The 217,129-nt window shown below is 38.0% G+C and overlaps 2 protein-coding genes across 10 annotated transcripts; both read right to left on the reverse strand.

Moving 5' to 3' along the window:
• Positions 1–19,194: 19,194 nt before the first annotated feature.
• On the reverse strand, positions 19,195–22,045 carry LOC145535676 (toll-like receptor 13). The gene is given in 2 exon segments (XM_081564058.1): positions 19,195–19,411; positions 19,413–22,045. Coding segments are annotated over 2 exon segments (2,850 nt in total).
• A 36,847-nt stretch (positions 22,046–58,892) lies between these two features.
• ATP7A (ATPase copper transporting alpha) lies at positions 58,893–207,899 on the reverse strand. Of its 9 annotated transcripts, XM_081563557.1 has the most exons (26): positions 207,705–207,899; positions 161,642–161,742; positions 160,661–160,771; positions 128,013–128,153; positions 112,496–112,985; positions 111,247–111,972; positions 107,577–107,615; positions 106,616–106,822; positions 103,208–103,371; positions 92,632–92,793; positions 90,515–90,591; positions 90,091–90,316; positions 88,732–88,965; positions 87,366–87,457; positions 85,432–85,559; positions 84,303–84,457; positions 83,955–84,089; positions 80,183–80,377; positions 76,059–76,241; positions 74,175–74,391; positions 69,127–69,273; positions 68,235–68,377; positions 66,536–66,739; positions 65,899–66,016; positions 63,904–64,006; positions 58,893–63,521 (listed from the first exon to the last, which is right to left on the reverse strand). In XM_081563557.1, the coding sequence occupies exons 4-26, from the start codon at positions 128,130–128,132 to the stop codon at positions 63,245–63,247; spliced, it is 4,542 nt and encodes a 1,513-aa protein (XP_081419683.1). In that variant the 5' UTR covers positions 128,133–128,153; positions 160,661–160,771; positions 161,642–161,742; positions 207,705–207,899; the 3' UTR covers positions 58,893–63,244. The 9 variants fall into 9 exon arrangements, with proteins under 9 accessions (XP_081419683.1, XP_081419684.1, XP_081419682.1 ...); XM_081563558.1 differs by lacking the exons at positions 160,661–160,771; positions 161,642–161,742 and adding an exon at positions 132,239–132,320; XM_081563556.1 differs by lacking the exon at positions 160,661–160,771.
• Between the last annotated feature and the right edge of the window lie 9,230 nt (positions 207,900–217,129).

Consider the following 217,129-nt stretch of genomic DNA (forward strand, 5'->3'; position numbering starts at 1 on the left):
TTTCCTGTAAGTCTGAACAGAACCATACAATCTTGGTCACTCTCATCCATCTATAGATAACTGTAAACTACATGTGGGGTAAGATTTAGATGTGGATATGAATAGCTGAACAAGTGTGAATTAAATTTTTGTGATTGCTTTACCAAAAACAATAACAATAAGGTAAAGCTTTTTGGCTATATACATTCTCTCAGATTTTCTAGAAGAAAATCATATTGTCTGCAAACAATGACAGCTTGCTTTGTCTTTTCTTTTATAATATTTATACATTTTTATTTATCTTTATCATTGATTGGCACTTTCAGGAAACTGTTGACAAGAAGTCATGCTATTGAACATCTTGCTTTTGTTTCTGACTTTTATCAGTACTTTCACCTGTATATCAAAGTTTTTCAACTTTTTTGATCATGTCTTGTGGTTTAAAAAATTATTTTACATTCCAGTATACATGCATACACCAAATTTTCAAGAAAAAATGCCTATCCTTTCTATATGCAACACACTCTAACATTTTACTTCCTAGTTTATGTTTTCATGCTGAATGCATTAAAGACCTTTAGTGACAACTGAGGAAATTTGAATATGAACAGATTTTATCTGATATTAAGAAATTATTGTTATTCTTCATTAAGTGTAATAATGATATTGTGATTATATAGAGAAATATGCTTACATTATTAACACTGAAGGTTTTAAAGGCAGGGTGACATGATAATTTAGTTTGGTGATGGACACACCTATTACATGGCTTTCTTTGTTTTTTTGGGGGTTTTGGCCATGCGACACAGGATCTCAGCTCCCCAACCCAGGACTGAACTCAGGCCACAGCATTGAAAGCCCAGAATCCTAACCACTAGGTCACCAGGGAACTGTCTTACATGGCTTTCTTAAAAAGCTAGCAATATCAAGACCTGGTGAGGATGCAGAGTAATTGAAACTCTCATATATTGTGGTAGGAATACCAAATGGCACAGCCATTCTGGAAAACACCTTGGCAGTTTCTTATAAAGTTAAGCATACACTTACCATGTGACCCAACATTCTCACTCCTAGGTATATATTCAAGATAAATGAGAATATACATCCACATAGAGACTTGCAAATGAATGTTTATAGCAGCTCTATCCGTAATAGCCAAAAAGTGGAAATAACCTTAAATATCTGTGAACTGACAAGTGGATTTTTTAAAGTATGGTACAATGGAATAATACTCATCAATAAGAAATAAACCATCATTAAATGCAAAAGCATGGGTGACTCTCTAATGCATCACATTAAGTCATAAGAAGCCACATTCAAAATACTATATACTATCTGATTCCCAGGGTGAGGAGTAGGATGAGGAAGGTTGGTGCTCAGGGCTGTGCAGCTGCAGGATCAGAACCTGAGAGTGGATGGCTCCTTACATTTTGCTCCATAGACATACCACTTGCCTCTCCCTAGTCATGGCCCTGATGATTCCATTTATATGATGTTCTGGAAAAGGCAAAAAAAGGAATAAAATGAAGATGCGTGCTTGTCAGGGATTGGGGTGGGGAAAAGGTGGCAACAGAGGAGTAGAATGACGGGATTTGAGAGGGATCAGTCATAGAATATCACCTGATTGTGGTGGTGGTTACATGACTGGGACTGTATGTATTTATCTAAATTCATGTAACAACACACCAAAAAGAGTGAACTTTAGTCCATATAAATTTTTAAAAGTGAACAAAAATCAAGAAAAAATCCAAATAATGAGTATATAATAATTCCTGATATTATTTTCTCCACTTTTCTTGATGCTAGATATTTTTCATAATAAAGAGTAAAACATCAAAATGCCAGTTGCTTGCAAGCATATTGATTTCTTAACCCATTGTTTTAAAAACACTGTGCTAAATCATACACTGAAACACGTATATTACCATATGTAAAATAGACGACCAGTGCAAGTTTGATGCATGAAGCAGGGCACTCAAAGCCGGTGCTCTGGGACAACCCAGAGGGATGGGGTGGGAGGGGGATTCAGGATGGGGGGACACATGTGTCCCATGGCTGATTCATGTCAATGTATGGCAAAAAACTACCACAATATTGTAAAGTAATTAGCCTCCAAATAAAATAAATTTTAAAAAATGAAAAAAAAAACACTGTGCTAAATTATACATTTCTGTAATGTTTGAATATTTACTACAGGATGGATAAACAACAAGTTCCCACTGGATAGCACAGGGAACCATATACAATATAAACCATAATGGAAAAGAATATATGTATAGGTATAACAGAATCACTATGTTGTACAGCAGAAACTAATACATGATAAGTCAACTATACTTGAAAAAATACATTTAAAAAAATTTCAGCTTCTGTTCAGTAAGTGAAAGCATACTTGAAGATCAAAAAAACTTTTAGGCACTTCCTTGGCTGTCCAATGGTTAGGGCTTCAAGCTTCCACTGCAGAGGGCATGGGTTCTAGAACTAGAATCTAGGATCCCACTTGCTGCAAGGTATGGCAAAAAAAAAAAAATTGTTTTAAATTTTAACAAGTCTTGCATCTCTCATGAAGGAGTCAGGCTGGCAGGGATAGTTCTCCATATCAAAAGCACTAATTAAATTGGAAACAATTAATGAGACTTATTATGGAACAGGCATCATGCTAAATATATTACATGCTATAACAGTTTGCTAGGGCTGCCATACGAAAATATCACAAGTTGAGTGACTTGAACAACAGAACTTTATTTTCTGAGTTGTGGAGACTAGAAGTTTGAGATCAAGATTTCTTCTGAGGTCTCTCTCATTGACTTGTAGACCAACGTCTTCTCACTGTGTCCCCACCGGGTCTTTCTTCTGTGCACACACGTTCTGAGGTACTGGGGAGTTAGGACTTCAATGTATGAATTCTGGAGGGACACATTTCAGCCCATAACACATGTATTATCTGATTTATCCAGCAGTATTATAAGGTACATTCATTCCCTCATTTTACAAATGCAGAAGTGTGTGGGAAGAAGTCGAAATACAAACTCAATCCATTAATTAAAAAAAAAAAAAACTTCAAAAACATGCCTGTTCACAAAAAGGCATTTTGTAAAAAGTTTCACTTTTAATTAAAATATAAAGAGATGGAAACAGCTAAAGCAGTATGGATTTTTATTTGAAAGGGAGGTGATTTGGCTCTTTCAGTTTGTCTGCTAAGGCAAATACTATTTCATTTCTGTGCAATTTTTGTTTTTACCCTGACTGGGCCAGATGTGACCCTCTACCCTGTGGGGATTTCTCCTTCCCTTTCAGTCTTTCTCTTTACATAGAAAAACCATGTCACAGCTGGAGAGCTAAGCTGAAAGAATCATTTCAGCTATCTCCAAGAGGTTACCATAGAATTCTCCTTCTCCTTCTGTAACCAGGAAGGGTTAATTTTAAATTCATGCTAGATCTGCTTCTGTGACTTTAACTTTCATCTTGCTGCTTGCTTTTGTTATTGTAGCATACATAGTACCTTCCCAGGTGGCTCAGTGGGTAAAGAATCCGCCTGCAATGCAGGAGATGCAGGCAATTGGGGTTTGATCCCTGGGTCAGGAAGATCACCTGGAGGAGGAAATGGCAACCCACTCTTGTATTCTCGCCTAGAAAATTCCATGGACAGAGGAGCCTGGCAGGCTATGGTCCATGGGGTCACAAAGAGTCAACCACCACTGAAGCAACTGACCATGCATGCATGCAGGCAGGGAGGCATACCTAATGGCCTGCCTCAGGGAGATAACCTGAGCCTGACCACCTGTGAAGGCCTGTTAGGAAGTGAAACTAACACAACACCCAATCTGAGGCTTGCCATTCTAGGAGATATTTGGAAGGATTGAATAGTCTTTTTACTTTGTTTCCTCACCTCCTTCCATCTCTGATCCATAAAAGAACCTGACATCTAGACCCTGACAAGACGGTTATTTTGAGGTGCTAGTCTGCCATCTGGAGAAGGTGATGGCACCCCCACTCCAGTACTCTTGCCTGGAAAATCCCATGGGCGGAGGAACCTGGTGAGCTGCAGTCCCTGTGGTCGCGAAGAGTCGGGCATGACTGAGTGACTTCACTTTCACTTTTCACTTTCATGCATTGGAGAAGGAAATGGCAACCCACTCCAGTGTTCTTGCCTGGAGAATCCCAGGGACGGGGGAGCCTGGTGGGCTGCCGTCTATGGGGTCGCACAGAGTTGGAAACGACTGAAGTGACTTAGCAGCAGCAGCAGCCTGCCATCTTCTCCATCAGCCAGCTCCCCAAATAAAGCCCCTTCCGTGTCTCAATCGCTCATCTCTTTGTTTTATTGGCCTAACATGCAGCGAGCAGAGCAAACTTGGACTCAGTAACACTCTATCTGGAAAAAAAAAAAAAAAAGATGCTGGAGAGATTTGTTCTATTTCAGTTTGGCCCAACCCCAGACTTTGAAAAAGAATCACATAAATTTTTTCATACCAATAGCAAGTCAGAAAAAACTGACTATATTACAGCTTCCCTCAACCAGTGGTTCAAGACCAATCCTTTTGTAATTTAAACTTCATTGATTTACTTTCAAATAAGCTAGCAATCAGATTCGAAGAATATATTTGGAGGAAATGCAGCTTTATTATGAAAATTAAAATGGTCACCCATAAGTAAGCAGTTAAGTTAACCATTTGTCTGCCTGAAGCAGCACCAAAACAATCAAGCAAAAACCCAAGAAGTATTGTTTACATTTGACATGGGCACTCATTGAAGTAGGGGGAAGTGGACAGAATCTGGTTTCCAACCATACTAGTTGTGTCATCCCTTAGGCACTCAATTCTCAGCAAAAGAACCTTAAAGTTTACTCTGAAACATTTTTGTTTATGTTGAGAACAAACAAGCATTATGTTGAGCCCTGCCCAAGGCCACAAATACGAGGCTTTGCACCAAGGCCACAGAAGTGGAGCCCAGAACCAAGGTCACCTCCTAAGCTGACTGAGTGTGTGTGTTAGTTGCTCAGTTCAGTTCAGTTCAGTCGCTCAGTCGTGTCCGACTCTTTGTGACCCCATGAGTTGCAGCACGCCAGGCCTCCCTGTCCATCACCAACTCCCGGAGTCTACCCAAACCCATGTCCATCGAGTCAGTGATGCCATCCAACCATCTCATCCTCTGTCGTCCCCTTCTCCTCCTGCCCCCAATCCTACCCAGCATTAGGGTCTTTTCCAATGAGTCAACACTTCGCATGAGGTGGCCAAAGTATTGGAGTTTCAGCTTCAACATCAGTCCTTCCAATGAACACCCAGGATTGATCTCCTTTAGGATGGACTGGTTGGATCTCCTTGCAGTCCAAGGACTCTCAAGAGTTGGTGATGGACAGGGAGGCCTGGCATGCTGCAATTCATGGGGTTGCAAAGAGTCAGACACAACTGAGCGATTGAACTGAACTGAACTGAACTGAATAATGCTTGAAGAAATAGTTTTTTGTATCTTTCAGAATTTGTTATTTCCTTACTATTAATTCTGGCAGTCAAAATGCTAGATTCAAGAGGATGGGCATTGAAAAAATATTTAATGGAAAATACATACATATTTAGGTTGATAAAAATTCAGATCATACAAAATTCAGGATATGGAATTGAAAATGTCTCCCCTTTACTCCATACTTTTCCAAGTCCCTCTTCTTTTCACATGAATGATAGCATAATACATACATGGTATTGCTTTTCTTCATTCAAATGTCTTAGAAAGATTTCCATGTCTTATTTTTCATTTATGTTCCATACTAAAGGTAAATAATGAACCTTGAAGACGGTATGCTAAGGTAAATAAACCAGATACAAAAGGACAATTATTATATGATTCTACTTACATGAATACCTACAGTAGTCAGATTCATAGGATGGAAATTAAAGCAGCAATTACCATGGGCTGGGAAGAGGAGAAAGAGGGATTTATTACTTAATGAGTACAGAGTTTCAATTTGGGATAACAAAAATATTTTGGAGATGGATAGTAATAACGGTTGCACAGTAGTGAGAATGTACTTAATGTCACTGGAATGTGCACTTAAAATGGTTTAAATGGTACTGCTGCTGCTGCTAAGTCACTTCAGTCGTGTCCGACTCCGTGCGACCCCATAGATGGCAGCCCACCAGGCTCCCCCATCCCTGGGAGTCTCCAGGCAAGAACACTGGAGTGGGTTGCCATTTCCTTCTCCAGTGCATGACAGTGAAAAGTGAAAGTGAAGTCGCTCAGTCATGTCCATCTCTTAGCGACCCCATGGACTGAAGCCTGCCAGGCTCCTCCATCCATGGGATTTTCCAGGCACGAGTAGTGGAGTGAGGTGCCATTGCCTTCTCCATTAAATGGTACATTTTATGTTATGTGTATTTTTGCACAATAAGATAAAATAAAAAGAACTATGAGCACTCTCCTTCATCTTGATAGCACAGTTAATTGCAAGTGGTCATAGTTCTGCATTTTCATAAAGGTAATCAGACACAACTTAGCAACTAAACAACAATACAAAAAAATCTACCCAACATTACATAGTGTATGTGTAAATAAAGTTATTTGTATAAGATGGACAGTATTAAATGTAGTCTTTTGCTCTTGAGAGGAAAGCTAGAAAAGGAAACTAGGAGTCAGTACCAGAAGTCTACAAACAGGCTCTCTTGAGGATCCACAAGACTAGGTTAGTGGCAAGGCCTCATTTTTCTCAATGATGCATTATTTGGATGTATCAAAATGTAATCAACCACTGCCCTACTGAAGGACATTTGTTTCGAATCTTCTGTTACTAAAAACAATGCAATAATAAACACCTTTATATAAATGTCTTAGAAAGGACGAGGGAATATATATGTAGAATAAATTCTTACCTATTCTGAGTCAAAGCATTTAGGTTTAAATTATGGATACATATTGTGAATTTCCTTCCAAAAAAGTTGTACAGTTTACACTGTTATCAACGATGTATGAGAGTGTTCTTTTCCCTACCAACACAATGTACTGTCAATCTTTTTAAAATCTTTGTTCATAAGCAAGGTAAAAATGGTATTTCCTTGTAGTTTTAATTTGTACTTCTCTTATGAATAAGGTTGGAAATGTTGGTTCAGTTCAGTTGCTCAGTCGTGTCCAACTCTTTGCAACCCCATGGACTGCAAGATGCCAGGCTTCCCTGTCCATCTCCAACTCTCGGAGCTTATTCAAACTCATGTCCATTGAGTCGGTGATGCCATCCAACCATCTCATCCTCTGTTGTCCCCTTCCCCTCCTGCCTTCAATCTTTCCCAGCATCGGGGTCTTTTCAAATGAGTCAGCTCTTCACATCAGGTGGCCAAAGTATTGGAGTTTCAGCTTCAGCATCAGTCCTTCCAATGAACATTTACAATGGATTTCCTTAGGATGGACAGGTTGGATCTCCTTGCAGTCCAAGGGACTCTCAAGAGTCTTCCTCAACACCACAGTTCAAAAGCATCAGTTCTTCAGCACTCAGCTTTCTTTCTAGTTTAACTCTCACATCCATACATGACTATTGGAAAAACCATAGCCTTGACTAGATGGACCTTTGTTGGCAAAGTAATGTCTCTGCTTTTTAATATGCTATCGAGGTTGGCCATAGCTTTTCTTCCAAGGTGCAAGCGTCTTTTAATTTTATGGGTGCAGCCACCATCTGCAGTGATTTTGGAGCCCAAAATATGTTAAGGTTTTTATTATTGTCAAACTGCCTTTTAGAAAGAGGTTTATCTCTAGCACCCCATAGAGGAATGCATAAGAATAATAATTTTATTAAATCCTCACCAACAACTAGTGATTATTCTTTTCATGTTTGCCAATTTGTTCAGTCAGATATGGAATCTTATTATTATTTTTACTTTAATCTATAATAATATTAGAGTTGAAAATTTTTTCATGTATTTATTGACCAATTGTATTTCTGGTTTTGTCACTAGCCTTTTCATACCTGCTGCCCAATTTTTCTACTATGGTAGATGTATTTTTCTTTCTAATTAAAAAACTATAATCTGCCTTAATCCTAGAGGCAGTAGAGGCATGTCTTTTGGAAAGTACATTGTGTGTGGAGGAATGGTGAGCATATGATTGTCTTCCTAGCAACAAATGAGTAGTGTCCCTGTCTTTTCTCCTCAGCTCGTTTTTCAATGCCCACATCCTAATCTTTCAGGAAGAGGTGGGAGGGCAGTGTACTTTTCCTGCTACAGTTTCTCAACATCTCATTCTCGATCATTTTCCCCCTTACCATTGTGGGGTGTGTGACTGTGTGTTTTGTTCTCTGTAAAAGGAAGCAGGGATATGGTCTTGCTCTGGCTGGTGGCCTGGGTTCTAATCACTTGCACAGCAGCAGAATCAGGCCTTGTGCTCCCTTTTAAAATGAGAGAGTCTAAAGGATTTGTCATCTGAGATTTTGTTCTTGTGTAACTAAGCTTCTCAAGTGATATGAACTTAGCAGGAGCAGCAAAAGACAGGTCATGTGGTAATCCTTCATTCTTTTATGCATCTTGTTTGGACAAACACTCTTACTGGACACAGTGAATAACTGCGGAAGATACCAAGATAAATTAAATTCTCTGCCTTGAAGGAGCTCTCAGTCTAGTGACAGTTGAGTAGTATTTATGTCTTCTCTAGATTTACTGGGACAAACATAGAGTATGTGAAGACCTAGAAGAAATCACCAAGATTGCAGAGAAAATGTTTGCTGTGCCCGCAGGTGTGAGTAGCTTCTTGATTGATTCATGCAACAAATATTTATTGAGTGAAATAGTATATACTCAATACAGGAGGGGCAACTACCTCCTGTTTTAACAAGACACAGTAAGTAAGTGAGAATGTGGTAGATTTGTATGTTTCATAGCAGAAAAAAGTTGGGAGAATGCCCATTTGATATCTACTCTGTGAAATGAGAAGGTCATCTACCCAGAGGGAGAATGGGGGAAATAGCAAGATTAGAGATTTGAAAAAAGTGAAAACGTTTTGTAGAGTATTGAAGTATAAGTTAACCAAAGAAATAGAGTAGGACTGCTGAGCAGTGTTAAGGGTCAACTGAGGTTAGTAATAAAGGATTTATATTGGTGCCAAGTTGCCCTGGGGAAAGACTTTCCGAGGAGCTCTTGGCTGCTACTGTGTAGTCACTGCCATACCAGCAGGGCCCTTGAGAGGAACCAGGTCACTGCATATTATCCGAGGGCTCAAACCTTTGTTTCTGTTTTGTTATGTTTTCTATGTATCTGTATACATTCTGATATTCTGACTATAGAAACAATATTTGCTAATGTGGTAGGTTAACCTATGAAGATACTAGTTTATTCTTTCTTTTCTCAAGGATAGCTAAAGAATTAGACGGTTAATTTTTCCTTTCCGCCTTTTGTGAAAGGATAGCTAAGCCTTTGTATATGAAAGTCTAGGCTCTTTGTGTATCAGGAGCTGTCCTTGAAAAAAACCCTCCGTGAATTGAGTCTCAACTGTTAGGAGCATTAAGTCAAATTCCTCTGTCTGTTGTGCGTTCATCCTTTTATTACTGATTAATAAGAGGTCCTGTTTAGTAAATGTTTCATTCATTTTTGTGTTTTAATTTTGTTTTATGATGGGTTGTTGTTTTGAGATATAGAAATTTTACATTTTATGTCTTGTCTTTTATGATTTTTGGTTTGTCTTTTGTTTAGAAAGGCCTTTCCCAACCCCATTCAAGAAGTTTTAAATATCTGGCTATATTTTCTTCAAAACAAAAAAACTTTTGTTTTACATTTAAATCTTTAATCCATTTATATGGTTACTTCTGAAAATGTGTTGGGAAGTTTAAATAGCTTTAATAAGGTGCTTTCTTGGAACTATTTTCATTTGGAAGTCACAAAAACATAGACAAAATCCAGCAACTATGCAACACAATGTTGCATTGTGTACAAGACAAAAGAAATAATTGCGTATGTATTTTAAATATCGGTATAAGAACACTTTTCTATATTGAACTTTAATGAGATTTCCACCATGAATTGACTTTAAATACTTTAGATTAATGTACAAAATATTCTGTTAAGACGTCTTATCTGTATCAGTACTAAAATTCAAATACCATGAGCTCCCAGACCAATGGCAGTGCTGCCACTCTATTTGGTTTTGTCAAAGTCCCTTATACCCTTTAGGACCAAGGCCATTCATCTACATTTGTTCAGTTTATAGCCCCAGTTCCTGCAGTAATTTAGCATGTATCACAGACTCATTGCATGTACCTACAAATATTTAAGCATAACTGCTTGGGAACGAAAATTGAACTAAAGATAGAGGGAAAGATATTTAACTTCAAGAAGCAAGATTTTACTGAGCTAGGCGAAAACAAAGATAAAAGAAATGATAGATGTTAGTGCTTTTTGAGAGGTGGTTATGCCCTCTAAAAACTTATGCACAAACAATTTCTGAGAGTTCAATATGTATTTATACATATAAAGATGTCATATATACATATTTTTTAAAATTTTGAATCAAAAAAGGAAAAAAAACTTGAATCAATTTAGAAATAATATTTATAAAGTATGTATGTATGTATGTATTTATAATTCCTACTTACTTTACTTAACATCTCACATAAAAGCATTTTTCGTGTTATGGTACACTTTTCATAAACATAATTTTTATGACTATAAAATATTTCCTCATATGGATGAACCACAATTCACTCAACTATTACTTTCTAAAGGTAGACATTTGAGCTGTTTTCAGTACTCAAGAGTACCTTAAAAAGATATAGGAATGTCTTTGTGCATAAATCTTCCTGTATTCTGATTATTTCCTTAAAATATATTTCTAGACGTAGAATTACTATATAGAAGTGTATGAAATATATGTAGAATTGTTCTCCAGTTCTCCAAAAGGATTTTACCAACTCCACCTGTCTCACCAGCAATGTCTGAGAGTGCCCATTTCCTTATACATGTAGAGGATTTGAAGCATCAGGATCACTCACATTCAGCTTATTAAAAACAAACGAAAGTTAAATCTTGGTTCACCACCCCTTTCTTGCTGTTTCTATACTCTCTCCTCCACAATATGTGCCCAGAGTCTTCTGCGCTACTTCCCAGCCACCCAGGGTCTCTCACCGAGCTGTCCACGCAAGCCAGCCTTCCCGAGAAAACACTTTAGACTTTTCCTTCCCTATCTCATCCCCACATCCAAATTCAAACCTCAATATCCTGCATCAGCTTGCCCTGGCCAGCAGACTGATCTTATATATTCATTACTGACAATGTAAATGATAATAAAGAGAAATATATTAGGCCAAAAAATGGTCCCGAAAAGATATCCACATCAAATGACTAGAGTGCTTGCTGCCCTATTTGGAAAAGAGTCTTTGCAGATGTCTATTGAATCAAGCAGAAGCAAATGTTTTTCTGTAACTTTTTTGATGATCCAATGGATGTTGACAACTTGATCTCTGGTTCCTCTGCTTTTTCTAAATCCAGTTTGAACATCTGGAAGTTCACAGTTCATGTACTGTTGAAGCCTGCTTGGAGAATTTTGAACATTACTTTGCTAGCATGTGAGATGAGTGCAATTGTGTGGTAGTTTGAACATTCTTTGGCATTGCCCTTCTTTGGGATTGAAATGAAAACTGACCTTTTCCAGTCCCGTGGCCACTGCTGAGTTTTCCAAAATTGCTGGCATATTGAGTGCAGCACTTTCACAGCATCATCTTTTAAGATTTGAGATAGCTCAGCTGGAATTCCATCACCTCCACTAGCTTTGTTTGTAGTGATGTTTCCTAAGGCCCACTTGACTTCACATTCCAGGATGTCTGGCTCTAGGTGAGTGATCATGCCATCGTGGTTACCTGGGTCATGAAGATCTTTTTTGTATAGTCCTTCTGTGTATTCTTGCCACCTCTTCTTAATATCTTCTGCTTCTGTTAGGTCCATACCATTTCTGTCCTTTATTGTGCCTATCTTTGCATGAAATATTCTCTTGGTATCTCTAATTTGCTTGAAGAGATCTCTAGTCTTTCCCATTCTATTGTTTTCCTCTATTTCTTTTTTCTAGTAGTCATGTATGGATGTGATGGTTGGACTATAAAGAAAGTTGAGCACCGAAGAATTGATGCTTTTGAACTGTGGTATTGGAGAAGATACTTGAGAGTCCCTTGGACCGCAAGGAGATCCAGCCAGTCAATCCTAAAGGAAGTCGGCCCTGAATATTCATTGGAAGGACTGATGCTGAAGCTGAAACTCCAATACTTTGACCACCTGATGCAAAGAACTGACTCATTGGAAAAGACCTTGATGCTGGGAAAGATTGAAGGCAGGAGGAGAAGGGGACGACAGAACATGAGATGGTTGGATGGTATCACTGACTTGATGGACATGAGTTTGAGCAAACTCCAGGAGCTGATGATGGACATGGAGGTCTGGCATGCTACAGTCTATGGAGTCACAAAGAGTCGGACACAACTGAGTGACTGAACAGAGCTGATTGAATTAAGCATCTTAAAATGAGAAGATACTTGATATTACAAGTGGGCCCTAAATGCCGTTACAAGTTTCTCTATAAGAGAGAGGCAAAGGAACATCAGACACACAGAACTGGAGAAGACCATATGAAGTAGTCAAGCAGAGATTGGAGTAATTCAGCCACAAGCTCTGGAACAGTAGCCAGCAACCACCAGAAGCAGGAAAAGGCAAAGAACAGATTCTCTCCTAGAGCTTCTAGAGGCATCATGGCCCTGCCCACACTTTGATTTTGGACTTCTGGCCTCCAGAACGCTGAGCGAATAAACTTCTCTTGTTTAGGTCACCATCTTTGCAGTGATTTGTTATAGCGATCACCAGAAATGAGTACAGTGTATCATCCCGTTCTCTCAGTTAACAGTAAGGGTGCACATTAGAACAAGACTATATGAGGAAATGGAGGAAGAAATGGCAACCCACTGCAGTATTCTTGTCTGGAAAATTCTACGGACAGAGGAGCCTAGTGGGCTACAGTCCACTGGGTCTCAAAGAGTCGGACATGACTGAGCACGCATATGGGAGGAAAAGATAGTGTAGGTCATTAAATAACCACCAGGTGGCAGTACGCGCAGGGGATAGCAAGAGAACACGTTCTGCAGCTGCATGTTCTCTTCTCCTTTCCTTTCCTCACTGCAACTCACTGACTCTGATCTTCTTTCTGACCTTAAAAAGCTGCAGGCTTGGGCCTTGGGTATCCAGGGGTACTTTAGATTATAGAGATTAGGTTGGGCATGTCAGGGATGGTAAGCAATGAAATGAAATCTATCTTTTAGCACTCTACAAATCTTGAAGTACCATTAAAGCAGAGCTGTATTCTTTGAGGGAAACAACCTAGGTATCCCTTTGAGATGACCTTTAGTAAATGGTGAACTGTACAAAGCTGGTGGCCTCTATATTTCTAGCTGCTCCTCTTTAGTAAGCCCATCCTCAGACACCCATTGCTCTTTCTGCCCCAGGTCCTTCAGTAATGAGGAAGGTGCATTTCTTAGCTAACATCTATGAGCCAGGCATCCTCCTAAGACCATCTACCCATTGTTTCATCTAGTCTTTAAAACAGCCTAGAAAAAAACTATTATAATTAACCTGATTTTTACAAAATGGAAAACTGAGGTTTAGAGAGGCTGAGTAATAGGATTACAGTTCCTAAGTGATGGAGTCAAGCCTCAAAGCTTGGTCATTTGATATTAATTGCCATTCCTTAGTGCTACTCAGCTTCTGGCCATCTTTCTCCTCTCTAATTAATTTAGCATTTACTGTCTGTATCACTCATCTGATTAGCATTTTAATTTTGTTACATAAATATATGTTATCTCCTGATTAGTTTGCTCCATTAAGCTAGAGATTACAATTTAAGCTGTGTTTGCAGCCCACACAACATCTGTGGCAGTGAGCCTAAAAGTTGTAGCTTTTCACAAAATGCTTAACATTTCTCATCTTGGGAAATAGTTCCTACAGTTAGAACCCCGGTCTGTGCCACTTTGTTTAGTGATTTTCAATTTAGAAAGATTCCATTGAGAACTTTATTTGGAAACTACAAAATTGTTAGGACTAGATTTAGAACCACCATAATCCACAATAGCTTTATCCCATTCCTCCTAAATGTTTTGGGATGCAATACGCCACCTAGGACAGGCTTAAATTCCTCCTAGAGGTACTATTTAAAAAAATCAAAGATGATTGTAGTAAGTGACATTATTGGGTCAGTGTCATTTTCTCAATCTGCCAACAAACCTTTACAGCAGTCAGTGTCCAGACACATCTACAAATCTGTTTTTACAGTTCCCAAGTTAGTAGATCCTCTACACTGTTCTCATTTTTCCATTTAGTATCTGCATTTTCTTAGGCTAATTTTAACTCAAGTTGTTTACTATTTTAAATGAACACGTGTGTAGCTTCCAGAACCATTTTTTCGCTTCAACAATTAGAATGAGTGCTATTTTAGACATAGTAATTAAATCTACCCAACGATGAAGAAGATTCTTTCTAGGAGTCTATGAGCCATTCTATTATTTTCATGCTTAAAAATATATCCTCACTATATTATCTTTTATCTTAAAACTCATATCTATTTTGTACTCATAATTTATTTGAATTTCACTGTACCTATATATTAAGGGTTTCCCAAGTGGCACTAGTTGTAAAGAACCTGCCTGCCAATGCAGGAGACATAAGAGACACAAGTTCAATCCCTGGGTCGGGAAGATCCCATGGAGGACAGAGGAGCCTAGGGGCCTACTGCCCATTGTGTTGCAAAGAGTCACACATGACTGAAGTGACTTAGCACACACGCACTTACCTATATATTATTCTTGCAGTTTTCCCCCTGCGTTACTGATATATAGCTGACATAATATTGTGTATATTCAAGGTGTGCAATGTGTTGATTTGATACTTTATATACTGCAAAATGATTACCATCATAGCATTCTTAAGTTTTTAATGGCCTTTGGCAAAAGCAATACAATATTGACCTACCTTCATATTTATTGGTAGAATGATTAGGGTACACTGGTTTAGTGGGCTACCCATCACAAAGTTATCAAGTGAGATCATAGGTATGAAAGTGATTTGGAAATGGTAATCAACAACACATGTAAAATTATCGTACTGTTACTGTTATTTTTTTGAGAAATATCACAAGAAGAGAAATCCAAAGAATATATAATGATTACATTTTGGTCACTGTGTAACCTAAGAGGAGTTAATATTTGAAGATAGAAGAACCCTCCCAGAGCTTCCTCAATGTAAATAATTTCTTAACCCAGTGCTTTTCAAGCTTTTATATGCATAAGAATCTTCTAGAGATTTTGTTGACATGCAGATTCTGGTTCAGTAGGTCTGGGATGGGCCTGAGGGTCTGCATTTCTGACAAGCTCTAGGGGGTTGCTCATGCTTCTGATCTCTGGACTACACTGTGCGTGCCAAGGAATAATTTTGGCTCTGCCTCTTAAACCCAATCACTAATCCTATTATTAAGGGCAAATGTGTATTTACAAAGAAACATATATTCAATAGGTGGAGACATTATCCCTTTCCCATAAATACAGAGTTGGCATTTAAATTCTGATTTGGAACATAAGTTTAAAAATCATCCAAGTAAGCCCATATAAATAATTCTAAAAAGATTTTTATCCCCTTTTTCAGTATCTGTAGGGAAAAATCTTTCAGATCTTTCTAACAAATTAAGCTTAATATATTTCTAGCTTTACTGGTAGAAACATTTCTCTTCCTCTCATCTAATTTTTTTTTCTTTTCTAACCTCTTGTTACTCCAAATTGGTTGATAGAGAAATTAACCATGTCATTGTTTCCAAATATCTTTTTTATGTAATCAGAGCTCCAATGACTTCATTTTAAAATGCCTGTGTGTGTGTGCTAAGTTGTTTCAGTCATGTCCAACTCTGTGCGACCCCATGGACTGTAGTTTGCCAGGCTCCTCTGTCCATGGGATTCTCCAGGCAAGAATACTGGAGTAGGTTGCCATGCCCTTCTCCAGGGGATCTTCCAAAACTAGGTATCGAACCTGAGTGTCTTACATCTTCTGCATTGGTGGGCTGATACTTTACCACTAGCTCCGCCTGGGAAGCCCAAAATGCCTATAGTTGTAGTAATTTAGGAAATGAATTTCCCTGTATCCCAGCTAAGTAAATATTTGATACATGTAAAGACACATTGGAAACCTTTGTATAACATGTATGCCTTGGGTTACTACCCCAGTCCCGTCTAAGATTAAAACAACAAGAAATGACAACAGCATTTAATCTGTGGTAGTGATGGTATTTTTTTTTAATACAGAAGACAGTTCCATTTATTTTTTTAGATGACCTCAAAGACTGGTGAGATAGTTTCATTCAAAGAAATAAGCATCCATTTACTGGATTAAATAATATGTTCTGTGGGAAAATACACGCTGTTTTCCTATGTGGAGATTTAAGTTGTAGGAAACAAATCCTATGCACCTGGCTGATAGTCGTAAGCAGGGCCGGTGTCATGGCCATGTGCAGTCACACAGGGCCCCACACTCAGAAGGTCCCTATACTTGGTTTAATGCTCTGCCATCTCTGTCTTGAAATTCTGAACATTTTTGGACAAGTGATCCCACATTTTCACACTAGGCCCTGCACTTATGTAGCTGATTCCAAGTACATGGGTAAACACTGCCGTTCATCTACTTTCCTAGAATATGTGTATAAAATTTAGTCTCTGTTCCAGCACGATCACCTCATCATTTCAGAAATGAAACCAGTTCAGGGTATTAATTATTCACCTTTCCTTCTAAGAAGGACTACACACATATGCACCAATGTGTACTTCCCTACTAGGCTACAGTCATCACCCTCTTCATGGTATTGTGTCCCTCATATCACACACTATAATTTCAAAGAATCCTATACTGCCATTTATTGGCATGCTGCCCAATGATCTTAGTCTGCCTGTCATTTTCACTTATTAATTTCATAGCAGGATAATATATAGAGATATTTTTGCTTTATTTTTCTTGCAGTGTAAGAATCAGGAAGAATAATAAGAGAAATATAGCTCCCCTCATCCGAAGGGAACATGATCCTATACCTGTTGAAGTTGTCTGAATACAACCTCTCTTCCTGTCATATTTCATTGAGTCATGCCACTGTGTGTGTGTGTGTGTGTGTGTGTGTGTGTGTGTGTGTGTGTGTGTGATGGGGAGAAAGCAGGGCATAGAATGGTGACTGAAGCAGCCAGAGAGATAAAGGTTACTTAAGACCAGGAAAATAACAGAAGTCTATTTGCTGTTTCCTTGAGTAGAAGGACTCAAGACATAGTCCATATCCATGGAAGTGAATGACTATGCCCAATTTCAGCTAAAAAAAAAAAATGCATTGTCAAGCATAGTCCAGAGGCAGCACTGTCCTCATATTCCAGGGATCCGACTTGGACAATGGGCATACAAGGGGTAATCAATGTGGGCCAAAGATTGGAGAAATTGCCCCCCATTTTCTTCAAGATGCAAAAAGTTGTTTGTTTTGTTTCCCCCTCCTGAGCACTTGTTTTCTACAAAAGTCTTCCACCAACTTTTTCTTTTTTTGCCTTATGCAAGAACATGAAGGGTTAGTGGGTGAGAGAGAGGAACCCATAATTTCTAAGGTAGACTTTTCCACCAACCTAGCAGAACAGGGCCTTAAAATCAGATATCTTTAGATTGTTAAAAAATTAAGTAATGTGATATTTCTTGCATGGCTTATGAAGTAGTTGTAAATTATTTCCTGCAACAATGTAATATTTAACCCACAAATATCCAGCTGATGACTCACAATTTCCCACGCAAATGCCCTTGAATTTTTCTGTAACAGTTTAACCAAAGTCCTGTCCGAAACATGTTGGTGACCTCCCTTCACACAGGGGAGTCATTTATATACAGAGAGATCTGGCAAGGGCCCACTGAGGTAAACATTTGACTACCCCAGTTGCTAAAGATTCTGCCTGCCAGGGTCTTTTTTTCCTCAACAAACTCTTCCTAGAGTCTTGGGGATAAAGGAGGACTGGAGAAGGAAGCCAGTCATAAATACTTCTCCTTGTGGACTTCTCCTTGTGGAGACTTGTTGTGGAGAAACAATCAGAAGAGGGCCATGTTAGTACCCTACTTATCTGGCTATAGACTGATCTCTAGATCCCTATGGCCCCTCTTGCTCCACGAATTTATAGCACTTTTCCTTTTTTTAAAAATGTATTTATTTAAGTTGGAGGCTAATTACTTTACAGTATTGTAGTGGTTTTTGCCATACATTGATATGAATTAGCCATGGGTTTACATGTGTTCCCCATCCTGAACCCCCCTCCCACCTCTCTCCCCATCCCATCCCTCTGGGTCATCCCAGTACACCAGCCCTGAGCACCTGTCTCATGCATCGAACCTGGACTGGTGAACTGTTTCACATATGATAATATACATGTTTCAATGTATAGCACTTTTCTTATAAGAAATTCCCTTCTATAGGAATTTTTAGCACTTTTGCCTACCACCAGAGCCATGGCCCCTATGCTGGGTGTTGCTCCCTATAAACATTGCCTGCTATAGGACACTGGTGTGTCTGAAAGATGAAGCCATTGGGAATACAACCCTGCATAAGAATGGCTGCCAAAAACTGGTCAGCCTATGAAGTCTGATTTTACACAGCTAGGTGATAGTTTCTGAAATCATCATTGCACTGCTAGATCAAGGCTGCTTCCCTTTGAGTAAATCAGTGGAATCAAACTAGGACTCTCTAACTCTTGGGCTATGACTTAAACAGAAGCTGGCCTTTGGAATTTCATGCCCTAACAGAGAATACACCAGAATCCTAATTTTTTTGCTTTTATTGAAGCCTGTGTGGTGTTTCTGTTCTTATAGGTTCTTGGAAGACGTGCAGTTCAATCTATCTAGACAGGAACTGATTTGGATAAACTAGCTGAACAATGTTCTCAAGCCCTGCTGGTCCCCAGAAAGCCTAGTGATTTGTCTCTCAAGCTTCCCCTTAATAAAACAGGAATACTTTCCAGATATCCAATACTCTAATACTGGGATTACTTCCTTTAACAACATTCCTGAAGCTTCCTCAAGCAGCTTCCTTCACTCTTCCAGTTGCCTGATGGACATTAGCCAAATAATGGTCATGAGCAGCCTTCTCCCTGCAGAGCAGTTATGTTCAGTCACACTCATAGCCTGTACACACCTTAGGCAACATTGGATTTGAAGTCACAAAGACTTCCTGTCACTGGGCCACAATTGGCTGTGTGTTGTCTTTCTCCACAGATTTGCTGCCCAATGCATTTCTAATGTGAGCCCAGAAGAGTGGCCCCTCCTGGGCACTGTCTGGCCAGGTGATAAATGTTTGCCTGTTCACAAGTTTCCTGAGTCAGTGGTAGCTGGATAGCTTATGGTTCGGGATCTCCTCCAGGAAGATCAGGATGATGACATCTTCATGCACAGAACATCTTGATGCTGGCCAACTGTACTTCAAGCCAGCACCATTCACTGTGCAGGTAGTGGTTACTCACCACACACAGAGTTTTCCGGCTGGTGTCAATGGCATTCTGGATGTTCTCAAAGATATCTGTGCCTGGCTCAAAGTCTCGGTGGTGAAGGCAGAGCTTAAAGGTGAGCTAGCCACCTTCTTCTAGGGCTGGAGCAAGCTCTTTATATACCCACTGTTCATCAGTGGCAGTGAAAGAAACAAAGGCATCATAGATGAACTCCTTCTCTGTCCTATGTCACTTGGCCAGGTACCAGGCTGGAAATATGTAGAGCCCATACCATAGAGATGGAGCCATCTTGTCAATGAACCAAGAGAAGATCATGGTTGTGAGGACCAGACTGAAGGAGCAGAAGAAGGAAACTTTTCCCAGATCAAAAGTACACATAGAATCATCAAAATCTATCAACACATTTTTGATATTTGGCTGTTGACAAGTATAGCTCTGGAGGTAAGGGATATGAACATTTGCTGTGCTTATTGACCAATTCTTGAACCGTGCATTGTCACAGCTGCACTGAAGTTTATTCCCATAGATATCAAAGTACTTCAGAGACTTCAGATTCTTCAGATGACTTTGGTTAATGACTCTTAGGTTGTTGAATCTTAAAGAGAAGATCTGAAGGCTTTCTAAGGCAGAGAACATGCCAGGAGTCAGTGACTCTAGGTTGTTGTTTTCCAGGCGCAGCGTTTTTAGTCTTTTGAGTTTTTGGAATAAAGAAACATTTAAACTGAGACTTTGGTCTCCAGATTTTGTTCCTGAGATATCCGACTTTGTGAGATTAATCAGGGAGTCAAATTGAAGGTGGTCTAGAAATACGATGGGATTTTTCCATAGGAGAAGCTCCTGCAGGTCATTCCGCCCTTGGAAGAAGTTGGTTGGAACAACCTGAATCCCATGTATTTGTCCTTCTAGGTTGAGTTGTTTCAAAGACTTGAGGTTCATAAATGGAGGAAATGGCAAGGTCCTAGTGGTTTCATAAGTGATTTTATTAAAACTGAGATTCAAAACTTCTAGATTTTCCAGGTCCAAGAAAAGGCCAGCTTGAAAACTTGACAAGATATTGTATGCCAAGTCGAGTTTATAGAGGTGATTGAGGCCAGAAAATGCATATTTCTCTATGATGCTCAGGCGGTTCTGGGAGAGAATGAGAACTTGGAACTTCTTCAGAAACTGAAAGGTTTTGCGTTTCAGTGTCCGAATATTGCTGTATTCAAGATTTAAACTCTCTAAATTTGGAAATTGAGCAAAGCAGTATTTGTCAATTTTTACTATCCAGCACCCAGACAAATTGAGCTCCTTTAATGAATACAGCCCATAAAAGGCCATACTATTGAGTTCTGTGATGGGATTTCTAGAGAGAAAGAGCGATTTTAAGTACCTCAAGGATGAAAATGCACAATCTGGAAAGTTTTTAAACTTGTTGTGGCTCAGGTCTAGAGCTCTCAAGTTCTTGAGGGCATTCCAGGTCCTGTTACTGACAAAGGAAAGTTGACACTTGTTTAGATTCAGCCTTTGGAGGCTGGGTATAGCATCAAACTCACTGTCATTGAGGTGAATCAGATCACTGCTTTGGCTCAGGTCAAGGGACAAAAGCCTGGTACAGTTGGCAAGGCACTTTATGCTCCTTGCATTAATGGCATTTTTCCTAAAAACCAAAGCCTTCAATATAGGCAGCTTCTGGAGGAGGCAACACACTGTCCTGAGGTTTAAGTGACTACCTCTAAACTTCTGGTTACTAAGATCCATTTCACTTAGATTCTGTAGGTGTTTGGCTGGAAGCATCTCTAGTTTCACCAGTGTTCCACTCAGATTCAAGCTCCTCAGCTGGGGCAGAGTTTCCAGATTCACATTCTGAATGACTCGATGTCTATTCTGAGAGACATCCAGAGTGGTCGGTTCAGGCAGTGACAAGGCAGAGAGGTTTAATTCTGTTAGTTTGTTCCCCTGCATCCCCAGCTGGGTCAGAGAGACCAATGATCTGGGGCTGTGATCTAAGGACATTATGCTGTTGTTAGTAAGATCAAGGTATTCCAGGTGCAGCAGATGCTGGACTGCTTCAAGAATATTGGAAAAATAAGTAATAAAGTTTTGAGATAAACATAAATGTTTCAATTTGACAAGAGGGACAAAGGCATTTTTGTGAATATGGGTGATCTGATTGTGACTCAGGAGCAAAGTTTCCAAGTTGGACAGGCCCTCAAAGGAGTAGTTCACAGTTTGAATCTTATTTTCTACTAAATTCAAAAGAGTTAGATTTTCTAGTCCCCAAAATGCCCTCACATCAATCTTCCAAATGAAATTCCATTCCAATCGCAAGTCCAACAGAGCAGACAAATTAGTGAAGCAGTAGGGAGGAAGGGCCTGAATTTGGTTCTGTGTCAGGTTGAGGTGAGTAGTGTATCCACGGATGTCATGAATGGCATCTGTTAAGTTGGTGATCTTCTTCCGAATGCAGAACACATGGTGAATGTCCAGTTCATACTGCGTGCATTTACTGAACCCATATGTCTCTGCCAAAGACAGCAGAGAAAACCCAATTAAAATGAGCCAGAGTGGTTGAGGAGGCAGTAGGTTCTCTAAACCCATCTTGTCAGCCCCAGACCTCAGAGTTACTATTAGAAAAAAATCCCTTCATATGTGTGACACTCACTTTTGAAGGAATGGTCCTTCCATTTCAATTTTGCTGCAAAGAAAAATGGAAAGTTATTTAGTTTACATTTCTCTCTTCTAATAAATACTTCATAGCTGCTTCAGGAAAACTAAAAAAATTTGTCCCGAAGTTAGCTTCCAAAACAAATCAAATTCCAAAGCAATCTCTGTACAGATCATAAAAAAACCAGTGTTATTTCTCCTGTAGTCAAAGTTGTTAGCACATGGAGGCAGAGAAGGCAATTAAACACTTGATTTAATTTAGAGAATTAAGATGCACTCCAGCCCTCCTCTCACCCCTGCACAATAAATTACCCCCTGACTGTTTGCACTGATACCTGAGATTCCACAACTGGAAATGCACTTTGGGGTCTATGGATTTCAGTCCAGGTAAAAGATAATCATCATGGTAGGGGGAAAAAACAAGTTTTACAGGTTACCTCTATCTTAATGTGAATGAATGCAGAGTCTGCTTTAAAGCCACTCATTTCACCACAATTTACATCTCTCAGGCAATAAAATTCATTATCAGCATATGGCATTTCTGGTAAGCAAGAAAAATAAAAGCACAATAAGCATAGATCTGTCAGTCTACTTTCTGATGTGTGTTGCCCAGGGTTTTCCTACTCTTGTCTTCCAGTTTCAACCTGTTTGTTCTCAGTCACTTGTGGTAATGTAGTGAAAACAGGACCAGACCAGACCTGGACTGCAATCTGTGTCCTTTGACAAATTATTTAACCTCTCTGAACATGTTTCCTTATCCAAACAATGGGGTAATAGTACCTATTCCCTCATAACGATGTATAGATTCAACAAGACAACTTAAAGTGCCTAGCTTGATGCCTGGTACACTGTGGAGCTCAAAAAAAGATCATTTCCTTCTTTTCACTTTAACTCTAGGCCAACATTAGTATACTATCTCTGTGTGGATTTTCTAGCTCTTGTCTCAACAGCACTGGTAGCCGCAAAGGAAGCAAAGAAACAGTATAGTTGAGTTGGGTATATACCTAATAAAATGGGAATTTTTTGGACTGGTATATTTATAATTATGATGGTATTACAGTGAATAGAATCACAAAATATGACTTTGAAAAGCTTTTATAAGTAAAGTAAGCCACTTACTGAAGTCTGTAATATTAAGACTCTCAAGACTACTGGCCATCGGCTCACATCAGTAACATTTGGTATTATTTAGTTCTATAATTTTTGCAATTCTGGTGGTATTAGTGATATAATTTTGTCTTTTACTAACATATTTCTGAATATTTGTGATTTTGAAAATCTTTCCATATATTTAGGGTTTCCCAAGTGGCTCAGTAGTAAAGAATCTGCCTTCAATGCAGGAAACTCAGGAGACACAGGAGATGCAGATTTGATCCTTAGGTCAGAAAGATCCCCTGGAGAAGGAAATGGCCACTAACTCCAGGTTTCTTGCCTGGAGAGTCCATGGACAGAGGAGCCTGGTGGGCTACAGTCCATGAGGTCGCAAAGAGTCGGACATGACTGAGCAACTAAATAACAACAGCAAGATGTTAATTCCTTGTTGGCTGTAATAGTTGAGATATCATCTATATGTCATTTATCACTTAATTAACATTGTCTATGATATTCTTAATGACCAGAAAATTTTAAGGATAATATGGTAAAAGCCATCAAATTTTTGCTTTACGATTTTGCTTTTAGATTCCTATTTCTGAAAAAACTTTTGCCTCCTTAGATTACAATAGGAGCTGTATATTTAGCTTTACCTTTCCCATTTACATTCAATCCATCTAAATTGCAGTGGTGTGTGTTGTATAAGGTACAGGGATAGAACCTAGGTCTCCTGCATTGTAGGCAGATTCTGTACCATCTGAGCCACCAGGGAAGCCCCCAAATTAACAAAGTAGCTCACAAAAGCTGAAAAAAAACTCAGTTGTGTTTCTGATGTTTTGAGGGGTATCTTTATCATATATCAAATTACCCTACATAAGTGAATGTATTTCTGAGCTCACTTTTCTGTTCCTTTGTTTACTTATCAGTTTCTATAAGAAAGATACCATGTTATTTTACTACTATGGCTTTAAAGTGCATCTTAATATCTAATAGAGTGAATCCTTTCTCACTGCTTTTCTTTGTCAAGTTGATTTTCAAAGGGATTATTCATGAATTTTTTTCACTATAAACGTAATAAAGTTTACCAACTTTTCCCAAAGTTCTGCTGGAATTTGATTTGAGACTGCACTGAATTTGCAAGTTAATGTGAGATGAATTGATGCAATTGCTATGTTAAATTATCCCAAATAAAGACGTGGAATATTTTCATTTAGTCAAAACTTCCTTTATATTAAAAAGTTTTAAAATCTTGTCTGTAAAATTTTGTGTCTCTGTGTTAGGGTATTTCCTAGACACTTTTAGATTTTATTATTTTGGGAAATATCTGATTTTTTCTTATTTAATTTTCTAGTTAGGAATAGCAAGAGTGCCATAAGTTTTTAATTTTTAGTGTTTTTTTTATTTTAAATTTTAAAATTGTTTATCATAAGCATAGAGGGCTTCCCTGGTGGCTCAGATGGTAAAGAATCTGCCTGCAATGTGGGAGACGTGGGTTTGATCCCTGGGTTGGGAAGATTCCCTGGAGGAGGGCATGGAAACCCACTCCAGTATTCTTGCCTGGAGAATCCCCATGGACAGAGGAGCCTGGAGGGCTACAGTCCATGGGGTTGCAAAGAGTGGGACATGACTAAGCGACTAAGCACAGCACAGCATAAGCATAGAAAGTTTTCTGAACTTTTGTTAGTTTTAAAAATGTGACCATTGGGCTTTACTGATGGCTCAGTGGTGAAAAATTTGCCTGCCAATTCAGGGAACTCAGGTTCGATCCCAGATCCAGGATGATCCCACATGCTGTGGAACAACTAAGTCTGTGCACCACAACTATTGAGTCAGTGTTCTAGAGCCTGGGAGCCACAACTACTGAGTTCATGTGCTGCAAACACTGAAGCCCCCATGCCCAGAACCAGTGCCCCGCAACAAGAGAAGCCAACACAATGAGAAGCCCACATATCACTTCTAGAGAGTAGCTCCTGTTCTCCACAACTAGAGAAAGCCAGCGCAGCAATGAAGAACACAGTTCAGTCGCTCAGTCGTGTCTGACTATTTGTGACCCCATGAATCGCAGCACACCAGGCCTCCCTGTCTGTCATCAACTCCCGGAGGTCTACCCAAACCCATGTCCATCGAGTCGGTGATGCCATCTAGCCATCTCATCCTCTGTCGTCCCCTTCTCCTCCTGCCCCCAATCCTTCCAAGCATCAGGGTCTTTTCCAATGAGTCAACTCTTCGCATGAGGTGGCCAAAGTATTGGAGTTTCAGCTTCAACATCAGTCCTTCCAATGAACACCCAGGACTGATCTCCTTTAGGATGGACTGGTTGGATCTTCTTGCAGTCCAAGGGACTCTCAAGTGTCTTCTCCAACACCACAGTTCAAAAGCATCAATTCTTCAGCGCTCAGCTTTCTTCACCATCCAACTCTCACATCCATATATGACCACTGGAAAAACCATAGCCTTGACTATACAGACTTTGTTGGCAGAATAACGTCTCTGCTTTTCAGTATGCTATCTAGGTTGGTCATAACCTTCCTTCCAAAGAGTAAGCGTCTTTTAATTTCATCGCTGCAATCACCATCAGCAGTGATTTTGGAGCCCCAAAAAATAAACTCTGACACTGTTTCCACTGTTTCCCCATCTATTTCCCATGAAGTGATGGGACCAGATGCCATGATCATAGTTTTCTGAATGTTGAGCTTTAAGCCAACTTTTTCATTCTCCTCTTTTACTTTCATCAAGAGGCTCTTTAGTTCTTCTTCACTTTCTGCCGTAAGGGTGGTGTCATCCGCGTATCTGAGGTTATTGATATTTCTCCCGGCAATCTTGATTCCAGCTTGTGTTTCTTCCAGCCCAGTGTTTCTCATGATGTACTCTGCATATAAGTTAAATAAGCAGGGTGACAATATCCAGCCTTGACATACTCCTTTTCCTATTTGGAACCGGTCTGTTGTTCCATGTCCAGTTCTAACTGTTGCTTCCTGACCTGCATGCAGGTTTCTCAAGAGACAGGTCAGATGGTCTGCTATTCCCATCTCTTTAAGAATTTTCCAGTTTATTGTGATCCACAATAAAGACCTAGCACACCCAAAAATAAAAATACATAAACAGTGTGTTTATTCTATTAATCTGCTAATGATTATATTCTCTGTAGGTAATGGAAGCTATATATCTTTTTCAAATTCATAACTCCTTATGCCTTTTTTTATGCTGTTCTCATAATATTGGTCACAATCTCCCTGTGTTAAGTCATAGTGATGATAGATTTTTTTTGTTACTAGGATAACATCTACAGATTTTTCCATTATTTTATTTGTTGTAAGTTTTAATATATATCAAGTCAGAAAATTGCACTTATAGTCCTAATGTTTTAAGGAAGATTATAGTTGAGTTTGGACTTGCCAGGCGCTATTAATGGTAAAGAACCCACCTGCCAATGCAGGAAACATAAGAGACTCTAGTTCAATCTCTGAGTTGGGAAGATCACCTCTGGGAGGGCATGGCAACCCACTCCAGTATTCTTGCCTGGAGAATCCTCATGGACAGAGGAGCCTCTCAGGCTACAGTCCTTAGGATCACAAAGAGTCAGACATGACTGAAGTGACTTAGCACGCACGCATAATTGAGTTTGACCAGAGCACAAAAGAGCGAGGGGGGAATAAAGCCATCAACTAAGGGAGAGTGTACAGGGACAACTTTCTTGCACAAATGATAAACTGGCAGTAAGTACAAAAGTACAAAAATACCAAGCACTTACTGTATGTTCAGCATTTTGATAGGAATGCTGCTGCTGCTGCTGCTAAGTCGCTTCAGTCGTGTCCAACTCTGTGTGACCCCATGGACGGCAGCCCACCAGGCTCCCCCATCCCTGGGGTTCTCCAGGCAAGAACACTGGAGTGGGTTGTCATTTCCTTCTCCAATGCATGAAAGTGAAAAGTGAAAGTGAAGTCGCCCAGTCGTGTCCGACTCTTAGCAACCCCATGGACTGCAGCCTACCAGGCTCCTCTGTCCATGGGATTTTCCAGGCAAGAGTACTGGAGTGGGGTGCCAACCACAATAAAATTCAGCAAGATAAACGGTCTTAACCGCATTTTATGCATGAGGAACTGGAATCTCAGAGAGTGGGCTTGCACAAATATTGCACAGCTAATGTATGGCAGATTAGCGATTCAAAGCAAAGGTTGTATCATCTCAGAACCTCATGCTCTTTCCACTACACTCTGTCACCCCTTAATTCCAAAAAAGCAGTCCCTAAACATTTGTAATAAGAATTACATCACAAGGATACTTGTAATAATTCTGATTGCTTTGATAAATGCTAATTTGGTATATAAATTCTAGAATATTCCAGAAAAGATGGTATCCTAAGTTTATACTTACAATTTATATTCATGTCAATGACCGAGAAAAATGAAAAGAAAAAAAACAATGATCTAATGATAGTTTCAATTTCAGTTTTAAGTCAGCCCCCTGGTATTGGGGATTGGTGAGGATTGGTTCAGTGCTGGAGGCCAATGCTTTAAAGTATTTTAACTTTGTTAGGCAACAAGAAGGAAATGGATGAAAGGATGAGAGATTTCTTTGTAAAAGTAAATGTAAGAAGAAGGAGAAGGGAAAAGAGGAGAAGGGGCAGAAGAGGAAGAAAATGTCTTGCAGAAGTGTGAGGTGGGGCTCAAGGAAACTGGGTGCAACAAGATGACATTACTGGATTAATGTGTTCTCTGCTCTCATAGATGACAAAGGTTACCAATATGATCCCCAATATCTATCTCTGTTTGTCACAAGAAATTTTAAATGAAGTGAAAGGGTAAAGATCCAAACATCCAAATAGCCTGCCCTGACAAGGTACAGAAAGGGACAAGCTTTGTTGGCAAATGTTTCATGGGGACAGGGCTAGTGGAAGAGGTTTCTTTTACCTGAAACTACTGCTGTTACTGCAATCAAAGAAGCATTCAAAGTCAGTGTCAGAGCAGGGAGCTGAGACCTGAAAAAGCATAAAAGAGAAGTACTTCAAGGTAAGCAAAATGAAGGGCTTCTAGAAGCAGTTGTGGAACTAGGTTCAGCATGCCAGGGAGATGAGAGTGGACAAGCAATAAAGAGAATAGGAAAGAATCTGTGCAGTAAAGACCCAAACTGTTTTTTGCAGCTTCAGTTTAGGCCTGTCAGACAGAATTTTTTCTTTTCTGATTGCCATGGCTAGGACTTCCAAAACTATGTTGAATAATAGTGGTTAGAGTGGACATCCTTGTTCCTGATCATAGAGGAAATGCTTTCAGTTTTTTATTGAGTATGATGTTAACTGTAGGTTTGTCATATATGGCCTTTATTATGTTGAGGTAGTTCTTTCTATGCCCACTTTCTGGAGAGTTTTTTTTTTTAAATCATAAATGGGTGTTGAATTTTGTCAAAAGCTTTTTCTATATCTATTGAAATGATCATAGGGTTTATCTTTCAGTTTTTTGTATGGTGTATCACATTTGTTAATATTTGCATTATACTGAAGAATCTTTGCATTCCTGGAATAAATCCCCCTTGATCATGGTATATGATCCTTCTAAGGAGTTGTTGGATTCTGTTTGCTAGTATTCTGCTGAGAATTTTTGAGTTTATGTTTATCATTGATATTGGCCTGTAATTTTCTTTCTTTGTGATGTCTTTGTCTGGTCTTGGTATCAGGGTGATGAGGATCTCATAGAATGAGTTAAAGAGTGTTCCTCCCTCTGCAATTTTTTGGAAGATTTTGAGAAGGATAGGTATTAACTTTTCTTTAAATGTCTGATAGATTTCATCTGTGAAGCCATCAGGTCCTGGACTTCTGTTTGTTGGAAGATTTCTGATTACAGCTTCAATTCCATTACTTGTGATTTGTCTATTAGTATTTTCTAATTCTTCCTGGTTCAGTCTTGAAAAGTTGTATCTTTCCAAGAATTTGTCCATTTCTTTCAGTTGTCCATTTTATTGGCATACAGTTACTCGTAGTAGTCTCTTATTTCTGTGAATTCAGTTGTAACATCTCCTTTTTCATTTCTACTTTTATTGATTTCAGTTTTCTCAGACTTTTTTCTTGAGGAGTCTAGCTAAAGATTTATCAATTTTGCTTATCCTCTCAAAGAACAAACTTTTACTTTTATTGATCTTTGCTATCATTTTCCTCATTTCTACTTCATTTATTTCTGTTCTAATCTTTATTATCTCTTTCCTTCTACTGACTTTTGATTTTCTTTGTTCTCTTTCTCTAGTTGCTTTAGGTATAAGGTTAGATTGTTTATTTGAGATTTTTCATGGTTGTTGAGGTGAGATTGAATTGCTATAAACTTCCCTCTTAGAACTGCTTTTACTGCATCCCATAGGTTTTGGGTCATCATGTTTTCATTGTCATTTGCTTCTATGTATTTTTTATTTCCTATTTTGTTTATTAAGTGATATCTTGGTTATTTAGCATCACACTGTTTAGCCTCCATGTATTTGTGTTTTTTACAGTATTTTTCCTCCAATTGATTTCTAATCTCATACTGTTGTGGTCAGAAAAGATGCTTGATATGATTTCAATTTTCTTAAATTTTCCAAGGCTTGATTTGTGACCCAAGATCTGATCTATCCTGGAGAATATTCTATGTGTGCTTGAAAAGAAAATGTATTCTGCCACTTTTGGATGGAATGCTTTATAAAGATCAATTAAATCTATCTGGCCTATTGTTTCATTTAAAGCTTGAGTTAACTTATTTATTTTCTGTCTGGACAGTCTGTCTATTGATGTAAGTGGGCTGTTAAAGCCCCCTACTATTATTGTGTTACTGTTAATCTCCCCTGTTATGGTTGTTAGCATTTGCCTTGTGTATTGAGGTGCTCCTATGTTGAGTGCATAAATATCAATAATTGCTGTATCTGCTTGGATTTGTCACTTGATCATTATGTAGTGTCATTCCTTATCCCTTATAACAGTCTTTATTTTAAAGTCAATTTTATCTGATGTGTATTGCTATTCCAACTTCCTATTGGTTTAAATTTGCATGGAGTATCTTTCTCCATCCCCTCACTTTCTGTCTGTATATGCCCCTAGGTCTGAAGTGGATCTCTTGTAGACAGAACATATGTGGGTCTTGTTTTTGTATTCATTCAACCAGTCTATGTCTTTTGGTTGGAGCATTTTATCCATTTACAATCAAGGTAATTATCAATACGTATGTTTCTATTACCATTTTCTTAATTGCTTTGGGTTTGTTTTTGTGGGCCTTTTTCGTCTATTGTGTTTCCTGCCTAAAGAAGTTCCTTTAGCATTTGTTATAAAGCTGGTTTGGTGGTGCTGAATTCTCTTAGCTTTTGCTTTTCTGTATGCTTTTGATTTCTCTGTCAAATATGAGTGAGATCCTTACTAGGTAATCTTGGTTGTAGGTTTTTCCTTTTCATCATTTTAAATATATCCTGCCACTCTCTTCTGGCCTGCAGAGTTTCTGCCAAAAATCAGCAGATAACCTTATGGGGATTCCCTTGTATGTTATTTGTTGCTTTTTTCTTGATGCTTTTAATATTTTTTCTTTGAATTTAATTTTTCTTAGTTTGATTTATATGTGTCTTGATTTGTTTCTCCTAGAGTTTATCCTGTATGGGACTCTCTGCACTTCCTGCACTTGAGTGACTATTTCCCTTCCCATGTTAGGGAAGTTTTTGACTATAATCTTTTCAAATATTTTCTCAGGCCCTTTCTTTTTCTCTTTTTCATATGAGAACTCTATAAATTCAAATGCTGGTGCATTTAATGTTGTCCCAGAGGTCTATGAGACTGTTCTCAATTCTTTCTTCTTTATTCTGCTTCTCAGCAGTTATTTCCGCCATTCTATCTTCCAGTTCACTTATTTGTTCTTCTGCCTCAGTTATTCTGCTATTGATTCCTTCTAGTGTATTTTTCATTTCAGTTATTGTGTTGTTCATCTCTGTTTGTTCTATAGTTTTTCTAGGTCTTTGTTAAACATTTCTTGCATTTTCTCAGTCTGTGCCTCCATTCAATTTCCAAGATTTTGGATCATTTTTACTATCATTATTTTGAATTCTTTTCAGGTAGGTTGCCTACTTTTCATTTATTTAGTCTGGTGGGTTTTTATCTTGTTCCTTCATCTGTAATATATATTTTTTGTCATCTCATTTTTTTTTGATGGGTGAGACTGTGTTCCTGTCTTACTGGTTGTTTGGCCTGAAGCTTCCAGCAGCGGAGTTTGCAGGCAGTTGAATAGGGTTGGGTCTTGGTGCCAAGATGAGGAAATCCAGGAGATCTCACTCTGATTAATATTCTCTGGGGTCTGAGGTTCTGTTAGTCCAGTGGTTTGGACTTGGTGCTCTCACTACAGGAGCTTGGGCCCAGCCACTGGCACACGAACCAAGATCCTGCAAGTGCGGTGGTGAGGCAAAAAAAATGGAGCAGAACAATAACAAAAAATAAAAAATAAAATAAAATTAGAAAAATAACAGATATATTAGAAAAAATAAAATATAAATGAAACAACAGGGTAAAACAAAAGCCTAATAGCAAAAGAATAAAAAATTCCAGAAAAGGCCTTGGCTGTGGGGGGCAGAGCTTAGATGAAGTGGGATTTAGGCAGGGGTGGAGTCTGTGCTCAGGATCTAGGAGGCTGGACAAGGCATTGGGGGGTGGGGGCTGGGGCAGAGCTTAGGGTCAGCACTGCCATAGGGGGCCCCAGAATGCCTCTGGCCTTGGAGGGCAGAGGATCAGGCCCAGAATTTCAGTAAGCTCACAGGAGCCCAAGTGTGTGAGGGGAAATGCTAGCAGAGTGCCCCCTTATCTCCCAAGGGTCTTCTCCCCTTCCCCATTGATCCTTTCACAGTGAGCAGGCCCCTCCAGAGGTAGGAACCCCTCCCCTTCCCCAACTGCCCTTTAGGGGTGCTAGTCCCATTTCTTCTCCCCCTCTGCTCCCCCCCCCATGTCCTACCCAGTCACTTGAGGGCTCCTCCTGTCCCCTTAGGTGTGGAGGTCCCCCACGACCATCTGGTAGATGCCCTACTTGTGAGAAGATGCAAACTTTGCGTCCTCCTACTCCACCATCTTGACTCCATCCCCTCTGTCACTATACACTCAGGTATAAATGCTAATTCACTTTTAAACTCAGCCTTTTTGATTAAGAAAGACAAATGATATGAAAGAATTTCACATATACTGAATTAACTTGCCAAACCATTTGTGTGGAAGACCAGCCCATCTCTATCGTGACTCAGTATAAATCCCTAAAAAATAATACATTTGGAGAGATGAAGTGACTTGTCAAAAGAAAAGCCATGAGAAGAACCCAAGTTTCCTGATTTTAAGTTGATTTTATCTTCCATCAGGTTGTCCATGTAAGTTCCAGTCCCACAGATGGCAGAAAGGGCTATGAAAGTCCCACTAGAAATGATGTTATTTTGCTAGATGGATGGCTATCTCACAAATAGGGATACAAGGTTTCCTTTAAGATAAGAACAGTAAAAGGAAACAAAGGGATAATTCTTTCCTAACAATATCATTGCCACATGGCATATATTTAATGCTGATCCAATCATATTCTCAGCAAAATCTCCATTGACCAAAAGGTTTAGAAAACTTTTTCCAAAATGGAAAACTTAAGAATGTTTTTTTATTAAAAAGATAGCATATCTGTAGATTAGTTAAGCATTTATAATGAAGAAAATGTACTAGCTTTGTACTTTATGATTTATGGTGTAGAGAACACCAAACTTGTCTATCATTAAATTCCCTTTATTCAGTGGCAAAATATGTTTAATAATTACAGAGTAGAATTAGGAAACATTCTCAAATATTTTTAGGCATAAAGTAACATTATTATTGTTTCATCTCACTTCTCCTATAAGAGGTATTTGATACAGTGGAAAGGATATGGGTTTCAGAATCAGATTTCAACCTTTGCTCTGTGTAACACTGGACTTAATCCTTGAGAGCCTTAGTTCTGGAACATTTATAAAATGAGTTAAAAATCCACATCACACATAGCAAAGTTTACATATGATAACATGGATGAAATTGGCTAGCACAGGGCCTGGAAGATCATATGTGCTTAATAAATGTCAGTTCTTGATAAGCAGGAACTTAGGCTTTGCCAACTTCTGTTGCATCTTAGAAAAAGCAAGCGAATTCCAGAAAAACATATACTTCTGCTTCATTGACTACTCTAAAGCCTTTGACTGTGTGGATCACAACAAACGGTGGAAAGTTCTTAAAGAGATGGGAATACCAGACCACCTTACTTGCCTCCTGCAAAACCTGTATGTAGGTCAAGAAGCAACAGTTAGAATCAGACATGGAACAACAGATAGGCTCAAAATTAGGAAAGAAATATGGCAAGGCTGTATGTTGTCACCCTGCTTATTTAACTTCTATGCAGAGTACATCATGCAAAATGCTGGGCTAGATGAAGCACAAGCTGGAATCAAGATTGGCAGGAGAAATATCAATAACTTCAGATATGCAGATGATACCACCACTTTGGCAGAAAACGAAGAAGAACTAAAGAGCCTCTTGATGGAGGTGAAAGAGGAGAGTGAAAGAACTGGCTTAAAACTCAACATTCAAAAAACAAAGATCATGGCATCTGGTCTCACCATTTCATGGCAGATAAATGGAGAATAAATGAAAACACTGACAGACTTTATTTTCTTGGGCTCCAAAATCACCGCAGATGATGACTACAGCCATGAAATTAAAGACGCATGCACCTTGGAAGAAAAGCTATGACAAACCTAGACAGTGTATTAAAAAGCAGATACATCACTTTGCCGACAAAGGTCTGTATATTCAAAGCTATGGTTTTTCCAGTAGTCGTGTACAGATGTGAGAAATAGACCATAAAGAAGGCTGAACGTCAAAGAATTGATGCTTTTGAACTGTGATGTTGGAGAAGACTATTGAGAGTCCCTTGGACTGCAGGGAGATCAAACCAGTCCATCCTAAAGGAAATCAGCTGTGCATATTCATTGGAAGGACTGATGCTGAAACTGAAGCTCCAATACTTTGGCTACCTGATACGAAGAGCCAGATCAGTAGAGAAGACCCTAATGCTGGGAAAGATTGAAGGCAGGAAGAGAAGGGGACAGCAGAGGACAAGATAGTTGGATGGCATCACTGACTCAAAGGACAGGAGTTTTAGCAAACTCCAGGAGATGGTGAAGGACAGGGAAGCCTGATGTGCTGCAGTCCATGGGATCACAAAGAGTCAGACATGACTGAGTGACTGAACAACAAGGCTTTTTTGATATCTCGGATACAAGAAGATTGTAAAAGACAAGTCTAAGTGTTTTCAGGTCTGAAATAGTAACAACATTATGTTCATTGATAATATCATCAGCTTTTCAGGATTTGCATAACATAATGATCATTTCTACGTCACACAGGTTTAACAAGAAGGAAACCAGAATTCAGTATTCACCAGAATTAAGAGTGGGGCTGCTCCCTGCAGCAGAAAAACATCCAGAGCAAGAGACAGATTAGATGTCCCAGGACATTACCTGTGTCCTAGAAGCCTGAAGGCAAAGAACACAAGTTTTTACATGTGTTGAGAAGTAAGAAGTAGAGAGAGCAACATGGAGTGGGAAAGAAAGAGTGAAGAGGAAGGGGCAGAAAGAGATTCGAACTGTGGCTGTGGAGATGGACAAGAGAAGGGGAATTTTATGAAGCCTTACTCTTTGACATGCTATGTAAACCCATGTACTTTCAAGAAAATCTACAGAAAAGATTTTAATAAAAAGTTGTTGAAGTTGGATTTGTGCTTTGACTCTGTGCCAAGACTATACCATAAGAGGACCTGATTTTAACAGTTTATACAAGCCTAATACAAGTTGATTTCCAGTGCGTCTCTCAGCAAGACAGATTGTTAATTGATTGCACATTGCCTCGATCCTAAGAAGTTGAAGCCTTTGCATTCTCTAAAACCCATTTGAAAATCTTACAGGGAGCACTTTATCGTCTCAACCCATCTCATTCCTGGGAAGTAAGAAAAAGAGGTGGGAAGTTCTTGGGCTGACCTGACTAGAAGTAGACTCAGCTTTGAAATCTGGAAAATCTGGCTTCAAGTTCCAGCTCTGTCACTTACCAGCTATGCTCAAGTTATATCCTTGCTTCAGTCTTGGTTTCCTCATCTATAATCTAGGAGTCAATCAGTGGCCTAATATCCATTGTAACTCAGGCCAAAAGCTTGTTGCGGAGCACTGAGCAACCAGGCTTCTGGTTAGCCCGTGGTCTCTTTGTATGTTACCCATCAACTGGAGTTCCTCCTGGAGAAAAGCAGAACTGAACAGAGGGGCATAGGAAGAAATATTCTGTGTTGCTAAGGGGGCTGCAAATATCCTCTTTACCGTCCTGGGGTGTGGGGTGGGACTAGGACCATGTCTGAATTTCTGGGCCGTTTCAGCAAAACCCAAGAAGGGACTAAGGGCTACTGTGTGCTTCACAGAAGCATTATTTCACTTGGGCAACAGGAGCCAGCACTGGGTGGAGTTGGGAATGAAAGTGGAGGTAACGTGGGGGTTGCGAGGGAAGCTGTAACTCACTGACACTGGAAAAGTTTGACCTTAAATAACAAAGTTACGCAAGAGGCTGATTCAGAAAACTGTGGTTTACTTGGTCTCCAGTCACTAGGGAGCTTTCAGAGCAGATGGGGCTTTGGGCACTCTGGCCTCTGCCATGCCAGAAGCTAAGCTGGCTGCTCTTTTTTTTTTTTGTACTTTTTTAAAAAAATTATTTTGTATTGAGGTATAGCCAATTAACAAACATGTTGTGATAGTTTCAAGTTGTGAAGGGATTCAGCCATACATATACATGTATCCATTCTCCCTCAAACTCCCCTCCCATCCAGACTGCCACATAACATTAAGCAGAGTTCCCAGTGCTATACAATAGGTCTTTGTTGGTTATCTATTTTAAATATAGCAGTGTGTACATGTCCATTTCAAACTCCCTAACTATCCCTTCCCCCCATAAGCCAGGTGCTCTTAAATGGAAAAATGAGTAGAGGTATGACTCAGGCAGAATAGGGTACAGGCTACCACTGCCCCTGACTTCTGTGGATGAGGTTAGGAACCAGCTTGAGATAGATGGACCCAGAAATTTCACTAAGAGGTGTCTAGACTGCCACCAATCTGCTCCTTTCCCAACAGAGATTTTCTTGCCCTATGGCTTAATCCATCCTAGGATCATCTGCTGATCCTAGCTCCAGATATAGCTCACTGACCTTTATTGCTAATCTAACTTTAAAAAGTAGTTAGAGGGACTTCCCTGGTGGTCCAGTAGTTAAGGATCTGCCTTGCAGTGCAAGGGATGTGGGTTTGAGCCCTGGTAGGGGAACTAAGATCCCATGTGCTGTGGGGAACCAAGCCTGCATGCTACCTCCAGAGAGAAGCAACTAAGACTCGATGCAGTCAAATAAATAAATAAATATTTTTTTTAAAAGTAGTTAGAGAATTTCAGGACTGGGAGGGACTTTCAAAGACTATCAAACAGGCCTCTGCATACATAATACACAACAGATGAATTCTGAGCCAATTTGTCAAGGTCCAGGGAAGGAGAGTCCACAACCTTCTCAGTTTACATATACAAGTATTTGTTTAGTGGTTTCTTATAGTCCTGATCTTCCAGCCTTATTCTCTGCAGTTTAAATTTATTCCTTTTTATTGGACTTTCTAGAAGTGAAGAGAAGATATAGCACACAGTATCTAGCTAGGATAAATGTAAAAAAGAAACATGCCTATAAAATAAGATATACTGGGGACAACAGGACAACCTAAGAAATTCTTCAGTTATGTTCTGAACAGAAAGAAGAAGGAACATGACATAAAAAAGATGACTACATTTAATTTATCAACTGAATTAGGATACTTTTGAAAGTGAAAGTGGCATTAAACATAATAGGCGCTAATTGAGCTGTAGCAGACTGCAACATCTGGTCCCCTTGAATATAAAATAACACACCTGGACTTCCTTGGTAATCCAGAGAATCTACCTGCCAATGCAGTGGTCATTGGTTCGACCCTTGGTCCAGGAAGATTCCATGTGGTGCCGGGCAATGAAGCCCATGCGCCACAACTACTGAGCCCTCACTAACTACTGAGCCCACAAGTTGCAACTAATTAGGGCATGCGCCCATGCTCTGTAACAAGAGAAGCCACCACAATAAGCCAGCACACTGCAACTAGAGAGTAGCTCCCACTAACCACAACTAGAGAAAGCCCGTGCACAGCAATGAAGATCCAGCCCAGTCAAAAAATAAAAATAAAATTTAAAAATAATAAAATAAAATAACATATCTAAGATAACAAAGAGAAACCCAGACTACTCAATTATATTTTATTTATAGCTTCCAAGTCAAAACAACAGTAATCAACATTTTCAAGTTGGAAAGGATAGAATAAATATGACTAAGAGGGAGCTGAATGCCAAGATAGTTAAGGTATTGGTAAAAGAATGTATGTGTGTGTGCTAAGTCACTTCAGTCGTGTCTGACTCTTTGTGACCGCATGGACTGTAGCCCCCCAGGCTTCTCAGTCTGTGGGCTTATCCTGGCAAGAATACTGGAGTGGGTTGCCATTTCCTTCTCCAGGGGATCTTCCAAACCCAGGGGCTGAATCCAAGTCTCTGCGTCTTCCACATTGGTAGGCAGATTCTTTACCACTGAGCCACCTGGGAATCTTAGAGAGAGAGAGAGAGGGAGAGAGAGAGAGAGAGAGAGAGAGAGTCAGTCACTATATATAGTGACCATTATGTCTCAGTTTATGCCTATTGCTGTCATTCCATTCAATTATTATCCCCTCCCACTCTCCAAAGCATTCAGGTTGAATGATAAATTTTATGGTTACCCTACATATGTATAGCTAATATTTATTAGTGCCATTTATTGTGTCCTAATATTTGCTCAAACTACCGCACAATTGCACTCATCTCATATGCTAGTAAAGTAATGCTCAAAATTCTCCAAGCCAGGCTTCAGCAATATGTGAACCGTGAACTTCCAGATGTTCAAGCTGGTTTTAGAAAAGGCAGAGGAACCAGAGATCAAATTGCCAATAGCCGATGGATCATCGAAAAAGCAAGAGAGTTCCAGAAAAAAATCTATTTCTGCTTTATTGACTATGCCAAAGCCTTTGACTGTGTGGATCACAATAAACTGTGGAAAATTCTGAAAGAGATGGGAATACCAGACCATCTGATGATCCGTCTCTTGAGAAACCTGTATGCAGGTCAGGAAGCAACAGTTAGAACTGGACATGGAACAACAGACTGGTTCCAAATAGGAAAAGGAGTATGTCAAGGCTGGATATTGTCACCCTGCTTATTTAACTTATATGCAGAGTACATCATCAGAAATGCTGGGCTGGAAGAAACACAAGCTGGAATCAAGATTGCCGGGAGAAATATCAATAACCTCAGATATGCAGATGACACCACCCTTATGGCAGAAAGTGAAGAAGAACTAAAGAGCCTCTTGACGAAAGTGAAAGAGGAGAGTGAAAAAGTTGGCTTAAAGCTCAACGTTCAGAAAACTAAGATCATGGCATCTGGTCCCATCACTTCATGGGAAATGAATGGGGAAACAGTGTCAGACTTTATTTTTTTGGGCTCCAAGATCACTGCTGATGGTGATTGCAGCCATGAAATTAAAAGACGCTTACTCCTTGGAAGGAAGGTTATGGCCAACCTAGATAGCATATTTAGAAGCAGAGACATTACTTTGCCAACAAAAGTCCGTCTAGTCAAGGCTATGGTTTTTCCAGTGGTCATGTATGGATGTGAGAGTTGGATGGTGAAGAAAGCTGAGCGCCGATGAATTGATGCTTTTGAACTGTGGTGTTGGAGAAGACTCTTGAGAGTACCTTGGACTGCAAGGAGATCCAATCAATCCATCCTAAAAGAGATCAATCCTGGGTGTTCATTGGAAGGACTGATGTTCAGGCTGAAACTCCAATACTTTGGCCACCTCATGCGAAGAGTTGACTCATTGGAAAAGACCCTAATGCTGGGTAGGATTGGGGGCGGAAGGAGAAGGGGACGACAGAGGATGAGATGGTTGGATGGCATCACCGACTCGATGGACATGGGTTTGGGTAGACTCCGGGAGTTGGTGATGGACAGAGAGGCCTGGCGTGCTGCAATTCATGGGGTCGCAAAGAGTCAGACACGATTGAGCGACTGAACTGAATATTTGTCATGCAAGATCTCACTTCATCCTTTTCACAACCTTGTAATATAGGTATTATATCATTATTCCCATTTTGTGAATGAGGAAGCTGAGTCTCTGAGAGTTTAAGTATCTATCCCCAGCTCATAAAGGTATCAGTTATGCACAAGTAGATACAGGGTCTAGGGCTAAGTAGACACTGTATCTACAATGTATTTATACAAGTAGATACATTCAGGAGCCCATAAAAATGTTTTATTGTCTTTTTCAAATCAGATAAAAAATGAACTTTCAGGTTGAAGGAAATGTTTTAATACATAGTATGTTTGTCTTTGTACCAACACAGTTGAAAAGTCTAATTTTTATAGGTTTTTTTCTTTCATGGAAAGGGCCCACATGATAAAGGCACCTAGGGCCCATGAAAGTCATAATATGGCCCCAGTAATGAGTGACAGAACTAGGATCCAAACCCAGTACCCAAGCTCTTAAACAGTAAATTGGAAAGCTAAACAACTGAGGGAACAGGAGGTAGGCAGACCCAGAGCATCATCTGATGTCATCAGCTATCTGAAGGGTGGCCATAAGAACGCACTTCCATACTTATTTGATGTTTCTTTCTTGCCCTTCTGCCTCAACTGGGCTTGCTGAAATCTTACCCAAACTTCAAGATGGAGCTTAGTTCTTACCATCTCTATGATGCCTTCCCTAACTCCCATCTTTGGAACTGGTTTCACCTCTTCTGTACTCCAGCAAGTCATCTTTATATTTATTTTATTTGTATTACATTACATATGTTATAGCATGCAATATAAATTTTATAGTATTTATATTATGGCAGGTACCACATTCTTCCATTGTATGCATGTTTGTCTCTCTTAAGAAACTGTAAGGGACGAGAACTATATTTTCCTTATCTTTGTATATACAAAATAGAGTGATTTAAACATACTTTTGGCTCAGCTTATTTGCACTGAGTTGATCAGTTCACTTTAAAGATAAACTTCTCAACAGTAGAGATGGTCCATATTGGATCTTTGAGATACTAAGCTCCAGGTATTGAAAACGTTCAAGCAGGGCAGGAAGTACATAGAGGGGATTCTTGTGTTGGTTGGAAATTTGGACTGAAAGTCCTTTAATGACCTTTCCAACTCGGAGTCTATTGTTTTAGAAATTTGCTTGCAGCCTTGAGAGGCAATACAATACAGTGATTGAGAGTACGGAGTCTGGAACCAGACTGCCAAAGTTTAACTCCTGACTATTGACTTTCTGGACTTGGGCAAATATTTAATTTCTCAGAGTCTCAATTTCTTCATCTGTAAAACTGGGACAATAATTGTACCTTCCACATAAAGTTATTAAAGATTAAATGAGTTAATATATGGCAAGTACCAGCACCTGGCACAGAGTAAAAATCATACAAATGTTTTTTTCAATAAATTTTCTGTCCATTCACTTTGTGTGTATGTGTATATATATATATAGAGAGAGAGACAATGTATATATAGAGAGACAGTGTATATATATATATATATGTATATATATATATATATACATATATATATTGAAATCCAAAGTAGCATATATTTTGAAGATTTAAAAAGCCTGGACCAAAATACAGCCCAAAAGAAGTCTGACCTCCCAACTCCAGTTATTTGTGATGCATATATATATATATGTCTGATAATGTGACTCGCATATCATGCTTGCCTTTTGAGCAGATCTCCAAGGACCTTCTTTTGTCAATCTGAAATGTCAGGATGCTATTTCAGAACCCAGGGAGTAGTAAGGACAACCTAGCACCTTTCTTGATGTCTTGGTCATGTTGGCATTGAGGTTGCAAGCAAGCAAGAAGGAATTGCTTATCTTTTGGACATAAGATACACTTTCTGGTTTGGCAGACAGTCAGAAAACTTAGCGGAGAAGGCAGTGGCAACCCACCTCAGTACTCTTGCCTGGAAAATCCCATGGACGGAGGAGCCCGGTAGGCTGCAGCCCATGGGGTCGCACCAAGTCGGACACAACTGAAGCGACTTAGCAGCAGCAGCAGCAGAAACCTTAGATTTTGCTCTTAGCTCGTTCAATCATCTGGAACAAATCTTATACCTCCCCGGGATCTAAACCTATCAGTAAGGGTTCACTTCAGCCTCGCTTGCAACCACATTACTGTGAAGCTTAGGGAAATGACAGCAAGTCTGGTGATTGTAAAAGGAAAAAAGCTCCCGCAAATCAGACATACCTGCATTCAAATCCTGCCTGACACTTTGTCTCCTTTGGGAATCAGGTCATATAAGTTCAATCTTTTCTGTAGAAGGAAGTAAGAATCTTACAACATTATTGAAAGGATCAAATATGGTGATTATAAATAAAATGTTTAGCACATAGATCCTCAATTAATGTAACCATATTTGCCCCTGTGCAACATGTGTTCTCACACATGTATGTAAACATTACTCTGTTTCTATACACCTTTATTATAACAGTAAGCCAAGAGAAGATGTAAAATAATAGACCGACTTAACTTCAAACGGAAGTTTGTATTATTTCACTGCTGCTCCAGGATTCAATAGTTACATGAAATAATTTTTGCCCCTGAAAACCACTTTTTACACAAGTATTATGAGTACAGACCTTTCCCCACAAAAATTTCACTGTGTAATGGAGGTGGTTTCATTGTACTGTGCATTTAATACGTTGTCAAATGTGGGTGGTCCTTCTCTCAGCCCTGCCTGCCCCCTTCATGCTCTAAGTGATGACAGGCATTAGTCCCACTTTCTAAAATGGAGAAATGAAAGCAAAAGAAGTGCCCGATCTGAAGTCATAAGACTCTGTGACTAGGGGAGTTGAGTTGGGAGTAATGGGGGGATAATGAAAGAAACAAAGGGACTAGAGATGTCTAGTTTGAAATGAAGAATATTCATGGACTTTACAGGAGCTGTATTTTAGCAACCACTGTCCCCAGCCACTATTTTCTGCAGAACCTCTTATTCTAGGCCTCTATACAGGAACCCTATATGGCAAATTGCTTTTTCTAGACTTTTAAGGAAAAAGAGAGGGGACCAATGGGCAGAGGCACTCTAGCTTCCTTATCAAGAAACACAAGATTCACTCTGCCTAGGCCTTGATTCCATCAGAGAGACAGGCCCTGAGCCAAGAAATGCTATCTAATCCTACAACCTATAGTCCAGACAATGGATTGGAAAGCCCATGACAAAAACTCTGTACAAGCCCGACAAACTTGTTCTTAAGGATAGAATGCACTTGTGGTTCTCAATCCTGCCTGAGCAACAGTATCATGCAGGATTAAAAACAGGGATTTTCTGAGCCCCACTCCAAATGCTGTATTTTAAACAAATGCCTCAGGCGTGCAGCCAGGGATGAGAAGCCCTTAATCCTATAGTTTTCAAGTTTGAGTCAATCACTTGAACGGCTTTTTTTTTTTAATAAATTTATTTATTTTAGTTGGGGGCTAATTACTTTACAATATTGTAGTGGTTTTTGCCATACATTGACATGGATCAGCCATGGGTTTACATGTGTTCCCCATCCTGAACCACCCTCCCACCTCCCTCCCCATCCCATCCCTCTGGGTCATCACATTGCCCCAGCCCTGAGCATTTGTCTCATGCATCGAACATGGAATGGTGTTTTGTTTCACATATGATAATGTACATGTTTCAATGTATACATGTGGGAGAACATCCCGCCCTCACCTTCTCCCTCAGAGTCCATAAGACTGTTCTATGCATCTGTGTCTCTTATTCTGTCTCACATATAGGGTTATCGTTACCATCATTCAAATTCCATATATATGCATTAGTATACTGTATTGGTGTTTTTCTTTCTGGCTTACTTCACTCTGTATAATGGGCTCCAGTTTCATCCATCTCGATAGAACTGAATCAAATGTATTCTTTTTAAAACATGGATTTCTGGGCCCCACTCCCAGAGTTTTAGATTCATTTGGTCTGGAGAGGGGCCCAAGAATTTGAATTTTCCTCAAGTTCCCAGATGGTGTTGTTACTGGTCCAGGGACCACACTCTTGTGAGCAACTGGCATTGCCTCTTTATCTGAGTTTGGCCTTGATGTCAAGCAGTTCTCGTGGCCTCTTCCTCAGGTGATCCTTGTACCAAATAAGTGCTGAGGAAAATTGAAGCAGCCCAAACCCTCAGCTATCAAGTCAATCTCTACCTACTCTGTGTATCACTACAGAAAACAATCAGCTCACAACACTGCCAAGATCTCCTGGGCTAAGCACACATTCATGCACCTCAAGCCATCTGCTTCGTAATATAAAATTTTCCCCTAAGCACCTCCTGGATCCTGAAAGGCAGGGCTGGCCCAGCAGGGAACAGCAGTCAGAGACTGCTCTCATTGGGGCTCACCTAAAACAGAGAGCAACTTGGGGAAGTAAATCACTGTGCAGATAAATCAAGACATTTCCTAGCAGGAGATAAGCATAAGTCTGAGAACAGAAGACAAATATTGTCACATTTACAAGGATTATCATGCCTCAGGAGAATTCTTGAGGTTCTTTTCCAAGGCTAATGATCCCATTGCTTTTACCACTGCCCTGTGTCCTTCTGAGAGACTTAATTCATAAGTAGGCTGATAAGGAGTCTGGGCCCTCAGGGAGGAGAAAAGGGTCTGGGGCGCTTGAGGAGGAGAAAGGGACATTTTTTTTTCTTCCTACATTCTTTCCTCTTAGTCACATAACACGGTTTTTTTTCTTAAGCTCTGAGTTATTATGGCAACAATCTATTTGCTCTAAGACAAACTTTCTTTAAGCCCAGAGCTAATGATTACACAACAAAACAACATAACTTGCTCAGTTCAGTTCAGTCGCTCAGTCATGTCTGACTCTTTGCGACCCCATGGACTACAGCATGCCAGGCTTCCCTGTCCATCATCAACTCCGGAGTTTACTCCAACTCATGGTCATTGAGTCAGTGATCCCATCCAACCATCTCATCCTCTATTGTCCCCTTCTTCTCCCGCCTTCAATCTTTCCCAGCATCAGAGTCTCTTCAAATGAGTAAGTTCTTCGCATCAGGTGGCCAAAGTATTGAAGTTTCAGCTTCAGCATCAGTCCTTCCAATGAATATTCAGAACAGATTTCCTTCAGGATGGACTGGTTGGATCTCCTTGCAGTCCAAGGGACTCTCAAGAGTCTTCTCCAATAACACAGTTCAAAAGCATCAATTCTTCAGTGTTCAGCTTTCTTTCTAGTCCAACTCTCACATCCATACATGACTACTGGAAAAACCATAGCTTTCACGAGATGGACCTATGCTGACAAAGTAATGTCTCTGCTTTTTAATATGCTGTCTAGGTTGGTCATAGCTTTTCTTCCAAGAAGCAAGCATCTTTTAATTTCAAGGCTGCAGTCACCATCTACAGTGATTTTGGAGCCCCCCAAAATAAAGTCTGTCACTGTTTCCCATGTATCTACTGTTTCTATTTGCCATGAAATGATGGGACCAGATGCCATGATCTTAGTTTTCTGAACGTTGAGCTTTAAGCCAACTTTTCACTCTCCTCTTTCACTTTCATCTAGAGGCTCTTTAGTTCTTCTTCGTTTCTGCCATAAGTGTGGTGTCATCTGCATATCTGAGGTTATTGATACTTCTCCCGGCAATCTTGATTCCAGCTTTTGCTTCATCCGGCCCAGCATTTCTCATGATGTACCCTGCATATAGGTTAAATAAGCAGGGTGACAATATACAGCCCTGACATTCTCCTTTCCTGATTTGGAATCAGTCTGTTGTGCCATGTCCAGTTCTAACTGTTGCTTCTTGACCTGCATACAGATTTCTCAGGAGGCAGGTCAGGTGTTCTGGTACTCTCATCTCTTTAAGAATTTTCCACAGTTTGTTGTGATCCACACAGTCAAAGGCTTTCGCTTAGTCAATAAAGCAGAAGTAGGTGTTTTTCTGGACCTCTCTTGCTTTTTCAATGATCCAGTGGATGTTGGCAATTTGATCTCTGGTTCTTCTGCTTTTTCTACATTCAGCTTGAACATCTGGAAGTTCACGGTTCATATACTGTTGAAGTCTGGCCTGGAGAATTTTGAGCATTACTTTGTTAGAATGTGACATGAACGCAATTGTGCAGCAGTTTGAGCATTCTTTGGCATTGCCCTTCTTTGGGATTGAAATGAAAACTGACCTTTTCCAGTCCTGCGGCCACCGCTGAGTTTTCCACATTTGCTGGCATATTGAGTGTAGCACTTTCACAGCATCATCTTTTAGGATTTGAAATAGCTCAACTGGACTTCCATCACCTCCACTACCTTTGTTTGTAATGATGCTTCCTAAGGCCCCCTTGACTTCGCATTCCAGGATGTCTGGCTCTAGGTGAGTGATCATACCATCGTGATTATCTGGGCCGTGAAGATCTTTTTTGTACGGTTCTTCTGTGTATTCTTGCCACCTCTTCTTAATATCTTCTGCTTCTGTTAGGTCCATACCATTTCTGTCCTTTATTGAGCCCATTTTTGCATGAAATGTTCCCTTGGTATCTCTAATTTTCTTGAAGAGATCTCTAGTCTTTCCCATTCTGTTGTTTTCCTCTATTTCTTTGCATTGATCACTGAGGAAGGCTTTCTTATCTCTCCTTGCTATTCTTTGGAACTCGGCGTTCAAATGGGTATATCTTTCCTTTTCTCCTTTGCTTTTGACTTCTCTTCTTTTCACAGCTATTTGTAAGGCCTCCTCAGACAGCCATTTTGTTTTTTTGCTTTTCTTTTTCTTGGGGATGGTCTTTATCCCTGTCTCCTCTACAATGTCACAAACCTCCATCCATAGTTCTTCAGGCACTCTATCAGATCTAATCCCTTGAATCTATTTTTCACTTCCATTGTATAAACATAAGGGATTTGATTTAGGTCATACCTGAATGGTCTAGTGGTTTTCCCTATTTTCTTCAATTTAAGTCTGAATTTGGCAATAAGGAGTTCATGATCTGAGCCACAGTCAGCTCCCAGTCTTGTTTTTGCTGACTGTATAGAGCTTCTCCATCTTTGGCTGCAAAGAATGTAATCAATATGATTTCAGTGTTGACCATCTGGTAATGTCCATGTAGAGTCTTCTCTTGTGTTGTTGGAAGAGGGTGTTTGCTATGACCAGTGTGTTCTCTTGGCACAACTCTGTTAGCCTTTGCCCTGCTTCATTCTGTACTCCAAGGCCAAATTTGCCTGTTACTCCAGGTATTTCTTGACTTCCTACTTTTGCATTCCAGTTCCCTATAATGAAAAGGACATCTTTTTTGGGTGTTAGTTCTAGAAGGTCTTGTAGATCTTCGTAGAACCGTTCAAATTCAGCTTCTTCAGCATTATTGGTCGGGGCATAGACTTGGATTACTGTGATATTGAATGGTTTGCCTTGGAAACAAACAGAGATCATTCTGTTGTTTTTGAGATTGCATCCAAGTACTGCATTTCAAACTCTTTTGTTGACTATGACGGCTATTCCATTTCTGCTAAGGGTTTCTTGCCCACAGTACTATATATAATGGTCATCTGAGTTAAATTCACCCATTCCAGTCCATTTCAGTTTGCTGATTCCTAAAATGTTGATGTTCACTCTTGCCATCTCCTGTTTGACCACTTCCAATTGCCTTGATTCATGGACCTAACATTCCAAGCTCCTATGCAATATTGCTCTTTACTGCATCGGACTTTGCTTCTATCACCATTCACATCCACAACTGGGTGTTGTTTCTGCTTTGGCTCCATCTCTTCATTCTTTCTGGAGTTATTTCTCCACTGATCTCCAGTAGCATATCGGGCACCTATCGACCTGGGGAGTTCATTTCAGTGTCTTATCTTTTTGCCTTTTCATACTGTTCATGTGGTTCTCAAGGCAAGAGTACTGAAGTGGTTCGCCATTCAGTACTGAAGTGGACCACGTTTGTCAGAGTTCTCCACCATGACCCATCCGTCTTGGGTGGCCCTGCACGGCATGGCTCACAGTTTCACTGAGTTAGAGAAGGCTGTGGTTCATGTGATCAGATTGGTTAGTTTTCTGTGACTGTGGTTTTCAGTCTGTCTGCCCTCTGATGGAAAAGGATAAGAGGATTATGGAAGCTTCCAGAGACTGACTGAGGGGGAAATCGGGTCTTGTTCTGATGGGCAAGGCTATGCTCAGTAAATCTTTAATCCAATTTTCTGCTGATGGGGTGGAGTTGTGTTTCTCCCTGTTATTTACCTGGGGCCAAACTATGGTGGAGGTAACGAAGACAATGGCGACCTCCTTCAAAATGTCCCATGCATGTACTGCTACACTCAGTGCCCCCAACCCTGCAGCAGGCCGCCGCCGACCCACGCCTCCGCTGGATACTCCTCGACACTCCTGGGCAAGTCTGGGTCAATCTCTTGTGGGGTCACTGCTCCTTTCTCCTGGGTCCTGGTGCACACAAGTTTCTGTTTGTGCCCTTCAACAGTCTATTTCCCAGTCCTTCGTAAGTTCTTGCAGCTCTGTGGTGGGGTTAATGGAGACCTCCTCCAAGACGGCTTATGCCATACCCAAGTCTGCTGCACCCAGAGCCCCTGCCCCTGCAGCAGTCCACTGCTGACCCGTACCTCCACAGGAGACACTCAAACACGTTCTCAGTCTCTGTGGGGCCTCTGGGTTGTAGTGCACACAATGCTTCTTTGCCCTTGGATGTGGGGTATCTCCTCAAGGTCACTCCAGTGCTGCGCAGCTGCCGCTCCAGTGCATATCTTGCTCAAGGGTATGTTTTTCCTTAGCTCTATGCTAATGATTATATAACAACAATATACCTTGATCTAGGACATGTTTCTCCTTAACAAGAACCTTCTGACTATCCTGTTATCTTAAGATGTATGTTGTGTGAGTGGGTCTGGTAAGACCTTTCTATTGTTAGTAACCAGTTGAAAAAGTATATAAAGTGAAAGTGAAGTCGCTCAGTCATGTCCTACTCTTTGCGACCCCATGGACTGTAGCCTACCAGGCTCCTCCATACATGGGATTTTCCAGGCAAGAGTACTGGAGTGGGGTGCCATTTCCTTTTCCAGGGGATCTTCCCAACCCTGTGATTGAACCTGTGTCTCCTGCATTGCAGACAGACGGTTTACCATCTGAGCCACCAGAGAAGCCCCAAAGTATATAAAGCCCCACACAGACTAGTGAGTGGGACACTCTCTGCCCCCTTCTGATGTCTATGTCAGAAGATTTTTCTATCCCTTTTCTACTGTACTAAAACTTCCCACATGAAGCTCTGAGTGCCTGAAGCTGCGTCTCTGGTCCTGAAGCAAAATTCTCCTCTTCAGAGATCATGAATCTGACACCACTCACCATAAGCTATCACTTCAGAGACATTCTTGAACTTGTACAAAGGGGAAAGGACCAAAGGAATTTTCCCTCTAAAATGAGGGTAAGGTCCTAGTGAAGGTTTTTAGAAAACACAGTTTCATGACTCACAAAGAACCTGAGAGTATGACTACTCCTTGGAAGTATCTACTCCTTGGAAGGAAAGTTATGACCAAACTAGATAGCATATTAAAAAGCAGAGATATTACTTTGTCAACAAAGGTCTATCGAGTCAAGGCTATGGTTTTTCCAGTAGCCATATATGGATGTGAGAGTTGGACTAGAAAGAAAGCTGAGCGCCAAAGAATTGATACTTTTGAACTGTGGTGTTGGAGAAGACTCTTGAGAGTCCCTTGGACTGCAAGGAGATCCAACAAGTCCATCCTAAAGGAGATCAGTCCTGGGTGTTCATTGGAAGGACTGATGTTGAAGCTGAAACTCCAACACTTTGGCCACCTTATGCGAAGAGCTGACTCATTTGAAAAGATTCTGGGAAAGACTGAGGGCAGGAGGAGAAGGGGACGACAGAGAATGAGATGGTTGGATGGCATCACCGACTCAATGGACATGAGTTTGGGTAGACTCCGGGAGTTGGTGATGGACAGGGAGGCCTGGCGTGCTGCGGTTCACGGGGTCACAAAGAGTTGGACATGACTGAGTGACTGAACTGAACTGAACTCATCTGCAAACAGGTATTTTAACAGTATTGGCTAAAAGTCTGCCACAAATTAAACTGTTCATATCTTGTTATTACTATTATTTTTTAATATTCTATGTTTCTCTGTGAAATTGGAAAGAGTGGATGCTTTTATTTCTATTCTTGGAAGTTTCTTGACAGTATTATGATTTGAAAATTCAGCTGAGGATAGGGGAGAAGAGAGAGGAAATGATCCACACTGTGTGCTCTACTTTGAGGAGTCTATGGGCCTGATGCCCAGAAAAGACAGTTTGGAACTAGCACTTTCCAATTTACAGTTCTGTCACATATTTCTCTGCGAAATTTTACAGGAGAGGAAAGGAGGCCAAGACAAGTAGCATGACTTTGCACTCAGCTAGTAAGTGATTACATATGACTAAGATTAAAATCCAAGCATCTTGGTGCAGAGAAAGGGAACCCTCCTACACTGTTGGTGGGAATGTAAATTGGTACAGCCACTATGGAAAACAGCATGGCATTTCCTTAGAAAAAACTAAAAATAGAGTTATCATATGACCCACCAATCCCACTCCCAGGAATATACCCTGAGAAAACCATAATTCAAAAAGATACATGCACTCCAGTGTTCATTGCAGCACTCTTTACAATAGCCAGGACATGGAAACAACTTAGATGTCCATCAGCAGAGGAATGGATAAATAAGATGTGGTATGTATATACAATGGAATATTGCTGAGACATAAACAAGAATGAAGCTGTGCCATTTGCAATAACATGGATGGACATAGAAATTATTATACTGAGTGAAGTAAGTTCAAGAAAGATGAATATCATGATATTGTTTAAATGTGTAATCTAAAAAAATGATACAAGTGAAGTTACTTACAAAATAGAAACAGTCTCTTAGACATATAAAACAAAATTAGAGTGATTGAAGGGGAGATGGGGAAGGATAAATTAGGAGTTTGGAATTAGTAGATACAAACCACTATATATAGGATAGATAAACACCAAGGTTCTACTGTATAGCACAGGGAACTATATTCAGTATCTTGTAATAACCTATAATGGAAAAGAATATGTATATGTATAACTGAATCACTTTGCTGTACACCAGAAACGAAGACAACATTGTAAATCAGCTATACTTCAATAAATAAATATAACAAATCCAGTCCTCTTGACCTCCACTCCAGTGCTCTTACCACCTCAGCACAGGTGGTACAAACAGATCTTGACACCTGCTCACCAAGTACTGCTGAAGGGACTGTGGGCGACATGGGCCCAGAATGCTATCCAGGATTCTATTCTTTTCTTCTAAATGCTTACTCTTGATACTTCTGAGGTGTGGTGAAACCCAGTCAAGAATCACTGTGGTAGTCAAAATGAAAATTAGCTCTAAACTTGCATATGTAATCTTAGTGAGTTTATTAGACTAACAAGTGCATTTTTAAAGGACTGTGAAAAGTTAGAAAGCTTATTCTGCCCAGTAGTTACAGCAGCACCTAATTTAGGATGCACTTGGGGATCCCAAATCCTTTTATTCCCGTTTTATTGTTATATTGTTATATAATTGACATATAAAATTGTGTAAGAGTAAGGTATACAACACAACGATGTGATATTTGTATACGTTGAAAAGTGATTATCACAATAAATTTAGCTAAAATCCATCACCTCACATAGTTACAAAAATTTTTTCCTTGTGAAGAGAACTGTTAAGACCTATTATTTTTAGCAATTTTCAAATATACAAAATGGTACTTTTAGTTACAGTCATCATACTGTACATTAGATCCTCAGAACTTATCTTATAACTGGAAGCTTGTACCTTTTGAACACCTTCACCCAATTGCCCTACCCCCACCTCCTGCCTTTGGCAACCACAAATCTGATCTCTGTTTCTATGAGTTTGGTTTTTTAGATTCCACATATAAGGGAGCTCATACAGTATTTGTCTTTCTCTGACTTATTTCACTTAGCATAGTGCCCTCAAAATGTATCCATATTGTTGCAAGTGGCAAGATTTCCCTATTTTTATGGCTGAGTTTTATTCCATGCATATACATACCACACTTTCTCTATCCATTCATCTGCTGTTGGACATTTATTTCCAGATCTTTGCTATTGTGAATAGTACTGCAGTGAACATGGGGTGCAGATATCTCTTCAGATCCCAAATTCTTAGAGCTTCTTAGGTCATCAGGTACAGGTGGAAAGGTTTAAGCAGTGGGAAATAAGGCTTGTTGAGTGATATGAAAAGAATTGCTATGCCACCTCCATGTAATACCACTGTCTATAGTGGAATTTGTGAATGAATTACTTTGAAGCAAACATTATTTTCTTGATCCTCCAGTCTCTAATACTGCTATCTATCTCTTGTTACCATTCTGGGAAGGATTTCTTCCCATAATTCCCTGTATATTGCTGGGATGCAACCAAGGGTCAAGGAAAACGACAAACCTGTGAGAAGCTCTTGGTACATATTCCTGCTGTTCATCTTTCTGTACTCAGATTTTCTCTAAAATGAGAAACCTTTCTCTTGGGAATCTTCAAAACCTCAAGACGATTACTGAGCTCTTAGGACATGTGACCAAGCTAAAAGCATTTTCTTCCTCTTTGGATCTCATCTTCTTTTTTTTTTTTTTTTTTCCAGGAACTAAGGGAGTTTCAAATCCTGCTTGACATGTGTTATGAAACAAACATTTTTAGTGAGAAGATTTCACCTTCTGCCCACTACAAGTTCCTCCAGATTTCTTCCTCCCTGGGAGCTCTTGGGGTTACTATGCTGGTTCAAGCCCTGCATTGAGAGAAATTCTAGCCAAAATGCCTAGAATTGTACATATGGATTGGGTGTGCTTTATCTTCATCCAGATCCCAGCTGTCTGAGCATTGTGGTCAGGCTGTCTCGTCCTGCTTCCTTCCCCTCTGACTCCTTTCTACCACCAACTTGGCTGCCAGTTTGACAGTATTGCCTGTGTTGTCTTATATTCTCTTTGGTTTGAAGTGCAGAATTTGTTACTTTCTCCTAATGATGGCCAAGAGAAGCCTGTAAAGAGACTGAATTCTGAACCTACAACAACTAACTTGAAACCATTACTAAAGAGTGGGAGGAAGAAACATCACAAAAACCCATTTACAGGGCCAGTTCTTGGCAGAACTGAGAAATTTCTAGCCAGGTCTTAGTAGTTTTAACCTTAGTACTCTCTCCTTCATACACCTCTAGAGTCTCTGGGGCCAAGATTTTCTACCATGTGTGTCACACTCCAGAAACTTGGAGAGAAATCTTCCTTTGATAGCCCAGTGCTTCTCACTTTTAAGTACTGAGACTACAAGGTTTCAGTAGAGGTGTTTCTCAGAAAAAGAGATAAAAGCAGAATAGTATGTTTTGCAAAAACATCATAATGGGGAGTGGGGGTAACTCCTGGACAATATCTTTTTTTGTGAGTCAGGATACATTCCCTAGCAGCATCCCTGAGGTTTGTAGTAATGCCTTTTTTGGGAGGAAAGGACCCCCTTTTGGCTTTTTCAAAACTCTCACCTATTCTATGTATCCTCTCTTGTTTTCAAATAAAAATAGCTAATGGCAACTTCCTTGGTGGTCCAGTGGTTAAAAATATGCCTTCCAATGCAGGGGATGTGGGTTTGATCCCCGGTCAGGGACCTAAGATCCCACATGCCTTGGGGCAACTAAACCTGTGCACCACAACTAGAGAGAAGCCTCTGTGCCACAAGGAAAGATCCCACATGCCTCAGCTAAGACTCAATGCAGCCAAACAATAAATAAATAGAAACAATTTATCATGTGCCAGGTGTAATTAGTACTTTACATGTATTTACTCGGGTAACAAGTAACTCTATGAAGTAAATATCATTGTTCCAATTTTTAGATGCAAGTTGCACCTCCTTCCACCAAGATGAGACAATCAAAATGTCTCCAAACATTGTCAGATATCCCTTAGGATTGCAAAATAGCCCCCACTTGAGAACCACATTGCTAGCGAAATGAAACTTAAGTTCATGCAAACCCAAGTTCATGCAAATACCTAAACCCAACAGACACAGAAAAATAAGTAGCCCAAGGTCACCTAGCTGGTAAGGAACAGAGCTGTGATGGTATCATTGTTTACCCAGGACCCATGTGGCTTCTCTTAATCCCTATACTTTCTGCTGGTGAGCTGGGTTGATACATGGATCTAACTATTCCTGTGCAATATCCTAGGCAGGTTCCTATGCAATATTGTTCTTTACAACATCGGACTTTACTTTGACCACAGACATATCTGCAGCAGGGTGTCGTTTCCACTTTGGCCCAGCCACTTCATTCTTTCTGGAGCTATTAGTAATTGCCCTCCCCTCTTCCCCAGTAGCATATTGGACACCTTCCTACCTGTGCGGCTCATATTCTGGTGTCATATATTTTTGTGTTTTCATACTATTCATGGGGTTCTCACATCAAGAATACTGGAGTGGGTTGCCATTTCCTTCTCCAGGGGACTACGTTTTGTAGGAACTCTTTACTATGACCCATTTGTCTTGGATGGCCCTGTACAGCATGGCTCATAGCGTCATTGAGTTATGCAAGCCCCTTTGCCACAAGGCTGTGATCCATGAATGCAAGAACAGCTGGAACTCTCCTATAATACTGGCAGGAATGTAAGATGGCACAACCAGTCTACAGGGGTTTGGTTATTTCTTACAAACAGACACTCATCATACGACCCAGCAAACAAACTCCTGAGCATTTACCCTAGACCAGGATTTCTCAACCCTGGCAATATTGACATCCAGGCCAGCTAATTCTTGATTGGGTGGTGGGGAGCAGGTTGTTCTATTCATTGTAGGATGTTTAGCAGCATCCCTGATTTGTGTATTCCAGTAGATGCAAGTAGCACCCCCTTCCACCAAGATGAGACAATCAAAATGTCTCCAAACATTGTCAGATATTCCTTAGGATTGCAAAATAGCCCCCACTTGAGAACCACATTGCTAGAGAAATGAAACTTAAGTTCATGCAAACCCAAGTTCAGGCAAATACCTAAACCCAAATGTTCATGAGTGTCTTGTTCACAATTGCCAGAAACTAGAACAACCCAAATATCCTTCAATGGAAAAAGGAATAAGAAAACAATGCTAAGTCCACGCAATGTATTACTACTACTACAGCAAAAAAAAAGGTGATTAATATGCACAATAAATTTAATGGACCTCAAAGTTATTATGCTGAGTGAAAGTCACTCTCAAAATGTCACACAATGTATGGTTCCATTTACACAGCATTCTTGAAAAGTCAAAATTATAAGGACAAAAATGTAGATCAGTGGTTGCCAGAGTTAGGAATGAAGGGAAAATGTGGCAAAGGGATAACAAGAGTGAGTTTTAGTGGGTAGTAGAATCCTTCTGTATACTGACTATTGTGGTGTTTACATGTACTATAGCTTATAGAACTGTATACCAAGAGAAAGAGCCAATTTTATTGTATGTTCAAAGTAAAAAAAATGAATTTACTTGGCTGCATCAGGTCTTAGCTATGGCCCATGGGCTCTTCCTTGCAGCGTGTAGGCTTCCCTCTTTAGTTGTGCCTCACAGACTTAGTTGCCCCATGGCATGTGGGATCTTAGTTCCCTGGTCAGGGATTGAACCTGTGTCCCCTGCATTGGAAGGCAGATTCTTAATCACTGGACCACCAGGGAAGTCCTAAATTTTTTTTAAATAAGAAGTTTTTAAAAACCTGGGACATAAGGTTTTTGAACATTATTAAGGGAAGCTGTGATTCCAGGAGCTGCTATAGCCATCTTGTCTTTGATTATGTCAGTGGTAATGAACTTTGGAACTGCCCCTCTCAGGACTTCTTGCTGTGTAAGATAATATTTCCCTTATACTTAGGAGATGTGGCACATATATACAATGGAATACTATTCAGCCATAAAAAGAAAAAAATGAAATTACCATTTGCAGCAACATGGATGCAACCAGAGATTATCATATTAAGTGAAGTAAACAAAGACAAATATCATATGATATCACTTATATGTGAAAGCTTTAAAAAATACAAATGCAAATGGATAAAAAAGCTGTGGTACATATACACAATGGAATATTACTCAGCCATGAAAAAGAATGCATTTGAATCAGTTCTAATGAGGTGGATGAAACTAGAGCCTATTATACAGAGTGAAGTAAGTCAGAAAGAAAAAAACCAACACAGTATATTAACGCATATATATGGTATTTAGAAAAATGGTCACGATGACCCTATATGCGAGACAGCAAAAGAGACACAGATGTAAAGAACAGACTTTTGGACTCTGTGGGAGAAGGCAAGGGTGGGATGATTGAGAGATAGCATCCGAACATGTATATTACCATATGTGAAATAGATCGCTAGTCCAGGTTTGATGCATGAGACAGGGTGCTCAGGGCTGGTGCACTGGGACAACCTTGAGGGATGGGATGGGGAGGGAGGTGGGAGACAGATGGGGACACATGTACACCCATGCCTGATTCATATCAATGTATGGTAAAACCACCACAATATTGTAAAGTAATTAACCTTCAATTAAAATAAATAAATTTAAAAAAATACAAAAGAACTTATTTACAGAACAGAAATAGACCCACAGACACAGAAAAAAAAATTACAGCTACCAAAGACAAAAGGACAGGGGAGGGATAAATTAGGAATATGGGATTAACATATATATATTACTACATATAAAATAGATAATCAACAAGGATCTACTCAATATTTTATAATAACTTATAGTGGGAAATAATCTGAAAAAGAATGGATATGTGTATAACTGAATCACTGTACTGTACACTTGAAACTAACACAACATTCTAAACCAACTATAATATAAAATAAAAATTATGGAGAAGGAAATGGCAATCCACTCCAGAATTCTTGCCTGGAGAATCCCAGGGATGGCAGAGCCTGGTGGGCTGCTGTCTATGGGGTCGCACAGAGTCGGACACGACTGAGGTGACTTAGCAGCAGCGGCAGCAGCAAGGAGCCCTCTGGCAACTGAGTAGGGCTCTTGGCCTGTGGAGACATCCCAGCTGCTCATGTTGGAGCAGTGTCAATTCTGAAATGGGATAGTACTATCGGGTGATGACTAGTCTGTGGAATAATACATCAATCTTCACCAGCACCAGCAATGAAAACATGCTGCTGTTTTCTTTTCGTACTGAGAAATGATGTCTTAGTAACATGAACACATCATAATTAAGTTCCATTAAGCATCAATAAAGAATACATAAACAAAAAAAATAAAAATAAAAATTAAAGATACAAAATTTATTGTAATCTGTTACAGCAGCAATAGGAAACTATTAAATAATACAGTCACCCAGCTGGTATGTGACAGAACTGGAATATTGCAAATAGGTCTGCTGGACTCCAAAATCAAGGCTCTTTCTATCACTATGGAAATGTGGTGCTTTTAAAGAAATGGTGGATGGGACTTCCCTGGTGGTGCAGTGGGTTAAGAATCCACCTGCTAATGCAGGAGAACACAGGTTTGGTCCCTGATCCTGGAAGATCCCATATTCCATGGGGCAATTAAGCCTGGTGCCGCAACTACTGATCCCACGTGCCCCAGAGCCCATGCTCTGCAACAAAAGCCACCACAATGAGAAGCACGTGAACTGCAACTAGAGAGTAGGTCCCACTTGCCACAACTGGAGAAAGCCTGCATGCAGCAACAAAGACCCAGTGCAGCCAAAAATAAATAAATATATATTAAAGAAAAGAAATAGTGCATGCAAAAGTGAAAAGTAAAAAGCTACAAGAAGAAGAGCTTGGAGCTGATTCTGTGTTCTGCAATATGACCTCTTCTACATGGCCTGTTATTTTTCATTTCAATAAAGTTATTTGGATTTAAAATAATCTTTTCAAGTAATTGCTAATACTTCTGGCTAGATCTAAAGGTCATTAGTACTTTAGAATGAATTAATCTCAGTTTTTTATTATGTGGTGCTAATAACTGCAATGAAGAAATTGAAATTTTGATTGGGTGAGGGTGAAGCAAATAATGCTGAAGTAATGGCAGCACTTCAGTTTACAGACAGACCTGGGGGCTAGGGGAAGGGCTTTGACAGTGTAAAGCTGGGGGCTGTTCGAGGGCAATAGATACAATATGCCAAAGACTATTTCAAACTTTTTCAGAGAACTGCCTGCATGGAAGTTTTCAGATTTAAACTGCATGAGATCCTACTTATACTAGCAATTTCATTTAAACCTTGTCCTCAAGAACCTTGCCTTTCACACCTTACTCATCACTCATTTCCACAACTAGTGGTCACATCTATAAAAAGAAGCATTAAGCAATTCACAAATTTGACTAGGGCTTACTGGCTCTAGTCAAATTTGTGAAAGCAGCAGCCCAACCTCTCTCATCTCTATTTGAATTTTAACAGGGCCTTGAAAGCCTCCCCCAACAGAAGGTTTCTGGCTTCTTTGTTTTGCTTTGGTTTTGTCTGGAAGGTTTTGAAACCTCACTGCATGTCTTTCTCAGAGGTCAGTCAAGGCTCCAATAGGAAAGAGGGATGGCCAGCCAAGCAGATACCCAAGTGATTTTATTCTTCTACTTTCATTTCTAATCTTATTTTCATACCCTGAATAATCCCAAGGATTTGAGAGGGAAATAAAACTTAGTTTTTCCTTACAAATAAGTTTAAAACCCTTCCTTAACTTGCATAAGTGTTTGCTATGGGAATATATTTTGGGTGGGATCCTCATACACACTATTGTAGAGGACTCCCCAATTGCTAGAAAAGCTCTTGTCTCCATTTAGCTCATTTAGGGTAGATAATCTATAAAGAAAGTATTACAGGCTATGAAGGAAAGGAGGACAATTATATTCCTTTGCTTCTTATCCTCACTAAAAGATACAGCAAGAGGAGTGAAGTCTGAAGGAAAAGAGAGATTTCTTACCTCACTCTTAGTGAATGTGTGGTACTGCCTCCAATCCTCCTCCATTGTTGATTTAAAAACAAAAAAAGACACCTAAAACCACAAGGTAGTTTGGAACTTCTGGTAGAGGAGTTGGATGATATAACAAAATAGACACTGACAAAAAATTCTTTTTTTTAGAATACTATAATTGTAAAGTTGAAGGCACATCCTTGGCAGAAATATGATCAATTACATGCTTATGGAAAAACAAACTACCAAAATATCTTGACTACAGTAGATGATTATTGCACAACATTGTCCACTGCTGTTTTGGGTATTAAACAATCAATGTTCAACAATGGTTAATTAAACATTTCTTTAACTAAAACCATAAGGTTGAGACGCCTGGTTTTGGCTATAAAAGGCATTTATTATCAATGCCATTACAGAAGCTCTTTTCACTGAAGAACAAGAATTCATGCTTTTATACTTTATCTGGTTATCCATACCAGATAAACTTTCAGAAAGACTACAGAAAGTTAGTGTAAAAATAGCTAATAATTTGGCATGAATCTAAATTTTTTATATTTGGTAAAACAGTATTTTTAAAATATAGAAAAGAAACAAAAAAATCTAAAAGGAGTGAGTCCAGAAATGTTTTTATTCTTATTAAAACAACCAGTAACCAGATGCCTCACCCAAAGAAAATAACAGAGTAAAATAAATATTAAGGAAAATAATTTTAAAGCAAGATCCACAAGTAATGGAAAAAATTCTCTAAGAACATACATTTTTGATTTTTAAGCTGTGTATATAAAAGATATGGACACTTAAATTTTTGGAAACATTTTGTCTACAATGCAATTTTAAGTATTCTTAACAAGGAATACATCCAATAGAAGAATAACTTTTAAAAAGTTAAAGCAAAATATAAAATTATTTGTTCACAAGGCATCAAATCTAATACTCTAAAATGTTGATACTAAACTAGGAAATATAACATTTCTATTGTCACAACTGACAACCATACTTCTTTAGACTATGACACTAAATAGTTACGTTTTAACCTTTGAAATTTAAAAGGCATCTTTGGGTATTTAAGATAAAAGATGCCCCTTAGTTGAGTCTGAATCAGCACTGGATATGAAAACATCCTTGCTATCATCAGACTGAGGGCATGGTTGCTGAATGAATACAGAAGAGTGACAAAGGAACAACAAAAAACTAACTTCAAATATTCTAATATCAAATTCAAATATAAATCCATTTCCTTCTATATGGTAACATGTGTATATGTGTATAATACGAGTAAACACAGATGCATATGCACACATTTATAAAGTTTGTTCTCATTAGTAAATAATTACCTAAAGCTAGTTACTAACTGAAAGCAGTGTTTTTGATCCCCTCCATATATCACCTCTCTCTTTGGTGACTACAGATGCTCTATGAAGTTAATGGGAGCTCAGAATTGCAAGAGACTTGTGGAAGAGAATTCAAAGGTAATGACAGATATTTAAAGCAGGATTCTTTCAAAACGGCATGTTTTCTATTCTTGTACAAAAGGCTAAATTATGTTCTTGATTTTTCTCAGATTATATAGGCTCTCTTCTCATTGTCCTATGACGTGCATCTCTTGGCATGTGGGGCCAAATGGACAACTCTAACACACACATGATAATAAAAGTAGTAACTGGCTATGTTCAAGTGCTTCAGAGAGATAGGAATGAGAATTGAGGGGAAAGGTGTCTCTTTTTTCAAAAGTCTCTATTATACATTTTTTTTTTTTGTATTAGCTATTTCTTCTAGAAGAAACAAGTTATGGTATGATGGACCACTGGATTTAAAATAAGAAACAAGTATTAAAATTCAAATTGAAAGCATGGAAGATGGCATAGGCATTGGTCTAAAAAGAGCCTAGACATACAAATTCATTCATACTTCATTAAAATTGGTTTGCTTTTCTAGATTAAAAGCACCTTCATCACATTTTAGTTCTCTCTTTAAGATAGCTGAGATAAAAATGACATGTTTTCCAAATCTGAAAAGTCAATGTGGAATTATGTTGTAAACTTTTTGAGTCTGTATGAAAGAACAGAGAAAAAGGAAGTTGGGGAAGAAGAAACCCATCCCCTACTCCCACATGATTTGACTCTGCTCTGTAAAAACAATTTTTAATATTTATTACTGACCTCAAGGGGATATAATAACTACTATTTATTGAGTATAAATCTTATGTGCTAGGCATTGAGTTAGCAGCTTTACATATGACAATGGGAATAGATATTAGGAACTTTGGAGTTTTTTTCACTTACATATTCTGCATCTGAAATCCACCTTGCAGTTAACAACTTAATTTAAATAGTCATACAAGTACCAGACCTCTGACCAATGTATTAACTCCAAGGCACTCACAGGGCAATTTCTAAATTTATATGCCAATGAGAAGCCCATAAATCTGTCAATCACACTAACTAGCAAGTGCAAATATTTAAACTACAGACAAATATAGATTTGGCTGAAAGGTATCACAACCTAGGGAAATTCTCATTTCTGTATTACAATTTACTACAGTTTTTGGAAAAAGCAGCTTAGTGTAATGGCATTATTTTAAAGTCATTTTGAGAGATTATCTAAAACAATAAGACAATTAAAATCTATTAAATTATAAATATCAGCTAATGTCTTGTCTTCTCTCCAAAAAGGACAGATTAAGTGAATCCAGGTTTTCATTCCAATCTCAAAGAAGGGCAATGCCAAAGAATGTTCAAACTACCACACAACTGCACTCATTTCACATGCTAGCAAAGTAATGCTCAAAATTCTCCACACCAGGCTTCAACAATATGTGGAATGAGAACTTCCAGATGTTCAAGCTGGATTTAGAACAGGCAGAGGAACCAGAGATCAAATTGGATCAAAGAAAAAGCAAGAGAATTCCAGAAAAACATCTATTTCTGCTTCATTGACTACACTAAAGCCTTTGACTTTGCGGATCACAACAAACTGTGGAAAATTCTTAAAGAGATGGGAGTACCAGACCACCTTACCTGCCTCCTGTGAAACCTGTATGCAGGTCAAGAAGCAACAGTTAAAACCAGACATGGAACAATAGACCGTTCCAAGTTGTGAAAGGAGTACATCAAGGCTATATATTGTCACCCTGCTTGTTTAACTTATATGCAGAGTATATCACGTGAAATGCCAGGCTGGATGAAGCACAACCTGGAATCAAGATTGCTGGGAGAAATACCAATAACCTCAGATATGCAGATGACACCACACTTATGGCAGAAAGTGATGAGGAACTAACCAGCCTCTAAATGAAAGTCAAAAAGGACAGTGAAAAAGCTGGCTTAAAACTCAATGTTCAGAAAACGAATATCACGGCATCTGGTCCCATCGCTTCAGGGCAAATAGATGGGGAATAAATAGAAACTGTGACAGACTTTATTTTCTTGGGTTCCAGTCACAGACTGTAACCGTAGCCATGAAATTAAAAGACACTTGCTCCTTGGAAGAAAAGCTATGACCAACCTAGACAGCATATTAAAAAGCAGAGATATTACTTTGCCAACAAAGGTCCATATAGTCAAAGCTGTGGTTTTTCCAGTAGTCATGTATGGATGTGAGAGTTGGACATAAAGAAGGCTAAGTGCCGAAGAATTGATGCTTTTGAACTGTGGTGTTGGAGAAGACTCTTGAGAGTCCCTTGGACTGCAAGGAGATCAAAGCAGTCAATCCTAAAGGAAATCAATCATAAGTATTCACTGGAAGGACTGATGCTGAAGCTGAAGCCGAAGCTCCAATACTTTGGCCATCTGATGCGAAGAAATGACTCACTGGAAAAGACCATGATGCTGGGAAAGATTCAAGGCAGGAAGAGAAGGGGACCACAGGGGATGAGATGGTTGGATGACATCACCGACTTAATAGACATGAGTTTGAGCAAGCTCTGGGAGATGGTGAAGGACAGTGAAGCCTGGCATGCTGCAATCCATGGGGTGCCATAGAGTTAGATGTGACTGAGTGACTGAACAACAGCAATAACAACAAAGTAACTTTATAACCAGTATATGTTAAAGATGGTAGTGTCAATCTTTGAAAAAAAATTGTAGAAGTGGCACAAAATCTTAAGTTCCTAAAATGAGGCTGACAGACGATACTAAGAACTTATAGCTGAATTCAGCAGGAGTGAACTGAAAGATTACACAGAGCTAGGGAGTCACTGAAGGAACAATCTGATGTATTTTTTATAACAGTGGAAAGATGGGAAGCAGGGAACTATATATGCCCTTAAGGTCTTTGAGCTACAAGATAAAGAAACAAAGAAGGTACCGGAAAATTTGTCAGTTACTTTTGCCAATGAGAAACTATCTACACTTAGCTCACTTGAAAGAACATAACAAAAGTAAACACACTGGGGTATCTAAGAAAGCAACCACAATGACAAAGATGCAGAGAGAGTAAGAGGGGAAGAAAGCCTGTAATAAATAAGGCACATCTATTTTTAAACAATTTCTATTGTCTTCCTTCAAAAACTAGATGTTTTATATAGTGCATTGAAAGCCACTGCTCCCCAATCTGGCAGGCAGGGAGAAGGGCTCAAGAATCTCAAGATTATGCACTCAAATATTACAATGTTTAATTATCTTTTCTTGAACTTTTTTTTTGGTCAAATAAAAAATTATTTATGACTTCAGCAGCAATTCAGCATCTTCAACTGTAGAACTTGTAAACCTCACTGCTCTACCTTATCTGTTGCTAGCGAAAACAAAAAAAAATACTGGAATTTCATTTTCAATAAAGCTGTGTTCTGAGCTGATGCCCTGAAAAAGATATTTTTGCCATCAGACAAATGCAATTCAAATAGGTTCCCTAACATGAGAGCATGAGACCAACATAAAGCCTTGCAATATTTTAAAAAGCTAAAGTGATCATGAATACTGTGTCAGTGCAGGACAACATCATCTAGCAGCATTCTCTGGGGCCTGTTACAATGCACTGTCGTCATCTTCCCTGCAGTCTCCGACCAGGAGTGAGTGCTTGTCAGGTTCACTGGTACCAACGCTGTTTAGTGATCGTTTGTCAGACAGTAGTGAGTTTATGGAGGCTCTGCTGTAATTAACAATTCGGTCCAGCAAACCCAGTTTAGGAGAATTTCTTGAGGTATCATCTATTCCAACATGAACACTTATTTCTGAAGGACTTTTCTGTCCCATTTGGTTTCGGGCATGTAGTTCATAATTCTCGTAAGTTGGTTTCCTGTAACTGGAAAGATGCAAAAGTATACTAGTTTGAAATAATCAAATGTGAACCAGGCGCTTGTTACATTCAAGAATGAAAAGAGATTTGGCTAGTATGAAATGTATAAAGGTGGTCCCTGCTAGGAAATTAGCTCAAAAAGGAGTTGTGTGAGGTCACATTATCAGAAATCCTACTTCTCAGAGCCAGTGCACTAGATTTTACACCCCTCAGTGCTTGTGGTTGCTCTGTATAGACTACACAAGGTGATAATTACATAGAGTTAATATTTATTATTAAAAACAGTTTGGGCTTATCATTAATCAATACAAGAATAAAACCTAGCAAGACTGACTGTGGGTGATAAAAGGAATACAAAAGAGAAGCGTGAGCATGTCATCATACTTACAGTTTAAGGAAGAGTGAAGAAAGTACTACTGAAACAGATGAAGCAGCCATTGCAGCAGATCCCATCCAGGGCTGCAAAACCAAACCAATGGGCATAAAAACTCCTAGGAAATAAGTATGGATTAATTAGAGCAGACAGTACTAAACACATTACCAATGTGTTCCTAATACATATACACAAATCATTCCTTCCTCAATATTTAATCAGCCATTTATCCTTCTGTTGGTACAGATTTATGTCATTGCCAATTTTTCACTAACACAGTGTTGCTGTGAACATTCTTGAACATGTCTCCCTGTGTATGTGTTTGAGAACTTCCCTAGGGTACATACCTAGAGGTGAAACAGCTGGATTATAACATGGGCACACCTTCAACTTTAGGTAGATGCTTCTCAGTTGTTCTCCAAAGTGGCTATACCAGATTACAAACCCTCCAATAGTATTAGAGTTCATATTCTACAAACTTATCTACACTTGGTTTTGATAGACATTTTAAAATTTGTTCAAATGATAGGGATGAGAAGACTTACTGTACTTGTAGTTTTTTATGTGCTAATCTGTATTTTTATACTTTTTCTACAGTGACCATATATTACTTGCGTAATTTTTCAAAAATAACTTGCTCCATGAATTAATCTCCCTGGATTTTGACTGTTCTTTTACTGTGTCCTCTCTGTATCTGTGTTTCCCTGTTGATAAACAGCTTTGTAATTGTTCTCATGTTCTTCAGGTTCATCTTTGGCTCTCTAATCAGAGAGAACAAAAAGAAAGTGATAACTATTTTTCTTTCTTTTTTAAAAAAATTATTTAATTTGTATTTATTTTTGGCTGTGCTGGGTCTTCATTGCTGTACATGGGCTTTCTCTAGTTGCAACAAGCAGGGGCTACTCTTCACTGCAGTGCACGGGCTTCTCATCATGGTGGCTTCAGTAGTCAAGAAGTGCGGGCTCCAGTAGTTGTGGCTCACAGGCTTAGTTGCTCCACGGCATCTGGGATCTTCCCAGACCAGGGAAGACTGAACCCTGAATTGGCAGGAGGATTCTTAACCACTAGACCACCAGGGAAGTCTGATAACTATTTTTCTCATGTTACTGTTAACACCTACCAAGCCCCTAAGTAACAGGGATGATCAGATGCTTATTAAATAATTCTAAGATGCTTTTTTTGGGGTCATATTCTTTCGTTCAATCTCTCTCTCTCTCACACACACACACACACCTGGCTCCCCAACCTAAAAAAAAACTGTTGGTTATTAAAACATTAAGGAAATTCTCTGTATGTTATAATCACAACAATGAAACAAGACAAAACTGATACAGAGTAAAAAGGATCAGAAAGACATGTACAAACTAAAATACCAACAGTAGTTGTGTTTGGGTAGTGAGATTAAAGGTAAATTTATTCTCTTCAGCAAAAAAATAAATGACCAAGTAAATAAGCACATATGGAGAAAGAGATGAAGCAATGTGGCAAGATATATTAACTGTGAATTTAGGTGAAGGGTATACAGATTTTATTATACCATTTTTTCCCCTTATTTTTGTAGGTTTGAAAATTTCAAAATACAAAGTTGGAGGGGAAAAAAGGTAAAATAAAATAAACCTGTCTGAATGAGTATACATTCTAAGGCATAATGAAAATGCTGAAAATTTAAATTACTGATTTTCCCTGATAGCTCAGTTGGTAAAGAATCTGCCTGCAATGCAGGAGACCCTGGTTCGATTCCTGGATTGGGAAGATCCGCTGGAGAAGGGAAAGGCTACCCACTCCAGTATTCTGGCCTGGAGAATTCCATGGACTGTATAGTCCATGAGGTCGCAAAGAGTCAGACATGACTGAGTGACTTTCACTTTCACTTTAATATTATCTCTCACCATACCAGCAGGCTACATACAAAACTGGGCTCAAAACTAGTAAGAAGAAGACTAAAACTTCCAATATGGTAGGCATCTAATGACTTCAGGAAAAAAGCAATACAAGTTAACCGTCACATACCAGCAGCTATGGGAATTCCAATCAGATTATAAATTAGAGCAAAGACAAAATTTATCCGAATCCTCTTGACTGTCTTCCTTGATAAATCAATACTTGCCACTACATCCAGAAGATCATTCTGAGAACAGAAATATTTATGATATTAGCAACAGATTCTAACTTAACTAGTAACTTGTATTTGATACCATGTATGACGAAGATGATGTGTACCTTAGGGAAATATGTGAATTAACTCAAATCTCAAATACTGCTAAAAATTTGAGTCAGTCTTGGAAGAGGTTTTTCGGACTTTTTTTCTCAGGGTTCTGAAAACACTTTTAAGGGTGTATGCTGGTACAGGGACTAAATCCCACTAAAATAACTTCAGCAAGTACTTGCTTTAGATAATTGTATTCTATGTATATTCCTAAATTTAATTCTTCATTTAGAAGCTTGTCATTCTCATTTGCTCCCCTGAATTGAGAAAGTCTGGAAGTAATTACTAAGACTTCTCATACTCCCATCTTGAATTCCCCCTTTCTCAAAGGCCAGGAGGATGGGAATTAGAAGGACAGAATCATTGTGTTCAATATACAACATTATCTCTGACCATGCAGAGCAGTCTCACACTCCTCAAAGGTCAGGACACCAGACTTACCCTTATCAAAACCACATCAGCTGCTTCAATGGCTACGTCTGTGCCTGTGCCAATAGCAATTCCAACATTAGCCATCGCCAGAGCTGGGGAGTCATTGATTCCGTCTCCTACCATTGCTACCCGTTTCCCCTCCTCTTGAAGTTGCTTCACCTTAGCAACCTTGTGGGAAGGTAGAACTTCAGCAAACACTTTAGTAATGCCAACCTACATGAGGAAAAACAAACTCCACTCATTTCAAGAAATATTACTGAGTACCTGAAATATAGGGCTTCCCTTGTGGCTCAGTGGTAAAGAATCTGTCTGCCAATGCAGGTGATGCAGGTTTGATCCCTGGTCTTGCCTGAGAAATTTCATGGACAGAGAAGCCTGGTGGACTACAGTCCATGGTGTTAAAAAGAGTCAGACATGACTGAGCGACTTAATAACAAAAACAGCAAAGCCTAAAATATAACTGTTATATTTTATATAAAATATATATTATTTTATACAGTGATTTTTATATACATAACGATGGTTCATCATTTTCCACCTACCAGATGTCCAAATTTTAAAATATTAGTAATAGCTAGGGATAGTAAGAATACAGGGAAATGAGCTCTCTTAGATACAGTTGGTGGGTGTGTAAATGTGTACTGTCATTTTGGAGGGCATGTTGCAGCATCTATCCAAGTGTGCATGTCATTTGGTTAAGGAATTCCACTCCTGGCTATATTTTGGACATACTTGTACATGTATAAAAAGATGTATGTTCAAGGATGTATATTACTGCTTTAGTTGTAACAACAAAATTTTCAAAAGCACATAAATTATTATTTTCTATTAGAGGAATGGTTAAGCCAATTATGATACATTCACACCATGGAATTCAGTGCAATGATGTAGAAAGAATGAAGTAACTTTATATGTTCAGACACGGACAAATCTCCATGGACGTGGACAAGGCATACATATTATTATCTGAAAGAAAGTAAACTGCTAAACAATTTGTACAAAAATGATCCAATTTATGTTGAAAATACCAGAACTATACATCTGTATATGAACAATAAGTATATGAGAAAGTGAAAGGGGAGAGGGCTGGACAGGGAGCTTGGGAAAAGGGTGACAAACTTTTTACTTTATATCTTTCTGTATCTTTTTTATACAAGACAGTATTTATATATTACTTGTATTAGTCAATAGAAGAGTGGAGAAGGCATTCCAAAGTAGAAAAGACTAACATGAGAAAAGTTTTAGAGGGAAGGCAAATGTGGGGGGTCAGCAGCAGGAAAATGCTATGGAAGAGATGGTTCGTTCTATCAGTGGTATCCAGGATGGACTAGAGAGGGTCATGCGTGGAGCTACTGCTGTACTTTAGGCATAAGAGGATGAGAGCCTACCTTAGGCTGGCAGCACTGGTAGAGACTACAAGCAACATTTCAAAGGAAGCATCAACAGAAACTGTGTACAATGTCACTAAGCATCTCATGAACTAAGCAAATAGCTTTTTACTTATAACAGTTCCAAAAAAAAGCGCAAAGGCTTTCCTGTACAGACAGTATGCCAATTCTTTTTTAAGGAACCAGGTATGGCCACTCAGAGATAATGAAAATAATAGGTAGTACGAATTCTTTAGCACCTGAAGGCAAGAAAGAAAATGTAAGTGAAGAGTTAGAAGTTAACACATACTCCCACCCCAACTACTAAGTAAACCCATTACCTGAGAAGCAATAGATCTAGCTGTTTTACTGTTGTCTCCAGTCATCAGAACTACTTCTAAGCCCATAGATTTCAGAATATGGACAGCCAGTTCTGCTTCAGGCTTCACTGTATCAGCAATAGCTATCAAACCGCACAGCTCATCTAATATAGGAGCAGAAGAAAATAGAATTTGGAATATGGTGAAAGTAGAATAATATTATGACTTAAAATTTCAGAAAGAAATGATTTTTGTTAAACAAAGTTGTTCAGGGTTTAGCTTAACTCAAAATACCCCCAACACCACACAACCCCATAGTAAGCCTCTATTCTTGGTTGTGAAAATTTCAGAGTGAGGTAGGGGTTACTAATGAAGGTAACAATAGGAAAATGAAAATAAACTTTACTAAAAGACTTACTTTCTTCCTTTAGAGAAGTATTGCCAAGAGCTCCAAACACTTCAGCTAATTTAAATGCCAATAAAACTGAAACCTAATACTTTCTTCCTTTCAAAGGTGAAGGGTTGGATGAAAACAAAACTGGCATTTTATACTGGGGGAAAAATCACTGCAAGTAGCTGTTTTATTTCAAAAATGAAAGTAAATGGTATTTTCTGCTTTTCCCTGGACCTAAAAAGGCCATAGTAAGATACTGCCTTCATACTTAGCAAAGATTATAAATGTTAACTAATTAATCTCACAGCTACAAACTTACCCTAGGAAATAATTTAATAAAAGCCAGGCAAATGCAAGAAAATTTTAAATTAATCAGTAAAAATTATGTATTGCTGACATTTTTATTTTGCATTCAGGCTGCTTTTGAATAACCCTCATAGTTCAGATGTCTCTCAAAAATACACAGAAAACAATTGAGATCACAACACTGAGTCACAGTGTACTTAAGGAAAACCTTACCATCAACTGCTACCAGTACAGCAGTCCGACCTCTTCTCTCGTGTTCAGTCATGGAATCATTTACATTGTTATTAATGGCAAGACCATTTCTAATCATCCACTCCCGGTTGCCAATGAGAACTTTGTACTGCTGAGTATTAAGAGCATCTGAAAGAAAGTACAGAATAAACATTTAGTGAACTTGTTTAATATTTATAACAACCCTTTAGGGACATTCTTCCTCTCTAACCTTGTAGTTACTACATTGTTTTTTTTTTTTTTTTGGTAGAACATAGCCTATGACAGTGATTTCCAAATGTTCAAGGAACATACTCTGTTCTTCTATGCTTCTGGGCCTTTGCACATGTTGCTGCCTCCATCTGGAGGTCCTCACCTCTCCTCTCCAAATACCATATTGCATCATATTCCTTAAAAGCTAGTTCAAGCATTACTTCTTGGTGATGCTTTCCATTCAACATATCCTTATGATCTTCCATGGCAACTGAGTAAAGTTAAAAATATTTAGTGTACATCAGTACAACCATCAATGGTTAGATAAGAACACAGAACTACAGTGATGTCTCACTAACTTTAAGTGGGCCCTTAGTGCTTCCTGGCAATTCTACTGTATTTCCCTAGTCCATTCATTCTCCATTCCTTCTAGATGGCTATTTTATACCTTTTCTTCTCCCATTCTCATACCAGATGTTGACACGGTTCCTACTTCAGAAAGAAAATAAAAGCAATTAGAAAAGAACTTCCACAAGCTCTCATTGCCATATATACCCAACTACCTAAGCCTCTGTACATACTGATCTAGCTTCTTTTCTGTTACTATAAACAGCCCCTACTCCTATTTAAGGCCAGCTTCTCCACTTGCATAAATAGATCCCTCTCCTTTGCCTGTTTCAGAACATCTCTCCAACAATTCTCTCCTCTCTCCTGCATCATCATACTTTCTATTTCTGCTGTACACAGTCCTATTTTTAAAAAAGAAAACAACATATCTCATTTATCTCTCTAGCTACTGCCCCATTTCTTTGCTTCTGTTCATAGCAAAACTCCTACAAAGTGTTGTCTCTATCAGCCTCCCATTCTCCTGTGAACCTGTTCCAATAGAACTTTTGTCTCTCTTATGCCAAAGAATTGTTCACATGGTACACCAGTGATCTTTAATAAACGTAAAGGGTAATTCTTAGTCCTCATCTTACTTGCCCTATTAGCATTTAACACAGTTGACCATTCTCTCCTTGAAATACTTTCTTCATTTGGCTTCTAGAGCACCACATTCTTATGAGTTACCTCCTACCACTTCTGTTTTCTGATCATTCCTCATCTCCCTGACCTCTTAATTTGTAGTGTTGCAGGGCTTAACCCTTAAACCTCTTCCCCACCAATCTACTCTCACTTCCTGATTTTTTTTGGGGGGGGCGCACCTCATGGCTTACAGAATCTTAGTTCTCTGACCAGGGATCGAACCCAGGCCCATGGCAGTCAAAGTGCCTAGTTCTAATCACTGGCATGCGAGAAATACTCAGTTGCTTCAGTCATGTCCGACTCTTTGAGACCCCACAAACTGTAGTCTGACAGGCTCCTCTGTCCATGGGATTCTCCAGGCAATACTGGAGTGTGTTGCCATGCCCTCCTCTAGGAGATCTTCCTGACCCAGGGATCGAACCCACATCTCCTGCACTGCAGGCAGATTCTTTACTGCTGAGCCACTGTGGAAGCCCCCTAACCACTGGACCACCAGGGAATTCCCAAGTCTTTGAAGATTTTATGCAGTCTCATCACTTTAAAGACCATCTGTATCAGCACTGTCCAACAGAACTTTCTGTGATGACAGAAATGTTCTATATCTGCTGTTTAATACAGTAGCCACTAACAACATGAGGCTATTGAGCACTGAAATGTGACTAGTATGGCTGAAGGGCTGAGTTTTAAACTAAATTTTAATTAATTTAAATGGTCACATGTAACTAGTGGCTACCACACTGGACAGCACAGATCTATAAGTGGATGACTCCCAAGTCTACAGACTTGTACAGCCACCTGCCTCCTTGATAGAACATTTACACAACATCTCCACTTGAATACCTAACAGGCACTCAAACTTAACATGTCAAAAACTGAACTCCTAATCACTTTTCCTCAACATTAACTCTCCTGCGATCTCCACCTTATTTAAATGGTAACTCCATCCTTCTAAATTAGTTAGGCTGCAAACTTTGGCCTAATTCTTGACTCCTGTTTCTCTCATACCCCATTTTCAATATGTGAGATCTGTCAGTCATCTCTCCTTTCAAGATACCTCTTGGGTTGTAAAGTAATTAGCCCCCAACTAAAATAAATAAATTTATTAAAAAAAAAAAAAAAAGCCAGTGCACAAGAACACAATGGAGATCTTTGAAAAAAAAAAAAAAAAGATACATCTTGGGGAATTCCCTGGCAGTTCAGTGGTTAGGAGTTCCATTGCAAGGGGCAGAGGTTTGATTCCTGGTGGAAGAACTAAGATCCCACAAGCCACATGGAATGGTCAAAAAAAAAAGGAGGTACATCCAGAATTTGACCACTTCTTACAACCTCTACTATTATTACATTGGTCCAAGCCATCATCTTTTACCTAGATTATGGCAACAGCCCACTAACTTATCCCCTTGCTTCTGTCCTTGGCCCTACCGACAGAAACAGTATATTTTTTTTTTTACCAGAGAAGCCCAAGTAATACTTTTTAAATATTAAGTCAGATTCTGTCACTCCTATGTTCAAAACTCTCCAACGGCTTCCCACCTCAGGGTAAAAACCAAAGTCCTTACAAAGTTCCCAATCATTTACTCTGTTCTAGCCACAGGGTTCCTCAAACTAGCCAAGCACACTCCTGAGTTAAGGCTTCTGTACTTAACATTCCTCCTACCTGGAATGCTTTTGTCACAGATATTCACATAACCTTCTCCCTCCCTCGCCTCAGGTTTTTGCTCAAGCAGCACCTTCTCAATGAGGCTTACCCTGATCAGCCTATATAAAATAGCATTCCCTATACCACTTGCTCTTCTTCACTTTCTCCATAGCACTATCCATCAGACAGACTCGATTTGCTTATTTATTTGTGCACTGTCTAGCGTTCTTCCACTAGGAATGTAAACTCCATGAGACAGGGTCTTTGTCTATTCTGCTCATTGCTGATTCTTTAGTATCTTGAACAGTGCTTATAAAACCTGTCAGATGAACGAAATCACTATGTGTCAGTGGGCTTGATACTATGAATTCATAGACAAATAATAAAGAAATCACAACTTAGCAGAATCAGGCAGGTAAATAAAGAATCATCATGCAGTGTGCCAGATTAAGTATAGTTATGACTAAAAAGGAAGAGCAAATATCTCTGCCTATGTATGTTAGTCAGTGGAGGCTTCACTAAAGAGAGATGTGAGCTGAGTCTTCAAAGATGAGAAAATAGTAAATAAAGTGATCTAAGAGGCATGAAATGACACAATGTATGGAGAAACTGTAAGTAGTTCCATACGAACGAAACACAGGGTACATGGGTGACAGTGGAAAAACACAAGACGGGTGGTACAGGGAGGCAGGAGACATATCATGGGGAATAGATCTTAAACAAAACTCAGAGAGACTGGACTTTGTCCTGTCAGAGATGGAGAGCCTGTAAAGCCAGGATCCTTAACAGATTTCCACAGAGGGGCTTAGGGATATATACAAATGTCCAAAACAGAAATTTTCTGAGTAGTGGACATAGCTTTTATCTCATTCCTCCAAAGGTTCATGACTCAAAAATAGGTTATATACCACTGCAATAAAAGGTATTAGTCAGAAAGTGATATAATCAGGTTTGAATGTTAGCAAAATTACTCAAATACAAATGGGTGGGGAGGTGCAAGTACACTTAGCTATGTGTATCTCGGTTTTGGTCAGATGGATAGACCAACAAGAAACTCGGGAAAGTGGCGTTGGCTGCAGATACGGATTTTAGAGTGGCAGTGGAAACCTTACAGGTAGTAGAATAAGCAATAAGCATGAACGAGATTATATAGAGAGAGTATGTAAAATCAGCAAAAGACAAAAGACCAAAACTCTGAGGACACCCAACATTTGAGAGCAGGAGAAAAGAGCAATCAGGTGAGGATTAAAAAGAACAGCCAAATTGGTGAGAGGAGACTCTAGAGAAAGCAGGGTCATGGAATCAAGGGAGAAAAAAATTTTAGGAAAGAAGAAATGGTCAACAATGTCAAATGCCTTAGCGAAGTCATACAGCAATGAAGACTGAAAACTGACCACTGGAGAGGGGACTAAACAAGGTCATCGGTGGACTTAAAATAGTTTCACTAGTATGGATGGGGCAGAAGCCAGACTGTGCAGTGAATTCAGCCAGCTTAGACTAGTCCTTCTAGAAGCTTGGATATTAATGAAAAGACAGACATATGGGACAAAAATCTAGATGGGAATACAGTGATTTTGATGGGAGAAATGTTTCTATGTTTAGGAGAAGGAGCTATGACAAAGAGTTGGGGGGAAAAAGAAGCAAGGGGATATAATATAACAGTGTGAGGTCCTTGAGGAATCAAGAGAGGGTGAGATCTGCAGCAAAGATGAGAGGATTCATTAGGCAAGAAGAGGCATACTTCTTTCTCTGAAAAAGGAAACATTCTGGGCAAAAAAAAAAAAAACCTGAAAGAACACATGTCTGAGAATCTTAAATTTCTGTGTGAAAAATAAGCCAGACAATTTGCTTAGAGATCTAGGGAGAAGGCCATAAGAGCTTGTGAAAGATATAAAAGGTCTAGAGCAGCTGTGGTGAGAAATAAAGACAGCTGAACTAAGACGGAAGATCAGCTAGAGCTAGGGTTTATCACCCTCTACTGTAATCAAGGAGTGAAGTTGAAAAACGTTCTTCAGCAATTCAGTGAAATAATTAGAAGGCCTGTGGGGAAACTGATTTACAAGAATGAAACCATGATGCCAATCTTTGTTTCTTATATAACAGTTCGATTTATAAGGTTAGATACCTGTTAATAACTGTCCCATAATTGGTACTACAAAGAAAATTAGCTTACTTGAGAACTGAGCATCAATAATCATGGAAGACGAAGTTGATGACTGTTCATTACTCTCATCTATTTGAACCAGGGATGCATTTTTAATATTATTTTCCTCTATCTTCCAGTTATTCTTGTGTAGCAAGCCTTCGATATTGGCGACTTTACAGTTAATGCCACAGCCTGGCACAACCTGGAAATCTATGCAGGTACCCAAGGTTTCAGTGTCCAGCTCCTAACAAATAGAAACAGAAGGATTTCCTCTGCTGTTCTAACAATCCAAGGTCATCATTAGCGAGATCAAAGATTACTGCTGGTTAATTCTAAATGTTTAGAATAAAACTGTCACTTATCATTGCCTATTAGACAGTGGGTTTTGATAAGGACAAAGGAACAGAGCACTGAGTATAATGTTCAAAGTTACAGGAGAACCTCATAATCCTTTTAAAAAACCCCACTCCATAAGATTTATACCATATTTAGGGAAAGAAAATGTGGAAGGTTTATGAATATTCTCTGTCCTTTCCAGTACAGAATTACAAGTTAAATATTTAATTCTATTGTCAAGTTAGATTTTCTATTCAGTACAGGGGAAAGGGTAACAAAGAACAGAGCCTTTAGTTACCAGAGGGCCTCTCTAGTATGATTCTGTGTCCTTAGTAAGCCAAAGAATTCTGGTGACCATCATTGTTTCCTGGCTCTTTATATCTCTGTCCTCTCTGTTGTTTGATTTGGGTGTATAGAAGCCAGGTCAGTAATAGTTAATAGGTAAAATGGAAAGAACAAATAAAGAAATGGAAACACCAATGGTGAAACTGCCACATTTTTTAACTGAAAAATTATGTGAGATAATTTACAAAGAAATTATACAAATCAATAAGAAAAGGTAAACAATCTTATGAAAAAAAATAGGCAACAGAGACAAGCAAACAGGGAATAGAAAGAAATGCAAATGGCCAATACGCATGTGGAAAGATACTCAACCTTATTCACAATGAAGACAATGCAAAGTAAACAGTCAACGAATAAATATTTTAACTTACTGAATTGGAAAAAATTAAGTGTTAGTGAGAATGTGGGGAAATGTCATTCAACTTCTGGTGAAAGTATAAACTGGTATACCTTTTTGTATGGGTGTTGATAACATTTGCCATTGAAGCACTGGTAACATTCATCAAAATGTAACTGCACCTATCCTTTGATCCAGCAATTACATTGATAGTCATTAAACATTAGAGATAAACTTGCAAAAGCTGACAAGGATGTTTAACTACAGGTTGTAAGAGCCAAAAAGCCAATCATACAGTGGCATATAATATAGCCATTAAAAACAATGAAGCAAATCTGTATGTCCTGATAAGGAAAAATCACTTAACACAAAATTTTTAAAAAATACCAAAGACTGGTCATTGTATTATCACCTTTCTATGTAAAGTTTAAAAATAACAAATGTTGGTATATACACTAAAAATGGTTAACAGATGCACACTTTTGTAAATATACTAAAAATTATTGACTTGTACACTTTACAAGGGTGAACTTTACAGTATGTGAATTTTATCTCAATAAAGCTGTTGTTCAAAAAGCCTGTTAACAGGTTAACACTTGCTAAACTTTGGAGAGAGGAATTACGGAAAAGGGAAGGGAATGAGGCTTTCCTTTTTCATTATGTAATGCTGAACTATCTAAATTTTCCTCGCATAAATATGTATTATTTCTATTTTACTTCTTAGTTGACTGAGGTTATCTGTGCAGTAGGGTTACAGTTAATTTTCATTTTCATCTTTATACTTTTCTGTATGAAGAAATTGAGACATACAAAATAAAATGAGAAAACACAAGTCTCTCTAATTTCATACCAACTATGTATGTAAATCATGAATAAACAAGGGAAAATTGTACCTGCTTGCAGTATTTGGTTATGGCTGCTCCCAGAGGGTGTTCACTGTTACTTTCAGCAGTTCCCACAATGGCCAGGATCTTATTGCGTGACATTCTGTTACTTTCCACTAGAACCTTTACTTGATTCACCACTGGGGTTCCATGGGTAATGGTTCCAGTTTTATCAAATACCACTACCTTTACCTACAAGAAAATCAAAATAGAATGCACTGTATGACTTGATAATTGTTAGTATCAGCATTCCAGAAATGAGAAAAAAGGTTTACTGTGACAAACACGTTACTATTTTGTTTCTTAATAAACTGACTTTGATTTAATTGGACTTAAGCGGTCTTTGGGAGACTAAAAAGAAGGGAGAGTAAAGAAAGAAATATCGTTAGTTACACCTAATAACCCTCCCTTGCAAAAGTTCAACATGCTGTGAACATGTGTTAAATAGCTAGAAGTACCCGTTAAGAGTTGACCGTTAATAGGTAACTTAGAGATGCCTCTAGTACCTCTAAGGAAAGAAAAAGACTTTCAATACTAATGAATTTTAGATCTGTAGGGGAAAAAAATCTGGGCAGTAGGTAAATAATTACAATTGAGTAATTAATTTGAAGTGTGCACCAGCTAAAACCTTCTGGGTTGCTTTGACTTTATTGAGTCTAGATGAGAAGCTTGGCCAGAGAATACAGCTCAGGAAACCAATGAGGGAAACTCATATCAGGCAGGAAGGAGGAATAATCTGGAATTAGAGAACATAGTTGCCTCACAGTAAACTCAGACAATGAATCTTGAGAAATGAATAGCTTGAGGAACCAAGATGAGAAGAGATCAGTTCAGTCACTCAGTCGTGTTCGAATTTTTGCAATCCCATGGATTGTAGCACGCCAGGCCTTCCTGTCCATCACCAACTCCTGGAGCTTACTCAAACTCATGTCCATTAAGTTGGTGATGCCATTCAACCATCTCATCCTCCGTCGTCCCCTTCTCCTCCTGCCTTCAATCTTTCCCAGCATCAGGGTCTTTTCAAAAGAGTCAGTTCTTTGCAACAAGTGGCCAAACTATTGGAGTTTCAGCTTCAGCATCACTCCTTCCAATGAACATTCAGGACTGATTTCCTTTAGGATTGACTGGTTTGATCCCCTTGCAGTCCAAGGGACTCTCAAGAGTCTTCTCTAACACCACAGGTCAAAAGCATCAATTCTTCGGTGCTCAGCTTTCTTTATACTCCAAATCTCATATCCCTACATGACCATTGGAAAAACCATAGCCTTGACTAGACGGACCTATGCTGGCAAAGTAATGTCTCTGCTTTTTAATATGCTGTCTAGGTTGGTCATAGCTTTTCTTCCAAGAAGCAAGCATCTTTTAATTTCATGGGTGCAGTCACCATCTGCAGTGATTTTGGAGTCCCCCAAAATAAAGTCTGTCACTGTTTCCACTGTTTCCCCATCTATTTGCCATGAAGTGATAGGACCAGATGTCATGATTTTAGTTTTCTGATGTTGAGATTTAAGCCAACTTTTCACTCTCCTCTTTCAACTTTCATCAAGAGGCTCTTTAGTTCTTCTTCATTTCTGCCATAAGGGTGGTGTCACCTGCATATCTGAGGTTACTGACATTTCTCCCAGCAATCTTGATTACAGCTTGTGCTTCATCCAGCCCAGCGTTTCTCAGGATGTACTCTGCATACAAGTTAAATAAGCAGGGTGACAATATACAGCCTTGACATACTCCTTTTCCTATTTGGAATCAGTCTGTTGTTCCATGTCCAGTTATAACTGTTGCTTCTTGACCTGCATACAGATTTCTTAGGAGGCAGGTCAGGTGTTCTGGTACTCCCATCTCTTTAAGAATATTCCACAGTTTGTTGTGATCCACACAGTCAAAGGCTTTGGCATAGTCAATAAAGCAAAAGTAGACTTTCTTTGGCAACTCTCTTACTTTTTCGATGATGCAATGGATGTTGGCACTTTGATCTCTGGTTCTTCTGCCTTTTCTAAATCCAGCTTGAGAATCTGGAAGTTCACGGTTCACGTACTGTTGAAGCCTGACTTGGAGAATTTTGAGCATTGCTTTGCTAGTGTGTGAGATGAGTGCAATTGTGCAGTAGTTTGAGCATTCTATGGTATTCCCTTTCTTTGGGATTGGAATGAAAACTGACCTTTTCCAGTCCTGTGGCCACTGCTGAGGTTTCCAAATTTGCTGGCATATTGAGTGCAGCACTTTCACAGCATCATCTTTTAGGATTTGAAATAGCTCAACAGGAATTCCATCACCTCCACTAGCTTTGTTCGTAGTGATGCTTCCTAAGGCCCACTTGACTTCACATTCCAAGATGTCTGGCTCTAGGTGAGTGATCACACCATTGTGATTATCTGGGTCATTAAGATCTTTTTTGTATAGTTCTTCTGTGCATTCCTGCCACCTCTTCTTAATATCTTCTGCTTCTGTTAGGTCCATACCGTTTCTGTCCTTTATTGTGCCCATCTTTGCATGAAATGTTCCCTTGGTATCTCTAATTTGCTTGAAGAGATCTCTAGTCTTTCCCATTCTATTGTTTTCCTCTATTTCTTTCCATTGATCACTGAGGAAGGCTTTCTTATCTCTCCTTGCTATTCTTTGGAACTCTGCATTCAAATGGGTATATCTTTCCTTTTTTCCTTTGCCTTTCGCTTCTCTTCTTTTCACAGCTATTTTTAAGGCCTTCTCAGACAACCAATTTGCTTTTTTGCCTTTTACTTGGGGATGGTCTTGATCACTGCTTCCTGTGCAATGTCATGAACCACCATCCGTAGTTCTTCAGGTACTCTATCAGATCTACTCCGTTGAATCTATTTGTCACTTCCACTGTATAATCGTAAGGGATTTGATTTAGGTCATACCTGAATGGTCTAGTGCTTTCCCTACTGTCTTCAATTTAAGTCTGAATTTGGCAATAAAGAGTTCATGATCTGAGCCACAGTCAGCTCCTGGTCTTGTTTTTGCTGACTGTATGGAGCTTCTCCATCTTTGGCTGCAAAGAATATAATCAATCTGATTTCGGTATTGAGTCTCTGGTGAGGCCCATGTGTAGAGTCTTCTCTTGTGTTGTTGCAAGAGGGTGTTTGCTATGACCAGTGCGTTCTCTTGGCAAAACTCTATTAGACTTTGCCCTGCTTCATTCTGTACTCCAAGGCCAATCTTGCTGGTTACTTGAAAAGAGATATGACAACTAAATACAAAGCATGATTCCAGACAAAAGAAAAAATAAATATAAAGGATTATGGAGACAAGTGAGGAAACTGGAATATGGATAACAGATTAGACAACAGTATTTTATCAGTATCAACTTCTTGATTTTGATCTTTGTACTATGTTTATGTAAGAGACTGTCCTTGTTCTTAGGAAAGGAGCCTGATATCTGCAGTAAAGGGTATGTGAGATTTCTTTATACTATTCTTGCAAATTTTATTTAAGTTTGAAATTATATCAAAATTTAAAATTACTATAAAAATTAGTAGCCTGTATTCACTGGCTAGATGAGATTCCAAATCTGTTCTAAGTTGTGTTCTGTGTTTAGTACATGCATGTGTATATAATTTATATCCTCATAATAAGAATATACTAGAAGGAATATGGTTTTAGTTGAAGTCAAGTGGCTTTGATTGAGATTGTAATGGAAATTCTAACATGAGAGAGATCAGGGACAGGATTATATATTCCTGAAATCATAGTTGCAAACTGTCAGCTGGTAGCAGGAAAGATGAAAGTAAGGGTAAGCACTATCAAATATTGAACAGCACAAACATAGAGTCACACACAAATAGGTGAGAAGCTTGATAGACTTGGGCAAATTGCCTGAGCAAATATCTATGATATCTTCCTGCCCTAAAGACCAGTCTAGAATGAGTTGGGAAAGGACTCTAGGTTTTCCACACGAGGGTATACTCTAAAGACAGTAGGTCTGGAGCAGAGATCTTATACTCTCTGCCAATTCAGAGCAGAACCAAAATAACACCTTTCCTTCCTCCACCCTCGGGACAATGCCAGAAGTTCAGCTTATGGGCAATGTAGAAATAATTTAAGACTCTGTTTTTCAGCAGGGGTGCTATTGCCAGTTTGGATGAGACATCTCTTAGTTCTAGGGACTATCTTACCTTATGAGCCATCTCCAATGGCTCACCACCTTTGATTAGTATGCCATTTTGAGCACCTACTCCTGTACCCACCATCACAGCAGTTGGAGTGGCCAGTCCCAGTGAACAGGGGCATGCAATGCACAGAACTGTGATAGAGGCTTGGAAAGCAAAGCGTATTATTGTTTCTGTTCGGGAGATACTTCTGTTGTAGCCCTTGAGAAGAAACATGAATTTTGATTACTGATTTAGAGCTGAATAAAACAAAAAGAACAAAGCTTAACTCTAAATAAAACCACAATTCTGGAGTAACACATGATTCTACTTAGCTATCAGCATATGTTTTAATTACTAGTAAGAAAACACTTGTTTTTTATGAATATAAGAAATTGTTGACATAACTGTAAACAAGTTACAGTTCTAAAATTCAAGATTTCAATTTTGCTGATTCCAGAGTTACACACTATGGAGTGAATATAAAAAACAAGAAAAGTAAGCTTCTTCACTCCCCATATTGAGAATAAGTGTTTTTATTAGGGACTTTCAGAAATAGCTGCAAACATGGGACCTAATTCTCAACAAATCTGACCCAAAACAAAAATAATTCTGTCCTTCTGTATACTAAGACCATAAAACTGTCTTTCACAGTTTAAAAAAAATCACTCAGTTTGCAAAGGTTGCTTAATTACATCTCAATAAAATTATTTTGGACAAAGCAATGTTAATGAGTGTATCTGGTAGTATAGCTGTTACTGACATTGAGTATTTGCTTCCATGAGTAAAAATGATTGATAGTATTACGAGAAATCTCCTAAGACCTTCTGAACTCATGAGAAAAATTCCTGAAGGAGACACATTCCAAAATACTTCCCAGCAATCCTCTTGTTCAGTGAGTATTTAACCAATGGGTGGTGGTTTTGTTGCTATATCATGTCCAACTTTTGCGACCCCATGGACAGAGGAGCCTGACAGGCTACAGTCCATGGGATTCTCCAGGCAAGAATACTGGAGTAGGTTGCCATTTCCTTCTCCAATTTAACCAATATGAATCATTTCAAGAAACTTTTTAATATTATACTAATGATCACATCATAGAATAGATGTTCTGATTCTACCTGTTCTTTAATTGAAGGGACAAACACTATGAAACAATGAATATATAGCATGGCATTTTTAAAAGAAAAAAATACAACAAAGATCTTCTTAGTAATAATGGTTTTACAGTGCTGTATTCTTACTAAGTTCTCAAATACTTAAACTAAGTGATGATCTAAGAGTTATACAGAGAGAGAACTGGAAGGGATTTTCATAGACATCTAAGCTTATGGTTTCATATATGTCTTAAATGTATACACTATTTCCAATCCTGAAATTTAGGTATTATTATCACTATGTTACAGATGACAAAACTGAAAATAAGAGAAGTTAAGTGAATTAAAGGTTATATCTCTAACATGAGGCACAGTCCAGGTTTCAGTTCAGTTCAGTTCAGTTCAGTTCAGTCGCTCAGTCGTGTCCGACTCTTTGCGACCCCATGAATTGCAGCACGCCAGGCCTCTCTGTCCATCACCAACTCCTGGAGTCTACCCAAACCCATGTCCATCGAGTCAGTGATGCCATCCAACCATCTCATCCAGGTTTACTATACCAATTTATGACACCATACCACAGAGACTATCATAGACTTTGAGAGAAGCAGACATTAATATTACCTTGTATTTATAAAGAGTTCAATAAATTACAAAGAGTTTCTAATATATCATCTTATTTAACTTTCATGACAACAGCAAGTTATGTTGGATGAATATTATTAAAATCTCACTTGAGGAAACTGAAGCTCAAAGAGAAATTAAATTGCCCTCAGATCACACTGATTGTGACAGAGCTGAGATTTCAAGGTTTTCCTCAATACATCCATAGTGCTTTGTGAAAGCAAAATCATGCTAGGATTGAGACTATGTATAAAATGTGAAAGGTCAGTATAGGCATCAACTGAGTTCAGTCACTCAGTTGTGTCCGACTCTTTACAATCCCATGGACTGCAGCATGCCAGGCTTCCCTGTCCATCATCATCTCCCGGGGCTTGCTCAAACTCATGTCCATTGAGTTGGTGATGCCATCCAACCATCTCATCCTCTGTCGTCCCCTTCTCCTCCTGCCTTCAAACTTTTCCAGCATCAGGGTCTTTTCTAATGAGTCATTTCTTTGCATCAGGTGGCCAAAGTATTGGAGCTTCAGCTTCAACATCAGTCCTTCCAATGAATATTCAGGACTGATTTCCTTTAGGATGGACTGGTTTGATCTCCTTGCAGTCCAAGGGACTCTCAAGAGTCTTCTCCAACACCACAGTTCAAAAGCACCAGTTCTTCAGCACTCAGCTTTCTTTATGGTCCAACTCTCACATACATACATGACTACTGGAAAAACCACAGCTTTGATTAGACAGACCTTTGTTGGCAAAGTAATGTCTCTGCTTTTTAATATGCTGTCTAGGTTGGTCATAGCTTTTCTTCCAAGGAGCAAGCGTCTTTTAATTTCATGGCTGCAGTCACCATCTGCAGTGATTTTGGAGCCCAAGAAAAGAAAGTCTGTCACTGTTTCCACTGTTTCCCCATCTATTTGCTATGAAGTGATGGGACCGGATGCCACGATCTTCACTTTTTGAATGTTGAGTTTTAAAGCCAGCTTTTTCCACTATCCTCTTTCACTTTCATCAAGAGGCTCTTTAGTTCTTCTTTGCTCTCTGTCATAAGGGTGGTGTTATCTGCCTATCTGAGGTTATTGATAGTGATATCAATAACCTCATTATAGGCATACCTCAGAGATATTGTGGGTTCAGTTTCGGACCACGAAAATAAAGTGAGTCACAAGAATTTTTTATTTCCCAAAGAAGGTAAAAGTTATGTTTATACTATACTATACACTGTGTGTGTGTGTTAGCTGCTCAGTCATGCCTGACTCTGTGATCCCATGAGAGTAGCTCACCAGGCTCTTCTGTCCATGGAATTCTCCAGGCAAGAATACTGTAGTGGGTTGCCATTCCCTTCTCCAGGGGATCTTCCTTACCCAGGGATCAAACCCAGGTCTCCTGCATTTCAGGCAGATTCTTTACCAACTGAGCCACCAGGGAAGCCCATACTGTACACTATACTGTGGTCTATTAAGTAGGAAATATCATTATCTCTAAAGAAATACATCTGGTGGTGGTTTAGTCGCTAAGTCGTGTCCGACTCTTACGACCCCATAGACTGTAGCCCACCAGGCTCCTGTGTCTATAGTATTTTCCAGGCAAGAATGCTGGAATGGGTTGCCATTTCCTTCTCCAAGGGATCTTCCTGACCCAGGGATTGAACCCAGGTCTCCTGCACTGCAGACAGTTTCTTTACCAACTGAGCTACCAGGGAAGCCCAAAAAAGGCCAAAGAAATATGTATATACCTTATTTAAAAGTAATGCTGTTGTAAAAATGGCATCAATAGACTTGTTCAACACAGATTGACACAAACCTTCAATTTGTAAAAAACACAATATCTGCAAAGCTCAATAAAGCAAAATGCACTAAAACAAGGTGTGCCTGTACTTGCTTTTGGAAAATCACAAGTTATAATGAAAAAAATCTTTCAAAAAGGAAATCTTTTATGTCTACAGAAATGCAAATGTTATTCTTATCACCTTCTCACTCCAGTCTGTTAAAGATACCAGTAATTACTAAAGTTATTTCCAAATTAATTACTTATGCAAAAGATTCGCAAACTGTCTTATATATGATAAAGAGATGTTTATAAGTCACTCACGGGAAAGTAGGTTTCCACGATTTCAAAATTCAGAAATCCAATTATAATCCAAACCAAAAGGGTAGCAATGGAAATAACAACAATAAAAGGAACAAAGTAGCCACTGAGTTTGTCTGCAAACTGCTGGATTGGAGCCTAGAATTAAAAAATAATAATAATGATATGTATGTGAAAGTCTCTTGTTTTGATAATGAATACAGAGTATATGTAGTATTGAGCAGAAATATTTTAATAAACTTCATATTAATACAACTGGAATTAAACAAAGGAACCTATCAAAACTTGACCAAGATTTATACTGAGTGGGCTTTAATGAAAATACTTTCTGTTTCTAGGAAGTTAAGTTACCTTTGATGTTTGTGCCTCCTCTACAAGTTTGACAATTTGAGAAAGGGTTGTGTCTGCTCCAACATGGGTTGCACGGATAAGGAGTGACCCGTTTTGGTTAATGGAACCAGCAATCACTGTGCTTCCAGATTTCTTTGCCACAGGCATTGCCTCTCCTATGTAAGGAAAAAAGATAGATTTAGGGAGCATAAGTAAATACTATCTTGAAATACACCATTATTTGTTAATTATCAAAAAAACATCTAGAAAGGAGATTCTTTCTTCATGCAACAGAATCTGGACAAACACCTAGGTTAAAATTGCCTGACTTTTTCCTTATGCCAGTTCTGGGCCAAATCCCAGGGATATATATCTTAAACTGGAAAAATCTAACGTGCTAACTCTTTTGGTAGGTACTTTTGGAACTCCACACTAGTCTTAGGTCATTGGTTCTCAACCTGTTCCCAAAGAGCATTTATAAATGTAAGAGAGTTCTTGTCTGTAATAACTACAGATGGGGCACAGGGTATTGCTACTCCAACTTAGTGGGTCAGGATCAATTCTAAATGTACCATAATGTACAGGATAGTCAGACAGAATTAAGAACTGTCCCATCCAAATGAGCAATAGCACCCCTACTGAGAAACGAAGAATCCTAAATTATTTTCACACGCAGTTCATAAGCTGAGCCTCTTCTGGTACTATGATAAGGACTGAGGTAGGAAAGGTGTTAGTTTGGTTCTAATTTGAATTGGCCTTAGTTATCTAAGATCTCTAAAACTACTCCAGGTCTATTCTCTTTAGAGCTGACCCTGATGTTGAAAACCTGGAGTCCAATCCCAGCTAACGCTAGATGGGTCTTTCGGGCAGGAACTCAGGAAAATTTGCCAAAGTCTATTGGGCTCTACAGCAGGATATAACAACTTCTTCTGGTTATACATTCTAGTAATTAACAATCCTCAGTGAAAAAGAGCCTTCAGTAGCATAAGTAAAATCACAAAGTAAATCTGCAGAAATTGATTTAATAATTATGCTTATTTTTTATTCAGTCCACAGTTTCTATAAAAAGCTCTTCACCTTTCATGCCTATTTTTAATTAATACTTTGGATTCACTTCACCTTCATGTCATGATCCTCTGAAAGAACATACCTGTGATGAGGGACTCATCTACCATAGAATGTCCTTCAATAACACGTCCATCCACTGGAAATTTGCCTCCTGGTACCACTTTAATAATGTCTCCACGTTGTACAAGTTCCACATCCACTTGCTCTTCACTACATATGAGTTACAATAAAAAGCACTATGAAAATCTGCTTCTCCCTCTGATCTTTCCATGCAAGCTTTACAGTTCACATCATGCTTGTGGCCCCATAACTGCTACCAATGGAAATTAGAACCAACACTTAAGTTAGGAACTACAATGTCAGTCAGTCCTTTTAATTGTTGGGGAATAGCTCAGTACCTGGCACAAAGTGGCACTCTAAATATTTGTTGAATAGTCAGTGAACAAATACATGAAAGCTTTAGAAATAATGTAATAGGTTTTATTTAACAAAACAGCTTATTTACACAATTTTATAAGGACAGAAACGAGAAATACAAAAGAATGAAATCTAATCAAGTCTTTAGCTCTAACTTTCAGTTTACAGGTAATATAGGAGTTATAGAACAAGTTAAATGATTCCAGAAGGAAACAGAGACAGACTTGGACTGTGGGATATTTTCAGGGACAACTGACAGATGTTTCTTTAGCAAGTTAAATGTATGGAGAGAGGGAGAAGCAGCAAGAAATGAGGGAGGGAGAACTGGAGGGAGTTGTTGTTCTAGATTAAAACAAACATGTCAGGAGAAAGACAAATACTGTATGATGTGTGTGCATGTGTGTAAGTGTTCAGTTGTGTTCGATTCTTTGTGACCCCATGGCCTGTAGCTTGCCAGGCTCCTCTGTGCACGGGATTCTCTGGGCAAGAATACTGGAGTAGGTAGCCATTTCCTTCTCCAGGGGATCTTCCTGACCCAGGGATCGAACCCACATTTCCTGTACTGGCTGTGCTGTGCTTATTCACTCAGTCGTGCCCAACTCCCTGTGATCTTTACCACTGCACCACAAGTTCTTATACAGTATGGTATCACTTATTATATATGTGGAATCTAAAAGATACAACAAACTAGTGAATATAACAAAAAAGAATCAGATTCACGGATACAGAGAACAAACTAGGGGTTATCAGTGGGGAGAGGGAAGGGTGAAGAGCAACACAGGTAAGGGATTAAGAGGTACAAACCGTTAGGGACAAAAAAACCTACAAGTATATATTGTTCAACATGTGGAATATAGCCACTATTTTATAATAACTACAAATGGGGTATATAATCTTTTAAATTGTGAATCACTATTGCAACACATAATATCATACATCAACTATAACTCAATTAAAAATAAAAAACTACATGTTAGTCAAATGCAATAACACATGGACTTTGAATTCCATATTAAACAAAGAAACTCAAAACATTTTGGAGACAACAGGAGAAATGTTAATAAGGACTGTGTATCAGACCATATTAAAGAATCATTGTTCATTTTCTTAGATGCAATATGGTATTATAATTATATAAGAATATGTCTTTTTTTAAAGATACAACAGGAATATTGGCAGTAAAACCGTATGACTGGGATTTACTTTAAAATTCTACTACAACAAAAGAAAGATCATACAGATGAAGTAAAGTGTGGCAAAATGTGAATAATTGTTAAATCTTGGAGAAAGATTATGTAGGTTTATTATACCCTTCTCTGGTGTGTGCTCAGTCATGTTCGACTCTTTGCGACCCCATGGACTGTAGCCCACCAGGCTACTCTGTCCATGGAATTTTCCAGGCAAGAATAGTGGAGTGGGTTGCCATTTTCTACTCCAGCGGACCTTCCCAACCCAGGGATAGAACCCATGTCTCCTTTATTGCAGGCAGATTCTTTACCACTGAGCCACCAGTGAAGCCCCACCCTTCTCTCTACTTCTGTGTATGTTCAATATCTTTCCTAAAAGTTAAAAAAGAGGAGGAATAATGAAGGTAAATACCTCAAGAGGATATTATCAGAGTCAAGAGTTACAATAGTTGCTTCTGTAGCTTGCAGTGAAATTAGTTTGGCAAGAGCCTCTGATGTTTTGCCCTATAAATTAAAACACACCTGTTAACAATGCCAAGGAAGAAAAAGTCTTATGTAAAATAAAGACATAATCTTTAACATTTACCTAAGAGACCACTTTAGGAATGTTAATTAGTTCATATCAGAAGATGTCTGACTTCGAAAATAAAAAGTACACAAAATATAAAATATATTATTAGGTATAATTAATAAAAAATAGCGTAAATTCATAAGAAAAACATCAGAACCCAATAGGTACAAAGGCAAAGGACATAAATAAGCAATTCATTTAAGAAGAAATATAATACCTGATGTGTAGAATAATGTTTATTCCTGATACTAATAGAAGAAATAAAAACTAGAGCAACTCTATGATACAATTTAATACCTACTAACTTGGCAAAAATTTAGATAGGAATCAGTGCTGATGAAGTTGTAGTAAAACTACTTAAATACTCCTGATGGCAAAAATTGTTAAGGTTAATAGAATGAGCCATAGAAAAATTTATGTCTTTTAACCATATCTTTTGTAATTTATCCTAAGATATTAATTCAACAGAAATAACTATTAAACATAAATATGTTTAACAGGATTATCTAAAATTAAACACTGGAAACAATCTAATTTAGAACAAAAGCAGAATGGTTTAGTAAATTATAGCACAAAGACTTGAGAGAATATTATTTAGAAACACTGAATAATTATCTAGACTGCAAAAATGGAGGAAAAACTTTAAAATGTTAAGGGTACAAAGTGGTATATATACTGTATTTGCCACTCTGTAAAATATAAATGAATATGGAATAGGATTGGAAAGTTATTTCCATTATAGCATGGGACTGTGGGTGAATTTTTTTTCCATCATTATTTTAAATCTTGTGGTCACATGAATTTTTCCATTAATAATGTGATGTAAATAAAATGTGCTTGTGTTGTGCTTGTGTTTAGTTTGCTCAATCGTGTCCAACTCTTTTGACCCTTTGGACTGTAGTCCATCAGGCTCTTCTGTCCATGGGATTTCCCAGGCAATAATACTGGAGTAGGTTGATGTGCCCTCCTGCAGGGGATCTTCCTGACCCAGGGATCAAACCATTGGCAGGCAGATTCTTTACCACTGACCCACCAGGAAGTCCTCCAAAGGAATACTTAACCTAAAATACTGATAAAATAAGAATATTTCTTTTAGTACATGGTTAATTACATAAATCAATGTATATTTCCAATAATTGGTCTAGAAAATATTATCGTCATTTATCTACCCAAGATTTTTAACAAATGTCACCCTTTTTTACTTTACCTTTGCTACATGTTCCAGCCATCGGCCTAGTGCAATAAACACAAACAGCATAGGAGGTGTGTCAAAGAAAGTAACAGGGTTCACTTTGGCTCTCTCATACATTGCAACCAGAAGAATAACCAAAGAGTAAGCAAATGCAATGGTGGTTGCCAGTACAATCAATACATCCATATTTGCAGTTTTATGCTTCAGTGCTTTGTAGGCCTGAATATAGAAGTGCCAGCCTCCAAAAAACTGTAATACAGAAACAGTGATCAGTGCTTTTTTAAAAAAAGCTGAAATTCACGTTTATACCTCAATAACTAAGATAAAGTATCAATGTTAACTTCCTTCGGCTTTTATCTAATTCATAAACAACTAAGGAGAATTTTTTTTTTTAGCCACATCACGTAGCTTGTGGGAACCTTAGTTCCCCCATCAGGGATCGAACCTAGGCCATGGGGAAATTCCCGCAGAGCTTTTTTAAAGCTGAAACAAAAGTGTTTGTAGTTAAGCAGATACATGTGTGTAGGGACTCAAATTGCTGTAAAGCTCTTGGCAGCCATCCTCTAAGATTCAATGAATATTCCATAATATAAAGAAAGTCAAGTGATTCTTGGATTTTTCTTTTGACGCTAGCAAAAACAAGAACTAGGGAAAGAATTACATTCTTTGACAATGATTTTTTATATAAAACTTGCCTTCTTCTTTTCAAAATTCACCCTGAATGGTACATCACAAGCTACTGGATCTGTCCACTGTTTTCATTAGAATACACAACTGAAAAGCTTATTTTTCATTAGTTAGAGAAACATACTAGGATGTTTTAAAAATCATTATTGCTTTTTATGAGGATCAGAAAAAGGAATAAATCTATTAGAAGTGTTCCACAGGAAAAATTTATCTGAAAAGAAGGGTTGAAAACATACAGAGAATAATGAACTTAAGTGCCACGGAGAAATAATAAAAATAATATCACTATTATGATTATTTAATAGAACATATAATAAATATGTTAAAATAAAATATATAATATAAAATAATTCTAATGAAAATATAAAGAAATAAAATAACATATTTATTATTATAATAACTTTAAATATGAAGTTGTACAGAGTGGCAGATATGAATGCCAAATTCATATCTAAATATGAATTGAACTCTTATTATTTGCTCTGTCATTAAACAATATCCTTTAGGGATTAAAATGAAATTCATTATCTACTTTAATCACTCAGTTTAAAATTATTTTTGTAAAGCATCCAGCATAAAATGATCGTACTTCTGGCCAGTATTCATCATACAATTGAAAATAGCCTCACCTACTAGTTTTGACTATTTTCCATTATTAACAAATATATTTGCTAACATTTCACTTGCCTGTACAGGAACACACAATAAAAAAGACAGCAAATTCATAATGGACAATCCTGGCAGGATCTGGCGCTCCAGGAACATAGAAGAATGAATGCTGATCATTTCTTCTTGGCTCATGTTCTGATTACGCTGAAGACTTGCAAGATGGTGGTCCATAACCATCATATATATCATCAGTCCCATTACAGGTATACAGAAAAACAGGCTCACAAGAAAGGCCCGTCGCCATCTAGTATAGAAAAGAAAGATCATTTGAGTAAACACCTAATAGTTAAAGATTCTGTGTACCACAGCGAAATATAACTTGTGACCAATTCCCATCCAGTGTAAGGATGCTATTGAAAAAATAACTGACATGCTAACAGTATGTTAAATTTGTAAACATAAATCAAAATCTGTTCTTTACTGACACTCCAAAAGTACTTACTGTCTTATTTCTCGTTTATGGTCTAGGTGGCTTGCTGACCGGTCCTTCTTGACCAAAGAAGCTTCAAAACCCAAGCTCTAAGGAAATTCATGAGAAAACAATTATTTCTCTGAATGTATAAACATTATGTACAGAAATTTTAAGCTGTGGTATTGTCATTAAGAATAATTAAACTGCAAATCACTATGAGGAATATAAAGATGAAGATGTGCTTCCTTCTCTTGCATGCTCAGTCGTGTCTGACTGTTGACGCCTCAGACTGTAGCCACCAGCCTCCTCTGTCCATGGAATTCTCCAGGCCAGAATATTGGAGTGGGTTGCCATTTCCTTCTCCATTCCTTCTCTTAATTATCCGTGTTTCTAATCTTTCATCAAAGAAATAAATGTTTCCTCAATTCTAGTTAATATCTATCCTACTATTTTCAAACTATTGATTTAATTCAAGTGTAGTTGTCCTCAGTAGAGGTTCTTCTATTAAGGAGTAAACTAAAGCCTCCAATAAGTAACTTTGGAAAAAATCAGAAATCTATTACTTGGTTAAGCTGACAGACTGTATGATGATCTAATAACAACAGAATTCAGCAGTAAAATCATAAATCTTGCACTTGGACAAGCATCTACTAGTACTGATGTATATTAATCAGTTTTTTTTTTTTACTTTTAGTTTTGACATCTATCTATCCATCCATGCATCCCCGAGAGCACAGAAAACTGAATGATAGGCCATAAAAGTTAGCACCATGCTAAATATATTATTCAAGGCTTTGCATATGTAGTCTTTACTCTTGTTCTAGCAGGAATAAATAACAAGAATGAAAATTCTTCTCAATAAAACAAAGCACTGAAAGAAAATTATACCTAAATAAGATTCATATGAACATAGACAGTAACATACACTATATTTTCAGCTGCTAGGAAAAATGCTGCCTTCTTATATTTCTTGACAGTGTAGCACAGAGAAAGGAGCAAGCATGAACACCGGAGTCAGGAAGATTAGGCTCAAATCCCTGGCATGACACTTACTAGCTTATGTGACTTTGGGGAAGTAACTTAACATCTCATAACCTGAGTTTCCTCACCTACAAAATGAAGACGACAGTATTGTTGTGAGAATTAAATCAAGAGTTGAAGCTTTGCAATTTGCATAACTGGCACAGAGAAGACACTCGATAAAGCTAGTTTCACAAATATGTTAATGGTACTACTGTCTACATTAACAGGATCTTATCTAAATGATTAATATGCTTTTTAGGTCATTAGAACAACAATGCTACACCACACTGAAACAATACACACTATACTTCACATGTATTACCATTTACGAGTCACTGAAGAATACAGGATGAATGTGTCACAATGAAAAAGGTTTGGTCTTTTATATTTCTTACTTTAACTAAGGTATCATTTGCTTTGACCTAACAAACAATATAGCATCTAGCAGGATGTTTCACTTTTGTAATGATTAATATGAATTTTACTCAGAAGAAATTATACTTTACTTATATTTTCTAAACATTTTAAATGACCTGAGGTTCTACTTCAAGTCCGATCCTGATTAATGGGCTGTTATAATAAGTCCACTGAAGTATAGTGACTTTTCATTGGCTGAGTTGTGACATCACGTTGGTTGTGCTGGTGCCAATCAAGGAGAAAAACATCTTTCTTCCTCATGCTGGCAGTGGGTAAAATAGGGTCATTTCCAGCCAGAGATGCAAAACATGTGTCTTCCTGTTGAGATTTGTATTGACATGGAGTGGTATATGTGTGAAGCTTCTCATTCTGGCTTCCCAACTCTAATATAGTTCCCTTTTATTAATTTTGACACTCAGCTGCCTTCTCAGAGTACACTGAAGGAATTTTTTTAAATAAAGAAACAATTTCTTTGCAAAAAAAAAAAAAAATACTACCAATGTGCCTTTAGCTAATTCTTCCTGACAAAGTCCAAAAAATAAAAAACAAAACAGTAACACATGCTTATTAAATTTTGAGACAATGATTACCTATAAACAAAGGAATCAGATGTTTTTCATCGTTTCTTTCTGATACAAACCAGAAGTGATCTGAGGGAGTGCTGACTAGTAGGTAAGAACATGGAACTGTAAAGTCTTGGCACTTACTTCAATTGTATGAATAATATCTCTGGGACCAATAATTTCTGGATCATATTTAATATGTGCTTTGTTGGTTGCCAGGGCCACAGAGCAGTAGAAGATCCCTCTGTGTTTTGTGAGGGTAGACTCTATTTTATGGACACAGGAGGCACATGTCATTCCTCTCACCTGTTAAAGACAAAGGCTTTGTTATTCAGAAATGCACTTATTTCCCTCCATTAAACATGCTATTACTTTAAACTAAAAGAACTCCTGTAACATTGTATTAACACACAAAATCTTACTTCACTATTAATATGTTTTGGATACGACCATTAGATCACTGTTTTTATATCACATTGAACAGAGATATGGTCCCAGCTACAAAAAGTTAAGGGCTTCCCAGGTGGCGCTGGTGGTAAAAGAACCTGGCTGCAAATGCAGGAGACGAAAAAGATGCAGGATTGATCCCTGGGTTGAGACGATCCCCTGGAAAAGGAAATGGCACCTCACTCCAGTATTCTTGCCTGGAGAATCCCATGGACACAGAAGCCGGGTGGGCTACAGTCCATGGGGTCGCAGAGAGTCAGACATGACTGAAATGACTTAGCTAGCAACAGGTTAAACAGAAGAGGATCTCATTAAAAGTCTCCCTCTTCCTGTTACACTCAGTGATAGAGGATTTGACAACTATCACTCTTTCCTGTATTCAGTGCCTTGTTTCCCTCTAAACTTTTCTCACCCTGCTCAGTTCAGCTCAATTCAGTGACTCAGTCATGTCCAACTATTTGAGACCCCATGGATTGCAGCACGCCAGGCTTCCCCGTCCATCACCATCTCCCAGAGCTTACTCAAACTCATATCCATCGAGTTGGTGATGCCATCCAACCATCTCATCCTCTATCATCCCCTTTTCCTCCTGCCTTCAATCTTCCCCGCCATCAGGGTCTTTTCAAATGAGTCAGTTCTTCCCATCAGGTAGCCAAAGAATTGGAGTTTCAGCTTCAGCATCAGTTCTTGCAATGAATATTTAGAACTGATTTCCTTTAGAAGGACTGGCTGGATCTCCCTGCAGTCCAAGGGACTCTCAAGAGTCTTCTCCAACACCACAGTTCAAAAGCATCAATTCTTTAGTGCTCAGCTTTCTCTATAGTCCAACTCTCACATCCATACATGATTACTGGAAAAACCATAGCTTTGACTGGACGGACCTTTGTTGGCAAAATAATGTATCTACTTTTTAATATGCTGTCTAGGTTTGCCATAGCTTTTCTTCCAAGAAGCAAGCATCTTTTAATTTCATGGCTGCAGTCACCATCTGCAGTGACTTTGGAGCCCCTCAAAATAAAGTCTCTCACTATTTCCATTGCTCCCCCATCTATTTGCCCTGAAGTGATGGGACCAGATGCCATGATCTTAGTTTTCTGAACGTTGAGTTTTAAGCCAACTTTTTCACTCTACACTTTCACTTTCATCAAGAGGCTCTTAAGTTCTTCTTCACTTTCTGCCATAAGGGTGGTGTCACCTGCATATCTGAAGTTATTGATATTTCCCCAATCTTGATTCCAGCTTATGCTTCATCCAGCCCAGCATTTCTGATGATGTACTCTGCATATAAGTTAAATAAGCAGGGTGACAATATACAGCCTTGATGTACCCCTTTCCCTATTTGGAACCAGTCTGTTGTTCCATGTCCAGTTCTAACTGTTGCTTCCTGACCTACATACAGATTTCTCAGGAGGAAGGTCAGGTGTTCTGGTACTCCCATCTCTTTAAGAATTTTCCACAGTTTGTTGTGGTCCACACAGTCAAAGGCTTTGGAGTACTCAATAAAGCAGAAGTAGATGTTTTTCTGTAATTCTCTTGCTTTTTTGATGATCCAACAAATGTTGGCAATTTGATCTCTGGTTTCTCTGTCTGTTCTAAATCCAGCTTGAACATCTGGAAGTTCACGGTTCACATACTGTTGAAGCCTGACTTGGAGAATTTTGAGCATTACTTTGCTAGCGTGTGAGATGAGTGCAATTGGACTGTAGTTTGAACATTCTTTGCATTGCCTTTCTTTGAGATTGGAATGAAAACTGACCTTTTCCAGTCCTGTGGCCACTGCTGAGGTTTCCAAATTTGCTGGCATATTGAGTGTAGCACTTTCACAGTATCATCTTTAAGGATTTGAAATAGCTCACCTGGAATTCCATCACCGTCACTAGCTTTGTTCATAGTGATGCTTCCTAAGGCCCCTTGGCTTCACATTCCAGGATGTCTGGCTCTAGGTGAGTGATCATACCGTAATGAATATCTGGGTCGTGAAGATCTTTTTTGTATAGTTCTTCTGTATATTCCTGCCACCTCTTAATATCTTCTGCTTCTGTTAGGTCCATACCATTTCTGTCCTTTATTGTGCCCATCTTTGCATGAAATGTTCCCCTGGTATCTCTAATTTTCTTGAAGAGATCTCTAGTCTTTCACATTCTATTGTTTTCCTCTATTTCTTTGCATTGATTGCTGAGGAAGGCTTTCCTATCTCTCCCTGCTATTCTTTGGAACCCTGCATTCAAATGAGTATATCTTTCCTTTTCTCCTTCTTTTCACAGCTATTTGTAAGGCCTCCGCAGACAGCCATTTTTCCTTTTGGTATTTCTTTTTCTTGGGGATGGTCTTGATCCTTGTCTCCTCTACAATGTCAACAAACCTCTGTCCATAGTTCTTCAGGCACTCTATCAGATCTAATTTCTTGAATCTGTTTGTCACTTCCACTGTAAGGGATCTGATTTAGGTCATACCTGAATGGTCTAGTGGTTTTCCCTACTTTCTTCAATTTAAGTCTGAATTTGGCAATAAGGAGTTCATGATTTGAGCCACAGTCTGCTCCCAGTCTTGTTTTTGGTGACTATATAGAGCTTCTCCATCTTTCTGCAAAGAATGTAATCAATCTGATTTTGGTATTGATCATCTGGTGATGCCCATGTGCAGAGTCTTCTCTTGTGTTGTCAGAAGAGGGTGTTTGCTATGACCAGTGTGTTCTCTTGGCAAAACTCTATTAGCCTTTGCCCTGCTCCATTTTGTACTCAAAGGCCAAATTTGTCTGTTACTCCAGGTATCTCTTGACTTCCTACTTTTGCATTCCAGTCCCCTATAATGAAAAGGACATCCTTTTTTTTGGTGTTAGTTCTACAAAGTCTTGTAGGTCATCACAGAACTGTTCAACTACAGCTTCTTCAGCATTAGCGGTTGGGGCATAGACTTGGATTACTGTGATATAGAATTGTTTACCTTGGAAATGAACAGAGTTCATTCTATAATTTTTGAGATTGCATCCAAGTACTGCATTTCCCTGGTGGCTCAGAGGGTAAAGTATCTGCCTGCAATGTGGGAGACCCGGGTTTGATCCCTGGGTCAGGAAGATCCCCTGGAGAAGGAAGTGGCAACCCACTCCAGTATTCTTGCCTGGAGAATCCCATGGACGGAGGGGCCTGGTAGGCTACAGTCTATGGGGTCACAAAGAGTCGGACATGACTGAGCGACTTCACTTTATTTTCTTTCACTGCATTTCGGACTCTTTTGTTGACTATGAGCGCTAGTCCATTTATTCTAAGGGATTCTTGCCCATAGTAGTAGATATAACGGCCATCTGAGTTATATTCACCCATTTTAGTCCATTTTAGTTCGCTGATTCCTAAAATGTCGATGTTCACTCTTGTCATCTCTTGTTTGACCACTTCCAATTTACCTTGATTCATGGACCTTACATTCCAGGTTCCTATACAATATTGTTCTTTACAGCATCGGAATTTACTTCCATCACCAGTCACAATCACAACTGGGTGTTATTTTTGCTTTGGCTCTGTCTCTTCATTCTTTCTGGAGTTATTTCTCCACTGTTCTCCAGTAGCATATTGGGTACCTACTGGACTGGGAAGTTCATCTTTCTGTTTTCTATCCTTTTGCCTTTTCATACTGTTCGTGGGGTTCTCAAGGCAACAATCCTGAATCAGTTTGCCATTTCCTTCTCCAGTGGACCACCCTGCTAAAGCATATGTATGCATGTAGATATGTATGTATATATATATGTATATATATTCATATATATCCTTTAGTATTACTTCTAGTGAAGGTTAATAAATGGCAAAAGTGTTCTACCTTTGTCCAAAAATGTATTTTGCCCTATGTCTTGAGTAAAGTTTTACTTCATTTACACACAAATTCTACAGTGGGAGGGCAGGACTTCTGGAACGACTGTGCAAGGAGTTCAGCAAATCCTTACCCCAAATGTCAATGATTAAACTGCAAAAGTTTAATCATTGGGCAAAAGTTTCAAAAACCAACCACTGAAATATTATGAGAAGTAACCAAAAGGAGTATACAACAACTTGAGTATACAACAATACAAAGTATTTATTCAAGAATATCTACTAAAAGAACATCATCAATAGTAGAGGAAGGATTTCTGAAAATTCTCTCCTCCCTAAAAGCAATGAGAAAATCTGCAAAAGTCGTCAGCACCAACTATTTCAGAAAAGTTAGAAAGTTGGTGGGAATGAAAATTGCTGCAGCCACTATGGAAAACAAGATAGATCTTCCTCAAAAACTAAAAATACAACTACCATATGATCCAGCAATTCCACTTTTGGGTCTAAATCCAAAGAAAGCAAAAACACTAGTTCACAAAGATACATGTATCTCAATGTTCATGCAGCATTATTTACAACAGCCAAGATATGGAAGCAACCTTAGTTTCATCAATAGACGGATGGATGAAGAATATATTGTATGTATGTATATGTGTACATACACACACACAAGGAAATACTACTAAACCACAAAAAGAATGAAAATTTGCCATTTGCAACAGCATGAATGGACTTGGAGGATATCATGCTTAGCAAAATAAGTCATACAGAGAAAGATGAATACTGTATCTTATCATGTGTATGTGGAATCTAAAAAATAAAACAAATGAATATAATGAACAGGAACAGACTCATAGAGAACAAACTAGTGGTTATCAATGGGGATAAAGTAGGGAAGAGGGACAATATAGGGGTAGGGATTAAAAGGTACAAACTACTACGTACAAAATAAGATACAAGGATATACTGTACAGCACAGGATATAGAGCCAATATTTTACAATAACTTTAAACAGAATATAATCTGTAAGAATTCTGAATCACTATGCTGTATACCTGAAACTAATATAACATTGTAACTCAACTACACCTCAATTTTAAAAAACTGATTAAAAAAGAAATTTGGAAATTAAAAGCTTACAGCAATGCAGGAAGCATTTATTCTTTATTCAAGACAATCAGATAAATTCCAGTAAAAGAGTAAGCTATGTGACATTACAATTTGCTGTATTCCCATCCCCTCTCCTCCAGCTCGGTGGTAGCTATGAAGACCAACAGGCCACAATCATGGTGAAAAACAGCATCAGGGAAGCCACCAGAGAGAAAAAAAAAGGATTGGCATGTCTTCAAAGTCTCATTCCCATAGAACTGTCATTATTTGACCTGTCTGATGGTTTTCTGAAATATTCCACTTGCAAAGCTGTATGTTTGTCCCGAACAATCTCAGTGCATATAAAAAGCCTTTTCCCCAGGAGAATTTGTCAAAACAATTAGGGGAAATTATTTAACCTTATGGCTGCCTGAGCCAATGGATAACAGCTAGGGAAAACAATAGACTAACAAAAGACCCTAAAAGGGAAAAAGCTGGGAAGGAAGATGTCCATAAGAGTTCCAACACATTCCTAGGAATCTAGAAGACCATGCACATGCATAGGGCTATGCACATGGCTAGGGCTGTGTTTATCTTCAGAAAAGAACTGAAAGAGCCCTAAGTTCTCACCTCAGGCTGACCTTTAGGCTCTGTAGAAGCAGGAATTGAAGGTTAAGGCAAAACTGACAACTGCATGGCTGAGTGTTCAAGGCATGCCTCAACATTTACAAAGAGCTCTTTAGCAAAGACTTGGATACTTTTTTTTCCTTATTTTAAAAAATTTATTTATTTTTTAATTGAAGGTAATTGCTTTACAGAGTTTTGTTGATTTCTGTCAAACCTCAACATGAATCAGCCATAGGTATACATATGTCTGCTCCCTCTTGAACCTCCATCCCATCTCCCTCCCCATCCCACTCTTCTAGGTTGATACAGAGCCCCTATTTGAGTCCCCTGAGACATACAGAAAATTCCCACTGGCTATCTATTTTACATACAGTACTGTAAGCTTCCATGTTACTCTCTCCATACATCTCACCCTCTCTCCTCCCCTCTCCCCGTGTCCATAAGTTTGTTCTCTATGTCTGTTTCTCCATTGCTGCCCTGCAAAAAAATTCTTCAGTACCATCTTTCTATATTCCACATGTATGCGTTAGTATACGCTATTTATCTTTCTCTTTCTGACTTATTTCACTCTGTATAATAGGCTCTAGGTTCATCCACCTCATTAGAACTGACTCAAATACATTCCTTTTTATGGCTGAGTAATATTCCATTGTGTGTATGTGCCACAACTTCTTTATCCATTCATCTGTCGATGGACATCTAGGTTGCTTCCATGTTCTAGTTATTGTAAATAGTGCTGCATTGAACACTGGGGTACAAGTGGTTTTTCAATTTTGGTTTCCTCAGGGCATATGCCTAGGAGTGGGATTGCTGCATCATATGGTGGTTTCATTCCTAAGGACTGGGATACTTATTGGCTCCAGATATTTAAGGAAATCACTGTGGATTCGTTAGCTGACTACTGAGCTAACCAAACAGAGACTTCAGTGGACACACAGAACAAAGAACATTGACTTTATATAATCAGTTTAGAAATCACTAAACAAACAATAACAATGACAAATAACAACAAACAACAAGCCATAAGGCTAACAGCCGATCTTTCAACAGAAACTCTGCAGGCCAGAAAGGAGTGGCAGGATATACTTAAAGTGATGAAAGGAAAAAACCCTACAACCAAGATTACTCTACCCAGCAAGAATCTCATTCAGATTCGAAGGAGAAAATAAAAGCTCTACAGGCAAGCAAAAGCTAAGGGAATTCAGCAGCACCAATCCAGCTCTTCAACAAATGCAAAAGGCCCTTCTCTAGACAGGAAACACAGAATAGGCCTATAAAATCAAATCCAAAACAATAAAACAAATGTTAACAGGATCATACTTATCAATAATCACCTTGACATAAATGTATTAAATGCTCCAACCAAAAGATAAAGACTGGCCTAATGGATACAAAAACAAGATCCCTATATATACTGTCTACCAGAGACCCACCTCAAACCTAGGGACAAATACAGACTAAAAGTGAGGGGCTTAAAAAAGCTATTTCATGCAGACAGAGATCAAAAGAAAGTGGGGGTAGCATAGTCATATCAGATAAAATAGGCTTTAAAATAAAGACCATCATAAGAGACAAAGAAGTGAAGTGAAAGTCGCTCAGTCATGTCTGACTCTTTGCATCTCCATGGACCATACAGTTCATGGAATTCTCTAGGCCAGAATAGTGGAGTGGGTAGCCTTTCCCTTCTCCAGGGGATCTTCCGAACCCAGGGATTGAACCCAGGTCTCTCACATTGCAGGCAGATTCTTTACCAGTTGAGCCACAAGGGAAGCCCAAGAATACTGGAGTGGGTAGCCAATCCCTTCTCCAACGGATCTTCCTGACTCAAGAATCGAACCAGGGCCTCCTGCATTGCAGGAGAATTCTTTACCAACTAAGCTATCAGGGAAGCCCTAAGGACACTACATAATGATCAAGGGATCAACCCAAGATGACATAACAATTATTAATATATATGCACCCAACATAGGAGTACCTCAACACACAAAGCAAATCCTAACTACTGTTAAAGGGGAAATTGACAGTAACACAATAATAGTGGGGGACTTTAATACCCAATCACACCAATGGACAGGTCATCCAGACCAAAAATTAATAAGGAAACACAAGTTTTAAATGATACATTGGACCAGTTGGACCTAATTGATATCAACAGGGCATTTCACCCCCAAACAATGGATTTCACCTTTTCTCAGGTGCACAAGAAACACTCTCCAGGATAGATCACATCCTGGGCCACAAATCAAGCCTTGGTAAATTTTTTAAAAACTGAAGTCATTTCAAGCACCTTTTCTGATCACAATGCTGTAAGATTAAAAATCAACTACAGGGAAAAACTATAAAAAACACAAACATATGGAGGCTAAACAACATCCTTCTGAACAACCAACAGATCACTGAAGAAATCAAAAATGAAATTAAAATATGCCTAGAAACAAATGACAATGAAAACACGGCAACCCAAAACCTATGGGATTCAGTACAAGCAGTGCTAAGAGGGAAGTTCATAGCAGTACAAACCTACCTCAAGAAACAAGAGAGACATCAAATACACAACCTAACCTAACACCCAAAGCAACTAGAAAAAGATGAACAAAAACCCGCCAAAGTTAGAAGGAAAGAAATCATAAAGATCAGAGCAGAGATAAATGAAAAAGAAATGAAGAAGACTATAGCAAAGATCAATAAAAGTAAAAGTTGATTCTTTGAGAAGATAAACAAAATAGATAAGCCATTAGCAAGACCCATCAAGAAAAAAAGGGAGAAGACTCAAATCAGTAAACTCAGAAATGAAAAAGGAGATGTTACAACAGACAACACAGAAATACAAAAGATCATAAGAGACTACTATGAACAGCTATATGTCAATAAAATGGACAACTTCAAAGAAATGGACAAATTCTTAGAAAAGTATAACCTTCCAAAATTGAACCAGGAAGAAATGGAGAATTTGAACAGACCAATCACAAGCACAGAAATTGAAACTATAATGAAAAATCTTCCAACAAACAAAAGGAATTCTACCAAAAATTTACAGAAGAGCTAACAGCTATCCTACTCAAACTCTTCCAGGAAACTTCAGAGAAAGGCAAACTCCCAAACTCATTCTATGAGGCCACCATCACCTTTATACCAAAACAAGACAAAGATGCCACAAAAAAAGAAAACTACAGGCCAATATCACTGATGAACACAGATGTAAAAATCCTCAACAAAATTCTAGCAAACAGATTCCAATAACATATTAAAATGACCATACATCATAATCAGGTGGGCTTTATCCCAGGAATGCAAGGATTCTTCAATATATGAAAATCAATCAATGTGATACACCATATAAACAGATTAAAAGATAAAAACCATATGATTGTTTCAATAGATGCAGAGAAAGCCTTTGACAAAATTCAATAGCCATTTATGATAAAAACTCTCCAGGAAGTAGGCACAGAAGGAACATACCTCAACATAATAAAAGCCATATACAACAAACTCATAGCAAACATTATTCTCAGTGGCAAAAAACGGAAAGCATTTCCTCTAAAATTGGAAACAAGACAAGGTTGCCTTCTCTTAACATTACTTGCCTTTTGACTTTGTTTATGGTGTTTTTCTCCAAACATGAAATTTTTATGTACCCGAATTTATCAATTTTGTCTTTTATGGATTTTGTATGACACTTAAAAAGACTCTTCCTACTCTAATATTATTTTTTAAATGTTAAATTAGGTGTTATCATTGGGAAAAGCTATGTAGAGGCTACAAGGAAATCCTCTGTACTATTTTTGCAACTTTTTTGTGATTTTAAAATTATTTCCACAATGGACTGATGGACTAATGTATGATAAAACAAATAGAGTAAAATGTTAATTGTAGAATACATGCAGTGTGTTTAACAGTGTTCAACTGCACAATTCTTTTGACTTTTTCAATGTCTGAAATTTTTACAATAAAATATTTTAAAAAAAAACTCTAAATATGTCTTCTAGTAATTTCATGGTTCCATTTTTTACATTCAAATTTTTGTCTGAGCTGGAACTTACTTTTGTACAAGGTTAAATTTTTTGTTTTAATTATTTAAGTTATACAGATAAAATATTTTCTGGGTTGGCAAAAATGTCATTTTAAACCAATATACCTTATACCTAGCTTTATGACTTTATTTATTTAAGTCTTTAATGCATCTAGAATTTATTCTTTTACATGCTACTAGGTAGGAATCATGGGAGAAGGAAATGGCAACCCACTCCAGTATTCTTGCTTGGAGAATCCTGTGGACAGAGGAGCCTGGAGGGCTGCTGTCCATAGGGTCACACAGAGTCAGACACAACCGAAGCGACTTTGCATGCATGCATGCATGCATTGGAGAAGGAAATGGCAACCCACTCCAGTATTCTTGCCTGGAGAATCCCGGGGACAGAGGAGCCTGGTGGGCTGCCGTCTATGGGGTCACAAAGAGTGGGACACGACTACAGCAACTTAGCAGCAGCAGCAGCAGGTAGGAATCATACTATATTTTTAAAGTTAATTTTCATTTATTCATTCAAACCCAATTCTTGTTTATTGGTTCTTAATAGAGATGATGATTATCTTTTACATTCTGCACTTGAAGATCACCATTGTCAATATCTTTCCAGTTTCCCTCATTTTCATTTTACGTTTTACTTTCCCAACATTTTAATTATTTTTGGATCTCTTTTCTGAATTCTCACCAAGCTTTTCCTGGAAATTCTATTAACCACACAAACTTTCTTACTTACAACAAGTTCCAAAACACCATCTCCTTCATCAGCATTTTCTATCACAACGGCTCCAAATCCAAGCTCTCGGATTAACTCGGCTATCACTGGGGGTTGTATGACAGCAGGGTTATACCTCACTTCTGCCTTGCCAGCCATCAGAGCCACAAGCACAGAATATATTCCTAGGAATATTGATAAGAAAAACAAGTAAGATGACATTTCTCATAAAAAGAGTAATCTTTTTAAAAAATATTTATTTATTTGACTGTGCCAGGTCTTAGTTGCAGCATGTGGGATCTAATTCCCTCACCAGGAATTGAACCCAGGTCACCTGTATTTACAGCATGGAGTGTTAGCCACTGGCCCACCAGGGAAGTTCCCAAGAATAATTTTATAATATTTTCTTTTCATTTAACTGTGAAAGGGTTAAGTGAATCTGGAAAAATTTATTTCTTCACTTTTATAAAATCTTGAACTTAAATAAAACTATTTGAAAACTAGGCCTCATTTTTAAAAACTTTTTATTATGGAAAATTTCAAATACACACACACACACACACACACACACACACACACACACTCAAGAGAGAACGACATAATAAACTCAATGTACCCATCTCTCAGCTTCAATAACTATCAGTAATACTGGGCTGCTCAGGTTTCATATATATTCCTACCCACTCATCCCTACCCTCTACCCTTATTATTCTGAAGCAAATCCCAGATACCATATAATATGTTAAAATTTTAAATAGGTATCTCTAAAAGATAAGACACTTTTTCTTGGACTTCCCTGGTGGTCCAGTCGTTAAGAATCTACTTGCCAATGCAGAGGACATGGGTTCAATCCATGATCCACGAGGATCCCACATGCTACAGGGCAACTAAAGCCCATGTACTACAACTATTGAGCCTGCAAGCCGCACTATTGAAGCCTGTGTGCCTAGAGCTCGTGCTTCACAACAAGAGAAGCCACCACAATTAGAAGCCCTCGCACTGCAACTAGAGAGCAGCCCCGCTCACCACAACTAGAGAAAGCCCAAACACAGCAAAAAATGAAAGCCCAGCACAGCCAAAATAAATAAATAAATAACCCTTTAAAAAAGACTCTTTTCTTTAAAAAAAAAATCATAATACCATTATCAAACCTAAAATAATTCTTCAATATCATCAAACATCCAGGCAATATTCACATTTCCATAACTGTTTTAGAACTGTTTAACACTTTGAATTGCGATCCAAATATAAAGTATTTTTAGGAAATCAATATAAAGTATTTTTAGAAACCTGTAAGACAGAGTCCTAGAGAAAAGAACTCGTTTACTTAGGAAATCAATGTAACTGTAGCAAAGAATCTAAGAATATACCAACAAACACATTATAATATTACCAAATAACAGTCATTTCTTTCTCAAATTGTATTGCCTGACACACACTAATCTAAAATGTTCTTATCCACCCCCCCAAAAAAGTCCCACATAACTTAACAAAGCAGTACATTTTATGGCAGTCATGCTGTTCTCTGGTGTCAGCATTTTGTTAACAACCACTCCACTTCTCTAGGTCAGCTATTGCTGTCATTTCCAGGAAGAAAATTAATAACATGCAGCAGATATGGCAGTTCTTTCTAGGAATCTGTGGCACTTGGGGGCTACCTGACAGGGAATAGTAATCAACAGTCCATAGGTAAGCTCTGGGGTTTGATAAAAAGAAAACATATCCAAATACTAATTTAATAATAGTTTTTAATATGAAAACAAACTATCTAATATAATCTAAAAGCTTTCTATATGAAACTGGTTACCAAAAAAAAAGTACTCTTTTCTTTGGAGAAAAAAAGTATTTACACACTGGGCTTTGTGAGTACCAAATAATTCAGAGGATTGGATCATAGGAAAGTATCAGTAATAAGAGAAGGGTACAGGGAAAGGAAAAAAATCTTTTCACTTCAGTTGAATGTAATCTATAGCCAAAAAGAAACAGAAAATCTGTTTTTTTCAAGTTTCAAAAACATTTTATACTTATATAAATTATGGACAATTTTTAAAATTTTTACTTCAAAATACAATTAGAAGTTTTTTCTATTCATTTTTAAAAATATAATGCAGATGAAACTGAGGGAAAACCAGTGCCACTTAATTAAAAAAACAGAAGTGAATATAGGTAGATTGTGAATGCAGTGAATGTTGACCCCAGCTAGGCCAAAGATATTTCTAACTAAGTTAAAAGGTGGTAAAGGAGCAGTAGAAAGTAATTGGAACAATCAGTTTTAGGGATTAAAAAAAAAAAGATCTGTAATTGTTATCTGTAGTAGCCATTGCTTGTCTCATGAGAAAGGCTATATCTGAACTGCTCCTAAAATAGTTGGTTCTAAAATTAAACAAGCCCCTTGGAAACTTCTTTTTGCTTTCATTTTCTTGCAACCCTCCTCCTGTTCTTAATCACTCAAACAAAGTATAATTTAGCCCAGACTGCATTCTAATTAGATATAATGGAGGATGAAATGAAGGATGTAGAAATGACAGAATGTGGACAAGATAATATTGAACTTAAGATGGCTCTAGTATATAACAATACATTTTGTTACAATAATGTTCTGATCTTTACATATAAGGTGAGTCTACTAGCCATAGGTCTATATTATTACTCCATATACTTTATTTCCCCAATAGTGATGATAAGCTTATACTAATTATATTTATTCAGCCCTTGCGACTATCAGTAAGATAGTTGGGGCTAAGGCTACCTGAGTACCAAACCTATGACTTCAGGCTCATTAAACATAATTACCTATCTCTATGGTTAACAAATCTACTACACTATGCTGTGAAGTCCATTAATGTGAGTACAAAATTAAAAGCTAAAACATGAATGTGACTAAATAAAAAAATATATTGCAGATTTTCTAAGAATTTGTAACCAAAAATGAAAACTTGTACACAATATTGAGTAACTTTTGAACACTTTTACTGCAAGCAAAGATCAGTGATCAAACTGCTGGAAGAGAACAATTCTAAAACTTGGCTTTGGTCCAGTGGTTGCCCTGGGTATAGTAATACTGAAACTTAAGAATTCTAGCTGTTAGTTTTAAGCATAGCTTTATCAGAAAATTTGTTTCTTAAAATCCACTGCAGCCAAGGTCCATAAAGAATAGTAATCTTATGTATTTCCTTCTGTTATCTGATTACAAATTTCACTGATATTAAAATGCAGCCATGAGATAAATGAGACAGAAACTATATCTAACGGAACAAAAACACTAACAAAAACTGACTGTCAGGAAGTCAAGGTTGTCCTGTAAATCACTGATAGTCTTTATGAGGCCCTGGCAAGAATCATAAACACGGTTACAAAACACATAAGAGGACAAAAAGGACAGAGTTCTCAAATTAGTACATAAAATAGCAAGTTTTAAGAGTGTCTTACCTTCTTCTCGTCTTAAATTCCGTTCAATGTTTGCTACACAGGAAGCACAAGTCATTCCAGTGACCTGTATATAACACTTAGATGAAGTCTTTGGTTCCTCCTTGTCATGAATTGGTGTCATCATTTTGGTGTGAAATTCATTAGTTGAGGTCAAAAGTGGCATTTCTGATGAGGACTGAGCTATTACTACCAATGGCTCATTTGTATCTGGTGGACAGGGAAAGAGTCTTTTCATTTGAGGTATTCTCCAGCTGCATCCTTGTCACTTATCACAATCCACACCTCCTGGCACTGTCAATGCTGCTGCTGCTAAGTCGCTTCAGTCGTGTCCGACTCTGTGTGACCCCATAGACAGCAGCCCACCAGGCTCCTCTGTCCTTGGGATTCTCCAGGCAATACTGGAGTGGATTGCCATTTCCTTCTCCAATGCATGCATGCATGCAAATTCACTTCAGTTGTGTCCAACTAACTCTGTGCGACTCCACGGAGAGCAGCCCACCAGGCTCCTCTGTCCACAGGATTCTCCAGGCAAGAATACTGGAGTGGGTTGCCATTTCCTTCTCCAGGCACTGTCAATCCATTCCTTCAAAACTGTCATGGACCTAGAGCCCTGTGCAATGCTATCTTTACACTTTCCAGGAAATGATTTCCAAGTTCAACACTGCCCATCTCAATTCTTGGGAAAATCAGAACTAGCTGAATAAACAGAACTTTATATCAAGATCTTCAAGCCCATTATCTCTACCTCAAACTCCAGTAGACAGTGGTTTATTAATAGAAAGCTCTTAGTTTTATAAGAATTTCTATCATTATGTTAATGATTTACATACTGGCAGTAAAGCAATTCGTGTAAGTGGGACAAAAAGCAATCTGCAAAACAGCAATGCAGTACAATGTCATTTAAAAACTGTTAGAGTGCATACACGAGAACATGCATAAGGAAGCCTAGGAGGGTACATACCAAAAATTCTAGTAGAGGCTATTTCTGGGGAATGAGGTTCTAGCAGGAATAGAATAACAGAAAGATGAACAAATTTCCTCTATAGACACTGCTGTATGTTTGAATTTTAACGATAATAGTGTTTTTTAAATTAAAATGTCTTTGGTGGACAAAGGGAAAAGAGGCAAGGAGTAAGTCAGCAATAATTTTCATTTTTCACAAAGTATTCAGAGAATTTTTCTGTAGAATGTTTATGGACTGTGAAACAGTGGAAAGCACCTGTCATCCCAGAAGCTCCCCTGCAGTCTTAGGGGAGACTTAGTTTATCCATTTCAGTATTAATCACCTCCCAAGAAGGGAGAAAGTATTCCTTTTTAGTACATCCATGTACCTGCAAAAAAGCTAAAGATTTTCAACTCTACTGCAGAGATAAGGAGGAAAAGAAGTGATGTGGAAATTTCCACTAACGTGTTACTTCTTTCCCTCGCGCAAAAAAACTGATTCAAGTCTATTTGGCTAGTCCATAGAGGAAACCCTGCACAGCAGAGCTGGTTTTTAGGATACCAGAAAAAGGCATCTTTTGAAGAAACTTTAACAAATGCCTGACCACTTCCATAACAAAAGCCTGACTTCTTAAATCAGTTATAATAAAGGCTCTTAAATTTTAACATACAATCACCTGGGGGATCTTGTTAAAATGCAGATTCTGATTCAGTACATTGAGGGTGAGGCCTGAAATTCTGTTCCAGTAAGCTTACAAGTGATGGCAGTACTGCCAGTCTGGGTATAGCAAAGGACACTTTGAATAGCAAGGGATGAGATTCTCCTAATTCCAAAATTAGACAGTCTCTGATCTTATATGTGAATCAATTCAGAAAATGATATTCATTCAGATTACGAGAGTATTATTTAGAACAAAGAGGATAAAATTTACCAAATAGTACCAAAAATTCAAAAAGGAGGCTCATTTGCCCAAAGGAAATAGCTTTGGCTTGGGGGAAAAACATTATTTTAGTCTAGCCAGGAGCTTATTCCTTCTATCATAATTATTATGAAGATTGAAAATTTTGAACTTGGACAATGAAAAGAAAGTTTATACTACCAATTACTTTAAGTCTTATTCCAGAGTAATTTAGTTATTTCAGGTACCAGAAGTAACCAAAACATCATCTGCAATTTCACACTCTAGAAGTACACTATTGAATTAAAATAAGTTATAGAGGTAACCACTTTTAGTTACAATGGCATGATTTCTCAACAAAGATTCACAAAATTGTGACCTTTACCCCAGTGAACGTGGCAAGAAGAGCAAATACTTCCATCTTCCACAGTGGCAGAACAGGTGTTAATGCCACAGTGAATTAAATAGCTACTTTCTTTAAATTGGCTTTTCTGTAGCACCACTAAACTGTAGCAAAACTACTTATGCATAAACGAATTCAAAAGAAGACTGACTCTCCTGCATGTGAGGCAACAATCAGAAAAGAATCCAAGAATTTCAAGAAAGGGTTTCCAGTCTGATCCTCAAAACTGGCAGGTTTAGTCTAAAGTAATATGAATAAATATATAATCAGAAAATGGCTTAAAAACAACTATGTTTATGTTTAACTATAAACATCATGTCTGCAACTTACTCTCAAATGATTCAGAAAAAGATAGATACATGTGTGTGTATTGTGTGTTTGAATATATGTCTGTCTGTCGATAGAGAAAAAGAATGATAAAACAAATGTGGCAACAGTATTAACAACAATGGAATCTGAATAAAATTGGTAAACAGGAATTCTTTGTACTATTCTTGGAGTTTTTCTGTAAGTTTGAAATTAAAGATTAAAAAGTTAGAAAAAAGGAAAAGGAATTTAATCGAGTATTTTGTTTGCTTTAATTGGTTGGTGAAGACAACTTCATATATGTCTTTTTATGGTAACGATGATATTGGTGGTCATGATAAAAAGCACTTCCTATATTTTTCACTATCTCCTTTATTAACATTTATGGTTCACTGGTATGACATGAAGGTGAAATGCAATGATCCCTCTAAGTCTATAGGAACAGGTTTCAGAGTGGTAGACTATGAAGCCTGGATCAGCATTGACACTAGCATTCAGAAAACGGGCAGCCACAATTCTGGTGGCATCTTAAACTCTGATTGATCTATAGCAGAAACACACAATGCAGTCAATTGATATCAACTTTTTACCCCAATAATATGGGCTACTGTAGTCACAATTCATAAGCTATTTTATGGTCACAATCACTTTGCCAAGGTTTTATACCTATTCATCATGGCTTTTAATATGTTTCTTATTGTTGCTGCTTAGTCACTAAGTTGTGTCTGACTCTTTTGCGACCCCATGAACTGTAGCCTACCAGGCTCCTCTGTCCATGGGATTTCCCAGGCAAGAATACTGGAGTGGGTTGCTATGCCCTCATCCAAAGGATTTTCCTGACCCTGGGATTGAACCCGTGTCTCTTGCACTGCAGGTGGATTCTTTACTGCTGAGCCACCGGGGAAGTCCAATGACATTGTCTAGAAATTAGTTATTCAACTTTTCCATTAATATTCACATCAAGAAATTTCATTTATGGAATTTCCAGTTTAATTCAAGGCTAGGTTCAATTCTAGCTCAAAACAAGTTCACATGGGCAAATTCCATTGGATACACATCTCTGGTTTCAGTTCAAGGTAAGAGCTGCCAGAAAACAGGAAGACTTTGGGCCAGTTCTAGAGTCAGGTTAATTAGAATGCCTAAAGTTGAAACTACAGCTTAAATTCTACTATTTATCTCTACTATTTTCATTTTCTTTTTAAAATTTTTGTTTGCAATATAGTTGATTTACAATGTTATATTAGTTTCAAGTGTACAGCATAGTGAATCAGCTATACATATACATATATCCACTCTTTTCTTTTTAAGATTCTTTTCCCATATAGGCCATTACAGAGTATTGAGTAAAGTTCTCTGGGCTATACAGCAGGTTCTTATTAGTTATCTGTTTTATATATAATAGTGTGTATATGTCAACCGAATCTTCCAATTTATCCTTCCTCTCCTTATCCCCTGGTAACCATAAGTTTGTTTTCTACATCTGAGGTTCTATTTTTTATTTTAAAATAACATTTGCTTCTCCCATATTATATATACATGAATACATACAAATATACATATAACCCTGTCACAAAAAACTTAAAATACATAGGAAAGCACCATGAAAACAAATTATCATCTTTATCCTACCACTCACAAATAACTACGATTAAAATTTTGTTCATATTCTACCAGGAATTTTATTCAGATACATAAATAACATATACATGGCATAAATCCTTATACATGTGTTTATAAAATTTTGACCATATGACTTTTTCACTTGCTTTTTCATTTAACGAAATCTCTCAAACACTTTCCCATGGCATTAAGTATCTTCAATACCATAAGTTTTATGGCTTCAGAGCATTTCCTCATATGGAGGTATCATGCTTTATTTAATGTTTCTAGTTTCTATATAATTATGCAAACATCATTATGCACCTTTATATACACTTCATATATGCTGCTGACATACGTCATATTTCCAAAAAGTGGAACTGCAGTGTCTGTTACTCATTTTTCACTGATAAAAGCCAAAAGAATTAGCAAAGTGTAAATAAAAGAACATTAGAGGAATCAAAGAAAAAAATGATAATTACCTGACAAGGAAGCATCAAATCCCATGTCTTCTATTGCTTCTCTCAAGGTTTCTGGAGAGGTTAGTAACGGATCATACTCAACAGTCCCTTTGCCATTGGCAAGTGATACTCGTATGGATTTTACACCTGCCTTTTTTGATAAGACACCTTCAATAGACTGCACACAAGAATTACAAGTCATGCCATCAATGTTGATCACAGTTTCTTGAGTTAGAGGCTGGCTAACTACGTTCAAAGGACTCTTTTGAAGAGATGAGCTGGAGGGAGAGTTTGAGGTACTCTCAATTTCACTTGCACTACTAACTCTATATTGCCCTTGGGATATGGCCTCTATTGCTTTTCTCAGTGCTTCTGGAGTGACTAAATTTGCGTTGTACTTTACTATGGCAGATTTATTCTCTAAAGAAACTACTACACTGCTTACATGTTGGAATGTAGATAAAGCACTTTCAATATTTGACACACATGATTTACAATGCATGCCATCTATGGTGAAAATGACTGTTGAATTATTGGTATATGATGGACTCCTTTGCTGTGATCCTTCTGAGGATTTGACTGGTGTGTTCTTTAGACGTTCTATGTCAATAGCTCCCAATTTGAGGTACTTGGGCTGTTTTTTGATGAATGCTGTAAAGCCCACAACTTCAATCTGCTTTTTTATTTCTTCTGCTGTGATAAGATGAGGTTGATAAACAACAGTAGCTTCTTGATTGTCCAAGGAAACTAGTTAATAAAAAGAAAAATATTTAATTCAGTTATTCCTGGGCCACTTCAGAAAACATTCTGTAGACCAAATTAATACCACACATAATTATTTCTCTCTCATTGTTGTCATTACCTTTTCTTAAAATGATTCTGTTCTTTTCAGAAAATGTTACTGACATGGACTAGAAAAAAGCAAAAGATGTGACCACTGTATCTGTGGTCTCCAAGTTTCTGCATGCCTGAATAGAAACAGAGGTCAAGAGGACCCTAGGCATGTTGTGTTAAGAACCCTGAACTCCATGAATGCCACCTTGGCTGCCTTTTATGCTAGTTCAAGATTCATGTAACTTTTAACTATAATCATTAACTTTACTTGACATTAATCCTGGGAATACACTGTTTCTCAGACTTCAATGAAGCAGTAACATTCTAGTCCCATGGATTCAAAACCAATGCTTGAAGGAAAATGCTAAAGTTAAAAGACCAAAACAGAAAACCAAGCCTTACAAAGCAATCACATAAACAATATCAGTCATACTACCTTTAATTCGCTGAACACCTTGCAGTTTCCCAATTTTTCCTTCAATGGTGCTAGTACATGAATGGCAGGTCATCCCTTCCACCTTCATCTTCAGCATGACTTCACCTGGTTGAGCCATACTATAATCTTCACAAGTTCCTGACTTTTTTTCCAGGGTTCCAGTATCTAAACTGAGATCAGGAACCAGCTCTACTATCTGATTGGCATTCACTATAGAAGGGATTATTGTCACCACTGCAGTTCTCTGCTGAGGGGAAATTTTAATATCTGTCACACCCTTGGTCTTGAGCAATGTGCTTTGGATATGGTCCCATGGCGGAACCAGTGAAGCAGTAACAGTCAGAAACACAGTTTCAGTTAAAACAGGGAGAGGCTTAGGATTGTGGAGAATAGCATCAAAGCCCATGTCATCAATAGCTTCCTGCAGGGTCTTTGGAGTTTGTAGTTTTGGGTCATAAATAATAGTTGCATTTTTTTCTTCCAGTGAAACCTTTTGGAAGGAAATTACAGAAGTAATTTTAATTAAATTTTATGATATGGAACTTAAAATTATCAATCATCACACCACTGTCAAGAATGAAACAAATAATTAAATCAAATGGAGTTTCTTTATTAGTTCTCATCTTTCCTATTCTCTTTAGAAAGCAGCACAAAATGTCTTGTGTACCTACAGGAATGGTAAAGCTCTATGTAGGTGTACTTGACTCAGGTAATGATCAGGCATTTGAAACGGGCACACACAAACACACCCTAGAATTTCATAACAGGGAACAAACTACTCTTTACCTCCTTTCACAAAGTATTCCAACACTCAACACTCTACCAATTCAAAAGATAATTTCAGGAAAGAGGATCAGCTACATAAAACAAATTGGAAATGAAGTTTAAAGTTTTAAAATGCTCAATTAAGATCAACTTGTTGCAAGAAAAGGTATAAACATGCTGGTTTATGAAGGCAATATTCATAGCGTTTTGTAGCAAGTATTTCTATAACCTTCTAAGTCACTATAGTCCAGTATTACTTTTGTGCAAAATAAGAACACCTTTATCATTTTGCCTGATTTGATTATTAAAATAATGATTGTATTCTTAAAGCTCAGCAACTGAATATAATTTAACTACTACCTGGACATCTTACCCTGCATCTCTTTGGCTAATACATGGGTTATAAAGATTTATGAAGTAGTCATACACACACACACACACACACACACACACACACACAAAACTGGGTTGAGAGAAGATTTGAGATCAAGTGTCAATTCTCCACTTAGTTAACCACACTCACTAGCTCTACCATCAGAAAAATGAAGAAATATGCTCTATTATCTTCCAGGGTTATTATAAGGATCATATGAGTAAACAGGAAAGTAGTTCTTTGAAGCAGTAAGTCATATAAAAGTAAACAGTGAAAAACTAATATTTATCAAACACTTATTATATGTGCCAGGAACTAAGATTCTCATGATACAAAGCTGATCATGTTATAGTCACAGGAAGCAATGCTAGAACAGAGGACAGAGAAAATGAACACCCATTCATCCCTGGGAATGTGTGTCAAAAAAGCTTCTTAGGGGAGATAATACCTGAATGTTAAAGGAATAACAGAAATCAGCAAGGACATTTGAAGCAGGGAACTCATGACAAATGTAAACACAAAAGTAGAGAAAAATGAAAGGCTGCATAATTAGGCAACTGCTTTATCATGGTGGCTCTTGTATGCCAATAATCATCTGTACTTTATTCTATAGGTAATAGAGAGTCATGGAAAAGTTAAGCAGGGGAATGACATAGTTATATTTGCATTTAGAGAAGAATCATTTTGGAGTGATGTGGGTGATGGAACTGTGCTGTCCTGGCTTTGCTATGCTATGCCATGCTATGCTATGCTAAGTCGCTTCAGTTGTGTCCGACTCTGTGCGACCCCATAGACGGCAGCTCACCAGGCTCCGCCGTCCCTAGGATTCTCCAGGCAAGAACACTGGAGTGGGTTGCCATTTCCTTCTCCAATGCATGAGAGTGAAAAGTGAAAGTGAAGTCGCTCAGTCGTGTCCGACTCTTAGCGACCCCATGGACTGTAGCCTACCAGGCTCCTCCGTCCATGGGATTTTCCAGGCAAGAGTACCGGAGTGGGGTGCCATTGCCTTCTCCGGTCCTGGCTTTGGAGGTAGTTAAATTAATCTATGTGTGTTAGTCAGTCAGTCGTGTCCGACTCTTTGCGACCCCATGGATTGTAGCCTGCCAGGCTCCTCTGTCCATGGAATTCTCCAGGCAAGAGTACTGGAGTGGGTTGCCATTTACGTCCCCAAATTAATCTATACATGTGTTAAAATTAACCAAACCTAAAAAAAGCAAGCAAGCAAACAAACAAACAAAAAATTCATAGAACTGTATGCCAAAAATAAGTCAATTTGGGGGTATAATTTTAAAACAAAAATGAAAAGATTAAAATATTCAGTTCCTCAATTGCATTAGCCACATTTTTAGTGTTCAATGGCCAATGTGGCTGCCACAAGAGACAGAGTAAATACAGAGCATTTTCATCATTACAGAATGTTCCATCAGACAGTACTGCTCTATGTACTACTCTACTTTTTCTGATCAAGTGCCAAACTTTTAAAAAAGGGAAGGGGATTTTTTTCCCCTTTAGGTTTAAACATATCTGGTATCTCATAAACAAGTCCTGATTTTGAGCTAATCCCCTGCTCCCCCTGCCAAATTTCAATTTACCAATATACCCAATGAGGAAGTGTTCTGAAAATTGATTTTTAAAAGCAAAAATCACTTTATCACCTGATGATTTGCTATACTTTTTATTGCCATAGCCTGTCTTCCAGATATAAAAGACATAAAAAAACAAGGAAACTATGTATATAAAATACTATACAAAAAAGTTGTATTATCCTATGTTGTCTTCATGCTGCAAACCAGAAAACACTTCCTTATTTAGTAACTTCTATTTGTGTGTTTTAAAGCCAGGTCACAGATATATAGAACAGTACTATGGACTCTATGGGAGAGGGCGAGGGCGGGATGATATGGGAGAATGGCACTGAAGCATGGAAACTATCATAAGTGAAATGAATCACCAGTCCAGGTTTGATGCATGATACAGGGTGCTTGGGGCTGGTGCACCGGGATGACCCGGAGGGATGGGATGGGGAGGGAGGTGGGAGGGGGGTTCTGGAAGGGGAAAACATGTACACCCATGGTGGATTCATGTCAATGTGTGGCAAAACAAATACAATATTGTAAAGTTAAAAAACAGATAAATAAACTAATTTTAAAAAAATAAATAAAATAAAGCCAGGTCAACCATACCTAGCACAAAAAAATGTTCCCCTTTGGGAAACAGCGCTTGACTTTTCCTCTGAATGTTAGATATCAAAGAGATTTTTCAAGCCAAAAGTCTCAAAGGAAACAAAAACAGGCAGCACCTTTGTGTAAGAGGAAACTCACAAAGTGTTTATCACAATACTATTCTGGATGCCAGGAAGTTAAAATAGCACTTATTTATTTAACAAACATTTACTGAATACCTATTATGTGCTAGCTGCTAGGGATCCAATGGTGAGTAAAAGCAAGCAAGCACAGACTCCAAAGAGCTGGAAATTGCTGGGAGCAATCTGTCTGATTCTGGGTCTGTGCCACTCTCCTTGATCACCACCAACGCAAACCACCTTCACCTATTCCCCACAGTGCTCCCAAGTTTCAACTGCTTGTTTTTCTTCTCAGAATAGTTCAGTAGGAATCAATATTGTTTCGTTTTTTCCCAGAGGAACTATGTTTCTATTTTATCAGTAGTTCCCCTGAAAATAAACATCCAAAAGTCTACAATCTATAAATGTGGCTCCTATGAAGGACTCAAAATGGAGCACTGTTCACTATATTTAGATGAAGGTAGGAGTGAAAGAGAAGAAAAGAAACCAAACATACTCTGTGGCGTCAACAGTATTAACAGTGGTGTAGAGGGTGCTAACTGTCCATAGACACTGTAAAGATCCATTATTTTAACGCATAAGGAGTTATTTGTCTACTGAAATGTCTAAAACATGAAATTCAAGCACCATATACTTTATCTGTATGCAATTTCTGTATAATTTGCATAAATATAAAAAGGCTACATCATCTATTCTCAAGCAAGAAACTTAAGACAAATCTAAGGGCTTAAGTCTCTTGAAAGACAGTTCTTTTGAGTTCTAACTTTCTATAAAAGCTAAAAACTGTGTTACTACCACTTCTTGGGTTGTCATTAGTATATTGTCTTTTGTGTATTCCTTCTCATCTGATAATAAAAGGTGATCCAATTTCCTATCTGAAGGCTAGGACACTGAATAAATTGCCCAAGAAACTCAGCAAGAAAATGAAAGAGCTAGAGTTCAAATGTAGGTCTCTGTAACTCTAAAGTCCATACTCTTTCCATTTATAAATGATGAGGCTAGATGATCTTTGATCACCTTGAAAAACCAAAATTCTATGCCTGTGATTTGAGCAATTTGTGACTTATAAATAAAAATAACTGATAAGTATGAAATATTTCTAGTGTGTGAACTAAATTTTAGTTCTATGTTTACTTTTCCCCTCTACATTTTATATCTTCTCTCATACCAGTTTAAATAAAAAATGACTAAGAGAATATATTTCTTTAGGTTTTTAGCAAGATTTGACAGTTAGTATATTCCAACATTTCCCCATTTTTAAAAGTCACTTTGGGAAAGGTACTTTGCTTTAGCACACTGAAATTCCTTTTTATCCCCCCAGGAGTTAATTGATATGTCACCATAATAAATTCATATTAGCATGCTACTCAGCCAGTAGGGAAATCTTCAAACGGTTTAAAGCCTACTTTCTAACATTTTCATAACAACTCAATATAGAGGGATTCAGGTTTTTCGGGAGCTTGAAAGGATCCTGTCCTTCTACAGAGACTAAACTCAGAAAAGTAAAATGATTCATCAATAATCTTGAATTTCTAATATGTCTGATTCTTCTCGCACAATATATTTTGCCAACTAAATACTATATAAAATACATAATAGGAGTCCCATTTATATTACATGTGCCTCAATACAAATTCTATTACTGTTTGCTGAAAAAATAATATGTATATTTTAACTGAGCAACACTCTGATGTTTCAATAAAGGACACTGAAAATTAAAGTATAAGAGGAAGGCATCAAGTTCTATCGATATTTATCCAATTTGACCAACCTAAATAAAAGTTACAACTTAAAAATTTTAAATCAGTGTATGAACTAGCAAAGACAGTTCTTAGAGACTAAGACAACAGCCCAAAACCAATCTAAAAATTCAAAAGTCAAATGTTTTAAAATGAAAAAGATGTGGAGATTTTGTTAAAATTGTAGTATTGTTTTTCTGTAAATTGAGTGTTTTGTCAGAATTTTCATTGCTAATATAATTTCATTTTCTTCAAAAATTATGTAACTAATGCATGATTATTCATTATAAAAATGTATATACAAAGAAAGGAAATAGTAAAAGTCCCTCTTTACATGATTCCTCTACTGCTAGTTTTTAACCTTGGATTTGATATTTCTTTGATCCTTGGTTCAACTAAATCAGAAACCTAAGCCTGTTTGAATAACTGATTCTACACCTTCATGGATGGCCATTTATTGCCTAAGAATTTATACAAAACAAAATGCCTATATTACTCTGATACAGCATTTGAAAAAAAGAAACGTTCAATGCACTATCATCATTTGCCATACCAAATGTTAGAGGTAAAAAGTTCCAAACAGAAATAAAGATGGATTTCTATATGCTGACAGGAAACAATAAGATATATTTGCTAGGTGAAAAAAAAGCAAGGTTAGAACAGTATGTATATAGTATGCTTCCATTTATATAAAAAGGAGATACACACACACATATACACAGTTAACCCTTAAACAACAAGGAGATGGGGGTGGGGGCACCCACCTCATGTATAACTTTACATTTGGCCCTCCTTATCCTCAGTTCCACACCCTCGGATTCAACCAACCACAGATTATGTAGTACTATAACACATATTTATTAGAAAAAAATGTGTATAAGTGGACCCGTGCAGTTCAAACCTAGGTTGGTCAAGTCAGCATATAGATGTACAAATGTTATTCATCTTATATTCAGTCTATTTATAGGAGAATTCATACATAGGAAACTGATAACTGGTTTATTTTGGGAAGGGGATTTTACTCTGGACATATGTTACTTTTCCAATAATTTAAAAAAGACAGTTAATTTTAAGGGGAGCAAGGAATGTGTTGATCCACAGGATGAATTTGGTAACTGCTAGCATCTAGACTGTTTTTGGTTTTTTTTTTTTGGCTACATTGTGCAGCTTGTGGGATCTTAGCTCCCTGGCCGTGGATTAAACCCAGGCCCTCAGCAGTGAGTGATGAGTCCTAACCACTGAATTGCCAGGGAATTACCTAAGTGGTCATTTTTTTTAAAGGATAGTCTGTGTTAGGAAAATGGACTGCAGCCTTTATCTGAGTAAAGGAAAAAGCACACAAAATGCAGTTAAGTTTCAAGGACAAAGTAATCTGTTAATAAGGCATTAACCTTTAGAGCCATTTGGTGCTTATATCTAATTAAATTTAATTTTACATTACCACTTTCAAAAAGGCCAATCTCAGAGAAAGACCTTCACATTATCTACCCATTTTATTTTCCCCCTGAACAGACCACTGGGGTGATTAAATAAAGCTTCAAGTTAATCTCTTTAAAGTCTACAGTCTTGGCAGAACAATAGTATAACACTCATTTATAAACTTCGCAATTTAAGACATAATACCCAAAATATATTTAAATGCTGTAGCTGCAAAGAGGTACAATCATATTCATTCTACTTATTTCAAAATTAGAGACTTCTTGACTATTCACTTGCCTTGAATCCTGTTAATTAAATCTCTAATCTGTTCCACTGCAACATTTTTTAAATAAAACAATCCCACTCAATTTAACATCACAATTATATTAATTAATATCAGTTTTATTCCAAACACAACAAACAGCTCCTAGACTTAGTTGAAACAATGTTCTCTTCAAACCTGGTTTCTGAATTGACTATACATTAGTCTTAATTATAATCTCAGAAACTATGATCCAGAAATTTTAAACCTTAACAGTCTTTGAGAAGTGACCAATATTTATGTGCTAACATGTTAAGCTGCATTCTGACTATAAATTATGTTCGGACAAGGACAATTTTCATACAGTGCCTAGAAAGAGGCACCACCTTTTGTGGCCTCTGAAATGTAAGCATTTTGAGGGACCTTCATTAAGGAAAATAGCACCAAACTATAAATGAAAAAAATTCTGTACAAATGTAAATATTCTAAATGAGTAACAAAATTACAAGTTATAAAGTTTTGAAACTTACCAAATACCATAAAATCCATTAAAGTAACATTTTTATTAATAATACCTCCTACACCTGCATAATATTTTCTTTTTCTACATGTTTGGCTATATATGTACTCTGCTTGCTGCTTCATTTAATGGTGATTTTGTAAAATCATTTTATATATGATTGTCAAATTTGGGAAAACTATCAAGTTCCTTTCATATATGAGCAATAAGATCTCAGGGCATTTCAGAAAAGTTTACTTGTGCAGTGAACTAGTTTTAAATACTCTTTGAATTGATAAAACTCATTTATCACTTTTACACTAGGCCCTACTCCTCTATGCCATGACCCTGGTGAGTTGGCATCATGGGTGGTAAGGACATTATCCTACCAGAATCTGTAGCACAAATTTCATTATACACAGAAGCAACTAAGAACCACGTGTGTGTGTGCGTGTACACATGCACATGCACACATGCTCAGTCGTGTCCGACTCTTTGTGACCCCATGGACTGTAGCCTGCCCGGCTCCTCTGTCCATGAAATTCTCCAGGCAAGAATACTGGAGTGGGTAGCCATTCCCTTTTCCATTCCCTTCTTCCTGACCCAGGGATCGAACCCGTGTCTCTTGCGTCTCCTGTGTCTCCTGCATTGGCAGGTGGATTCTTTACCACTAGCGCCACCTGGGAAGCCCCTTACAGCCAAATATTTTACTAACCCCAAACTAAACATATCTCCAATTCAACCTATTAGTCAGATCCCCAAAATGTCTGTGGCACATCCAATACTACCTACATAAAAGGGAAGTCTAAAAGAGGGGGGTCGAAGTGGAAGTAGACAATGAATTTAAAGGATTGTGGTTAAAATATTTTACTTGCACAAAAACAGATAACCATGGGAACATTGCTACGATTCCTTCCAGGTCTTAGAAGGGGTCGATGCAAGCGGCAGGCTCTGAAACTTAAGCTTAACTTCACCATAAATCTGTCTCTGGGCCTAGAAAACAACACTTAGTAATATACTTTTTAAAGGAAGGAGAAAAGAAGGATCACTAGTATACTCTGTATCATATGGGCTTCTAACTGTAGAGGAAGAGCTGGAAAAAGCAGAAAATCATGTCTCCCTTCATTTTTAGCAAACAAATTATGAATGTACTCAAGGAAATTATAGCCTTAAGTATCTGTCACTAGGATCCATATAAATCACTGTTGATAACACAAAGTGCTTTCATGTTATACTTCTGCTATTTTTCTTGTACAGCTTAATCCAACTTAATTGCATTTTTCTGACTTTAAATAGATCATATTAAGCAGTGGTGAATTCTGGGAAGATGCAGTAAACACAGCAGCCTTACATATGAGTGGGGTGCAATAAGTCTCTAGGGGAAAATTTATACAGGAATGTACTTGTAAATGTCAAAAGAGAATGTCATCCTTTAGTTTTACATAGATAATTAGGCAAAATTTTAATAATCTAAAACAGTTTGTCAGAGAGTTGAGGGTTTTGGAAAATGCATTAGTTGTCAGTAGACAATAAGAACCTAAGTAATTTGGAGAAAAACTATGTGAACTAGTTTCTAGATGGTTAAAACAGCTTTACTGAAATTAGCACACACTTAATCAGTACGACTTAGCTTCTATTCTGGCCCCTAGCACCAGCCATTTTAGTTCAAGTGGAGAAGTTTAATTGGTTTCACTTGAGGATAAATCAAGTACAGATGTCATACTTATTCACTGAAATTAAATTATTCATTTTTAAAGTTTTGGGAGGGAAGGTTGCAGAGCTATTTTTGCCATCCTCTTTTCTAATTAGCAAATGGCAAAAATATCTATCTGATTTTTGGACAGTTACAATTACTGAAAAATTCCAAAATGTTTTTATAAATTTGTGCATTCTGAATACAAACACTTTGGAGGAAACTTGTAGAGTTAACAAAAGTTACCTGTCATCTCTCAGCTTTTCCAACTTGGCTCTCTCCTCAAAACAAATAAAAGGCAGCAATGTCCTTAGGGCGGGGAGGAGGGGAGGAGGCAATGAGGAAGCCTCTAAGACTGTAGTTATGCCAAGGTAGATGGTAAATGGGGCTTCCCAGGTGGCATTAGTGATAAAGAACCTGCCTGCCAATGCAGAAGACGTAAGAGACGCTGGTTTGATTCTTGGGTCAGAAAGATCCCCTGAAGGAGGGCATGGCAACTCACTCCAGTATCCTTGCCTGGAGAATCAGAGGAATCCCTACATTTGGAGCACGAGAAAGTGAAAACTTCATATGTAAGTGTTCACATGGATACCTACAGGACAGAAAACTCAGCAGAAGGCATATTACACTGTGTAAAGAAAGATTTTCCTGCCACAACCATCAACATAGTCTCATATGACCAGAGTGTATAGTTTAGTAAGCAAATGAGAAACACTACTTTCTTCCCAAACAAACAGTAAAATGGATACAGTTTACTTTGTCCTCTCTGGCCAAGATGAATATGAGATTCAGACATGGAAAAAAACACGTAGAGTTTCAGATACAGAAAATAACTGTCAACATATTGGCACCACAACATGTGGTGAAATTTTGTATCAAATTTCATGAAGAATCACTATGCACCAATTAGCCAATTTTTTGGTAATAAAAACAAAGCAAACTGAAGCTAATTTGCTTAAGATCTTATGAGACGTATGAATCACAGACAAGAACACTGTAAGGACAAGAAAGCATGAATCCCGTACTTCACTGAAAAGCTAAAATCCATTTGAAATCTGTGAAGAAGGGGTAAAAAATTAATGTTTAGATTAAGATTAAAAGACAGAACTCCAATAAGTATTTGATCTAGAGATACACAAAACATTCTGGTTCCAATTTAATGATTCAAGCACTTAAAATATGTAATGAGCTTCTGATTATTAGAATCCATCAGATTCCTAATTCTAAATCCTGTAGTAAATCTGACGTTCAGTTAGATAAAGCTCCCTTTAGAATCTTTACATCTACTCAGGGCAGCATGTCTAAAATTTATCTTTTGCATATGGATCTGAACTAGTCAAAGAAAAACCTTTTTAGGACTGATGCAAGCTGATCAAATTCCAAAGTTGCATTAACTTTCTGTCATCATTGTAATGAATACTGAATAAAAGAAAAATCACAGAAAACTTCCAGTAAATAGAACCACCACCAGTATAAAGTTGTTTTAATGATGCTGAAAGCTTAAACAATATATTAAAACAATAAGTACGTTATACAAAAGAAGACACAACTCAGTTAAATTACACATTGACTCATTAAGCCCTGGCAATAAAAATAAACATGCTGAAGAGTCAGCAATTCACAGTATATTTAAGAAAAAGCATCCATATATTACCATCATTATAGTAGAAATCCCCAAACTTTTGGCAAGGAGATATTGTTAATGTCTTTGGGCCCTCGGATACAAGTTGTAGAGAAATAGGAGAGAACAAGTAGGGAATCAAACTGAATGAAGCATGGGAAAGAGTGCTGAAATTATGCTCCAAACAATGCTGAGAATTGTGAAGAGTGACAAGGACAAGGTGGACATGGGGCAGCAAAAAGGCTTGAAAATGGCATGGAGATACACTAGGAATTTCCAGTCCATTAGTCAGGGCTTTCCTGGTGGCTCAGATGGTAAAGAATCCTTCCACCGTGTGGGAGACGTGGGTTCGATCCCTGGGTTGGGAAGATCCCCGGAGGAGGGCATGGCAACCACTCCAGTATTCTTGCCTGGAACATCCCCATGAACAGAGGAGCCTGGCATGCTGCAGTCCATGGGGCTGCAAAGAATCGGACATGACTGAGTGACTAAGCACAGTCAGGGACCTCTACCTTAAACAAAGCACAACAGGCAGGAAGGCCCAGATCAAATCTTCAAAAGCATCAGCAAAATACATTATCAAAATCAAATGATGCTGTCATGAAAATAAATAGCAAGGAATTCCGTGGATGACAGGTACAAGGAGATTCCTTGTTCTTCTGGGTATGTTTGAAAATTTTCATTAAAAGTATTCTTTGACCAAGTTGGGCTTATCCTGGGAGTGCTTGGCTAGTATAACATTTGAAAATCAATCAATGTAATTCACCATATTAACAGCCTTAAAGAAGAAAAACAATATAATCACCTCTAGATGCAGAAAAAGCACTTGAAAAAATTCAACATCTATTCACGATTACAAATAAAAGCTCTCAGAAAACCAGGAAGAGGAAAAAATTTCCTTAATCTGATACAGGGCATCTACAAAACCCTACACTAACACAATACTTAAAGGTGAAGGACAATGTTTTCCCCCTTAATCAGAAACAAGACACAGATGTTCACTTTTACCACTCCTATTCAAAATTGTAATAGAAGTTCTAGACAGAAAATGAATAAAAGATATACAGACTAGAAAGGAAGAAATAAAACTATTTTTATGCCCTTTTGATATAATTGCTTATGTGGAAAATCTCAGAGAATCTACAGAGAAGCTAACAGATTTAATGACAGTTTAGCAAAGTTCAGGATACAAAGTCAACATACAAAAACCAACTGCATTTCTGTATGTTTGTAATGAATAATTGAAATTGAAATTTTTAAAAAAGTACCATTTAAACATCATCTAAAAACAGAAATACTTAATATAAGTTTAATAAAATATATGCAGGATCTGCACAATGAAAACTACAGATCCCTGATAAGGAAGGCCTAAATAAATGGAGAGATATATCATGTGCAAAGGTTTGAATACTTAATATTATTAAGATGTTAATTCTATTCAAATAGATCTACAGAATCAACACAATCACAGTCAAAATCCCAGGCAATATTTTTGTAGAAACCTATATACTGATTCTAAAATTTATGTATACAGGGAAAGAAAATAGAATAGCCCAAACAATTCTGAAAAATAACAAAGTTGAGAAATTATACTACTTGATTTTAAGGTTCATTACAAAGCTACAATAATCAAGATTGTGTGATATTTACAGGACAGACACACAGATCAATGGACCAGAACAGAGTAGACAGAAATATAAGTATACGGTAAATTGAGCTTCAACAAAGGTGCAAAGGCAATTCAATGGAGAAAAAATAAACTTTTCAACAAATAGAGCTGCTTAGGAAACTGGACATCCATATTTAAGACAATTAACCTCAACTCATACCTCATAATGTATACAGATTAATTTAAAATGGATCATAGATCTAAATGTAAAATCTTGCAGAAGACACAGGTGTAAAATCTTTGTGATCTTGGGTAAGGTCAAGATTTCTTAGCTATGACACCAAAAGCATGCTCCATAAAAAAAGTGGGTAAATCGGAATTCAACAAAAGTAAAAACTGCTGCTCTGGGAAAGACACTTTAAAAAGATTAAAAAGTCAACCCGCGGACTGGGGAAAAAAATTGGAAGACACATATCTAAGAGAAGACATATTCAGAATATATATAGAAAACAATCAAAATTGAATAATAACAAAACATGCAGCTAAAAATTTCACAAGAGGTTTGACAGACATTTCACAAAGAAGATATACAAATGCCTAAGAAGCACAAAAAAAGATACTCAATATCATTAGCCATTAAGGGAATGAGAATTGAGATACCACTACATACCCACGAGAAAGTCTAAAACTAAAAGGACTGGTAATACAAGTGTTGTAGAGAATGTGAGAAAAGTGGAATCCTCAAACATTGCTGGTGGGAACATAAAATAGTACAGCCACTATGGTAAATCAGTTGCCAGTGTCTCAAAAAGTTGAACATACACTTACCAGATGATAGAACAAATCCAATCCTAGGAATCTGCCTAAGAGAAATTAAAACTTATGTCCACACAAAGACTTGGATGTGAACATTCAGAGCACTGTTTTTCATAATCACAAAAGAAAGTGAAAACATTCCAATGTCACTCAACAGATGAATAGGTAAACAAACTTTGGTACATCCACACAAGAGAATAACACCTCAGAAACAAAAAGGAAAGAGCCAGTGATACATGCAACAACATGGATGAATCTCAAATGCACAATGTTAAATGAAAGAAGCCAAGCTCAAAAGGTTATATATTATATGATTCCATTTATATGGCAATTTTTAAAAATTAAAGCTACAGAAACAATAAATAAATCAGTGCTTATGAGGGTCTAAAATTAAAGGGGAATGATTTCAAAGTAGGTTACCAACTAGATTTAGTAAATGAAAATATAGGACAGACCCAGTTAAATTTAAATTTCAAACAAATGACAAATAATCTTTAGTGTAAGTATAGCTCATGCAATACAATGGTTCTTAAACTGTAGTCCCAGAACCGCAGCTTTAGTTCAGTTCTTAGGCCTCATTCAGATCTACTACTAAAACAGAAACTCTGGGCGTAGAACTTAGAAATCTATGTTTCACATGCCTTACAGGTGATTCTCATGCTGTGGTTTGAGAAACACTGTTCACTATACTTGTCACTGGCAAAAAAGAACCATAAGAAGCTAATATGAAAAGAAAGGGGCACATAAGCCTGTTTGAAAATCAGTTTACCATCATCAAATAATAACTGAAGAGCCAAAGGGTATATAATAGAAGTTCTCTGAGAAGGGACTACAGGAGTGATCATCAACTGAGGGCAATTTCATCCCTAGGGAACACTGGCAATCTCTGGAGACATTTTTGGTTGTCACAAGTGGAAGGAGAGACTACTGGCATCTCATGGTTAGAGGCCAGGGATGTTCCTAAACATCCTTCAAAGCACTCTCCTAAGACAAAGAATTATCTGGCCCAAAATGTCAACAGTGCTGAAACTGAGAAAGTTGGACTTCATCAAACATATTTTTAACCCCAAAGGCTTTAACATCAAAGACACTTTTATGAACATGGAAATAGAAAGATTAAAAAGATAGTGACAAATAAAATATAATTCAAGGCATCTCATACTAAAAATACTAGAATTATTCTGAGAAGAATTTATATACAGAATAGTGACACAGAGCTAAAACAGCAATTTGGTGGTAGGAAGCAAGTTGATGATGAAAATACCAGGCTGCTTTTTTTTTTTTTTTTGGAAGTTATGTGACAGAATAAATTGGAGATCATAAGTTTGAGAACCATATGCGAATTAAAATGCATCTGTAAACACTGTATGACCAGAAAACATTCTGGCCCAGGAATCATGGAACTTGAGTCCTAGTTTTATTTGGTATTAGGCAGCTGTGTAATTTAGCACAAATCACTTCCTTATCTGGGCTTCAGTCCACCCATGTGTAAAATGAGAGGTTTAGACTACTTAAGTCATATCTAAGACCCCTTGCAGCTTTAACACACTATGTCTATGTCAAAACAAAAAACGAGCACAGGAAACATTCAAAGACATTTTTTACAGGATATAGGGGGCATGGTATCATTTCGTTTCCTTTAGGGTAGTCCTGTGTTGACTTTGCTACTTTTGGCTTTTGCATTTAAAAGGTGTTAAACAAAGCTTAGATTTTGTTATTTATGTATAACAATTATAATAACAATTCATGTTCACTACAGAGAAACTAGAATATACAATATATCACTCTTTTTCACTAAGTAAGATTCTGGGATGAATTATAGCAGAAATGTGTTAAGATAGTCTACAAAAGTCTATTTTAGTTTTGCAATTAAAAACTGAAGTGAAAATGTTTAGAAAATTAGTTACACTTTGTATGCACATTCTTAGGGAAAACTACATTATAACTAAACATACTAACTGTCATGATATAAAAGAGAAAGAAACCCCATAATCCTTCCTTTGAGAACATGTATTTTAGTTCAATATGACATCAACAGTAATAAAAAATATTGTTGTTGTTGTTCAGTCAATAAGTCATGTCTGACTCTTGGCACACCAGGATTCACTGTCTTTCACTATCTTCCAGCGTTTGTTCAAACTCATGTCAGCACCTACACTTATAAAATATAAACTGATACAACCATAACATCAAGACTCAATCTTCAGATGTTCTTGAATTTTAAAAATGTATAATTTATTATTGTCTTTAACAAGAAAATAAGTTAATGGGCCAAAGAAAACTTACTCAGCTTCAAGGTTTGAAGTATGACAGTCTTTATGTCATACATGTTAGTGTTTCTGCATCTATTTCAGTATTAGAAGTACAATTTCCCAGAAGAATTCCAGTCAACAGCACTGATTTCCAAGGAGTAACTTACTTTAATATGATGTACACCATTCAGTTTCCCAATCTGCTGTTCAATGGTCCAAACACAGGAACTACATGTCATTCCCTCAACAGAGATGGTGACAGAATTCAGACTCATACTCAGATCCATTTTGATTTCTTCTTTATATTCCTATTAGAAACAATAAACTTATTAATATCAGCCATGGAAATAACCCTTCCTCTTACATGTATCCCAGTGTTCACTGCAGTGCTGTTTACAATAGCCAAGACATGGAAACAACCTAAATGTTCACCAACAGATGAACGGATAAAGATGTGGTACATACAGTGGAATACTACTCGGCCATAAAAAAGAATGAAGCATGCCATTTGCAGCAACACAGATGGACCTAGAGATTATCATACAAAGTGAAATAAGTCAGACAGAGAAAGACAAATATCATGTGATATAATTTATATGTGGCATCTAAAAAAAATGATACAAATGAACTTATTTACAAAGTCAGAAGCAGACTCACAGACTTAGAGAAGGAACTTATGGTTTTTGGGGGGAAGGTGGGAAGCAGGGATAGACTGGGAATTTGGGATTGTCACATATACACTACTATATTTAAAATAGATAACCAACAGGGACCTATTGTATAGCACAGGGAGCTCTGCTTAACAGTCTGTAATAACCTAAATGGGAAAAGAATTTGAAAAAGAATAGATACATGTATTATGTATAACTCAGTCACTTAGCTATACACCTGAAACTAACACAACAGTGCTAATCAAGTATGCTTTAATATAGAATAAAAACTTAAAAAACAAAAAACAACAAAAACTTTAAGTTAAAAGAAAAAGAAAAAAGAATCCTTCAATGTTCCCACCTGCCCAACTGAAAATACACTACTAATAAAATACGGTTAGCATTCTTTTCTCTCACCTCATTTTATTCCCATCCCAGCACTTTCAGGTTACCTATTCCCTTGATTTAGTGCTTTCTTCTCTTAGATATCTGCTTAGCTAACTTCTTCATCTCTTTCAAGTTTTTATTCAAATCTAATCTTTCTAACGAGTCTTACACTGACCACCTTGTTGAAAATTGCAACCTACATCCCTTCCACACACACACATACTCTGATTCCCCTTATTTCTGCCCTCTTTTTTTTCTTATTTTCATAGAACTTAAAACCTTCTAATAAGCTCCATAATTTACTTGCTATGTTTATTGCTTATTATCTGTCTTCCTGTTGTTTTAAAATGTGCTCATGAATTCTCTGTCAGTCCTTCGTTAAAGAGATCAAATTTAACACCTTTGAGTGTGGCCTCGATTCAGTGACTTGCTTCCAAATCACTAGTGGAAGTGACAAGGTGTGATTTCCAAGATAAAAGGCCCTGCAGTTGGGGGTAAAAGTCACTGTGGCTTGCTCCTTGTCCTCTCTCTTCAATCACCCCATCTAGGGGAAGCCACTTGCTATGTCATGAGGACACTCAAGGAGCATTATGGAGAGGCTGACATGGTGAGAAATTGAGGCCTACAATCAATAACCAGCAAAGACATAAGGCCTCCTGCCAATAAACAGGTGAGTGAACTGTCTTGGAAGCTGATTCTTCAGACTCAGTTAAGTCTTTAGATGCCTGCAGCCTCAGCTGACATATAGACTTACAACCTCATTAGAGATCTTGGGCCGGAACCACCCATCTATACCACTCCCAAAGTCATGACCCACAGAAACTGTGAGATAATAATTGCTGGTTTTTTTAAGTCACTAAAATTTTGGAATAATATGTTATACTGTAATAAACTCCTCACTAAAATGAAAATTCCATGAAGGTAGGAGTCTTTTTTTTCCCACTGATAATTAGTTTGAATCACCTGAAATTTCCATTTTATTGATATATAACATCATATTAGTTTTAAGTGTACAATACAATGATTTGATATGTGTATATATTGCAAAAGTACCACCAACAGTTTAGTTAACATCCATCACCACACATAGTTACAATTTTTTCCTGTGATGAGAACTTTTAAGGTCTACTCTCTTAGTGACCTTCAAATATACAATAGAATGTTGCTAACTATAGTCACCATGCTGTACATTGTATCCTCAGGACTTATTTATCTTATAGCTAGGAGTTTACATCTTTTAACCTCCTTCATCCATTGCCCACTCCCCATCCCCTACCTCTGGTAACCAACCCATCAATCTGTTCTCTGTATCTATGAGTTCAGGTTTTTTCAGATTCCACATATAAGTGAGTTCATACAATATTTGTCTTTTTCTGTCTGACTTATTTCACTTAGCCTAATGCCCTCAAGGTCCATCCATGTTATCACAAGTGGCAGGATTTTCTTCATTTTTATAGCTGAATAATATGTATATGTATATCACATTTTCTTTATCTATTTATCCACAGACGAACATTGGTTGCTTCCATGTGTTGACTGTTGCAAATAATGCTGCAATGAATATGAGGGTGCAAATATCTTTGAGATAGTGATTTCATTTCCTTTGGATAAATACCCAGAAGTGGAGTTAGTAGATCATATGATAGTTCTGCTTATTAATTTTTTAGAACATCTATACTGTTTTCCATATCCATTTTTAAAATGTAAAAATCTTCACAAAGCTGAAAGAAAAATTCAACACTAGCTGCATCTTTCTCAGTCTTAATTTCAACTAGCACTAATTATGGAACTGTACTTTATAGTGTGATTTGATCTGAAATAGACTATTTTTGTTATTTACTTTTAAAGTTAGAGCCAAAGTTATTCCAAATGCAACACTTAACAATTCAGCAATGTCCACTAATTCTTCTTATGAAATTAGTATTAAATTATCTATTTTTACATAGATTATAATATTCATTCAATATAAAAGAATGTAGATTATCTAACTTTTGTTTTTAATGACTTGAAACAGCCTTTATTCAAAGTAAAAAAAGCAACAATCTCTAATGAACCACACTGCCAGTGATATTCACATTCTGGTAATCTATGATTTATAATCTATATGTAAAAATAAGCTGTCATCACCCTGAGAAACTTCATCTTCCTTCCTCTAGCTTGAGCAGCTGCTGTCAACAGGACAAACTCTGAATCTTTGAATGAATGGTAAGTGGAATAGGGAAGAAGTAAGAGAAATGAGGGCTTCCCTGGTGGCTCAGTGGTAAAGAACCCGCCTGCCAATGCGGGAGACGTGGGTTTGATCCCTGGGTCAGGAAGATGCCCTGAAGAAGGAAATGGCAACCCACTCCAGTATTCTTGCCTGGGAAAGCCCATGGGCAGAGGAGCCTGGCGAGTTACAGTCCATGAGGTCACAAAAGAGTTGTACACAACTTAGCGACTAAACAACAACAGTAGAAATTTAGAGGAGCTAGAACTAGCTATTCCAGCTCAAGAAGTTCTTCATGCTGTCTGAATTCTCCATTGCATGAAATTTACAATTTAAATATTACTGTATTAATGAATAGCTTTCCTGTTTTCCAAATCTTTATTATGAAAAATTTCAACTATGCATAAAAGCTGAAATAGTACAATGAACATCTATCTGTATATCCTCTGCATGAATTCAAAAACTGCTAACATTTTTCTGTATTTGCTTTATTTTTTCTAATCTAAGTTTTAGAGATCATAATACTTCAGCATGCATTTCCAAAGAATTAAGGACTGCCGCAAAACCACAATACTATGATCACAGCTAAGAAAATTAATCACTGTACATCCTTTAATACAAATTTTCTATTTAAACTGTCCCAAATATCCCAAGAACATCCATTACAGCTTTTATATTTTTCCAAATCAGGATCCAGACAAGGTTCACACTCTGCATTTGGATGTATCTCTTTTGTCTCATTTAATCTAAAACAGCCTCTCTCCCATATCTCTTTCCTGCTAAGTAACTTTTTGAAGAACCTAGGTCACCTGTCTGAGACATTGTATCCTCTTTCTAAAATACAAACTCCTCTTTGAGAGTTTAAGACACTGACAGCTGAAATTACATTTCCTAAAAACTAGGTAAGATCAATTACTACAATAGAACAGAAGCCCAAATGGAACAGGAAAGGCAGGTAATTGTGAACAAAGAATTCTTGGGATGTAGGGAATTCATAGGCCCAGATTAAAAGTCCAAGGTGGGGTACTTAAGGCAAGCATGAAGGCATTAGGGCTACCACTAGGGAGAGGTCACTGGGAAGCACTAATATATATGAAAAGGTAAGTAGAATAATGTCTAAACAAACAGATTTTATCAAAATTTTGCCTACCGTTAGTCTTGTCCTTAAGAATACGCTTCCTCTTGTAGCACATGGCTGCCTGCCTCCAGGTCAAAACATTCACACTTAGTACCTATATGGCCCAGATATGTTATGGGTCAAAATAGAGCTTTTCAGGGTTCATCCAGGTACATTATCAAAACTGACTAAATTGTTTTATAAGAAACTGTCAAGTTCAAAAAACAATATTGGTAACAAACTTTTGGAATACAATATACTCAGCATATGTAGGCTAGTTTACATGGTTAGATAGGAATGTAAAACTGAAATACAGTTTTATTTTGGGCTATGTCCCAGGCCAAAGAGGAACTGATAGAGACTAGTTAAGCAGCAAAGCACTTTTGAAAGTGACTGGATTATCTACCCTGGAAATGTGTGTGTGTGTGTGGGTGACTCAGTCGTGTCTGACTCTTTGCGACCCTGTGGACTTTTCCCCGCCAGGCTCCTCTGTCCATGGGATTCTCCAGGCAAGAATACTTGAGTGTCAAGCCATTTCCTTCTCCAAGGGGTCCTCCTGATCCAGGGATCGAACCCAAGTCTCTTGTATTGCAAGCAGATTCTGTTTTTTTTAATTAGTTTATTTTCTATTTTTTTACTTTACAATATATTGTACTAGTTTTGCCATACATTGACATGAATCCACCATGGGTGTACATGTGTTCCCCTTCCAGAACCCCCCTCCCACCTCCCACCCCATCCCATCCCTCCGGGTCATCCCGATGCACCAGCCCCGAGCACCCTGCATCATGCATTGAACCTGGACCAGCGATTTGTTTCACATGTGATAATTTACATGCTTCAATGCCATTCTCCCATATCATCCTGCCCTCGCCCTCTCCCATAGAGTCCATAATACTGTTCTTAATCGTCTGAGCCACAGGGAAGTCCTGGAAATATGTATTAGGGAGCAACGAAATGCTGAGCATGAATGAAAATTACATTAATACAGCCACTTTTCCCACTACATCCTAATTTAAGCATATCAAATCATCTATGAATAACATATATTTCCCCTGCCTTCATAATTCACCTGCATTTTTCTCCAAAACTACATTTAAAGTGGGCCTTACACTCAAAACCTGAGGAATTCCATCCCTTTCATACTATTTTATTTTTTCATATATCGTATATACATTTTTATACATAATATATAACACACAACTCACTGATTTTGTAAATATATGCTATGCCCATCTTTTGAATTTTAAATGTCTCAAAAATAGATACAAAGTCAGGAACATATTTTGTAACTCTCGCTGCAGTTAGCAGAATGACTCAGAAAACAAAGTAAGAGTATAAATAATTGCATACAATGTCAATATCAAAGAAACAAATCTGTCATGCAGCTATTAGTAATGAGGTGACTGAGAAAAAGAGCATCCAACAACATTGAGGGAAACAACTTCTAGTTATTAAAGTATTTTCAACCACTCCCTAAACACAGATGGTAATCACTATCAGTAATAACATTTTCTAAGAGGAAGACAAGTATTATGACTAGATCATCATCTCTGGTTTGGAAACAGAAACTGTAGAAGTTGAGTACAAATAAGTATGACATGTATTAAGTCTGATGGCTCAAAACCACTTCTTAAAGCTGATCAAAGAAGCTCAAACATTATTTTTAAATCCACCTAAAATAATGAGTCCTCATAATTTGAGAAAGGTTTCTGGATTCTTAATAAATTATATGGTAAATTTAATTTTTTTGGATACAGCTCCACCTGGGTAATTTTTGATCACTACAGTAATCAAGAAAATGCAAATTAAAACTACAATGAATATCATTTACACCCATCAGGTAGACAAAAATTTCAAAATTTGACAATACCAAAGTGTTAATGAGAATGTGGAGCAACAGGATCTCCCTTATTCAGCTGGTGAGAGTGTAAATTAGTACAACTATTACAGAACCTGGTTGGCAATATCTGGTAGAGTTAAAGATATGCATATATTAGAACTCAACATTTTCACTCCTAAGCCTATCACCCTACAGAAAATCTCACACTGTGTAAGAAAACCCGAACAAAAATATTCACTGCAGAAAAAAAAACTTTAGAAATAATCTAAATGTCTATCAAATGGAAAATGGAAAAATAAGTGGTGATATATACATCATGAAGCATGACAGAGTAGTTAAAATGAATGAAATAAAATAATGGTTCTCACTGGGAGAAAGGAGATTTCACCATGAAAGGGACATCGGCAATATCTGGAGACATTTTTGGTTATCACAACTGGGGTGGGAAATGGAGGGGAAAGTGCTACTGGGATATTGCTAAACTTCCTATAAAGGACAAGAAAGGGCCTCATAACAAAGAAATAGCAACAAATGGCAACAAAACAGAGACTGAGAAACTGCAAACTAGGGCTATAAGTAGCAACATGGAAAAATCTCATAAACATAGTTGAGGAAATAAAAAGTTTCAGGATACAAAAGCCTAAAAGTGTAAAATAATACCAAATATTGGTTTTGTATACATTCATATATAGTAGTGTTAGTTAAAATATTAAAATATGCATGGGAATAATAAACTCCAAATTCAGAAGTTTGGGGAGGGGGGAAGGGATGCAATTGGAGCACAAAGGGAAACTTCAACTATATATGTAATGTTTAATTTCTTAGGCTAAGGAGAGGATACACACATATGTTATAGGGCTTCCTATATTCTTTGCAGGTCTAAGTTATTTCATTATAAGAATTTTTAAAAGGAAAATAAATGAATAAACCGGGAGGACATTATGTGAAGTAAACTAAGCCAGACATGGAAAGATAAAAACTGCATGATCTCATTTACATGTGGAATCTAACATCTGAGTCTTAGAAGCAAAGATTAGAATTGTGGTTATCAGGAGCTGGGGAGTTGGGGAAATGATGCAGGATGAATAAACTCTGGAAATCCAATACACACCATGATGACTACAGTTAATAATACTGTACTGTTTACTTGAAATTTGTTAAAAAGAGATTTTAATTGTTCTCAACAACAACAAAAAATGGTAACTGTGAGGTGATGGATATGATAATGAGATTGATTGCAGTAATCATATCATACTGCTGCTGCTGCTAAGTCGCTTCAGTCATGTCCGACTCTGTGCGACCCCATAGACAGAAGCCCACTAGGCTCCCCCGTCCCTGGGATTCTCCAGGCAAGAACACTGGAGTGGGTTGCCATTTCCTTCTCCAATGCATGAAAGTGAAAAGTGAAAGTGAAGTCGCTCAGTCGTGTCTGACTCTCAGCGACCCCATGGACTGTGCAGCCTACCAAGCTCCTCCATCCATGGGATTTTCCAGGCAAGAGTACTAGAGTGGGGTGCCAAGCATCCCATTGTACAACTTAAATATAAATAGTTTCTATTTGTCAATTATACCTCAATAAAGATGGAGGAAGAAAGATTCTTTAAAAAACACAGCCCACTTCAGGGGGAAATAAAAAAGAAAAAATATAGGGAATGTGCAGCAATTAAGAGAAAAGTTACCAAAATAGAAATAATTCAATAAGTGAGACTAATAATAAACTGAAACATATAAACAGACAAAAATTACCCAGTCTATTACACCAGGGCTATAAAAAATACCCCTATTTTGTTAAGCAAACTGATAATTTTAGCTATACAAACAACATTGAACTAGCTGTCTCCAGAGTATATATTTCTAAAGCAAATGTTTAATTTAGTTTTATCCTATTTGCTTTTATTTAAAATCTACTACCTCTAAATTGAAAACAAAAGGGAGAAAGTATTGGCTTCTTTATTATTTTATATAACACATCTTGTTTAAACTGCATGAACATTTAAAATGAACACATCTTACTCCTTAACTTGTTTTCAAAATACTGAGTGTCTAATCTCTTTCATCAGACAATTGTCATTATACAAACAGGAGACTAAGATTCCAGATGAAACAGGTGGAGTAGACAAATGTATGTTTCAAAACATAGTTGTTCTACTCAATTGACGATTCCCAAAATTGATGCTACTGATGAAGAACCTGCCTGCCAATGTAGGAGATGTAAGAGACGTGGGTTCGATGCCTGGGTCAGGAAGATCCCCTGGAGAAGGAAATGGCAACCCACTCCAGTATTCTGCCTGGAGAATCCCATGGACAGAGGAGCCTGGCATGCTACAGTCCATAAGGTCACAAAGAATTGGACACAACTAAAGCAACTTAGCACACATGCACAAAAGATTAGGAGTCAGGACTTCAGAAATATTAGTTAAGGTCAAAAAAGATCAAAACATTCAAATTAGGAAAAGGCAATGTGCTCTGCTGGCTATTTTTGTGACTCCTAGACAAATCACCACCTCTTAAAAAAGCGTTATCCTTTTGATAACTACAGATATTTCAGAGTCCTATAGCATTGCATAGTTGACAAAACTTTCATATACATAATTTCACAACAATCCTGCAATATAAATAAAGTAGTAGCCTCCTTTTTAGGAAGCTAATACTCAGACTTTGTTGTTGTTGTTCAGTCAATAAGTTGTGTCTGACTCTTTGCAACCTCATGGACTACAGCATGCCAGGCTTCCCTGTCCTTCACTATCTCCTGGAGTTTGCTCAAACTCGTGATCATTGAATCGATGATGCCATCCAACCATCTCATCCTCTGTCTCCCCCTTCTCCTCCTGCTGTCAATCTTTCCCAGCATCAGTGTCTTTTCCAATGAGGAGGCTCTTCACATCAGGTGGCTGAAGTAATGGAGCTTCAGCATCAGTCCTTCCAATGAATATTCAGGGTTGATTTCCTTTAGGATTGACTGGTTTCATCTCCTTGCAGTCCAAGCAACTCTCAAGTGCTATCCCCTCCTCCGGTGGATCATATTTTGTCAGAACTCTCCACTATGACATGTCCATCTTGGGTGGCCCTGCACAACATGGCTCATAGCTTCACTGAGTATACTCAGACTTACCTATGCTCATACAGCCAATTCAAGCTAGAGTCTAGAGCTAACAATAGCCTCAAAGGAATTAACTTAATAGGGTAACATCTGCAAAAGGCATAAAAGAAAACCAGCCAAGGATGGGAGTTGAGGAAAATGCTTGAAAAAATAGTTACCCTGCAATGAACACAGGTGAGGGGACAAGTTACTCAGAAACTGAGATACAGACCTCAAGTTACTATCTGCCTTTCTAGCAGGAACTGAATATTTGCTGCCTTGTCAATAATAGACTAGAGGAAAATGTTTTTGGGTGAAACTTTTCTTGCCTCAGACAACGCCATTTTTATCCCAGAAAAAGTAGAGGCAAATAGTTTTCAACAATTTGACATCGAAATGTGTCAACTACTTTTCAATCGTATTATGGGTTAAATATGGTCTTGGCGCAGTAATCTACCTTAGATTCTAAGATTATTTAGTAGCTGGAATGCTTTTTTCCCCCATGAAAACAATCACCTGTTTCAAGCGTGTCAGACATATATCTGTAGGTAAGTCATGGTCCACTTGTAATGCTATAGCTCTTTTTGCAAGGAAAAATCCATCTTCTAATGTTAGTTCTAAGACAAAACTGTGCCCCAAACCACTGATGAAATAACATTAAATACCTATGAAAAAGAAAAACAACTGACAGTACTTAAACACTATATACAGTAAGTTGAAAAAGCACTTATTTTATATTTTCTATAACTGATTAAGAAAAAATAAATCATAAAATAAATGATAAAGGTTTGATGAGGTTGAAAATGATAATTCAGTTTGACAAACTTTTCAAGTATGTCATTAATTTTATAAAAACCATCACTACAAAGGATAAAATGCTAATTACCCTACCACACATTAAAATGTTTTTAGAGGTTTTATTTTTTAGATTGGTTTATAACATTATATAAGTTTCATGTGTACAATATTACTAATGTCAGAACAGACAGATTCTTGGTAACAGAACAGAAAGTACCAGAAACAGACATGTGTGTATATATAAGAATTTAGTATATAATAAGGGAAATACTCAAATTAATGGAGAAATAAGTGGTGTTGCTATAACATGCTAACCATGTGAGGTAAACATGTTTAGACTCCATATTATTCCAAAATCAATTCTAAATGAATTAAAGACTAAACTGTAAAAAAAAATTAATACTATAAAAAAGTGGATAATAATTAATAACAACAGCAACAACAAAACCTGGGGTGGGAAGGCCTTTCTAGGCCTAAGCCAAAAGCAGAAATAGAAAAGATTTTTAAATTTAACTTTTATGAATTTTAAAAATGTCATGTGGCAAAAAAAACACCCATGTGCTGATCCATGTTGATGTTTGGCAGAAACCAACACAATTCTATAAAGCAATTATACTTCCATTAAAAAAATAATTTTTAAAAAGTTTTTAAAAATAAAAGAAAAAATATCCATGTAAGCAAATTACAAAAATATATATGCATGGAGTTTCTTTCTGGGGTGATGTTTTGGAATTAGGTAGTAGTAATGGTTGCACAAGTCTGCGAATACACTAAAAACCCCAGAATTACACATATAAAATTATACTGAATTTTATGACATGTAAATTATATTTCAAAAAAGCCCATATATGTAATATACATCAGGCAATTAACAATATAAGAGTTTTATAGTTTCTGGTCTTATGTTGAGGTCTTTAATCCATTTTGACTTTATTTTTGTGTATGGTGTTAGGAAGTGTTCTAATTTCATTATATGTAGTTAACCAGTTTTGCCAGTACCACTTGTTGAAAGATTGTCTTTTCTTCATTGTATATTTTTGCCTCCTTTGTCAAAGATAAGATGCCCAAAGGTAAGTGGATTTATTTCTATGTTGTTTATCTTGTTCCATTGGACTATATTTCTGTTTTTATGCCAGTACCATACTGTCTTGATGACTGTGGCTTTGTAGTATAGTCTAAAGTTAGGAAAGTTGATTCCTCCAGTTCCATTCTTCTTTACCAAGACTGCTTTGGCGATTCAGGGTCTTTGGTGTTTCGATACAAATTGTGAAATTATTTGTTCTAGTTCTGTGAAGAATACCATTGGTAGTTTGATAGGGATTGCACTGACTCTATAGATTGCCTTCGGTAGTATAGTCATTTTCACTATATTGATTCTTCCAATCCAAGAACATGGTATATCTGTCCATCTGTATGTGTGGTCTTTGATTTCTAAACGTAAGACCAGAAATTATAAAACTCTTAGAGGAAAACATAGGCAGAACACTCTCTGACATAAACCACTGAATTAATGCATTGATTTGTTCCCCACTGAAGACTCAAGGGGGACCCTCTGCAGATCTTTGGATATCTCCCCAGCCTCCATATATGAGATCCTCTATGACCCACCTCTGAGAGTAATGGAAATCAAAACAAAAATAAACAAATGGATCCTAATTAAACTAAAAAGCTTTTTCACAACTAAGGAAACTATGGGCAAGGTGAAAAGACAACCCTCAGAATAGGAGAAAATAATAGCAAAAGAAACAACTGACTAAGAATTAATCTTCAAAATATACAAGCAGCTCATGCAACTCAATACCAGAAAAACAAACAACCCAGTCAAAAACGTGGGAAGAAGACCTAAACAGACATTTCTCCAAAGAAGACATACTGATAGCTAATAAACACATGAAAAGATGCTCAACACTGCTCAATATTAGAGAAATTCAAATCTAAACTACAATGAGATATCATCTCACACAGGTTAGAATGGCTATCATCAAAAAGTCTACAAACAATAAATGCTGGAGAGGGTGTGGAGAAAAGGGAACCTTCTTACACTGTTGGTGGTAATGCAAACTGATACAGCCTTTATGGACAAACAGTATGGAGATTCCTTAAAAAACTAGGAATAAAAATACCACATGACCCAGTAAACCCACCACTGAGCATATACCCTCAGGAAACCATAATTGAAAAAGACACACGTACCTCAATGTTCATTGAAGCATAGCTAGGACATGGAAGCAATCTAGATGTCCATCAACAGATAAATGGATAAAGCAGCTTTGGTACATATACACAATGGAATATGACTCAGACATAAAAAGGCATGCATCTGAGTCAGTTCTAATGAGGTGGATGAACCTAGGGCCTATTATACAGAGGGAATTAAGTCAGAAAGAGGAAGACAAATATTGTATATTAATGCATATATATGGAATCTAGAAAGTCAGTATTGATGATCCTACTTGCAGGGCAGCAAAAGAGACACAGACATAAAGAACAGACTTTTACACACAGTGGGGGAAGGAAAGGGTGGGATGATTGGAGAGAATAGCATTGAAACATATACAACACCATATGTAAAACATATACAACACCATATGTAAAACATATAGCCAGTGGGAGTTTGCTGTGTGATGCAGGGCATCCAAAGTCGTTGCTGTGTGACAACCTAGAGGGGTGGGACAGGGAGGGAGGTGGCAGGGGGGTTCAAGAGGTAGGGGACATATGTATACCTATGGCTGATTCATGTTGATATATGGCAAAAACCATCACAATCTGGTAAAGTAATTATCCTCTAATTCAAAATAAAATTAAAAAAAGAAAAAACAACATAAGAAATCCAAAATTTCAATAAACATATGAAACTATATTTAAAGTTATAAATTAAAACATCTAAGATACAATGTTTTCTACCTACTGGATTAGTAAAATGTGTCAATTACCACATAGCTTAAATCAGCAAAATAGGAAACAACCTACATTTTTTTAACAGTGGGGCACTGGTTAAATAAACTCTAGTATATTCACACTTTTCAGATGGTTGCCATATTTTTGGCTACCCAGCATCCAAACACACACCCTAGGTTAAGGAAATCCCCTCCTGTGAGTGAGAGTCTTAGTGACAGGCAGTAGGACTGGGCCCTGACTACTGAAGCCAAAAGTTTGGAGGAGATATTCCTTTTTCCTTCATCCTTGAAGCTGAGATGCTGCTAAATAAGTCTAGATCTGACTGGGCAGATGCTTCTGCCCAGGGTTTTGAATTCTGAGAAAGTGACACAAATACACAGTGATAGTTTAAAAGAATTTGCAGCAGCAGCAACACAGTCAAGATGCCAGCAGTGGTGGTGGCAGAAGTCCTGAGAAAGCTAGTGCCACTGCAGACGACTACCAGACTGTTGGTGGGGAACGTGACCTTGGCTGTTTTAGCCTCCCTGGGCTTCTGCCCATTTTTCCAAGCCTGGTTGATCATCTTTCCTGTTGACTCTATAAACAGTCTTAATAGCCTACCAATTAATTCCTTGTCTGGTTAAGTGAGTCAAGCTGCTTTATGTTGCTTGCCAGCAAAAACTCATCATAATACATGTATAATAAATACCATGTGGCCATTAAAAACAATGATGTAGATCTCCATTTACTGGTGGGAAAAATACATTATTGTTCAGAATACATTAAGTAAGAAAATGCAAATTTTCACTCTGGAAAAAGTTCTCTTAACCAACCATCAGTGGATTAATTGATAGTCTCCATTCTATCACTAAAATATTCAGATGCCCACAGCATGCCTAAGTGCACTCCTTGTCCCACCAGCAGTGTTGATATGCTTAGTTTCAACTGTGTTTGTTCCCAAGCCTGTGTAGGCGCACTGACCTTTCTTTAATGTGATTTAATTAAATATTATGTAAACTGATGAAATGTGAGTATAAAAGAGAGTTATTATTTCTATGAAAACAAAGGTGAATGCTTTAGAAACATTCAATAAAGGTGAACAGTAACTGCCAAAATAGCTGTATATGAAGCAACTTTAACAGAATGGGGGGGAGAGATCACAAAGTCTAAAAATTCTGTTCTCTACTTTCATGAAAGCAAACTAGAAACTGGAAATTTGGAAACCTGGAATGAAACAATATGGATGTTGCTATACTAGAAAGAAAAGGAGGATTTCAAAGGACCCATATACAAACAAAAAGCCTTGGGCCTAAATATAAATATTGGGAAATGAATGAATATATGTTTCAGGTTTTTACAAAATGAACAGGCTACATATACATAGTTACTAGGGTTCCTTTCTTCAACTGACAAACTACTGGATGGTTTAGGAGTTTCTATTGTTATTTCCAACTTCTGTGAGAAAGTCTCTAGAATATACCACAGAACAAAGAGGAAAAAATACCTGATTCCATTTTGTTTTAAAGGGCCCTAATAGTTTTCATTTTCAGCCTTGACTAAAACTTTTATAAATAGTTGAATAACAAGGTAGGTTTCAGAGTGTATATCCCTAACAAGGACATCACTGAAATTGAGACTTTAAAGAATTTTCTTCCCATCATGAATGTCTCATTTGTCCTCTAAAGACATGAAATGTTACAATTGTTTATTACAATAGCTATGTCCAATACATTATGCTATTTTTTGTTTCCATTCAGAATCCTCAGTAGAAGCCAGAGATGATTTTCCTCACATAGTTTTATATGGCATTTCTTTTTCCTCTAGAAGTATTTATGGGCTTAGCAAAATTACTATTTCCTGATAAAGGCAGATACTTCGTAAAAGTTTGTGTGTGTGTGGTAAAATATACATAAAATTGATCGTTGTAACTATATTTTAAATTATAGTTGATTTATAATATATTAGTTTCAGGTAATATAGTAATTTGATATTTTCATAGAATATATTCCATAAAAATATCATAAAATATTGATTATGTTCCCTGTGCTATACATTACATCTTCGTAACTTATTTACTTTATAGCTAGTAGTCTGTGCCTCTTAGTCCCCTTCAGCTCTTTTGCCCCTCCTCCCACACTTCTCCCTCTGGTAGACATTAGTTTGTTCCCTGTACCTATGTTATCTCTTTCTGTTCTATTTGTTCATGTGTTTTATTTTTTGGATTCCAAATATAAGTTAAAATATAAAATATCTGTCTTTCTCTCTGAGTTATTTCACTAAGCATAATACACTCCAGGTCCATCCATGTTGTCACAAATGGCAAAATTTCATTTTTCAATGGCTGAGAAATATTCCATTGTGTGTATGTGTGTGTATATGTATATATATACACACACACACACACACACACACACATATATACACACCACATCTTCAGTATCCATTCATCTGCTGATGGCCACTTAGGTTGCTTCAATATCTTCACTAACTGCAAATAAAGCTGCAAAGAACACTGAGGTGCATGTGTGTGTGTGTGTGTGTGTGTGTATATATATATATTTATTATTATTATCATTATTATTGGTATTTTCATTTTCTTTGGATAAATACCTTGAAGCAGCACTGCTGGATCACATGGTAGTTCTATATTTTAAGGAACTTTTATATTGCTTTCTATAGTGGTTGTACCAAGTTACAGGCCCACCAGCAGTGTATGAAGGCCCCCTTTTCTCCACATCCTCGCCAATATTTATTTCTTGTCTTTTTGATGATAGCCATTATGACAGGTGTGAGGTGATATTTCTTGTGGTTTTGATTTCCGTGATGGTTAGTGATATTCAGCATCTTTTCATACATCTGTTGGCCATCTGCATGTGTTGTTTGGGAAGAAATGCCTATTCAGGTCCTCTGCCCATTTTTTAATCAAACTGTTTTTTAATATTGAGTTGTATGAGTTCCTTATATATTTTGGATTTAACTCCTTATCAGACATATTGTTTGCAAATGTCTTCTCCCATTCAAGGTTGTCTCTTCATTTTGTTGATGGCTTCCTTTGCTGTGCAAAAGTTTTTAAGTTTGATTAACTCTCATGTTTAAATGCCTGCTTTTGTTTCTCTTGTCTGAGAAGACAGATGCAAAAACCATTCATAAGACCAATGTCAAAGAGCATGCTGCCTATGTTTTAAGAGTTCTATGGTTTCAGATGACACCACCCTTATGGCAAAAAGCAAAGAGGAATTATGGAACCTCTTGATGAAGCTGAAAAAGGAGAGTGAAAAAGCTGGCTTAAAACTCAACACTGAAGAAACGAAGATCATGGCATCTGGTCCCATCACTTCATGGCAAATAGATGTGGAATAAATAGAAACAGTGACAGACTTTCTTTTCTTGGGCTCCAAAGTCACTGTGAATGATGACTACAGCCATGAAATTAAAAGACGCTTGCTCCTTGGAAAAGCAATGGCAAACTAGACAGCATATTGAAACAGGGATATTACTTTGCCTACAAAGGTCCATATAGTCAAAGTGAAAGTTGCTCAACTATGTCCGACACTTTGCAACCCCGTGGACTATACAGTCCATGGAATTCTCTAGGCCAGAATACTGGAGTGGGTAGCTGTATAGTCAAAGCTATGGTTTTTCCAGTAGTCATGTACAGATATGAAAGCTGGATAATAAAAAAGGCTGAGCACTGAAGAATTGATGCCTTCGAACTGTGGTGCTGGAGAAGATTTTTGAGAGTCCCTTGGACAGCAAGGAGATGAAACCAGTCAATCCTAAAGGAAATCAACCCTGAATGTTCATTGGAAGGACTGATTGCTGAAGCTGAAGCTCCAGTACTTTGGCCACCTGATGCAAAGAGCCAACTCACTGGAAAAGACTCTGATGCTGGGAAAGATTGGAGGCCAGAGGAGAAGGGGACGACAGATGGTTGAATGGCATCATCGACTCATTAGATATGAGTTTGAGCAAACTCCTGGAGATGGTGAAGGACAGGGAAATCTGGCATGCTGCAGGTCATGGCGTTGCAAACAGTTGGACACGACTGAGCGACTGAACAACAATGGTTTCAGATCTTACATTTAGGTCTTTAATCCATTTTGAGCTTATTTTTGAATATGAGGCGAGGAAATGTTCAAGTTTCATTCTTTTTATGTAGCTGTCAAACTTTCCTAATACCACTTACTGAAGACACTATTTTTCCCCACTGTATATTCTTGCCTCCTTTGTCATAGATTAACTCACAACATAACTGTGGATTTATTTCTGGGCTCTCTATTCTGTTCCATTGATCTGTGTCTTTTTGTGCCAGTACCATGCTGGTTTTGATTACTGTAGCTTTGTAATATTCTCTGAAGTTAGGGAATATGGTTGCACAGGTCTTGCCTGTTGTTTCTTTGGTTTTTATTTATTTCCACTATTATCTTTATTATTTGCTTCCTTCTGCTGACTTTTTGGCTTTGTTTCTTCTTCTTTTTCAAATTCCTTTAGAATTAGAGGGCTGGAGCCAGGTATGAGTCAGGGCCATTTTAACCATTTTTAAGTATACAGTTCAGTGGCATTAAGTACATTCACACTCTTGTGCAACCATCACCATCATCCATCTGCAGAACTTGCTCATGTTTGTAAACTGAAACTGTAAACACTAATTACCCACATCCCCTCTACCTACCCCAAGTCTACTTTCTGACTCTATTAATTTGACTACTCTGGTTTCCTCATATAAGTAGAATCATTTGTCCTTTTTTATCTGCTGTATTTCATTTGGCATCATATGTTAAAGGTTTATCCATGTTGTATCACATGTCAGAATGTTATTCCTTTTTAAGGCTGAATAATATTGCACTGTATGTGTATACTATATTTTGTTTATCCACTCGACTTCTAATACAGCAGTCCCCAACCTTTTTGGCCGGAGAAGGCAATGGCAACCCACTCCAGTACTCTTGCCTGGAAAATCCTATGGATGGAGGAGCCTGGTAGGCTGCAGTCCATGGGGTCATGAAGAGTCAGACACGACTGAGCAACTTAGCAGCAGCAGCAGCAACCTTTTTGGCACCAAGGACAGGTTTCATGAAAGACAATTTTTCCACAGACCATGGGGCAGGGAATGGTTTGGGGATGATTTTAGTGCATTACATTTACTGTGCACTTTATTTCTAATCTAATTCTGTTGCTGATATGACAGGAGGTACTGGTCCACGAACCAGAGGTTGGGGACCTGTATTCTAATAGACCTTTGCGTTGTTTCTACTTGTGTGCTATTGTGAATAATGCTGCTATAACCCCTATTATACAAATATCTGTTCAATTCGTTTATTTTAATTCTTTTGGCTATATACTCAGATTTGAAATTGCTGGATCATTTGGTAATTCCACAATTAATTTTTTAAGGAATCACCATAATGTTTTCCACAGTGACTACCATTTTTCATTTCTACCAACACAGGAGTTTCAATTTCTCTACATCCTTGCCAACACCTGTTGTTATTTTCTGCTTTTTTTAAAAAAAATAATGGGTGAGAAGTGGTAACACGTTTCATTACATCTCTGAAATTTCAATAAAGAATTAGTGGAAAAAAAAGGATTTGTGAATTAGGGACTTCTCTAATGGTCTAGTACTCCACACCTCCAATGCAGGAGGTCTGGGGTTGATCCCTGGTCAGGGAAGTCGATTCGACATGCCACAATGAAGAGTTCACATGTCACAACCAAAAATCCTGCATGCTGCAACGAAGACCGAAGATCTTAAGTAGTGAAACTAAGACCAGGTAAAGCCAAATAAACAAATAAATGCTTTTTAAAAAGGAATTAGTGAATTAACACTAAATTATGAAGTAGATGGAAAGCCATAATCTTTCATTATCAGCTATTTCATTGTTATTTTATTTCATTTACAATGTATTCTTATACTATTTCTTAACAATTTCTCCTACATTCTGATTTCATGGCAAGAACTGGTTACAATATATACTTTATTTTTTTAAAATATCTATTTATTTATTTTTGGCTGCATCAGGTCTTAGCTGCAGCATGTGGGCTCTCCCTTGTGGCACTCAGACTTCTCTCTAGTTGTGGTGTGTGGGTTCCAGAGTGCATGGGCTCTGTAGTTGTGGCACATGGGCTTAACTGCCCCATGACATGTGGGATCTTAGTTCCCCAACCAGGCATCAAGCCTGTGTCCTCTGCACTGGAATGCAGATTCTTAACCTGGACTACCAGGGAATTCCCTACAATATATACTGTAAATGTGAAAGACTATGTTTCAGTCCTATTTTATGAGTGATTAGGTTAACAAATTAGTACAATAACTTGAGATGAATTCAAAGGGATCAGGATAAGAAGATGTGGGAATACCCTGGTGGTCCAATGGTTAGAACTCAGTGCTTTCACTGCTGTGGGCTGGGTTCAATCCCTGGTCAGAGAACTAAAATCCCTTGAGTTATGTGTCATGGCCCCAAAACCAGAGGAAGATGTAACAACTGGTCACTATTAAATGTTCTTGAATCAATGTGTGCTTACTTTTGTAGTGTATATAAAAAGAGGAAATGTTGCAAAAAATGCCACATTCTGCAGAGCAACTAAACCCATGAGCCACAGTTACTGAGCCCATGTGCCGCAACTACTGAAGCCCATGTGCCCTAGAGCCTGTGCTCCACAACAAGAGAAGCCACCAAAATCAGAAGCCCACACACTGCAATGAAAAGTAGTCCTGAAATTAGAGAAAATTAGAGAAAATCCTGTACAGCAATGAAGATTCAGCACAACCAAAAACAAATAAGTAAAATTATGAAACAAAAAATATTTTTTAAAAAACAAATATTTGTTCTCAACCCACCTATGCTTTGATATAAATGTCTCTCACAGAAGAATAAAATAATTTGTAACAAATTTAGGGCCAATGAAATCTCAGGAAAATTTAAGTAGGAAATTATACCTATTTTAAACTAGGCAAATGTACATAAACAGCAACCTAGTACTAGTTATTGCTATATGTGTTATAGTTATATAGTAATTATTATTACTATACAATAAAAAGTCAGAGATTAATGGCATGAGCCAAAATCACATATACTTAGCCAAACACTGATCCAACATTAATCACTTTTTTGCTTCTCCATAGGGACTCCAACTAGTGGCAGATATGTCTACAGCATAAACATGTGCCTCTACTGTTTCCTCTCTTACTTAGATGAAAATCATCTATTTCAAATATTCCAAATATAAACTAGGGAGAAAACCAGACTGGAAGGAGAGACACCCAAAGAGAGTAATCCAAAGCAGATTTTCAATAAACACTTTTTTGTTATTGGGTGGATGGTCAGTTGACTTGCTGGACAGACAAACCAACTCTGAATTCTCCCATGAGATAAGAAAGACGAATGAGGGAAAGTGATTTCTTCTTAGTCAGAGGCCCAAATATGGTGGGAAACTACTAACATTCTGAGATATACTCCAGATACTCTTTACTTTTCCTTTGACTGCAAAATGAAAGGGAACAAGTTCACCTTAACTCAGTAATCAATATTAGTTATCACTAATAGTGAAACAACCAGGCATTGTATGCCTTCTATGTACCACCTGTTAAATGCATTCTCACCAAAAATCCTTAACTGACATTGGCAGTTAGAGGTAACCTGACCTAGTTACCTCTAATTGCCAATGTACAGGAAATAAGAGGGAATAAAGGATGACGTTAGTGACAACATGAGGAAATAATCAGAAAATTCCAGAAGGTGGAACAAGAGCAGCACTGTCCAATAGAACTTTCTGCAGTGCTGGAAATGTTCTGTATCTTTGCTGTCCAATACAACGTGTCTATTGAGCACCTGAAATTTTCCTAATCAAAAGTGAGATGTGCTATAAATGAAAATATATATATACTGGATTTAAAAGATGTAGTAGAAAAAAGAACACAAACTATCTCAATAAGTATATATTGATTAAATATTGAAAGACAATAACTTGTATATATTAAGTTAAATAAAATATATTATAAAAATTAATTTCCCATTTGCATTTATTTTTATTGTGGCTATTAGAAAAATTTAAATTACATGTGTGGCCCACATTTTATTTCTATTGGACAGTGCTGTTCTAGATAATTGCGCGTGTGGTCATGCATGGGTGCATGATAAGTCACTTTGGTCAAGTCCGACTCTGTGTAACCCTATGGATAGTAGCCCACCAGGTTCCTCTGTCAGTGGGATTCTCCAGGCAAGAATACTGGAGTGAGTTGCCATTTCCTTCTGCAGGGGATCTTCCCAACCCAGGGATCAAACCCACATCTCTTATGTCTCCTGCATTGACAGATGGGTTCTTTACCACTAGTACCACCTGGGAAGCCCCTCTAGATCATTATTTTACCTTTGAAAGTTAGGCCTGTGATTCACTTGGAACTATGTTTTGTATATAATATGACGTAGGAGTCGGGCTCATTTTTCCCCATAAGGATATTGAATTGATCTACTACCATTTATTGAAAGAGATTTTCCTTACATGTAATGTTCTTCTCAGTTTTTGGTATAAAGGTTACATTTATTCCATAAAAAATGCTGTAAAATATTCGTTATTTTTCAGTTCTCTAGAAAATTTGGTGTTAGATTGGTATTAGCTCTTTACAAACTGGAAGAATTCACTGAAGAAGCCACTTGGACCTTAAGTTTTCCTTGTGGAAAGGCTGTTATACCAGTTTTTGAGAGAAGTGTATTAAAATCTCCAACTATAATTATAGACCTACAGTTCTGCCAATTTTTGTCTCATATATTTTAGGCTATAAAATTAGTTACATAAAAAGTTAACAATATTATGCCTATCTGTTGAATTAATCTTTTTATCATTATAAAGTATTCTCTTCTCCAGTAGTATGGCCACACCAGTTATCTTTTGGAAGTATTTGCCTAAGATGTTTTTCCTATTTTTATGTTCAACCTTTTTATGAATGACATATAGTTGTATGTTATGTATCTGAATAGCATTTAGTTGGTTTTTTGAATCCTCATAAGTGATCTGCTGAAATGTTTTATTGGATCAATTTACATTTAATAAAATTACTAATATGTTAGGGTTCATATCTATCTCCTTGATAGTTTTCTATTTGGCTCAAGTATTGAGTCTTTTTCTCCTTTCCTGCTTTATTTTGCATTAATCAAGTATCTTTCATTATCTGCTTTTCCCATGTAATAGGGCTTCTTAGCACAACACAGCACACCCATGTAATAGCTTGATGCATTATAGTTGCTAAACATTACTCTCATAGTACCCAAGAAATAACAACATGTATCCTTGATTTACTACAGTCTACTTTAAATTAGAACTTTCATTCTCTGCCTACATAGTGTAAAAACTTTTTTAAAAATTTTTATTCATTTTTTATTTATTTTTGGCTGTGCTGGGTCTTCATTGATGTGCGCAGGCTTTCTCTAGTTGCAGCAAGGGGGGGTGCTACTCATGGTACGGAGGCTTCTAATTGCAGTGGCTTCTCTTGTTGCAGAGCATGGGCTCTAGAATATGAGGCCTTCAGTAGCTGCAGCACCCGGGCTCAGTAGTTGTGGTCCATGGGCTCTAGAGTGTGCAGGCTCAGCAGTTGTAGCACAGGGGCCCAGGGGCCCCATGGCATGTGGAATTCCCCTGGGCCAGGAATCAAACCCATGTCCCTTGCATTGGCAGATGGATTCCCAACCAATGGACCACCAGGGAAGTCGTGAAAAACTTTTAAAACATGTTAACTCCATTTAACATCCCCCCTCCATCAGTTTCCTATTGCTGCTATAAAAAAACTGCCATAAATGCAAATGTTATCTTACAATTTTGGAGGTCAGTAATCCATAATAGGTCTCACTGGGTAAAGTAGAGTGAAGGGAACAAAGTCCACCTTCACTCAGTGATCAAGATAAATATCATGACAATGTCACTTGCAGCAACATGGATAGACCTAGAGATTGTCATACTAAGCGAAATCAGAGAAAAACATCATATGAGATCGCTTATAGGTGAAATCTCTTGAGTAAGCTCCAGGAGTTTGAGCAAGCTCTGGGAGTTTGTGATGGGCAGGGAAGACTAGCATGCTGCAATCCACAGGGTCGCAAAGAGATGGACACAACTGAGTGACTGAACTGAACTGATAGGTGGAATCTTTTTTAAAAAAAAGAAAAGATACAAATGAACTTATCTACAAAACAGAGAGTTACAGATATACAAAACAAACTTATGGTTACTGGGGGTAAGTGAGGGGAAGGGATAAATTGGGAGATTGGGGCTGACATATACACACTACTATATATAAAACAGATAACTAATAAGGACCTGCTATATAGCACAGAGAATTCTACTCAATACTCTGTAATGGCCTATATGGGAAAAGAATCTAAAAAAGAGTGGATATATATACACACATAACTGATTCATTTTGCTATATACCTAACACTAACACAACATTGTAAAGCAACTATACGCCAATAAAAATTTTTAAATATTAGGATCATGAGTATTATGCACCACCTATGAGACATTTTTACCAAAAATCTTTTTTGTTGTTGTTCAGTTGCTAAGTCATGGCCACTCTTTGTGACCCCATGGACTGCAGCATACCAGGCTTCCTGGTCCTTCACTATCTCCAGGAGTTTGCTCAAATTCAAGTCTATTGAGTCAGTGATGCCATCCAACCATCTCATCCTCTGTCATCCCCTTCTCCTCCTGCCCTCAATCTTTCCCAGCATCAGGGTCTTTTCCAATGAGTTGGCTTTTTGCATCAGGTGGCCAAAGTATTAGAGCTTCAGCATTAGTCTTTCCAATGAATATTCAGACCGATTTCCCACAGGATTGACTGGTTTGATCTCCTTGCTGTCCAGGGGATCTTCACTCTCCAAAAATCCTTAACATGTTCCTAATCAAGCCTTTAGAGCTAACTTCTAATATATAGGAAATAATAGGAACTAAAGGATTTCATCTTCTAGTCAAAAGGAAAAGGAAAAAAAAAAACAAACAAGATATTGGCAGACTGTAACCATCTGGATGCTCAAGGGGAGAATCCACCTCTCTGATTTTTCCAGCTGCCTACATTCCCTGAAGGTCATGGTATCTGGTTCCATTAATTCATGGCAAATAGATGAGGAAACAATGGAAACAGTGACAGTCTTTATTTTCTTGGGCTCCAGAATCACTGAAGATGGTGACTGCAACCATGAAATTAAGACGCTTGCTCCTTGGAAAAGTTATGACCAACCTAGACAGCATATTACAAAGCAGAGACATCACTTTGCTGACAAAGGTCCGTCTAGTCAAAGCTATGGTTTTTGCAGTAGTCATGTATGGATGTGAGAGTTGGACTATAAAGAAAGCTGAGCACCAAAGAATTGATGCTTTTGAACTGTGGTGTTGGAGAAGATTCTTGAGAGTCCCTTGGACTGCAAGGAGATCAAACCACTCAATCCTGAAGGAAATCAGTCATGAATATTCATTGGAAGGACTGATGCTGAAGCTGAAACTCCAATACTTTGGCCACCTGATGAGAAGAACTGACTCATTGGAAAAGACCCTGATGCTGGGAAAGATTGAAGGCAGGAGGAAAAGGGGATGATAGAGGATGAGACGGTTGGATGGCATCACCGACTCGATGGCCATGAGCTTGAGGAAGTTCTGGGAGCTGGTGATGGACAGGGAAGCCTGGCATGCTGCAGCCCATGGGGTCGCAAAGAGTCAGACATGACTGAGCAACTGAACTGAACTGAACATTCCTTAAATTCAGCCCCTAATTGCACAACTCTGACCTCTGCTTCTACCTGCACATCTCATCTGACTCTCCTAATACCCATTTACTTTACAAGGACCTTTGTGATCATATTGGACCCAACCATATAATCAAGGATGCTTCCATCTCAAGATTCTCATCTCGGTCACATCTGCAAAGTCCTTTTTACTTGTAAGGTAGTCACAGGTTTCAGGGATTCAGACATATACATCTTCGTGGGGCTATTATTCTGTGTACCACACCCATCCTACATTTTGTGTTAGTGGTGGTGACACATATTTTAATTCAATATGTTTACAAATACTTCAGAAAGGAAAGCTCTATCTCTCACAATGCCAACTAATGAGTGTAGACAGAATAATGAAGTTAGAATAATCACCACTTGGTAAATGTCACAGTAATAACTGACTGAGGAAGAAATCATTCATGAATGCTAATACTAGTGAAAAAAGTTTTATGAGAAAAAGGATACTTACATAATCACAAAGCACCACCCCACAAAATACTTACCAATTAGCAATAAATAAGTACAAAATACTCTTTAATTGGGCTTCCCTGGTGGCTCAGTGGTAAAGAGTCTGCCTGTGATGCAGGAAACCTGGGTTCAATCCCTGGGTCATGAAGATCTCCTGGAGAAGGAAATGGCAACCCACTCCAGTATTCTTGCCTGGAGAATCCCACGGACAGAGGAGCCTAGTGGGCTACACAGTCCACGGGGTCACAGAGTCAGACATGACTGAGCAACTAAACAACAACTCCTTAATTAACCTTATAGTAAATAAATCTTTTAAACAAAGTTTAAAAAAGTTTATCATCAAAAATTATCATCACAATTAATAAGACAAAATCGACATACCATGCTAACTCTATTCAAAAGAAAGCTAAGAGGTTATATTAATACATAAGTATATTTCAGAGCAAAGACTATAAAGCAGAGATAAAGGGCATTTCATAAAGATAAAGGGGCCAATTAATGAAGAGGACATAATAATTCTAAATGTTTGTGCAACTAACGACAGAGCTTCAAAATTCATGAAGCAAACAGTGAAAGAACTGCAAGGAGAAATAGAAAAACCTACAAGTATAGTCAGACATCTCAATACCCCTCTCTTAATGACTGATGCACTTCCCTGGTGGCTCAGATGGTAAAGAATCTGCCTACAATGCAGGAGACCTGGGTTCAATTCCTGCTTCAGAAGATCTCCTGGAGAAGGAAATGGCAACCCACTCCAGTATTCTTGCCTGGAGAATCCCATGGACAGAGGAGCCTGGCAGGCTGTAGTCCATGGGATCACAAAGAGTCGAACACGACTGAGCAACTAACACTTACTTACTTACACTTAATGATTGATGAAACAAGTAGGCAGAAAGCCGAAAAGGACAGAGTAGATTTGATCCACACTACCAACCAATTTCACCAGATTGACAAGCACAGAATAGTCCACTTAACATCAACGAATTACACTTTCTTCTTATATTCAGAAATAACATTAACCAAGATAGACCAAACTTTGAGTTACAGAATGCCATGCCATGTTAAGTAGCTTCAGTCATATTCGATTCTTTGTAGCCCGATGGACTGGAGTTCACCAGGCTCCCCTGTCCATGGGAATCTGCAGGCAAGAATACTGGAGTGGGCTGCCATTTCCTTCTCCAGGAGATCTTTCCGTCCCAGGGATCAAACCCACATCTCTCAAGTCTCCTGCATTGGCAGGCAGGTTCTTTACCACTAGATCCACCTGAGAAGCCTGAGTTACAGAGTAAGTTTCATTAAATTCAAAAGGATACAAGTCAAAAGAAAGTATGTTCTCTGGCCGCAATGGAATTCTAACAGAAATAAAAAAAACAGAAAGATCTCTAGAAAACCCACAATTATTTGGAAGCCAACTACACATAACTATGGTCAAAGACAAAATCAAAAAAGAAATTAGAAAGTATTTTGAACAGCATTAAAATGTGACATAGCAGAATCTGTACTATGACACTAAAGCAGTAGTTAGGGGAAATTTTATGGTACTAAATGTTTATATGAGAAAAGAAAAAAGGTTTCAAATCAATGACCACAGGTACCATCTCCAAAATCTAGAAAAAGAAGAGCAGTTAAACCCAAAGTAAGCAGAAGAAAAAAAATAATAAAGATGACAACAAAAATCAACAAAAGAAAAAGAAGAAAAACAATAGAGAAAATAAATAAATAAGTGCTGGTTCTTTGAGAAGATCAGTAGAATTGACAAATCTCTCTCCAGACTTATAAGGGAAAATATGATGACACAAATTACCATTATCAGAAACAGCAGAGGTGACATCATTACAGATTCTGCAGACATGGAAAGAACATTAAGGAGTAGTATAAACAACTTTATGTCAATGAACTTAACATTTAAACGAAATGGACCACTTCACTAAAAGATACAAGTGCATCCAAGAAAAAAGAAATAGCCTTAAAATTCCTAACCTATTAAAGGAATCTAAATTACAGTAAAAACAAAACTTACTTTCTATGAAAAACTCCAGGCCCCAATAACTTCATTAGTAAACACTACCATTTAAGGAAGAAATCATACACACCCTTCACAAATACTTTCAGAAAAAAAGGAGAAGAGGGAAATATTTCCTAACTGAAGTCTATGAGCCAATGTTAGCCTCATACAAAAACAAGACAAAGGTACCATAAGTAAAGAAAAGTACAGACAAATATTGCAAGAATACAGACAGAAAAATCCTCAGAAAAATCCTAGTAATCCAAATCTGAAATAAATAAAAAGGATCAAGTAGAATTTGCAAGGTTGATTCAACATACAAAAATCAATCAATGATATACACCATAGTATTAGAATAAAGGACAAAAACACAAGTATCTCAGTGGATGCAGAAAAGACATTTGACAAAGTTCAACACACTTTCATGTTAAAAAAATCTCAGAAAATGGAAAATTGAAAAACTGAAAGGACTTCTTCAATCTGATAAAGGGTATCTGTGAAAAGCCTACAACTAACATCATACTTAACAGCAAAATACTAGAAAGCTTTTCCTCTAAGTCAGGAATAAGGCAAGGATGTTGAACCTTGCAGCTTCTAATTCACATAGTACTGGAAGTCCTATCCATAGTAATTAGGTGGGGGGCAGGGCGCAGGGAGTAGGGAAGTCATCTAAGTTGAAAAAGGAAAAGTAAAATAATCTCTGTTTGCAGATGACATGATCTTATACCCCCAAAGACTCTACATCAAAAAAAAAAGTTAGAGTGAATAAATAATTTAGCAATGTTTCAGGATATAAAGTCAACAGGCAAAAATCAGTTGTGCTTCTGTACGTTGACAACAAACAATCTGAAAAGAAAATTAACAACTCCATTTATAATAGCATTAAAAAGAATACTTAGGAATAAACTTAACTGAGGATATGAAAGATTAGAATACTGAAAACTACAAAACATTGCTAAAAGAAATTAAAAGAGATGCCAAAAAATGGAAAGACATCCTGTGTTCATAGATTGGAACACATAAAATTAAGATGCCAATACTATCCCCAACAATCTACAGGTTCAAGGCAATCCCTATCAAAACACAAAGAATATTTTTTGCAGAAATAGAAATAAACCCATCCTAAACTCTATATGGAATCTCAAGGGACCCCAAGTATCCAAAACAATCTTGAAAAAGAAAAAAATTAGAAGTCTCATAGTTCCTGGTTTCAAAAAATATTACAATGCTACAGTAATCAAAAAAAGTGTGGTACTGGCATAAAGATGAACATATAGACCAACGGAATAGAAGCCCAGAAACAAACCCTCTCATATAAGGTCAAATAATCTCCAACAAGGGTGCCAAGACCACTCAATGGAGAAAGGACAGTGTCTTCAACAAAGGGGCTGGGAAAACTGGATATCTACATGCATAAGAATGAAGTTAAATCTTTACTTACATCATACAGTAAAATTAACAAAAAGTGGGTTAAAGACCTAAACTTAAGAGTGAACTCTATAAAACTCTTCAGAGAAAACATAGTAGAAAGTTTCATGACACTGGATTTGGCAATGATTTCTTGGATATGACAGCAAAAGTACAAGTAACAAAAGGAAAAATGGGTAATCTAGACTTCATCAAAATGAAAAACTTTCATGCATCAAAGGACACTATCAAGAGATGAAAAGACAACACCTGCAATGGAAGAAAATATTTACAAAATAGTTATCTGATAAGAGATTGTATATTTAGAATATATAAACAAATGGTACAACTCAACCACAACAAAAAATCAGTTGAAAAATGGGCAAAGGACCTGAATAAACATTTCTCCAAAGAAGAAAAAGGGCAAAAAAATACATGAAAAGATTTCAACATTTCATCCATTAGGGAAATGTAAATCAAAACCTCAAGGAGATACCATATCATACCTACTGAGGATGACTATAATTTAAAAAAAAAGCATTGGTGAAGATGTGGAGAAATTGGAACACTTGTGCATTGCTGGTAGGAATGTACAATGGTGCACTTTAGCTACTATACAGCACAGGGAGCTCAGCTCTGTGCTCTGTGATGACCTAGAGGAATGGGATGAGGTTGAGGTGGGAGAGAGGCTCAAGAGAAGAGGGATATATGTATACATATTGCTGATTCACACTGTTGTACAGCAAAAACTAACACAATATTGTAAAGCAATTATGTGTGTGTGTTAAGTCGCTCAGTCGTGTCCAACTCTTTGCAACCCCATGGACTGTAGCCCGCCAGGCTCCCCTGTCCATGAAATTCTCCAGGCAAGAATGTTGGAGTGGGTTGCCATGCACTTCTTCTGGATCTTCCTGGCCCAGGGATCGAACCTGGGTCTCCTGCATTGCAGGTAGATTCTTTACCATTTGAGCTACCTGGGAAGCCCAAAGCAATTATACTCCAATTAAAAATAACATAAATAATACAAAAATAAAATGCATAATAAATTTGTATAATTTATAATGTATATAACAATGTATATAATGTATAATAAACCATTCTAATAAATAAAATTAAATTACATAAGATACTGCACTCACTGTGGAAAAGTTTAGCAGGAGTTCCTCAAAAAGTTAAACATAGAATTACCATATGATCCAGAAATTCTGCTTCTAGGTCTATATCCAAAAGAACTGAAAGCAAGGATTCAAACAGATAATTGTATATCCAAGTATTCTTTTTAATGTTTAGCAATATAACAGGTAAAAATATTTCATTCTCTATGTGTTTCTTAGATTATTAATGAGGTTGGTTATCTTTTTATACATTTATTAATCACTCACTTTTCTTCTCTTGTATACTGATTATTTGCCCATTTTTCTGTGTTTGTGTGTGGGTGGGAGGATATTCTAAATGAAAAACAAGTGCTTTTAAAGTTCTTGATACATGCTGACAAATTTTAATAGCTAATATTTATGCTTTTATAATAAATCTGATTCACTCAGCATTTACTGAATTTTTACTCTACACAGGTATTAGAGGATATGGGAAGAAACATCTTGTGTCTTCAGGGATTTATAAATCAGAACTATTTTCCTATCAATACATACAAGTATAAGTTTGATTACTTCATCTTTTTTGACAAATATGTTCATGATTGAAATGCAAAATCTAATAGGAAAAAGTTTTAACATATTTGAACATATGGGATGACCTTAGAGGTTGGAACTACTCATCAACATATCTTGAGGTTACAAGACTATAACTCATCATCAAAAAACAAGAAATAATAAATCTTGGCAAGGACATAGAAAAAAGGGAACCCTTATGCACTGCTGGTAAGATGTAAACTGGTACAGCCACTATGGAAAATAATAAGAAAGTTCCTCAAAAAATTAAAAATAGAATTACCATATGATCTAGCAATTCACTCTGGGTATATATCCACAGGAAATGAAATCACTGTGTCAGAGAGATCTGGACTTCCATGTTCACTGCAGCATTATTTATAATAGCCAAGTCACAGAAACAACCTAAGTGTCTATCAATAGATAAATGGATAAATAAAATGTGATATATATATATATATACATATATATATATATATATACACACACATACATATGATGGAATACTATTCCACCATAAAAAAGAAGGAAATCCTGTCATTTGGGACAACATGAATGGAACTTGGTTGCATTATGTTAAGTGAAATAAGTCAGAGAGAGAAAGATAAATACTGTATGTGGAATCTTAAAAAAAAAAAAAAAAAAAAACTTAGAAAAAGACCAGAGCTGTGGTTACCAGAGGCAGGGAGTAAAGGGTAAGAAAATTGAATGAAGGTGGTCAAAAGGTACAAATTTACAGTTATAAGATAAATAAGTACTAGGAATGTAGTGTACAAATGATTATAGTTAACACTGCTGTATGATACATTTGCAAGTTGCTAAGAGAGTAAATCCTGAAAGCTCTCATCACAAGGAAAAAAATATTTTTCTTTTTTCTAGTATCTACATGAGGTGATGGATGTTATTAAACTTATTGTGATAATTATTTTGCAATATATGTAAGTTAAGTCATTATGCTGTCCTCCTTAAACTTACACAATGTTGTGCGTGTATTATACCTCAATACACCTTTAAGAAAAAAGACTGCTAACTTCAGTCCACCTTATTATATCTATAAATTTATTTTAAATCACACCTCTTGATGTATAGTAAAAGTCAGAATTAAATCTCTATCTATTCTGGGCTTCCTTGGTGGTACAGTAGTTAAGAATCCACCTGCCAATGCAGGGGACATGGGTTTGACCCCTGGTCCAAGAAGATCCCACATACCATGGAGCAACTAAGCCCATGTCCTACAACTACTGAGCCCACATGCCACAACTACTAAAGCCCATGCACCCTGGAGCCCATGCTCCACAAAGAGAAGCCACTGCAACCAGAAGCCCATTCACCACAATTAGGGAAAGCCCCCATGCAGCAACAAAGACCCAGCACAGCCAAAAATCGATAAATGAATCTTTAAAAACATCTATATCTGTCCTTTTAAAATATATATATATAATTTGTAGCCTTAGAAACACAACAATATAGAATCACAGAAGTCTTAACAAAGGTCAGCAAATAAAATCTCTCAAGTGAAGGCAGTGTTATAATATACATATTACATATATATATATATATAATCAAAGTTATATATATAATCACTGAAGAGAAAATAATCTGTCCAATTTTTGAGGTTTCAATGAAGACCACAAATCCCAGTGACTCGTAATTTATCATTTCAGTGTCAACCTACAGAGATTATTTGGCAAATTACACTTCTACTGCCTTTTGGCTCTGTGATTTTATTGTGTAATTCTGGTCAATTTAGTGCATATGTCTACAGGGACTTTGGCCTATAAGCATAAAGTAAATAAAGAGGTCTCACAGCAGGTTGATGTTACATAGAAGTGAACTAATCAGTCATCAGGCTAAAAAAGATGTATAAAGTAAAAAAAAAAACTAGCTCACAATCAGGAATGACATAAATGTCCACAAAGCTAAGTCACCCTCACTGACAGACTTGCTGCTGGTGCTGCTTAGTCGCTTCAGTCATGTCTGACTCTGTGCAACCCCATAGACGGCAGCCCACCAGGCTCCTCCGTCCCTGGAATTCTCCAGGCACGAATACTGGAGTGGGTTGCCATTTCCTTCTCCAATGCATGAAGGTGAAAAGTGAAAGTAAAGTCGCTCAGCCATGTCCGACTTCTAGCGACCTGATGCACTGCAGCCCACCAGGCTCCTCTGTCCATGGGATTTACCAGGCAAGAGTACTGGTGTGGGATGCCAGTGCCTTCTCCAGTGACAAACTTGAGCAGTGGCCTATTCAGGGAGATAACAGGTGAGAGGGCAGCCTAGGAAAGAGACAAGCCATCAGCCCAACACATTCTGAAATCTACCAGTTGGGATTTCTATATATGCACCTGAAAAGATGACCAATTCATACAAAATTCATGCATTCATTACTTCATTCCCACCATATGCAAGAAATGAGAGGATAAAGATTGCATGATTTCTTCTAACATCTGCATTTTTTCTTACTGAGTGATTACAGTGTATGCTTACAATCCTTTTTATTTAACATACAATGTAATTATTAAGGGCTTCCTTTGTGGCTCAGCTGGTTAAGAATCTACCTGCTATGTGGGAGACCTGGGTTCGATCCTTGGCTTGGGAAGGTCCTCTGGAGAAGAGAAAGGATACCCACTCCAGTATTCTGGCCTGGAGAATTCCATGGACTGTGTAGTCTGTGGGGTTGTTATTAAATGAATAATGTTATTAAATGGGGTAGTTATTAACCTACTTATTAACTTATTAATGTTATTCAATGAAAAGATGTTTAAACTAGCTAAAAATAAAATTTGGGAAATACAAATTATATATTAACTAAAACAGTAACATCATGTATTTTGCTTATCATGGTGGCAAAAACTTAAAAGACCAATGTATCTATTCAATATGATCAAGGATGGGAAAAATGTTTTACCATCCTGTCAATCAAGTATAAAACACTATAGGACTCTCCTAGTGGTCCAGTGATTAAAACTCCATGCTTCCACTGCAGGGGGCTCAGGTTCCATCCCTGGTCAGGGAACCAAGATCCCATATGCCACACAGCACAATCAGAAAAAAAAAAAAGTATAGATCACTATAGCTTTTTTTGGAGGACAGTTTTGCAATGCCTATCAAGATTATCACATGTATATAACCCTTAGCCAAGCAATGTTACTTAAAAGACTATAATCTACAAAAATATGTACACAGATGTTCAAAGGTATAAGGTAAGCACACTTAAAATAGTTAAAACTTGGAGATTCTCTAAACATCAATAAAGAAATAGATTATGATGCATTCATACTATAGAAGACTACATAGCAGTTAAAGAGAATAAACTAAATCTATGTATACTGACATGGAACCATATCCATAAATAGAAAAAGGTCTAGAAAGAGACAAACCATTAAAAGTGATTACCCTTTGTGGGGATGACTTTCTGGTTTTTTTTGGTTTTTTTTTTACTTTATATACTTATACTATAATTTCATTAAAATAAGCATGTATTAACTTATTATTCAGAAAAAAATAATAAAGAAAAAGCCAGAATTGGCTAAACATACTTTCTTTGCTTGAACTGGATATATCTATTTTTTCCTAGAGCTTTAGACATCTGCAGATAGCATTTTTCCAAACACAAGAGGAAGCAGGTCACATACAGTTCCTGTTTTTGAAAACAAAAAAATGTTAAGGGTGACAAAGAAAAAGAAGACTGTATAAAATAAAGGAAGTGAGGGAAAGAATAGTAAAAGATGGTTGATAGAGAAGTGTGGGAAAAGGAATTCTTTTAGTGCTGGGCTTAAAAATAATGAACAGAATATAATGCTTTAACCTTAAATGAAAAAGAGAAGCAAAAAAGAAAAACTGAGAAATAGGTTTCTTCAGTCACAGAGAGTGTAAGCAGCAACAACAAATCTCACTACAATTAGTTTTAAAAGACTAGAAAAATCCAACTGTGATCAGGAAATTTTACAAACTTTCAGAAAAAGAGGAACAAACTAGTTACCAAACTGGTTGAGAATCTTTGGAATAGCAAGGAAAACACACAGCATGTCCTGATAATCTGACTTCAGGGATGGATTTGGGACAAAGGAATTTGCAAAATTTCCATAAGCAAAATGAACTGTTTTCTTCAATCCTAGTAATATCAACAGTCTATCAAATTAGAAATGAGACACATATAAATTAGTTAAGTCCCCTACATACTAACCTTCAAGTTGCAAACTTTCAAAGATATGAATCTGCATTCACATGTCCAGTCACATTAGTTCACATGTATGACATACATTGTCACATGCATGCATCTTCTACAAGTGGTTGTCCTTTTGTGTACAAGCATGAGCTAGAGCAGCAAAAGGATGACTTCACTGAACTCCTTGCCATGCAACATGAGAAGCTTACTAATGAAGACCTGATGGAGTCAGAGGCTGAGAGAAAGATGAAGAGAGATAACCGGAAGAAGAAGTAACTGAAGAAACAAACAGATTCACAATGTAGGAAATGGCAAGATTTTCTTTATTTGAGGAGGCACTGTTAGTTTCTGAGGCACAGGACTCAAAGGTTGCAGCAGCCATTCAGAATGCAAATCCAGGGCAACCATGTCATCTATGACGAGAAAAAAAGAGCTACTACCCAGATATTACTGGATCGTTTTTTCAAGAGGGTAGATAGAATTGAATCCAGCAAGGAACCAGAAACTGTGCCATCTGCATTAGGCGTTGAGTGAAATTGCAGCTTGCACTCCGTCTCCTATTGTTGACAATCCTTCAGCTCTACCATCTCCCACCTCCTCTTCTTCCTCCAATAAGTAACTCTTCTTACTTGTTCACTCGATGCCAGCACCTGTATTCCAGGTGTTGTACTGTGCATGTGTGCTAAGTCACTTCAGTCACGTCTGACTCTGTGAGACTCCATGGACTGCAGCCCGCCAGGATCCTCTGTCCGTGGGATTCTCCAGGCAAGAACACTGGAGTGAATTGCCATGCCTTCCTCCAGGGGATCTTTCCAACCCAGGGATCAAACCCTCTCTTAGGTCTCCTGCACTGGGAGACGGGTTCTTTACCACTGGCTCCACATGGAAAGCCCTGTCGTGCTGTAATACTGTATTTTTCAAGGTACTTACTGAAAGATTAAAAATGTTTTCCTTATTATTGTTATGTATTATTTCTGTGAAAAGTACTATAAACCTACTACAGTAGAGTACTATATAGCAAAGTGCATTAGTTGGGTACCTAGGCTAACTTCATCGGACTTAATTTTTCTTTTTATTAGTTTATTTTCTATTTTTTAACTTTACAATATTGTATTTGTTTTGCCATACATTGGCATGAATCCACCATGGGTGTACAGGCTTTCCCCTTCCAGAACCCCCCTTCCACCTCCCTCCCCATCCCATCCCTCCGGGTCATCCTGGTGCACCAGCCCTGAGCACCCTGTATCATGCATTGAACCTGGACTGGCGATTCGTTTCACATGTGATAATTTACATGCATCAATGCCATTCTCCCATATCATCCTGCCCTTGCCCTCGCCCATAGAGTCCATAACACTGTTCTATTTATCTGTGTCTCTTTTGATGTCTCGCATACAGGGTTATCTTTACCAATTTACTAAATACCATATATATGTGTTAGTATACTATATTGGTGTTTTTCTTTCTGGCTTACTTCACTCTGTATAATAGGCTCCAGTTTCATCCACCTCATTAGAACTGATTCAAATGTATTCTTTTCAATGGCTGAGTAATATTCCATTGTGTATATGTACAACAGCTTTCTTATCCATTAGTCTGCTGATGGGCATCTAGGCTGCTTCCATGTCCTGGCCATTATAAACAGTGCTGCAATGAACATTGGGGTGCACGTGTCTCTTTCAATTCTGGTTTTCTCAGTGTGTATGCCCAGCAGTAGGATTGCTGGGTCATCAGTTCAGTTCAGTTCAGTTCAGTCGTTCAGTCGTGTCTGACTCTTTGCGACCCCATGAATCGCAGTACACCAGGCCTCTCTGTCCATCACCAACTCCCGGAGTCTACCCAAACCCATGTCCATCGAGTCAGTGATGCCATCCAACCATCTCATCCTCTGTCGTCCCCTTCTCCTCCTGCCCTCAATCCTACCCAGCATTAGGGTCTTTTCCAATAAGTCAACTCTTCACATGAGGTGGCCAAAGTATTGGAGTTTCAGCCCCAACATCATTCCTTCCAATGAACACCCAGGATGATCTCCTTTAGGATGGATTGATTGGATATCCTTGCAGTCCAAGGGACTCTCAAGAGTCTTCTCCAACACCACAGTTCAAAAGCATCAATTCTGCAGCGCTCAGCTTTCTTCACCGTCCAACTCTCACATCCATGCATGATGGCAGTTCTATTTCCAGTTTTTTGACGAATCTCCACACTGTTCTCCATAGTGGCTGTACTAGTTTGCATTCCCACCAACAGTGTAAGAGGGTTCCCATTTCTCCACACCCTCTCCAGCATTTATTGCTTGTAGTCTTTTGGATAGCAGCCATTCTGATGGGTGTGAAATGGTACCTCATTGTGGTTTTGATTTTTTAACTGGACATATGAACGCACTCTCAGAATGGAACTCATTCATATGTAGGGGATTTACTGTACTTATAAAACTATGAATAAGCAGTTACAGAGGGTTGCATGTTAAATGAAAATTTTGACATTAGGAGATAATATGGTGGTTTGATTTTGAGAGAATCCCTTTCTTATTTTAGGCTCAACAACAAATAACACCAATAAATCTTCCCTGGGCAAAATAATTTTAGAGGTTATACTGCCTTGATAATTAAAACATTAGTCATTTCAACCTGCCTAAAAATGATATTAATAAAACTGATAAAATCGTTTGCTGAACATTCTCTCTATTCAAAACGCTGAAAGACCTGGATCTCTATCCTGTCACATCATTTCTATTCTGAGACTTATAGGTTGACATTGTTCCCAGAGAAAAAAGTTCTTTGCGCAATATACTATAAGCAAAGGAATACAGTAATGTATTCTCATAACTTTTAAGGTATCTAATATAAAGATATTTTATATTTAAATTATATAGTACGTGATGTTAGTTCTCATGTCCAGTCAAGAGAACTTTTAACGCAACTGGAAACAAGTGAAAATAACTTATTCCTGAATTACATTCTAAGGATACAAATGAACACTTTATTATTATTTTAGGAATCACACAGACAGAGCAGACAGTCATGTGGTGAGCACTAGAGGTGGAGTCAGGAAACACGGGGTCAAGAATAAATTATCTATGGGAATTTGGGGAAGTCATTTAATTGCTCTCACAGTCTCAGTCTTTGCTCCAAAGGTTCCCAGACTTCAAGGTACTTAATTCTAGGGGAGAACTTTTAAATTCTGGATTTCGAAGCTCTCCACCCAAAGATCTTATTCATTAGGAGAGAAATGATGTCAAACTGCACTTTTTAACAAACACCTCTGAAGATTCTAACATAGTAACGCAGACACTATACACTGGCAAACATAGTCCTAAATAATATGGGAATGATAGCTACTTAACTGTATCATAAAGTTGTTATTTGGATCTAATGAAAAAGCAAGTAAAATAAGCAGATATGTTCATAAAAATGTATACATTTTATAGAAAATTTATGTGTATTAGATGATACACTTGATTTCCTGAAATGTAACTCTAACTACAGAGTTTATTAAGGTTTAGTTACTATAGAGAGGTATTAGTGAGTATAGTAGGATTGACAATTAAATATATCAAAATCAATTGCTTATACCCTAACAACAAAAGTCCATGGAATTCTCTAGGCCAGAATACTGGAGTGGGTAGCCTTTCCCTTCTCCAGGGGATATTCCCAAGCCAGGGATCCAACCCAGGTCTCCCACATAGCAGGAGGATTCTTTACCACCTGAGCCACAAGGGAAGCCCAAGAATACTGGAGTGGGTAGCAGAATAATCAACTAGAAAGTAGAATGGTAAAAGATCCATTCATACAGCACCCTACATTTCCCTGAAGAAAATATTTTAAATACTCAGTAATAAACTTAATAAGAAATGTGTAGGAAGATATTGTTAAAAGAGGTTAATTCTATGCAAATTGGTCTAAAAATTTAAGACAGTCAGTGGAATTTTGAGGTGGGGAGAACCTGACACAACGATCCTAAGTTTCGAATGAAAGAATAAATACTTGAGGACACACTAATTTTGAAAGAGTGATAAGGAGGGTGTCTATATATATACAATTTTATATCACTATATATAAAATAGTGACAGTATTTCAAGTAGGTGAAGAAACAGTGGTTCACTTAACAAATGACCTTGGGACAATCAGTTACTCACTTTGAAAAAGAAAATAAAAGTTAATTCTCTATATAATATACCTAAACTAAACTAAATTCTATATCAGGACTTCCCGGGCAGTCCAGCGATTAAGATTCCACACTTTCACTGCAGAGGGCACAGGTTCAATTCCATGTATTTAGTGGAATACTGTAGTGCTATGAAGTTTAAATATTCTGACATACAGAGACAGTCAATAGTATACTGAATAATAAGTGTTTGTTTTCAAAGGAGACACAGACAGACCAAAGTCTATGTTTGCACAGGAAAAAGTTTGGAAGACTATATAAAGTTATCTTGGAGAGTAACAATACTAATAGTACTGTCTAACTTTGGTAGGGACCTAACAAGCAGAAGATATTAAGAAGAGGTGGCAAGAATACACAGAAGAATTGTACAAAAAAGTTCTTCACGACCCAATCACGATGGTGTGATCACTCACCTAGAGCCAGACATTCTGGAATGTGAAGTCAAGTGGGCCTTAGAAAGCATCACTACAAACAAAGCTAGTGGAGGTGATGGAATCCCAGTTGAGCTATTTCAAATCCTGAAAGATGACGCTGTGAAAGTGCTGCACTCAATATGCCAGCAAATATGGAAAACTCAGCAGTGGCCACAGGACTGGAAAAGGTCAGTTTTCATTCTAATCCCAAAGAAAAGCAATGCCAAAGAATGCTCAAACTACCGCACAACTGCACTCATCTCACACACTAGTAAAGTAATGCTTAAAATTCTCCAACCCAGGCTTCAGCAATACGAGAACCATGAACTTCCAGATGTTCAAGCTGGTTTTAGAAAAGGCAGAGGAACCAGAGATCAAATTGCCAACATCCGATGGATCATCGAAAAAGCAAGAGAGTTCCAGAAAAACATCTATTTCTGCTTTATTGACTATGCCAAAGCCTTTGACTGTGTGGTTCACAATAAACTGTGGAAAATTCTGAAAGAGATGGGAATACCAGACCACCTGACCTGCCTCTTGAGAAACCTGTATGCAGTCAGGAAGCAACAGTTAGAACTGGACATGGAACAACAGACTGGTTCCAAATACGAAAAGGAGTACGTCAAGGCTGTATATTGTCACCCTGCTTATTTAACTTATATGCAGAGTACATCATGAGAAACGCTGGGCTGGAGGAAGCACAAGCTGGAATCAAGATTGCCAGGAGAAATATCAATAATCTCAGATATGCAGATGACACCACCCTTATGACAGAAAGTGAGGAAGAACTGAAGAGCCTCTTGATGAAAGTGAAAGAGGAGAGTGAAAAAGTTGGCTTAAAGCTCAACATTCAGAAAACTAAGATCATGGAATCCGGTCCCACCACTTCATGGCAGATAGATGGGCAAACAGTCAAAACAGTGGCTGACTTTATTTTTCTGGACTCCAAAATTACTGCAGATGGTGACTGCAGCCATGAAATTAAAAGACGCTTACTCCTTGGAAGGAAAGTTATGACCAACCTAGATAGCATATTAAAAAGCAGAGACATTACTTTGCCAACAAAGGTCTGTCTAGTCGAGGCTATGGTTTTTCCAGTAGTCATGTATGGATGTGAGAGTTGGACTAGAAAGAAAGCTGAGCACCAAAGAATTTATGCTTTTGAACTGTGGTGTTGGAGAAGACTCTTGAGAGTCCCTTGGACTGCAAGGAGATCCAACCAGTCCATCCTAAAGGAAATGAGTCCTAAATATTCATTGTAAGGACTGATGTTGAAGCTGAAACTCCAATACTTTGGCCACCTGATGCGAAGAGCTGACTCATTGGAAAAGACCCTGATGCTGGGAAAGATTGAGGGCAGGAGGAGAAGGGGACGACAGAGGATGAGATGGCTGGATGGCATCGCCAACTCAATGGACATGGATTTGGGTGGACTCAGGGAGTTGGTGATGGACAGGGAGGCCTGGCGTGCTGTGGTTCATGGGGTCGCAAAGAGTCGGGACACGACTGAGCGACTGAACTGAACTGAACTGAACTGTCTAACCACACTTAGGCAGATACTGTTAGAAGCACCAGGGCCTCCCTGATAGCTCAGCTGGTAAAGAATCCACCTGCAATGCAGGAGACCCTGGTTCGACTCCTGGATGGGGAAAATCCACTGGAGAAGGGATAGGCTGCCCACTCCAGTATGGTTAGACAGACACACTCCTACACTGCTAGTGAAAGCATGAAATTATGTTTTTCTGGAGGACAACTTGGCAGTATGTATCAAAATTCTTTCAAAGTACTCACCACCTTTATATGCTGTTAGTGGCAGTATAAATGTGTACCACTTTTCTGGAGGGAAATTTGGCACTATTTACCAAAATTTAGAATGCACATGCCCTTTGATCTAGCAATTCCACTTCTAGTAATTTTATCTAGAAGGTAGGCTCTAGGAATTTAATCTAGAAGATAGGCTCATAAAGATATATATACAAGGATATTCATTGAAGCACTGTTTATTATAGAACAGAACTGAAAACAGCTTAAATGTTAACCAAAAAGGAACTAATTAAATAAAATACAGCACATCCACATGATGAAACATCATGCAATCATTCTATAAAATGAGGTAGGTCTATATTTCTTCATACAAGATGAACAAGATATGCTAAATGAAACCTGCAAAGTGCAAAATAGTATGTGTATAGTGTAATCCGAAGTGTGTAAAGAGGAAAAAACAGAAATAGGTATTACAAAGGCTTGAAAATGCACTGAAGTGTTTTAGAATACACAAGAAAGTGCTAACACTTTCTCTGAGGAGGGGCTGGGAATTCAGAGCATTTTATTTTTTGCACCTTGTGACTTTTTATTACTATGAACATATATATTATTTTTGTTATGAAAAAGAAGCTTTCCATTTATTTCCTTACAGTATATTCCTGAAAACAGTACTGCCATGTCAGAGTGGTAGTTGTAAGGAAATAAATGGAAAGACAATCAACGATACTGTGTAAACATAACAATACTCTTCACAAAAAAACTGGATACAAGTTAAAAGACTCAAAAAAAAAATGAGGATTAGTAAAATAAATGATGATCCATGTATTTAGTCGAATACTGTACAGCTATGAAGTTTAAATATTCTGACATACAGAGACAGTCAATAGTATACTGAATAATAAGTCTTTGTTTTCAAAGGAGACACAGACAGACCAAAGTTTATGTTTGCACAGGAAAAAGTTTGGAAGACTATATGAAGTTATCTTGGAGAGTAGTAATACTGATAGTACTGTTTTGATTTTTTTGTTGTGCTTTATGAAGTTTTCTAAAGGTAATATATTATTTACTGAGAGTGACTGACAACCCATGTGAGGTCAACCCCATGTCTGCCTGTGCCATGTGCTCAGTCTTGTCCGACTCTGCGACCTCATGGGCTATAGACCACCAGGTTCCTCTGTCCATGGAACTCTCTAGGCAAGCATACTGGAGTGGGTTGCCATTTCCTCCTCCAGGGGATCTTCCTGACCCAGGGATTGAATCTGCATCTCCTCTGTCTCTTGCATTGCAGGCAGATTCTTTATCCACTGAGCCATAGGAGAAGCGCTGGTCAAACCCATAAATCCTAGGAATTAGACAATTCAGTCCGCTGCCCATGTATATTCCTCAAAGAAGTTCAAATTCCACTTTGATTAATCCAATCCTGTTACAATACTGGGATATGTCTAGCTCTAGCAAGCTGTTTCACAAGGGTCATATGATTCCTGATGTTTATGAGAAGATTTTAATTTATTAGAAAAAGAAGCACTAAAACTAAATAAGCCTTTTGAAAATGTATGTTAAAATCTTGCTCTCTATAATATTTAAAATTTCAGGATACTTGTGAAAGAAAAGTACTTATCTCTTGTTAGCACCTTCCATCTTGGGCTGCCTAGAGTGCAAGATAAATGCTTTTCTGTAAGAGTCCAAGAAGCTCAAGTAGATATACTATGCTCACAAAATTTATCATTAACTTACACAAATGGTCTACTGAATGACCTAGCAGTGGTAAAAGTTTTTCTGGTATGATCAGTAAATACCAGTGAAGTGAAAAGGTTTTTTTGTTTTGTTTTGTTAATATATGATTTCCCATTTTTAATTGAAAAGGACATTTCTATGACTTTCTACATGACATGAGAGTTAATAAAGTTACATTTACTTTCATTAATTGAATTGTAGTATATATGCTACCAATTTGACATACATCTTAAGGGAATAATTAGTTCCCTTTATTTCTTCAGAACAAATATTAACACTAACCAACAGAATGTCTCTTGATTTCATGAGAACTGGCAAGAAGGATGTGTGGGAGGGGTGGGAGGGGGAGAGAACCATTCCATTACTTCCAAACTTCCCTCATGCTGCTCCTTTATAAACACTTCCCTATATCACCAAACCCTGGCACCCACTAATCTCCCTTCCTATAGTTTTGCTTTTTCAGATTATCATATAAATGGAATAATACATTGTGTAGCCTTTTAAATCTAGCTTCTTTCACTTAGCTAAAAGCATGTTAAGATTCACCTGTGTTATTGCATGAATCAATAGGTAGTTCCTTTTTTATCATAGAGTAGTATCCCACAGTGAGGATATATAACCATCTGTTTATCCACCAGTTGAAATAACTGAGTTTTTCCAATCTGGGGTGACTAATGCTGAATAATGCTACTATAAATATTCATGTCAGGTTTTTGTATGAACATAATTTTTCAGTTCTCTTGGATAGATAGCTAGAAATAAGACTGCTGAGTCATATGATAAAAATGTTTAATTTCATAGGAAACTAACAAATTGTCTTCCAAAGTGGCTATACCATTTTTCATTCCCACTAGCAATATATGAAAGTTCCAGCTGCTCTGACTTGCTAACCTTTGGTATTGTTGGTTTTGTTTTGACATTCTAATAGGTGCATTACGGTATCGCACTGTGATTTTTTTTTTTTTAAACTTTATTTCTCAGAGCATTTTTAGATCAGAGACAAATTGAACAAAAAGTACAGAGATTTCCCATTTACTCCTTTCACTCCCACATGTAACCTCCCCCACTATGAACATCCTGAATCAGACTGGTATATTTATTACAATCAACACTGTGGTTTTAATTTGCATTTCTCTAATGATTTTAATTTGCATTTCTTTTATTTGTTATTTGTATATCTTCTAGGTGAAGTGTTTATTCAGATCTTTTGCCCATTGGATTATTTCTCATTATTTTTTTCTTTATAAATCATCTTGCCTTGGTTTTTTTTTTACATTTATTTTTAATTGGAGGATAATTGCTTTCAAATGTTGTGTTAGTTTCTGCTGTACAAAACCATGAATCAACCATAAGTATACATATATCCTCTCCCTCTTGAGCCTCCCTCCCACCCCCCTCCTTGTTGACACTTAAGGGTTTTAAAATTTTATTCTGGATATAATTTTCTGTCAGAAATGTGATTTTCAACTATTTTATCCCAGTTTGTGGCTTGAATTTTCATTTTCTTTCACAGTTTTTCTTTTATTTTAATAAAGTCCATATATCCATTTTTTCATTTATGGATTATGCTTTGGGGATAATACAGATTTTTAATCACATTTCTTTCTTTATGTCTTTCTTTACATGAGTAACATTTCTCCTAACTACCAGCCTCAGTCATAAAGTTGAGAACAAATAAAAACTGCCATCAGTTTTGTATAAATGGGTACAGAGTTTCAGTTTGGGAAGATAAAAAAAGTTCCGGAGATGGATGGTGGTGATGGTGGCATAACAATTTGAATGTATTTAATTTCAACAAACTGTACACTTAAAAATGGTTAAGTTGGGACTTCCCTGGTGGTCCAGCAGTTAAGACTCCAAGCTTCCACTGCAGGGGGTGCAGTTTCAATCCCTGGTCAGGGAACTAAGATCTCACATGCCCAGCAGCCAAAAAAAAGGTTAAGTTTTGTTTTAGAATTTTACCATAATAAAAAGAAAAAACTGCCATCAAGCAACAGTATGTCAGGAAAGTGTTGGTTCTACAGCTCATGGACACTGTATGGCAGTGGTGAAACCAAGGTAATGGAACAAAAGCTTCACTTTACATGGATGATGAATGAGGGTCCATTTCCAGGATGAAAGGTAGCCAGCCAAAACGGACATTGCTCAGCACTTTATAGAAAGGTTGCCTCATTTAGTCCTCATACTTACAAGGAAGATACTATACTATGCTTCTTTCACAATTAAGGGAGGCTTGGAAGGCAAAGTTGCCTATTCAAGTTCAAGTCAGTAAACCAAGGAATGGAGATGAGAGAACAATCTGACCCCAGCGCTCTTACTCCAGACCATTCCCTTATACGGTTTCCAAATCCATGAAGGAAAAGTCTCTATTTGGCTTTTGTTTTTAGATATGCGAAAGTCTTAGGAAATTACAAATAATTTAACAAACATTCCTTGGGGATTGTAAACTGCAATTTCAATATATTGATTTCCCAAGGTACACTGAAAAAAGAAAAGCTATCTGCTATCTTTTTTAAATTAATTTATTTAATTGGAGGCTAATTACTTTACAATATTGTAGTGGCTTTTGCAATACATTGACATGAATCAGCCATGGATGTACATGTGTCCCCCATCCTGAATCCCCCCTCCCACCTCCCTCCCCATCCCATCCCTCAGGGTCATCCCAGTGCACTGGCCCTGAGTGCCCTGTCTCATGCATTGAACCTGGACTGGTGATCTATTTCACATATGGTAATGTACATGTTTCAATGCTATTCTCTCAAATCATCCCACCCTCGCCTTCTCCCACAGAGTCCAAAAGTCTGTTCTTTACATCTATGTCTCTTTAGCTGTCTCGCATATAGGGTCATTGTTACCATCTTTCTAAATTCCACATATATGTGTTAATATACTGTATTGGTGTTCTTCTTTCTGACTTACTTCACTCTGTATAACAGGCTCCAGTTTCATCCACCTCATTAGAACTGATTCAAATGCACTCTTTTTCATAGCTGAGTAATATTCCATTGTGTATATGTACCACAGCTTTTTTATCCATTCGTCTGCTGATGGACATCTAGGTTGCTTCCATGTCCTGGATGTTCTAAACAGTGCTGTGATGAACATTAGGGTACATGTGTTTCTTTCAGTTCTGGTTTCCTCAGTGTGTATGTCCAGCAGTGGGATTGCTGGGTCGTATGGCAGTTCTATTTCCAGTTTTTTAAGGAATCTCCACACTGTTCTCCATAGTCGCTGTACTAGTTTGCATTCCCACCAACAGCGTAAGAGGGTTCCTTTTTCTCTGCACCCTCTCCAGCATTTATTATTTGTAGACTTTTTGATAGCAGCCATTCTGACCGGAGTGAGATGGTACCTCATTGTGGTTTTAATTTGCATTTCTCTGATAATGAGTGATGTTGAATATCTTTTCATGTGTTTGTTAGCCATCTGTATGTCTTCTTTGGAGAAATGTCTGTTTAGTTCTTTGGCTCATTTTTTGATTGGGTCGTTTATTTTTCTGGAATTGAGCAGCACGAGCTACTTGTATGTTTTTGAGATTAATTCTTTGTCAGTTACTTCGTTGGCTATTATTTTTTCCCATTCCGAAGGCTGTCTTTTCACCTTGCTCATTTGCAATGGAGTGGGTAACAGCACTACACCTGAAGTCAAATGGCTTGGTGTCAAATCCTGGCTCTGGCTTTGTGTTGAGATAAATTATGCATATTAGTTCTTACAAATAAAATTTCTAATTGCAGGTGATAAAACCATATAGCACTAGAAGCTTATTCACTCAAAATATGTTACTTATCCTATTTTGAAGCTCCAAAATATGCATAAGCTTCTCTGATATCGTGAAGACCCAGTAATGCTTAGAATAGTATGTTGAGTCTCTATAAAAGTTAGCTATTATTGTTTATTAAAAAAAGAGTTACCTTGGACAAATCCCTTCATCCTATAATCATGCAAAGTATTTAAGAACAATGGCCCTGGAATCAGGCTACCTTGGTTTAAATTCTAGTTCTGTTGCTTGCCACCTTTAAAGCCCTAGGCCTGTCATTTTGTCACTTTAAGCTTCAGTTTTCCATGGCTGAAAAATAAGAGTAATAATAACATTGTTATGAGGTTAAAATGAAACAATCTGTGCAAACTGCTTAGTACAGTCCTTTGTACACAGTAAGCTATCAATGCACATGAAATGTTGCTCTTTTACTATCAATATCAAAATTTATAGGTTCAAACTACTGCACAATTGCACTCATCTCACACACTAGCAAAAGTAACGTTCAAAATTCTCCAAGTTAGGCTTCAACAGCACATGAACCGAGGACTTCTAGACGTTCAACCTGGATTTTAAAAAGGCAGAGGAACCAGAGATCAAATTGCCAACATTCACTGGATCACAGAAAAAGCAAGAGAATTACAGAAAAACAGCTACTTCTGCTTTATTGACTACTCCAAAGCCTTTGACTGCGTAGATCACAACAAATTGTGGAAAATTCTTAAAGAGATGGGAACACCAGACCACCTTATCTGCCTTTTGAGAAATCTGTATGCAGGTCAAGAAGCAACAGTTAGAACTAGACATGAAACAACGGACTGGTTCAAAATTGGGAAATGGATATGACACGGCTGTATATTGTCACCCTGCTTATTTAACTTATACACAGAGTACATTATGCGAAATGCCAGGCTTGATGAAGCACAAGCTGGAATCAAATTGCTGGGAGAAATATCAATAACCTCAGATATGCAGATGACACCACCCTTATGGCAGAAAGCAAAGAGGAACCGAAGATCCTCTTGATGAAAGTGAAAGAGGAGAGTGAAAAACCTGGCTTAAAACTCAACATTCAAAAAACTAAGATCATGGCATCTGGTCCCATCACCTCATGGCAAATAGATGGGGAAGCAATGGAAACAGGGACAGAATTTATTTTCTTGGGCTCCAAAATCACTGCAGATGGTGACTGAAGCCATGAAATTAAAAGATGCTTGCTCCTTGGAAGAAAAGCTATGACCAACCTAGACAGCATATTAAAATGCAGAGACATTACCTTGCCGACAAAGGTCCATCTAGTCAAGGCTATGGTTTTTCCAGTAGTCATGTATGGATGTGAGAGTTGGACTATAAAGAAAGCTGAGTGCCTAAGAATTGATGCTTTTGAACTGTGTTGTTGGAGAAGACTACTGAGAGTCCCTTGGACTGCAAGGAGATCAATCCAGTCAATCCTAAAGGAAATCAGTCTTGAATATTCATTAGAAGGACTGATGCTGAAGTTGAAGGTCCAATACTTTGGCCACCTGATGCAAAGAACTGACTCCTTAGAAAAGACCCTGATGCTGGGAAATATTGAAGGCAGGAGGAGAAGGGGACAACAGAGGATGAGATGGTTGGATGGTATCACCAACTCAATGGACATGAGTTTGAGCAAGCTCCAGGAGTTGGTGATAGACAGTGAACCCTGGTGTGCTGCAGTCCATGGGGTCTCAAAGAGTCAGACATGACTGAGTGACTGGACTGAACTGAACTTGAGGTAGCATTAGGAATTAAATCACAGGAAGGACATTTTGTAAATCTGTAGACAGCAGTACTCTAAGCAATCAATTCCTAGAGAACTATACCTTATCTCATCTGGTGCTCATAAACATAAACCACTTTACTGAAAGTTATCCTCCGCCAATCCCGCTAGATCATAATCTTCTTGTTTTATATTTTGTCATACCATTTATTGCTATTTGATATTTATTTTCTCTATTTACTTATTTACTGTTTGTCTTCTTCTAAATGTAAGCTCCATGGGAGCAGGGAGGCATAACAGTTAAAAGACACAGTCAAGAGCCAGAGTGACTGGATATGATTCCTGTCTCTACTGCTTTCTAGCTGTGTGACCTCGGGCATGCTACTGAAGCTCTATGCCTCAGTTTCCTTATCTGTAAGACAAGAATTTTAATGGTATCTGTTTCATAGAGTTGTTATGACAATTAAGTGACTTTATATAAAGCACTTAGCAAAACCTAGCATACAATAAGTATTCAGTAAATGCTAGTATTGTTATCGACCCACTTCACTGCTATCATTCCAGCAGATTGAACAGTCCTTGGCATAGAGCAGGCACCCAATAAACATTTATAGAGTAAATGAATAAGAAGAGCTCATTGCTGAGCCAATCTTATAGCTCAAAAGGGTTCCTAAAAGAAAGTGTTGGGGATGATGGAGAGGGACTGGGGTAATTTACCTACTGTGAGGTCAAAGCCTCTGTTCAGGTATCATCTTCCACACTAAGGAAAAAAGTCTGCTGGTCACTGTGGAATATCATTTAAATTCTAGAACTGCCTTTGGCAGCTAGGGAAGTCCCTGAATACCACCTCTAACATTTATTGAGTGGTTACTATGAGTAGTACTTAGCAGGTATTAACTCATTTAACCCTTACAATAACCTTGAGGTAAACAGTACAATTACTCCCATCTTACAAATGAGAACACAGAGGCACAAATAGGTTTAGTAACTTTCCCAAGGTCACACAGCTAACAAGTAGATAAGCCTGAATTTAAATGCAAAAAGTCTAGTTCCAGAGCCCATCCTTTAAGCAGCTAGCTGGTTGTTTTAATTGTAAAACACTGATATGTTAGTGTCTGGAATTCTTTTCTATAGGGTCATGTGTTTTTCAGAAGAATAATTCTCCAATCTCCTGCCTGGGAAGCATATACCAGGACACTAAATTTAAAGCAAGGTGAGGGGAAGAGGCTAACCACTTGGTCTGAAGACTTCCACTCAATATCCCTGTTCTCAGCCCTTTGTTTCAGTGCCCTTCACTCTGCCCACTGTCCAAGAGCTCAAAGCCTACCAGGTTCACTTCAAGGTGGGTGGAAGTGGGGAGGTGGGGGCAGGTGGATGGATCACCTTACTGCAGCATGAAAGGGAAGAGACCTAAGCGGTCCAATCCCATTCTGTCAGTTTTTAAAACATTTCCCTTATTTTCAGCCCTGGATCACCTCCTTACCTTTTAGGAAAAACCACTTACCTTCAACTTCTAAGCCTCTCATGTGTCCCATGAGATAAAAGAATTCACTTCTCCAATGGAACAAGATAGAAAGCCCAGAGATAAACCCACACACCTGTGGGCACCCTATCTTTGACAAAGGAAGCAAGTATATACAATGGGAAAGAGACTCTCTTCAATAAGTGGTGCTAGGAGAACTGGATAACTACATATAAAATAATGAAATTAGAACACTTCCTAACACCATACACAAAGATAAACTCAAAATGGATTAAAGATCTAAATGTAAGACCAGAAACTATAAAACACTTCGAGTAAAACGTAGGTAGAACACTCTATGACATAAATCACAACAAGATCCTCTATGACCCACCTCCTTGAGTAAAGGAAATAAAAAAAAAAATAAACAATTAGGATCTAATTAAACTTAAAAGCTTTTACACAGCAAAGGAAACTATAAACAATGTGAAAAGACAACCCTCAGAATGGGAGAAAATAATAGCAAATGAAGCAACTGACAAAGGATTGCTTTCCAGAATATATAAGCAGCTCTTGCAACTCAATACCAGAAAAACAAACAACCCTGTCAAAAAGTGGGAAAGGGACCTGAAGAGACATTTATCCAAAGAAGACATACAGGTGGCTAATAAACACATGAAAAGATGCTAACAACTTCAGATATGAAGATGATTCCACTCTAATGCCAGAAAATAAAGAGGAACTAATGAGCCTCTTGATGAGGGTGATGGAGGAAAATGAAAGGCGAAATATTAAAAAAGCTAAGATCATGGCATCCGGCCCCAATACTGTATGGGAAATAGAAGAGGAAAAGGTGGAAGTAGTGACAGATTTCCTCTTCTTGGGCTCCAAAATCACTGTGGACAGTGACTGCAGCAATGAAATCAGAAGACGATTGCTTCTTGGCAGGAAAGCAATGACAAACCTAGACAGTGTATTAAAAAGCAGAGACATTATTCTGTCAGCAAAGGTCCATATAGTAAAGGCTATGGTCTTCCCAGTGGTCACATATGGTTGTAAGAGCTGGACCATAAAGAAGGCAGAATGCCAGAGAACTGATGCCTTCGAACTGTGGTGCTGGAAAAGACTCCTGAAAGTCCCTTGTACAGCAAGGAGATCAAACCAGTCAATCTTAAGGGAGATCAACCCTAAATATTCACTGGAAGGACTGATGCTGAAGCTGAAGCTCCAGTATTTCGGTCATCTGATGTGAACAGACGACTCACTAAAAAAGTCCCTGATGCTTAGATAGATTGAGAGCAGAAGAAGAAGAGAGCATCAGAGGATGAGATGGCTGGACAGAATCACTGATGCAATGGACATGAACTTGGGCAAACTCCAGGAGATGGTGAGGGACAAGGTGGCCTGGTGTGCTACAGTCCATGGAGTTGCAAAGAGTCAGACATGACTGGGCAACTGAACAACAACAACTCAAACTACTTAGTTGTGGCATGTAGGATCGAATTCCCTGACCAGGGATCAAACTGAGAGTGCAGAGTCTTAACCACTGGACCACCGAGGAAGTCCCCATAGAATACATCCTTGAGTCTATCTTACACTCAACAGTTTGTACCTCCTACTCTTCCACCCCTTTATCCCATGTCTCCCCCTTACTACTGGTAACCACTAGTGTGTTCTCTGTATCTTTAAGTTTGTTTTTGTTTTGTTATATTCCCTAGTTTGTTGCATTTTTGTTGTTGTTGTAATTTTTAGATTCCACATATAGGTGATATAATACAGTAGCTATCTTTGTCTGACTTATTTATTTCACTTAGCATAATGCCCTCCAAGTCCATCCATGTTGTTGCAAATGGTAAAATTTCATTCTTTTTTACGGCTCAGTGATATTCCTTTATGGCTTCCCAGGTGGCTCAGTAGTAAAGAATCCACCTGCCAACACAGGAGATGCAGGAGACACAGGTTTGATCCTTGGATTGGGAAGATCCCCTTGGGTAGCAAATGGCAAACCACTCCAGTATTCTTGCCTGGAAAACCCCATGGACAGAGGAGCCTGGTGGGCTACAGTCCATGGAGTCACAAAGAGCTGGACACAACTGAGCATGCACACATGAGCATGCAAGCAAAAAAATTTTTTTTTTCCTGGACTAACCTCCTTCTTAATGACAACCCACTCCAGTATTCTTGCCTGGAGAATCCCAGGGATGGAGGAGCCTGACCAGGTGGGCTGCCGTCTATGGGGTCGCACAGAGTTGGACACGACTAAAGTGACTTAGCAGCAGCTTAGCAGCAGCAACCTCCTTCTTCTCTATCAGACTGCATTCAGAAAACTGTGCAGCAGAATTAGAGGTATACCTAAATAGCTAATGACTCCAGAGGACAAGTGCCTCCCACAGAAATGAAGTCTATAATTCTGTCTTTATTAACACTATTTAATCTGCAAACCAGAAAGGAACCAAGTGGATTTATACCAACAATGCCATACATGCTAGTATTCAACTAATAATGTTGGATGATATTGTAATACTCAGCATATGCAGCATAACTTGATGGCCTGCCCTGCTGATTAAGCAAAGGTATCTCCTCTGTCACATAAAAATATAATCAATTCGGCCAGTACTTTTTTTTTTAAAGCAGTCAACATATTGGTAGAAAAAGTATTTTGTCTTACTTTTTATAGCTGAAATATTCATGTGGTATAACCAAAAACTAACAAAAAAGTACATATCCATTTTTCAGAATATTTCGACTTTTCCTAACATCCATATTTCTCATAAATTTTCTTTTTATCAAACCAAGGTCCAAAGAACAATTTTCAGCATGAAGTAACCAAATACTCCATAAATATAGGCCAAATCTATATCCCCACTCACACCCAATTCCTCAATTCCTTTAAGATCCTGTTTTATAAACTTTGGTTAACAGGGTTAAAATATTCTCTCTTGTTCAAAGTTCAAAGTTGAATCACTATCAGAACAGATAAATATGAAAAATTATGTACTAGAAATATGTGGGAGTTCAGTTTGTAAAAAAGAACTAGCAATTCAAAATTGTCAAGGACAACTGTTTAGCCAGGTATACAGATGAATGAGAATGAATTCAGAGAAGGCCTACATCACTCCACACCCTTTAAGAGTTTTTAATTGTCAAGTTTTAAGTGCTTCATTCGGAGAAGGCAATGGCACCCCACTCCAGTACTCTTGCCTGGAAAATCCCATGGACAGAGGAGCCTGGTAGGCTGCAGTCCATGGGGTCACTAAGAGTCAGACACGACTGAAGTGACTTAGCAGCAGCAGCAGCAGCAAGTGCTTCATTATCATAAGCAGAAGCCTTAGTACTGATATCAAATCCACTGAATTGTTCAGAAAAATATTCTTTTAAATTCAAAGTACATTTGTTGAACAGAAATCAAGACAAATAGCCATTGACAACAGTTACTATTTTTAGAATTTAAAGTGCAAATTCAGGGGACTTCCCTGGTGGCCCGGTGGTTAAGAATCTGCTTTCCAATGCAGGGGACATGTGCTTGATCACTGGTCAGGTAACTAAGATCTCACATGCCACAGGGCAACCAAGCCCTCTTGCTGCAGCTAGAGACCTAGTGTTCCGCAACTAGAGAAGTACATGCACTACAACGAGAAGCCCATGCACCACAAGTAGAGAAACCTCCTTGCACAACTAGAGAAAGCCCGTGCACTGCAACTAAGATAGCCAAAATTTTCTTAAAAATTTAAAATTCAAATTCATTACAATTTTCAGGAAGATTTGTTTTTTCAGAATTCATTCCTCAGTTCTGTGATTCTGTGCTTTGTTAGAAAGCACTAGGATGAACTTTGTCACCTCACAAAACTAAGACTCTAAAATAGGATAAGAGAAATTAAAGAAATAATCCCATTTACCATTACCTCAAAAAGAATAAAATACCTAGGAATAAATCTACCTAATGAGGCAAAACATCTGTACTCCAAAAACTGTAAGACAATAATGAAAGAAATCGAAGATGACACAAACAAATGGAAAGATATACATGTTCTTGGACTGGAGGAATCAATATTGTCAAAATGACTATACTACCCAAGGCAATCTACAGACATAGTGCAATCCTTACAATCCTTATCAAATTGCCAATGGCATTTTTCACAAAACTAGAACCAAAAGAAAAAAATCTTAAAATGTGTATAGAGACAAAAAAGAATCTGAATAGTCAATGCAATCTTGAGAAAGAAAAATGGAGCTGGAGGAATCAGGCTCTTAGGCTTCAGACTATATGACAAAGCTGCAGTCATTAAAACAGTAGGACAGTGGCACAAAAACAGAAATAAAGATCAATGAAACAGGATAGAAAATGCAGAAATAAATCCATGTACCTATGGTTAATTAGTCTATGACAAAAGAGACAAGACTATACAATGGAGAAAAGACAATCTCTTCAATAAACCGTGCTGGGAAAACTGGACAGCCCCATGTAAAAAAATGAAATTAGAATATTCTTTTAACATCATACACAAAAATAAACTTAAAATGGATTAAAGACCTAAATGTCAGACTGGATATTTAACACTCTTAAGAGGAAAATATAGACAGAACACTCTTTGAGATAAACTGCAGCAAGATCTTTTTCAATCTGTCTCCTAGAATAAGGGAAATAAAAATAAAAATAAATAAATGAGATCTAGCCAAACTCAAAAGCTTCTGTACAGTAAAGGAAACCAAAAGACAACCCAAAGAACAGGAGAAAATATTTACAAACAATGTAACCAATAGGGGATTAATCTGTAAAATTTACAAATAGCAGATTCTGCACAATCTTAAAAAAAAAAGACCCAATCAAAAAATGGGTAGCAGACATAGACATTTCTTTAAAAAAGACATGCAAGATGGCTAAGAGGCACATGAAAAGATGTTCAACATTGCTAATTATCAGAGAAATGCAAATCAAAACATCAATGAGAAACAGCTCACACCAGTCACAATCACCACCATCAAAACATCTACAAACAATAAATGCTACAGAGGGTGTGGAGAAAAGGGAACCCTTTTGCTGTGTTGGTGAGAATGTAAATGGGTACAGCCACTATGGAGAACAGTAAGGAGATTCCTTAAGAAACTAAAAATAGAGCTACCATATGACCCAGAAACCCCACTCCTGGGCACATATCTGAAGAAAAACACACTTTGAAAAGATACATGCTCCCCAATTCTCATTGCAGCACTGTTTACAATAGCCAAGACATAGAAACAACCTAAATGTCCATTGACAGAAGAATGGATAAAGAAAATGTGGTACATATATACAATGGAATATTACTCAGCCATTAAAACCAGTGAAATAATGCCATGTGCAACAACATGGATAAACCTGGAGATTATCACACTAAGTGAAGTAAGTCAGACAGACAAAGACAAACAGCATATGGTATCACTTACATGCACAATGTTTTAAAAAATGACACAAACAAGTTTGTTTCCAGTGGCAGAGTCCAGGGAAGGGCTGGCAGGCACCATATTGGGCAGCAAAGGTGTCAAGAAGCCCCTGAATCAGCCCAAGAATCAAGCCAAGGAGATGGATGAGGAAGATAAGGTATTCAAGCAGAAACAGAAGGAGGAGCAGAAAAAACTCAAGGCTAAAAGCCAAGGCTGTGGGGGAAAGTCCCCCGGCCACAGGTACAATTAAGAAATCTGGCAGCAAGTAAGCTGTTCCTTGTGCCTGAGGCAATGATGATGATCCTTAGTTTTATTCCTATTTAAATATCTGAATCCCCTGTCATAATATCTGTTGCCACCTATAGCTAGAATGTAGTGTTGTCTTGGAATCCACTGTACATTTAAGAATAAACTTTTGGGACTTCCCTTGTGGTCCAGTGGCTAAAACTCCAGGCTCCCAATGCAGGGAGCCCAGATTCAATCCCTGGTCAGGGAACTAGATCCCACATGCCATAACTAAGACCTGATGCAGCCAAATAAATAAGTATAAACTTATTTATAAAAGAATAAACTTTTCTATAAGAAGTTTAAAAAACATGATACAAACAAGCTTACTTACAAAACAGAAGCAGACTCAAGAGTTTTTTTGGCCACACTGCATGGCATGCAGAACTTCCCCAACCAGGAATCAAATGCATGCCCCCTGCACTAGAAGTGTGGAATCTTAACCACTGGATCACCAGAGAAGTTCAAGACTCACGGACTTAGAGAAGGCGCTTATGGTTATTGGTGGAAGCTGGCAGGGGGCAGGGGGAGGTAGTAGCTTAGGAGTTTGGGATTGACATGTACACACTGCTATATTCAAAATGGATAACCAAAGACTTCATTGGTGGGCCAGTGGTTAAGACTGAACTTCCAATGCAGGGAATGTGGGATCAATCCCTGGTCAGGGAACTAAGATCCTACGTGCCACATGGTGTAGCCAAAAAAATTAATTAGTTAATTTAAAAAATAAATAAGATAACTAACAAGGACCTACCTACTATATAGCACTGGGCACTCTGCTCAATACTCTGTAATAACCTAAATGGAAAAAGTATTTGGAAAAAAAATAGATACATATATATGTATAACTGAATCCCTTTGCTGTACACCTAAAACTAACACAACATTGCTAATCAACTCTACTCCAACATAAAAAAATTTTAAATGGTAAATAATAATAAATTGAGTGCTTTATGTTCAAAAAGTAAAATAAAATAAAAGCTGCTCTAGTAGAGCAAAAAATGTGCTTTACTACAAAGGAGGCTTTTCCCCCATTTTAACAAAGCAGTTTTCACAAAGTAGATGCTTCCCTTCAGTTAGTTAACTAATTTAAAGAGGGGTTAGGAACTTGCCTGGTGGTCCAATGGTTGGGAGTCTGCCTGCCAATGCATGCGACATGTGTTTGATTCCTGCTCCAGGAATATTCCACATGCTGCAGGGCAACTACACCTGTGTGCCACAACTGATGAGCCCATGTGCCGCAACTACTGACGCCTGAGCGCTCTAGGGCCCATGCTCTGCAACAAGAGAAGCCACCACAATGAGAAGCCTGAGCACTGCAACTGGATAAAGTCCACTTACAGCTATGAAAACCCAGTGAAGCCAAAAATTTAAATAAATGTATAAAAATAATTAAAGGGAGTTTATCTTCTTAATTCTTAAAAATCTGTGGGCCTATGCTCTGCAACAAGAGAAGCCACTGCAATGGGAAGCCTGTGCACCACAGCCAAGAGTAGCCCCCATTCGCCACAACTAGAGAAAGTATGCATGCAGCAATGAAGACCCAGCATAGTCAAAAATAAAAAGAGTAATAATTAATTTTTTTAAGAAACCTAAATTCTAAATTATGGTTTAGTATATTCTGTTAGGTCTTTGAAATAAATTATTAAAGCACCTCTTCTCTTGCCTTATCTGCCCTTTTTTGCTACTTCTGATGAAGGGTTCATGTGCACAAACACACACAAACACACAAAGACATATACACACACACACACACACACACACACACACACACACACACGCACATAAGACATAGATTGAACTTACTAACATCTTCCAGCTAAAAACTAATTCTGACAACACCTTTTTTTGAAAAAGGTATAGCTACGAATGCAGGACAGAAAGGTAATTGAACCCAGGCCACGGTGGTGACAGCACCAAATCCTAATCACTAGACCACCAGGGAGTGTCTGATTCAATATGGATCCTCTTAACTCCTTAGGATGGAGAAGGCAATGGCACCCCACTCCAGTACTCTTGCCTGGAAAATCCCATGGACAGAGGAGCCTGGTAGGCTACAGTCCATGGGGTCGCTAAGAGTCGGACACGACTGAGCAACTTTACTTTCACTTTTCACTTTCATGCATTGGAGAAGGAAATGGCAACCCACTCCAGTGTTCTTGCCTGGAGAATCCCAGGGACAGAGGAGCCTGGTGGGCTGCCGTCTATGGGGTCGCACAGAGCCGGACATGACTGAAACGACTTAGCAGCAGCAGCAGCAACTCCTTAGGAAAAGTATGTGAAATAAAAGCTTTAGGCAATGCTTTATAATAAACTATACCATCATTTTTCTCTCTCAGTAATTCCTCAGTTCTCCTATTTATTCCATCTTTGCCTCCTCCTCTTGACCTACTACCAAGTGATCAGAATGTTATAAAATAACAGCTGAAAAGGAGGAAGAGTTTTAGGATCTCCCAACTGCTTGAACCTATAAATATTTATAAATATTTTGAAATTTATAGGATTGTTCCTGCATGCTAGCTGATTAAAGGGAGAGTATGTGCTTTCTTCATGTATCTCAGTGTCAGGCATGAAAAAGGATCTGATCCCCAACGCAAACTCTCCAAACAGCTATTGCTATAATGTGAGGGTTTCCTAAACCTTTGTAGAACCAAGTGACAAACTTTCTCTGGGTTTTAGCAACAGTTGAATTATGCATCTTTTTCTTTTTTAAAAAACTATGTGTGTTCCTGTGTTAGTCAGTTGTGTCTGACTCTTTGCTACCCCATGGAATTCACCAGCCATTCCCTTCTCCAGGGGACCTTCCCGATCCAGGGAAGAACAAACCTGGGTCTCCTGCACTGCAGGCAGAGTCTTGACCATCTGAGCCACCAGGGAAGCCCTTCTAAACTATACTGGCTTTTAAACTTACCCCGATAGCTGCTAAGATTGGGGCTTGATAAATCCACCTGATGTGTCCCAAGATTCCAGCATCTAACACATGAAAAAACTCCCACAAAGAAATCATCAAAGTAAATAAGCACTGAGAATTAAGTACCATTTTAAGGTTTACCAAAAACTCCAGAAGCAGGCTTTTAATTAAGAAACAAGTAGACAAAAGATCTTCTAAAACACACAAACCAGTAAAAAATGTATAATGGGTCCCAGTTTCCATACTATTAGCTACCCTTTGGAAATAAGTAGAATATTACAAATAGTGGTGTATTATTTTCATAACATGAATCAAATCAATGTTTCCAGAGCCACAAAAAAAATGCTGCCTTCTAAATATGGTATCATTGAAACTTTATTTTTTATCACTGAAATGAGCCATTCATATCAATGAATTAAAATTTATTGATAAAGTCTTCTAGAATATACTCCACAGGTTGTAGAATACTGACATTAATGCATTCTTATCCACAAAAATGCAACAGAAAACTGACAATAATGCAAAAGATTCTTTTTGACAGGAATATAAAAGAAAATTGAATGTGGGGACTTCCCTGGTGGTCCAGTGGCTGAGACTTCGTGCTCCCAATGCAGAGGGCCTGAGTTTGATCACTGGTCAGGAAACTAGATCCCACATGCCACAACTAAGACCCTGTGCAGCCATATAAATAAACAAATAAATAAAAATAGCTTAAAAAGGAAAATAAATGCAAATGAATGACTTTTGCCCATGGAAAGGAAAGTTAGCTGCATTTGGCAAAATGTAATTGATTACTACTATGTGAATACTGACCAGTTTTTACATTTGTAACTTTTTTTTTTCCGTGAACATATACTAAATATAAACATGTGATTCTTTTATTTCTCCTTTGAACTAGTTATAACATCATATTGCTTTACTCATTAATTAGTGAGCTAAAAAATCTTGATAGGTACTCATTTTATACTTGCATAATATCAGGATTTTACCTTCTCTTTAAAAATTTAGTTTTTGGTAGTACTTTATGGGATGACCCAGAGGGATGGGATGGAGAGGGAGGTGGGAGGGGGGTCCAGGAAGGGGAATACATGTAAACCCATGGCTGATTCATGTCAATGTATGGCAAAAACTACTACAATATTGTAAAGTAATTAGCCCCCAACTAAAATAAATAAATTTATTAAAAAAAAAAAACACTACATAATTTTTTTAAAAAGCCTACTGTCCAACAATGGAATATCATTCAGCCATAAAAAGGAATGAAATTCTCACATATACTGCATCATGAATGAAGCCTAAAGACATTACGCTAAGTGAAATAAGCCAGATATGATAGGACAAATACTGTAAGATGCCATTTATAAGTACCTATAAGAGGCAAATTCACAAAAACAGAAAGTAGAACAGAGTTTATAGGGGGTGGGAGGAGAGAGAATGAGAAGTTATTGTTTAATGGGTACAGACTTTCCACTCAGGATGATGAAAAAGTTCTGGAAATGGACAAAGACGACTGTTACACAACATTGTGAACATGCTTAACATCACTAAACTGTATACTTAAAATGGTTAAACTGGTAAATATTATATTATGTATATTTTACATTAATTAAAAAAAAGGAAAAAAAGCTTTTGCCCAGAAGAAAAATGATTAGGAACTGAATACAAATGAAAGGAAGGAAACATTTTGAGAAATATCAAGAACCAGACAACATACTTGGTTACTGACTGAATGAAGGGGTAAGGAAAAAGAAAAACTCTTTGAGTTTCTGGGTAGAGAAGAGCAGCATTATTAGCTTCCGTTTACACATAGAGACACAAAGGTCCAGAAACACAAATTAATTTGTCAAAAGTCACAGGTTCTTAATAGCAAACTGGAACTTACACACCAGACTCCTCACTCAAATTCTGTACTCTTTCCACTAAAATGAGATGAGTGCAATTGTGCGGTAGTTTGAGCATTCTTTCGCATCGCCTTTCTTAGGGATTGGAATGAAAACTGACCTTTTCCAGTCCTGTGGCCACCGCTGAGTTTTCCAAATTTGCTGGCATATTGAGTGCAGCACTTTCACAGCATCATGTTTTAGGATTTGAAATAGCTCAACTGGAATTCCATCACCTCCACTAGCTTTGTTCGTAGTGATGCTTCCTAAGGCCCACCTGACTTCACATTCCAGGATATCCAGCTCGAGGTGAGTGTGAGTGATCGCACCTTCGTGATTATCTGGGTCATGAAGATCTTTTTTGTACAGGTCTTCTCTGTATTCTTGCCACCTCTTCTTAATATCTTCTGCTTCTGTTAGGTCCCTACCATTTCTGTCCTTTATTGAGCCCATCTTTGCATGAAATGTTCCCTTGGTATCTCTAATTTTCTTGAAGAGATCTCTAGGTCTTTCCAATTCTATTGTTTTCCTCTATTTCTTTGCACTGATCACTGAGGAAGGCTTTCTTATCTCTCCTTGCTATTCTTTGGAACTCTGCATTCAAATGGGTATATCTTTCCTTTTCTCCTTTGCCTTTTGCCTCTCTTCTTCTCACAGCTATTTGTAAGGCCTCCTCAGACAGCCATTTTACTTTTTTGCATTTCTTTTCCGTGGGGATGGTCTTGATTCCTGTCTCCTGTACAGTGTCACAAACCTCTGTCCATAGTTCATCAGGCACTCTATCAGATCTAGTCCCTTAAATCTATTTCTCACTTCCACTGTATAGTCATAAGGGATTTTATTTAGGTCATACCTGAATGGTCTAGTGGTTTTCCCCACTTTCTTCAATTTCGGTCTGAATTTGGCAATAAGGAGTTCATGATCTGAGCCACAGTCAGCTCGCAGTCTTGTTTTTGCTGACTGTATAGAGCTTCTCCATCTTTGGCGGCAAAGGATATAATCAGTCTGATATCGGTGTTGACCATCTGGTGATGTTCATGTGTAGAGTCTTCTCTTGTGTTGTTGGAAGAGGGTGTTTGCAATGACCAGTGCATTCTCTTGGCAGAACTCTATAAGCCTTTGCCCTGCTTCATTCTGTATTCCATGGCCAAATTTGCCTGTTACTCCAGGTGTTTCTTGACTTCCTACTTTTGCATTCCAGCCCCCTATAATGAAAAGGACATCTTTTTTGGGTGTTAGTTCTAGAAGGTCTTATAGGTCTTCATAGAACTGTTCAACTTCAGCTTCTTCAGTGTTACTGGTCGGGGCACAGACTTGGATTGCTGTGATATTGAATGGTTTGCCTTGGAAACAAACAGAGATCATTCTGTCGTTTTTGAGATTGCATTCAAGTACTGCATTTTGGACTCTTTTGTTGACTATGTTGGCTACTTCATTTCTTCTAATGGATTCCTGTGCACAGTAGTAGATATAATGGTCATCTGAGTTAAATTCACCCATTCCAGTCCATCTTAGTTTGCTGACACCTAGGATGCCAATGTTCACTCTTGCCATCTCCTGTTTGACCACTTCCAATTTGCCTTGATTCATGGACCAGGTCCTATGCAATATTGCTCTTTACAGCACCAAACCTTGCTTCTATCACCAGTCCCATCCACAACTGGGTGTTGCTTTTGCTTTGGCTCCATCCCTTCATTCTTTCTGGAGTTAGTTCTCCACTGATCTCCAGTAGCATATTGAGCACCTACTGACCTGGGGAGTTCATCTTTCAGTGTCCTATCTTTTTGCGTTTTCATACTATTTATGAGGTTCTCAAGGCAAGAATACTGAAGTGGTTTGCCATTCCCTTCTCTAGTGGACTATATCCCATCTAGTCTAGGCTATGGTTTTTCCAGTAGTCATGTATGGATATGAGAGTTGGACTATAAAGAAAGCTGAGCACCAAAGAATTTATGCTTTTGAACTGTGGTGTTGGAGAAGACTCTTGAGAGTCCCTTGCACTGCAAGGAGATCAAACCAGTCAATCCTAAAGGAAATCAGTCCTGAATATTCATTGGAAGGACTGATGCTGAAGCTGAAACTCCAATGTTTGGCCACCTGATGCAAAGAACTGGTTCATTGGAGAAGACCCTGATGCTGGGAAAGATTGAAGGAGGGAGGAGAAGGGGATGACAGAGGATGAGATGGTTGGATGGCATCACCAACTCAATGGACATGAGTTTGAGTAAACTCTGGGAGTTGGTGATGGACAGAGAGGCCTGGCGAGCTGCAGTCCATGCGGTCACAAAGAGTCGGACACAACTGAGCGACTGAAATGAACTGAACTCCACTAAAGTACAAAACACCAAGAGAAAACATTATCTTATATTTGAATATCACTCTATAATTTACAAAGTGTTTTTACATATATTATTTCACTCAATACTCATAACAACCCTGTAGTTAGATAGGGAAGGTATTGTTTTACTGAGTACACTTAAATAAAGTGAGAAAAATGATGCAACTCCTTAAAATCCTCAAAGATCTAATTTCATCTGTTGGACTTTAGGAGACCCTTAAAGTGGTAAGTGGGACTACCACAGCTGTTTCACATAGTAACTACTGAGGGGAAAAGGAGAGTTTGGGTAGGTTTTGGGCCACCACATTACATAACTCCATGTCACAATTTCTACAGATAACAGTATGACTATTGACCATTCAAGTTGTGTAAGACAGTTGTACTGGATGAAATAAAGTAGGAGTCTCCAACCTGCATATCAGGATCTGCTGGCAGATCTAGAAACCCTGCCTCATAGAGCTGCACCCTGGTTCCCAATAATGTCTTCTCCTCTCTACTACTCTTCTTTCTGTCACATGTCCCAGCTGACTTCCCCAAAGTGAAGAGGAGAACAGCACAACCAGCAACTAGTCAGTGACTACAATTTTGGTATCTGCCCTGATCTAAAGATTCAGATTAAAAGAAGCTCCTCTGTATAATAAGGTTGGAGATTACCATAATAAAAGACTGAGAGGAGACAAAAATGATGGCCTTGTGTAATCATTCCTATTTGTCCAGTGAGGAAAAAAAATTCTAGAAAGTGCCAGGATAGTGCTGTTAAACCTTCTTAGAACATCTTCATACTTACATTAAATCTAAAGGTAATGAGAGAGAAAGGGCAGGTCATAACAGGCATTCATTTGGTAATCCACTCATGCTTTAAGCCAGTAAGAGAATACTAACACAGATTACAAACAAAACAATATTTAAGCTTCCAATCAAGTTGTATGTCCAGGTTCGATGCATGATACAAGGTGCTCAGGGCTGGTGGACCGGGATGACGCAGAGGGATGGGATGGGGAGGGAGGTGGGAGGGGGGTTCTGGAAGGGGAAAACATGTACACCCATGGTGGATTCATGTCAATGTATGGCAAAACAAATACAATATTGTAAAGTTAAAAAATAGAAAATAAACTAATTATTAAAAAGGAAAAGAAAAACAAATCAAAAAAAAAAAACAAACTAGGACACAAATGGTCTAGCCAGATGCTTCATGTTGAAGATAATCTAAAACTGACCAGATGCTTCAAATGTAGAAGAGTGGGACTTCCCTGGTGCTTCTGTAGCTAAGATTCTGCACTCCCAATGCAGGGGGCCCAGGTTTGATCTTTGGTCAGGGAACTACATCCCACTTGCCACAAGTAAAGATCCTGCATGCCACAATGAAGATCAAGGATCCCATGTGCCACAACTAAGACCCAGCACAGCTGAACAAATAGATAAATAAATAAATATTTTTTAAATTGTTTAAGAAATGTAGAAGAGAACCTAAAACAAGCACTGGAAGACCTCAAATAGCCATGACAATTATCTGCAGCTAAGTTTCTCTTCCTCATGTTTGGACAAAGAAATCACTCTATTCTTACAGAAAAACATAACTGAAAACAAAGGCTAGGCAGATGCACTCTATTTTGCTTGAAGACATTTCTGAATGCTTTCTCCCAACCATCACAGAACATATTTCTTTCTCTTTCCTTGCCTAACTTTTCTCTACTTCTCCTGACTTCTCCTTAGACTCTCCACTGGCACTTCATGTACACACTGCTCTCTAGAGTTACCTATTGCTCCTAGGGTTACTGACCCCAGCTGCTCTGTGTAAATATCATTTTACTGCCCATACAGTTGTGTCACTAGGAAAATTTAATACAAAATGCTAAACTTAGGGGAAAAAAAATGGAGATGGAATCAAATTGAGATAGTATGGCTCCAAAGTCCATTCTCCTGACTCTCTCCAAAATAAGTGTATCCAAAGGCATTTACCACAGTATCAGTATCAGTATCAGTTCAGTCACTCAGTCATGTCCGACTTTTTGTGACACCACAGACTGCAGCACACCAGACTTCCCTGTCCATCACCAACTCCCAGACTTTGCTCAAACTCATGTCCATCGAGTCAGTGATGCCATCCAACCATCTCATCCTCTATCGTCCCCTTCTCCTCCCGCCTTCAATCTTTCCAAGCATCAGGGTCTTTTCAAGTAAATCAGCTCTTCACATCAGGTGGCCAAACATTGGAGTTTCAGCTTCAGCATCAGTCCTTCCAATGAATATTCAGGACTGATCTCCTCTAGGATTGACTGGCTGGATCTCCTTGCAGTCCCAGGGAATCTCAAGAGTCTTCTCCAACATCACAGTTCAAAAGTATCAATTCTTTGGCACTCAGCTTTCTTTATAGTACAACTCTTACATCCATACATGACTACTAAAAAAACCATAGCTTTGAGAAGCATTAACCCCACCATAGAGCCACCAAGCAGATGACCCACAAAATGCCGAACAGTTATACCAAATACATTCTCACACTGTTAAGAAAGTTCTAGCACCTACAACAGATTTACCAACCTGGAGATCTGGGAAGAAACTGAGAACCCCCAGGGAATTTGGCTTTGGAGGCCAATGGGGTTTGATTACAGCACTTACACAGGACTGGAGAAACAGACTCTTGGAGGGTACAGACAAAACCTTGTGTGTGTCAGGACCCAGGAGAAAGGAGCAGTGACCCCACGAGAGACTGACCCAGACCAGACTGTGAGAGTCCAGGAGTCTCCAGCAGAGGCGTAAGTCGGTGATGGCCTGCTGCAGGGTCAGGGGCACTGAGTGTAGCAGTGCATGCACAGGACCTTTTGAAGGAGGTCACCATTATATTCATTACCTCCACCATACTTTGGTCTCAGGTCAAACAAAAGGGAGGGAACACAGCCCCGCCCATCAACAGAAAATTGGATTGAAGATTTACTGAGCATGGCCCTGCACAGTTTCCCCTACAGTCAGTCTCTACCAAAGTATTCAAAAGATGACTGTATTGGAAAAACCTTGTGTTCCTCTTGTGTCTCTCCTGTATTCTCACACTACTACCACACTCATAACACTTCTGACACCAGACACGTGGAGATTTTTCCCCATAAAGAAATTCTCTGCGACACCAGCTAGGTGGCCTATAATTTAACTAAATTCTAACACTATCCACATGGAGATGGAGACAGATCCCATAGGTTAAGGGCTCAGTCCCACAAGACTGTTTCCACCACACTTTCCATAGACTTAAATAGCTGTTCAGAGAGTTACAAAAGATAGCCCACATCTATCACATTCAATAGTCCTCCCAGAAATAAAATCTCTACTAAAATCAGGCAAGTGCCCTCACTGCCATACAGTCCATGCTTGCCATTTCTATGACTCTGTTCAGACTGTCCCCTCAACTTTTACATATTTAAATCCTATCACCTCACTCATCTGTAAACTCCACAAAAATGGGATCATATCTGTTGTGTTCACTATCATATCCTAGCACCCTGTACATGATAGCTATTCAAAATAACTGAGTGAGCAAATGAACCAAAATACCACCTCTCTCGTGAAAAACACTGTCAAAAACTCATATCCCATAATAAAAGCCATATATGATAAACCCACAGCAAACATTATCCTCAATGGTGAAAAATTGAAAGCATTTCTCCTAAAGTCAGGAACAAGACAAGGGTGCCCACTCTCACCACTACTATTCAACATAGTTTTGGAAGTTTTGGCCACAGCAATCAGAGCTGAAAAAGAAATAAAAGGAATCCAGATTGGAAAAGAAGAAGTAAAACTCTCACTGTTTGCAGATGACATGATCCTCTACATAGAAAACCCTAAAGACTCCACCACAAAATTACTAGAGCTAATCAATGAATATAGTGAAGTTGCAGGGTATAAAATTAACACACAGAAATCCCTTGCAGTCCTATACACTAACAATGAGAAAACAGAAAGAGAAAATAAGGAAACAATTCCATTCACCATTGAAACAAAAAGAATAAAATACTTAGGAATAAATCTATCTAAAGAAACAAAAGACATATATATAGAAACCTATAAAACACTGGTGAAAGAAATCAAAGAGGACACAAATAGATGGATAAATGTACCATATTCAGGGATTGGAAGAATCAATATAGTGAAAATGAGTATACTACCCAAAGCAATCTATAGATTCAATGAAATCCCTATTAAGCTACCAACGGTATTTTTCATAGAACTAGAACAAATAATTTCACAATTTGTATGGAAATACAAAAAACTTCGAATAGCCAAAGCAATCTTGAGAAAGAAGAATGGAGCTGGAGGAATCAACCTGCCTGACTTCAGGCTATTCTACAAAGCAACAGTCATCAAGACAGTATGGTACTGGCACAAAGACAGAAACATAGATCAATGGAACAAAATAGAAAGCCCAGAGATAAATCCACGCACCTATGAACACATTATCTTTGACAAAGGAGGCAAGAATATACAATGGAGAAAAGACAATTTCCTTAACAAGTGGTGCTGGGAAAACTGGTCAGCCACTTGTAAAAGAATGAAACTAGAACACTTTCTAACACCATACTCAAAAATAAACTCAAAATGGATGAAAGATCTAAATGTAAGACCAGAAACTATAAAACTCTAGAGGAAAACATAGGCAAAACACTCTCTGACATAAATCACAGCAGGATCCTCTATGACCCATCTCCCAGAGTAATGGAAATAAAAGCAAAAATAAACAAATGGGACTTAATTAAAAGCTTTTGCACAACAAAGAAAACTATAAGCAAGGTGAAAAGACAGCCATCAGAATTGGAGAATATAATAGCAAATGAAGCAACTGACAAAGAATTAATCTCAAAAATACACAAGCAACTCCTACAGCTCAATTCTAGAAAAATAAGCCACCCAATCAAAACATGGGCCAAAGAACTAAACAGACATTTCTCCAAAGAAGACATACAGATGGCTAACAAATGCATGAAAAGATGCTCAACATCACTCATTATCAGAGAAATGCAAATCAAAACCACAATGAGGTACCACCTCACTCTGGTCAGAATCAGTTCAGTTCAGTCGCTCAGTCGTGTCCGACTCTTTGCGACCCCATGAATTGCAGCACACCAGGCCTCTCTGTCCATCACCAACTCCCGAAGTCTACCCAAACCCATGTCCATCGAGTCGGTGATGCCATCCAACCATCTCCTCCTCTGTCGTCCCCTTCTCCTCCCACCCCTAATCCTACCCAGCATTAGGGTCTTTTCCAATGAGTCAACCCTTCGCATGAGGTGGCCAAAGTATTGGAGTTTCAGCTTCAACATCAGACCTTCCAATGAACACCCAGGATTGATCTCTTTTAGGATGGATTGATTGGATCTCCTTGCAGTCAGAATGGCTGCTATCAAAAAGTCTACAAACAATAAATGCTGGAGAGGTGTGGAGAAAAGGGAACCCTCTTGCACTGTTGGTGGGAATGCAAACTAGTACAGCCACTATGGAGAACAGTGTGGAGATTCCTTAAAAAACTGGAAATAGAACTGCCATACGACCCAGCAATCCCACTGCTGGGCATACACACCGAGGAAACCAGAACTGAAAGAAACACATGTACCCTAATGTTCATCGCAGCACTGTTTAGAACATCCAGGACATGGAAGCAACCTAGATGTCCATCGGCAGACAAATGCATAGAAAGCTATGGTACATATACACAATGGAATATTACTCAGCCATTAAAAAGAATATATTTGAATCAGTTCTAATGAGGTGGATGAAACTGGAGCCTATTATACAGAGCAAAGTAAGTCAGAAAGAAAAACACCAATACAGTATATTAACACATATATGGAATTTAGAAAGATGGTAACAATGACCCTATATGCGAGACAGCAAAAGAGACACAGATGTAAAGAACAGACTTTTGGACTCTTTGGGAGAAGGCGAGGGTGGGATGATTTGAGAGAATAGCACTGAAACATGTATATTATCATATGTGAAACAGATCACCAGTCCAGGTTTGATGTATGAGACAGGGTGCTCAGGGCTGGTGCACTGGGATGACTCTGAGGGATGGGATGGGGAGGGAGGTGGGAGGGAGGGTCAGGATGGGGAACACATGTACACCCATAGCTGATTCATGTGAACGTATGGCAAAAACCACCACAATATTGTAAAGTAATTAGCCTCCAGTTAAAACAAATTAGAAAAGAAACTCATATCCACTTTCTTATTGAATTCTGAATATCCTCAGAATCAGCATTATAGTTTTAGTACCTAATTTCTCTGTAATTGTTTGGTATTAGACTTATTTCTTAACTAGACATTCAATGTATATTTTATGCTTCTATGCATATCTCACAGAGTCTATGTAAACACTAGACATACAACAATCACAAGTAACATTTATTCATTGGAGTGCTGATGTTATTTATAAAAATTCAATTTATATACAACTTTGTATGAAAGCAGCTATTCTGCAGAGTCGATTAGACACGCATAAACCGTTTTCCGTTGCCTACATTTTCTATTTCAGAAATCATTCAGTAGAAGTAAGGTTCACCATTTGGCAGAGAAATAATCTAGAAAATCTGATGTCCCAATGTCTGCAGCTCATTAATTGCACAAAGAAGATTGCTCTGAGTTTTATTGGTGGAGAAGTAGAGAAGTAGAATGAGTATATCAGGGTGATTTGACTTGCTAGCTGTAATGAGTTTTGAAATGCTACGCTAGCATACTATAGGTAGACTGTAGGTTACTGTGCCTTCCCAATCTGAGTTTCCCATTTTCTGTGGCATATTTTAGAAATTAAATATCACATTCAGATACTGACTAGTACATTGTTCCTCTAGTTCACTAAATTTATAGTACAGTAAAACTATCATTTAGGCCTTCCCAGGTGGCTTAGTGGTAAAGAATCTGCCTGCCAACTGAGAAGACACAGAGACACAGGTTGGATCCCTGGATCAGAAAGATCCCCTGGAGAAGGAAATGGCAACCGACTCCAGTATTCTTTTTTTTTTTAATTTATTTATTTTTTCATTGAAGGATAATTGCTTTACAGAATTTTTGTTGTTTTCTGCCAAACCTCAACATGAATCAGCCATAGGTATACATATATCCCCTCCCTTCTGAACCTCCCTCCCATCTCCCTCCCCATCCCACCCCTCTAGGTTGATACAGAGCCCTTGTCTGAGTTTCCTGAGGAATTTATTTGCAGGACAGCAATTGAGAAACAGACATAGAGAATAGACTTATGGACATGGAAAGAGGGGAGGAGAGGGTGAGATGTATGAAAAGAGTAACATGGAAACTTACACTCCAGTATTCTTGCCCGGAAAATCCCATGGACAGAGGAATCTGCTGGGCTACAGTCCATGGGGTTGCAAAGAGTAAGACGCTACTTAGTAACTAAGTGCCACACACTGAACTATAACTTACAATCTTATGTAAATGAAACAATGTAACTTACAATTTTACAGTAAATCTATAATACACAATTTAGTGGTTGCTAAAGCCACCTTTATAGTGAATAATATACATATATATATATATATAAAGACAATATATACATATAAAGACTATATATATAATATACATATATTATATATATATATAATATATGTATATTATATATATATATATATAAAGATAATTTCCTGGTTCCAAATAGGAAAAGGAGTACATCAAGGCTGTATATTGTCACCCTGCATGCAGAGTACATCATGAGAAACTCTGGGCTGGAGGAAGTACAAGCTGGAATCAAGATTGCAGGGAGAAATATCAATAACCTCAGATATGCAGATGACACCACCCTTATGGGAGAAAGCGAAGAAGAACTAAAGAGCCTCGTGACGAAGGTGAAAGAGGAGAGTGAAAAAGTTGGCTTAAAGCTCAACATTCAGAAAACAAAGATCATGGCATCCAGTCCGATCACTTCACGGCAAATAGATGGAGAAACAGTGGAAACGGTGGCAGATTTTATTTTGTGGGGCTCCAAAATCACTGCAGATGGTGACTGCAGCCATGAAATTAAAAGACGCTTGCCCCTTGGAAGAAAAGTTATGACCAACCTAGATAGCATATTAAAAAGCAGAGACATTACTTTGCCAACAAAGGTCCATCTAGTCAATGCTATGGTTTTTCCAGTAGTCATGTATGGATGTGAGAGTTGTACTATAAAGAAAGCTGAGTGCCAAAGAATTGATGCTTTTGAACTGTGGTGTTGGAGAAGACTCTTGAGAGTCCCTTGGACTGAAAGGAGATCCAACCATTCAATCCTAAAGGAAATCGGTCCTGAATACTCATTGAAAGGACTGATGCTGAAGCTGAAACTCCAATGTTTGGCCACCTGATGCAAAGAACTGGTTCATTGGAAAAGACCCTGATGCTGGGAAAGATTGAAGGCGGGAGGAGAAGGGGACGACAGAGGATGAGATGGTTGGATGGCATCACCGACTCAGTGGACATGAGTTTGAGTAAACTCTGGGAGTTGGTGATAGACAGGGAGGCCTGGCGTGCTGCAGTCCATGGGGTCGCAAAGAGTCGGACACGACTGAGCGACTGAACTGAAATGAAAGACAATAACAATAACTAAACTTCATTGTATATTTACTACCTGCCAGGCACTGCTCTTAGGGTGTTACATGTATTAATTCATTGACAATCCTACCATTATTGCTGCTATTTTAGAAATTTGAAGAAACTGAGGCATAAAAGGTAAGAGACCAGTCCAAGGTCATATAAGCAGTAAACAGAGGAGCTGAGGTTCCAACCAAGGCAGTCTGGTCCTGAAGCCCCACTCTTAACTCTGTATTATACTGCCTCCCTCAAAAAGCAGATTACAGTACAATGGTTAAAAGTTTAAAAGCCTTGAAATTATCAACAGAATAATATCCAATAATCCATAAAAATGTAACTAGCAATGTCTCAATTTATGCTTGCTTATTAACTTTTATTATATGTTCTCTTAGTACAGTTTACATTCTAAGCATGTGGTAAATATCAAAGTCTTGCCAAGTTCAAAGATGTGCTGACTGTAAAGATAAAAAGAAAAACACATAAACCATTTCTTTTCCTGGGAGACTCTGAGAATACAAATCAAATAAGACTAACACCATTTTAAGTATTAGGCTATTTAGCATATCTTTTAAAAATGTATAATTAGCCAAAAACAAAACTATGAATCTTTACTTTTGGAATTTCATTTGAAAGTACTAAGGAAATTTTGAGCTAACAATAATTTTTAATCATCAAATCAGTTTGCTCATTCATACTTTCAAATAAGATAAATGAGTGTTTCCCTCTTTAGGACAAACAAGGAACTTAATTACAATAGACCTAATTTTGCTCAAATGTTATGTATTCTTTTTAAAATTTCCCTGGTGGTCCAGTGGTTAAGAATCTGCCTTCCAATGCAGGCAACTTGGGTTTCATCCCCGGTGGGGAACTGAGATCCTACATGCCACAGGGCAACTAAGTACCCATGTCACAACTAGTGAACCCATGCCTGCAACAAGAAGCCCTTGTGCCGCAACTAGAGAGAAACCCTCAGGCGCTCCAACTTGAGAAAGTCCACATGTCGCAACGAAAAGCCCATGTGACACAATGAAGACTCAGTGCAGTCAAAAATAAAAATGATAATAATAATAAATTTAAAAAACAGGGGTAGGAAGGAGGTTCAAGAGGAAGGGGACATATATTTACCTATGGCTGATTCATGTAGATGTATGGCAGAAACAGAAACAACATTGTAAATCAATTATCCCCCAATTAAAAATAAATTTTAAAAAAGAATGCTAGGATCATAAAAACTTTTTTAAATAAATAAATATTTATTTATTTGGCTGCACCAGGTCTCTGTTGTGGCGTGCACGAGGGATCTTTTAGTTATGGCATGCAAACAGCTGCAGCATGTGGGACCTAGTTCCCTAAACAGGGATTGAACCTGGGACCCTGCACTGGAAGCGCAGAGTTGTAGACACTGGACCACCAGAGAAGTCTCATCAAATGTCTATGTATTTTTAAAAACTACAGTTCCTTTATGTTTGATAAGAACATAGTTAGTTTCTGAAGCCAGATTGACTGGCTTTAAACCTTATTTTAGCCACTTGCTCGGTCTAGGAATAAAATTTGGCCCTAAGAAAGAATGTGTCAACTTTTACCAAATTGCAAACAATAGGCAAAGTAAAAGATAATTTTTTTTTCCATAACAGACAGAGGAACAGTTCTGGGCTCCTTTACTTTGTTGTTATTGTTGTTCATTCTGAGCTCGTCTGACTCTGCAATCGCATGGACTGCAGCATGCCAGGCTTCCCTGTCCTTCACTATCTGCTGGAGTTTGCTCAAATTCATGTCCATTGAGTCGGTAATGCCATCTAATCATCTTATCCTCTGCCACCCACTTCCCCCTTTGCCTTCAATCTTTCCTAGCATCAGGGTCTCTTCAACTTCAGTCCTTCCAATGAATATTCAGGGCTGATTTCCTTTAGGACTGACCAGTTTGATCTCCTTGCAGCCCAAGGGATTCTCAAGAGGATTCTCCAGCACCACAATTTGAAAGATCAACTCTTTGGCACTCAGCTTCCTTTATGGTCCAACTCTCACATCCTTACATGACTACTGGAAAAACCATAGCTTTGACTATATGGACATTTGTCGGCAAAGTGACATCTCTGTTTTTTAATACACTGTCTAGGTTTGTTGTAGCTTTCCTTCCAAGGGGCAAGTCTTTTAATTTCATGGCTGCAGTCAATGTCTGCAGTGAAATTGGAGCCCAAGAAAATAAAATCTGTCACTGCTTCCACTTATTCCCCTTAACTTTCCATGAAGTCATGGGATCAGGTGCCATGATCCAAGGTTTTTTAATGTTGAGTCTTAAGCAAGTTAGACTCCTTAGTTCCTCTTCACTTTCTGCCACCAGAGTGGTATCATCTGGATATCTGAGCTTGTTGATATTTTTCCTGGCAATATTGATTCCAGCTTGTGATTCATCCGGTCTGGCATTCTGCATGATGTACTCTGCATATAAGTTAAAATAAGCAGGGTGACAATATACAGCCTTGTCATACTCCTTTCCCAATTCTGAACCAGTCAGTTGTTTCATGTCTGGTTCTAGTGGCTGCTTCTTAACTCGCATACAGGCTTCTCAGGAGACAGGTAAGGGGGTCTGCTATTTCCTTCTCTTTAAGAATTCTCCACAGTTTGTTGTGACTTACACAGTCAAAGGCTTTGGCACTGTCAGTGAAGCGGAACTAGATGTTTTTCTGGAATTCTCTTACTTTCCCTATGATCCAACGAATGTTGGCAATTTGATCTCTGGTTCCTCTGCCTTTTCTGAATCCAGCTTGTACCCCTGGAAGTTCTTGGTTCACCTACTGTTGAAGCCTAGCTTGAACAATTTTGAGCATAATCTTGCTAGCATATGAAATGAGTGCAACTGTATGGTAGCTGGAACATTCTTTGGCATTGCCCTTCTTTGGGATTAGAATGAAAACTGACCTTTTCCAGTCCTGTGGCCACTGCTGAGTTTCCCAAATTTGCTGACATACTGAGTGCAGCACTTTAACAGCATCATCTTTTAGGATTTTAAATAGCTCAGCTAGAATTCTACCACCTCTGCTAGCTTTGTTTGTAGTAATTTTTCCTATGGTCCACCTGAATTCACACTCCAGCATGTCTGGCTCTAAGCAAATGACCAAACCATCATGGTTAACCTGGTCAATAAGATCTTTTCTGTATAGTTCTTCTGAGTATTCTTGCCACCTCTTTTTAATCTCTTATGCTTCTGTTAAGTCCTTAACCATTTCTCATCTTTATCGTGCCCATCCTTGCATGAAATGTCCCCTTGATATCTCCAATTTTCTTAAGGAGATCTTTAGTCTTTCCCATTCTAGTATTTTCCTCTATTTCTTTGCAGTGTTCATTTCAGAAGGGCTTCTTATCTCTCCTTGCTTTTCTCTGGAACTCTGCATTTAACTGGGTATATCTTTCCCTTTCTCCCTTGCTTTTTGCTTCTCTTCTTTCCTCAGCTATTTGTAAAGCCTCCTCAGACAACCACTTCGCCTTCTTGCATTTCTTTTTCTTGGGGACGGTTTTGAACACTGATTCTGTATAGTGTTACGAACCCCCATCCATAGTTCTTCAGGAATTTTGTCTACCAGATCTAATCCCTTGAATCTATTTATCACCTCTACTGTATAAGCATAAGGGATTTGATTTAGGTCATACCTGAATGGTTAAGTGGTTTTCCTTACTTTCTTCAATTTAAGCCTGAACTCTGCAATAAGAGGCTCATGATCTGACCCACAGTCAGCTCCATGTCTTGTTTTTGCTGACTGTATAGAGTTTCTCCACCTTCAGCTATAAAGAATATAATCAATCTGATTTCAGTATTGACCATTTGCTAATGTCTGTGTGTAGAATCATCTCTTGTGTTGCTGGAAAAGAGTGTTTGCTATGACCAGTGTGTTCTCTTGACAAAACTCTGCTGGCCTTTGCCCTGCTTCACTTTGTACTCCAAGGCCAAACTTGCCTGTTATTCCAGGTACCTCTTGACTTCCTACTTTTGCATTCCAGTCCCCTATGATGAAAAGGACATCTTTTTTGTGCGTTAGTTACAGAAGGTCTTGTAGGTTTTCGTAGAACCAGTCAACTTCAGCTTCTTTGGCATTAGAGGTTGGGACATAGACTTCGATTACTGTGATGTTGGTTTGCCTTGGAAACAAACTGAGATCATTTTGTCGTTTAAGAGATTGCATTTAAGTACTGCATTTCAGACTGTTCTGCTGACTATGAGGACTACTGAATTTCTTCTAAGGGTTTCTTGCCCATAGTAATAGATATAACAGTCATCTCAATTAAATTCACCCATCCTTGTCCATTTTAGTTCACAGATTCCTAAGATGTCGATGTTTACTCTTGGCATCTCCTGCTTGAAGATGTCCAATTTACCTTGATTCATGAACCTAACATTCCAGGTTTCTATGCAATATTGTTTATTCTTTTTAGCATCAGACTTTACTTTCACCACCAGACACATCCACAACTGAGTGTGATTTCCGTTTTGGCCCAGCTACCTCATTCTTTCTGGAGCTATTAGTAATTGCCCTCTGTTCTTCCTGTAGCATATTGGACACGTTCCAACCTAGGGAGCTTAGCTTATGGCGTCATATCTTTTTGCCTTTTCATACTGTTTATGGGGTTCTCGCAGCAAGAATACTGGAGTGGGTTGCCATTTCCTTCTCTAGTAGACCCCATTTTATCAGAACTCTTCACTATGACCCATCTATCATAGGTGGCCCTGCAGGGCATGACTCATAGCTTCAATGAGTTACACAAGCCCCTCTGCCACCACAAGGTGCTGATCCATGAAGTGATCACTTATGAACAACAGAAAGAAAAAGTAAGAATCAAAATCCCATGACTTATCACTTGCCCTTAAGTTAAGAAACAGGAACTCACGGATTAGCTTTATAATAAACAAAGTGGACAAACTCTAAGGCAATCTTTTTTTTTTTTTACTGAGACATAGTTGATTTTCAGAGAAGGCAATGGCACCCCACTCCAGTACTCTTGCCTGGAAAATCCCATGGATGGAGGAGCCTGGTAGGCTACAGTCCATGGAGTCGCTAAGAGTCGTGTCCGACTGAGCGACTTCACTTTCACTTTTCCCTTTCATGCACTGGAGAAGGAAATGTCAACCCACTCCAGGATTCTTGCCTGGAGAATCCCGGGGATGGTGGAGCCTGGTGGGCTGCCCTCTATGGGGTCGCACAGAGTCAGACACAACTGAAGCGACTTAGCAGTAGCAGTAGCAGCAGCATAGTTGATTTACAGTATTATGTAGGTTTCAAATATTACAATATAGTGAGTCACAATTTTTAAAGGATATATTCCTTTATAGTTTTTATGAAATATTGGCTATATTTCCTGAGTTGTACAATATATCCTTTATAGCTTCTTTATTTCATACGCAATTGTTTGTACTCTTAATGACATACCCGTATCTTGCCCCTCCCCTCTTCCCTCTTCTCACTGGTAACCACTAGCTTGTTTTCTATACCTATGAGTCTGTTTCTTTTTTGTTATTTGTTATATTCACTAGTTTGCTGTCGGAGAAGGCAATGGCACCCCACTCCAGTACTCTTGCCTGGAAAATCCCACGGATGGAAGAGCCTGGTAGGCTGCAGTCCATGGGGTCACTAGAAGTCAGACACAACTGAGCGACTTCACTTTCACTTTTCACTTTCATGCACTGGAGAAGGAAAGGGCAACCCACTCCAATGTTCTTGCCTGGAGAATCCCAGGGACGGGGGAGCCTGGTGGGCTGCCGTCTATGGGGTCGCACAAAGTCGGACACAACTGAAGCGACTTAGCAGCAGCAGCAACAGTGTGCTGTATTTTTCAGTTTCCACATATAAGTGATACCATACAGTATTTGTCTTTCTCTGTCTGACTTATTTCACTTAGCATAATACCCTCCAAGTCCATCTATGTTGTTGCAAATGGCAGGATTTCATCCTTTTTATGGCTAGGTAATATTCCACCGTGTGTGTGTGTGTGTGTGTGTGTATGCAGTTGCTTTATCCATTTATCTGTTGATGGATGCTTAGGCTGCTTCGATATCTCAGTAATTGCAAACAATGCTATTATAAACATTGGGGTACACATATCTTTTCAAATCAGTCATTTTGGTTTTTTCAGGTATATACCCAGGAGTAGAACTGCCAGGTCATACAGTAGTTCTACTTTTAGTTTTTTGAGAAGCTTCTATACTGTTCTCACAGCGGCTGTACACATTTGTATTCCCACCAACAGTGTATGAGGGTTTCCTTTTCTTCACATCCTCATTAGGCAATCTTAATCATACTGTGACACTCAAGGTCAAATATTAATTTATTCCTTTATCTATCATCATACAATGAATTTAAGGCTTTAAAACAATCTGAAGGTTACAAAGGTTTTTATGACTTAAATAAATCCTATTATTACCTAATTAGAAACAGATGAGCAAGATAAAATACGTTGCTTTAGATGGACAATACTTAATGACATACGACACCAATTTGATTGCTAACACACACAAAAAAGGTACTTACAGTTATGATAAGTAATTATTACCAAGATACTGTGGCTATAAATCTGGACTAAAAATTGATATTAAGAACAACAGTAAAATGGTATAGTAAAATAAGAGAAAGCATTTATTGGTCAAAATGAAATTAGCTGTATACAAACAATTTAATATTAATATTACTGTTCTAATATCATTAATATATTTACTAATAATCAACACAATATACTTTCTATTTTAATACTATTATATTAATGATTAGTAGTTCAATTAGAATTCTTGGAGCAAATAATTTTTTCATTGCCAAAAAAGTCAGACACCTTTTTTCCCCTACCATTTTAAGTGAAAGGATCAACAAAGGAAATTACATGTTGAACTCTTTAACAACTAAGCTCTCTAAGCTTTGGTTAGCTCAATATCAACTCTTAGTATCCTAATGACCCTAGAGATCAGCTACAAATTTATTCTAAATACGCCTGACAATTTTGTTTAGCAGGCTCTTCACTGTGAAATTCTTCCTTTCCATTCTTCTACCTTTGTTGATAGTGTTTTTGGTCTTAACAGAAGCCCTCTTAATGCCCTTTTCTCCTGAGTGGCAGGTAGCATGCTTCAAGTAAACATTCAGGAGTTGGGAAACCATTTTCTCCACATTTCGAAGAAATACACAGTGTTCTGCAGATTCAGGTGGGATCAGGGGAAGGAAGTAATTCCAGTATTATTCCCTCCCTATCTGCTTTGGTTGTGACATCAAATTCACAAGCAGATCAGGAGCAATTACAATATCAAACAAAACACTTTAACTGTTTAGAAACAAAATTAACTAAGGTAAATAATTTCCCCAAGATGTGGAATAACCCATTTATTCCAATTAGTAAATTGTTAAAATGCTCTCCTCATTACAGGTCTGGAAAAATCTCCTGATTATAGGTCTGGAAAACTGAATGTCTATACTAGAGAACTATAAGCCAAAAATAGGTTAAAAAATTTAATCCTTCAGCCATAGCTGTATAATTCTAAATATAGATGGGCAACATGGGACAAAGCACAGCTAATTGGCTTACTTTATATTCATTTCCTTCAAAGATAGAAGTATCTGTGAAAACTGATATAATCTACCGATATCAACACATTTGAGCCCACAAAGATGATGAAATCAATTTTCTAATAGTGCTGGAACATATTTGTGAAACCAGAAACACCTTACCCTTTCACTTTAATGCAACACATTCGAACAGTATTGTGACACTATTTCTGTCATACTATCTCAGCAATTAAGTAAGCAAGGGATATGAAAGCCACCTGAAGACTGAGATCTATAAATGAAACACATGGTTGCTGGGATAACAGACTGAACTGAAATAGGCCAACTGTCACCTGTTTCTCCCACCCTGAACCCTCATTGTGATTTATATCCTAAGAAAGATTTCTGTTTAAAAGCAAAACTGTAAAACCTTTAAAAGGTGAACTTCCCTTAAATAAAGATGAGTAGAAGGACTTTTGAGACAAAACCCCCAAATATCTTTCTCATTTATGCCAGTGCCTGTATCATGGCAGACAAATCTCTCCTCACAGTTTACTTTCCCAACTGGCAAGAGAAAATCATTTCGACTCACTGGATGTCAAAAGTCTAGATGAAAGTTTGCCATGTATTTTTAAATATGTAGATAAAAACAGTCATAATGAGGAATTTATAAGAAAGAATATGTTGCCTTAGAGCTCTCACAGAAGCAAAGCTTGCAGTATGTTGGGGTTATTTTTGCTTGCTCTTTTTGAACTCAAATTGAATGTAAACTCTCTTAAGGCTAGGGACTTGGTCCTGTTTCTTGTGTATACCCCTGCCACACCCCACACCTCAATATTACTTAATTAAATGTTCTGCACATATTCTCAATACAAAGTCATACTACTGTAGATGAAGAGGCTGTAATTAAAACAAATATCAGATGCTTAAAAAATAAAAAAAGGCTTGCGAAACGATAGAAGAGTTGCCAGTGCTTAGGATAAACCTCAACATACACAACAAAAAGTGTCAAAGACAAAGATGCCACAGAGTACAAGGATGGAGAGTAGCTTTACCGGGAAGGGGGCAGAATGAACAAAATGAAATGGAAACAAAAGTGTTCTCGCAGTTTAGTGCATACTCCCAGAACAAGACAAGAAGCAAGATATATAATTTCTTTACATTATTTCATTAACGGTGATCAATCCATGTGACTTCCAATACAGGGCACAGACCTTGTACCATCAATTAATTAGGTAACATGGGCTATGGACGACCAGGACACTTCCTCAGGAGGGGACAAGAAAGCGACAGGGGGTCAGGACCTAATCTTCCCTCCTCTATCCTCTGCTAGGGGAGGTAAAACAAGACTGTAGTAAATACCTGACTTGTGAAGCAGAGAGAGTTTGGAAACACCCTCACATAAAAATGATATTCTTGTCCCCCTCAGTAGTACAGACAGTACAGAATACCTCTCCAATAGAAGGGGGCTAATAAAGGACTTACCTGTATTTTTTTCTGTCCTATGGTTAAACCTCCGGAGCTACGCAGCCGGTGGCGGCAACAAATCCACACGCGTGGACTCCGATCTCACACCCCGGCAGAAGTCACAGTAGCCCCGGCGGCGATGGCGACGGCGGCGGCGACCACCGCGGTTGCGGCGGCAGCGCCAACTCCTCCCTCTGCTGCTTCTCTTGCTCCACCCCACGCCGCCAGGCCGCCGCTTTGACCCAACCCTCCCTCCCCTCGACTTCCGGGCGATGCCCCGACCGGAAGCAGCCAGCGAGGCGGAGGGACGCGTCACGTGAAAGGAGAAAAGCGCAGCGGAGAGTCAAGCGTCTCCCGCCCCCTGCTGCTCCCGGGCTGACACACAGCGTCGGCTGGAAGTTTTCCTTTTTGGTGCTGAGAGGCCTCTTCCCATTTCGCCAAGGACAACGCCCTCCTGTCCTCCGTAGTTTCCTAATCTGAAGCCAAGAAATACTTTAGACCTCCTTATAAATCTTCTGGGTAGTTCAGCCTCTCACAGCATGAAATTAACGTGCTCCTGTCAGATTGTGTAGCGTAACCCCGGATGTGAATGTCAAAACTATGAACTTATCCCTTGATTGAGAAATGATCTCTACGCGCTCTGGTTAGGCCTTGGGAAATCACGGTCTTTGCGCGAAGTGGAATTCGCTTTGCTTTACTTCCGTGTTTCTCCAACAAAAAAGTGAACAGATGTGCCTCAAAGGTTTAAAAAAACTCATGGCTGAGGCTTGAAACAGTGACGTTAGATTCTGAGTGAGAATACCACATGTATGTGAACTTGTAAGGCCCAGGAAGCTAAAGCTTTCTTGCAAAACAAATGCGGGGGACAAGAAGGGATCTGTTTCAGCTCAGCACCCAGCTGAGAAACCTTGTAAATGGATTCTGCCCTGCTTTTCACCATGCCAATGCAGTCAGTCAGGCTGGGCGGCAGAGCCTTGGGTTTCGCTCTCCCAAGGAATCCGTTTGTCTTGGGCAGTCCGGAGAAAACCCAAACATTGGAGCAAAACCAGAAACAGAAGCAGTGCACACTATTTCCTTTTGAGGAAACTAGTGAACTTACTAGTGGGCTTCCCTGGTATCTCCGCTGGTAAAGAATCCTCCTGCAACAGGAGACCATGGTTTGATTCCTGGGTCGGGAAGATCCCCTGGAGAATAGATAGGCTACCCACTCCATATTCTTGGGCTTCCCTGGTGGTTCTGACGGTTAAGAATCCGCCTGCAATGCGGAAGACCTGGATTCGATCCCTGGGTTGGGAAAATATCCTGGAGGGAATGGCAACTCACTCCAGTAGTCTTGCCTGGAGAATCCCCATGGACAGAGGAGCCTGGAGGGTTGCTATCCATGGGGTCGCAAAAGAGTTGGACACAACTGAGCGACTAAGCACAGCACACAGCAGTGAACTTACATGATTGTTAGCATTCAAGGAAAAGCTGCTTTATTCCCTGGCAGATTGTATAGCAGTTGTCTAGAATTTATTCATCCTGCATAACTGAAACCTTATACCCATTGATCACCAGCTCCTCATTTTCCTTACCCTCTGCCCCAGGCAACAACCATTCTATTCTCTGCTTGTAGGATTTTGACTATTTCAGGTTTCTCAGCCAAGTGGAACCATGTAGTAGTGTATGTCCTTCTGTGACTGGTTTATTTCACTTAATTTTCTAAAATTTCATCTATGTTGCCACATATTGCAGAATTTCCTTATTTTTTAAAGTCTGAATAATATTCCACTGTGTATGTGTAATACACACACACACACACACACACATACATATATATATATATATACATTTTCTTTAGTCATTCATCTGTTGATGGGCGTTTAAGTGCTTTCCACGTCCTGGCTGTTGCGAGTAGTGCTGCAGTGATCATGGGAGTGCTAATATGTCTTCAATTCTTTTGGAAAAGTACTCAGAAGTGGAATCAGTGGATCATATGGTAGTTCTATTTTTAATTTTTGGAAGAACTTCCCTACTGTTTTCCTTAGCAGTTGCACCAACAATATACAAGAGTTCCAATTTCTCTACATCCTTGCAAACACATGCTGTTTTTGGTGTTTTGTTGTTGTTGCTGTTTATAGCCATTCTAACATGTTTGAGGTGATATTGAGGTTTTGATTTGCACTTACCTGATGTTGAATATGTTTTCATATATTTGTTTGCCATTTGTGTATCTTTGAGAAATATCTAATCAAGGCTATAGCCCATTTTTAAATAGAGCTTTTGCTTCCCCCCCCCCAAATATGGAGTTGTGGGAATTCTTTATATACTTTGGAGCATAACCCCCTTATGAGATATATAGCTTGCAAATATTTTCCCCCATTCCTTAGATTGCCTTTTCACTCTGTTGTTTCCTTTGATATGCCAAAACCTTTTAGTTTGATATAGTCCAACCTGTTCATTTTTGCTTTTGTTACTTACACTTTTGATATCATATCCATAAAATCATTGTCAAGACCAATGTCATGCAGTTTTCCCCCTATATTTTCTTCTACAAGTGTTAATTACATTTAAGTCTTTAATTCATTTTGAGTTGATTTTTGTGTATGCTGTGCATTCTCAGTCGCTCAGTCATATCCGACTCTTCGAGACCCTGTGGACTGTAGGCCACCAGACTCCTCTGTCTATGGGATTTTCCAGGCAAGAATACTGAGTGGGTTGCCATTTCCTACTCCAGAGGATCTTCCCGATCAAGGGATCGAACCCACCTCTCCTGCACCAGCAGGCGGTTCTTTACCACTGTGCCACCTGGGAAGCTCCTGTATGCTGTTAAGATAAAGACCCAAGTACATTCTTTTGTATGTGGCTATCTAGTCTCATTTGTTCAAGAGACTATCCATTCCCCATTGTGTATTTTTGTCACCCTAATTCAGTACAGTTGCAAGTTACAAAATCAACTTATAAAAATGTTTCATTTCTATATTTTAACAATGAATCATCTCATTTGTTGATTCACAACAAAACGTTTATGAGAGAAGGAACAAAAAAGCAGAGAACGGAGACAGATATGATGGTCATTGACTGGAAGACTCAATATTGCTAAGATGTCAGTTTATCCCAAATTGATATGTATATTTAATTAAATAACAATCAAAACACAGCCAACTGGGGGCTTCCCTGGTGGCTCAGTGGAAAAGAATTTGCCTGCCAATGCAGGGGACACAAGTTTGATCCCTGGTCTGGGAAGATCCACATGCTGCAGAGCAACTAAGCCTGTGTGCCACAACGTTCGAGCCTGTGTTCTAGAGCCTAGGAGCCACAACTACTAAGCCCAAGCATTGCTACTACTGAAGCCTGTGCACCTGAGAGCCCGAGCTCCGCGTCAAGAGAAGCCACCACAATGAAAAACCTGAGCACCACTAGAGAAAAGCCCAAGCAGCAATGAAGACCCAGCACAGCCAAAAATAAATAAAAAATAAATAAATAAAATTTAAAAACAAAAAACACAGCCAACTGTGTGAAAAATGGTACAAATGACTTGAAAAAAAACTATTTGGCAATTTTTCATATAATTAAACATACCCTACCATATGACTCAGCAATCCCATTCTTAAGTATTTATCAAAGATTAATAAAAATATACATCCACAAAAAAATGTACAAAATGTTGTACAAAAAATATTTAGTGACTTTATAATAGTCAGCAACTGGAAAAAGCTCAAACGTCTATAAAAGGAAAATGGATAAATAAATGATGGTGTATTCAGACAATAAAAGGAAAATTTTAAGGCGCATGCAATAGCATGTGTGAATATCAAAAACATTGTATTGCATGAGGGAAGCCAGCAACAAAAGAGCACATGTGCTTTGATTCCATTTATATGAAGTTCAAAGAAGGCAAATAAACTGTGGTAATAAAAATCAGAAAAGAACAACAATAAACTATCTGAAAAGGGAATTAAAAATCCCATTTAAAATAGCATGAAAATATAAAACACTTAAGTAAACTTAAGTAAGGAGTTGAAAGACCTTGTACACTGAAAACTTCAAGATACTGATGAAAGAAATTTGAAATACAAATAAATGGAAAGATATCCCCCCAAAAAGCTGAAAAATTTTTAATTCATAGTTTTTTTTTATTCATGCTTTAATTTTTACATGTGTGTTACTTGGAGTTGGGGCAGAGATCTCACCTCACACTACCTTCATATCACTGTTTTAAGCCCTCAACCACTTCCCCATTTATTCATTCATTTGTCCAAGATCTTAAAAATCTACAGAACTCCAAAGATGCAAAGAACATTAGAGTATCTAGAGTTTAGACAGAATTGAGACGCCTAAAATGTAGCAATACAATCAATAAGTGGTACAGAAAGCATTTCAGAAAAAAATGTATTTATTCCTGAATCTGTCATTTTAAAAAGTAGCCAAATTCTAGAGTTTTTTAAACTATAAATATTAAAAGTAAGAGGGAGAGACTCTGTGTTGCTAATTTTGAAGCAACATGTGGTCTTTTCATACTTTCTCTCATTAAACATCAGTCATAAGATGTTGAGGGAAAATAATAACAGGATTATTTATATTTTCAACTTGAACCACTTAACCCAGTTGCCATAAACAGTATCAAGTTAAACAGTGTTGCAGAACTAAGTACACAAAATGGAAATATTATTGTAAAATTGTAAAAGTGGCTAACAGTATCTGTATTTACTTGTTTATAATAATTTTCATCCTGCTTCAAATCCCTATTAAGCCTTGACAGGCAATACTTTAAAAACTGCCAATTAGAGGTCCGTCAGCAGATGAATGGATAAGGAAGCTGTGATACATATACACAATGGAATATTACTCAGCCATTAAAAAGAATACATTTGAATCAGTTCTATTGAGATGGATGAAACTGGAGCCCATTATACAGAGTAAAGTAAGCCAGAAAGAAAAACACCAATACAGTATACTAATGCATATATATGGAATTTGAAAGATGGTAACGATAACCCTATATGCGAGACAGGATAAGAGACACAGATGCATAGAACAGTCTTATGGACTTTGAGGGAGAAGGTGAGGGTGGGACGTTCTGAGACAACAGCATTGAAACATGTATATTATCATATGTGAAACAGAACACCATTCCAGGTTCGATGCATGAGACAAATGCTCAGGGCTGGGGCAATGGGATGACCCAGAGGGATGGGATGGGGAGGGAGGTGGGAGGGGGGTTCAGGATGGGGAACACGTGTACACCCATGGCTGATTCATGTCAATGTATGGCAAAAAGCACTACAATATTGTAAAGTAATTAGCCCCCAACTAAAATAAATAAATTTATTAAAAAAAAAAAACTGCCAATAGAGCATATACTGAGGAAACCACAATTGAAAAAGACACATGTACCCCAATGTTCACTACAGAACTATTTACAATAGCTAGGACATGGAAGCAACCTAGATGTCCATAGACAGATGAACAGATAAAGAAACTGGTACATATATGTATAATGGAGTATTACTCATCCATAAAAAGGAACACATTTGAGTCAGTTCTAATGAGGTGGATGAACCTAGAGCCTATTATACAGAGTGAAGTTAAGTCAGAAAGAGAAAAACAAATATCATATACTAACATATACATATGGCATCTAGAAAGATGCTACTGATGAACCTATTTGCAGGGCAGCAATGGAGATGCAGACATAGAGAACAGACTCGTGTTCTGTTCTGGACAAGGGGGGAGGAGGAGAGGCTGGGACAAATCGACAGAGTAGCATGGAAACATATACACTACCATATGTTAAATAGCCAGCCAGTGGGAATTTGCTCTATGACTCCAGGAGCTCAAACTGGTGCTCTGTGACAACCTAGAGAAATAGGATGGTGTGGGAGGTGGGAGGGAGGTTCAAGAGGGAGGTGATATATGTATACCTATGGCTGATTCATGTTGATGTATGGCAGAAATCAATACAATATTGTAAAGTAATTATCCTTCAATTAAAAATAAATATTTTAAAAAACAACCCATAGATTTAAATCTTAGGCCTACAGTTAACTATTTCAAAAAGGATCATTCTTTGTCCCTCTGCATGCGTGCTCAGTCACATTCCACTTTGCGACCCCATGGACTGCAGCCCACCAGGTTCCACTGTCCGTGGGATTTTCCGGGTAAGAATACTGGAGTGGGTTGCTATTTCCTCCTCCAGGGGATGTTCCTGACCCAGGGATCAAACCTGCATCTCCTGTGTCTCCTGCATTGCAGGTGGATTCTTTTTTGTTGACCACTGAGGAAGCCCTTGACCATCTACACCCAGCCACATAAAAATTCACTTCAGGACTCTATCTCCCTGGGTATTCAATTGTAGTTGTCAATCAGGGTGCATAGCCTTAACTATTAAGATACAAATTCAGACCCAAATTTGAAATCTTGATTCATATCACACAAAACTAAGATGGCTTTTAAGTGGGCTTCCAATTATTAGCAAGTTGGTTTTAACTCAACATTAACAGTGTTAAGCTTTCAAAGAAACTTACTGAAAGGCAGAAACAAGAAAGCTTCATCAGAGTATCAATCTATTAGCTCTCTACTTTTTATGTAAAGTTTATTGTTATGAACTCCAAGATCCTCTATATCCTTAGTCACTGGGTCTTTCCCTAACTTTTAAAACACTTCATACATCTAAATGAATCATCCCTAATCTCCCTTATCAATGTGTGAGCATTCCAACACTTTCAAAATTGCTGTATTAAACTGAGCTTTCAAATAGAAGGGAATGTCTTTAAGTACATTAGGTTTCCTGGCATTGAGCAGATAGTAGGTGTCCCCCAAATGCCTATGAAGTGGTTATTAATATCACCAGTAATGTTAAATCACGAGGGTGAGAACTCAACATCTGTGTCTCTACAACTACCACAGTACCTAGTTCTAAGTAAGCTTAATTAAAATAGAATGTGTGCTAAAATAGTTTGAGTCTAAGAATGGCATTTATGACCTTCAGCCTAATTTACCTAAATTCTTCAAACATATTTTATTGGGGAACTAATGGGATAACCTTCACACAGAATGAGTGCATCTGTGAGAGGATAAATCTTTGAACACACTAAGGAAGCAGCAAGGTCAGAATATTGTGATAGCACAAAACAATTTAAACTAGTTTCATTTCTGGTAGTGGTCATAATAGTTTTATAACTACTCATCAGGCCAAGATTAACAATTAAGTTTTAAAAAGTATTTTCAAAGATGCCAACTACCACCACCAGACTTTATCACATAAGGCAACACATGCTGGTAAAGTCATACTATTTCTTTGTGCCTATTAGAATAGGTGACAATTATCACTTATTTGACAGAAGTGGTATTAATTATACTGAAAATTACATTAGAAATTCTCAGTGCCAACTGAGGAACAAAGGATGAAACTTCCTTAGACATATTTATTTTGCTTAATCATGAACTTTTTATCGAAATGACATTCAAATAATTTTTCCTACTTAAGACTTGAAACTACTGGCTTTGGTACATTTAATGAGAAAACAGGACATGTTGCCATAACAGGAATTCTTTTAGTATTTCATATATTGAGTAAACACTCTTCAAATCTTTGCTTAAATATAAATCCTTACCTACATCAGGAAATTCTGGAGATTCCTAAAAGTCACTTACCTGATAACCTACATTATAAGTGAATTTTAGAAATCTTTTAATTTAGCCAATGGGCTTCCCTGGTGGCTCAGTGGTAAAGAATCCGCTGCCAACGCAGGAGATGCAGGTTCAGTCCCTGGGTTGAGAAGGTCCCCTGGAGAAGGAAATGACAACCCACTTCAGTATTCTTGCCTGGGAAATCCCATGGACAGAGGAGACTGGTGGGATACAGTCCACGGGGTCACTAAAGAGTTGGATGCAACTTCGCAACTAAACAATTAAGCAATACAGATAGGTGACTCAACTCAAATTTCATTCTCTGCTTACTTGAGCACTATAAACAAACAACTACAAGAGGCTTACTTCACAGCCTTTGAACAAGGAATAAAGCAGCACATGGTTTAAGATATTGTGCTTTATTCAGTTACTATCTTACACATAAAATCCAGTGTTATAATGTGTTGTGGTCCTTTAATGGACCGGAACTTGGGGGTACAGAGTCGACTGATAAAAAAGTGAAAGAAGGAAGAAAAGAGGCTGAGCCACATGAAGGGGACAGAGAGAGAGGGAGAGAGGGGGGGAGAGAGAGAGACAGACAGACACGGGGACCAGTGCTCTGAAGGAACAAAGGCGTTTATTCAACATATTGTGGGCATATATATACTCTCCTACAAGATAGCCCTTTTTAGCAGAGACAGGGATCAAAACTCTAACAAGTCATCCAGAAAGCCAGAGGCTAGAATCATTCTCATTAGAGGGGGTTGTAAAAGTTACTTTACATATAGGAAGGGAAGAGTTGTAAATGGCTGCTGTTCACCATATGGAATTTCCATACGAATGAGATACATGAATTTCTATTATTCCTGAAAGCCGGCTTGCCAGCTCTCTGGCACCTGTATTCAGGTGCTGGTAAGGAACATAGAATTCATGCAAGACTGAAAACAGCACACAGGAAGCCTCCTGTTAAATGTATCCTGACAACTCTCCCTGTTTTATTATATTTGTAAAAAAGGTCCTGACCATATGAGTTTGTTTGCTGCTGCTGCTGCTAAGTCACTTCAGTCGTGTCCAACTCTGTGCGACCCCATAGACGGCAGCCCACCAGGCTCCCCCGTCCCTGGGATTCTCCAGGCAAGAACACTGGAGTGGGTTGTCATTTCCTTCTCCAATGCATGAAAGTGAAAGTGAAGTCGCTCAGTCTTGTCCGACTCGTAGCGACCCCATGGACTGCAGCCTACCAGGCTTCTCCATCCATGGGATGTGAGTTTGTTTACTATAAACCAATCTTATAGAAAGGTAACGGTAAACAACAAATAAAGTCACCAAGATAAACACCAAAGTTACAGTTTCAGACCTGATGCTGTGAATAATATTTTGAAATCAACCTCGTGGGTATAACCCAGATAATTAAACTGCTAGTTGCTCAGCTAAAGTCTCTAGATTAGTGGAAGAAGGCAGATGTTTTAACAAGGAGTTCTTTTTGTACATACAGTGAGGCATTATAATGTATGTTTCATAAATGAATTTTGATTTGTACCCAGTTGTAGGTACTATAATTAGATTGAACAGGAGTAACACAATATTGAGTAGAATCTTAATCACAATCAAAAGGGAATCATTTTTTAACAAGTATATAGTTAGCAATTAATACAGGTTACAGAAGGTAAAGTCTTATTAGCATGTCCTTGTAAAATGTCCGTTCCAAGTTTCAAGTTTTTAGGTGCTCGCAACAGGTTTCCAGGTGTCTCATAGTTTAGGCCCACCCAATCTGTTTATTGATTTGAAGGTGAGGTGGGGAGATTTTTCTGTTAAGTCACTCAAGAAGTCCT

The sequence above is a fragment of the Giraffa tippelskirchi genome, chromosome X, assembly GCF_054371585.1.
Source record: "Giraffa tippelskirchi isolate mGirTip1 chromosome X, T2T-mGirTip1v1.2.pri, whole genome shotgun sequence".
Taxonomy (NCBI): domain Eukaryota; kingdom Metazoa; phylum Chordata; class Mammalia; order Artiodactyla; family Giraffidae; genus Giraffa; species Giraffa tippelskirchi.

Coding starts and splice junctions, on each gene's coding strand:
- ATP7A (XM_081563555.1), bottom strand. CDS start 128,132: ATGGATCTGAGTATGAGTCTGAATTCTGTCACCATCTCTGTTGAGGGA. Junction 103,372..106,615: donor GAATTTAAGACGAGAAGAAG/GTAAGACACTCT, acceptor CAATATTCCTAG/GAATATATTCTGTGCTTGTG. Junction 80,378..83,954: donor TCGTGGAAACCTACTTTCCC/GTGAGTGACTTA, acceptor TTTCTTCTCAAG/GGCTACAACAGAAGTATCTC.